The 288,358-nt window shown below is 41.7% G+C and overlaps 1 protein-coding gene and 1 long non-coding RNA gene across 2 annotated transcripts; one reads left to right on the top strand and one right to left on the bottom strand.

Moving 5' to 3' along the window:
- Positions 1 to 48,385: 48,385 nt before the first annotated feature.
- Positions 48,386 to 218,421, top strand: AstCC (Allatostatin double C). Its single transcript, XM_067139649.2, has 4 exons — positions 48,386 to 48,468; positions 49,258 to 49,534; positions 216,568 to 216,681; positions 217,970 to 218,421. Exons 1-4 carry the CDS (start codon positions 48,425 to 48,427, stop codon positions 218,054 to 218,056), a joined length of 522 nt encoding a protein of 173 aa, XP_066995750.2. The 5' UTR covers positions 48,386 to 48,424; the 3' UTR covers positions 218,057 to 218,421.
- LOC137498413 (uncharacterized) lies at positions 171,775 to 178,584 on the bottom strand. Its single transcript, XR_011017788.1, has 3 exons — positions 178,314 to 178,584; positions 178,125 to 178,222; positions 171,775 to 172,035 (listed from the first exon to the last, which is right to left on the bottom strand). It is a non-coding gene; the product is annotated as an uncharacterized lncRNA (long non-coding RNA).
- Positions 218,422 to 288,358: the final 69,937 nt, after the last annotated feature.

Consider the following 288,358-nt stretch of genomic DNA (forward strand, 5'->3'; position numbering starts at 1 on the left):
TGGTTTTCCGTGGTTTCCCACTTCTTCTCCAGGCGAATGCCGGGATGGTACCGAACTTAAGACCACGGCCGCTTCCTTCCCTCTTCCTTGCCTATCCCTTCCAATCTTCCCATCCCTCCACAAGGCCCCTGTTCAGCATAGCAGATGAGGCCGCCTGGGCGAGGTACTGGTCATACTCCCCAGTTGTATCCCCCGACCAAGAGTCTGAAGCTCCAGGACACTGCCCTTGAGGCGGTAGAGGTGGGATCCCTCGCTAAGTCCGAGGGAAAAACCGAACCTGGAGGGTAAACAGATGATGATGATGATGATGAAAGCTGAGGATGACTGGCAGTGGTGGCGTAATTTTTAAATAACTATTTAAAATATGCCTTTGTTGAAGGAGCATACACATGTTACATAATTTTACATTCGGAAAAGTTCTTTTTATTCAAAGAGGTGAAGAATTATAAATTATATCATCATCATCATCTGTTTACCCTCCAGGTTCGGTTTTTCCCTCGGACTTAGCGAGGGATCCCACCTCTACCGCCTCAAGGGCAGTGTCCTGGAGCTTCAGACTCTTGGTCGGGGGATACAACTGGGGAGTATGACCAGTACCTCGCCCAGGCGGCCTCACCTGCTATGCTGAACAGGGGCCTTGTGGAGGGATGGGAAGATTGGAAGGGATAGGCAAGGAAGAGGGAAAGAAGCGGCCGTGGCCTTAAGTGAGGTACCATCCCGGCATTCGCCTGGAGGAGAAGTGGGAAACCACGGAAAACCACTTCCAGGATGGCTGAGATGGGAATTGAACCCACCTCTACTCAGTTGACCTCCCGAGGCTGAGTGGACCCCGTTCCAGCCCTCGTACCACTTTTCAAATTTCGTGGCAGAGCCGGGAATCGAACCCGGGCCTCCGGGGGTGGCAGCTAATCACGCTAACCACTACACCACAGAGGCGGACTATAAATTATATTTTGAAGAATTTTCACATCTAGCTGCCCTTACGCATTACTCTTCATTCCGTTCTCTGAGTAAGACAACGGGTACACTGCTATTGAGATAATTTGCTCGTATATCAGGATCAATCCTTACAAAGTAAAACTTCCTATCTATATTCAATGATAGTTTCGCACACAGAACTAAAGTCTGCATTTGAAAGAATAACATTTCTAGCACAACCCAGTCTGGTCGTTACTGTAATGGAAGTTGACTGATATCGGACACTGAGATTCACGCACGTTTCAACCAGTCTAGAACATAACAAGCTCTTCCCAGCTAGCATTCTGTATCACAGAAGGTATGTCAGCTAATTAGATCACGCGTTCAATTTCATTCTCTTCACTACAGTCGCAATTTTCGCCCCCATTACTGACCCGTTCAGAGGAACCGAACGGAAAGAATCGGCTACGAAAATTTAAAAATATATTGGCATTTCTCAGATAAAAGGAGGCGTGAATAGTTGTTCATATTAAAAATAGTAGGCTTGATCTTATATTATTATTATTATTATTATTATTATTATTATTATTATTATTATTATTATGAACCGTCTCATTTTGTTCTTTCTTAATTTATTTACCCTCCAGGGTTGGTTTCGCCCTCGGACTCAGCGAGAGATCCCACCTCCGCTGCCTCAAGGGCAGTGTCCTGGAGTGTGTGACGTTGGGTCGGGGGATACAACTGGGAAGGCGGCCGCACCTGCTCTGCTGAAGTGGGGCCTTTTGGGGGAATGGCAAGATGGGAACAGACAAGGAAGAGGGAAGAAAGCGGCCGTGGCCTTAATTTAGGTACCATCGCGGCATTTGCCTGGAGAAGAAGTGGGAAACCACGGAAAATCACTTCCAGGATGGCTGAGGTGGGAGTCGAACCCATCTCTACTCAGTTGACCTCCCGAGGCTGAGTGGACCCCGTTCCAGCCCTTGTACCACTTTTCAAATTTCGTGGCAGAGTCGGGAATCGAACACGGGCCTCCAGGGGTGGCAGCTAATTACACTAACTACACCACAGAGGTGGACCTTATTTTGTTACAGTTCGTACTTATTTAATCGCGCTCTAAACAGTCTCAAGTTAAGTATGCCTCCCTTCGTATATACAGAGTAGCCTGCTTTCAAGGAAGGAAATGGTTTCATTCTTTGAACTACTGCTTACAGATCCAATTCTGTCTTTGTCTAAATGATTATCCAAGCCAAGTAATTCACTATGAGATACTTGTTACTTTAAAACCTCCAACCGATGTCAATCATAGTCCTTTGTATACAGTTACTGGTGACGGTGATGACCTGTTCCTCAGCACGAGAAATTCGGAGAAAGGATGTAATCATTCCGGGTGCAGCAAGCATTTGACTGTTGTGTGACCATTTCGGACGTTCTGTTTTACTCTAACAGATGGTAGAGAAATCAGAATCATATCGCGTGAGTTATTGCTGTGCCTTTAATTTTGTCGCTTAAGCGTCAAAAACCACATATCTTTGATATACCAACATCATACCATATGGAGAATCATATAGACTTCTTTCCACCGTTAGAAAACCGACTGCCTTTATCGGATTTGATCCCATGTTCATGCGATCTGGAAGCCAACACTCTACGACATATCCACAGAGCATATAATGTCGTATTTACTCTGTAATAATAGATCTAGAGACTTCGTCTCGCACCACTTGAATACAAACAACGTTTTCAACAGGAAAACATACCAATTGATCTTAATCCTAAAGTAACCGACGTTTCTCCCCAGTGTGGCAGTGGCATCGTCAAGTGAAATGCCACACCTCTCTGAGACTCTGGCTAGTACAGTGTTGAGACAAGTACTAGCTCACTGTCACTGCACTGTGCTTCAAAGGTGGTGTCTCAACGGTGTACAAGCCAGCTGTTTTCAATAGGTGAAATAAATGTGCGGGCTCGGGAGTAAATAATGGTGAGAGACAAGTAACAAATGGAGAGAATATGTTTCTGGAAAATCTCATAATTAAGCCCTTTAACACACAAAGGCAACAAACACGCTTTTACAACACTTGGGGTCATTAGAACTTGCCTATTTCAGTATAAAAATGTTAACACAGTTTCTTATCCCAAAAATGACTAATTAAATTAATCTTCACATGTACTTAACATTATTTAGGCCTAAGACATTAATTAATGCACTTAACACTGTTTACATCGGTAAATACTTATGATTTTGCAAAACGTTTTAGTCTTCAATAGCCGGGCTGAGTGGCTCAGACGGTTAAGGCGCTGGCCTTCTAACCCCAACTTGGCAGGTTCGATCCTGGCTCAGTCCGGTGGTATTTGAAGGTGCTCAAATACGACAGCCCCGTGTCGGTAGATTTACTGGCACGTAAAAGAACTCCTGAGGGACTAAATTCCGGCACCTCGGCGTCTCCGAAGACCTTAAAAAGTAGTTAGTGGGACGTAAAGCAAATAGCATTATTATTATTATTAGTCTTCAATACTGCCATTATATTCATTACATTATTTCTGTTGACAATCACTGTTAGAAACTGACTGATGGTGCTATAAAACATAACAAAAAATACTATGTCAGTTTTACACCATTAAGATTTCTAATTCAAGGAAGTAATGTCCAGATGGAATGCATGACAGGTATGGTCACGTTTCGTACTCATTCTGCCCACAAGAATATTAAAACAATAGGTTTAAAACTTAAATTACGTGTAACCCTATTAAACATTCATGGTTAAGTTCCCACTGTTTGTGTACAGCAAGTGAGCAATTTTAACGTACAGCACTTAACATTTTTTCTTTGCTATTGGCTTTACGTCGCACCGACACAGATAGGTCTTATGGCGACGATGGGACAGGAAAGGGCTAGAACTGGGAAGGAAGCGGCCGTGGCCTTGATTAAGGTGTGAAAATGGGAAACCACGGAAAACCATTTTCAGCGCTGCCGACAGTGGGGTTCGAACCCACAATCTCCCGAATACTGGATACTGGCCGCACTTAAGCGACTTCAGCTATCGAGCTCGGTACTTAACATCATTTACGAGAATGCTATTTGCTTTATGTCGCACCGACACACATATGTCTTATGGCGACGATGGGACAGGAAAGGGCTAGGAGTGGGAAGGAAGCGGCCGTGGCCTTAATTAAGGTACAGCCCCAGCATTTGCCTGGTGTGAAAATGGGAAACCACGGAAAACCATTTTCAGGACTGCCGACAGTGGGGTTCGAACCTACTATCTCCCGAATACTGGATACTGGCCGCACTTAAGCGACTGCAGCTATCGAGCTCAGTTTTACGAGAATGAGATATAGATAATTTTACCTGATAATTTCACCTTTCAAATGTGTCATTTTTGTCAGGAGCATAGCCTGGATCTTTAATAATAAGATGCTCAACTGAGCGAACCTTCTTATTATTATTATTATAGTCTGGATCTATATGAAAGTCATCACTATCGATATCTTCCACGGACTATTCTAAACATCTCATTATATCCACACCTTGCACATAAAAGTCATACACTCGACTGCTATCATCAGCCATTTTGCTGACCCTTGCTACTGTTTACGTGCCAAGAGCGAGTCACCTGCATCATCATCATCATCATCATCTGTTTACCCTCCAGGTTCGGTTTTTCCCTCGGACTTAGCGAGGGATCCCACTTCTACCGCCTCAAGGGCAGTGTCCTGGAGCTTCAGACTCTTGGTCGGGGGATACAACTGGGGAGTATGACCAGTACCTCGCCCAGGCGGCCTCACCTGCTATGCTGAACAGGAGCCTTGTGGAGGGATGGGAAGATTGGAAGGGATAGGCAAGGAAGAGGGAAGGAAGCGGCCGTGGCCTTAAGTTAGGTACCATCCCGGCATTCGCCTGGAGGAGAAGTGGGAAACCACGGAAAACCACTTCGAGGATGGCTGAGGTGGGAATCGAACCCACCTCTACTCAGTTGACCTCCCGAGGCTGAGTGGACCCCGTTCCAGCCCTCGTACCACTTTTCAAATTTCGTGGCAGAGCCGGGAATCGAACCCGGGCCTCCGGGGGTGGAAATGGGAACACTCGCTGAGTCCGAAGGGAAGACCAACCCTGGAAAGTAAACGGATTAAGAGTGAAAGAAGAAGGAAAGAATTCAGCATAGGTAAAGCCTCATAAGGCGTCAACTCGAATGACCTGCACCAGGCCTCTCCGAAAGCAACGCGCCAGTATTATTACTATTATTATTATTATTATTATTATTATTATTATTATTATCTATACTCCTCCATCTATCTCAGATAATCTCACCATCTCACCACTTTGTACGCAAAGTTTCATCCATATAATGTCTTACTACCATTGTTCCCACTTAATTGTACCAGCTATAATTCTTAGTAGACATGACATGTGTGTTGTGTTGTGTTGTGTTGTGTTGTGTTGTGTTGTGTTGTGTTGTGTTGCGTTGTGTTGTGTTGTGTTGTGTTGTGTTGTGTTGTGTTGTGTTGTGTTGTGTTGTGTTGTGTTGTGTTGTGGTGTGGTGTGGTGTGTGTACAAGAAGAGGAATGTATTGGGACAATCACAAATACCCAATCCCTGAATTAGAGAAATTAAAATCCGCGAGCCGGCTAGGGAATCGAAATCGGGACCTTTTGTACCGAAGACCTCGACACTAAATAATCACCTCAGTAGCCGGGGCCGAGTTCTCTCGTTTAAATCTATGGTATGCAGAAATTTTGGCAACGGTTGGAAGAATGATTGGATTGGATAGTTTCCAAACTTGGTACAAATATTATTTGAACACCGAAAAAACTTGCAATTTTTGGTGATTGTTGGTCTCTGAGACTTAAGTTTTACGAATAAAACGTACATATTGGCTTTCTTTATTTGCTCAAATCCTCTTTGACTAGGCGAGAGTCATCGCACCTGTAAAAAGACGTCTATATCCTCGACTTTCTGAGAGAAGCCATAGAGATAGACCTGCGCCCAAATAACTTCAACAGGGAAGACGGCTTCAAGTTATCAAATACATACATGGTGACCTGTACTCCATAAATACATGCATAACACCACCATGACCCAGCGCGACTCACTCCAGAAACTGTCGACAAAGGGCGGTGAAGCAGTAAATTCACTTCCAACCACCACGGCACAGCGCGGTAAAACCCGAGTCCAGTTATTGCGGGGGATGTTTGCACGGATAGTATGGTCCTTACTACCACGTCCTTTGAGGAATTTCCATGATCACTGTCAGAAGCAGACCTTCCATGCCCTGACGAAGGCGAATGTAATTTAGCACAAAGCTCGGCCTTGGATTAACTTCACATATTACCTTCTTAATTTCTACGATATCGGATCGAAGAAATTATCGGCTCGTTTTCAACTGTTAACATATTCAACATGAGTATTTTTGGATATGCTGAATTTGGTGTTTACATGTCCACGAGAAGTATGGATTTTGGATTAAGCTTCCATATTACCTTCTTAATGTTTACGATCTGCGGATGAAGAAATTATCGGATCGTTTTCAAACTTGACACACAAGTCAATGTACAGTGTGTTTGTTTGTTTGTTTGTTTGTTTGTTTATTTGTTTGTTTGTTTGTTTGTTTGTTTGTTTGTTTGTTTGTTTTGGTGAAACAGCGCATCATTTTTAAATTAAACGCAAGTATTATATACAACCGAATTTAAGTATATTATAATACAAGCACTTTTCTCTCCGTTAGTTTTTCAGTTCGTTTCATCTCGAGCACATAAAGAAAGTCACTGGCGCACACATGAGAAAACAAAGAAGTACAGTAGTAGTACAGGGATGATTACAGTAAAAAATTAACGTAGCACTAATTTGTTAAAATGCATACAAATACTTCCCAATTATGTTTTGTAGATAGTGGGTTTGAACCCCATTGTCGGCAGCTCTGAAGATGGTTTTCCGTGGTTTCCCATTTTCACACCAGGAAAATGCTGAGGCTGTACCTTAATTAAGGCCAAGGTCGCTTCGTTCCCACTCCTAGCCCTTTCCTATCCCATCGTCGTCATAAGACCATCTGTGTCGGTATGACGTAAAGCCAATTGTAAAAGAAAAAGTTGTCTAGACACTGATCATGCATTAGTTTCCACCGTTCTTTGCGGAGATGGTCCAAGAACTGCATTCACTGGTGTGGTATAGTCAGTATATCCTGTGAAACGTTAACTACTGTAATTCCTTTAATGCGCTTCTTCAAACTGGATGTCCTCCCTCAGATGATGGCGCCATTACCACACGCAGTAATGCTATATTTACGATCACACACTACTTCTGAAATTTGTCCATGTGTTTTCATTTTATTATCCACTACCACTATACTTATTGTCCACGTTCTTTCAAATATGTTTCCAGTTCTTCGGAGGACATTTGACGTGCATAAGGAGGAGGAGAGGGGTGGTGAAAGGCTTCCACTATGGTAGCGTTGTATAAATACTTTAAACTCTGTTGACCTCATTGGTGATGTTGAAAGTACCTTCGAGTATTTGAATTATAGCTTGTTTCCTATGGAAGAGATGTTTTATGCCGCTGTTGCTTACTAGGTTCGCTGATGGACAAACTCTGATAAAAGCACAGTAATAATAAAGTTATTGGTTTCCCGTCTCGCTAACTACATTTTGATAAAAGCACAGTCAAAGGGATCTCCTCTTAATATTTTGCGTTGAGTACATGCTTTCCAAAAACGGCAATGCTTTTTTTTTTCTACTGCAATCAATTGCAATCCTTCACTCCTTTCCGGCAGACGAATTTGTTCTCTGTGTATCCTATAGCCGTATCCTTTCAGGAGGAATTATCCTACAACCATTTTAATACGTTGGCATACAACTTCAGGGACAGGATGTCGAAAGTGAGAAGGTATTAATGTAACATTATTCTGGGAAAGGAGGAAGTTCCTGAAATGTGCCCTTTGAGCTTGAATCTGGTGAAGTTAATGCCCAGTATCTAATAGTGGCTAATCACTGGTACCGAGAAAGTGGCAACGCGGTTTGAGTCACGTTAGCTATGAGCTTGCATTTGGGAGATCGTGGGTTCCAATCCCACTTTCGGCACCACTGAATATAGTTTTCCATGGTTTTACCATTTTCACACCAGACAAATATCGGGGCTTTACCATAATTAAGGCTACGGTAGATTTCTTCCAACCTAACCCTTTCCTATCCCACCGTCATCACAAGACCTATATGTGCCGATGTAGCGTAAAACAAATAGTAAGAATAACAACTGGTATCGCACCTGACTCCACGGTGTTGTCCTTAACTACTTCATTTATTGCAGTTAATTCTTGTTCCAGAGGTGTTTGGGAAAATCCTGAGAGCTGTACATGGAGTTTCTTTATCTTCTTCATTTTTCACTAGAATAGTCACATCATCAGTGATTCGGACAGTGATTCGTTTTCCATTTAACTGCAGACCATGCATTAATTTGTATATTCGTCGAAGTAAGGGTTCCAGCACAAATACAACCAGCACCATAGATATCGGACGTCCTTGTCTCACAGATTTCTTAACGGCAATTTTCGTTCGCAAGAAACCAGAAATCCGCCTCTGTGGTGTAGTGGTTAGTGTGATCAGCTGCCACCCTCGGAGGCCCGGATTCGATTCCCGGCTCTACCACGAAATATGAAAAGCGGTACGAGGGCTGGAACGGGGTCCACTCAGCCTCGGGAGGGCAACTGAGTAGTGGTGGGTTCGATTCTCACCTCAGCCATCCTCGAAGTGGTTTTCCGTGGTTTCCCACTTCTCCTCCAGGCAAATGCCGGGATGGTATCTAACTTAAGGCCACCGCCGCTTCCTTCCCTCTTCCTTGTCTATCCCTTCCAATCTTCCCATCCCCATACAAGGCCCCTGTTCAGCATAGCAGGTGAGGCCGCATGGGCGAGGTACTGGTCTTCCTCCTCAGTTGTGTCCCCCGACCCGAAGTCTGAAGCTCCCGGACACTGCCCTTGAGGCGGTAGAGGTGGGACCCCTCGCTGAGTCCGAGGGGAAAACCGACCCTGGAGGGTAAGCAGATTAAGAAAGAAGAAAGAAACCAGTAATTATAAATCGAGACGTAGCTGTTTGATACGGAGTCTTAATTGCGGTAATAAAATTGCACGGGAAACGGAAGTGACTTAAAACTTTACACAAATATTTATGCACGATTCGATCAAACGCTTTACTTAGATCAATATTAACTACCGCTGCTGTTCCGTTGTCATGAACTCCGCACGTTAGCATGAAATCGTCATTTACCATAGTATTATGAATTACAGACTTCGTAGATATGGCACCAGTCTGTCCAGTGCTAATTAAGGAAGGTAGTAATTTTCTAATTCAGTAGGTTAACATTTCTGCCATCAACTTATAATCAGAGTCCAGTATCGTGATTGGTCTGTAATCCGTACTATATTTAGCTATTCCTCTTTCAGGTATTAATGCAATAAATGCTTCGGTGAAGGATAAGTACTCAATTCCATTCACTGCCGCATTTAAGACATTCTTTACATCATCCCGTACTGTGGGCCAAAACTGCGTGTACCTTCAAAGGGGAGACCATCTGGGCCAGATTTCTTGGTGACGTCATTTCCCAAAAGTAGAATATCTTCTTCCACCAGAAGCTCATGGCCATTTTGTAATATATCATTTGCCGCATTTTTCGATACTAATCTTCACATATTTGTCACAGTTTATTTACATTTTTATTCATTCAATTACTCAAAATTTCTCCTTTAGAGAGGATGGCTGTCCAATTTGACCTCCTGTTGAATCAGCCACCACCACTACCAATACCAGAACCACATTCTCCTTTCGAGCAGAACGTTCCGCAGCACGGATAAAGCAGAGAGGTCGCGACACATTCGACTTTGGACTGAGAGTTTTCTTCTCTGAAGCAGCTTTTACATTAGGCAACCCAACTTACCGATCTGTACGTATCGCAGTGCTGTTTGTGACGCGCTACGTGAAGGTACATTTGTAGCAACGTGTGGGACTACTGGTCCGAAGTATTATACTGTCATGCTCGTAGTGTAGGTGATATTGTATATGTGTTCGTGTATATTGCAGTAACTGTGAATTAGTATAGCAAGGCCCCTGTTCAGCATAGCGGGAGAGGACGCCTTGGCGAGGTACTGGTCATCCTCCTCAGTTGTATCCCCGACCCAGAGTCTGAAGCTCCATGACACTGCCCTTGAGGCGGTGGAGGTGGTATCCCTCGCTCAGTCCGAGGGAGGGAAAAACCGACCCTGAAGGGCAAACAGATAAAGAAGAATAATTAGTGTGGGAACAAAATTTAGTTGACAGAACACCCTAATATGCGAAACCGACCAAATGCATTGGATAATCTTATCTGGAGCAAGACCTTCCAAAATCTTAACCGGAAATGTTATCTAAATTCGAGCGTTTGAAATTTACAATGAGGGCCGATGATCTAGATCTTAGGCGCATTTAAGCAACAATCATCATCATAATCATCATGTTTTCGATGTAATACGCAACCCTCACTCTCTATAACTTATAGCGTGATTCAGCCGCCCCTTCCAATGTAGTTTTATGTAACCCACAATATTCATCCCGTCCTGAAAACATCTGCCCTGCCGGTATGCTCAGACAACGCAACCGGATATCTAGATATTTACCGTCTCACCATGATAGGACGCCGTAATGTTATACTCGTATTAAACACTGGAAGACATGCGAGTGCCTTCTAGATCATATGAACCTGACACGCCGGCGAAACATTAAATTGATATTGTGACCGAAGTAAAGCTGCCCAGTGTGCCGCATGGAACCGCAGTGTAGTTGGTAAAAGCGTTGCGGAGCAGGCTTGCATGTCAGGTGGTAGGTTCGAGTCCGGGGCGAAAATTACGTATTTCTGAAATAATTGTGTAATAGGTACCGCACGCAATGTAAGTTCAATACCTGTTTCATGCAAATTGCGTGTGAATGAATGTGTTTCTGGTCCTAAGAAGGGCCGATTAGTTAGCAGGCCGGACACATACAGGCCGGAAATAATGGGAACACAACTGTCCTGACAATGTTTTATCGCAGCAAATTCTCGATGTGATGACCGTTTTGGTTCATCAGATTCGGGCCTGGTGTCCAATAGATCGTCTTGCGCACTGAATCATTCCATGTGTAATTGCTCGGCAGGCGTCCATGATGAGTTGCCAGAGCTGGTCGGGGTTTTCCGGCGCTTGAGTGTAAACGACGTTCTGCAAATGTCCCCACAAGAAGAAGTCGAATGGCGTTAAATCCGGTGATCTGACGGGCCAAGAAAGAGGGCCTCCTCATCCTATCCATTTCCCTGGCAGTTCCTCGTTCAGATGGTTACGAACGGGCAAAGTCGAATGTGGTGGAGCTCCATCCTGTTGCAACCACATCGTCAAACGATCGTGCAAGAGCACATCCTCCAGCAGCAGTGGGAGATCCTGACGCAGAAAGTCCAGGTAGAGTGGGCCCGTCCAATGGCTCTCAAAAAAATAAGGTCCAGTCAGGCGATCCCCAAGTTTCCACACCTAACATTCACTTCTCATCGTAATTGATGGGCCACTTGTTGACTCCAATAGTGCATCTTGTGGTGATTGACTTTTCCATTATTGTGGAGCGCGATAGTCCGAGAACAAGATATGCGATACGAATGCTGCATCACTGTCCTACCTGCCTAATAACCACCGACAGGACTCCATTCGAACTTCGAAATCGCGGCCATGGATTTCTTTGTGTAGCTCAAGGTGATATGGGAGAAATTTGTGTTCATGCAGTATTCGCCAGACGGACGGCTGTCTGGTGTTCGCCTATCGTGCAATCAGCCTGGTACTGATGTGTGGATTATTACGAGCTGCCTCCAAAACGGCCTCTTCTGTTTCAGCCGGTGTAACGTGCCTATCGCGGACTAATGGCTGGTTAGAAATCACGCCCGTTGTCCTTAGGCGTCCTTCAGCACAGCGGAATGTCGTAGCAGCCGGGTGTCGCCTGTCAGGATACCGTTCCTGGTACAGACGTAGTGCGTCGCACGCGTTTTGTCTTGCTTCCCCATAAATGCGGAGCATGTTAAAGTTTCCCTCTGTGGAAAACCTGCCGAATGACAGCAGAGACATTCAGGCCCTAAACAGCGAGGTTTGCGCAGGGCACAAGATTAATAACAACGCCATTCTCCTGTTTGAATGTGGCAAACGTGGGCCTGTGTTTATATATTCAAACATCATACCGATGCAAAAATATTTGAACGATGCAGGATTCTAACCGCCGCTGACACATTCCGTCGACTGCTAGGCGAACGCCTAACCACATCCTCTACGCTACACTGCCGGAACCATGCTGGTAGTACGACAAGAGCAGAGTACATACGTCATCCGGTTATGTGTTGACGACATTATTTACTGCACTGTTGCCTAGTTTTATGCATTGATTCCCCTCTTCGTTACACCCGGTCACGAGGCACGACACATTAACATAGTTACATGGGAAAAGGTCGTTGCTACATGATTTCAAGGCGTCATGTTTTGTGTGCGGATGATATAATATTTCGCTTGGGTTCAGAATTGTGTGCAAAATGTGCTCACTGAACATTAGTACCATAAAGTACGCCTGCAGGGGAATAGCACCCCTACAAACATGCGCACGTTAGTTGGGCTGCAGCAAACGATATTGGAAGGGGCTGCTGAATCACACAGTATGTGTCCATGAATAAAACATGTAAAAAAAGAAATTGAACTAAACTGATACTCCAACTAATTAGACTCTCTTTCATAACATTTTTCTCCTTAACATACGTACATTTTCATTATAGACTCATATGCCTTTCAGCGTTCGTTCAATCTGCAAGCCTCAGTGAATTTAATAACAGCTGCCACAATCCTCTATTAACTAGTTCTCTGGCCTCGTTTAGTTCTAGAACTCTTATCTTTAAATCGTTATCGTTACAAACCGTCGTCTTGGTCTCCCTGTACGGTACTTCTCTTACCGTCCATAACAAACGTTACTAAATGTAAAGAAGCCAGCTTGAATCTTCCTTAAACTGTACATTTTCCAACATTTGAGTTCAGTTAACATAAAATAAATGCTAACAGCAGCTCTACGATTTACAAAGTTTAGCTGCAACATTCCGGAAACATGACATTTTAACATTGGCGAGACGGAGCGTCTATCTCCCTTTATTGCAATCAAGTTGTTGATAATCTATTCTTCTTCTTAAGGGGTTCACCGTCCAGGGTTGGTTTTTCCCTCGGATTTAGCGAGGGATGCCACCTCTACCACCTCAAGGGCAGTGTCCTGGAGAGTGAGATTTTGGGTCGGGGAATACAACTGGGGAGAATGACCAGTACCTCGGCCAGGCGGCCTCACCTGCTCTGCTGAACAGGAGCCTTGTGGGGGGATTGGAAAATTGGAAGGGATAGACAAGGAAGAGAGAAGGGAGCGGCCGTGGCCGTAAGTTAGGTACCATCCCTGGATTTGCCTGGAGGAGGAGTGGGAAACCACGGAAAACCACTTCCAGGATGGCTGAGGTGGGAATCGAACTCTCCAGGCTGAGTGGACCCCGTCCCAGCCCTCGTACCACTTTTCAAACATCGTGGCAGTGCTGGGAATCAAACCCGGACCTCCCGGGGTGGCAGCTAATGATAACCTATTACATTTTCAAATAGACTAATGCAATTTTTACTTTCTTTACCTGTGATAATGCAACAAAAGAACATCTAAAGAGAATCGCAGGGACCTAATTCAGCAATATCCGCGTACCGCATGCTTCATATACATACATACAAGAAAGCTGGATGACCTGAAGTACGAGGTTCTTCGGGGAAGTATATCTTGTGCCCAAGCTCACGATGTGTCGGTAAACTCTCTGCTTTGTCTCTCCAGAATGCTGTAGGTTCATATTAGAAGTAAATGTGTCGTTCTACGACTCGCTAGATGGGGCTTAATACATTGCGCATGAGAGGGTGTTCGTTGTCGTCATGACTTTGCTCAGTGCAGAGCATTAGTAAACTTTCCGTTTGCATGTTGATTGTTATTGAATGTATCAGGGCGTTATACTAATGCCGAGTTCGTGGATATGCTGACAGTGTATGGAAAAGTCGAAGAAATGGATTTCTCTCAGTGGGGCAACATGTGTGACGTAATTTATGCAACATTATTTGATAACTGGGATGATCTTGTGAGAAGGACTACGGCGGCAAGTGAAATTGCCACAAACTTCATGCTGTCGAAGATGCAAGAAAGCATCATGAAGCGTATAGAGCTTTGTTTGGCACCAGAAGTTGGGTATTCTAAATATACTGTAGGTTACTTTGAAAATAAAATAGTACCGCACAATTTGACTGAAGTATTGAACACGTTATTGGGTTAAAAAATAACTGGAACTGCAGGGAAACGTTCATTTACGAACAAGACATTAATTTACAGGTGAAACGAGGTTAATTAATTGTGGTTATCGTTAATAAGTCATGACATGTTTTACCACAATGTTCTGGGCTACAAGAATGAAGTAGGCTTCTGAGCATTAACAGTGGAGCAAAGTGTTGATATACAAAGAGTCGTACATAAATGATGCCAAACAAAAGGTTGTAGCGTAATACACAGCCGGACTTGTGGTTGACTTTCAATGGTGTTAGCAATGTTATTATACTACACATAGATACTTTAATACGGAAATATTAAGCAGTAGAACACTGAGAGGCCATGTGGTGAAGGTCGGGGTGTATACAGTTCTAAATAATTACTGCGTTTTGTGAGACAATTTCGCTCAGACTTCCTCTATGTCTCGGCCGTTGAATCCAAAGACAGCGGTTTCAAACCAGGCACAGTTACTCAGTCCTTTGAAGGTTGGAAAGAAGTCACTTTGGTACTCCATGTTGTGAATGCAGGCATGTAAAAATATTTAGTGTTACATGTTCAGTGTTTACTCGACAAAATTAGTTAAAACTCAGCGATCGGTCACCCAATAGCGTTCTAAATTATCTGCCATCTGGTAGAATAACACAGCACTGAAATCGACAAGCAGACAGCCTTTTAATACAATTTGTTTACGTCGCACCGACACAGATAGGTCTTATGGCAACGATGCAATAGGAAAGGTCTAGGAGTGGGAAGAAAGCGACCGCGGCCTTAATTAAGATATTGCCCCAGCATTTGCCTGGTGTGAAAATAGGAAACCACGGAAAACCATCTTCAGGACTGCTGACCGTGAGGTTCAAACCCATTATCTCCCGGATGCAAGCTCACAGCTGCGCGCCCCTAACCGCACGGCCAACTCGCCCGATAGCAGACAGCCTAAAGGATAGAAAAGAAAACTGTCTCTACACGACAGCTAAAATTATAAAGTTACTTTTCGTTATTAGTATGTATACAGTTTCAAACCTAAAATTTGGAATTTTCTGGAGGGGACAGTGTGTCTAAAGATTTCAGGTTCCCTCTAACCCCATGGGTACGGAATGACTGACCTTTCTCAATGTATTCATTTCTTTATCATATTCCTAGTACAAATAGCCGTGCACTTTTCGTGCTGGCGATAGAATGGAAGAATCGGCGTCTTGGAAAGGTGAAGCAATCCAACTGACGAGCCCACTGCCACACAGGGGCGAAACGCTGGTAATTTCACGATTGAAAAGGCCTAAAGAGCTTAAATATTCTTAACATTCGCAATCGATTAAATTAAATTACTGTTTCCTTCTGGGAACGTAATTTTTTATAAACATGAATATATTTTTGAGGTGGCAGCTTTTATACTTTTCATTGTCACTATACAGAATGGTCGGAAACAACGTGAGCCGGGCACATGAGCGTTAGAGGGTTGGTTCTACTGATAAATAATTTGAAACCAATAATTCGATATCTCGCGCCGTTGTCATTTTATCAGCTGCTGAAGTTAACCAATCAGAGGGCTTGGCGGATGAAATCAAATGGTTTTGCATGGCGGTGTTGCTAAATTCGCAAGTGGCTTAGACCAGCTTGAGAGTCATGCCGAGAAATCATCATCAAACACACAGTGGGTTTCATCCGGTGTTACTCTAGCGCAGGGCCTCTCAGGGTGCATGCACCAGTGCATTGCGCTGTGCACGGTGCAAAAGACGACTTCGCTTAGTTGACCACAGTGCAGAACTCCACTCCTCAATCTGGAGGAATAGCGCCGTCTCTCTCTTTCCCGACGCCTGTCTCGCTCGCTGCTCCTGTCTTCCTCACTTGCTCCGTAGCGCTCCAAATCCGAGCTGAGTTAAGCCCAACCTAGCCGAGTAGCCCAGAGACGAAGCGTTGGTCCGAGCCGAGCCGAGTGGGACCGATGCACTGCGCACAGGAACTCTGCGCCACAGTTTTAACGCGTGAGATTTTTGGCGTTTGAGAGGCCCTTCTCTAGAGTATTTGCTATGGCGCGATCCTGTCAGCTAGGGGGTTTATGTTCAAATCCCTCCTCTAGTGAGTTCTCTTTCTTCGCTGAGTGCTCTAAAGCCGATATTAAACCACGTTCAGGTTTAGCAACACCGCCTCGCAAAGCCCATTTGAATTCGTCCGCGAAGCGATCTGATTGGCTAACTTCAACAGCTGAAAAATAACAACGGCGCGACATATCGAATAATTTGTTTCAAATTACTCATCGTCCGCCTCTATGGTGTAGTGGTTAGCGTATTAGCTACAACCCCCGGAGGACCGGGTTTGATTTACGTCTCTGGCACGAAATGTGAAAACTGGTACGAGGGCTGGAAAGGGGTCCACTCAGCCTCAGGGGGTCAACTAAATAGAGGAGTGTTGATTCCCACCTCAGCCATCCTCGAAGTGGTTTTGCGTGGTTTCCCACTTATCCTTCAGCCAAATGCCGGGATTGTACCTAACTTAAGGCCACGGCCGCTTTCTTCTCACTTCCTTGCCTGTCCCTTCCTATCTTCCCATCCCTCCACAATGCCACCGTTCAGCAAAGCAGGTGAGGCCGCCTGGGTGAAAAACTGGTCCTCCTTCCAGTTGTATCCCCCCAGCCCAAAGTATCACGATCCAGGAACTGCCCTTGAGGTGGTAGAAGGGAACCTTCGCCGATTTCTGGAGAAAAACAACCCTGGGGGTTAAACAATTTAAGAAAGGGAGAAGAAAGAAATATTATTTATCAGCATGACCAACCCTCTAACGCTCATGTACCAGGTTCAAGTTGATTCCGACCACCCTGTATATTTGTATAGCATCTCACAGAGTTTTGTTAGTGCCTGTTGGATGGCATACATCTCAATGTAATTTATTTTCTTTCTTTCACCAGATCTCATCAATTTACTCGGACAACACTCTCGCCACTGCAGTCAGATTAGAACGCCAAGAGAATTAATTTTCTTTCCTGGTGATCACCTACCGTGCGTGTCAGGGATCATCTTCATAGCGACATCCACTGGGCTGTGTAGTTCAGATTGTAGAGTACTGAACTTCTGAGCTCAGGTTAGCAGATTCGATCCCGGCATAGTCCAGTGGTATTAGAGAGCGTGCAAATACTCCTGCATCGTGTCCGTGATTTACTGGCACGTTAAAGAACTCCTACAGGAAAACCTTCGAAAACCTAAAAAGTAGGTAGTGGGACGCGAAACTATTATTATTATTATTATTATTATTATTATTATTATTATTATTATTATTATTATTATTATTATTATTATTATTATTATGAAAACATTACCCCATGGCAAAACAGCCCCGATGAGACTTGACCTACCAAGCGATCGCTTTTCAGCCCGAAGGCCTGGAGAATACAAGGTGTCGTTTGGTCAGCACGACGAATCCTCTCTGCCATTATTCTTGGCATTCCAGACCGGGGCCACCAATTCACAGTCAGATAGCTCCTCAGTTGTATTCACGTAAGCTAAGTAGACCTCGAACTAGTCCTCAGAACTAGGATAAAATCCCTGACCTGGTCAGGAATCGAACCCAGGGCCTCCGGGTAAGAGGCAGACAACCTAACCTTACAGAATGGGGCCAGCTCTATTATTACTAGGTCCGGCTCCATGACTAAATGGTTAGCATGCTGATCTTTGGGTCAAGGGGCTCAGGGTTCGTTTCCAGGTCGGGTCGGGGATTTTAACTTTCATTAAATAATTCCTATGGCTCTGGAACTGGGTGTCTGTGACGTTTACAGCATTAGACTTAATCTCAGACAGATCCCCATCCACACAGATTCGCACGTCGCCTATACGGCGCCAGATCGAAAGACCTGCACAAGGCCTCTCCAGGGGCCACACGACGTTATTATTATTATTATTATTATTATTATTATTATTATTATTATTATTATTATTTGCATATTGAAGTAGATTACAGTAGCCGAGCCGGGTAGCGCAGACGGTAGAGCTCAAGTTGCCCGGTTTCATCCCGGCTCGGTCCGGTGGTATTTGAAGGTGCTCAAAGACGTCAGCCTCGAGGCGGTAAATTCACAGGCATATTAAAAAACTCCCGCGTGACAAAATTCCAGCATCTCGTCGTCTCCGAAGACCATAAAAGTAGTTAGAAGGACGTAAAACCAATAGCAATAGTAGTAGTAGTAGTAGTAGTAGTAGTAGTAGTAGTAGTAGTAGTATTTGATTCCAGTATTCACATCTCCCACCAAATAGCAATTGCCCACGTATTGATGCAAAGGTCCTTAACTGTGGTCTGTGTTATGTGTTATTTCAATCGGTCGGTGTGTAGTTCCGGGGGATCGTTAAGGTTTAGCTCTTTAAGGTAGCTGTATACTCTGAGATGGAAAGGCAATGGTTGTGCGTGTGAGATAGTGAATTTATCATTATGTCTGTTAGAAGAGACGTAAGGTTTCATGTGTGAATCATTCATGGCTGCTATCTTGAAAGCGTATGATAGCCTCTGTTGTTTTCTTCTGACCGGGCGAGCTGGCCGTGCGGTTAGGGTTGCGCAGCTGTGAGCTTGCATCCGGGAGATAGTGGGTTCGAACCCCACTGTCGGTAGCCCTGAAGATGGTTTTCCGTGGTTTCCCATTTTTACACCAGGCAAATGCTGGGGGCTGTACCTTAATTAAGGCCACGGCCGCTTCCTTCCCACTCCTAGACATTTCCTGTCCCATCGTCGCCATAAGACCTATCTGTGTCGGTGTGACGTAAAGCAACTAGCAAAAAAAACTGTCCCAGAAAATATCTATAAGATTGACGCGGAACTGACCCTTGTTAGCGAATAGGAGAACTGCCCGTCACAGGAAATGCTGCAAAACCGTGATTTCGATGCACCAATCGGTTGCTGTCACATGTCTGTGCGTCTGCATCTCCCGAGTACGTGTGAGTGAATGAGACGAGGAGACGTATTTAACAACCAGTTGAATGCAACACAAAATGATGCTCACGATCAAACTGCGCGTGTTCATTGTCGAGTGTTATGCGAAGCACGATTTGTGGAAAACCTGTGCGGAACTGTTTGCGCAACAGCTTAAGACTGGAAGTGTTTAGGCAAAAACCTCCAGCAAATTCTGCAATGCAAAACTTAACGGCAAATTGGCGTGAAACGGGCTCTGTAGCGAATAAAAACCGTAACTATCCGAAAAGAGTTCGAATACTGGAACACATTGCTCGAGTGAAGGAAAGCAAGTGGGAGTTGTCAGATCGTCGTGTCGAAACCTTATGAAAAAGGACCTGGATCTGGATCCTTACACATTTACTGTTGTGCATGCCTTAAAGCGTCCAGATGAACCTACGCGTGTTGAGTTCTGCCTATGGCTTCTGAGTGAAGTCGAATCAGGACTTGTGGATTCTCGGTTTTTCATTTCTTCAGATGAGGCTAGTTTCAGCATCTTCTGTGATGTTCATTAACAAAGGTCAATCCCGCGTTAGTACTATTGTAAATATTTTCCGGCCAATTTTATTTTTCCCACCCGCTATATATATGCGCATTTGAAAAAAAAATTGTGCTCCCTGAACGAATAGTGCGAGTACAATATTAAGCTTGCCGCTCAGTATCGTCATAGTTCGGGTCCATGGCTGAATGGTTAGTGTGCTGGCCTTTTGTCTAGAGAGTCTCGGGTTCAATTCCCGCCGGGTAAGGGATTTTAATCTTCATTGGTTAATTATGATGGCTGTGTGTGTGCCGTCGTCATCATGAGAAACCACCATAGGTAGGGCCCCAACCTGATAGGCGCTCAAGCCACCTATACGGCATCAACTCAAAAGACCTGCACCAGGCCTCTTCATAGGCCACGCGCCATTGTTAGGGTCATCATAGGCTCAAATGTGTCCTATTTGCATTTAAAGCTGATTGCTGGCGCGGATGCGTCTCTAGCGTATGTATATGGTGTCCTTTCCACACGAGCATATGTGGTGGAGATTCACTCGATGACTTGGGCTCCGGCAGCTGTAAAAGAAAATAACTTACCACCACGTAGACTCTCTTCCCAGGATGGACAGTCCGGCAAATCCTCGTACAAAGGCAGGTACGAGTGCAAACAACAAACTAAGGATCAAGCTAGCTACTAAATGACATAACCCAACACCGAAAGAATTTTGAACAAAGGGTTTATTAAATTAAATTAAATTTAGGGTAGTTACAAAATGCAAAAAATACATTGAAATAAATCGGTACAGGACTATAATACTGTGGGTCGATAGAGAAAAATATGAAACTCAAATAACATTACACTCATAAAATCTGGCTTAGCAAAACTGAACATTAAAGTTATTTTTAAATCTCTGCACAACATCTAGTTGTCTAGGCGAACTCCAAACACAGATGAATCACCAAAGTAAATAATAAAAACCCAATGAAGTGGGATAAATGTTAATGCAACAACTAACCAAATACAACAAAAGTTAGATAGATCTCAGGACTCCAGATTAGTCCTCCTGGAGATTTGTAATTATTACATGAATAAACGTTTGGCCTAAATCTATAAAATACCATGAACACACATTGCGAAATAAATACCGTTTCTCTTCTCTGCTTTTAACCACATTCAACATTTAAATGGATGCAAGTAGCCTATCATGGTATTCTTATTTTAACAACACAATAATGTTATAGACCAAATTATCCTCATGATAAAAGTCTAATTAATACACTGTGATCTCACTGGACTTCATTTTTATCGAAAAACTAATTCCATTCGTTACCAGAGGTCAACTGAAACCTTTCTATACGTGACAATTACATTAATAATCCCTGATTCCCTCTGCCACATTTAGTGTCAATCACACTGGTATTACCTCTCACTCTCTCTAGTTATATATGTGGCATTTACTTACAATATTAACTTAATACTGAATCGTTTAGTTGACACGTTACAAATGTTTAACTGTGACGTCTACATTCAAATCAATTTACTATCATATGTTTTGCGTTGTCACGGCCTTAGCCTTATGTAAAGAACAATGCTGACATTTATTAGACTGCGAACACTAGGTTGTCCATTATCTTACCCTAACATCTACAAGGATACAACGCACTTCAAACAATAGTGTTTACAAATATTTACATAACACTCAGAATAGTGTTCGCCAAACAATGCAACAAAACCAAAACAATCAAATAAATACTTGCAATGAAACTTATTTACAAAACTTGAAATTCACAACCTTCCTATCTGATTTATTTAATCAAACCCGTTAATTCGAAACAAATCTAAGTGGCATGATATCCTGCCTGAAATTTACTTTACGTTATTTCTTATAAATGGAATTAGTTCATTATATGTTTAGGTCTACAAGATCCATTATACACCTTATTTTTATTTTCAACAACACGAGTTACCCTAGTTAATTTAAATACAAAATTATCTTCGTCATTTTAAAATGTTCGCCCGCGGTGGCAAAATCATTATTATATTCAGACATGCGAAGTTACTATTGTTGGCAATCACTTCCCCTACTTGTTACACTTAAAACCAAATTACCACATTCAATTAGATTATGTCTCAACAGCAAGCCCTACTCCTCATCGTTACTTCGCACTTCACATTTCATACTGCCCCGCTGCTATTCATTATTGTTCCATGAGCGCGTTATATCTATTATGCCCTTATCATCCCGATTCACTATTTGCCTCTGTAACATCTCTCCTTTACCGTAGGTTCTCATCATTTGTTTGGTCCAATTATCTGGACTACTATTATGTTCCTCGTGATTATTATAGACGTGTATGGCCTCCATCAGGCTCTACTCTTAAGTCCTTTATATATATATATATCCTATCAGTCGTCTCCTATCATATGAGACGAAATTCATTATTCATTATTCCCTGGGATAACTTTATATTCATGATTACCTATTCTTGGCTTTCGATTCGGAACTTATTTTCGCCTTATCTTATTTAACATTGTCTTTTGCGAATTAACGACGAGCTTGCTTAAGTCGGCTACTGATCGTTATTTCCTAACTATCACCGCGTCCACACTCAAATTACGAAGGATCGTTTAGGTTTCCATAATGTTTTACTGACACTTACTCCCCTTGTTATTATTATAGAACAATCTTTATTATTATTATTATTATTATTATTATTATTGTTATTATTATTATTATTATGCATCTACGTTGAATCTTGCAATGTACACATGCAATATCACTTGACCTAGGAAAATTTGTAAGCATTAGTATCATCTTATTCTTATTACAGTTATTATTGTCATTTATTTTTGTTATCATTATTATCAAATTCCGAGCTTACCTCATCCAGGTCCCGATCGCAAACCAGACTATACTAATCTCATCAACAGGGTCTGATTTTTACCAACAACGTCTCTTATAACTCTAAATTATTACGATCGGTATATTAGGTGCGTGAAATCAATCTAACAACTACACTTCTAAGATCTAAACTAAACGGACAACGTCTTGTTCCTCAGTCTTACATTTACATAAATAATAAGTTCAACATATCTTTACCTGTTACATGATATTTATTCCATGGCGAATTCCATTATTGCGTCGTAATCAGCGAGACACACGTCACTTATCTTCCCTTCAATATTATGTAGCACCGGCATTATTTCTTGCTTAACATTTCTTGACGTGTTACCTTAAAACGTACCTTATTCACTAATATACACTCACACATGAAAAACAAAATCGCACTCTCAGAACAAGACCGTCGTAACTCCCAAAAGTTGAAATTTTGATATTTTGTCCTCTATCGAACAGTAAAACTGTTGTAACTGTAATTCATACCATACCAGTCAAAACACGCAAACAACAGTTTTTAGGTTTTGTGAATATGTAGAGGTGCATACTCATAAACTGTCGTAACTCTATTACGACAGTCTTTCTGTAGAACATTTTGCAGAGGTACATACTGACAAACTGTCGTAAGTCGTTGTGTGTGGGGCACATTATTATTGTCTGTATAGTGTTGACAGTGTTATGCTTTCTATAGAAAGACGGTATTGTACCAAGGCACTGGGAAGTTGCGATTTTGTTGCGAGTAAAATTCCACAAAGTGATATAGATGCAATGATGTCCTGTCGAGATTGCAAACGTGTATTCCCAAGTAGAGGATCGTTATTATGTCATATTCCTTCTGGCGAATGTTGTATTAGTGTAATTGAAAGAGCAGAAAAAGTGAATGCTTCAAACTTGCATCTGATGCATGTTGCCATCTCAAATAACATACATAGACCTACCGCCGTATCCACTAGAGGCCAAGAGAAATGCTGATTTAGAAAAAGCACTTGGAGGTAACGATATTAAAGCATGCAGTTGTGATCTGCAGTCTGTCCTTCAGGCACCGTGTGGTGACATCAGTGTTTTATTGGATACCATTCCAAACCTACAATCCATAACCCACAAATATTAATTGTAGGAGATAAATAGAATGCTGGTGATTCTATGCATTCCTGCATAGAGAAGCAAATTAAAAGAGCTTTAAAGAGTGGTAATGTTAATGTGCCTGCGCAGTGGACTGGAATCATACAATGTGCCACGATAAGAGGGACAGAATATCAGGTCAGAGAGATGAATTACAATAAATTCCATGACTTGAAGAAATTAACAGACGAAATGTGTAGCAACTACACAGTGAATGATAAATGAGAATCATTCAAATGGAATGAAATTAGAGTGTTGAAAGTTGAAAAGGGCCAGAAGTATACTCTATGCTACAAGACAGACTTCAAGTGTGAAGAGTTCAATTACATTAATATTAGGGGCTATCAAAGGGGAAGAAGGTCAACTCGAACACATCCAATTACTCCTGCCGACACATGACAACCGTGTATCTCGGCTGAAAAGAAGAAATACCTAATGTCATTGTGTAATGGAAATATAATACAATGAGTGTATCATGCTTTCTGCCAATCACTGCCAGTTTCACAAACTAAATTTTATAATACTATTTTATAATACCATTTATAACCCTTTTTATATTAGGACATACGAATTGTAATATTATTCACTTTAATAACACTTTATTTAAATCATCATGATGTCTCAACTCACATCTGTGCATTTCCTACTGTATGGTGCGACTGATGTATCTTTTTCATTTCAACAAAATACCAACACATAAACTGTCGTAACTATAGTTTGTTATTTATTTTATGCCTATTTTTATACATTGAAGGTAAACAGTTACATTTCCGGGTGCCAGATTGATATACAAGTATGAGTAAAAATATTCTAGTGTCCATCTTAAAACGCTGAACTTTTAAGTGCATTCGAAATCTTTTATAGCAATTTACTCAAAACAGTGATTTGGTAGTTACGACAGTCTTGTTCTGAGGGTGCGAAATTACCGTTTGTATCCTGAAGTGGCCTACTTCTGATATTAACTACACTTCGATCAGCTGGGCGGCGTTTCTTGTTACATCTACGTTACTCCTATGGAATGTTTGTCAACAAACAACACATGTCGTTCAGCTGCTTCTCTCCCCTGCGGCAACTCGACCTTGGCCGACTGTCCTTGCACTCTCCTACCTGGAACCGCCTACCCCTTTCGTCTCTAGCCCCTGTAGTAGTTCATTCAATCTTATTTACAGAGTCTTCCTAACATGTTAGCCATTCCCTTGTTTCATTGCGGCATTCCAATATGATCAACTCCCAGTCTGACGTTTACCGTTAATGACACAATTGTCTCGGCTTTCTAATTCACAACGAGCAGAACTGTTTGTGTCTCCAATGTTTGCGAATTGTGCTTAGCACGTTCAACTTAAAATATCATAAATTATCCCAAGACTGACTGCATAATGGCAACAAAGCAACATTCTCGTGTTAGTTTGTGAAAGTGTCCGTGACGATTGGCATAGCCTGTTCCAATCACATTTGTGCGATCTAACACTATTAACTTCTTCTTCCAGAATAATACTGCACATTGAAATATACTTTGTACTAATGTTCGCCTAGTTCATTTTGAAATTGACTGAATCTAGAAGATTGTTTGTGTCAGAAGCCAACACTCACCTCGACCGGCACTAATCTTCACTGACGTTCACCGGCAAGCTACCTTGTAACTTCCGCGTCTTAACTCAAATGAGTGATTACAAGTACCGGCGCGAAATACTGACAGGAACTGACCCTACCACGGCTTCTGCGGCTCCTTTTGGGCATTTTCTCCGTCACGCCCCTAGCTACCCTGGAGAAGGAGAGGAGGACGAATACTTCTATCACTTCTAGGAGCTTTATTTAAATGTCCGTCACTTAGTTCCCTATTAAATAATCAGTGGTGACTCCAAAATTTGGTACAGTTCCATTTCTTCACTTGATTATGGAAAACGATCATACACTTCTCTCGAATTTCGTATGCGTCATTGGCGTTATGTTGATAGGCGGATGTACACACGTTTAGCGCCATGTGGGTGTGCTCTTCGGACTAGTCCATTCCGCTATACTTATGACGTAGTTGCTGATTATTAATTAAATAATTTATCCAAGATGCGGGCACACAACCTCAACTGTAACTTAACTCACACTTTTGAAAAGACTGGCAAATAATTTCATCTGGTCATGGCGGTTATTTCTCCTAAATTCTGTGATTGGCTGAATTTTCCTGAGGCTGTAGTAATAAGGACTGAACCACATTACTGAAGGGGTGTCTGGCATACTCCTTCTCATGTTCGGCGATCCTTGTCTTTCCAAATAAATGTGCGGTCGCCCTTTGTCCCGCATTCCTGCTCACTGTGGTAAAGTCTTCACAGAAGATTTCACTCGGTGGAGAAATAAATTTTATTAGACTATGTTTATGACCATGGGCTCATCCTGTACGTGACTTAAAGCAAGTTGTGAGGATTTGCTCTGGCTCCACAAGTTTCTTTGTTGCAAAACCTGGAAGTCTCTACTGCGAATGTTCACTACGCAGTTTCATGTATAAAATTTGATGAATTAATAGGAATTATCCATAGGCGATTTGCATAATGGGTGCAATATGTCGTCTCATTCATAGATGCATGGCAGTAGCAATTTGAGCAGTGTCAGCCACAGAGCTAAGTCGAGTGAACAGGTAACATTCCCCGACGATACATTCGACAAACCTTTGAACTTTGAACAGCTAGATGAGTTTGATAAAAGCTGCATTGTCGGACTAAGAGGCAGGTTCAGTGGCGTAGTAGCCACCCCAGCAACTCCCGCAGTGCAGGGTTCCCGTGCTATAAGAGGCCTCCAGCCATCAGGGGCCCTGGTTGATTCAATGCATTAAAGGAAATGCGTCAGATAACGATGTCTGAATTCATTTGAAATTAATCTACTTTTAAATGAGTTGTTGAAGAAGCAGACGGATTCGCAGTCTCCAGGCCAGCAGTTAAGGGCTGATGTAGGACAGTAACTTGAACTCCGCTCTTTTCCAGTAATGAGTGTCACTCTCGGCGAGCTCGGCTCATTGACATGATATTGGGTGGGACTGAGACTCTGGTCATGGGTGAATCAATTATTAGGCATGCGGGGAAAGTATATGGAGGAAAGGAAACCAGGGTAGAATGTTATCCAGAAATTAGGTTTAGATAGATGTTGAGAAAAACAGAAGGGAAGGAGGAGGTGGTAATTTTCCACGTTGGTCCCAACAGCGTAAGGCAAGCAAGAATAGGTACTAAAATATTTCGCGATGTATGGGATCTGGTTACGACAGTGCAGAAGTAGTTTTAAGGAGCAGAGATTGTTATCAGTGGGATACTGTGTAGGAAGGATACTGAGTGAAGTGTGATTGGGGGTTTAAATGAATACGGAATGGATATGTGGGAAATTGGGAGTGAGATTTGTAGATCCTAATGGGTGGATAGGAGATAGGGATGTACGTTCAGATGGTGTTCACTTTAACCGCGATGGTACATATACAGTACGTTAGGGAGTTTTTTTTAGAAGAGGATAGTCAGGTACATTCAGAGAAACGGGGTGGACTAGTGAGCGGTGATGACAGTACAGGAAGCAGTAAGTCAAACAAGAATGACATAAAATTGTAAGTGTTAAACTGTCCACCTCTATGGTGTAGCGGTTAGTGTGATTAGCTGCCATCCCCGGAGGACGGGGTTCGATTCTCGGCTCTGCCACGAAATTTGAAAAAGTGGTACGAGGGCTGGAACGGGGTCAACTCAGCCTCGGAAGGTCAACTGAATAGAGGAGGGTTCGATTCCCTCCTCAGCCATCCTCGAAGTGGCATTCCGTGGTTTCCCACTTCTCCTACAGGAAAATGCCGGGATGGTACCTGACTTAAGGCTTCGGCCGCTTCGTTCCCTCTTCCTTGTCTAACACTTCCAATCTTCCCATCCCCCCCCCCACAAGGCCCCTGTTCAGCATAGTAGATGAGGCCTCCTGGGCGAAGTACTGGTCCTCCCGTCCAGTTGTACCTCCCGGCCCAAAGTCTTACACTCCAGGACACTGCCCTTAAGGCGGTAGAGGTGGTATCCCTCACTGAGTCCAAGGGAAGACCAACCTTGGACGGTAAACAGATTATGAAAGAAAGAAAGAAAGAAAAAAAGAAAGGAAGAAAGAAGAGTTAATCTGTAGAAGCATTCTAAAGAAAGAAGTAGAATTAAGTAATATAATAGATGTATATTTACCAGATATTGTAATAGGAATTGAAGCGCGGCTGAGAAATGCTATTATGGATGGAAAACTTTCTCCTGGAAATGGAGTGTTTAACGTAGAGAAAAAGTTAAGGAAGAGACACATAATATTCTAGGTGTAAGGCTCATCTCTAAAGACAACAGGCAACTTCTCCGACTCCTTGATTGAATGGCTAGCGTAGCCGCCTTCGGATCATAGGTCCTCGGGTTCCGTTCCCGGTACTGCCAGAATTAGGAATGGCAAAAGGGCTGGTATAAGTTTGAAATTGTACATGAAACTCGCCTCCATTCGTTATGTGCAATAAAAAGTACTACACCACCTCGGGATGGGGACACGAGTTTGCTTTACTTTTCTCAGTCAGCCAAATGACAATTGGGAAAGTAATGCGAATGACAGGAAGCGTGAGCAGAATATGGTAAATAAGTTAATCTGGGAAGGACAATCGAATCAGAAAGTGTTGGAACCAACTAGAGGGAAGAATGTTCTGGACGTGGTGATGAAAAAACCAGATGAGATCTATAGAGAAATGAAAGTAATATATGGTACAAGTGATCACGAAGCTGTTTTCGTCGTAGTTAAAAACAAATGCGATAGAAAGGAAGGTTGTAAAAGTAGGACTACTAGGCAGTACCATATTGCTGTAAGTTTTTCAAAAGTAATTATCATCCGTGGAAAATGGTTAAAAAAAAATTAAACAGACTGTTGGATGGGTTTAAAGCAATTGTTGAGCAATATGAAAACAAGTATGTACATTTAACGGTAGTAATATAACAGGGACATAAAGAGACTAAGAAGGATGTGCAGGTTGGAGACAGAGTTAGGAATGGTTGTGGAAGTAAGGAAAATTTGTAGGAACTTACTAGGAATTTGAGTCTGGCGAAGAAGTCAGCCAAGGATATAAAGATGGCAAGCATAGTTGGCAGTCAAAACTTTTAGTGACAAATGCAAGGGTATGTATATGTACTTTAACGCAGAAACAGGTTCCAAAGAGGACATTCCAGGAATCATTAATGGACAATGGGAGTGTAGACGTGAGAATTAGCAGAAGGCAGAAGTATTCAGTAAGCAGTACGTGAAGATTTCAGGTCAAAAGGAGTAGAGTAGGTGACTAATACTAACGAAGTATTGAAATTTACCTACGATAACAAAGACATTTACAATATGATACAGAATCTGAAAACTAAATACACTAAAGCAAAAGGCAATAGATTGAGATATAGTACAATATCTGAAGTAGGCCTACTTATTTAATTACTTTTTGCACGATTGAGCGATTCGGAATGAATAGAGAGTTGCAATAATAGCTCCTGCGTATAAAGGAAAGGGTGATAAACATAAGGCCGATAATTACACCGGCCAGTCACCGTGACAAGTATTGCGTGTAAGCTGCGGGAAAACATTCTTTCTGATTACATTAGACATGCTTGCAAAATTACTAACTGGTTCGAGAGAAGGCAGTTCGGGTAATACCACTGAAGCTCAACTTGTAGGTTTCTATCAAGTTATAGATATATTTTAGATTCAGGATTCCAAATGGACCGTGTCGCTACTGACCTATTTAAGACTTTAATAGGGTAGATCATAGAAGACTACTGACAAAAATGAGTGCAAATGGACTAGACAGAAGACTGAATGGGTGGCTACATTTCTAGAAATCATAACTCAGAGAATTGGAGTATATGAAGAGTTACCTGATCTTGTAATCATTAAGAGGGGAATTTCTCTAGGCAGTAATATTGGACCTTCATGTTTTCTTATATGTATATATGACGTAAGTAAAGAACCGCAATCAGATATACGGCTTTCTGCAGATGATGTTATACTATATAGATCAAAAAATAAGATAGAAGTTGGTGAGCGACTGCAAAAAATACCTCCGCCAGGCGGTGTGATGGACAGCAGACGTTTATATGACGGTAACAGGGTAAGTCCTCTCATTTTTAATTACTGCGTCTATGGCGTGAAAGATCTTCAAGGGGTCATTGTAAGTACCTAGCTGTTCATATAAGGAAAGATCTTCATTGGGGTAAATACTTAAACGGGATAGTAAATAAAAATTACAGATTTCTTCATATGGTTATGAGGGTATTAGGGGTTGTAGTAAGGTTACAAAAGAGAGAGTATGTAAGTCTCTACTAAGACCACAATTGTAGTAGCCTATGGATCCAGTGAATGGGATCCTCATCCGGATCACTTGATTCGAGAACTGGAAAAAAATCCAAAGAAAAGCAGCTCGACTTGTTCCAAGTGATTTCCGACAACAAAAAAAGTAGTTTTACGAATACGTTGCAAACATTTGGCTGGGAAGTCTTGGGAGTAAGGAGAGGATTTGTTCGACTAAGCGTTATGTTAGGACCTGGCATTGGCGAGGTTTGCAGACGAATAAGTTTGAGTTATGTTTTTAAATTCCGGAACTTTGGCGTCTCCGAAAACCTTTAAAGTAGTTACTGGGACGTAAAGCCAATAACATTATTATTATTAAAATAAATATTATTATTATTATTATTATTATTATTATTATTATTATTATTATTATTATTATTATTCGTGGTCATCTCTAATTACCTGAGGTCAGACCTTCGCGCGAATTTAACCCTCTTTTGCTGCCGATTGCCTTTCCTGCTGCCAACCCCGTGCGCGAATGTGTGTGTGGAGGGGTGTGTCTTTTTTTGCTACTGGTTTAATGTCGCACTACCACATCGAAGGTTTTCGGTGACGGAAGGATGGGAAAGGGCTAGGATTAGAAATGTAGTGACTGGTGGTCTTAATTAAGGTACAACCTCAGCATTTGTCTGGTGTGAAAATGGGAAACCACAGAATACCATCTTCAGGGCTGTCGACAGTGGGGTTCTAACCTACTATCTGATAGCCACATGAGCCAAACCGCACAGCCACTTGGTCGGTAATAAGATTTTCAGTAATGTTTATTATGTAATCTTGATTTATATAGAACTAATATTTGTAAAAGTAATTTGAAGTTTGTGAAAAATGTAATAATCGCGAATCCGTTATTATTCCTCTCGCTGTAAAGACGCAGGAAATATGAGAGATCGGAAATTATATTTTACACAACCTCTATTAAGTTCACTTTACTGATTCAGGTAATGTTAAGGTATGAATATGATATTCCCTACTTTATCCGTATTAATATTGCTACACCACTGCATACTAATCTAATAATATATAGTCTTGTGCACCAGTGCCGTTTCCCGTATTGTCGTAACGAAAAAGCAAACAGACAAAGTTGAACTTGACCTACATTCGACTTTTATACACCTAACCCGAGATGTGACAAACATTCGAAATGTACAGACAACGTTACATTTGTATTTATATACCTATAACTTAAGACAAGGCTGTCCAAACTTTTCATGTACTGAGGCTCACGTGACTCTTGGCTGAGGAGGCTCGGGCGCCGTTTGGTGATGATGATGATGATGATGATGATGATGATGATGATGATGAAATGAAATGTCGTATGGCTTTTAGTGCCGGGATATCCGAGGAAGGGTTCGGCTCGCCAGGTGCAGTTCTTTCTATTTGACACCTGTAGGCGACCTGTGCGTCGTGATGAGGATGAAATGATGATGAAGGCAACACATACACCCAGCCCCCGTGCCATTGGAATTAACCAATTAAGGTTAAAATCCCCGACCGGCAGGGAATCGAATCCTTTGAACCCTTTGAACCGAAGGCCAGTACGCTGACCGTTCAGCCAACGAGTCGGATATGATGATGATGATGATGATTATGAAAAATATTGAATGAATATATGTTAATGTATCGTACTTTAGTATTTAGCGTGAAATCGGGCATCGCATGTTCACTGTAAGTTAAGGAGCAGTATTGCTCCTCACATTCCCTATTAAAACTATATGTTCGTAAACATTTAGATATGATTAGAATCACTGTATGAAATAATAATGCGAATTAAAAACTGATGCATAATTTTCGCTGTCAATATAAATGAAAATTGAAATCGTGAGGGTAGAAAATCTCCAGGACGAGGAAATTAGACAGAAGTACATGGATATGATTAGTGAGAAGTTTCGAACAGTAGAGAGTAAGCAGGTTCAGGATATAGAAAGTGAATGGGTGGCATACAGGGATGCTGTAGTAGAAACAGCAAAGGAATGCCTAGAAACAACTGTGTGTAAAGATGGGAAATGGCGAACATCTTGGTGGAATGATGAAGTGAGAGCAGCCTGTAAACGTAAAAAGAAGGCTTATCAGAAATGGCTCCAAACAAGGGCCGAGGCAGACAGGCATTTGTACGTAGATGAAAGAAACAGAACGAAACAAATATTTGTTGAATCCAAATAGAAGTCATGGGAAGATATTTGTAATAACCTGGAAAGGCTAGATCAAGCAGCAGGGAAACCTTTCTGGACAGTAATAAAGAATCTTAGGAAGGGAGGGAAAAAGGAAATGAACAGTGTTTTGAGTAATTCAGGTGAACTCATAATAGATCCCAGGGAATCACTGGAGAGGTAGAGGGAATATTTTGAACATCTTCTCAATGTAAAAGGAAATCATCATGGTGGTGTTGCAAACAGCCAAGCTCATGGGGAGGAGGAAAATGATGTTGCTGAAATTATGCTTGAGGAAGTGGAAAGGATAGTAAATAAACTCCATTGTCATAAGGCAGCAGGAATAGATGAAATTAGACCTGAAATGGTGAAGTATAGTGGGAAGGCAGGGATGAAATGGCTTCATAGAGTAGTAAAATTAGCGTGGAGTGTTGGTAAGGTACCTTCAGATTGGACAAAAGCAGTAATTACATCTATCTATAAGCAAGGGAACAGGAAGGATTGCAACAACTATCGAGGTATCTCATTGATTAGTATACCAGGCAAAGTATTCACTGGCATATTGGAAGGGAGGGTGCGATCAGTCGTTGAGAGGAAGTTGGATGAAAACCAGTGTGGTTTCAGACCACAGAGAGGCTGTCAGGATCAGATTTTCAGTATGCGCCAGGTAATTGAAAAATGCTACGAGAGGAATAGGCAGCTGTGTTTATGTTTCGTAGATCTAGTGAAAGCATATGACAGGGTACCGAGGGAAAAGATGTTCACTATACTGGGGGACTATGGAATTAAAGGTAAATTATTAAAATCAATCAAAGGCATTTATGTTGACAATTGGGCTTCAGTGAGAATCGATGGTAGAATGAGTCCTTGGTTCAGGGTACTTACAGGAGTTAGACAAGGCTGTAATCTTTCACCTTTGCTGTTCGTAGTTTATATGGATCACCTGCTGAAAGGTATAAAATGGCAGGGAGGGATTCAGTCAGGTGGAAATGTAGTAAGCAGTTTGGCCTATGCTGACGATTTGGTCTTAATGGCAGACTGTGCCGAAAGCCTGCAGTCTAATATCTTGGAACTTGAAAATAGGTGCAATGAGTATGGTACGAAAATTAGCCTCTCGAAGACTAAATTGATGTCAGTAGGTAAGAAATTCAACAGAACTGAATGTCAGATTGGTGATACAAAGCTAGAACAGGTCGATAGTTTCAAGCATTTAGGTTGTGTGTTCTCCCAGGATGGTAATATAGTAAGTGAGATTGACTCAATGTGTCGTGAAGCTAATGCAGTGAGCTCGCAGTTGCGATCAACAGTATTCTGTAAGAAGGAAGTCAGCTCCCAGACGAAACTATCTTTACATCGGTCTGTTTTCAGACCAACTTTGCTTTACGGGAGCGAAAGCTGGGTGGACTCAGGATATCTTATTCATAAGTTAGAAGTAACAGACATGAAAGAAGCAAGAATGATTGCTGGTACAAACAGGTGGGAACAATGGCAGGAGGGTACTCGGAATGAGGAGATAAAAGCTAATTTAGGAATGAACTCGATGGATGAAGCTGTACACATAAACCGGCTTCGGTGGTGGGGTCATGTGAGGCGAATGGAGGAGGATAGGTTACCTAGGAGAATAATGGACTCTGCTATGGAGGGTGAGAGAAGTAGAGGGAGACCAGGACGACGATGGTTAGACTCGGTTTCTAACGATTTAAAGATAAGAGGTATAGAACTAAATGAGGCCACAACACTAGTTGCAAATCGAGGATTGTGGCGACGTTTAGTAAATTCTCAGAGGCTTTCAGACTGAACGCTGAAAGGCATAACAGTCTATAATGATAATGTATGTATGTATGTATGTATGTATGTATGTATGTATGTATGTATGTATGTATGTATGTATGTATGTATGTATGAAATCGTGAAAATGCATTTCTTCGCTAAGTATAAATAAAGTTTAAATCTAAGTTAGAGAAGAGCAAATAAAATGCACTGATAGATAAATATCACATTGCTTCTGGTCACGATACAATCCAAATTCTTCTTAGGATTCCGTAAAACTGTTCCACTGCCGTGAACAGCAGATGCTTCGTGAGAATATTGAGACGGAAGGATTTATGAAACACTCACAATGCTATCGTTTCCTGAAAATTGTGCTAACTGGAAAATACCAAGTCTCAACATACCCACTTCATCCCCCAGCCTTTCTCTATAATGCCTTGCACTCAACAGAAGGCAGCTATTATAATGTACAGAGTTGCCACAATACAAGGTGTTCTTCAAAAGCACACAGCACCTGAAATATCAGACGGTGTGGTCTATAGAATGAGTGCTGCTAAAATAGAATTGTGGGAATGCCCGGGAAAAATTAACGTTTACTAGTATGTTTAAAATTAATCCGAAACTTTCAGCTATGGTTAATGTTGGTACAATTAAATCTGCGTTTGGAGGGCGCTAAAACAGTATGCCATGGGCGCCGCGTTAGACAGGCCTGAATTAAGAGACGGCAAATGAAAAATTCTTTCGCTAAACCGTAAAATTATCTGAGAGCTCACATAAGTGTTAACATTGTTCAACCATTTAGAAATATGAGGAACGTATCAAAAGATATGAATTACTCTTCAGCATTCTCATTAAGGGCTTGTGATATTATTGGTTATCAGTCACGGGTGCGTAGATAATATCAAGTAACATGGGTTGTTAATGGGTTTGTAGTGATGTTTACAACTGCAATTATCCGGACGGAGTGGACAAGATATATGTTAAAAAAAGTATTTCACTAAAGTGAGTATGGGAATTCCTGGGGAATACTCACACTCAGCGTTATACTATATCATTCCCGCAATCGAACTTCGGGTATCGTAATCTTATAGGCTACAAACATGTGTGAGTGCGGTTTTTCTCAACTTTGAGTAATTGCTCACAGTAGGAGTTAAGGAGTTTTTTTGCTATTTGCTTTACGTCACATCGACACAGATATGTCTTATAGCGACGATGGGACAGGAAAGGGCTAGGACTGGGAAGGAAGCGGCCGTGGCCTTAATTAAGGTACAGCCCCAGCATTTGCCTGGTGTGAAAATGGGAAACCACGGAAAACCATCTTCAGGGCTGCCGTCAGTGGGGTTCGAACCCACTATCTCCCGAATACTGGATACTAGCCGCACTTAAGCGACTGCAGCTATCGAGCTCGGTAAGGGGAAATTAGTGGGAAGTATACTAATATGCTGTTAGTATTATGTTATTACTTTTAACTCATTAATCGCAGTTTAAAATACGTTACTGCTATTATTTATTTTATTTTATTTTATTTTATTTTATTTTATTTTATTTTATTTTATTTTATTTTATTTTATTTTATTTTAATTTAGTTTAGTTTATATCATTTTACTTTATTTTCATGTGATTGGATCATATGTGCTGCATAAGAACAATATTTGTCGAATGCTAATGCCCAGTGATGAAGAATTTACATGAAATGAATTCATTTCAATTCTTGAGAAAATACATTGTAAGCCGGGTTGAGTAGTTCAGAACTCAAGTTAGCGGGTTCAATTCCGGCTCAATCTCGCGTTATTTCAAGCTGATGAAATACGCCACCCTCGAGTCGGTAGATTTTCTGGCACGTAAACAACTTCTACGTGACATAATTCTTCCGCACCTCGGCAACTTCGAAAACCTAAGAAGTACTTAGTGGGACATTAATCCAATGAGATTATTATTAAATACCTGGTCATTTATTTCACTTCAATTTTTTGTCAAATTTCGAGGAATACCTGGAGTAAGCAGTGAGTCGACCCTATGCACAAAATACACTATAGAGATAGAAACTTAATATACAGCGTGAAACAGCCGCCCATTCCAATGTAGTTTTATGCAATACACAATATTCATTCCGTCCTGAAAACATCTACCCTGCCGGTATGCTCAGACAACACAACCTGATATCTTGGTATTTACCGCCTCATAATGATAGGACGCCGTAATGTTATACTCGTATTAAACACTGGAAGACATGCGAGTGCCTTCTAGATCATATCAATCTGATACGCCGGCGAAACACTAAATTGATATTGTGACCGCAGTAAACCTAGTAGGCCTACTTGCTATAAGCTGCCCAATGCGCCGTACGAAACCGTAGTGTTATTTGATAAAGGTGTGGCATAGCGGGCTTGTATGGCAAGTGGGAGGTCCTAGACCGGGGCGAAGGCTACAAGTTTTGTAAATATTTATTCAATACGTACCACACGCAATACCCGCCTTCATGCAAATTGTGTGAGAATGAATGTGTTTGCGGCCCTAAGAAGGGCCGATTTCTTAGCAGGCCCGACACATACCGCCGGGAAATAATAGGAACACAACTGCCCTGACAATGTTTTATCGCAGCAAATGCTCGATGTGATGACCGTTTTGGTTTATGCACATTCAGGCCCGGTGTATAATAGATCGTCCTGCGGGCTGAAACATTCCAGGTGTGATTGCTCAGCAGGCATCCGTGGTGAGTTGCCGGAGCTGGTCGGGGTTTTCCGGCGCTTGAGTGTAAACGACGTTCTTCAAATGTGCCCAAAAGAAGAAGTCTAACGGCGTTAAATCCAGTGATCTGGTGGGCCAAGAAACAGGGCCTCCTCGTCTTATCCATTTCCCTGGCAGATCCTCGTTCAGATAGTTACGAACCGGCAAAGTCCTTTTGCAACCACATCGTCAAACGATCGTACATGGTCACATCCTCCAGCAGCAGTGGGAGTTCCTGACGCAGAAAGCGCAGGTAGCGTGGGCCCGTCCAATGGCCCTCAAAGAAATAAGGTCCAATCAGGCAACCCCCCAAGATTTCCCACCAAACATTCACACCCCATCGTACTTGATGGGCCGCCTGTTGCACCCAGTGAGGATTATCCAGACTCCAATAGTGCATGTTGTGGCGATTGACGTTCCCATTATTGTGGAAGCGCGATTCGTCCGAGAATAAGTTATGCGATACCAATGCTGCATCATTGTCCAGCCTGCCTAATAGCCTCTGACAGAACTCCATTCGAGCTTCGAAATCGCTCCCATGGAGCTCTTGTGTAGCTCAAGATGGCATGGGTGAAATTTATGTTCATGCAGTATTCGCCAGACGGACGGCTGGCGGGTGTTCACCTGTCGTGGAATCACCCTTTTACTGATGTGTGTATTATTACGAGCTGCCTCCAGAACGGCCTCTTCTGTTTCACCCGGTGTAACGTGCCTGTAGCGGACTGGTGGCTAGTTGGAAATAACGCCTGTTGTCCTTAGGCGTCTTTCAACACGGCGGAATGTCGTAGCAGCCGGGTTTCGCCTGTCGGGGTGCCGTTCCTGGTACAGACGTAGTGCCTCGCACGCGTTTTGTCCTGCTTCCCCATAAATGAGGAGCATGTCAACGTATTTCTCTGTGGAAAACGTGCCGAATGATCGCAGAGATTACAGTACATTCAGGCCCTAACCAGTGGAGAATGCACAGGGCACAAGATGAATAATAGCGTCATTCTACTGTTTGAATGTGGCAAACGTGGGCCGGTGTTTACGTATTAAACAGCATACCGAGGCGAAAATATTCCAACGATACAAGATTATAACCGCCGCTAGCACATTCCGTCGATTGCTAGGCGAACGCCCAACCACATCCGCTACGTTATTCTGCTGGAAACATGCTGGTAGGACGGCGAGAGCAGAGTACGCACGCCATCCGGTTCGGTGTTTAAGACATTAAATTACTGCACTGTTGCCTAGTTTTATGTATTGATTCCCCTCTTGGTTGCACCCGGTCACGAGGCACGACACATTAACGTATTTACATGGTAAAAGGGCATTGCTACATGATTTCAAGATGTCATGTTTTACGAACATATGATATATTTCGCTACGATTCAGAATCATGTGCAAATTGTGCTCGCTAAACATTAGTTTTTTTGTTTTTTTTGCTAGGGGCTTTACGTCGCACCGACACAGATAGGTCTTATGGCGACGATGGGATAGGAAAGGCTTAGGAGTTGGAAGGAAGCGGCCATTGCCTTAATTAAGGTACAGCCCCAGCATTTGCCTGGTGTGAAAATGGGAAACCACGGAAAACCATCTTCAGGGCTGCCGATAGTGGGATTCGAACCTACTATCTCCCGGATGCAAGCTCACAGCCGCGCGCCTCTACGCGCACGGCCAACTCGCCCGGTTTAAACATTAGTACCATACTGTACGTCTGCAGGAGAATAGCACCCCTATAACAATGTGCAGGTTAGTTGGGCTGCAGCAAACGATATTGGAATGGACTGTTGAATTACACTGTACAATCGGCAGTTATCCTCGAAATGGATTACTGTTTATCTGTACACATTTTAAATCAAACACATGCTGAACAACCGGGTGGATAAGAAAAGATTTGGCAATATGAGTGGCATTATATTATCAAAGAAGTTTATCAACGATCCTTTGTAAAATTTGTTATAAGTTAACTTTATAAAAGATCATGACTTGCAGTCACTGTACCACTAGAGTACATAAAATATTTTTTTCGGCTTTTCCCTCGGACTCAGAGAGGGATCACACCTCTACCGCAGCAAGGGCAGTGTCCTGGAGCTTCAGACTCTTGGTCGGGGGATACAACTGGGGAGTATGACCAGTACCTCGCCCAGGCGGCCTCACCTGCTATGCTGAACAGGGGCATTGTAGGGGGATGGGAAGATTGGAAGGGATAGGCAAGGATGAGGGAAGGAAGCGGCCGTGGCCTTAAGTTAGGTACCATCCCGGCATTCGCCTGGAGGTGAAGTGGGAAACCACGGAAAACAACTTCGAGGATGGCTGAGGTGGGAATCGAACCCACATCTACTCAGTTGACCTCCCGAGGCTGAGTGGACCCCGTTCCAGCCCTCGTACCGCTTTTCAAATTTTCGTGCCAGAGCCGGGAATCGAACCCGGACCTCCGGGGGTGGCAGCTAATCACGCTAACCACTACACCACAGAGGCGGACGTTATCATTTATCGCTAAAGGAAATACTCAGCTCAGATTTTACATAAAACCTGACGATCACCTTATGACGTTTCCAGTGGCAGTGTCTTTCATGTACTCAATGCAGTACCCGAATTCCTCAATGTTTTCTCTCTCTATCATTATTCTATTTATCATTCAACGAAAGATGAATTTCTAATGTTTATATTTTCTATCCGTTTACCCACCAGGGTTGGTTTCCCCCTGACTCAGTGAGGGATCCCACCTCTGCCGCCTCAAGGGCCTCCTGGAGCGTGAGACATTTGGTCCGGGATACAACTGAGTAGGAGGATCAGTACTTCTCCCAGATAGCCTCACCTGCTATGGCTGAACAGGCGCCTTGTGGGGGACGGGAAGATTGGAAGGGATAGACAAGAAAGAAGGAAGGAAACGTCCGTGGCCTTAAGTTAGGTACCATTCCGGCATTTGGCTGGAGATGAAATGGGAAACCACGGAGATACACTTGGAGGATGGCAGAAGTGGAAATAGAACCCCCTCTACTCAGTTGACCGCCCGAGGCTGAGTGTACCCCGTTCCAGTCCTCGTACTACTATTTAAATTTCATGGCAGAGCCGGAAATCGAATCCGGACATCCGGGAGTGGCAGCTAACGACACTAACCTCTAAACAACAGAGGCGGATTTATAATGGTAAGGATATGAATTTTATTTTTCACTCTCTCTCTCAAATAGACTTACACTACAACTGCATTTGATTTATACAGAGCGAGCATCAGTCGTGTTGCCGGTTATACCCAGTGCTGTGTCTGGGCGAGTTGGAGATACCTGCCTGATCCGAACAACGCGCCCAGTAAAGTCATGGTCTCAGCTTGTGAACAGTGTGATGGTTTCTTCTACTACAGTAATGAAATGGCGTATGGCTTTTACTGCCGGGAGATCCCAAGACGGGTTCGGCACGCCAAGTGCAAGTCTTCTGATTTGACTCCCGTAGGCGACCAGCGCGTTGTGTTGAGGATGAAATGATGATGAAGACAACACATACACCCAGCCCCCGTGCCAGGAAAATTAACCAATGGTAATTAAAATTCCCCGACCCTGCCGGGAATCGAACCCGACACCCTTGTGACCAAACGTCAGCACGCTAACCATTTAGCCATGAAGCCGGACTTTTACAACAGTAATTGATCGGTTTAGTACGTTTCATATCTTCAGAATTAAGTCTTGGTTAGCGTATTTTCTTGTTCTGTGGATTTCTAAATGCATTTCACAACGAAATTTTGAATATTCATGGGCCATAACTTGCAGAGAGTGAACCGGATTATCATCACAAGCTACGTTCGCCTCCATGGGTAAATGGTTAGCGTGCTATCCTATGGTCCACGAGATCTCGGGCTCGATTCCCGGCCGGGTTGGGGATTTTAACCTTCACTGGTTAATTCGGATGACTCGGGGGTTGCGTGAGTCCGCCATCCTCATCATTAGAATGCATCATAAGTAGGGACCCATCTTCAGAGACAAGCAAGCCACCTATAAGGCGTCAGTTCGAAAGACTGCACCAGGCCTCTCCGGACACCACAAGCCATTAATTAATAACAAGCTACATTTCTTCATGTACAACTGGCTTTACGTCGCACCGACACAGGTAAGTCTCATGGCGACGATGGGATAGAAAGGGGGAAAGGGCCAGGAGTGGGAAAGATGTGGCTGTGGATTTAATTAAGGTACAACCGCAGCATTTGCCTGGTGTGAAAATGGGAAACGATGGACAACCATTCTCATGACTGCCGACAGTGAGGATCGAACGCACTATCTCCCGAATACAAGCTCGCAAGCTACGTGACTCAAACCGCACAGCCACTCACTCGGTACAAGCTACAACGAACAACGCTTAACTGCAGGCTGGGGGAGTGTTATTGATTTTCTAGGATTTTTTTCAATCTGATTGAATGAGCAAGTCGGTGCAACGTACAGGAGATAGTAAAAGAATCAATCTGATTATCCATTCATCAAAGTTAATGTGTTTTCTATGGGCGTACAGGAACGGTGTGACGGCGAACGCGCTCTCGTCTACCGGCACACGGTTTGTATGAAGGACGACAACTTCTGCAGGACTCACCTGTACTCTGAAATGTACAAGACGGTTTCATAAATATTCCAACTGAACTGAATAGTTCTGAATTATTCTGGGTTCAAGCCAATCGAAAGTATAAGATGGTGGCCATGTCCTTTATCTAAAATCGGATTAAATCACCGAGCAAGTGGCTGCGCGGTTTGGGTCATATAGCTTTCAAGTTGCATTCGGGAGACAGTGGGTTGGAACTGCACGGTCAACAGCCCTGAAGATGGTTTTCCGTGGCTTACCATTTTCATACTAGGTAAATGTTGGGGCTGTACCTTAATTAAGACCACGGCCCCTTCCTTCCCACTCTTAGGTCTTTCCTATCCCATCGTCGCCATAAGACCTATCTGTGTCGGTGCGACATAAAACAAATTGTAAAAATGTGCCTATAGAACCAACCATTTTTACAAAATATTTCCTCATTACACCGTCACAGATGAAAGATATTTTACAAAATATTTTTGACAACTCATTCGTATAGTGTAATACCAGCCGATGAAGAAGACTATGCAGTGCACATTAAGGGGCATCTTCGGTTGAGTGACAGGGTATTATTTATTTTAAGAAATGAATCCAATAACCTCAGTGGGGTTATCACCATTAATTTTTATAATAATGGTCCGAATAGGCTACTTCTGTTATAAGGGAAAACAAGCATTAGGCCTACATGGAGAGACTGCAACAAGAAATATTATCACATGTATAGGTCCCCAATATTTGAAGTTTACCGGGCGAGTTGGCCATGCGCGTAGAGGCGGGCGGCTGTGAGCTTGCATCCGGGAGACAGGGGGTTGAATCCCACTGTCGGCAGCCCAGAAAATGGTTTTCCGTGGTTTCCCATTTTCACACCAGCCAAATGCTGGTGCTGTACTTTAATTAAGGCCACGGCCGCTTCCTTCCAACTCCTAGGCTTTTCCTATCCCATCGTCGCCATAAGACCTATCTGTGTCGGGGCGACGTAAAGCCCCTAGCAACAACAACAATATTTGAAGTTTACAAGATCCTTACCAGATAAAGAGAAAATGTTCCCAATGCTGCCCTACAGTTCTTTTCATCTTTTAGCGAGCTCGGTAGCTGTAGTAGCTTAAGTGCGGGCAGTATCCAGTAATCGGGAGATAGTGGGTTCGAGCACCACTGTCGGCAGCCCTGAAGATGGTTTTCCGTGGTTTCCCATTTTCACACCAGGCGAATGCCGCGGCTGTACCTTAATTAAGGCCACGGCCGCTTCCTCCCAATTCCTAGGCTTTTCCTGTCCCATCGTTGCCATAAGAACTATCTGTGCCGGTGCGACGTAAAGCAAATAGAAAAAAAAACTTCTTCTTCTTCTTCTTAATCTGTTTACCCTCCAGGGTTCGTTTTTCACTCGGACTCAGCGAGGGATCCCACCTCTACCGCCTCAAGGGCAGTGTCTTGGACCGTGAGATCTTGGGTCGGGGATACAATTGAGGAGAATGTCCAGTGCCTCGCCCAGGCGGCCTCACTTGCTATGCTGAACAGGGGCCTTGCGGGGGGATGAGAGGATTGAAAGAGATAGACAAGGAAGAGGGAAGGAAGCGGCCGTGGCCTTAAGTTAGGTACCATCCCGGCATTTGCCTGGGGAAGTGGGAAACCACGGAAAACCACTTCCAGGATGGCTGAGATGGGAATCGAACCCACCTCTACTCAGTTGACCTCCAGAGGCTGAGTGGACCCCGTTCCGGCCCTCGTACCACTTTTCAAATTTCGTGGCAGAACCGGAAATCGAACCCGGGCCTCCGGCGGTGGCAGCTAATCACACTAACCACTACACCACAGAGGCGGATCAGTTCTTTTCTAAGTTATTTTTTCTTGATCAGCAGGAACTGGTTGTGATTTTTGATAACATGTCAATCGATTGCACTACAATTATCAAATATATTTCATATTAATAATAATAGTAATAATAATATTAATAATAATAATAATAATAATAATAGCAATAATAATAATTTTACGACCCACTAATTGCTTTTTTAGAATTTCTTTTACGTCGCACCGAGACAAGGAGGTCTTACGGCGACGATGGGATAAGAAAGGGCTAGGAGTAGGAAGGAATGGGCCATACCCGTAATTACTATACAGGCCCAGCATTTGCCTGGTTCGAAAATGGGAAACCACGGATAACTGTCTTTGGGGCTGCCGAGAGTGGGGTTCGAACCCACTGTCTCCCAGATGCAAGCTCACAGCTGCGCGCCCCTAACCGCTGGCCAACTCGCCTGGTCCACTATCTACGTGTACGATCCTCACAGAAGTTGAGATCCTGGAAATTTCGCACCACAGGAGACATTTTACGTGCCGACAAATCTGCTGACTATAGGCTTGCGTATTTAATCACCTTCAAATGCCAACGGATTGAGCAGGGACCAAACCCGCCAACTTGGACTCAGAAAGCCAGTGCTCTACCACCCGAGCCACTCAGCTAGGTTATGATGATTGGAATTCTTAATATGGAATCAAATAACCTTGATTTTTCAATGTTAAGTAGATCTCTCATCATTTTATTACTTAATTTGTGTATTATTTTATCTACCCAACAACCAAACAGTCTTACTTTGTTTCAATGAAGCTATTCGTTCTTTTCAGCATTATGGACACTTTCAATACTTTACAACACTGTCCAGCTCTTTCGCTTAATAGTCAGCGTCAATGACGGTCTCGGGTTCGATTTACGATAGGTTCGGAGAATTTAATTGCGTTTGGTTCATTCATTGGACTTGTAGACTGCGGGTTCTTTTTGTCACAGCGCAATCCTTTACCTATACACACAAGACATTACACTACCAACCACCAGAGAAACGCGCAATAGTGAATACATCCCTTCGGATAAGGTTGGTGTCTGGAGAGCATCCCGACGTAAATCTGGGCCAGGTCCACATATTCGACACAATTCGCACTCGCCACTGACCAGTATGTGAGAAAAGCGGTATAATAATAAGAAGAAGAATACTTCACAAAGCTACATTTTCAATATTAAATACATCACCTCGACATAGATATTTTAATAATATTACTGATTTTACGCCTCACAAACTACGTTAACGATTTTCGGAGATTCCGAGGTGCCGGAATTTTGTCCTGCAGGAGTTCATGGACATCCAGTAACTCTACCGACACAAGGCTGACATATTAGAGTACCTTCAAATACCAACGGACTAAGCCAGGATGGAATCTGCCAAGGTTGGGCTCAGAAGGCCAGCGCTCTACCGTCTGAGCAACTCAGCCCGACTATTGATATTTTAAATATACAGGTAGATAGAGACAGGACATATCTGAAGGGGAGACGTGTACGAAAATTAACTAATTTTCTAAATTCTCTATAACTCGGGCACTATTTGAGTTAGAATCAGTAAACTTAGCACACTGATTTTAAATACATTGTTCTTAGCCATAAACATTAATCAGTTAATTGTCCGACTTCGTGGCTAATTGGTTAGCGTGCCGGCCTTTGGTCACAGGGGTCCCGGGTTCGATTACAGGCAGGGACAGGAATTTTAACCACAGTTGGTTATTTCCTCTCTGGCACGGGGACTAGGTATATGTGTCGTCTTCATCATCATTTCATCCTCATCACGACGCGCAGGTAGCCTACGGGCGTCAAATCAAAAGACCTGCACCTGGCGAGCCGAAGTCCTCAGGCACATTCCGGCACTAAAAGTCATACGCCATTTCATTTCATCAATTAATTTAGACAAAAAGTTTTTTAAAAATTATTTTTCTTTCAAATTTGAATTTTGGTCATATTGATGTACGTTTTCCTCATCAATGTACCTTGTAATTTTTTCGTGACTTCTAGAACCTGTTGGCGTTTTTAATTTCATGCATATTTCGATTTTTAACAATTAACTTTTCATTTAAGAAGATCACAAAAAGTACACATATGTGAAACTCTGAAGTCCATAAAATTACATACTTTGTAATTCCCTTGCAGGAAAATACGTTGCAGTGTTTATCCTGCCCGTCTATCAAGTTTAAATTGTATATTTTTGGTAGTTCAAGAGAAAAATCCACAGTTCTAGTCCTTTGGACAAGGAACTGGACAATGAAAATTTTCTTTCACTAAATGTGGAAAAGAGAACTTTTAGGACGTGAAGGAAAAGTAAACGATCACTCTACTAACACGACATCTTCCTCCGAACGACCACTCGGTGGTGGTTTATAACGATATTTCAGCACTTTAAGTTCCTTCCAGTTTTCTAACTTAATATTTGCAAGCAAACAACGTTTACATGTTGGCGGCATAATGGTGCACGATATACTCACCTGATTCATTGTTAGACAACCTCAAACCGGAAACTCATTGGTTGACTAAATCTGCCACTAGTAACGCTATTGTCACTTCATACTTGACCCCCTTCAAATCGAATTGAAGAAATTACTTTTGCGGTATTAAAAAATCTGGCACAAAAGTTTGTTAACAAAGGATGAACCTATTTATTGAAATATGTAAAATGAACATCGGATAATAATTGTGAAATAAGTACACTTTTTAAAATTTCCCTTTTAACTGGTCTTTTGTGAATAACGTCTGGACAGGATATTTTTCCATATCATAGAGATCTCCAAAACACACGTTTTGACACCTTCACAACTTCTCTATCTTCAATACTTTAGTCACAATTGAGTGAAATAGCTTAGCTTTACGTTTTTGCTAAAGTGGGGCCCTATACTGTGTGATCTAAGAAACATTTTCAATGTTAAAAGGTACATTTGTCATAGAAAAAACAGGATTCAGTAACAATTGAATTTGACAACACGCAAACTCGCACTGTTATCTTTCAAATGAAAACAAACTTGCCGCGCTAATCGCCATACTTGACCTACTGGAAATGATGCTTCACAGCCTTCTTCGATACTCCTAAGTGTTATACAGTCATTTCCCTGACTAAACAGACGTAAAGAGTTCAGCAAAGATGAAAAATAGGAATGCATGAAAAAGGGGGCGTGGCATATGGCGCACATGTGTTAGGAATGTAATTGTTTAAGTGCACACAGATACTGAATTCAACCAAGTCCTTCTGGGAGTAGATTTCCAAAATAATAAGTTAGCAACAACAAAAATTCATAGTTGTGAAGGATTTCGTGTATGTCTCCCGATAACAGCCAATTGGTTCGTCACCAAGATCTTTCCTGTAGTCCTGTCATGCGTTATGATACGTCACTTCGTTAGTCGTCGCAAGTAAAGATGTACAGAAGATGGGTGATTATAGGAAATAAAGCCTTATAAAGCCTCATAGCCTTAGTTGCACACATTTTTACGATTAGACTAATTAGGCTTGTAGTATTACGTGATTCTTAATATCATTATCACAATTCTCAAGTTTTACGTGAATTCCGAACCACGGGTACGTGCTGTTTAAAAAATCGTAGAAAAGCTGACCCCAACATGGCAGGTTCGATTCCGACTTTTTTTTACTGCTATTTGTCGGGGCGTCGATCTTTAGATCCCCTACTTGCACCATATGATATGAACCCGTGTGTAATTGGAATTGCGGAAATGTAGAGTGTTGAATGTGAGGAAAAGAACGTTAAGGACGGTACAAACACACCAATCCCCAGGCCAGGGATATTAATCATTTACAATCAAAAACCCCTGACCCGGCCGAGAATCGAACCCGGGGCCGCCGCGTTGCCCCCTACACCGCGGGGCCGGACATCGTCCGGAGATAATAGAAGGTGTTAAAATACGCTACCTTCGTCTTGGTAGATTTTTCGGCACGTACAACTCCAAATTGACAAATTCCGGCACCTCGGAGGTTATTATTATTATTATATTATTATTATTATTATTGGCCAAGCGGAGTGGCCTAGCGTGCTAACGCTCTGTACTCGGAAGAAGTATGGTTACGAAACCCACAGTCGGCTGTCCTGTGAATGGATTTCTGTGGTTCCCCATTTTCACTTCCCGACAGATGCCGCTATACTGTAGTTCCTATTCGTAAGCAACAGCCGATTCCTTCTACCTCCTTAACCAATTTCATCCACCATCATTCGTTTCATCTCCATTAGCTCCTCAACTAATGTTGGCGACAGGAAGGGCATCCGGCTGCAAAAAAAGGCTTATAATTTCATCTCGTCTCATCCCAGACCCTGTATCAGGAAACAGATCTAAGGAGGCAGACGTACATTATTATTATTATTATTATTATTATTATTATTATTATTATTATTATTAATATTATTATCATTATTATTATTATGGATGAGTGTTCAGCGTTGACGCCCTCGGTTCAGAGGGTCTCGGGTTCGATTTCCGGCCGCGTCAGTGTTTTTAATCGCTTGTGATTAATTCACCTGGCTCGGGAACTGGTTGTTTGTGTTTGTCCCCACACTTCCATCTTTATATTCAGAGAACATCACTACCATACACCACAGAAACACGCAATAGTGATTACATCCCTCCAAATAGGGTTGGATTCAGAAAGGGCATCCGGCCGTAAAACAGGGCAAATCCATATATATATATATATATATGTGTGTGACACAGTTCACACCCGCCACCCCATAGGTATGAGAAAAGCTATATTATTATTATTATTATTATTATTATTATTATTATTATTATTATTATTATTATTATTATTATTTTGTTTTTAACTCCTTCTCCCTTCAGCATGAATCGTTAAATAATTCGTTAAGTAACTAATTGCCCTTACCGTTAACTTGAATACCAAATTTACCGTTTTCAATTGATGTACCAAGCAGTGTAAAATTAAATTGAACCCGACAATGGTCATTACTAGCTCTGTCCGGAAAGAAAACTAAGTATGGAATTAATATTCAATTAGTAGAGGCAAGATGAATTTATGTAGATAGATAATGAATGACAAGTTTAACTTTCAAGTTGTTGATGAAATATATCGTCAACTAAGATATAAGAAAGTTCATATGTTATTTTCCGTTGTTCCAGACACCCACTACGTAGTCACTTGGTGTTCGATAATCAACTGACAGATAAGTGGGAAGTATATGTCTAAACCATACATATTTTTTTCCTAGAGTGCGGGGGTGAGACGGACGGTCAGTAAGCGACTCAATGTTGCGGGCGCGCGCAACGTGTTCCAATCTCCATCCCCCTCACCCCTCTTCCATCCCCTCCACAGTCGGCATTCCCCACCCTTCTCACATCTATGTACAACACACACTCCACGTGTCGTGAAGAGTAAAGTTGATAGGAGAAGCTGAAGAGGGGAAATGGACAAAGAGGAGAATTCGGAGGGGCGGGACGCGATCAGTGTGTACGTATATATCGTGCTTTTAATATTTTACAATATAGATGTGTAATTGTAAGAAAATCTCTTCCTGTTTCAGCTAATATATTAATTTCGAGATACGTAACATTTTCTTATTTCATGTCTTTTAAGGTAGTATATTGGTTAATTTTCAATATATTTGTGATAGTGTAGAATACATTAGAGGATGCGATCAGCCCGTGGACGTAGGGAAGAGTGAGGGCCCGAGGGGAAGCTAACGAGGAGAAAAGGGAACGTCACCACTGCGCATGACTTTGGCAACTTTTTGAATATAAAGCTCGAACATTCACGTGCATGACAGCCACATTGCGTGCGTGATTCTCGACGACCAGCACACTTTTCGTTTGCCTTTAAATACTCGTTTACGTTTCTCGTGTTAAAAGCTGAAATTAGGTGAATATGCTAATATATACTCTTAAAACAATTGACTGTCAAGTTCACTTTACTGAAATGCTTGCAAGATTTTACAGAATTTGGAATTAATAACACAGTTGTTTCGTTTTCTTTCATCAACATGACAAAGAATTTTAGGAGCACTATAAGATGGATAGATAAAACAAATAAGGATTCAATTTATTTTAATAAAATAAAATGCAATATAATTCTACAGTGTATGTTGTTCAGTGCTTTGCAGAGAATGGCATTGTTCAGAAATTCTTTAAAGATAAATTTGAAAAATTTTCTTAAACGATTTAGAGTAGGGCATAAATTTAATTATATTCTAACCGGTGTCACAAATACGATACTAAGAGTTCTGCCTTGTGTGTTCTTTAGCCACACCATGGGCCACCATAACGCACACCGAGGTACATGCTCCCTTCTCACCAGCATATGGCTGTGGTTCGCGGTCCTCCTTGTGTCCTCCAGCTTATGCTACCCAGCAGCACATGCCAGGGCACAAGTTATTCCTTCCACGCTGCTACTGACACCAGCTGTTGGATCACCACCTTCATCCTCGTCAGCGCTGGACAAGCGGAGTGCTACTGCTGCCCAGATGGCCAGTGCTGATTATGCGGATTATCAGTCAGGTGTACGCTACGACGAATATCCCGTAAGTTGTCACACTTTATCTTTTGCATGCTAATCATTTTGGACGAATTTAGGGACGTTCCTTCCAGTAAATATCTTTGAATCCTCAGACGACGAAAATTTCAGATAGGGATTCAAAGCTGTATCTTTTGTCCTTATTATTTTTCAATATGACTTCCTTTCAATCAGAAGTAGATTATATAGACTAGTAGCATAACACGCATAGTAATTTCGGTTGGATATAATTACTGAGCAAATATTCCATAAAAAGAAACAATAACAGATTTTCATTCTTTAATGTCTGTTTTATAATCTCAAAATGTTGTCATATCACAGCTTTGCTATTCTACATACATTGAACATCAAAATTCTTATCAAGAATGAAACTCACAATATTAGGTACTTTATCCCAGTAGTTCTACGACAGCCCCACTAAAGATATTGTTTTGATTACTTCTACTTCATTAAAAAGATAAAATAGAGAAAATTTTGTTAAAAATGAAGCCATGTTTTCCAGTGTTGACTTAGTTAAATGTAGCAAAGGCTTTTCAGTCTGTCAAACACATAGCAAATACAATGTAAATTAAAACACTAAAAGCATATCTGTAAAACACACACTAACATACAAAGAATGACATGTTTCGTTCTACAAGAACATCCTCAGATTCTATCAAATCACTTAAAATAAGCTTATATATGTACAGTATTGTTTACGTAGCGTAAATTTGTCAATGATAGAGAGATGAGTGATAACATGAAACAGTAATGACAAAAATAAATTATATACAATTATAATATAGTGAAAAACTTACGTATTTATCTAGACTGCCGATGTTAAGTCTGTTGTCACCAAACACTGAAATAGCCTTTGCTACATTTAACATAGAGAAAATTCACAATCAAATTGGTGGTATCTTACCATGTTTAATCTTTGTCTATGCCACTACTATGAGTTAAACTTCACTCAAATATTTCAAAAACCAAATGTCTATGCCACTACTATGAGTTAAACTTCACTCAAATATTTCAAAAACCAAATGATTGAAAGACTATATTCTTCCTTTATGTTCTATTAAAACTATTTCGTATATTTACACGATATGTTACGGTTGTTTCTCAAGGAAGAATGGTCAAGAAAAGATATTTGAAGTGAATTCTAACAGAACAACTCGACAATCGGCCTGATATTTATTCTGAACTTCACCATTCAAATTCACCAACATTAAGTACTATACCAATCTTAGAGTGCGACAGTTCTATAGTGCATATTTTGTGTATTGCAAAAGAAATCTGTCGTTCTTTTCTGAATATGATTTCATTATTATCAGTTTCCAGCGTCGTGTGTTTGTACTATCGGCTCAGCATCATTCTGAAAGCATTCAATGAGCCTTTCATGTATATTTATTCCACAGTTTTAAGTTATAGTATCATAAAATTGAAATGCAGTAACAGTGGTGTAGCATAACAGAAGACGGAGAATATTCAAGATAAAATAAAGTCAGAATTGATCCATTACACTCTAAATTAATTTGCAATTTGATCACTGCATTCTGGAACTAGTGCTCATGAAAGTAAAAGATAAATTCAATAGTTAAACAAAATGTACCACCAGTCCTGGAATGGTAGTTGTCAATTCTGGACAGAGTACTGGAAATACTGTACTTAATAGTCTGCTATATTCTGTCCTAGTTGAAGCCCAGAATCTTTTAGGAGAATTTGATAACAAAATATCGTCTTTATTCCATTTCTTGCACCCAGAACTAATTCAGCATTTTCTTAAGTGGATAAATAATTAAACATTCAGATAATTCTAGTTCAGAAAATCTAGCTAATTAAATTATGTCACCAAGGATATTTTCATTCATTTTCTTGTTTTGATAAAACACATTGTACTTTCCGTCAGATGCGCAAGTTTGGTACATCACTGTGACTTATCATTCATGTCTTAGAACTGCATATTTGTTTACTGAAATAGTAATCGTCAGTCATATCAGAGATTTATGTTAAAATACGGCCCTGATTGTACTCATTTTCATTCATTCTACAATGTATATAATGAGATATAATTTGATATCTCAACTCCTATACCTACCATTATTACGCAAGTACACTTCTAACCGTCAAGGTGACACGGGTGTGGGGGGGGGGAGGAGGGTAAGAACATGAATATTACTGTATGTAGTTGAATGTAATGAATTTTAGACCCCAAAAAATCCGTAATTTTATTGCTGTTACTTAGAGACTACGTCCTCCTAGAGACACAACGTAACGAATTAATATACTTTTTTGAAATTTGACCTGGCAATAAAATCCTTTGACTTCATATAGTGGAATGTGTTGTGTAACTGAAAGTCCAGAGTACACAACCACCGCTATAGAATATTCACTTTCCTATTCTTGGGATCTTAGATGCTTTGGATCGTGAGTTCTCCATGGTGTGTGAAATTTCCCTAATAACCGGTTCGTTATTGTTGTCTGAAATGACTGTGTATTTGTAAATAACTTGGACAAAGACTGAAGCGTATTAGATGATGATGATGATGATGATGATGATGATGATGATGATGATGATGATGATGATGATGATGATGATGATGAATTAATCTATAAAGGGGCCTAACTTCTAGCTTAACTGTTCAGTCTAGCAGAAAGTCATATCTGAAGTACAGTAAGTGGAAGTCCCATTTCGAACCTACTCGTTACTCGAAATGTCACCCTGTAATTTGGCTTTTCTAGTTAATTTTCTAATCTTCATGAAATCTTGAGATCTTTATTAGTAAAGTATGGATCACGACATTGTTAGTTAAGATATTTGTAAATTTGTTAATACCAAGGTGATTTAGTAAGTTACGTACCTTTTTACCTTTGTTCCATTCTACGAGGTAGCTGTATCTGAAGCCCCACGAATTTACTCGAAATTCTGAAGGTGGTTCATTCAGGTGTTCTGTTGAATGAAGGAAACTTTTTCTTGACTCAAACTTTCGGATTCCTGGTTGAAATCCATGAAGGGTGCGGGCCTTCAAATTCAGTGCCTTAGATTTCTCTAGTCTGGCTGCAAACTCACAACGTAGGTTAGACAGGACACCTGATGTAGACCTCAAAGTCTCATTCAAGACAATATTCACTTGATCAGCGTGGATGGATCTACACCAAACGGGACAGGCGTATTCTGAAGCTGAACCAATGTGCTATAGCTGAAGTCCTTAAGGTGCGAGACTGCGTCCCCCAGGATTTACCCGATAGTTTCCGAAGTATATTCATTATTGGAGAAGTCTTCCTCGGGAACTGTCGAGATTTTCTTCTGATGACGCAGAGCAAAGTTCCCTGTGAAATGTAAAGAATTTCACCTTATTTTCTTGACATAGTATAAGCCCAAAAGCCTATATCATGTCTACAATTACGGGCAGTGAAAGCATCATTGTTAAAAATATTGTTCCTTGCTGATTTATGGTATTCAAGCAGTGTGTTCTGTAGATAAGTGCTTGATCAAGACTTACTCCTAGATATCTGGGAGTGAAGCAGTGTTCCATTTGTGTACCTTCCCAAGTCACCTGCAGTTTGAGGTGAAAGGCGCCAACTTGTGTTTTTGATGGATTCAGTTTCGGCTGGCTCCCCTGGTAATAATCACCTAGATATTGCTGAGCATTTTAGAGCTTCTCTTCAGCACGTTCAAAACTTGCCTATGGAATATGAGGTGCGGTGAAAAAAATCGAAATTGATATTTTTAGTGTTTTGGTCATGACAAAGAGAACACAAATTCGTTGATTTTTTAATTTCAAAAATGAGCATTTCATGAGATTAAAATTACAATGCTGCACCTTTAAGATGACACGACTACTTTACTGAGCCTCATATTAATGTGTAGAACTTCCGAACTATTAGATATGGATGTCTGAATGCACTCTTGTTCTCTTATGCAAAGCACAATCTTTGTGCTGTTGACCATGACAACATCCGGCTTTCTCTTTTCTTATAAACGGGTGTTGAATGCCATGACAGTATTATAAGGTGTTCTTTTGTAATTAATATAGAAAAAAGATAAATTTGTCCACTTATTTTGGGGTAAGAAAACTAAACTTGCCAAAACTTCATACCAAAAGTTGAATACAGTTTCTGAGAATAACTCCCTCCTTTTTATAGTATAAGCTGTAAATAAAAATCTCTGAAAACTTCAAGTGGCTATCTCATATAAGAATTGAGAAAAGTACACCGGAAATTCTAATATTTAACATGGGTGAGATATGCGGGTGTTTCTCACCTAAAAATATATTTTCACAAAACATCTTCCTATATCGTACAAATTATTACAGCACCTCTTAAGCGAATATTCTTCATCTCACAAATTTAACGCTGATAGAAAATGGCTGTACAGGTTAAGATTGGATGAGCTTAGAGGCAAAATCATTGGTTCATCTCTACCTATCTAGTGATGACGTGCATTAAGTTGCTCACGGACACAAAAGCTAAAACGGCAGGGGCACCGTCGTGCATGAAGTGCGCTATTGCTATGTCTTCTCGAGAGAGTCTGTTATATCAGAAAATTGCTCATTTCTGTGCCTATGACTTTGTAACCTTCTTTATATGTACTACATACGAAGAATCCAACCCTTAAACTTTGCCGTGTATTTTCGAAACACCCTGTATTGTCATATACATTCGTTACTCAAACACTTGTAATAGCAAATGTTTCCTTTTTTCTACAAATTACTTTACGTCGCACCGACACAGATAGGTATTATGGCGACAATTGGGTATTAAATGCCGAGGAGTGCGAAGGAAGTGAACGTGACCTTAATTAAGGTACAGTCCCAGGATGTTCGTGGTTTGAAAATGGGAAACCACGGAAAACCACCTTAAGGGCTGCCGACAGTGGGGTTCGAACCCACTATCTCCCGAATGCAAGCTGACAGCTACGTGACCCAAACCACAGAGCTACTTCCTCCGTAATAGCAAATGAGAAACGACCTGTTGTATCATTCTGGACTTGGGGGATCATCGTGCAAACCATCCCATGAACTCACGGTGCACGTGAATCCTTTATTAGTGTAGTGTATGCGTTGCCGCGTACATCTGCATCTAATTGAGGTGACTCCGTAATTCAGAGTTAAACACTAACCCAGAATTTCACAGGAGTGAATATGGAACAGTTCCAGAAATAAACACAGTCGGGGAAGCCACTGAAACAAGCAGAAGCCAAATAATATAACAACAATAATTTCGTGCGTGTTTTGCTAGCCTGGTGCAGGGTGATGAGGGTGGGCGTCATCTGCCATGCATGAGAAACTGCATGTTATTGTGGTAGCGCATAGTGTAGTGTAATGTGGTGTAGCCTCCGGAGGAAAATGTTCGATAAATTTCTGATAGGGAATCCCCCACATGAGCGACAGCCTTAAATGCGTATGATTGATTGATTGATTGATTGATTGATTGATTGATTGATTGATTGATTGATTGATTGATTGATTGATTGATTGATTGATTGATTGATTGATTGATTGATTGATTGATTGATTGATTGATTGATTGATTGATTGATTGATTGATTGATTGATTGATTGATTGAAGAGGCCTGGTACAGTTCTTTCTAGTTGACGCCGTATAAGCAACTTGCGCTTCTATGATGATCAGGCCCTACCTATGATGAATTCTAATTTTGAAGACGGCACACACAGACACACACACACACACACACACTCACTCATCCCGCGGGCCATCGGAATTGACCAATGAAGATTAAAATCCCCGATCCGACCGGAAATCTTAGCCGGGGCCCACTGGACCAAAGGCCAGCACACTAACCATTTACCGGACATCGCGTAGTGTGCGGTACATGAGTTTTAGGGATGTTGGGAAAAACTCAAACACCCAGACCCTGTGCCAAGGGAATTAACTATTTAAACATTTAAGATTAAAACCCCTCGATCCGACCAGGAATCGAACCAGCGACCTCGAGGACCGAAGGCCAACCTGTAGAACCCTCAGCCATCGAGGCGGAAAAAATAATTTCGTTTCCTCGTCCCGTAGTGTTGAAGTTCTTTTCAGGCACACACCCAGTGGAGGTGACCTGCATGTACCTGTTTGAAAAACATACCAGCCCTCCTGCCAATCTTTAATTACTGACCGGGAATCGAACCCGCTCCTCGAAGAACTGCAGGTAAAAACGCTCACTGGTACGCTACGGAGGTGGACTAGAGGTGCATATCCGAACAGATGCCATGTTTGTACTAGCTATTCAAATAGTGTACTCAGAGAAATCGAATGTACCACTTTGGCAGAAGCATAAATCTGGCCAACTACCATACGGTTTGACGCCTCAAGATTCGAATACTACCAAGCACGTTGGCCATGCGGTTAAGATCAGGTAGCTGTAAGCTTGCATTCGGGAGATGGTAGGTTCGAATCCAACCATCGGCAGCCCTAAAGATGGTTTTTCCCTGGTTTCCCATTTTCACACCAGGCAAACGCTGTACCTTAATTAAGACCATAGCCAACACCTTCCCAATCACATCCCTCCGTTGCCGAAAACCTTCAATGTGTTAGTGCTACGTTAAACCACTAACAAGAACGCATTCGAATCCTGATACTGACAATGTTCATGTTGAGTGAAAAGTGGACAGTTTAGTAGGTTTTTTAATTTCCACCTACTAGAGCGTATGCAATGGTTCACCAGAGAAACTAATAGTTCCAGGTACTGTCCCTCAATATTAAGGAGTACTTCTATGTGGAATCTAATATTTGTAGACATAAATGTATGAATTATGTTTACGAACAATAGTCAACACATGAAGCAAAGATCACCTGGACAACAGATACCGAAATTTCTCTCAATGGCCTATGATATTTTCAGAACTCTAAAGTCTCCACATACTGTAAATTAATTTCTGTTATTGGTACGTATATTCAATTAATAACATATTTATGTTTTTTATAAACAAATTATCAAACCTGGAATAAAGAACTCCTCTTTAACTATTGATGATCCCAGGATCTATCTCCTAAAATTTTGCCTGGGTTGGATTTTTAAAATTGCTAGTATATCTGATGATATGGGGTTTCCAGAATTTAAGCATTCATAAATGCCAGCTGTCTGTGCTAACCAGCTACGGCACAGAGACTTAACTGAATTGTCTTCCCAAATTCCATTCATGGTTGATTCCCAGTCACTTTGTAGACAGACTGGATCAAATGAAAGAAACAATAAGAGAGACAAATATTGCTGATTACTACAGACATACTATTTGCAATTTAAGGTGGCAATATTTCCTTAATCCTAAACATTCCATCTGAGGGTAAAATTATTCTACGAACGTGAAGAATTTCCTCCCTTGTTTCCAAGAAAAGTGAAAACCAATGGCGTGACGATTTCGGAAGGGTCGTGAACAGTGTTTCTCATTACGATTCTAATGTCATACTAAGCTGCATGGGTATAATTGACCTTAATTTGAAATATCGCCGGGCTGAGTGACTCAGACGGTAGAGACGCTGGCCTTCTGACCGTAACTTGGCAGGTTCGATCCTGGCTCAAATACATCAGCATCGTGTCAGTATATTTACTGGCACGTAAAAGTACTCCTGCGGGACTAAGTTTCGGCACCTCGGAGTCTCCGAAAACCGTAAAAATAGTTAGTGGGACGTAAAGCAAACAACATTATTATTAATAATTTGAAATATCTGCCAGCAAACCAAGTATAACATGAAACACCTTCATATTTCCTTTAGTGAAGAAAACGTTGAGTGGTTTCAGATAAAACTCAATAACACTCCGATAAAAAGTACTTGGACAACAGAGAGAAATCTGTAATTATTGCTCCCAATATTAAGAATGGTTCAAACTTTGGGTGGTCATTAACAACACTCTCACCGAGCTCGATAGCTGCAGTCACTTAAGTGCGACCAGTATCCAGTAATCGGGAGATACTGGGTTCGAGTCCCACTGTCGGCAGCCCTGAAGATGGTTTTCCGTGGTTTCCCATTTTCACACCAGGCAAATGCCGGGGCTGTACCTTAATTAAGACCACGGCCGCTTCCTTCCACTTCCTAGACCTTTCCTATCCCATCGTCGCCATAAGACCTATCTGTGTCGGTGCGACGTAAAGCAAATAGCAAAAAAAAAAAAAAAAAAAAACCACTCTCGAAAATTTGTCTGACTCCTTCCGCTCCATCCCATCTCTGTCGGGTGAATATGAAACGCAGTGATTGTTCGTCACTTTAAAAGAAATGTAATACTTTTCTAGGGAGTCCATATTCAATAGCATTTGCGTACATTTGATCCGAGCTTTGTAAATTTCGACTGAATTTTCCCCAAGCGTTTATACCTATAGACATATTTACAATTACATAAACTTTTCAGATATACAAGACGTATAAATACTTGAACTAATACTAACCATATTCACTGCTATCACTAAATTTCATACTTGCTGTTCCGAAGGACGTTGAAACGTCCACTTGAAATAATTCGCATTCATAAAGCATCCATTCAGAAAATAACGTTCGGATAGTCATTTATTCGAAATAGTGGGCAGTCAGAATTTTGATTTCGGAAAATAATCTACAATGATCTGTGAGTAATGATTTTCAGAAAAAAAAAAAATTCCTTTCGTGGCAGTCACCACGTCACTGCTCTATTAGCGGGATATGGACAGCTTTATTATCAATCATACATCTTCGTGCAAGATAAATATAGGCCATATACGATAATATTTTGAAGAATGCCAATGAAATGCAGTAGGGACCTCCGGAACTGAAACACTTCATTATCGGGATTTTGTATCGGGTGCAAGATATCACACAGAATTCCGAACTCAGGAAAGCTACACTTGGTCGAAACATTCAGCTTTCAGCTTCCTGATCCTATGAAGACAGGAACTGAAGTCTGGTAAAGAGAAGAGTGCCGCTCTTTAGACATTATATTCAGAGGAACACAAAGACGCGTAACATTTGAGGCAGTATAGGGACGTGTAAAATAGTGAAGTTCTTGGAGCCAGCGTAATACAGTATATTTGGAAGGCAATTTATAATCGGGGAAACATTGTCATATTAAGAACTTTCCAGCTGTGAACTGAAAAAGTCGAGTACACTTACGCACAACGGCCGATGGGATCTATCGTATCTACAGTCCACAATCAATAAGTATACACCACCCTTTTCCGTAAGCATCGTAAGCATTTGACGTGTACTGGTGTGTATGTGGGTACTTTATTGATGTTTTCACTGCCCAGGAAATTTTTAGGGGACGGGGGTTACACACATGAAAGAAGAAAACTACAGGGAATACTTTGCTCCATTTCTTCAGAAGATAACCACGCCTCACTACGACTGTTTTAAAAGTTCCCAACAGTTTTTCTTCACACGACGAAAACGCAAACGAAAATCCAATCTCTAGCTGCAAGTAGTTTGCGCTATAACTGAGAAGGGAGCGGCAGTGTCTATGTACGAAGTTCACTCCTATCCTTCTCCAGAAAGTGAAGTGAAAGACCACTTTTCGGAAGACCAACAGTTGGTTTTCGAACCATCTTCCCTGTCGATTGTGCAAACATAGACTCCTTTGCTCAGAAGTTTATAAGCTAATACCTGTTGGTTCTTCAGTCTGCCAAAAGTAATTTTGAGTAATAAATCTATAAACTATCTGTAGAAAGCATAGGGTAAATGGAAAAACTTAATTAAAATATAATGACACGTTTCGTTCTTAAAAGAGCATCATCAGATTCTATAAAATCAGACAAATATTTAGAAAAGTCTCAACATTGGTCATAAAGAAATATTTAATTTTATACATTCTCAAACTGCGAGAATATTCGTAACTGTGGACAGCCGGTAACCGAAGAGATGATACTTGGAATCCTACGACCATCACAATATGTTTATCTTATTTCAAAGAAGAGAATTTTTAAGGAATGTCATCGCGTGCGATGGCCTACATTTTGTGCTATTGTGTATACGATATAGGAGTAACAGACGTAAAGACAGAATTATACTGGTACAAACAGATGGTAGCCATGACGGAGAAGTATTTATGCTGGAGAAATAAACACGTTGGATGAAACTGTACGTTTGAATTGGTATTGGTGGGGAGACGAACGGGGGAGGGTAGTTCTCCAAGAAGGCTCATATACACTCGACCGAAAACGCAAACAGAAATTGCAAGAAACTAGGCTAAGAAAATGAAAGATTTTCGGGGAGTTTAGTACGTCCTGAGAAGTGTGCAGATTTTGGTTGAAATTTACAACAATCTAAATGTAAATAGGTCAGTCTATGTACAAGTATACTGTACAGTAAAGAGAATAATTAATTAATTTAACAATTCATCAATACACAAAGCAAGTTCGCCACGCTGTTAGAGTCATGCAGCTGTGAACTTGCACTCGTGAGATGATGATTTCGAATCCCAAAGTCGGCAGCCCTGAAGATAGTTTTCGGTGGTTCTCCAGTTCACACCAGGCCGTACCTTAATTAAGGCCAAGGCCGCAACCTTCACAGCCCTATCCCTTTCCTATTCTTGGTTTCCCCTGTGATTTCTTTCTTACTCACAACAGCACTGGAAAGCTAGTAATAAATTTGGGTTGCCATCTGTACATGGTGGTCGAATTCTCTTTCAGCCTTTCCGTTTAAAATGAGTACTGGTCGTAGTTATTCAGATCTCTTGACCTCCTCCAGTTGTTTCCATCCCAAAAACGTTCAGGGAGCCTTGATTGTTTCGCTTAGTTATGGCCATCACTTTGGTTTCATCTACTGCACATTCGTCTTCATTTCAATTAATACATTCTGAGGTCACTTTCTGCCGTTTACAATTGGAGCAAAATCATCGTCTTAGACCAGGCACAGTGGGTAATTTCTAGCATCCAGCCGGCCAAAAATAATATATTCAACCCTTGTCTTTAGTGCGCATTCTCTGTGAGTCGTGTCTATAAAACTTTGGGTACAGTAATTAAGTATTGAAAAGTCGCGCTGTCTGATTATCTAATCTCACCGAAGGCCTAAAGTGGCTCTCCTTCGTCAGGGCATCATATTCTGGCGAGGCGAGCGCGCAGTTATTATGCGAGGGCTCAGTAAAGACATCAGAACAAAATATTTCTTTAGCTTGCAATGTGATTATATTAGATGAAGGTATGTATTTTTATATAGTATGTAGCATTTTCTGAAAATTACTATATTGTTGTCCGAAATGTGCACTTAAAATTCAGGTACACGGTGTCCAAGCGCTATCTAATTATACAAATTTGACCTGACTTTCGAAATGGATTGCCTTTGATTTCCGCAATGAAAGTTTTTGGATGAATTATCTATACTATAATGAATAGAAAACTGTGACTTTTTGCTGCGAGCAGGCGCGACCATGAGAGTAATTAATGTTTTTCAGAAGCCATGTACTCTGTAACCCGGAGGTCGGTTTTCGAGCTGTTGATGAATAGCAGGGAACATAAGCGGAACGATGACATTGCGAATGTTGTAATTGAACATTTAGGCTTTGAGGATTGTTTCGACGATATATCCAAGTCAATAAGGAAATCTGTCAGTATTTCGTGTGCTGAAATTCGATCACGCTGGACAAAATATAGTAGAAAAAGGGACAAATTGCTGAAGTACAATAAAAGTTGGTTCGAGCACAGAATGAGCCTTGCAGAAGGACGTGCATCACAACAATGTCAGGATGAGCCTGCCAGTTCTATAGCTCATTCCATGTTAAGAAAACAGTATTGCTCTTATGACAACAATGTTGCCATATCGAACGGCTCCGCTCAGCGCCATCACGGGAAAACGGCGGCACATAAATTTGTGAAATTCGGTATGTAAGTTCAAGACAAAAGGCTGAAGAAACTAAGCTAAAAATTACTTTTATGAACTGAAGGGGGCATGGGGTTTACAGGGGTCACGGGCCACTTTTGGCTTGTACAGAATCAGAGGTAAACTACGGCACATAAGAAACCTCAACAGTGAAATATAAGGCAAACTGCGGGAGAAAATATACAATATTATGGGCTCGAGGGGCGGGGGATGTATTTAATTGCATTTAAAAAATTTATCCAGACAATAAAAGCTAGAAAACAGACGCAGTAAATAAATACTGCAGATGACTTCAAAAGATCACCGTATTAATGTTAAAGAAATAAATCACACACGTAGGCTTATCGCATAACTCTTATTCAACACAATACATTTGCGCACTGATTTAAAGTCTAAAATACACACGCAATAAATAAATACTGTACATGACTTCACTACAGAAGTTCAGGGAGAAAACGCGTCTCTTGGTTGATATCCGATGCAAAGTGCTGGCAATACCAGTGATGGAAACCGCTAGAAGATTCTTCAGAGAGGCTTCCACTTCTGCGGATATTACTGGAGTAGATATAAATTTAATAAACCATCTACGTGCCATCGTAGAAACTCTTTCGTGTGGGTATGCGATTGATAAAGTGACATTTGGCATGCACGCAAAGGAAACTATATAATTGTACTTACAAAAATATAAATTGTACTACATGCCTGTAACTTTGCACAAACTCTTGGGTCATGTCACTGTATTATACCTATTGGACACCTCTCCGAGGAAGCCCAGGAGACCAGGAATAATAGGAAACCTTCCAGAATGACACAAATACTGACCTTTTCCATAGGCTGCCTATATCATCGGACCCTTATATTACCAGCTTGGGAAATCAAGGAGGAGGAAGTTGATTCCGCTTTCACGAGAAATGCTCAACTTACTGCCTGTGCCTCCTGTATCTGGTTCTGCCGAAGGAGATAATGACAGTGACGATAGCGATTCTGATGTAACTGCACCTAATGAATAAATTGTTTGGCAAGTACATGTATTCCTGTATCTATTTTAAACATTCTAAACCGCATGTCCCACTATCAACATCTGTTTAATTTCTTAAAGCTGTAACGAAAAATGATTAAAATCACAAAGTCTACTAATTCTATTCCTGGCGTAGTAATTTGTTCTTTGTACTTGATTGACCACACACTTAATTATCTCCAATAATAGCAGTTACATACTAAGTTTCATGTAAATCGGTCCATTAGTTTCCGAGATACGATTTTTGGCCGGCTAGATTCCTGAAATTACGCACTGTGCCAGGGTCCGAACGTACACTGACGTCCTTCTGAAATTTCTCACTTTGTACCTTGCTTTACATTCCCATTCCCTACACTGCTTGAGAATCTGATCATGATTATTTAACTTGGTTCAATTTAATTTATTGCATGCCATGGAATTTTTATCCCAATTGCAACTGTATTTCATTTCTTACAACGTAAAATTACAAATAGTCATAACTTAATATTACCTAATTTAATCTAATCTAAACTAATTTAATTAGGTCTAATCTCACATGACGTTAATGGTTTGGGCTTACAACGCATTGTTCCAAAATATTCCTTCCAATATATACTCAGTATTGTGTCATTATTTTACCTCTCAGTGGTGCTATGAATTCTCTTTAACATATTTTCAAGGTAGCACTAAGATCATGAGTTTTATTTTTCCAAAATGCACGGTTGTGTATATTACATAATCTGTAAAGTGGTAAATTTTTAGGGGCAGATGTTCTAGACTTCTTATTTTAAAGTGCGGTACACGGGAATTCAGAAGGGAAAAGTACTTGGGATTGTTAATCAGCGAATTTGTTATTTTGCAAATTAATGTTTTAACTTCGGTCTCCTACACTCTCCATTTCCAAATTTATCAGAAGTTCTTTGTAAAAATAATATATGGATAGTGAGATAATTATTACAATGCAAATATTTAAGACATTTATTTTGCACCTATGCCAGATGCATGTATATCAGCCTGAAAGGTTGCAAACGAACTTAAAACTTTAAAGTCTAGAACACCCGCCCATCAAAGTTCATCACTCTACAGACTATGCTGTGACCACTAAGTTTTAAATTTTTGGCACCTTTCCAAGCTGGTACACATGTATTTTGCATCTAGGGCTCCTCACTCTCACTTCCTTAATGTTACAGTATCGTTAGTAGTAGAACCAATACCCATCCAGTTCGAAAACTCTTCATCCCTTATTATCTCACGGTGTACGTCGGCAGTAGCCTCTACAATACCCTATTTTAGACACATTTAACTGCATGTATAGGGTCCCCGTAGTCTGTTAGATTTCGTCATCTTACCATATCTGTTGTTGTACAAATTACAATATTCCGTATGCTTATTACGTCACATGTATGTTCCTTAAGGAAGTAATTCCATGCAATAACTAATCGTTTTTCACTGATGGCGTCATGAAAAAACCAAAACCCTACCATTTCAGATTAACCCCTCAGACACAACTCATTCTAATCATAGACTGCTCATGTAGGTATAACTCTTTGACAGTCTCTTACCTCTGCTTCGCCAAATGCGACAAATAAATGGTACCTGAAGGTATCAACCTGTCTCATAAAACAATAGGATACGAAAAAAAGGTCATTGTTTCATCGCTCTAGTTTACGTCTGAAAAGAACTTTCTTCAGCTTATCCCAGTTATTTCTGCGGTCACTGGATCCACCTAGGCTCATTAAGTTTTTGACCGGGAGTTCTTGAGATCCTCGAGATGAAAATCTCGACCCGGAACAAAACGGTATTCGAACCTCTGCCTTCCGGGTGGGAAGCCAGCAGCTAAGCCACTGAGCTAACCACGTCCCCCATTCTAATTTACCTCTAGGTTAGCCTAAATTAATACACACATATTGGCTATATACACAGCAGACCCCCCGTAGCTCAGGTGCCAGGGCGCCGGCTTCTTATCGGTGAGGTCCGTGGTTCAAATACCGGTCACTCAATTCGATATTTGTGTTGGACCAAGAGGAGGTGGGACAGGTTTCTCTCCTATCACCTTTCATTCGATCAATGCTCCCAATATCATTTCATCTCTTAGTCATTAAACATTGCCCCAGAAGAGTGTGAAAGGCTCTAGCACCCGCACAATTCTTATCCTCGCCGTTAGTTGGGGGCTCCATTGATTCCATTCCTGACCAGATCGAATGACTGAAAACAGACTGTGGATTTTCATTTTCATATACACAGACAATTCTATTCAACCATGAATGACTAGACTCAACTGAATTATTGCTTCTATTTACAAATTGTCTCACAGCAGGTAGTCCGTCTCTTTGGCGTTACCTGACACGCCTGTAGTGCTAATGACAGGTTCGCCTTAGTTTCACTTTCGTTCCTGCAAGCTCAGTACTTCACACACACATCTGCACGCAGAGGTTTGAACACAGAGTTACTGGCCACAACACTTGGTGACTCTTCCTTGGTTCGACACCAGAGACAGTCCAGTACTTCAAACAGTCAAACACAGTGGACTACTTAATCTTGACAACTACCGTAAACAGCAACAGCTGAACATTGCAAACCAACAGGACAATACTCCTCACAACAACGACCATGAACACTGTTCCAATTACAATCACGACTGCTCATCCACACGCGGACTCCACGGCAGTACTCCAAGGCAGTACTTACATACTCCGCTGCGTACGCGACAGTACGCTGACTCCGGCGAGGCACAGACGATAACCAGCATTGCTATCGTCAAGCTCCAATCGCTCACTCCACGTCGGTATACGTACAGTACTCCAGCCAGTACTCCAAGGGAGTACACACACCGTACTCCACTCAGATAATCTCACACTCCTGGGGCACTGGCGGTAACCAACATTACTGTCACCCCAATCCGGCTACCGCACTCCAACACTGACTGATGGAACACCCACCAAACATGCTTGACCCTCAAACACTACCACCCACTGTTCGCAGCTAGCCTCCTTTTCATAGCTCTTGTGATGGATAGATGTGGCTAGAAACGGAACACTCTCGTTGCACCTTCCAGAAAGCGCACGGGAATCCAGACGAAGACAACAACACACGGAAATGTCAGGCATCCCCTCTAGGCCGGCTGGGCGCTTACCGGTCGCTAGTCCCTTCCAGGCAGTACCGAAGTGGGCCACGACAGGGCTGGCACGTAACAGCATATTTTGAGCAGTTCATAGTTGGAGGGCGCACAATTGCATTCAATAAGGAAAGCCTGTGCAGAATGAAGCTCGTTAATTAGACTCGTTCACCTCCTATGCTCAAGACTGCGAAATTCATTCTGGTCCTATCAGTGTGCATTTAAATGTGAAATACTCATACGTGGAATATTAATGAAACTTCTTTCAATTCAAAATTGCTGTTATAATTGACTAAAAGTACATTTTGACCGGGCGAGTTGGCCGTGCGCGTAGATGCGCGCGGCTGTGAGCTTGCATCCGGGAGATAGTAGGTTCGAATCCAACTATCGGCAGCCCTGAAGATGGTTTTCCGTGGTTTCCCATTTTCACACCAGGCAAATGCTGGGGCTGTACCTTAATTAAGGCCACGGCCGCTTCCTTCCAACTCCTAGGCCTTTCCTATCCTATCGTCGCCATAAGACCTATCTGTGTCGGTGCGACGTAAAGCCCCTAGCAAAAGAAAAGTACATTTTGTGTATTTTTATTATTTTTCTAAGCCTTCAATATTAATCATTTCAGAGAAATATGAATCGGACTTCTAACAGGGTTGAATTTCTCCACTTTAACCAAATTTGCATTACTAAATGTAGGTATATGTCCTCCAAATAAATTACATTCAGTGTTAAAAGGAAAAGCTGGAATTTTCTTTCTTCGCAATAGACCGAGCTGTCTTTGGCTTTCTGCTATGGGCAATGAAAATCAGCACCTGAATTCCATTCGATAGAATAGAATTAATTAGAAATATTTCCATTTAATAATAATGTTTCTTTCAAAATGTCAGCTTGTTAGTCTCAGTTACCAAAGATGTCATACATTAATTGTTCATTTACGCCCTTGCTGCACAATTATTAGCATTTCCAGACTTGAGTCTAATTAATGAACTCCATGCTACAGAAACACTCCTTGTTACTTGTAATTGTGCCTCCTCTAATTAAGGACCATACTATTTGTTTGTCAATTATATTTCAACTCTTTCCAGAATCCGAGATTCCCACGACGACATTATCGACTTTACTGTTCTGAAACATGTACGAAATGTGTCAGTTTTGAGTAGGATCGGTACAGGGTAATAGATCACTATTATTGTAAAACATATGTCACCTTTGGTCAAATGTTAAACCAAGGTAATTACGAGGCGTGTTCAATATATAAAGCAACACATTTAATTTCTCGGCCACTTTCGGTTTTAAAAAAGTGGAATTTTTTTCGGGATATCTTTAAATCCTCCTGCTTTGTCTCGTAGAGTTTCATTAATTTCTGAGAAGTAGTAGCTCTATAACTAGCCTTCAAAATGACGTCTGTTACGGAGGTGGTTACCAAACAGAGAACAGTTATTGAGGTTATTTTTGGCGGAAAACCAGGGCATCACAAATTTCATAGGTGCTTGCAGAATGTCTACGGAGTGGATAAAAGCACGATGAACCATCTTCACGACAACGCTAGGCCTCACACAAGTCTGCGCACCCGACAGGATCTCACAAAACTTCCGTGGATTTTTCATCATCCACCCTAAAGCCCGGATCTCGCGCCTTCCAACTTCCACCTCTTTGGCCCAATGAAAGTTGCATTCCGCGGGAAGCACTACGTGGAGGATGTGGAAGTTATCGATGCAGCACGACGTTGGCTCTGATATCGACCAGTCGAGTGGTACCACGCAGGCATACGGGCCCTCACATTACGGTGGCGTAAGGCCGTAGCATTAAACGGAGATTACGTTGAAAAACATAGTATTGTAGCGAAAGGATTGGGGAATAACATGGTGTATTTGAATCCTCGATAAAACCAACCCGCTTTTAGAAAACAAATGTGTAGCATTATACATTGAACTCCCTTCGTATATACATTTAAGAATATCAATTATGTTTTAAAGAATAAATAACGTCCGGATAGTTAGGCAATAATAGGTTAGAATACAAACTTATTGATGCGAGTAACAAAATGTTACACCAAACTGCACCACGGTTATGCTATGAGGTGTTATAAACATTAGGGGTACGGCCGATCCGAACTCATATAATTTGTTACTCTCGTTACATTACGGAAGAACTGGCTAGACGACACTTCCTAATAACCAAATTAGTTTGCATTCTAACCCATTACCGTCTAAACATCCTGGTCCTGATAATAAATTAACGAAAGACTACATTTTTCAAAAATATCCTCAGTAGCTATTTCTCAGCGAACAACAATTCCAAGATCTGATCATATTGCGTACAGAAACATTGGCATTCTTATCATTTTACTCAGGCTTGATATGACGTAATTAACCCACTATGATCCCCATAAATTTGCGCTCTGTTCCTGCAACCGCATCATAACAGTATGATGAAAGGCCGTATCATCGATGTAAAATAAAGCTTCTCCGTGCCAGCACTTTTTACCTTATTTTTGAAGCTATCTTGTATAAGTGCTGAAATAGAATTTACGGTTACCCAGACTTTTGGTCCACATTCTTTTCGTCCAGTTTAATTCTTCTTCCACTCTGAGTTTTCGTCCTCATAAAGAGCATATTAGTTTGACTATGTAGGGGAGAGTCCTACAGTACCGGCCGGCTTGCAGTACCGCCCATTGCTGATTCTCGTTTTAGGTGCGATATGGCAGTAGCTTACAGGTGGCATACGAAGGATGCTACATTCCCGCGTGTCATACTTTGGGGGTTTCGTTTAGCGTTAAGTCTTGTGTGAGATGTGAGTGTTGTACATTGGCCGGCTTACGATCGCGCGCGAAAAGTTATTTTCAAGCCCCAGGTAGTCCATTTCCAGGTAAGCTGTTCATTTTGTTTTTACTTATATATTATATACATTCTTTGAGGATGCTATAGCTGGTAAGATTTTCACGATATCGTCTATTAAACAATATCCAGTTGGGGAAGTTCCTTCACGTGAGTGTCGTACAGTACCGGCCAACTATATGTCTTCCAGTACCGGCCAATAGGACTTTTAAAGAAATAAAATTATATCCACTTCTTATCACTTTTCGATGTGAAATGACCGAGAAAAAGGGGTAAATTAAAATAAAAGTGGACCGAGGACGGGATGAAGATGGCACTAAACTAAATTATTTCTAACAAAATGACTGCAAGGCAGGCTGCTGAGGCTTTTTGTGCGCCAAGAAGTACGTTAGGAGATCGTCTGAGAGCACTTAGAGTTGCTGTGGTTGTGGATCTAACTCCTCAGATGGGACGAATTAAAAAATCCTTTCATTACTGTATTTAAAATCAGTTGGTTACTTATATGAAGCATCTAGATGATCTTCATGTCCCTGAGAAGGAACAAACTTTTACAATTAGCATTCGCATTGGCCGAGCATTCGAAAGTACCACACCAGTACAACAAGGGAAACAAAACTGCCGGAAAGCGGGTTTATTATGATTATTATGTAAATACTAAGGAAATGGAAGAAAACACATTATGCATTATTTGTTGTGAGTCATTGGATGAAGAATGGGTGCAGTGTACCAAATGTTGGATGTGTGGACCAAGGTAATATTTTGTATTTTATTTGTAATAATAGCAAAAATTAAATCAAACTTGAAGTTAGTGGATGTCAGTTCCAATAATTGTGTTGTTGAGTTCATTCTCTATTTCTTTGATGTTAGTAATTTATTAGACATATAAATCTTAGAAAATGCTAAGTGGCCGGTACTGGAAGAAGATTTTTGCAGTCCTTGGAAATTAAGCTTTGTTGTATTTTTAAATATTATAAACTTTTAGTAAGATTTTATGGAAATCACACCCTAACATTGCAAAAGCATTTAATGAAGTACAAGATTATTGTATGAAAATCTCATACCGAACAGCACTTTATATTTTATAAGGGAAAACGTTAAGGTGGCCGTAGTGCAGGACTCTCCCCTAATTCAAGAGTGAAAATCTAACAGGGTGACGGAAAGAGTGCAGACAAAGGACATTTCAGACTCGCTTAAATGTGTGGTTGGGTGGAAGGCCGCTCGCTGACCGCCAAACGATGAGAAAATCACAGTATACGACGCCGGGTATATTACGTTCATGCCTTGTGCTTTGATTTCCATACTACCTGGAAATAAGCTTTATGAACCGATATTTTAGTGATATATTTTAGCTCAACGTGCAGTAAGTAATAAACTGTAAGTATTGCTTTTAGAATTAATTCAGGTCTGGTCGAAGATCAAGAAATTTCAGTACTAGAGTTCTTCAAGGAATTTCCGCAGTATTTATCAAATGTCAATGCAAAGTAGTGACTAGGGTACTTACAGCCTTCTCTTCCCTTTACCACAGAAAATAACAAGATTATTTTCACTAAAAGTGGCTTTCACGGCCTCAGATCTTACGATCACAGGAATAGAACCAGCTTTTGGGTGGTTAGGCCATGTGCGTTTGCAGAGTTTCGCCCAGACGTGTCATTCGGCTCATCAGTTGGATTGGCACGCCCCTCCTAGACTCTGCTTAGCAGTGGCAGACCAACCGCTTTTTTTTTTTTTTTTCCACAAGGTTGGTTCATTCCTCCCCGCAGAGGGGAGGCGGGCCGCCAGCTGAACATTGCAGCTCTTTAGCCAATAGGAAAGAAAATATGTATAGAAATGCGAAACATAGAGAAGTATGTGTTGTACATACATATAGGAACAAAATATATCATATCGCAGAGGAGAACTGCAAGCAGAGACTTGTAATACATAACTGTAGTAGAGAAAAACCAACATTATATAGATATGTAGGAAAAGGAACGGGAAGAAGAGTTTTATATAGGATAAGTGAAAAGGAAAAGGCATGGTGGATAAGAGGACTGGAGAAAAAACCAAAGTGTAACAGCAATAAAGTTATGTGATAGCACGGTTAGTGCCTTTGGATCAGTAACACTGACATAGAAGGCGTGTGCCAACACTACCAAGAGCATCCTAAAATTAATGATGAGAGCCGAAAGAAATAGTAGTCAGGGCAGTGGGGCATCTAGAGGGGGTAAACTACGTGACATCAGGAGGAAAGAGGTGGGAGGAGGAAGGGGTAGGAGAATGACGATGAATGGCTTTAGCGAGGGGAGAAAGATTAGGCGCTTCAGTAATGGAAAGATTTTGATGTGTGAGACCGGAAGTGAGGTAGGCGAGCCGTAGATCATGGATATGGGTGAGAATGGAGGGGAAGGAATAGTACAGTTGGAAGTTGGCAGTAGGTGTGTTGTAGGGGAAATGGTAGGCTATACGTATAGCATGTCGCAGACCAACCGCGTGGTCCCGCCATGTTAACAAATTGGGTTTGCTAACCTGCTAAAGGAGAAGTGAATTCTCCATTTTCAAAAATCTGTTCTCACCATGGAGATACAATACTAAAAATGGCTTTCACGGCCGCAGATCTTCCGATCACAGGAATAGAACCAGCTTTTGGGTGGTTAGGCCTTGTGCGTTTGCAGAGTTTCACCCAGGAGTGCAAATCCAAGTGATGAGCCCGAATGGTACGTCTGGGCGAACTCTGTAAACGCACACGGCCTAACCACACAAAATCTGGATCTATTCCTGTGATCGTAAGATTATTTTTGTTCAAAATGACACCTTATGGGGAAGTGGTACACCCTATCTTCACAGTGTTAATTTTAACATTATTAGACACATATTTATTTTTAAAAAGTACAGATTATAACTCTATAAAATTTTGTACACGCAAATCTGCATACGTAATGTGTTTACTGCCTTTTGAATATGCTGAAATACTGTAAAGTAGAACTCTTACATTTTTAAAGTGCAATTTGTTTAGCCTTTTTTTTAAATATTATATGTTTTCACCTCTTCGAGTTAAAAACACATAATAGAGTCAGTAACTTCGTAGTGGCTGACATTTGTATTGGTAGAAATTTTATGGCCCTTGTTTAAATATTTCTTGGGAAAAATTAAGTCTGCGTGAAAACTGATTTAAAAGTGATATGTCTTTACATCATTTAAGTTGAAGAATCATGTTGGTATTCAATGAATTTTAGTATTTATAGTTCAAATCCCATTTCGCTGCAATAATTTTACATACAAAATTGTTAAAACATATTTACATGTATTTCATTGACTTTTGAAAAATCTTTATACTATTTTGTTTATTGTCTAAAGGGGCCTAACAGCTAAGTCATCGGCCCGAATACTATTTTTCGAATGGACAACAGATTGCTCATATAGCTTTTGCAGTTGTTGAGCCGAAGTAACTCTGTATTTTACTCCATTTAAGCCTGTGAAAGGTGCACCTCTCTCTCAGTTTAAGGATATTATAAGTTTTACTGTACAGTTTTTATAAAGTTTGAAAGAAATATATTGCCATTTTGCATGGTTCTTCTCCCATAAAAGGAAAGGATTTGTACACTTGCATTCATTCCCATTTTCTCTTTCCTGTTATTACTTAAGAACTATTAATGGCAATGCTGTCTGAAGTTAGTTAATGAGGCTACTCTGATACAGCTGCGTAAGTTATCCCACAGTCGTGTCACAGCACAACTTAGTTCGTGTGTAGAGTGGTTATTAGCGGAAGTGAATCTCATTCTGAGCAAGCTCCGTAAATGTTATCGGATGACAACGGATGAAGTTGGGAAACTGCAGTATATACAGGACTGATGATATGGAGAATATTCGGTTATGAATTAATAAATCATGAAGTTTTCGTCGTACTTTATTTAGATTTAACCAGATATTAGTTACTTCTAGAGCTCGGATTTTAAGACAGCAATACTTTAGAATTTGGCTAGTGAGATGTGTCGCCTAGTGTCCAGCTCCATGGCTAAATGGTTAGTGAGCTGGTCTTTGGTTCAAAAGGCCCCGGGTTAGATTCCCGGCCAGGTCGGGGGTTTTAACCTTAATTGGTTATTTCCACTGGCTCGGGGACAGGGTGAGCGTGTCGTCCGTAAAAATAAAACGAAGAGAAAGAAAGAAAAAATAACGAAAAATAAGAAAAATATAAATTAAACGTCTAAATAAACAATATTGAAAAAGTATGAAACTAAAAAAATCCGCTCTGCGGTAATGTATGGTGAGTAACATAAATTTTAGGGGTTCTAATAGGCCGTACTCCTAATTCTTATGCAAATACCATAGCAGAGCTGTAGTGCGAGCTAGAATACACTTGTTACTCGTCCCAGTATTGCATTCTAGACTATTATTGCCTAAAAATCTATTTTTTGGTATTTTGCTTTACGTCGCACAGACACAGATAGGTCTTATGGCGACGATGGGATAGGAAAGTCCTAGGAATGGGAAGGAAGCGGCTGTAGCCTTAATTGAGGTATAGCCCCAGCATTTGCCTGGTGTGAAATGCGAAACCACGGAAAACCATCCACAGGGCTGCCGACAGTGGGATTCCAACCCACTATCTCCTGGATGCAGTCTAAAAAATCTAGGGTCTACATTGCTACTCAATGATACTGTAATCAGCACATTTGTTAACGGGCTTATTAGAGGCCTGAAAAAACTGATTTAGACTCCGTCCGACTTTGACTGGTTAGTGAACGCAATGTGACGATTGTACTAGGCCAAACATTTCATAGTTGACAGGTCTCGCCCCTGAGTATACCGTCGCTTAATAAACAACGTCGCGTAGCAACACAAGTAACATGGACAAATACAATACGTATAAAAATGATGTCTCTTCCCTTACTTACAAGTTAGTTGAGCTACTTCATTACGAAAGAAGAATTCCTAAGTCCCTTGGGCCATTTATTTCAGTTTTATTTGTTTTTCCTTCTGGTGCAAAAATTAGAATGTTGCCCTTCAGTGGTACTGGTCCCTAAGCGATGTGCCTATACACGTTCTGCAATCACTTTGCGATTAATGTTGTAACCAGGGGATCTATTCTTGTTCTAAATGGTGGTAGAAAACTCTGTTTCAAACTCACGCTGGTAGCTGCTATACATTAACACATACAATGGTACACATGTATTTCCTTCGCTCCCGATTTCAGCATGGATTTGAGACCTTTAAATTCTCGAACAATTTCAAGAATAAGACAAAAACGTAACGCTAGTTCTTGTATTCTCACTGTGTTAACAAAAATGATTAAATGAATTAATGACTTGTGTATAATAATTGAAACAAAATTATTTCTCCCTCACAATAGGAATTAAAACAGAAAAATAACACTATGCCATATGATAATGGTGGTGGTGGTGGTGGTGGTGGTGGTGGTCTTACGATTCTCCGGCAAACAAAGCAATCATCAGGAGGTGCAGATCTAACACTGACAAAAAGGACCGAACATGAACAGAATCTCATACTCGGTTGAGTATACAATACTGCTTCACCGAAACGTTTGGTGGTTTGCCGATATAGCCAGGCGTCAGAATATTTTACTTAAACTACGTTCTACATATTCGGTCATGCAATGTTCTAGTGCTGATCTAGTCGCTGTGTAGTATAGTTAGTTCAGAACACTCCTGTTAAAGTCAGTACCGCGGAATCGGATCTTGGTACAGTTGAACACAATTTCAAGGTATTTAAATGTCAGATATCCATGTCGGTATATTTTCTCGTACGTTAAAGATCACCTTCCACGAAAGTTATTCCAACTCTATCTCCTAGATCGATAATATTTAAAGGAAGGTTAACTTCACAATTTTGTTATAACTACGTGCTGTATATTATCCTTTGGAATTATTGTTCATGCGGAAGACATAATTTCACTGTATATGCACGGTTTCTCTAACAAGAACTCATCAAAGTACAAGAGCTAGACGATGGGAGAATCACCTTCGAATTGAATTCTGTGGGAAGCTGAGCACTATTCCTCAAGTGCTTGTGTGATGCTCAGTCTGCCACCTTAAATCAATAGGTGGGTGTCAATAACGATGTGAAATGCGTTTCAGTATCGAGATAACGCATACGGAAACGAAACACATGCTGTCACTTAGAACATAATAGTTATCCGATGAAGATGACTCTGGTGATAGATAACTCTGTTTCAAACTCACGCTGTTAGCTGCTATACATTGACATAGATAATGGTATACAGGTATTTCTTCGCTCCCAATTTCAGCATGGATTTCAGACTCTTATATTCTCAAGCAATTCAAAGAATAAAACAAAAACGTAGCGCTATTTTTCTTCAACAACACTGGGGACTGTCCAGAGGAGGTAGTAAAATGCACCGTTAAGGACTTGTGTTAGAAAACCCATTGGTAAATAGAGACATGTAAACTTGTGACTTCCACCTCCGGACTGGAAAATGTCGCGAGATGTACTTATCCTGCAAGCGAACGGAGCACCACATTCATCCCTAGGCTGGACTTCGAGCTAACTACTCTATCCAAGTTAGTGACGAGGAGTCCGACTCGTGGGCTGAATGGTCAGCGTACTGGCCTTCGGTTCAGAGGGTCCCTGGTTCGATTCCCGGCCGAGTCGGAGATTTTAACCTTAATTGGTTAATTCCAGTGGCCCGGGGGCTGGGTGTTTGTGCTGTCCCCAACATACCTGAAATTCACACACCGCGCATAACACTATCCTCCACCACAATAACACGCAGTTACCTACAAATGGCAAACACCGCCCACACTTATCGGAGGGTCTGCCCTACACGGGCTGCACTCGGCTAGAAATAGCCACACGAAATTAAAAAAGTGACGAGGAGGCCTGTACTATGTACCCCTCTGGGAACAAATAATAACGAAATGGGCAGAACTTCATTGATTCAGTTTAATAGTCCCTTGTATCACAGAGGAGGCCAAACTGAGGCTCAACTCGAAACCTTAATACTTACTTCTTGTTAGAAAATTGAACGAAAATACTGAATTGAATTACATGTAGTATCACAAATTTTTTATCGAATTCACTCCGTGTTCGGTGCATTTTACCGTTTCATATCTGTGTACACCACTGCGCGAAAAATTCATTACTATTTATTTGTACACTTATAATTAGAAGACAACCGAAGCCTGAAGATGGTTTTCCGTATTTCCGATTTTCACACCAGGCAAATGCTGGAACTGTTCCTTAATGAAGGCCACTGCTGCTACCTTCACAGTCCTAGCTCTTTCCCTACCAAGAAGTGATTTACTTATACCGTACGTTCAACTCCATTGTTCAGGATGTTGGATTTCGACCGACGCCAATTCTACAATCCGTTGGCCGTTCACCGCTTGTTCTCGAGATAGCGGGATGATCCCCTTGGGGGTGATTTCATTTTGGGACGTATGAAAACGACGAAGCCATGTCGTTGGCTTCCAACATGTTAGAGAATTCCTGTTGAATAAAATCCCGACTCTCAGAATCTCTTAAATTCTATGGTAATTTAAGAGACGCAAAACATATGGGTCATTTACTTTACAGCACTGTTTTTTTACGTCGCACTAACACAGCAAAGATTTCGGCAACGTAAAGGTGGCAAAACGTTAGGATTGGGAAGGAAGTGACCGTGGCCTGATGAAAAAATGAGAATCCATGGGAGACCATCTTCAAGGCTGCTGAGGGTGAGATTCTAATCCACCTAATGTCTCCCGAATGCAAACCAACAGCTACGAGACTCGAACCACACAGCCAGCCGATTCGGTATTACTTTTACTATCAGCCCATTGAGTTCCAAAGTTCATTATAATGTAAATATCTTCTTCTTCTTTCGTGGCATTTTCTCATTTATCTGGGGTCAGCACGCCATGTAGATTAACTCCAGTTTTAGACCAGATGCCGTTCCTGAGCCCAACCCTATCCTGAGGGATTTATTCACTATTTACTGAGTATGCCGCCCGGTCTTCGAGCCAGGGTTGTGAACCAGGCGGGTTTAACAACCCCATCCCAGCCAGGAATTGAACCCGTGTTCTTCCTAAACATTCAGCCAAGGAGCTGGATAATGTAGACATCTATTCGCATTTTTATGATTTTGCACCTCAGCCTACATCTTTTAAAATGGTTTGTTCATATTCTTGGATTTCCCTGATTCTGCGTTTGGCAAAATAGTTCCATGTTTCACAGGGATGCTACCGTGTGGACCGGTAAGCCAATTAAAGGTGTATACCTTTACGACTGTGTCGATAACTGTCATTTTTTACGACTTCCTCTAGCGAGTTTACTTGCCAGTCCTATGAAAGGCTCTGAAATGTCCTCCAGTCGGCAACATTGACACCTCTCGGGAAGTTCCAAATAGTAACTCGCTGTGACTATAAATACGGAGGCTAGTGACGTGTAGATTAGTTGTGCCACACGTAGCAAGTTGACTTCATTGAAATGCACAGACCTTACGGTGCATACTTCTGCATTTTTAATGCCCAGCTACGCGTAATTTTTTAAAGCTGACAGACAGGCTGATTAAAAACACCCGTCCACACTGCTCAGTCTTTCGTTGAATCTTCACGAGAATCACCATGGAAGATTTTATTGATTATCTAGGCAGTTCTTGATCGCTCAGGAAGGAAAGCAAATCGGCTTACCAGAGCGCAGGTTTATAAACTTATTCTGCACAGACCCCAGAACGCACTGAGTCCTTCACTTTCAACAAAACCTGCCGATAAACTGTTCGCCGCATGGCCCACTCGTCCTACACTTGTTAAACAGTGAGACTTTCTTCTCCTCTTCACTTTAAGCTTTCGATTTTGCTTGCCACAGGCAAATCTATGAATTTGGTGAAAATGTCAAGAGACCATTGTCTTACATCTGAAATCTTTAAACACAGGTAAATGAAAGTAATACGCAAGGGGAACTATTCATCCACTACACACGCAGCTAGTGCAATAATGAGAGAAATTTGACTGACAAGACAAATACGTGCCTATTTCCAGCGACTTGTCCTCCGTCTTGAATGAACATAAAGTTCTCGCACATCAGTCTTTTTCGAGCATTTTAAACTTCATTCATTTCAAGCAAAACGTCACGTTCGCTGTCCACACGTAACGTAACGTAACGTAACGTTACGTGTAGACGAGCCTTTGTTGTATTGGCACTGAAATTTTCACCAGTTTTATAGGGACTTTAGACGTAATGAGTCATCAAGGAAGTAATAAGAAGAAAGCAAAGACTTACCACAGTCATATTGAATGGGAGGAGTTCTTATTTGTTTCGTTGAAAGAAGAATGTGCATGCCTTATTTGTAACTCAACCGTTAAGCTTCCTCATGTAGAAAGACGTTTCCGAGTCGTTCACCGGAAATTCACAACAGATTTTTCTAGGGACGGAGAACTAATTTTTTTTTCTATTTTGCTTTACGTCGCACCGACACAGATAGGTCTTATGGCGACGATGGGAGAGGAAAGGCCTAGGAATAGGAAGGAAGCGGCCGTGGCCTTAATTAAGGTACAGCCCCAGCATTTGCCTGGTATGAAAATGGGAAACCACGGAAAACCATCTTCAGGGCTGCCGACAGTGGGGTTCGAACCCACTGTCTCCGGGATGCGAGCTTACAGCTGCGCGCTCCTAACCGCACGGCCAACTCGCCCGGTGGTGAACTTAAAAAAAGCTGAAGATTCAGACAAATATTACTGCTTGTTAGCTATTTTTTCAAAGATTGGCGGTAGTTCAAATGCTGTAATATTAACATTCTTTATGATCGTAAATGTTCTTATGAAACGAAGAAAAATATTCAAGAATTATGAGGTTGTCAAAGAAGCTTTCTGTACAGCGGAGTAAGTACAAATGAATGTTATTTAGAAAATAAAAGTAAGTTGCATGTTTAACAAATAAATTTTAAAAAATCCATATTAGTTTTATGGTATTGCACTTTACTGTTCCTTTTTTTAGGTTTTCGTCATTTGTCTGCACAGTGTCTTTGTAATTAGTTCGCCAGTGATTTTTGAAATGAAAAGTAGCCCTCGAGCCAAAAAAGATTATCCACTACTGATATAGCAAGACTGGGCGAAAGAGAGAGAACACAGGAACGAATTTCTATTCCTGCAGGGTTAACAACAGGAAATGAAAAAGACCAAACACTTTCGTTGAAAATCACAGAGAAAAATATGTTTCAGAAATATCAAAGTACTGACTAAACCAGATAATGAATGCACCTTGGAGCTCTCCTAATTTTTGACATAACATTTTATACTCTATTCTAACACCCTGCTGAGTGTTACAACTTGAACTAATTTTAATTTATTAAAAGTGATTAAACATCTTCTGGGACAAATTTCGCTGGAGGAGCGTAATTTGATCTCAAAGCCCACATTGCGTATAATGCGTTTTCTTAATGAACTCCTTCTCAGTAAGTTATATGGACGATATTAAAAGTCATCACAAATCCTCCCTCTTTATAACTTCCTTCATAACTTCGCCAAAACATCTCTTTACTTACACTGTATTTCTCTCAGGGATAATAATTATGTTCTCCTTAATTTAGCACTGAAAGGAATTAGCCGGATTTATTTGCCTGGTTAATTCATAAATGACTATTTAAACTGCTAGCCATAAATAGAATTATTGTCAGTTCACGTAACATGAAATACATTTCTCCTTTAACAAACAAAATCTCAACTTCCTACTCATTCCTCAAATTTATAGTTTCTTAATCCTCATGCCTCATGTCTCCTTCACCTAATATTCTCCTCCTGCTCAACTCCCCACTGTTGTCAATTTCACACCTCGCATCCAATCAGAATTTCGCAACACGGTCAAAATCTGATAAATACTTATCGATACCACATCACCGCACCACAAGATTTACAGACTTATTTGTTATTTCTTCAGCACGACAGTAGAATACATTACCTGTCTCCGTCAGAGGGCCTCACATGCTAGTTACAGGTGACGTTGCCATCAATGTCTATCTATCAGTTGAAGTTCTGGCTTGTTCCTGAAACTGCTAAAATTTGTGTGAATTTGTGATATGTCAGTTGGAGACTAGCCTTACTTCAAGTGGAGTATATAATCAAATTAAAGATCATATAATTAGCTAAGGTCGAGCGAGTAGCTACGCGGTTTGAGTCACGTAGCTGTCAGCTTGTATTCGTGAGACAGTGGGTTAAAAACCCACTGGAGGCAGCCCTGAAGATGTTTTCTCGTGCTTTACCATTTTCACACTAGTCAATACTGGGGCTGCACCTTAATTATAGGACAAATAGAAAAAATAATTTTATGGATACTGTATTCATGTTATAATAGTCTACATCACACTCATTATTATTTTAATAATAATAATGTATGTTTATCATTTGTATGTATTTCTTTATTTTTGTATTTCTTTAAATTCTGTACTTGTAAATGTCGTGACTGCACTTATGTACCTTGTGAGTTCATAGCTATAAAACGTTCAATAAATCAATAGGCATACTCTCGTGTTATTAGAAGATCCAAAGCCTTATCCGTACAGATCATAAAGACCCCGAAAGTAAAGCCTTCTGCTATTGATAACCTCGGCATTTAAGTGTTGTAGTGTGGTTACCCCAGAGCCAGACCTGTTTCTTGTGCAAGACGATGGAGACATTTCTATGGAGAACGTTCTAATATTCCCCTAATTTCATCGCACTGAGTTAGAATAACACAAAAACAGAAATGCCATGAAATTACGTGACCTTGTCGCAGCACAAGGTACGCGCAGCTGCCGACGAACTCCAAAAGTGACTGCCTATATGTGGGTAATGGCATGTTAAATCGCTTCCCCTTCAACCTTCAGCCTTTCCTGGTTAAATTTTCTCTCGGAACTAAGTGATAATTGATAATTTTGCATGACAGGGAATGTTTACTACACTGTATTCTATGTAGCAAAATAACCACTGAATAGAAGAAACAGAAAGGAACAGTAGGGGTAATTTTTGACAAAGACAAAGGAGTGAATGACAGAAACAGGAGGACATGAAACCACACAAAGTGAAACAAATGTATTTTCATGGAAGTTTACTTTGTCATTCGACCCGTGGCTTAAAAATACACGCAGTTTACAATCGTAAAGAATGGTGATGGCATGGCCTCACTCTCGGACACCCTGCTAGCAGTAGAGAGTGGAGGAGGCCAGTGTGTTGTGATTAGCTCGGTTCGTGGAGCTCCTAGAGGGAGCCATGATCATACTGACTGCCTTTACAATGCCAGGTTTAATTTACACGTTAAGGCCACTAATCAAAGTAAGGATTTATTAAACTTCATCGATTATTTAAAGTAGATTAGACTGATTGAATTAGTCCTTACAAAATATTATGGAATTCGTGTATGTCCTTGTAGAAGGGTGCAAATAACACAGATTTACAGGGGATAGATATCTGACATGTTGTTTCCTTTTTCCAGTGCAGTTTTTCATGTTGATTTCAAATCTCAAAACCGTTTTGCTATATCACGTCAGATTTTGAAGATGCTAACAAAGTTTTATTTTTCATGGAATAACGTTCATCGAGAATTGTCTTCATAATTTTTCGTTATTTTTCATGCAAAGCCGAATATTTTCATTTGCTTCTTCTTTATTTTCAGTAAAAGTGGACATTATGGGGTCCAGAGGTTGTATAAACTCACGAGATCTGTTTTGCTACCTGTGCGGCTATGTAACAAACAAATCCAGTATGTCCAATAAAGCCATGTTCAACAGCACTCTGGCGAAACTTCTGTTTTTTTTGTTTTGTTTTTGCTTTACGTCGCACCGACACAGATATGTCTTACGGCGACGATGGGATAGGAAAGGCCTAGGAAATGGAAGGAAGCGGCCGTGGCCTTAATTAAGGTACAGCCCCGGCATTTGCCTGGCGTGAAAATGGGAAACCACGGAAAACCATCTTCAGGGCTGCCGACAGTGGGGCTCGAACCCACTATCTCCCGATTACTGGATATTGGCCGCACTTAAGCGACTGCAGCTATCGAGCTCGGTGAAACTTCTGTCTGCGAGCTGATTTCCTTGAAACATTGTTAAACATATGTAAATTGTTGATGTTGTATATCTCAATAACGTTGGGTGATAGAGACAAATGGTTTGCATATTTTGAATCAACGTAGTTCAGTTGCCTTAGAACGCGTGTTGGATACTAAGGTATCCACCTAAAGTCATTTTTTTGTGTTGATCAATGTAATTGTTATCACAGCCGATGTATATATGATCAACAAACCAATTTAAAGCTAAAGTTTCACATAATCATTAGGTAATCATTAGCCATGGGACTTATAGTTTTACATGGAAGAGATAAGGAGGGGAGTGCCGGTCTCGCAGTCTCATTCCCATCCCCAACTCGAGTGTCCGGGTTTGAATGTCGACGAATTTCGGCTGTATTTTCAGTAGAACTATCACGCAGCGGGTAGCTAAAATCCTAGAGTTATCTTGAGTCCTCCAAAGGATTGCCGACCTTTGGTTATATAACCATCGTACCGTGTGTTCAAAATTAAGAATTTTTACAATCCTATCGAGCCACTATCTCCCGAATGTATGCTGAACAGCTGCATGAATAAGACTAGATAGTGGGAATTTAATTCAATATTTTTTATATTTTGCTATTTTCTGGCTTAAGATATGTAATATTAGAATACATTCTTGTCGGTATTGACTTGTTTATAGTAAGAAAAACAGTCCAGTCAGTTGAAAACAAGAGCTGAAAATAGGACGTTACGCTGGTCTCTCGTTTCATGCTGAAGCAAGTTTTTGCAGTCCTCAAGTTGAAAGGATTCATAATTGAATTTAATCTCTAATCTTTTCTTACTTATTACCTGTGATGTAGCAGTTAGCTTCGTGAATAAATATGACATGCTTATTAGAAAAAACGTGGGTTGGGTAGTGATTATGAGGTTAGCACGACCCAAACAACCTCCAGCTTATGAATAAAATATCTCAACAATACTTCCCATACAACGAAGATGGCCTGAAAACTGAGCCATATAAGGAAAATTTGATCACTAAACTCACTTCTCTCTAGTAGGAAACCAATGAGCATAGTAAATTGTGAACTCAAGTTAAAAATACTACAGCTTGATTCAATGTCTCTCACTTAACTGTTATCGTTCAATAATACACAATTTATCTTAGTCTACGGGCTTCAAATGTTATGCCCATGCCTACCAGGATATCAGACCACAAGTTGCTGGGGTTGTACCTTAGTTAAGGCCACGGCCGCTTCCTTCCCACCCCTATCCCTTCCCTATACCATCGACGCCGTAAGACCTATATGTGTCGATGTGACGTAAAGCAACTTGTACAAACAAGAAGAAAAATACCAACTTTTCGACAGAATTGGCCATTAAAACGCTAATTTTGGTTTTGGTCCGGGGTAAAAGGTCGATGCTTTCATGTCCCCACGTGATCTTTCAGGTGAAAATTCGTACCTCGGTCGTCTGGGATGAAAGCCAGCAGCGAAGCCACTGCGCTAGTCGTGCCGTTAATAAGATAAACTAGATGTAAGATTTTTTAAATGATAATCAGTTTGACTTTAGAATCGAGACCATGCGTTTTAATGCATTAATCAGTCAAAATATAAGCCTACTTTATGAAGTTTAAATCAATGGTCAATTATAGAAAAAACACACACAAGACAATTAATTCAGATTGTTATCCCTGGACGCTACTGGCCCAGGGTGATATTTGTTAGAATTACGAGTGTGATTAGCTAATAATAAAATAGTCTTTAAAAGATTATTTATAACAAATATTTGACAAATGAATGAGATATTTATTTCTACACCATTTTTACTGAGAGACACAATACTAATTGCCGACCTGAATGGCACAAAATGTTGTCTTTCTTTTCTCCCGACAGAGGTTGGTAGCATCTGAGAGAGTTTAAATGTGACAATGCCAGTGTGATTGTCTAATCTTTCCCCATATCAAGGAATTTTCCGACACACCGGTGTCTCCTTCCAAGGTGCCTTGCAAATTAATAAGACCGCTATGTTTAATGGTGTAGTAAACAGTCCCAGCATGAAATGGGTTATGACCAGGCGAGTTGGCCGCGCGGTGATAGAGACAAATGCTTTGCATATTTTGAATCAACGTGGTTCAGTTGCCTTAGAACGCGTGTTGGTTACAAGGTATCCACCGAAAGTTATTTTTGTTGATCAATGTAATTGTTATCACAGCCGATGTATATGATCACAAACCAATTTAAAGCTAAATTTTCACATAATCATTAGGTAATCATTAGCCATGGGACTTAGAGTTTTACATGGAAGAGATAAGGAGGGGAGTGCTGGTCTCGCAGTCTCATTCCCATCCCCAACTCGAGTGTCCGGGTTTGAATGTCGACGAATTCCGGCTGTATTTTCAGTAGAACTATCACGCAGCGGGTAGCTAAACCTACATTTAAGTCTTAGAGTTATCTTGAGTCCTCCAAAGGATTGCCAACCTTTGGTTATATAACCATCGTACCGTGTGTTCAAAATTATGAATTTTTAACAATCTTATCCTACGTTGACCGGGCGAGTTGGCCGTGCGGTTAGGGGCGCGCAGCTGAGACCTTGCATCCGGGAGAGGGTGAGTTAGAACCCCACTGTCGGCAGTCCTGAAGATGGTTTTCCGTGGTATCCCAATTTCACGCCAGGCAAATGCTGTGGCTGTACCTTAATTGAGACCACTGCCGCTTCCTTTCCACTTCTATGCCCATTCTATCCAATCGTCGCCATAAGACCTAACCGTGTCGGTGCAACGTAAAGCAAATTCAAAAAATCGGTTATGCAATGTAAATGGGAGCACGCAGCATTTATAAGACAAATAGCACTACCAGATTATTTATTATTGATAAACGTCAGTAATATATAGCTGAGATATGTAGGCCTAACATGTTCGGTACAAATTGCGAACTGATGGCGAAGCCAAGTAGTTTCGTTATGATTTTCACTAACAAAAGGAAATCCCGCCAGTAATCGCACGAAAACTTGAAGCTAGCTAAAGGAGAACCCACACAGTGTGCTGTGGGAGATATAATAACAGCATATCTCACCTTTCTGTCAGAGGGTCGAGTTCCCTAGGAAGAAAATTAAGTGGAAGGTAAGGTTCCACTCAACTCCATCACCTTGCCAAAAGGTCCAATCTATCTTGCAGCTCCTTCCTTTATTTGTCATTTTCAGAACTTGATTAGAAAAGTAAACTTCTGCCGGTGTACTGAACGAGATTTGTGTAGCCTTATAGTAGCAGATTACAATGTAGCATGTTGCTCACTTCGCTACAAATGTTTTCGTGTCTTTAACTTCAAAATGCACTTCAGTAATTATCGATTTCTTTACATTGTTATGTTCGAGGTTAATAATACACCGATCAGCCAGATCATTATGACCACCTACCTAATAGCCGGTATGTCCAACTTTGGCACGGATAACAGCGGCGACGCGTCTTGGCATGGAAGCAATGAGCCCATGGTAGGTCGCTGGAGGGAGTTGGCACCACATATGCACACACAAGTTACATAATTCCCGTAAATTCCGTGGGGGGAGGTGATGAGAATTGACGCCACGTTCAAGCACAGCCCCGGTGTGTTCGATCGGGTTAAGATCTGGTGAGCTGGGGGGCCAGCACATCAATTGCAACTCGTCACTGTGTTCCTCGAACCAATCCATCACACTCCTGGCCTTGTGGCATGGTGCATTATCTTCTTGAAGTATGCCACTGCCGTTGGGAAACATGATCGCCATGAAGGGGTGTATGTGGTCTGCAATCACTGCATGATACTTCTCGGCCGTCATGGCGCCTTGCACGAGCTCCACTGGACCCACTTATGCCCACGTGAATGTTCCCCAGAGCATAATAGAGCCGCCGCCAGTTTGTCTCTGTCCCGCAGCACAGGTGTCAAGGAGCTGCTCCTCTGGAAGACGGCGGATTCGCACCCTCCCATCGGCATGATGAAGAAGGTGTCGGGATTCATCAGACCATGCAACGCTCTGCCACTGCACCAATGTCCAGTGACGTTAACCACGTGCCCATTTCAGTCGTAGTTGCCGATGTCGTGGTGTTAACATTGGCACATGAATGGGTCGTCGTCTGCGGAAGTTAATCCTTGGGAGTGTTTGGTGCACTGTGTGTTCAGACACACTTGTACTCTGCCCAGCATTAAAGTCTGATGTTAGTTCCGCAACAGTTCGCCGCCTGTCCTGTTTTACCAGTCTGCAAGGCCTACGACGTCCGACATCTGTAACGAGGGATGGGCGCCCAACCCCTCGACGTTTGGACGCGGTTTCACTATGGTTTCGCCACTTGTTGAAGACACTCACCATAGCACTCCTTGAACACCCAACAAGACGCGAAGTTTCCGAAATGCTTGTGCTAAGCCTCCGGGCCACCACAATCTGCACTCGGTCGAACTAAGATCGAGCTTATTCCCCATTCTACACACATACAGCACACTTACTGGTACTACATGCACCGTGTGTGTTTTGATTAGCAGTCATTCCTCGTCAGGTGACGCTGCTATCGCCTGGAGGGGTTTATATCGATATTAGATAGGTGGTCATAATGTTCTGGCTGATCATTGTATGCTCACTGATGTGGATTAAGACTAAAGTTAGTCGTCCTGTTCATGGAATAAGTGCTTATAAACAAGATGTCTTATCATCACAAGTATAAAGAAATACTTCTGGCAACTTCATCTTCATAGTGGAGATAACGGACCTTCAGAAATCCGTGATAATGCATTCAACAGTCTTGACGACTCTAACTCTACCTAAGGTGACACAGTTGAAAATATTATCCCTCTTGGAAGTCTATCATGATACTAAAAGTTTTCAATGAAAAGTAGGAATGTATAATATAATTTGAAAGTTATAAATGGCACTACTCTCTTTAATGGGGAGTAAATTTACCGCATTTTATACTTTTTGTTGAGTCTGATTTACACCCAATTTGATGAGACATTTAATATAGTCGAAATTAAGAAATGTTCAACATTTGGTTAAAATTCAGCAATTCATTTTGGAATTATGGCTTCCTTTTTGGGAGTGCTTTAAAAAAGTTCCCGGTTTACGAATTTTCTTTTTTATGGTCTGCAAACTGGATATTAAGCTTAGGAAATTCAAGTGAATATTTTATAGTATTATGTTTTTAATCAATTCAAAGTTTATATTTCATGAACGGTTTTGTTAATTAGTGGCGTCCGTTCTTAAAACAATAGGTTTTTAAATACATTTCTGAACGTTTTACACCATTTAAAAATGAATTCTGAAAAATAAAATAATGCCGTCCCTGAAGGAGCAATACTGCCTGTCGGACAATGCTCTACCTATCCATAACTTCCGTTAAGACTGGCCACGCCGCATTATACTGTAGGAGTGCGTAAATACCTCATGCAAACATAGATCCCAACAATACGTCACGGTAGGGTTCATTTACCTTTATACATAGGAATTAAAAAAACGAACACAGCGGAAATTTTTCTGATGGACGCATATCCATATATGGCTGGGAGGCTTTACCAGTCATTTAGAAAAATAATGGATAGGAACAGCATTGTCAGATAAGCGGTGATATTTCTTCATTTACGATATGTAAATGCACGTTTGTGCAAAATTTGAAGCTAATCAGGTTAAATCTGCTACTCCCGGAGCATTTTGAAGTCTAGGAAAGAATTAAATAAGGTAAAGAAAAGCTGGAGTGAACGTTCCAGTTAAAGGAATGTGCAGGAGTGATTCAAATAAAAAGGAATACCACCTCGTACCACAAAGTCTGAAGAGTCTACTGGTACCAAAATTTCCTTTTCTATGTTTTTGTTTTGTTTCCTGGTCAGTTTTGGTCTTATAACGAAATAATCGTATGCCAACGGGTTAATGTCGATCAAACTGTTGCCTCAGGCAAAGCATGCAGAAAAGGAGAAGATATTCTCGTCAGAGAAGTTTATGCAAATTACTCATATCACCAGTGTTTGCTTTCGTTTACCATTCCATATGTATCCCCCAGCAGCATGGTTTCCTCCAAGGAAGCTCTTGCGTAACTACCATGGATCACGCTCTTCTGTCGCATAAACATTCTGAACGTTTCAGCGTACGTGGGAGTCTCCTAGCTCTCACCCAGAGCTTTCTGAGCGAAAGATTACCCGTGGTCCTTGATGGATGTAGTTCTTCTCCCGTCAACTCACTCTCTGATATTCCACAGGCTTCCTTTTGCCTTTTTTATAGACGATCTTGTAGATATTGTTTCCCACAACTCATACGAAATTCTTCTCTTTGAAGATGATTGTAAAATTTTCAAATAAATCGATTCTCTCACAGCTATAATCTGCTAGCAAAATGCACATAATTATCCGTCAAAATGGTGTGCTTAATGGCGTTTAAACCTTGTCAACGGGGAAAAAGGCTTGGGAGTACATTTTGATAATAAGTTGTCGTTTGTTTTCCACATAAACAGGTCATCACATGATCGATATCACTTCTCGGTTTACTGCACTATTCTTCTGACATCAAAGATATAGATGTTGTGAGAGAGTTGTAGTTTCCTGTGTTTTACTGATTGTCGAATACGCCCGTCCAATCTGATACACTTCTTCTATTTCATTTTTTTTTTCAAATCTCAGTACTGCAAGGCAGTATACACACAGTATTTCACTCAGGACTCCAAGGCAGTACACACATAGCACCACGTTCAGTACTCCCGCAGCACGCTAACACGACACTGTGACACTGACTGTGGTGGGACACAACCACCACACCAACATTGACGACAGTCAGCATTACTGCAGTCCCACTCACACACTGTTCGTTGCTAGCCTCGTTTACATATCCTGATGATGGAGTACTACAATCTTTCGGGCTAGGTCGGGATGGGAACATTCTCGTTTTGTGTTCGAGAAGGCGCACGGAGAAATCAAACGAAGAAAAGAACAGAACAAGAGGCCGCGGCATGTCCTCGGGCCGGCTGCGAGGTCTCCAGACAGGCCTACTCTTCCCTTCCAGGAAAACTGAAGTTGGCTACAACAGGGCTTGCAAAAGAAAATTTCGTAATGAAGGGGTAGAACAGCTTTTCTGCGTTTCCGACGGAGACACTTGTTTTGTTCAAACGAGCTAATGAGTTTTCACAAAGGCAATTTTAAAAGACATCTTTGAAATACCATGAAGGACACAGTAACATTTCAACTGCAAATCTAGTAGTAGTAGTAGTAGTAGTAGTAGTAGTAGTAGTAAAACTCGCGTTTGACTGATGGATGTCTGGCGGAGCAGCTGAAAATAACTTTCGCTGAAATAAACCCAGATTTTAGAGAACTACAGTAATTGCAAAAGTAAAAAAGTGTGCAGTAATAAAAATAAAATGCTGTAATTTATTATTTGTTTCCCGTTGACTTAATTACTTATAAACTGTAATCAGTATTTGTCTAAGTATGAAAAACCAACGTTTGTGTTCCCATCTATCTGTTCATTCCGAATTGCATGCTGTTTGTTGGCTCTGTGGGCTGCTTATCAAGTGGTTCAGAATTTGTCCTTACATGCTCTAACCTCTTGATTATGCTCGTCTGTGCCGTATACTAAAGACGTCAAGGAGACAATATGTACAACTTCATTATCGTTGGTAGCGTCCATGTCTCTTACCATGACTTTGTCTGTGTAATGGCAGATAGACAGGTCATATTTTGAGGTGGAGCAGTTGGGAACGCCCCCTTATTATTTTGTTTTGGACTGGCCAAGATGACTGCTGCCCAACCAGATGGCCTGAAGATATTGGAGTGCACTTGGTCAGCAGTATTGCTTGGCTGCCGTTACCCTACCCACTGCCTCTCATATCAATAGATCTTCAGTTGGTTAAAAATTCTTGGACTGGCCGGGAATTGGACCTAAGTCCTACAAGTAAGAGGCAGGCACGTAAAAAATGAAATGTTCTACAGTACAATTGGGAATCAAGATCTTATATGTTGATTGTTTCATGTCAGAGACTGAATTAATCGTTGACCAGCAACCACGAGTAATGAATGTGACTGTAATTGTTCTGGTACCGAGTAAGTTGGCTGTGCGTTTCAGATCGCGTGCTTTGAGCTTCTCTCACACTCTGTGATTTGTTTTTTTAATTTTAATCTAAAGTGTACCCTTTAAGATTGATTATGGGAAAGAGAAACTCATTCAACAGATTCTCTTAAGCCAGAGTGAATATATTGACATGTGACTAAAATTTGAAGTCAAGGCGAAATCTTCCGGGGGTCTATATTTGTCCCCGAGAAATTGTCTAGCCTCCCAATAAGTTTATAAGCTCACTGCACTTTTTTGGCCCTGAGACGGTGTGACTTATTATTTATTTATTTTTAACTTTCTGACTCCAGATCTGACCGGGATCTTGTACAGAACAATCACTGTCAAACTTTGTATGCCACGATCCCTGGCATGGTCTTTCTGACCAACGTTCGTAGTTATTAGGCCTGTGTAGACACATGTCACCCGACCTGTGATCTAGGGGTACAGTGCTTGCCTCTCACTCAGACACCCCGGGTTCGATTCATGCCCAGGTCAGATACCTTTACCTGCATATGAGGGCTTTTTGGGGCCACTTAAGGGCTTTTCATCACTTGCTGAGTAACTGATGGGTGTTGAGGAAAAACCTCACTACTTGGAATTAAAGATCGATTTGGGGCTAACTGAATTATTACAATGTATCACACACAGGTTGAATATAAATATTTAAAAAGCACTATTAAACAAGGGATAAAAATACACACTGTTAAACAAAGAATGACATGTTTCGTTTTTAAAAGACCCATTTTCCCACAAAGCAAATGCTGGGATTCAGCCTTAATTAAGGCTACGGCCGCTTCCTTCACACTCCTAGGCCTTTCCAATTCCGTCGTCGCCATAAGACCTATCTGTGTCAATGCGACGTAAAACAAATTGCGTTCTTAAAAGAACATCAGCAAATTCTATCAAGTCACACTCAAATATTTAGAAATAATATTTATATTTATCTCTGTTTAATATTTAAGAAAAATTCTAGAACTTATTTTAATAATGCTCTGCTTTGTCTCCACTTCAGCATTAACTGCGTTAATAAATATAAACATTATTTCTAAATATTTCATGTGACTTGATAGAATCTGATGATGTTCCCTTATCCATTGATTAATAATGTTTTTGAGGGTATTTTTAACATAATATGTATATTTAACCTGTGTGTTCGACAGGCTGAAGAGCTTTAAAGTTACATTTAACTGAGTCGACACTTCCTTCTTAACGAATTATTATAAGACACTGATAGGTCTTATGGTGATGACGGTACCTCTTAATTAAGATACACCCCCAGCATTTATCTGATGTGAAAATGGGAAACCACGGGAAAACATCTTCAAGCTCCCGACGATGGGGTTCGAACCCACTACCTCCCGAATGCAATCTGACAATTACGCGACCCAAACCACGTAGACACTTGCTCGGTGTGTAAATAAATGTTACTCGTTCTGCTAGTTGTTCAAAATATGAAAAGGTAGAAGAGTTTTATCTGTCAATGAACCACATCCCAGTGCCGCAAGAATATCATGAGAAGAAAATATAACTACTGTACATATCTTTACTTTTTTACTCTAAATTATATAAATCGGTATATGCAACCTTCATTATTACCATTATACTTCGTTCCTACAAATAAACGTCTATGATAAATACGACAGAGGTAAAAAAAAAAGTAAAGTCATCCCCGTACAGACTATGAAGGCCCTTGGAGGGGTGGAAGTTAAAGGCTTCCACTATCCGTAACCTCGGCACTGGATAGGGTAGAGTGGTTAACTCTACGCCCGGCCGACTTTGCCCCCAGGAATTAGCTTGGTACTCATTTTTCGTGTAGGCTGAGTGAACGTCAGGGCCATATGGACCTCCGGAAGTGGAAATCTCGTTTCTTAAATTTTACGACTTCCTGACGGGGATTCGAACCCACGTGCTTCCGGGCGAACCGGGCACGCCTTTACCGCCTCGGCCAGGCAGCCCCTACGACAGAGGTAGCCTGAATTTAATATTGAATGGCCAGTGACCATTAAGGACGGTCAACTTTAAATACAGTATACTCGTCTCAAATTTCCTGACTTACAATTTATCTGATCGACTCCTTTACCACCGTATTTGGGGGTGATTGCCTAGTTCGACCACCTTTTCTGTTTTAATCTGCTTACCCTCCAGGGTTGGCTTTTCCCTCGGACTCAGCGAGGGACCCCACCTCTACCGCCTCAAGGGCAGTGTCCTGGAGCATGAGACATTGGGTCGGGGGATACAACTGGGGAGGATGACCAGTAACTCGCCCAGGCGGCCTCACCTGCTATCCTGAACAGGGACCTTGTCGGGGGATGGGAAGATTGGAAGGGATAGACAAGGAAGAGGGAAGGAAGCGGCCGTGGCCTTAAGTTAGGTACCATCCCGGCATTTACCTTGAGGAGAAGTGGGAGGCCACGGAAAACCACTTCGAGTATGGCTGAGGTGGGAATCGAACCCACCTCTACTCAGTTGACCTCCCGAGGCTGAGTGGACTCCGTTCCTGCCCTCGTACCACTTTTCAAATTTCGTGGCAGAGCCGGGAATCGAACTCGGGCCTGCGGGGGTGGCAGCTAATCACACCAACCACTACACCACAGAGGCGGACATAGTTCGACCACCTTTTAAATAAAAATTACCACCACCACTATCTCCTGACATGTTCCAGTTTTAAAACGTTAAACCACTAAAATAGATTACAACGGACTGCAAAGCTTCGAGTAATATTTCCACGCCATGGTAATTTTAACGTGTAACCTTGATTATACCGTGTGAAACTGCTAGGAAATAGTGACGTTTCAAGAAAAGCTTTCCTTCGCTATCCTTAGAAGAAACGGCTATATTTCTAATAGGCTTAATACTGAAAAATTTGATTTTAAAATATGTACTAACAGTATAAAGATGCTCCACGCGACTCAGAAAAGACAGGGGAATTTGTATCAAATCGCGTCCCCGTAAAAGCCACAGGATTAACAAATATGTTAACGTTATAACATTGACATGGAAGGACGATCAAATTCGCCAGAAGATGCCTCAATATGCTTGAACACTAAGAAGAAGAAGGAGAGGAAGAAGAGGAAACAGTGATATTATATTGCACTGAAATTTAACGTTTTCTGAAAATTTCCGAAGATTTTTACAAATGTATAGTATATTTGAGAGTTCGGTATGTGGTCGAATTGTTTCAAAACGTGGTTATCACTTTTTTTAGAACTTGCAATACGTCGCACCGACACAGATAGTTCTTACGGCGACGATGGGACAGGAAAGGCCTAGGAATTGAAGAAAGCGACCGTAGCCTTAATTAAGGTACAGCCCCACCATTTACCTGGTGTGAAAATGGGATACCACGGAAAACCATTTTCAGGGCTGCCGACGGGGGGGGTTCGAACCCACTATCTCCCGGATGCAAGCTCACAGCTGCGCGTCCCTAACCGCACGGCCAACTCACCCGGTGGTTATCATTTTTAAGTTGATATTTGACCGCGTTTCTGAGTAAAGGTAGAATTTGTGTTCAGAATGAGTTTCGAATATTGACGAGCAAAAGTGTCGATGATATTCATCAGTAAAAAGAGACAAACCGCTGCTCGCAAATTATTGAAGTGCTTAGACAGTGAGTGGTTTGTCAAATAAATGTTTAGGAATATCTGAGTGCCTGGAAAGATTACAAATATATTCCTTTCTTCTAGCTACCCCTACATAACCAACAATTCGAACACTGCAATCATTAGTGGAAAATGCAAAAAAAAAAAGGAATTCCATTAGAAGAGTTCTAAAACATAGTTCAGTGACATTGTTACCTTCCTCTCCCTCAGACTGCCACGTTTCAAGTTCCAGTCAATGCATAAGGTCTTCTAAATTAAAATTAATATATCATCCGAGGTACTTTTAAGAACTACGAACAAGTAATTCGAATCCTCAAACATACAATCGTCAGGAAGTTCAGGACTTTCCGGGATAAATACTGAACTGATTATAGTCCACCTACCTAAGTACCGGGGAAACATTAGACGTAGCCTACATGCAACATGAGATCACGGAATTCTTCGCTCTTCTTAAAGTTCTATGGTTAAGGGTCACAGATGTTTACTGTCGCGTCAAACCCTAAACTTGGTGCTTGAGAACTAGAGACAAAATGTGATGTATTTCATTTAGACAATTCCAAATTTCACACGTTATTTGTTACACAAAGAAAGATTGAGGTACATTGGTACACCCAACATGTTTACCAAGTTTCATATCGATTTTTAACAGAAAATTCCTTGCTAGTTTCAACGCTGTCCAGAAGTATCAGAATGACCTTTTCACTCCCAAGGCATCCCAATATTATGAGGATGTATTTTCCATTTTTCTGGAAAGGAAGGATAAGATAATTGAAAAAATGAGGGTATCTACGTGAAAATATATTATCTTTTTTCAAATGCATATAATTTGCTTCATTTCCGTTTTGAAAATCTTTCAAAATTTTCGGAGAATCGGATGTTAATTTCCCCATCACTTAATCGTGAACACATACAGAAACATTCATGAACGCACGGAAATGTCAGATGACATATAGAGACTAAAATCGTAGGAAGCCATTAATGCCATGGTGAAGTTAAGTATGGTCGAATAACTCAGGTCCGGAACGTGACTGCTAGGCTATTTCAGGTCATTATTCACTCAGTTTTGTCAGGTTAACACTGACTGAGCACGCAGTTCGTTAGTACTGCGTTTGCAAAGGTCTCATCCATAACATAATGCAAATTAATTCTCGTTGTTTATAAACACGGCACAGTAATCGCCAGTGCTTACATAAAGCGTCCAGATAGTTTCTCCGCTTTCAAACCAACTCATTTTATGCAGATGGGTTCAAAATTGCTGGGAAGACAGATTAAAGTCCTAAAAATTAATTGAGGATACTTCCGCAAATAAATATTTTTCTGCAAGAATACAAAATGTTGTTAAATTCTATCAACCAAAACGCTCCAAAATCTTCAGGCAACGTAACAAAAGCATGTTAATTAACAATTCAATAACACATACCATGCTATAGTAGTGAAGTATTTAGCGACATTCCTTTTTATAATTAACTAATACATACTTCTGCCGGCTCCATGGTGTACGGGTAGCGTGCGTGCCTCTTACACGTAGGCCCCAGGTTCGATTCCAGCCAGGTCATGGATTTTTACCTGAATCTGAGGGCTGGTTCGAGGTCCACTCAGCATACGTGATAAGAATTGAGGAGCTATCTAACGGTGAGATAGCGGCCTCGGTCTAGAACGCCAAAAAGAACGGCCGAGAGGATTCGTCGTGCTGACCACACGACACCTCGTAATCTGCAAGCCTTCGAGCTAAGCAGCGGTCGCTTGGTAGGCCAAGGCCCTTCAGGGCTGTAGTGCATGGGGTAATACATACTTCTCAAATGTTAGTAAAAGTTACCAGCACCTAGCGCGTAGGCTTCGGTATGGGCACTGCGGGTTTGCATTTGGGAGATTATGGGTTTGAACTACCGTCGGTACCCTTGAAGATGATCCGTGGATTCCCATTTTCAAAATCGACAAATTTCGGTACTGTTCCTTAAAAAATAAGACCAACCCCGCTACCTTCCCATTCCTAGCCCTTCCGCATCCCACCGTCATCGAATACCCAGAAATAAAAATATAATTTATTCCGTCATTAAATATATTTGAGCCTCCGTGGCTCAGGCGGCAGCGCGCCGGCCTCTCACCGCTGGATACCGTGGTTCAAATCCCGGTCACTTCATGTGTGATTTGTGCTGGACAAAGCGGAGGCGGGACAGGTTTTTCTCCGGGTACTCCGGTTTTCCCTGTCATCTTTCATTCCAGCAACACTCTCCATTCACATTTCATTTCATCTATCAGTCATTTATCATTGCCCCAGAGGAGTGCGACAGGCTTCGGCAGCCGGCACATTTCCTGTCCTCGCCGCTAGATGGGGGCTTCATTCATTCCATCCCTGACCCGGTCAAATGACTGGAAACAGGCTGTGGATTTTCATTTCATTAAATATATTTCATATATTAGACACTGTCGAAGAAAATAAAACCATAATGTACAGAATTATATGTATATATATATATATATATATATATAATATCAATATATAACAAGCTAGTTAATTTGAAACTATCCCTGTGTTGAGTAAAGAACACGTGTGAGTAACCAATTGTTATGCTTACTTGTGAATATATTGAATGACAGGTCTTTAAATCTGAGATCCATAAATCTATTAAGCATTTTAGCTTATAACGAGGTACTTCAACTTGATTAGGTGATCTGATATTATATTTGTGAACGTCATTTCTTATGTCTCATTATTCTGTTCCTTCGTGAATCTTAAGAAGTGCATTATAAACATACGTGTTCTCAACAGTCATGGCCGACAGCTTAACGAAAAGAGGCCTATATTAGACAGTCATAGAGAATCTTGTTATAATATGTAATATCCTATTCCTGAGAAGCAAACCAATAACAATCTGGTTAGAGTTTCCCCAGAGTAGAATTTAATATCAAGGAATACTCTGAGGGATGTTTTAGTGCGCTAGCGTAACAAAGGAACTTCCTGTATGACATGCAGATTTCTCTTGTAGCTATACGAAGTCATAGCTATGAGAGCCTAACAGAATTGAATGGTCCAATTAAATATCTCGACTGAAAAGTATAGACCAAAAGGTTTCTTTTATATTTATATTAGTAACAACCCCCTTTGCTCTTGAAATTCTCCATTGTAATTAGAGAGAGCAAATGTTATTTCTTTAATAAGATTATCAATTCCATTTCAACCCAGGAAAGGCTGAACGTACGTCAGACTAGTCATTTCAACGTCCGTATAGTCATTGGAGTGGGACAACACAAAGTAGTTTAGAAAAAGGTAATTATACCAGAGAAAAATTAGATGGTATCTTTCACCAATAAACACATTGTTAATAATAATAATGTTATTTGTTTTACGTCCCACTAACTACTTTTTAAGGTCTTTGGAGACGCCGAGGTGCCGGAATTTAGTCCCGCAGGAGTTCTTTTACGTGCCAGTAAATCTACACCGACACGGGGTTGTCGTATTTGAGCACCTTCAAATACCACCGGACTGAGCCAGGATCGAACCTGCCAAGTTGGGGTTAGAAGGCCAGCGCCTTAACCGTCTGAGCCACTCAGCCCGGCGAAACACATTGTTAATCCCCTTCTTGCAACTGTCACCATCATGCATACTACTAAATGTTTTCATTCGTCCCCTGAAGGGGGAGGCGGGCCTCCTAGATGGTGACGCCGTCCTCTCAGGCTAGGAGATTTTTATCGGAGAAGGAGATTTGCAGTGAAGGTGAGAGGGTTTGCAGCCGTGGCTTATACTAGGAAATGTGCCGGCATTCACCTTAGTGCAGGAGAATGGAAAACCACAGAAAACCATTATCAGGGCAGCCGACGGTGGGGACGAGCCCCTCTCCGTCTCCAGAATACAGAGGCGTAGAGCCACGGTAGAGCCCTGACCACCCCTCCTCTGCTCGGTTCGCCGGTCGGACTGCAGAGCTGACGGACCACGGCTTGTGGGCCAAAACCCCATCTACATCCGCCGACCCATCATGCATTTGCTTTGTAAATATACTTTGTTACTCGTTTTTATTTGATTTGTATTTACTTGTATCATATACTAATTGTAGGGTTATTCCAATATTCTTCGAGAATATCTACAGTAATGATTAGGGCTCAGAAGTTGAAGGCCTATAAATTGCCGAAAAAGACCTGTAAAAAGACAAAAAAAGTACCAAAAAGACCTAAAACCGAAGAATAAATACGTAAAAATGCTATACAATTACATTCATAATTTTAGTTTGAATTACATATTTAATGAAGGAATATAATATTTTAAAATTCAAAATTCTAGTGGTATGCAACATTTCAAAAATATACACTTCTTCCTTCAGACATTATATATTAATAATTTAAAAAAGGAATTCCTTTTTGATAAAAAAATATGCGGAATTTAAAATGAAATTATTTTTCCACCTAGAATGAATTCGGCGAACCCGCAATAGAAAGAAACTGAAATTAGTATAACTGGAATTATTTTTGGCTTAACCACATTAAGAGGTACAGAAATTGGAATTCGGAAAACTTATCTCTGTTGGCTTTGCAGTATATCACAATAGTCGTCTCCAGGTTCTTAGGTGTAAAGGATCGTCGCTTTTCAAACAGCACGTTGCAAAACATCGAGAAACATCTCTCCACATCAATGGATGTAAAGGGTTCATACTTGAAACAAGTGAGATCTTCCTCTTCAAAATCACTCGCATCAAAATTTTCTCCTTTCATTATTTCACTTATCTTGCACATAATTTGATACCCCGATTCTTTCAAGCATTAGTTTCATTTCATTTCATTTCATTTACATTTTCTTTCTTACAACAGAAAAAGATGTTTAAGAGATGATGGATCTACTACTGAAATACGAATTGAGAATAGGCAGTACAAATGTAGTCGAAAAAGGTGACATTACAAAAAAAAAGCCGTTAAGACCTGAAAAAGTTAAAAAGGACAAATAAAACCCACCATTTTCTGGCCTACAATGACCCTGAATGAACATATGTTATGCTGGGCCTCGTCTTCGGACACTCGAGAAAGAAAGGATTTTTCCTCAACTTCCGAGCCCTACTTATGATCGTCCTGAATGATTTACGACATCGCAGGATTTCGGTCACTTTTGATTTGGACGGAGTGGACTCGTATGATTCTCATTCTGATTAGTTTGTGAATTCTGACGATGCCTACTACTTCCTATTCAGCGACAGATACATTTCGCTCACTCAAAGGTAGATTTCCCATCACTCCCCTGCATATAAAGTTTCCCATTAGCAGATAATACTGCGTGTGTGCGATAACAACGTCTCAGGATGGGACGAGTTCCTAGCGAGATCGCAGCACTGCAGCTGCATTGCCAGTATTACATGACGGAATATGAACTGCCTCTCAAAGTTCATTGACAATTCAAATTCCGCTATATGACATAAAGTTTAGCTTCATTATTATTCTGTTGAAAGTCTATAAATCCTTGCCGCTCAAAGCTTTAGGGATTAGGTCTTGCAACAGGTGTCTCGCTAATCGATGTGCCATCTCCTACCTGTTGAGCTGTGTATCCCCCTCGCTCCAGTAGACACGCGCTGTGACGTCAGGCCATAGGTGGGGGTGTGCAGACGCGCCATATGGAAGGAGAGAGAGAGAGAGACCGTGCGAACAAAAATAAAGTCAACATAATTTAATATTTGCAGAAAATCCTTCCATCGAAAATGGACATATCACATGAGCTGTGTTTCCAATTTGTGGGTCATATCGAACAGACCATTGTCATGTCAACGCAATTTAATATGGGAAGAAAATCCTTCGATCGAAAAGGGACATATCACACGAGTTGTTGTTAAACACGCGGTGTCAATGCACCTTGTAATATGGACCTACGTTATTCGGTTTACTTCTGACATTTATTGATACGAATAGCAACGACCCTCAATTAATCCAGATTAATGAAGTTTCATTGTGTATTATGCTTGTAGCACGTCCCCTTGCCTACTGCCTACCAACGGGATCAGTTTAATTGAATTTCGTTTACCGATCAACTATATCTATTTACCTCTTCAAGTTCTCCAAAATTACCTTCAGTGCTTTCCCATTGTTTTTATTTTTCTTTCGTTCATAATTTTTTTCTCGTTGCCTTCTTCCTCTTTCCCTGACAATCTCCTCCTGTACGAGATGCTGAAGAAAAATCGTTATCCGGCAAATTAATTTTCTTCTTGTTTTATTCATTACACTTAACACCACAGGGTCTTCATTGATCTTTGCGAGCACCTCTATATTTCTTTTTCTCTGCCTAGTTTGTATGGATTATCCTTCTCCATACCCACATCTCTGCTTCTTCCATTCAGCCTGCGTCCTCATTCCCCAACGCCCAACTCTCCTTATAAAATAACAAATTGCTTCAGACAAATGATTTTGCAATTTTTTTCTGCTCAGAATGTTCCTTTCATTTTTAAACGATTTCCTTGCTAGAAAAGTTATTCGTACATATTCCTGTTATTCTCTGTAATATCACTACCAAGGAAGGGGTATTGCTTCACTTTTTCTATCTTTGAATGTACAATCGTAATATTTGTGATCAGTGGTTTGACATGTTTGCCAATTTGTAGTTCCTTTTACTGACAATAGCACGTTCTGGCCCAGTGGGGAAAGCAATGACACACTATCTCAATCCTTATCACGCCTTGTACTGTCCTGACAAGATATGAAGAGTTAAAAAGAGCGGTGAGAAAGAGAGGAGACTGGATGAAATGAAAAGGCGAAGTCGTCAGTATATGATGATGAGGAAAGAAATAATATACTGAACAGGAGTGGTGATGTTCGATTGTGACTACGAAGCTCTCCTCGCACAATTCAACGAAATGTTGACAGGAGTAGCTTACAGTATATATAACAGAAGACGCTATAATCGCAAGAAAAACCGACCTTTTAAACATATTCGCGTTTGATTTATACTGCGCTCGATATTAACAGACATAACTTTATTTTCTTATATTTACACATTCAGAGAAAACTAACATGCTACAAGTTTCGTGTTACAATGTACAAATATACGAGGTCGAAGCGTTCAAGCTACGATTCACAATTTCTTGCATGGGAATGACAGAATTTCTACTAACAAAAGTAAAATTCCTGTCATTCCTTCAGTAAAACGTAATATATTTACATACTCCAAATAGTTTAATACTTTATTTTGCACAATGCTATAATGCCATGTTACTTTTCTTGTTCCTTGAGTTTCTGAAAATGGTATTTAAAACTTATCATCAGACGTCCATTGGTAATAGTTAGCCTCTAAATAGTGAGTGAGTTTCATCACTAGTGAAGACACTGATATTTAATATTCAAGTACAGAAACACTGTAAGTTCAATAACAAGTAGATATACAGTACGTCTTTAAATAAAATAATAATTTAACTAATGTTAATCCCGGTAAGCATGATTGATTCTTCGATGAATTTATCAGATCATTTAAACTCAAGCAACAACAAGTCACAGCTTATTCCCTTTACTTCTTATTGGAATGTTTCTAAAGCATACCCCCACGTAAAACATAATAGTGCATATTGTAATTGATTGCGTACATGTTTTGAGGTACTTGTGAACTCTGTACAGTATCCGGTCAACATACGTGCATAGAACAGAAATAACCAATTTCTTACGACGTAAGTTATTCAGAAAGTCAACTGGCTTTCTGTCCACTGACAAAAAACACTATTTCAATAATATTCAAATGAACGTTCACCATCCGTTGACTTTCACGGCCTGTGACGTAATCACTACGTTGTTGTCCTTGAAGCGCACACGCTGATCACTCGTCCACTCACCCACCCACTTACAGTATATGCTGTGTGCCCGCGGACGGAAAGCCAAGTGCGGGCACCTTTGCTATAGATATAACGTTTATTGTGGGTATCCGCATGGTTTCTATCTGCATGGAAGGTGAATTCTATCTTGACAATATTTTTTTTTTGCTAGGGGCTTTAAGTCGCACCGACATAGATAGGTCTTATGGCGACGATGGGATAGGAAAGGCCTAGGAGTTGGAAGGAAGCGGCCGTGGCCTTAATTAAGGTACAGCCCCAGCATTTGCCTGGTGTGAAAATGGGAAACCACGGAAAACCATTTTCAGGGCCGCCGATAGTGGGATTCGAACCTACTATCTCCCGGATGCAAGCTCACAGCCGCACGCCTCTACGCGCACGGCCAACTCGCCCGGTTGACAATAACTAAAATGAAGTTTCTGAAGAGAGGGGCCATTAAAAACAGAATGGTAACCGAAACATACACTGACTGACAGAGCAAATGCAACACCAAGAAGGAGTGGTCAGAACTTTATGCCAATTGCAGGGTAGACTGACGTCACTGTGGTATGCTCATGATGTGAAATGCGCCGCTGTGCTGCGCACGTAGCGAACGATAAATGGGACACGGCGTTGGCGAATGGCCCACTTCGTACCGTGATTTCTCAGCCGACAGTCATTGTAGAACGTGTTGTCTTGTGCCACAGGACACGTGTATAGCTAAGAATGCCAGGCCGCCGTCAACGGAGGCATTTCCAGCAGACAGACGACTTTACGAGGGGTATGGTGATCGGGCTGAGAAGGGCAGGTTGGTCGCTTCGTCAAATCGCAGCCCATACCCATAGGGATGTGTCCACGGTGCAGCGCCTGTGGCGAAGATGGTTGGCGCAGGGACATGTGGCACGTGCGAGGGGTCCAGGCGCAGCCCGAGTGACGTCAGCACGCGAGGATCGGCGCATCCGCCGCCAAGCGGTGGCAGCCCCGCACGCCACGTCAACCGCCATTCTTCAGCATGTGCAAGACACCCTGGTTGTTCCAATATCGACCAGAACAATTTCCCGTCGATTGGTTGAAGGAGGCCTGCACTCCCGGCGTCCGCTCAGAAGACTACCACTGACTCCACAGCATAGACGTGCACGCCTAGCATGGTGCCGGGCTAGAGCGACTTGGATGAGGGAATGGCGGAACGTCGTGTTCTCCGATGAGTCACGCTTCTGTTCTGTCAGTGATAGTCACCGCAGACGAGTGTGGCGTCGGCGTGGAGAAAGGTCAAATCCGGCAGTAACTGTGGAGCGCCCTACCGCTAGACAACGCGGCATCATGGTTTGGGGCGCTATTGCATATGATTCCACGTCACCTCTAGTGCGTATTCAAGGCACGTTAAATGCCCACCGCTACGTGCAGCATGTGCTGCGGCCAGTGGCACTCCCGTACCTTCAGGGGCTGCCCAATGCTCTGTTTCAGCAGGATAATGCCCGCCCACACACTGCTCGCATCTCCCAACAGGCTCTACGAGGTGTACAGATGCTTCCGTAGCCAGCGTACTCTCCGGATCTCTCACCAATCGAACACGTGTGGGATCTCATTGGACGCCGTTTGCAAACTCTGCCCCAGCCTCGTACGGACGACCAACTGTGGCAAATGGTTCACAGAGAATGGAGAACCATCCCTCAGGACACCATCCGCACTCTTATTGACTCTGTACCTCGACGTGTTTCTGCGTGCATCGCCGCTCGCGGTGGTCCTACATCCTACTGAGTCGATGCCGTGCGCATTGTGTAACCTGCATATCGGTTTGAAATAAACATCAATTATTCGTCCGTGCCGTCTCTGTTTTTTCCCCAACTTTCATCCCTTTCGAACCACTCCTTCTTGGTGTTGCATTTGCTCTGTCAGTCAGTGTATCATTGTGTCCATTAACGTATTTATTTCAGTCCATTTATATTATAAACTGTGTTCGAGAGACTGGATTTGTTTTCATTTTCTCGCTGTTAGCAAATTGACAATGAAACGCATGATTTCTAACTAATATGATTTAATCTGTCGATCTTCATCGAGAATGGGACATTACACACGACACTTGTAGAGGTTTAGACATACTTATAACCAGGTGTGCTCAGGCGGGGCGCCCGTTGAGGCTAGCCCAGTGCGGCCGGGCTGGTCTGAAGTAAATGAGGGCAGCTTACGTAGCATTCATACGTCACAGTGAAATGAGAGAGTGAACACACTTGGCAGGGAAGTGAAGCAGTGTCGTTCGATTGTGATCACGAAGCTCTCCTCCACTACTCAGCGAAATTTTGATTCGGGTACAGTGTTAAAAATAAAAAATAAGAACGCTATAATCGCAAGAAAATCGATCTTTACAACATATTCCGGTTTGACTTATACTGCGTTCGATATAAACAGTAAGTTTTATTTTCTTATATGTGTACATTCAAAGAAAACTGACACGTTATAATTTCTGTGTTACAATTTACAAAGATACAAGATTCAAGCGTACAAGCTACGGTTTAATCTTCCATGCATGGGAATGACAGTATTTCCATTAAAAAAGTAAAATTCAACTTATTCTTTCAGCAAAACATAATATATTTACATAACTCAGCACGTTTACTGCTTGATTTTTCAGTGTTGTAGTGTTATGTGACTTTCCCTGTTCACTGAATTTCTGAAGAAAGTATTAAAAACTTACGTATCAGGCGTCCGATGATAACAGCTAGCTTCTAAATGGCGAGGGAGTTTCATCACGAGTGTGGGCGTAAATATGTACTATGCAAGATTGAAGTACAACAACAACAATGTAAGTGCAAAATGCAAATAGCTGTACATTATGCCTTCAAATAATTAACCTGACATGTTATTCCCGGTAAGCATGATTGGATTGTTGGTGAGATTATTAGATAGTTTAAACCCAAGCAACCACAAACCGCAGCTCTGTATTTCTGTATATTAGAAATTATTCTAAAGCACCTTTTAAATATAATATTGAAAATTGTAATTCAATACGGACAGTACAAAAATATTTGAGGTTATTGGCCTAACTCTTCAGTGTATCCGATATTGTAACCGTATTGTCATCTTGAGGTGGTGCAGCTATTTTCAAGCACACCCCCAATGGAGGTGAGCTGCATGTACCATTTCAACCACATACATGCCCTCCTGTCAGTCCTAAATTTCTGACAGTACCGGGAATCGAATCCGGGCCCCCGGTGACGGCAGCTAATAACACTAACCGTTACGCTACGGAAGCGGACAGTATCCGGTCAAAATACATCAACTGCAATGAACTTAAGCAACTTATTTCTTACAACGTAAATTGAAAATGACGTAGATCTCTGCCCTCTTTCTTTCATCATTTTCTGCCTCCATTGGATCGGGAGTGACTGGAAGAACATCGCCCTACCTTCACAGCTTGTGACGTAATCACAACGTCACTGTATCTGAATACCATACGCTCACCGCCTGCCTGCTCGCCCGCTGTGTGCTCGCTGGACGTAATGCCCAGCGTGAGCACCTCTGCTGTACACCATGCATGGATATTACTGATTTACTAACCACATTGCGCAGACTACAAGTGATAGCTCTGCGGGAAGTCAGTGTTCATTCGTCCGTCACTTTGCCGTATCATAATCCTGTACAATTCGTATCATAATCAGTGGTACGCAGCAACGCCATTCCAGCTGAAAAGTTGTCATGTCGCATACAAAGCCATCGAATGTAGCTCATAAATCGCAAATCCTATGATGAATGACGAGAACAGTTTTTTCCGTGTTCCCAAAGGAGACAATGAAATTCACCTTTTCATGTTCGAAAGTGATAATGTGTTTCCACAAATGCAATTTACAAACACATTAATCGAACTATGCCAGTCTAAAGTAAGATCTCACCTGACTAACGCAGCTGAAAACATTTATAAATGAAATAAATCTATAACTTAGTACAATTACAATTTGCTTAACGTCGCACCGACACAAAAGGTCTTATGGAGACGATAAGAAAGGAAAGAGCTAGGAGTGGTTAGGAAGCGGGCGTGACCTTAATTAAGGTACAGCCCCAGCATTTGGCTGGTGTAAAAATGGCAAACCACGGATAACCATCTTCAGGGCTGCCGACAGTGGGGTTCTAACCCACTATCACCCGAATCCAAGCTCACAGCTGGACGACCCTAACCGCACGGCCATAAAATTTAGTGAAGTAATTGTACAGGCCGCCTCTGTGGTGTAGTGGTTAGTGTGATTAGCTGCCACCCACGGAGGCCCGGGTTAGATTCTCGGCTCTGCCACGAAATTTGAAAAGTAGTGCGAGGTCCACTCAGCCTCGGAAGGTCAACTGAGTAGAGGGGGGTTCGATTTCCCCCTCAGCCATCCTGGAAATGGTTTTCCGTGGTTTCCCACTTTTCCTCCAGGCAAATGCCGGGATAGTACCTAACTTAGGGCTATGGCCAATTCCTTCCCTCTTCCTCGTCTATCCCTTCCAAACGTCCCATCCCCCCACAAGGCCCCTGTTCAGCATAGCAGGTGAGGCCGCCTGGGCGAGGTACTGGTCATCCTCCCCAGTTGTATTCCCTGACCCAAAGTCTGATGCTCCAGGACACTGTCCTTGAGGCGGTAGAGGTGGTATCCCTCGCTGAGTCCGAGGGAAAAACCGACCCTGGAGGGTAAACAGATGAAGAGGAAGAAGAAGAAGAATTGCACATGAAATATAAATGTAATGAAAATTAACATATTTTAATTAATTATTATTTTATTGTAGTCTAAAGGAGCCTACATAAAAACCGTGATTAGTATTTGTCTAGGTATCAGCAATCAACATTGCACTCATTGTCCGCTTGTGCGGATCATGTTCGCTGGCTTTGCGGATTGCTTATCAAATCGTTCAAGGTTTGCCCATATACAAAGAGTAACAATAAGGTAGGCCAAATTTTCAGGACACATTACTCAAACATACAAGAAGAAATTATGTTATATGGACACGGGTCCGGAAACGCTTTACTTCCATGTTAGAACTCATTTTCTACAGCTCTACACAGTACAGTAATCTTGGGGAAAATTACAGTAACAGAACGTTCTAGCACACCACATGAAACTCTTCCTGACATGAAGTGTCAAAATGCCCTCCGTTACCATTGATACATGCATCAACTCGCCGTCGCATTGAATCCCGTATGCGCTGGAATTAGGTACATTACTTATTACATAATGTGTATTTTCTACCAACAGTCTAAATCCACCAACTTCCCATAACACATAACTGCCATCTAGCGACGAAGAATTGAACTGATACATAGTACATACACGAAACGTCTTTAATGTTTCCGATTTACGCCTGCATCGCTTCAACGGCAAACACGCCTAGGCTGGGTGACAGTGACCTTCAATGCCATGGCGGGAGTGCGTCGCGCTTGCCGGTTAGACACAGAGGCAAACGAGGTTTTCCTTCCTTCCCCTACACTCCCCAAGCATGGATTCTAAATTGACTGGTGAAGTATTCTTCTATGATTGTGACTGTACGAGCCAGTCCCAATTTACGCATTTTGCAGCTTTTGGTTAGGGAAGACGGAGAATAGCACGGGAGGAAAGAAAAGCGTGTAGCCCATATGTCGAGGTGATCAATACTCTGGTTCCCATATCACATCACTTCACCTAAGAAGACAGACCAGGGCCCATGACAATGATGGAAGAAATTTCAAGACATCATCATCATCATCATCATCATCATCATCAGACGGTCTCGAGCGAACCCAACAAATTCACACGTCGACCACAGGAGTGCATTCGACCAGTGGTTGGCTTTCTGTTCTCTAGACAATCAGTTCGAACCCGGCAAAGTTCGGTAGCTTATGAGGGCGATTAAATCTGATAAAAGCTATTAGCAATTAGTATGGGCAAAGCAAGGTTATCTCCATAAAGGCCCTCGTAGGCGTGGAAAGTGAAGTCTTCCACTATCCGTAACCTGGAATACAGTGGTTATACCGCCTTTGCTCCTAGAAATTATACTGGTCCTCCTTTTTGGTGTAGGCTGAGTGAACCTTAGTGCCATATGTCACTTCAGAAGTGGAAATATCGTTTCTTAAATGTTTCGACTTGCTGACGAGGAATCAAACCGACGTTCTTCTGGGTGAAATGAGTACGCCTTTAATATCTCCGCTAAGCAGCCCCTAATTAGCATGAACGTTACATTATTATTATTATTATTATTATTATTATTAGACTCAGCCAATGCAGGGGTCCCGTGGGCGTCTGTTCCCCGGAAACTCACTCAGCCTCGTGAGACAGGAGTGAGCTCTGGAACAGGTTCACTCATTCTTGAGATCCTGGAGTGTGTTTTGGAACAGTTTTACTCGACTCCAGAGACAGGAGTGAGCGTTGGAACAGGCTTACTTAGCCTCCATTTATTTATTTTTACAATTGGCTTTACGTTGCACCGACACAGATAGGTTTTATGGCGACGATGGGACAGGAGAGGGCTAGGAGTGGGAAGGAAGTGGCCATGGCCTTAATTAAGGTACAGTCCCGGCATTTTCCTGGATTGAAAATGGCAAACCACGGAAACATGTCTTCAGGGCTACCGACAGTGGGGTTCGAACCACTCTCTTCCGAATGCCAGCCCACAGCTGCGCTCCCCTAACCGTACGGTTTTCTCACTCACGAGAGTCTAACTGTGGAGACATCTGACTAGTGGCAACAGACCAAGTCAGACGTCGTCGGCAAAACATGAATTTAAACATGCTGTAAATGCCATTATTATTATTATTATTATTATTATTATTATTATTATTATTACTATTATTATTATTATTATTCATTCATTCATCATCTGTTTACCCTCCAGGTTCGGTTTTTCCCTCGGACTTAGCGAGGGATCCCACCTCTACCGCCTCCAAGGCAGTGTCCTGGAGCTTCAGACTCTTGGTCGGGGGATACAACTGGGGAGTATGACCAGTACCTCGCCCAGGCGGCCTCACCTGCTATGCTGAACAGGGGCCTTGTGGAGGGATGGGAAGATTGGAAGGGATAGGCAAGGAAGAGGGAAGGAAGCGGCCGTGGCCTTAAGTTAGGTGCCATCCCGGCATTCGCCTGGAGGAGAAGTGGGAAACCACGGAAAACCACTTCCAGGATGGCTGAAGTGGGAATCGAACCCACCTCTACTCAGTTGACCTCCCGAGGCTGAGTGGACCCCGTTCCAGCCCTCGTACCACTTTTCAAATTTCGTGGCAGAGCCGGGAATCGAACCCGGGCCTCCGGGGGTGGCAGCTAATCACGCTAACCACTACACCACAGAGGCGGACTATTATTATTATTATTATTATTATTATTATTACTATTATTATTATTATTATTAGTATTATTATTATTATTATTTTCTATGACCACTCAGGACTCTGGTTCTGATTTCCCTCTTTACCGTTCGTTTAGAAATTCAGGTCGGCTTATATGTGCAACGTGCCAGGAGTAGGCCTACAGGTAGTGCTGAGGATCAAAGAGGCTCTGTACTAATCCCTAATGCTGCAGTCACTCGCCAGGATAATACACCTGCTAGACATACAATATTGACTCTTCATGATAACACCGCCTCCCCCATCTCACTTCACAGTTCGTGTGCATTAGAACTGCCGGGATTTCCGATATCCTGTAGCCATTACTCCCCATGTTCCTTCATGATACTGGTACTAACACTCCATCGATCGACGTTCATATTAATTTTACAAGTTGCTTTACGTTACACCGACACAGACAGGTCTTATGGCGACGATGGGATAGGAAAGGGCTAGAAATGGGAAGGAAGTGGCCTTGGCCCTATTTAAGGTACAGCCCAAGCATTTGCCTGATGTGAACATGGGAAACTACGGAAAACCATCTTCAGGGCTGCCGACGGTGGAGTTCGAACCCACTATCTTCCGAATGCAAGCTCACAGCTGCGCGCCCCTAACCGCACGGCCAACTCACCCGGTTTCATATTAATTTGCCTACCATAATTATCTCAGAACGAATTGGCTACGTACTACCGGCCGTGTATCACCAAGTTTCTGTTCAGGTGGCGATGAGTTTGAAACTCACCGCCGATAGCTCTGTCCTATTTTCGCAATGTGCTAATGCCAGGGTATTGTATCTTTAAGTCATGGCCACCATCTCCCAAGTTCTATTCCCTTACAATCCCACCTGTGCAATTCCTGATGGCAAGCTGTACAATTGTCTGGCTCTGTATCCTGCACACTACTTTTAAACGCTAAACACTAGCCATGATAAAGGGCCACAAACACAGGAATGAGCGATCGAACACAATAGTCGGAGCACGAGGCATTGCGTTTTCCCTTCAGCTCATAATGAAAATCCCGTCTCCAGTCATTCGACAAAGTCAGGAATGGAATGAATGAAGCCTCCATCTAGCGGCGAAGATAGGAATTGTGCCGGCTGCCGAAGCCACTCGCACTCCCCTGAGGCAATAATTAATGACTGACAGATGAAGTGAAATGATATTGGAGAGTGTTGCTGGAATGAATGTTGACAGGGAAAACTGGAGTACCCGGAAAAATACCTGCCCCCCCCCCGCTTTGTCCAGCATAATCCTCACATAGAGTGACCGGGATCTGAACCACGGAACCCAGCGGTTGACGCGCTGTCGCCTGAGCCACGTAGACTCCTGAGCTCCTATTGTTATTTCAAAACAATATTGTTAGAAAACAATTGTACTATTAGTTTCAGAAAACACTGCTGGTTTCAATGGTGTGATTGGTCTTATAAAACACTTTAAATAATGTTTAAATATTAAAATACAAAAAAGAATATTAAAATCAGGAAATCGTGTATTGAAATTTTCAGTATGTGATTTTTGCCTTTAGAGTACGAAACATGTTTTTCTGCCGGTGTAAACTTTAATGCCTGAAATATTTCTTCTTGGAACTATTAGTTTACCCACAAACTGGCAATCTAAATTGCACTGAGGTCGTTCATACGCACCAGCACTGGACACGGTACTTTCGGTTTTCATTATTCATTCATTTCAAATCCACAAGCTTTAGATATAGACTAATGATATTGAATGAAGAATTGTCCTCTAGTGGTCACAGGCATGGCCATAGTGCGACTCGTTGTTTTCAGGTAGATGCGTATTTTTGCACGATACCCGCACCGCTCATCACTCCTCTTCTACTGCTGCGTTGAGGTGCGGAAAGGAACTGCCCACGGTACCGCAGGTAAACTCCGGCTCAGGCACACCTCTGCGGAGGTTCGGACCTGCATTCGGGCAGAGTACACCCTTACCTTACCTTACTCTGTTCTGATGACGTATGTCAGGCCTCCCAACTGGCATTATTAATAAACAACGTTATTGTTTTTACGTCCCAATAACCACTTTTACGGCTTTCGGAGACGCCGTGTTCCCTAAATTATTTTGCGTGCCGGTTAATCTATCGACACGAGACGGGCATATTAGAGTACATTCAGATTCTACCGGACTGAGCCAGGATCGAATCTGCCAAGTTGGGGTTAGAAGGCCAGTGTTTCTACCGTCTGAACTACTCAGTCCAACACAATTAATCAAAGATGAAATAGAATTACTCACTAGACAATGTAATGGATTTTCACTTTAAAAGATTGCACAGAAAGAGGCATCGATGTGTACTGTATAGAGTGTAGGTCTACTTTCCATGTACTTCCTCGTACTTTTTAAGAAAATAAATAGAGGCCCTCAGGGAACTTTGAGCTTGATTGCCTGAACGTGTTTATTTTTTTTTTTGCTAGGGGCTTTACGTCGCACCGACACAGATAGGTCTTATGGCGACGATGGGATAGGAAAGGCCTAGGAGTTGGAAGGAAGCGGCCGTGGCCTTAATTAAGATGCAGCCCCAGCATTTGCCTGGTGTGAAAATGGGAAGCCACGGAAAACCATTTTCAGGGCTGCCGATAGTGGGATTCGAACCTACTATCTCCCGGATGCAAGCTCACGGCCGCGCGCCTCTACGCGCACGGCCGACTCGCCCGGTGAACGTGTTTAATGGCGATGGAGAATCAATAGCAGTCTTCATACGTTCCATTCAACCATCCTTTGAGCCAATTTCAATTCTCTCGGCGTTTTCAGAACAGGATTGTTATTTCATCTGCTGTGCGTGCGTTGTATTTGATTATTCCCACGGGTAAAGACGTACTGTATTTAAGGCGTGAAGTGCTGCGTGGGACGATGCTTGCGCAATGCTCGTCGAAAAAGTTACACGTTGTCATTATCACACGGACTATTTTGGGGGAGATGAAGCTCTCTCTGGACTATCACCACCTCCCACACCTGGCCACGAGAGTGGTGTGACGATAATGCGCCATTCTTCCTTCCCCTCCGCCCCGTAAAAGGTCCACATTAATGTGTCTGTTTCAAAAGCTGTTTTAAAGACAAAACTCTGTTTGCTTTCAGTATTATACAAACTTCCATGGAACAAACAAATACAATGGCGTAGGAATTCTAAGATAAAAATAAAAATGAAATGAACATTAACAGGAAGCTAAGTTACTGCATTATTCAGACCCGGACATTGGTAGCTTAGGGACTTCCTACACGAGCAGTTCAAATGCTGCTGTGTGATCGCTAGCAAACCCCCTTAATATTTGCGAACTACACGTGACCGTCATAACGCGGCTGATACTACACGAGCAGTTAAAATTCTGATATTGTGGAAGTCACTTTCAAACTGTACAGATCCAGCTTACCACGGAACAAGCTATGGTTGAAGAAATTCGTAAAGAAAGTTCTAAAAGGATAAGAACACAACAGATTTATACACAAATGAGGAACTAATGAACATACACCACACCAACAAAGGATATAGTATGTGAATGTTGCTCAAACGCTCGTTCGTACCTCGTGCAGATTGATTTGCGTCCCTACAGCTAGCGGGCGCGACGGCACCTCTAGCTGTTTAAAAGCCAACGGTGGTCACCGTGAAAACACTTGTATACACAAAAAGGAAAGTTTCCGTATTTACAGCTAAGGGATGTTTGATGGCACTGCTGCTACTGGCCACACAGCGGCTCCTGGAGAACAGCCCTTAGTCAGTGCCCCCAGCTAGGCTGAGGGATCGCTGATCACACATCCTGAACCGGCGTTTAATTGCGGTGGCCAGTTCCTTTTCGTTATCCCAGTAACCTACAGCCAACTTCAGAGACCTTACGGGATCCAATATTTCAACGTGATTATAACGTTGATTTTCGTCTCCTCTTCTTTTTGGCCTTATCCCAATCACTTGATGTCGGCGCTATTTGCGAATTAAGACCCATTTTTCCGGTCGAATGTCTTCACTGACGCCAATCCTATTCGGAGGGAATTTTTCACTTTTGCGCCTATCTGCGGTATTTAGTAATCTGATGTGTCGTGTAAATGGAGATGTGAATTGTGACGAACACAAACACCCAGCCACCCAGCTAGAGGAATTAACCATACGCAGTTAATATCCTTGACCCGGCCAGGAATCGAACCCAGGGCAAGTAAGCTGATTCTTCAGCCAAGGAGCCGGACAATGGCTATTTAGGGGTAACTAACGGGTTTAATAATTTTTTTTTTTACAATTTGTTTTACGTCGCACCGACACAGGTAGGTCTTATGGCGAAGATGGGATAGGCAAGGCCTAGAGTGAGAAGGAAGCGGCAGAAATTTAAGAATGGCAGGAGGGCTGATTTGAGGTCAAATTTTACGTGCAGTTCACCTGCATGGGGGTGTGCCTGAAAAGAGCTGAACTACCTCGGGATGAGGACACGCGTTTACTTTTATTATTATTATTATTATTATTATTATTATTATTATTATTATTATTATTATTGTTATTATTATTATTATTATTATTATTATTATTATTATTATTATTAACAAATAATATGAAAGACAATATTTCGATATAGTACTTGTACCCCGATCCCTAGAGATTTATAATCGTGCAGATATGATATCTCGTTGAAATAACCCGAGGGTTTAATGCCTTATCTATCTTACTTACCATTCAAGGCAGAGGAGTGCCTTATCGACAATTGTACTGTCAGTTCAGATAATATTTGGTTCTAGTTGCCGAACTCAGTAGCACATGCGCTTAGGCATTGTCCTTCTGCTCCGAAGATTAGTGGTTTGGTTCCCGGGTGAGATTCAAGGGATTTTAAATTAACATCTTCATGTCGCTCACCTCCGACACCTGAAAATAACGCTTTTAGAACTTACAGTACCGGAATGATAAAGAATAAATTCATTTATTGGTTGTGGACTGGCTTTTCATTAGGCCTAAGTACCGTGCCTGTTTATGGATTCACTTCAAGAACCACAAGCTCTATCGCAATTCTGGCATATCTAATCACCCGAAGCTTGTTGTTGTCGTTGTTGTTGTTGTTGTTGTTGTTGTTGTTGTTGTTGTTGTTGTTGTTGTTGATGTAGAACCTGGTGGACGTTTCTTCTCAGATATTCTGTGCATATTTCTCTCAAATCTTGAGACACCTTTCTGGCATTCCAGGTGACTATACAGATCCAGAATAAAAATAAAAAGTTAAAGTTACAATTTCCTGTGCAGTAAGCAAACAATAATAAAACAAACTGGATTTAAAATAATTATGTGATGTGAAAATCTGCTGTCCGTCTCGGAAGTAGAGGGGATTGTGTAAAGTGGTCAACAAATTTATTAAAACGTGTAGGCAAATTCTTTGTGTATCACGTCCTGGAACGCCTAAAAGTGTCAGATACTGGCTGGTGAATCCGAAGCAACTTTCGAAAACCAAAAATATTGGCCTTTACCCTCCCATACAATTTTCTTACAATTTGTTTTACGTCGCGCTAACACAGATAGGTCTTACAGCGACGATGGGATAGGAAAGGCCTAGGAGTGGGAAGGAAGCGGCCGTGGCCTTAATTAAGGTACAGCCCCAGCATTTGCCTGGTGTGAAAATCGGAAACCACGGAAAACCAACTTCAGAACTGCCGACAGTGAGGCTCGAACCCACTATCTACCGGATGCAAGCTCACAGCTGTGCGCCCCTAACCTCACGGCCAACTCGCCCGGTATCCCATACATTAGTAGGCAAGTTACATCTCTCTAAACATCAGGAATGTACGGACGGTACACTTCCTCTTTCCGTCGTTCAACTCCGTCGCTTGCTGAATATGCTGTTCCATTCTGATGACTGGTGCGAGAACAAGAGCTCACCTCGTTTTTCTGTTGATTGCCACAATGTCCGCTCTTCGATGACTGGCATCCTAAGATACACAATGTACTTCTTCATACACATCCCAGTCAGATTTATGGACGGATGTAAAGATGAAAGGATGTACACGGCGCTGACAAGTGTTACGAAGGAACTCATCCTTTGGGCATAATCTTAGCACATCGCCGACTGTCTCAGCCGCTTCACAACCAGGTTGTCGACAAATAACCTGTATTGCTGATGGGTTACATGACATTTTAATAGCGCTTGTCCACCCGGAACACGGAATTTCTCTGTACTCATCCATGAGTTGGCACTCGGATCATTTCGGTACACTTCGACGCCTTTCACCTTATGACGTAACTTAGATCAATCCTCGTAAGACTTTGCCCGCTTCTATTTACGGAACCATCGTCCTGATTTCTTCATCTTCTCTTCATTTGCAGGCAAATTCATCTGCGAAAGTACTTCTCTCTTCACATCTGAAGTTTCCGACATAGGTGTAAGTGGTCATTTGGAAGCTATTGGCTTTACGTCGCACCAACACGGATATGTCTTATGGCTACGATGGGACAGGAAAGGGCTGGGAGTGGGAAGGATGTGGCCGTGGCCTTCATTAAGGTACAGCCCCAGCATTTGCCTGGTGTGAAAATGGGAAACCACGGAAAACCATCTTCAGGGCTGCCGACAGTGGGGATCGAACCCACTATCTCCCGAATACTGTATACTGGCCGCTCTTAAGCGACTGCAGCTATCGAGCTCGGTTCATTTGGAAGCCAAGAAGCTAGTGTGTAATGTTAAAATGCTAAACGTAGGCTTCATAGTCTAATCAGACCCAAACTTCGGAGATTTTTGGTTGCATTGAACCAGTACTCTCGTCGCTTTTATTCAAATTGTCGTGGGACCTGTAATGACTGGCAACCATGAATTGCTTACTTGATAACCAATGTTTCTGCTGAAATTATTCCGGTTTTTCAGTATTCCCACCGCTTTCCGTATGGTGCTAGACCTATCGTGTTTTGTGACTAAGAGCTTGAACATCTTGTAATTCGACAAGACATCATTACTCGACTATAGGGCGTGCTGAGCTATATTTTATTTTATTTTGGTGTTCCATTATGCGAGTACCAACGGACCGGCATCTTTAGTCAATGTATACCTTATTATATATATTGTATAGTCCGGCTCCATGGCTAAATGGTTAGCGTGCTGGCCTTTGGTCACAGGGGTCCCGGGTTCGATTCCCGGCAGGGTCGGGAATTTTAACCATAATTGATTAATTTCGCTGACACGGGGACTGGGTATATGTGTTGTCTTCATCATCATTTCATCCTCATCACGGCGCACAGGTCGCCTACGGGAGTCAAATCGAAAGACCTGCATCTTGCGAGCCGAACTTGTCCTCGGACACTCCCGGCACTAAAAGCCATACGCCATTTTTATATTGCATAAATAATATATCGTACTCTCCTACTAGATGGCAAAGTAAAACAATGGCATTACATTCAAGTGTCTGCACAAGGTAGCTGAGGCCATACGATTATTATTATTATTATTATTATTATTATTATTATTATTATTATTATATACGCTACTCACAAATTTTATTTCAAGGCACCTACTGTACATTATCAAGAAAAAGACACTATTCAAATCAGATTCACTGTACAATCGTATCGTACAAAAGTGCATTTCACGTCGTAATGTTGGTAACGGACACAAGCGCTTGAGTGTTCCTGTTGCTGAGGACATTGGAAGTACGGCAACTAATTAATTTATTTACCATCAAAAACAGCAGTGAAGTGATTCGATTCATATATTTTTGTGATATTATTGCTACTTAATGCATGTCAGTGAAGAATGAATATATTCCATTTTCTATTATAATTTCTACCAAAGTTATGTTTTAAGTAAAAGGTGTAAGTCACTGTATGTCTTGTTAGTCGAGACATGATAACAGAGCTACTTCACTTCCAAAGTGGCCGCGTTTCGAATCTCAGTGGATTTTTTTAATGAGAGCTCATGCTCCATGCAGTTAAGATTTCGCGTATAACTGGAGGTCCGATGGCTATGAATGAACGCTGATATCATCTTTAAAGGTCAGAACATTGTTTATCCTCTGCCTCAAGACAGTAAAAGATATTTCACTCGCGTCTCACGTTGTGTTAACAATGTCCAAGCCGTCCTTTCTTCATCTTCGGTCCCTGATTAATCCTTACTCTCTCGAACCAATCCAACTTTACTACCGACAGGCAAACATGGTCAGCTTTCTCTCAGTGCACAGTAAATGTTACGTCCCATACTTTTAAAAGACGGCCGAATGTCAGAGTATAGTCCTGCGGAAGTTCTTGAAATTGTCGCAGAAAATATCACGGAGTTGTCTAGTTTAATATACACCGATCAGGGTAGGGTAAACAATGGAGGATAAAAGAATAAGTGACTGCTACTGAATCGTCGTGATGTTAGGGTGTTAGAATGCAGCCACGGTATCCCCTGTCTGCCATAAGAGCTGATTTAAAGAGGAACCCCAAAATAGCGTAGGTTGGTGACCATGGGGTCCGAAGTTGGTCTGGTATTGTGTCCACTCACTTGTGCCAGGCTCTTCACTTTCAGCTTTCATATCAGACCTTCCTTGGTCAGTTCTTGGTCTATTCCGACTCCGATAATATTAGAAGTGTGAGACCTGTTGAGTCTGTAATTTTCACGCCCTACGAGGCCATTATTATTTTATTTTATTATTTTTTTTTTTTTTGCCGATACCTTAATTCTTGGAAGTGTCGGAGCTCTTCCATTTCTTCCCCTGATATTGGTGTTAAGAGAGGATGGTTGTCTAGTGTACTTCTTCTTAAATAATAATATTCACCACTTGCACTGTGCTACTGAATTCGGCGAAACACTCAATCTGGCAACAACTGTGGAAGGGGAATTATTGCCTCTTTTCCAAAACAGCTTGGCCGTTACATCGACCAGAGCAAGGTGCAAAGCAAAGTCATCTCCATACCGGCCATGAAGGCCCTGGAAAGGGTGTAAGGTAAAGGCTTCCGCTCTCCGTAACCACGGCACTTGGATGGGTAGAGTGGTTAGCTCTATGCCCGGCCGCCTTTATCCCCAGAGATTAACCTGATACTCATTTTTGGTGTAGACGGAGTGAACTTCAGCGCGATGTGCACCTCCAGGGCCTTTCAGTAATAGAAATCAAGAGTGAGTACACTTAGATTAAGACGTGGTCTAACAAGGAGAGGCCAGACCCTGCATCCAAACAATTTCAACGAGCTTCAATGTATCTGTTGGGGGACACTCAACAGTAACCCATTTTTAAGGGTTTAGGTCAATACGCTTTCGTTTTTGAAAAAGTTGAGGACAAAATAATGTCATAACGCAGAACCCGCTTCGGACCAAGTGGAGGTGATAGAACACTAAAAGGCGAACGCATTTTGCTTAAACATGTTAGGTTCGCAACCTAATAATTTCCAAAATAAATATTAGGCAAACGCGGTGCACTTTATTTTCTACCTCAAATTAATATGTTATTGTCGAGAGGCGCACAGGGCCAACACCGAGCATTATGGTCTGGGGAGCTATTGGCTTTAATGTGAAATCGCAATTAGTGCTTGTTGAGGGCACTGTGACTGCTCGACAGTACGTTGATAGGGTACTCAATCCAGTGGTTGTCCCTATGATGGCGAACATTGCTAATGGGATGTTTCAGCAGGACCATGCCCGGGTTCACACTGCACGCATCTCCAGAGAAGCTCTCCACGACATCACAACCTTAGAATGGCCCGCCAGATCCCCGAACCTCAGTCCTATTGAGCATATGTGGGACATGATGGGTCGACAACTGGCCAACCGTCCTCAGCCACCCACAACTCTGGAACAACTGACCCGTGCAGTGCAGCAAGCATGGGCCACAATTCCTCAGGAAGAGATCCAAGGCCTTATTGACTCCATGCCTCGACGAATTCATCAATGTATTGCAGCACGTGGAGGGCACATCCTGTATTGATTGTTGTCCAAACTTGCGGTCAGAGGGACCTGAAAGTGTAATCATCGAATCACAACCGAACACTCGTCCTGCATGTTAAATTGCAGCAATGTAGCACCACTCCTTCTGGGTGTTGTAGTTTCCATTTTCTTCAGTGTACATCTGCATTCTAACCTTATTGCCTAAAAACCCTAATTATCACCGAGAGTTTTTTGTCGGATTAGGAATTATATGGGCCTCTCTCTGAGACAAATAATAAAATGATATACTGCACCCATCAGGCGACATCTAAATGATACAACATGGTTTTCCTTTCTGATTTTACATAACTTACTACAAAGCTTAGCTGGAAGAGGCTTCTTTCCCTCGTCTTTCTCACATTATTTATGAGATCACAGAGTGAGCTGTCGGGGTCAGCTTCTTTCGCATGGTCATTATAATGTTTGCACAGAAGATAAGCACAAAACTCGTTTCTGTAGCATTGGACTTAGCGTCGAGATCAGTCGGTTGTCAATAGTGTACGACAACAATGAAGTCTTAAGTTTGTTTGGGGGAAAAGGGTGTGTCAAACTAAAATCCCAAATCATTGCTGGAACCAAGAAGTGCAATGGTATCATAGAGGCATAACACAACAGTGAAGTGAGAATAGCAGCAACGATAAGTAATTAAAACCCTCTTCATCACAAGATCTGCACTGGTCATTCGAGAGCTACAACTCCGGGCCAAGATTGAACCAATATCCTAATTCCTTAGCAAGCTAGGCAGTTATTTATTTATTTATTTATTTATTTATTTATTTATTTATTTATTTATTTATTTATTTATTTATTTATTTATTTACCGGTACATAAGTTATTCTGTAACAATGGTATTAAACACTACGTGAATAGCAATTTTGTCATTTTGTATGTCTTTTTTAACTTCTCGCGAGTGCTGTAGAAACCGCAAGGGAAAATGTGTATTTCGATGCAGTGGTAGCGAACATAGATAAGAGAATCTATTTTTCATTATGTTACAAAAATGTGGTTGGATATTAAAACTCGGATGGATTGGTGGAATTAAACCAAGTAAAATGGAGTCTGGAAACAGAAATATAATATAATTGCAACCAATTTCTCTTCATGATTTTCTTTTCGAGGAATGGAAATGTGTGAGGTAGCAGGGTCTGCATTTGCCTAGGAGACATGTAGCGAATACATGCTTTGCTCCATTTCGTTGGGTATTGAATCTGTTAAAGATCTTCACGAATCTGCCTAAAACTACGATCTGAGAATATTTTGAACAGGAGAAATTAAGTCGTAGACCTACTCATTTGGCACTAGTGAAGGTAAACCCATACGGCTTCGTAGGCGGTATAAAATGTAGCTGTATGTATACCATTGACCCCGTTTGTTACACACATCACAGTTTCAACAAGAATTAATGGAATTAAGTTTTCACAACTCATCTAATCACTGCCCATCGATGCGTAAAATTTGAAAATATAAATCTACCGATTCTCTGACCAATTTCTTTCATTGTTTAATTCGAAAATTGTCAATAAATTAATTTTTTGGGGGCGTATTTAATTTTAAAACAGGTAACCAGTGCATTCCTGGATACGTTGGTGTTTCTGTCATTCCTGCTTAGAGGGGATTCAGAAGATCATGGTCATCAGCACGTTTTGCTTATTGTATGTTAAGCCTACCTATTATACATCCTTAGTACGTTCCTGCAGTGAACAGAAGTCGGCGGAAAGGTGTAAATCCAACTGATAAAGAGCTTCCCCCGTTCAGTGTGAGAGTGTAAGTGTGAGCTATGCTCAGTAATTGAACGATTGGTGACGCGTCTCGCCTTCAGCGGAAGCGAATAATTAGATTTACCTGACTCGGCGAATATTTTAGTCGTATTTTACGGCATGCTGAATGAAGATACCAGCAGATCACGGAGACTGTGTAGGTAATGTTCGTGTTCGTGCTGGCACGCTACAGTATTCACTACAAGATTCTTATCATCTATTATGATATCGCAATGAGATCATTCGATTCTAAAGACCTTTTCATGGCCGATTTCTATGAATAGAATTATCCAGATAATAATAATAATGATATTGCTTTTGCCTCCCATACCTTTTGATGGTTTTCGGAGACGCCAAGGTGCCAGAATGTTGTCCCGCAGGAGTTCTTTTACTTGCCAGTAAATATACCGACACGAGGTTAACGTATTTGAGCACCTTTAAATACCACTGGCCTGAGCCAGGACCGAACCTGCGAAGCTGGGGTGAGAAAGGTCAGCGCCTCACCGTTTGAGCTACTCATCTCGGCAATAATAATAATAATAATAATAATAATAATAATAATAATAAGCAAAGTAATCTCTGTACGGGTCATGAAGTGCCATGGAGGGGTGGAAGGCAAAGGATTCCACTCTTCGCAACCCCGGCACGTGATGGGGTGGAGTGCTTAGCTCTACGCCCGGCCGCCTTTGTCACCAGGACTTCACCTTGTACCCATGTTTAGTGAAGATTCCATGCGCAATTCCGGAAGTGAAAGTCTCGTTTCTAACGTTTTTCGACTTCCTGGCGGCGAATCGCAACCCATGTCCTTCCGAGCGAACCAAGCACGCCTTTACCACCTCGGCCAGGCAGCCCCTAATAATAATAATAATAATAATAATAATAATAATAATAATAATAATAATAATAATAATAACAATAATAATAATCTAAAGCAATTAAGATGGTGACTGTTGATGTCGGGATTATAGCCACGGAGACTCCAGTTTTACGTGGAAATCGAACCACAGGATCGTGAGATTTCATTTCAAAAATCCTAAATGCATTGATCGGGTTTCGAATCGTGGTGAAATTGATGAGAAGCCAGTGACTACATCACTCGGCTGTCACGCCACCAAATAATCTTAAATCTTTTGCAGTACCGGGAATAGAACCGGGGCATCCTAGAACGGCAGTTGTTAGTGCTAACCTTTACGCCACGGAGGCGTGAGACAAACGGCCTGCAAACATTGGAGTGTCGTATGGTCAGCGTCACAAAATCGTCAGTCGTATAGTTGGCGTCCGTGACCGAGTCTGCTGCCTCTCATATCATGAACTTCGCAGTTCAACCCACAAGAAAGAGTGAAACCTACTCCATCCCTAAGTCCGGAATAAAAGTCTAGTTTGCCTCGATTGTGATATATTGTGGCCGAGCGATTTCGCTGCGTAAAACGTAGCACGTAGCTGTAAGCTTGCATTAGGGTAATTGAAAATGGCTTTCTATCTGAGCTGTGCATTATTTGAGGTGCCTTAACCATTCCTATCCCATCGTTGCCGCGGAGTTTTTGATTTCCATCCTCTAGTGCAGGGCCTCTCAAACGCCCAAAATCTCACGCGTGCAAAATGAGATGCAGAGTTCCTGTGCACAGTGCATCGGTCCCACTCGGCTCGGCTCGGACCAACGCTTCGTCTCTGGGATACTCAGCTAAGCTCGGCTCAACTCGGCTCAACTCGAATCGGATTTGGAGCACTACGGAGCAAGTGAGGAAGAGGGAGACAAGGGGGGGGGGCGAGCGAGACAGGCGTGGGGAAAGAGAGAGACAGCGCTATTGCTCCAAATCGAAGTGGGGGTCTGCTCTCTGGTCAGCCAAGAGAAGTCGTCTTTTGCACCGTGCACACTGCATGCACCAGGTGCGGCGACGCAAGGAGGGAAAGTGCTAGGATTGGGAAGATAGCTTAATTATGGCCACGGCCACTTTCTTCCTACTCCTAGGCCTTTCCTATACTTTCCTTGCCATAAGACATATCTGTGTCGGTACGACGTAAAGCAAACTGTAAAAATAAAATCAAAATGAGAAGGTTGCGTCCGTAGCCTTAATTAAGCTACAGCCACAGCCCCAGAAACCTATCTGAGATAGTGTGACGTTAATAGCAAAACTGAGGAAAGTATATTCTGAAAATTTTAACTTACGTAAATGCACCTCCTGGAGTTTCGTATGCAGTTTGATTCGATATAAGTATCGCCTGAAAGGATGATAAATTTATTTTCCCTCTGAGGACCGATAAAGTAGCCAATGGACTCTCATTTCGGGTTTCACTTCTTGTAAGAAAGTGATCTCCAACAAGGAGAGGACCAACGAAGACTGGTCTGGCAAACAGCTGAAGGCAGTACACGGTAGCGCGCGCAATGTTTCATCAAACTTCAATGGGTAAAGAGATGTGTTCACAGGTCGTTAATTAACCAAGAGAGGAGAACTACATGCTTGAGTCTCCCTAGAAGGAATAATTAGACTCTGTGACGATGAGGTTCCTCAAATCTTTCCGCTTGCCCGCCTTTCAAATACTCAGTGAAGCATCATTTCACCCAAGACAACGATCTTACTTCCCTGTAGAACGCTCTTCCCACGATCTTAACGAGATGAAACGTGCAATTACATTTTCTCATGACCCACAGCCCCCTCCGATTTCAGAAAATATAACTCACTCCTTTACTTCCGCCTTATGAACCAATATTAATCATCTATTTATAATAAAGCGCTATTTTCCTATTTCTTCCTTCAACTGATGTATTGAATATTGACACTTGTTTACTTCTTCATTTAACACGTAATGAACAGTGATTAGACTAAGTCAGTGACTCCAAAACGTTTGTCAGCCGTTTGTCCTGATTATACACCGGCAGATGTGGTGTTCACGTCCGGGGGTTTGTTTGATTATGATGATGATGATGATGATGTACTAAGATGGTGAAACGTAATCTAATTCTCTCGAATTAAAATCAAGGGCTCTGCACAAGGCTTAACATCTCCGTCCGACAGACGAATCATCACCAAAGGTGTCATATGCCCTCACTCAATATGAACACTACGGAGAGGTTTGGAATCGAACCCAGGCTTTTTGGCATTCAGTCTAGCGATTAGAAATTGTATACTACCACCTCTCCTTTGGCATTCAGTCTAGCGATTAGAAATTATATACTACCACCTCTCCTACTCTGCTGGTCCACATTTGATGATGACGCTATTTTTCAACCAGTGGGACTCGAACCAGTTAACGACGGTGCGAGACCATAAAGACTTGACCCCTTAATGGTCATCGCCAACATGCAATGACTATGACGATGCACATTGGGTTTTGCGTCAGGAAGGGTATCTGGCCGTAAAACTTTGCTTAGTCCACATTAATACCGACCCCAAATGATCTGGAAAAGAAAGAAGAATGACTGTGTATATTGATCTTCATTTTCACAGTTTTTCACAAACATACAATTTAATTATTTCAGCTGCCCAGAAAATACATAATGTACTATATGTCATAAAATTGATTTATTTTTTAAAAGAACAGGTTTGTTAATCTTTCAGGTCTGTAGCATGTTTGTATTCAACTTCAGTTTCATAGAAAACAGTGGGCCAAGAGTATTTACTTCCTGAATGTTCCGCTGAAGATAAGGACGTTGATTTAGTGCACAGCATCTTAGGGCCTATATTCCTGCGGAAGTGAGACAGGATGTTCATGTTATCTTAACTATGGTGTAGAAATTTCTATTAGGTGTGATCATTCACGAAATCGATGAAAATATGGATGTGATTAAAGAGCAATGTTTCGTACCCTTTGCGTCAAAGTGAATTTATATCACTTTAAACCTACGTAGCAGCGTTCTAGGTTCAGCTTCTCGGAGTAAATAACCATTTTAATGCTCTGAACTATGAAGATATAACAGACGGCACTAATTTTAACTTTGAACTCACAAGCTATTTCTACCTCTATGCACATTTCCGATAATTTCCCAGTTGAATTAGAATAACATTCGTCCATAGCTATGTAGTTAAACTTTTCGTATTTCTGCCAGATTAACCGGTGGAATACAGTAAAATAGATGGCGTTCGTCTGAGTCCAGAAGGATCTAACTGAGACTGGGCTCGGGTCAGCCTTGTATGCAGACATACTGAGGTACATTTCCGTGAAGGGGTCAAATCTCTTTGATTTCGAAATGCATTATCTAGCCATTTCCCTGCATTTTAAACTCTATCTTCTCATATACAGAATGCTCACATTGAAAAATGACAATCGAAAGTTGAAAGTTAATTTATCTGTAATCAAATGATGTATGATTGGCTGTATTATATGAATGTTATATTTCAAGGATATTTTCCTTTTTTAAGTGTAGAAACCAGAATAACAAGTCCTGCGTAACAAAATTAATTGGGTGGTAGGATTATAGACGCTGTGATTTCTAAGAATACAAGTGACGAATTAACAGTAAATGTTACCAGTAAACCTTGAAACGATTCACAAAATAATTTACAGGGTTCATTTCTAATGTTCAATCTGATCATGTTAGCTGACGGCATGGAATGAAGTTATGGGAACATGCCTATCAAACACGCCTAGAAAACACACGTTAGAAATGAACACTATGGCAACGTGTTTATGAATAACATCATAGTAAGATTGAAATGAAGTGTATTTACCATTTTTAAACTGAAACTAAAGAGCTAAATAATAACAAAACATTGCGTTCAAATTTCACTTTTGATGAGAACTACACAGAGGTTGATACTGCAAGCCCAGTCTGTTGAAACCAGAAACATGAACCAATATTCAATTGTATGTTATTGTATGGATTAATACGTACAGATATTAAGCACACAGTAATATCATTTTCGTGAACAGGGCATTCGAACGTGGTGATTGAAATGCAGTTGAGAGAGAAGACGTTTCAATAAGTCGCTCCGATGACAGAAGGTGAAATACCATGACATTAAATTCTGCACTTAATGACGGGAATGTTTCCTATAAGGAAATAAGGTACAATATATTTAAAGAACGTCTCTATAAGTGGTATTTAGTAGGGTTAGCATATTACCCGTTTTTACCGGGGACCACCCGTTTTTTGAGACATTCCTCCAACCGCCGTTTAGTTCTGATAGATCTCCCGGTATTTTCGTCTACCACCAAGTTAGTGTATAAACGAATCATGCTTTCTAAGTAATTACCGTTTCTAAATATGGCCGCTGCAAAACTTCTGTCGTCGTTGAAAACATGCGCGCTCAGTACGTACCTCTGTACGATAGTCACAAACGCCATTAAGGAAGCATTCACCCATATTTACGTTTGTTTGCGTTTATTGAAAACGTCTCTGACAATTAACAGTCCCGTAGAGCGTGAAGTACGCATTTTAAATGCAAAAGACGTGAAAGCTGTTGAAGTTCATCGTCGGATTAGTGAAGTGTATGGAGAACAAACTTTTTTTTTTTTTTTTTTTTTGCTAGGGGCTTTACGTCGCACCGACACAGATAGGTCTTATGGCGACGATGGGATAGGAAAGGCCTAGGAGTTGGAAGGAAGCGGCCGTGGCCTTAATTAAGGTACAGCCCCAGCATTTGCCTGGTATGAAAATGGGAAACCACGGAGAACAAAGTAATAGCTGAAGAATGGTATGAAAATGGGTTAGAGCATTTAAAGATGGCCGTACTAATGTCACGACGAGGAACATATTGGGCGACCGTCCGTCATTACTGAAGACTTGGTGGCTACCACTTCCACTTCCTGCTGCACTTGAAAAAGCATTTAGAAGCTCAGCGCCGCGACGAATATGACGAGCTAAAAATGACCGTGCTGCAGCGCCTGGCACATCAGGCGGCAGATATCTATGAGGATGGAACTCAGAAGATGGTTTCACGATATGACAAGTTCCTTAATATGCTTGGAACTCTTAGAAGTAGTTTAAGGCACAAGCTTGCATGTGATGAAACAATTGTTTAAAAATTACATTACTCTTTTCTACATCAAAACGCTACTTACTTAAAAAAACATGCCTCGTATATATCACTTTAATTTATTTAGATCCCTAACAGTCAACACATGGAAATACAGCTATTACGGTCTTCTAACCATCTAGTTAATTCTTCAAACGTTTTATTTTAATCTATTTTATGTGTATAGATTTGAGTATATTTCCTATCATGTCTGCCCTCTAGTGAGTCTTTGCTGAACTAGGTTTAAAGTTGACAACACTGAAGGCACCACTCGGTCATTGTTTGTATTTCACTGGTTAACTCTTGAAAATAAGCCAGACTGGCAAACAGTGGGAAAAAGTGTAGCATTTTTAAAGTGTGTTAATATTATTATTGATGAATTTTTTGGTGTTTTAATAACTTACTACAAGATAAACTCTGCAAATTTAGCAGGGAAAAGTGTTGCGGAGAAATGGCACCAATACATTCCAGTAATGTTGATTGTTTTGAATTTTTAAGAGTGGTACAGTACAACTTTGCCATGCAGTACATATCGCAGCTGTAAAAAGAATATTTTATCTTTTCTCCTCTTCTCTTCTCTTCTCTTCTCTTCTCTTCTCTTCTCTTCTCTTCTCTTCTCTTCTCTTCTAAATTGTCAGTGGACGGACGAACGAAATAAGCTCAAAGTTGAAAATGTAATATAAAACATGTAACATGTGTAGAGTACTATGAAATATTGGCTTCAAAATGGGTTTTCTAAAAATATCCAAGCCAGTGAAAAATATGTGAAATAATAATGGTGTGTGACTTCGGAAGAGACCTGGTGCAGGTCCTTCGAGTTGACGCCGAATAGGTGACCTGCACGTCTGTGAGGATGGGGTCCTACCTGTGATGAGTTCTAATGATGAACACAGGGCACACACCCAGCACTCGAGTCATCGGAATTAACCGATGAGTGTTAAAATCACCGGCTGGGCCGGGAATCGAATCCGGGACCCCCTGGACCCAAGGCCAGTATGCTAACCATTTAGCCATGGAGAAGGACTATATGAAATAAACCACTGAATATGAATCCCCCCATTTTTAAACGTTACAGTATGGTAAGCCCGCTGGTAGTTTTTCAAATATGGTAAACTTTAATATTAGGAAAGTAAGAACTACATTGAGACTTAGTACAAACAGAGGAAGGCTAGGTGACTCATGACCGTTAATTCCTGAACTCAGTAGCTTTTTATTATTATTATTATTATTATTATTATTATTATTATTATTATTATTATTATTATTATTATTATTGAGAACGTCATCATGACAACCACGTGTCAGTCCAACATCTGCAGGTAATATTGGCGTGGTATCAGTCGTCTATACTTTAATTGGTTTAAAAAAAATCATTGAATTCGTCGAAAGGATAAGAAATGCAGGCAAGGTAACTAAAGAAGGGAAAACGAAACATCCAGGCCGGCTTTCAAACTGTATTCACCAAAAGAGAAGAAAAACCCAAAACAGTTCATTCCTTATGAGGAAATAAGTTCTGGGAGGCTTTGGAAAAGCCTAATGAACCATGCTACTGGTTTCGAGGGATTTAAAATGCTCTGAGCGATAAGAAACGTCAGCAGATTAAGGTTTATAATTTGATATACGACTCCCATTATCCCTGTATCTGTTAATTTACAGATAAATATTTTTTTTCCTAAAAGTGTCTGACTTCTTGGACGTGTTCTATATTGGGTTGATGAACAAACCTTTTGCAATTTCTTAATACGAATAGCTACAGCAATAACATCTTCAGCTACATACAGTGAACGCTATGTGAAGTAAACAGAAGCGATTACTCGACCAACCACGATAAACAGTTCAAGTCAGTACACAACACGATTAATATCAATTTGATTTTTGCTATCACCAATCACTATCAGACGGATCCAGTTTTTGCAAAATATCATCACAAGGCAACGGAAGTACCGTTAGCGAAGTTCTTCTTCTTCTTCTTCTTCTTCTTCTTCTTCTTTTCAGAAACTGCCTGTTGTAACGGAGTAGGCAACCGTAACTCTACAGTACATGACAGCCGGCTGTTATACCGTATTTTGTTGAAAATAATATTTTTGAAGCTAAGAATTTAAGTGCAAATATTGTAAGGAATATGTACTGCAGGTCTAATTCTAATAATGTTATGTGTTTCTCACCCGTTTCCAGAGTTGCCGAGGTGTCGCTAGTTTTTCCGTCAAGAGTTCTAACTAAAGCCTAGATCCCTCTATAAAAATTGTTGGCAGTTTTAACGATATGAAAGTGATTGAGGTATAATTGACGCTATCATTAATAATAATAATAATAATAATAATAATAATAATAATAATAATAATAATAATAATAATAATAATAATAATAATAATAATCCACAGCCTTTTCCGGTCATTTGGCCGGGTCAGGAATGGAATGGGCATACATTTAAAGACACTAAAATATAAGTAAGAGATTGGAATACAAATGGACGCATGGTCAGCATGACAAAAGCAACTGGCCATTTTCTTGGCTTTTTAGACCGGGACCGCTATGACACCAGATACGAGGAAGTTTCTTCATTGATATCACGTGGGCTTAGTGGATATCGAACCAGCCCTCAGATCCTGGTAAAAATCACTGACGTGACCGGGAATCTAACTCGGGGACCCCTGGTGGAAAACAGGCTCACTACCCTAGACCGCGAGATCGACTTTTATATTTGTAAAGTTTTTTTATCTTTTATAAACCAGTGCAGTGACCTGCCATACGATAAATATAAACAATCAAGTAGTAGTATTTTAACTAACGTCCTATTTGGTAAACCGATCATACCGTTACCGCCACGGTTAGTTAGCTTCTTAGCCAATACGTGTATGTATTTAAAACGTAAGTTTTGATTACTGTATATTCCTAGGAGCTGGAAAAGTGAAGTGATGACCATCTCGAGGTACTTCTCTCCCAGCCTCGTTTCCGGGCCTCAGGACGCCACATTTCCTTGGGTTACACTTTTCCTGCTGTATTTCCGTTCTAAGATATATATATCAGAACTTCATTCACTTCATGGCCTATAAATGCACCACATTTGCGACTTCGATTTGTGAAATATACATTTATCAACAGACAGGAATGGCCCATTAACCACCTCTTGAAGTGCAGTATGGTTGGACTTTCTAGTTTAAGTTAAATAGATGTTAAGCTAATTTTGTTAGCCATCCTCAGTGTATGCAATTTCTTAATTCCTCGAGAGAAATGCCCTTGTAGTAGTCTCACAAAAATTATCTTCGGAAATTAAACATTTGAATCTCAGATCCGACGATATTTATCCTGAAAGTAATGATTTCCGAGGATTTTCATCAATTCACTTAAATTCCTAAGTACATTGTATCTATCCTAATCCTAACACAAGCTATTTTTTTGATAGGGGCTTTACGTCGCACCGACACAGATAGGTCTTATGGCGACGATGGGATAGGAAAGGCCTAGGAGTTGGAAGGAAGCGGCCGTGGCCTTAATTAAGGTACAGCCCCAGCATTTGCCTGGTGTGAAAATGGGAAACCACGGAAAACCATTTTCAGGGCTGCCGATAGCTATGAGCTTGCCTCTGAGCGATAGTGAGTTCGAACCCCACTGTCGGCAGCCCTGAAGATGGTTCTCCGTGGTTTCCCATTTTCACACCAGGCAAATGCTTGGGCTGTACCTTAATTAAGGCCACGGCTGCTTCCTTCCCACTCCCAGGCCTCTCCTATCCCATAGTCGTCATAAGAAGTATATGTGTCGGTGCGATATAAAGCAAATTGCAAAAAAATATCCGAACACAAGATAATTACACCTGAACACGTTATTACAGACCTCGTACCAATTCTTGTTAGTAGATAGTTTCACTCACACACCGATGCGAGAATGACGACCAAGAATTCCCCAAAGCACTAATATGAGTCATCAACAATAGCAACCATATTTACTTGACATATTAATGAAGTCCGCTTCTGCGTAGTGATTAGTGTGATTAACTGTCACCCCCGGAGGCCCCGGTTCGATCCCTGGCTCTGCCACGAAATTTGAAAAGTGAGACGGGTCTGGAACGGGGTCTACACAGTCTCTGGAGGTCAACTGAGTAGAAGGGGGTTCAATTCCCTCCTCAGTCATCCTCGAAGTGGTATTGCATGGTTTCCCACATCTCCAGGCAAATGCCGGGATGGTACCTATCTTAAGGCCACGGCCGCCTCCTTCCCTCTTCCTTGTCTATCCCTTCCAATCCTCCCATCCCCCGACAATGCCCCTGTTCAGCATAGAAGGTTAGGTCGCCTGGGCGAGGTACTGGTCATTCTCCCAAGTTGTATCCCCCGACCCAAAGTCTCACGCTCCAGGACACTGCCCTTGATGTGATAGAGGTGAGATCCCTCGCTGAGTCCGAGGGAAAAAATAACCCTGGAGGGTAAATATATTAAGAAGAAGAAATTAATGAATTATTATTATTATTATTATTATGGTGTTTGATCTCCGGAGAGGTCTGGTGCAGTTCTGTCGATTTGGCGGCTGCTCGTCTGTGAGGATGAGGCTCTACATAATGATGAAGACGGCACAGACACTCAGCTCCCGAGCCATCGGAATTAACCAATGAAGGTTAAAATCCCCGACCCGGCCGGGAATCGAACCGGAGATCCCTGAGACCAAACGCCAGCACGATAGCCTTTTAGCCAAGGAGACAAACAATTGAACATAACAAGTACAGGAAGTGTAGGAATCTTCACTGCGCGTAAGACCAAATTTCTGGTTGATTAAATCGAAGAAATATTTGATATTGCTCATTCTTCAAATGCAATGAAACATTTCTTTTCTGGTGTTGTCATTTGAAGTTATGTGCGAATAATAAGTATAAGTAAACTCGTGTCCTCGCCATGAGGTGGTGCAGCTCTTATCAGGTACACCCCAAATAGAGGTGAGCTGAATGTACCATTTTAACGAGACACCAGCCCTCCTGTCATTTCCTAAATCTCTGGCAGTACCGGGTATCGAATTCGGGCCTCCGAGGATGGCAGCTAACAGCGCAAACCGTTCGCAACGGAGGCGGAAATAAATAACATATCACAGTTATAATATTAATGAGCCTCCGTAGCTCTGATAGCAGCGCGCTGGCCTCTCACCGATGGGTTCCGTGGTTCAAATCCCGGTCACTCCATGTGAGATTTGTGTTGAACAAACTGACCTGGGTCAGGTTTTTCTCTGGGTACTCCGGTTTTCCCAGTCATCTTTCATCCCAGCAACACTCTCCATTATTATTTCATCTGTCATCCATTAATCATTACCCCAGAGAAGTGCGACAGGCTTCGGCAGACGGCACAATTCCTAGCATATTCTAAGGCCCAGTTTCACAGTATACGCTTAAGCCTTGGATCGGGCTTAAGCGGGAGCTTAAACTCTGGACGAGTTTCACAGTGGGGAGTGCAAGTGGTAAGCCGAGCTTATCTGTGACTGGCTTAAGCTGTTTGAAACTGAGGTTTAAGCTAAGGATTCGGTTCAGATGGTAGAGCGCTGGCCTTCTTATAGCCCAACTTGGCAGGTTCGATCCTGTCTCAGCCCAGTGGTGAAGGTGCTCAAATTCATAGTTAGTGGGACGTAAAACCAATAACATTAACATTAAATAACTTATATTTCTGAATATATTTCGAGGCTCGTGAAATAATACAGTTTCCGTGTTACGATATGCAGTAAAAGAGACAAAAACGTCGGTCGGTCAGTTGCTTTCTTGGCTTACGCTGCGTGAACCATCAACGATAGACCCCAAGTGTTAAGTGTACGAATTGTAGAGCATAGAAACCTCTACAAAAAAAGTCCGCGATGGTATGTACCTATTTCCAACCGTTTGCCCTCTAGAAGCGGTTTTATGCTATACTCAGCGGTAAAAAAATATAACTCCTTAACATTAAATAAATACTTCGATATTATCCTCGAATTCCTCATCGAAATAAATTGTTTGACCTCCTCCAGTATTTTATAAGGATTACAATAACCTTGTCAGGACATTATTTGCATGAATGGTTCTGTAGTGGTAATACGTGTCAGCAGGACGGGCGAGTGACCCTTTTTAAACTTTATTTTTGTTACTATTATTGGAATCACATTTTCCGTTCATTTTTCTAAATTATCTTGGCTGATAAACGATGTATAACCTACAAGTCAATCATAGGCTACGGATGTAAACAAAGATGAGAATTGAATCATTGCGCATGCGCAAGCATTACCAACTTCGGAGATGTTCAGCTTAGTAAAGCTGCACATGGTCCCCCTATTGTGAAACCCGTAGTGATTAAGCCAAAGAGTAAGCCTTGCTTAAGCGGCGTGCGTGGCTTACTTAAGCTTCGGCTTAAACTCAAACTGTGAAACCGGGCCTAAGTGAAACCCAGGACGACATGTCTCTCCACACTCATTTTTACATTTCTCATTTTCCTGACAGGGAATCAAACCCATACGTTTCCGGCTAACCGCACACTCTTTTACCGCCTTGGCTAATGTATTTGTCGCAAATAGCACTGAGAAATAGCAGCACTGCAAGTTGCAGAATGATGACAAATAACTGATTACGGAGCGTTACTGGAAGGGAGAAGGCAAGGGAAATTGCACCCTTCTTGATCTCTACTTCTTCTTATTCTTCCACCGCTTTTCCCATACCCTCGTGGAGTCAGCGGGGGATTTCCGGCCGAATACCCTCCCTGACGCAAAAAGTATATGGAGGAACTATTGCGTTTTTCTTTGTGTTGGGTGTGAGGGTTGTATTGAGACAAACGCCCAGTCCCTGAGCCTGATGAATGAACCAGACGCGGCTAAAATCCCCGACCCGGTTGGGAATTGAACTCGGGACCTTCTGAATCGAAGGCCGTGACGCTCACCATTGAACCACTTAGCCGGATCTCTCGACTTCTCTGTAAATGTTGTAATTCAACGGGCTCATGGACAGTACACTCCTGGTAAAGGGTATCCAAACCTATAATCGCAAAAGTTGTTAGTGGGACGCCAAATGAATAACATAATTTCGGTTAACTCTATACGCAACCGTCTTTGATCCCAGGAATTAGCCTGGTAATAATTGGTTACGTTTGATGCCAGAAGACTTAATTGTCCTTGTTTGCTTATCGGGCAATACCACCAACATACACTCCCGGTCACTAAACTGCAGGTACCTCACGGGGCTCCTTGGCCAATCCAGAAGTTCTTGCTAATTAATCCAAGACTTGTTTGTATCATTGCACAAGGACAAAATCCTTTCTCTATAGCCCCAGTGTTCTCTACGAGAAGCCCATCGTGCTTGTCTATGTTAGTATTCAGACTGAAAAAACAAAACAAATAAGCTCGTTATCGGTATTCGTCAAAGGTCCCCTCTCAGAAGGATATGTTTTTGTTATAATTTACCCACTCCTTGCTTTCAGCGCTCTGAAGAACTCGTTAGTTCTTTGTTCACATTTGATTCCCTCGTTACGAAGAATGTCTTCGGAAATCAGAACCATTATTTTCGTTCTTACAGGATACGTAGAATTTGTTTCAACGTCAGGACGACCGCTCATCCTACACGTGGTGCTTCCACTCAGCAGCGGCGATAGTGAACAAGAAGTGCGGGAGTGGGGGCACAAAAATGTATAGACAAAAAACAGTACCCGGGACTGTGGGGAGTGGGGGGATAGACATAAAAATTTTAAAAATTACCATAAAATGGTTTCTGATGCTCTCGATAGAGACGTAAAGGATGACAATCTACCACCTTATGTGCGGTAATAATAGTACTGTCCGCCTCTGTGGTGTAGTGGTTAGTGTGATTAGCTGCTACCCGCGGAGGCCCGGGTTCGATTCCCGGCTCTGCCACGAAATTCGGAAAGTGGTACGAGGGCTGGAACGTGATCCACTCAGCCTCGGGAGGTCAACTGAGTAGAGGTGGGTTCGATTCCCACCTCAGCCATCCTGGAAGTGGTTTTCCGTGGCTTCCCACTTCTCCTCCGGGCGAATGCCGGGATGGTACCTAACTTAAGGCCACGGCCGCTTCCTTCCCTCTTCCTTGTCTATCCCTTCCAATCTTCCTATCCCCCACCAAGGCCCCTGTTCAACATAGCAGGTGAGGGCGCCTGGACGAGGTACTGGTCATCCTCCCCAGTTGTATCCCCCGACCCAATATCTCACGCTCCAGGACACTGCCCTTGAGGCGGTAGATGTGGGATCCCTCGCTGAGTCCGAGGGAAAAACCAACCCTGGAGGGTAAACAGGTTAAGAAGAAGAAGAACTCAAAACTGTCCTTGTTTCCGTTACCATTACCTTGCACCAAGGCACAGAATTCAGGAGGAGATTTCCTACTACTGCAAGAATACCCAGACTACGTTAAGGGAAAATGGCAAATCCTGCCTTGCCAGTGTTGAAATTATCTATTTATGTCCCAAAACCTCTGAAAGCACTCCACGAGGAAGTTTTTCTTTTTGTCATCTCTTATTGTAAGTTCACTGAACGAGAATTAAGCGTTGGGTTTGGTCTAAGCTTTCTTTAGAGGGTGACGCGCTCTCTCAGGCTAGGAGGAGTGTTGCGCTGATTATTTGATGTGTGGAGAAGGTGAGAGGGTAAAGCGGCTGTGGCCTTTAAACGAACTATACCGGCATTCGCCTTAGTGCAGGAGAATGGAAAGGCTCGGAAAAACATTCTCAGGATAGCTTCTCGAATGTAAAGCTGCAAGTCTAGTGATGCTGTTAAGCTCAAACCGGCTCTAGTCGCTAAATTAAGTGTGGGGATTGGTAAAATTTACAGTCAATCACCACTAACCTTCATTTAGGGCAGTCGCCCGGGTGGCATATTTCCTATCTGTTTTTCACCTAGTCTTTTCTTAAATAATTGCAAAGAGTTTGGATATTTATTGAACATCGCCCTTGGTAAATTATTCCAATCCCTAACTCCTCTTCCTATAAATAAATATTTGCCCCAATTTGTCCTCTTGAATTCCAACTTTATCTTCATATTGTGATCCTTCCTACTTCTAAAATCACCACTCAAACTTATTCGTGTACTAAGGTCATTCCACGCCATCTCGCCACTGACAGCTCGGAATATACCTCTTGTTCGAGCAGCTCGTCTACTTTCTCCCTAGTCCTCCCAGCCCAAACTTTGCAACATTTTCGTAACGCTGCTCTTTTGTCGGAAATCACCCAGAACAAACCGAGCTGCTTTTCTTTAGATTGTTTGCAGTTCTTGAATCAAGTAATCCTGGTAAGAGTCCCACACACTGGAACCATACTGTAGTTGGGGTCTTACCGGGCGAGTTGGCCGTGCGGTTAGGAGCGTGCAGCTGTGAGCTCGCATCCGGGAGATAGTGGATTCGAACCCCACTGTCAGCACCCCTGAAAATGGTTTTCCGTGGTTTCCCATTTTCACACCAGAAAAATGCTGGAGCTGTACCTTAATTAAGGCCACGGCCGCTTCCTTCCCATTCCTAGGCCTTTTCTGTCCCATCGTTGCCATCGATGTGTTGGTGCGACATAAAGCAACTAGCAAAAATATGTTGGGGTCTTACCAGAGACATATATGCCCTCTCCTTTACATCCTTACTACAACCCCTAAATACCTCATAACCCTGTGCGGAGATCCGCACACTTTATTTACAATGCCGCTTACGTAATTACCCCAGTTAAGATCTGTCCTTATATTAACAGGTGTTTGAAGTTTTTCACATAAGGTACTGTCACCCCATCAAGTAATTAAACCTGAGATGTTACATGTCATACCTGGATAGGCCTCCTAGACGGTAAGGCCTCTCTCAGGGCAGGAAGGTGTGCAACGGTGATGCGATTACGGAAAAGGTAAGGTGGCCGTGGCCAAAAACAGGAACTGTCCCGATCTTCGCCTTAGTGTAGGAGAATGAAAAACCATTCTTAGGATAGCCGACGGTGGGGACCACCCTCCCCGTCTCCCGAATATAGAGCTGCAAGGCTAGCCAAAGAGCTAGCCGCTTTTAAGCCAAACCCTACTCTACTCGGTTGAATAAGTACTACTACTATTATCACTACTATAGAATGTTTTAATTCCGTACCCTGAAGGGGTACGGTGGGCTTTCCCTTAGGCCAAGGAGATCTGGAGCGGTGAAGGTGTTGTATGGAGTAGGAGGGGGGCGGGGTGGATGACGGCCATGGCCTAATCTAGCAACTGTCCCATCATTCACCTTACAAGGAAACCATTTCATTTGATTGAGATTTAGTACAACGACTTAAGTAGGAATGTCATTGGCCTTATCAAATTTAGATATCAAAATTAGATGCCCAATCGTATATTAAGCGCTTGTTTTGGGGTGTCAAAGTTTGCTCATTTGAGCACCACATAGACTGGAGTGAGCGGCGGAAAGCAGATAGAGGTGACGCGGCCAGCCAGGTCATCTACCACGTTCTCAGTCTCTCTCTCTCACACACACACACATACACACACACACACACACATTAGAATAAAGTAAGCTAAGTAGCTTGTTTCTGTGTGGGACAAAGGATAAACTTATTTTAACGTGTTAATTCCGGTGCCTATACTTTTTTCCACGATTTTACCAATAGTACTGTGCATTATTATAGGCTACTTACAGTATATAGTCTTTTGTTTTTTAGTTGTTTTCTTTCCAGCAATAAAAGTGTAACTCCATAATAAACATCTGTATGTTCAATAATAGGCTCATATAACTTAGTTGTAATGAATAATTGGCGGTGTACTATATATCTTTTTTGTATACCCAAATGTATCTTATAAGAAGTTTAAACCAAAAAGAATGTTTGAAATCTGATTCTCAGCACACTTTCAATTTTGTTTCAAACATTACTCAAAACATGCTTTGTAGAGCCTACCATTACTTTGAACTAAGGTAGCCTACTAAATCAAACATCGTGGCTGATACCAAAAGGGGCTGCCTGGCCGAGGCCGTAAAGGCGTGCTCGGTTCCCTCGGTAGGACGTGGGTTCGAATCCCCGTCAGGAATTCGTAAAATGAAACGAGATTTCCACTTCTGGAGGTGCATATGGCCCTGAGGCTCACTCAGCCCACACCAAAAATGAGTACCAGGTTAATTCCTGGGGGCACTCTACCCTATCACGTGCCGAGGTTAACAATGGTGGAAGCCTTTACCTTCCACTCTTCCAAGGGCCTCCATGACCTGTACGGAGGTGACTCTGCTTTGCTTTGCTTTGCTTTGGCTGATACCAAAAAATACCATCTTGATTTAAATATTGACTACCGATCTTTTTCACTTGGTGACCTCGTCTTGGAGATGGCGAATGTTACATTCAACGCGTATAATTATTAAACTCCTACAAATTGTAAATTGGCAAACTTGTTCCATTTAATATCAATACACAAGAAGTCTTCAAAAACTTAAATTTAATTTCACATACTTTCTCGAACTTTAAATAAGCATAGAACTGGTCGTTCTGGCAACACAGAGTGTGACGACTCGATGAAGGCTTCCCAAATATAGATTTAATAAACTGGTTACAATACTGAAACTCAGTCTCGTAACGATGATGGAATTATTTAAGGAGCACGATGGCTTCTCAGACGCATTTAATGTTGGTGTCATTCGACAGCGGTCTGCTCCGGCTTCACACGGGAGGAAATTTTAGTTTGTGGTGATAGGTCTCGCCGGCCAGGGGTAGGGGTAGCGTGCCTGCCTCTTACCCGGAAGCCCCGGGTTCGATTCCCGGCCAGGTCAGGGATTTTTACTTGGACCTGAGGGCTGGTTCGAGGTCCACTCAGCCTACGTGATTAGAATTGAGGAGCTATCTGACGGTGAGATAACGGCTCCTGTCTAGGAAGCCAAGAAAAACGGCCGAGAGGATTCGTCGTGCTGACCACACGACACCTCGCAATCTGCAGGCCTTCGGGCTGAGCAGCGGTCGCTTGGTAGGCCAAGGCCATTCAAGGGCTGTAGTGCCATGGCGTTTGGGTTTGGTGATAGGTCTCATAATAGATCCTTGTAGACGACATTAGTTGTCTTTCCTCCCGTACTACATACCTCGCTAAGTGTGGCGTTTTTCCAATGCCTTTCCGTCGCCTACCTGTTTCCTCTCTTCTTCTCCCCCCCCCCCCATGTGTTATTTAAACTACTGTTCCTCAACCTCCGCGCCGCGGCCCGATACCGAACCGTGAAGTCAAATATACCGGACCGCGAGATATTCTTCTGAACTTTTTTACGAATAAATGTTGTATAGTGAAAATGTCAACGTTTACATGCTTCAGCGGCTAACGAATAGCTTTCGATTACGTATCTCATGCAAAACCTGCTGAGATTTTAAAAACTACTAGTGTCGATGCTAGTGATCTACGGTATCATCACTCGGCTCTACTGGAACAAAACAGCAGGGATCAAAATAGAGGGAGACACAACTGAGGACACAGCTATACGTATAGGCATGTGACAGGGCATCTACTCTGAGGATGTGTTCAGAGAAGCTGTCGAGGGTGTTAACCTAGACAACAGGATAAATGGCGATGTCATTAATAACATCCACATTGCTGATGATACGGGTGTGTTAGCCAGTACCATTACTGATCTTCATTTTACTATTAATATATTTGTAAGAATCAGTGCAGCATTTGGTCTGTTCGTGAATATTGCAAGACCAAGCTGATTACATTCTCCAAAACACCTAAGCAGATCTTCCTGCGCATCAACAACAACACAATTGTTCCGAAAGTGTCGTCCTTCAGATATCTTGGCACTATAGTGAATGAGCATTGCGATCCCAAGAATGAAATCGTATCTAGGATTGGACAAGACAAAAATTTGTTCAACAGTGTCAGGGCCCAATTCACCAATAGAGAGCTCAACATTTAGCTCCAAGTACGGATGTTGCGATGCTATGTTTTCGCTGCCCTGCATGGTTTCAAAGGCTGGACGCTCACTCCCTTACTGGAGAGGCAGATTGAAGCGTTAAAAACGTACTTGTACAGAAGAAAGCTTCGAATATCTTGGATAGAAAGGAAGACCAATGAGGAAGTTCTTAACTTGTTAAATAAGAAAAAAAGAGCTTCTTACAACCATCAAGGAGTAAAAGCTCAGGCACTGGGGACCATCATGAGAGGTAAACGATACGAACTTCCCCAACTCATCGTCGAGGGGAAATTGAAGGACGAAGATTTGTGGAGAGGTGGAGAAATTTCTGGCTTAATGACTTGCGCTGCTGGTATGGACGAACTTCTATTGAATTCCTTCCAGTCGCTCTTTCACGAATAATTATAATTAACTAGATCGCCAACCTTCGAAGGGAGACGGCGTCATAAGAAGAAGTGAAATCACTCTGAGGACAGTAATTGTTGTGATTATGTTTAGAATTGAGAGATTGAGAGATTTATACATTTTTATACCGGTATATAAAATCACACATTGCATATAGAAATATTTGGCGTGTGCATAAGTGACAAGTGTTCCTCCGATAAGTTGAAATCCTTCAGCTGCACCTCCTACTCTACTGATGGCTGTGGTGAAATACAATGCACAATATGTTTTTCCAGTAACACTCCTTTCTTAAACTAACATCATTAAAACCATTGTAATAATAATTTAATATGGTCAGCATTATAAATTGTATAATATTTTGGTGGTCAGAATGGGATAATATATATATGTAAATGAAAATTAGCAAAAATTAATATAGCAAATTAATATATTAATTCAGCATAGCAGGTAGCCTGGGCGAGGTACTCGTCATTCTCCCCAGTTGTATCCCCCGACCCAATGTCTCACGCTCCAGGACACAGCCCTTGAGGCGGTAGAGGTGGGATCCCTCGTTGAGTACGAGGGAAAACCAACCCTGGAGCGTAAGCAGATTAAGAAAGAAAGAAAGAAAAAATACAAACCGTAAAACTTATCTACACCACACTCATACGAACCGTACTCACCTAAGCTCTGCCGTGCAAACGTTCGATACTCAAAGCGTATATTCCAGGTGCACAACTGTCTCATCTACGCATTTACCAACGGAATATCAACAATCCGCTGATTTGATTGGCTAACATTAGCGATTGTTGGCCGCATACACCAAATAAAATAATAGTCAATACCTTATAACTTACAAGGGGAGGTCACTATGTCCGCATCACGGATTTTGTTCAAACTTTGTAGGTTGGTAGTACTGCATCACAAAAACACACTGGCAAAGTAGTAGCGTGCAACTCTCAAACATTTTCGAAAAAAGATTATTTTGAAAATGTCGAAAAAAGTTTAGAGAGGTTTAAAATGCCAGGTACCATCAAGGTAGGCACTGTGGCGCGGTGGTCGAGTAGTTAAGGTTCTCCGCTTAAGTTATGAAGATGGCGAGTTCGAGTGACGTGGCTACCAGCTTTTTACCCCCCTTTTCCCCCTTTTTTCAAATATTAAAAATTTATTTTCTTCTATTACTGTCAAAATAGATTTAAACATTTTTCCCCAGTAATTCGGCCTCTTCTTTAATCTCTACAGAATAGCCGGCATCCAGTAAGCGATTTACACTGACTGACAGAGCAAATGCAACACCAAGGAGGAGTGGTTCGAAAGGGATGAAAGTTGGGGAAAAAACAGAGTCGGCACGGAAGAATAATTGATGTTTATTTCAAACCGATATGCAGGTTACACAATGCACACGGCATCGACTCAGTAGGATGTAGGACCACCGCGAGCAGCGATACACGCAGGAACACGTCAAGGTACAGAGTCAATAAGAGTGCGGATGGTGTCCTGAGGGATGGTTCTCCATTCTCTGTCAACCATTTGCCACAGTTGGTCGTCCGTACGAGGCTGGGGCAGAGTTTGCAAACGGCGTCCAATGAGATCCCACACGTGTTCGATTGGTGAGAGATCCGGAGAGTACGCTGGCCACGGAAGCATCTGTACACCTCGTAGAGCCTGTTGGGAGATGCGAGCAGTGTGTGGGCGGGCATTATCCTGCTGAAACAGAGCATTGGGCAGCCCCTGAAGGTACGGGAGTGCCACCGGCCGCAGCACATGCTGCACGTAGCGGTGGGCATTTAACGTGCCTTGAATACGCACTAGAGGTGACGTGGAATCATACGCAATAGCAATAGCGCCCCAAACCATGATGCCGCGTTGTCTAGCGGTAGGGCGCTCCACAGTTACTGCCGGATTTGACCTTTCTCCACGCCGACGCCACACTCGTCTGCGGTGACTATCACTGACAGAACAGAAGCGTGACTCATCGGAGAACACGGCGTTCCGCCATTCCCTCATCCAAGTCGCTCTAGCCCGGCACCATGCCAGGCGTGCACGTCTATGCTGTGGAGTCAATGGTAGTCTTCTGAGCGGACGCCGGGAGTGCAGGCCTCCTTCAACCAATCGACGGGAAATTGTTCTGGTCGATATTGGAACAGCCAGAGTGTCTTGCACATGCTGAAGAATGGCGGTTGACGTGGCGTGCGGGGCTGCCACCGCTTGGCGGCGGATGCGCCGATCCTCGCGTGCTGACGTCACTCGGGCTGCGCCTGGACCCCTCGCACGTGCCACATGTCCCTGCGCCAACCATCTTCGCCACAGGCGCTGCACCGTGGACACATCCCTATGGGTATCGGCTGCAATTTGACGAAGCGACCAACCTGCCCTTCTCAGCCCGATCACCATACCCCTCGTAAAGTCGTCTGTCTGCTGGAAATGCCTCCGTTGACGGCGGCCTGGCATTCTTAGCTATACACGTGTCCTGTGGCACACGACAACACGTTCTACAATGACTGTCGGCTGAGAAATCACGGTACGAAGTGGGCCATTCGCCAACGCCGTGTCCCATTTATCGTTCACTACGTGCGCAGCACAGCGGCGCATTTCACATCATGAGCATACCTCAGTGACGTCAGTCTACTCTGCAATTGGCATAAAGTTCTGACCACTCCTTCTTGGTGTTGCATTTCCTCTGTCAGTCAGTGTATATAAAGAAGGTGCTCGACGTAAGCCATGGCCCTCTTCAACTGCTTATTTATTGCTTGCTCTCCCGGCAACTCGCTTGCACTTTGCGTAGCTTCACATTCAAAAACACTTTCATTCGAATATAATTCAACATGTTAGATCTCCATGCCGATCGAACTTATGATGATGAACACGTATGGTTACATCGCATACAACCGTTATACGACACAATGCTGTCAGATAGTGACTAACTGCTGCTCTCATTCGTAACACAAGGAAAAAGGGGATCAGGAAATGTCAGAAAAAAAATTTGAGACGAGCGTTACTCGAACTAGCCATCTTCATAACTGAAGTGGAGAACCTTAACCACTCACCACCGCGCCACAGTCTCTCGTTTGATGGTAGCTGGCATACTAAAGCTCACATAACTTTTCTCCACATTTTCAAAATCGCTTTTTTCGAATATTTTTTAGAGTTGCGCCCTACTACTTTACCAGTGTGCTTTTGTGATGTAGTACTACCAACCTACAAAGATTGAACAAAATCGGTGATGCAGACATCGTGACCTCCCCTTGTTAGTACGGTAGCAGAACAAAACGTGGGTAGCTGAGACGGCAGAGCACTGGCCTTCTGACTCCAAGCTGGCAGGTTCGAACCTGGCTCAGTCCGGTGGTATTTGAAGGTGCTAAAATGCGCCAGCCTCGTGTGGGTAGATTTATTGGCACGTAAAATAACTCCAGCAGAAAATTTCTGAAACTCGGCTTCTCCGAAAACCGTAAAAGTAGTTAGTGGGGTGTAAAACAAATAGCATTATTATTATTATGATTATTGTTATTATTTTAGGCATAGCTTAATAGCTATTTATAGTTAAATACGTTCCGCAATATACGGAATTAGGAAGTAGTATCCGCCTCTGTGGTGTAGTGGTTAGTGTGAATAGCTGCCATCTCCGGAGGCCAGGGTTCGATTCCCGGCTCTGCGACGAAATTTGAAAAGTGGTACGAGGGCAGGAACGTGGTCCACTAGGCTTCGGGAGGTCAACTGAGTAGAGGTGGGTTCGACTCCCACCTCAGCCATCCTAGAAATGGTTTTTCCATGGTTTCCCACTTCTCCTCCAGGCAAATGCCGGGATGGTACCTAACTTAAGGCCACGGCCGCTGCCTTGCCACTTCCTTGTCTATCCCTTTCAATCTTCCCATCTCCCATCAAGGCCCCTGTTCAGCATAGCAGGTGAGGCCGCCTGGGCGAGGTACTGGTCATTCTCCCCAGTTGTATCCCCGACCCAGAGTCTGAAGCTCCAGGACACTGTCCTTGAGGCGGTAGAGGTGGGGTCCCTCGCTGAGTCCGATGAGAAAACCGACCCTGTAGGGTAAGCAGATGGAGAAGAAGAAGGAAATAGGAAATTAAGTTAACCTTCTAAACGTTTTTCTGATGTAATTTGTTGCGTGAGAACAACATTTCGTTATTGTTTCTAGGAAGGATTTATATGACAGAAAATATTAAGTAGCAATATCGAATTTTTAAAATTGTTTCTCTCTTTTATAACCAAATTCGGGGACGTTTCTTAGGTATTTCAGGCACAAACGTATCCCACTAAATTCTGTCGCCCTGCGGCAACTACCCCGGGCACGCCTGGTCCTAAATTTCTAAAACTATTAACAAAATAACATTAGAGTCGCACAGCTGTGAGCTTGCATCCGGGAGATAGTGGCTTCGAATCCCACTGTCGGCAGCCCTGAAGATGGTTTTCCGTGGTTTCCCATTGTCATACCAGGCAAATGCTTGGACTGTACCTTAATTAAGACCACGGCCGCTTCCTTCCCACTCCTAGGCCTTCACTATCCCATTGTCGCCATGAGACCTATCTGTGTCGGTCCGACGTTAAGCAAATAGCACCAAAAAAAAAACATTGCACTGACTGACTATTGCTGAGGCGTATTCCTTCTTTTCCGTTGCAACTTCTGTTTCTACCGAAGAGATTGTAAAGTTGCGTTTTCTGGAATTGTACCAAAACTAACCTGTTAACTACTCTCTTCGTGTATTTCGCAAATATTTGAGCTCTGGCGTTATTAATAGCACTATGCTGGAATCCTGGGATAAGTTAGAAGACGGTTCTCAGCTGTCATTACTTTGGTTGGGCGTGACGCTGCAGCTTACGTCCTAACCGGCCGGCTTTAAGTCCAGCAAGTTCGCTGACAGCTTTGCGTTGGCATAGGACACGCCACGCGCAAATTAATAACCGTGGCTGGCTCACTAAGCTCGAATTAGCAGTCTCAAAGAATTGACGACAGCTAGCAGAACAATGTTATTAATAGGCCGTTACAAGTCCCTAAAATGAACTTTAACGTCCCTAAACAGAAAGAGAAATTATCTTGAAATCGTGCTACGAACAGTAACTTGTTGGCAACCGGTCGTTGTAGCATGAGTGTCTTTACAACTGACAAATGGTGCCTTGTAATTTCGGTTTCTAAGCAGTATTTGGAATAACACATATAGCTGCTATGGTCAGTAGTAGAGCTTTCAAAACCTAATACAAGGCCTGTTAATAACCGAACTACCGAGCTCGGTAGCTGCAGTCGCTTAAGTGCGGCAAGTATCTAGTATTCTGGAGATAGTAGGTTGGAACCCCACTGTCGGCAGCCCTGAAAATGGTTTTCCGTGTTTTCCCATTTTCACACCAGGCAAATGCTGGGGCTGTACCTTAATTAAGGCCACGGCCGCTTCCTTCCCACTCCTAGCCCTTCCCTGTCCCATCGTCGCCAAAAGACCTATCTGTGTCGGTGCGACGTAAAGAAACTAGCAAAAAAAAACGAACTTCTAAAATACCACGCAAATACGAATTATTAGCGGTTTACGGGAAGTGGTGCTGAATGGTAGCATCTTTATAATTAACTATCCATTTCCCGCGCATTTCTGAAACAATTCAATTAGTTGTCGCTCAGTGGCTGTTAGTTTGGCAGTCTGCAGACTATGTGCTGTGATAGTCGAGATTTATTAACATTCGCTTCTATTTCAAATTTTGGAAAGCGTTTACGGAGACGTGCCAATTGATGAAGTCGAAAATACAACCAACACAGAGGTGTGAAAAAAATTACTGAGACCAAAGAAAGTGTGTGGCAGGTCAGGTCGAACGTAAAACTGTTACTGACGCTCTTCTTTCTACATCAACGGTGTTGGTCTATGTGAATTCCTACCTGAGATTCAAACGGTGAACCAATCGTATTATCTCGAAGCTTGAGATGTTTGAGAGAAAATATCAGAAGAAAACGACCAGATTTGCGCAAGAACAAGTCCTGACAATGTGCTAGTTCAGGCATCGTTGTTGATTCGTGAAGTTTTGACGAACACGAAGACAACTGTGTTTCGCAGTCCACACAACTCACCTGACTTATCCCCGACACACTTTTTTTCTCTTACCCATACATACAAACATACATTATCATTATAAACTGTTATGCCTTTCAGCGTTCAGTCTACAAGCCTCTGAGAATTTACTAAACGTCGTCACAATCCTCGATTTGTAACTAGTGTTGTGGCCTCATTTAGTTCTATACCTCTTATCTTTAAATCGTTAGAAACCGAGTCTAACCATCGTCGTCTTGGTCTCCCTCTACTTCTCTTACCCTCCATAGCAGAGTCCATTATTCTCCTAGGTAACCTATCCTCCTCCATTCGCCTCACATGACCCCACCACCGAAGCCGGTTTATGCGTACAGCTTCATCCATAGAGTTCATTCCTAAATTAGCCTTTATCTCCTCATTCCGAGTAACCTCCTGCCATTGTTCCCAACTGCTTGTACCAGCAATCATTCTTGGTACTTTCATGTCTGTTACTTCTAACTTATGAATAAGATATCCTGAGTCCACCCAGCTTTCGCTCCCGTAAAGCAAACTGAAACTAACTCTGAAAGGACGACGAGTTAAGTCAAATGAAGGCATTAAAATTAAATTCCCGGTGAAACTGCGTGCCGTCCTCCAAATTACCTACCAGGACTGGTTCCGTTAGTAGAAACGAAGTTGGGAGTGTTGTATTAATAGACGAGGGGAATACTTCGATACTTCAAAGCAGACAAAGCTAATTACGCAGCAGACAAACATCCCAAGAGTCATTTTGAAGTTCAGTTTATATTTTGAACATGCCTCGTATATGATACAGGGTGAAGATATATGGCTTGTCACCAAGGCGGTCGGAATTTTCATCTCAAGAAATGCGTGTAGTATTTTTTAAATGAAAAGGCGTGTGCTTGTGACTCGATTTCCACGTAAAACAAAAATCTTGTTTGCGTTCCTTGTTTCTCGCAATATAAACTCAATAGCCTATCAGACCTTGTTACTTCTTAATTCACGATTATCTATTTTTCTGTCCGATGGAAACTAATTAGTACCGTATTGAACTACTTAATACTATCCAGTCTCGATCGAGTAAGCAGTGTGAGCGGATGTGCTGAGTGCTGAAGTATGGGGATGGAGCTAGAGCTTTATCGAGTGAGGATAGGAAGTTGGCAGTGCAGGAGAAAGAAGAAAACGAAATCGAGTATGAGGATGAAGGGTGAGAAAATAGGGAAGATGGTAGGGCTGGTAGTGGCGGTGGTGCTGGTAGCGCTGCTTATAATAGGTGGAGTAGATATAAACCCGGGGCCAGGGCCAATTGGTGCCCTGGGGTGGGAAGAGACTGAGGCGTTAAAAGAAAACTATTAAATATGAATCCAGGTTTACCCACAGTTAAAGCCCTCCCTAAAATATATAAAATTGACGTTCCTATCCGGCCTACTATTAAATATAAACCCAACACTCTACATAAAATTGCGCAATTTGTTCAACGATTTTTAACTATCAATTTCTCTCTAAAAGAAATCCATCAAGAACACTACCGAACTTATTAAAAAAATTAAGTCATTTAATGTACAACACAACCATACCCTTCATTCTTCATTCAAGCATACCCACAACCAAACTTTTCTCAATTATTGAAGATAACTTAAACAAACAGAGCTCTCTCAGCAAATTAGAAATACAAGATTTTATTTCTCTTCTGAAACTGGTCATCAACAATAATTTCTTTAAATTTGATGAAACCATCTATCAACAAAATGGACTGGCCATGGGATCACCCGCATCGGGAATTCTAGCGGACATTTATTTAGATTTTCTGGAATATACAAAAATAAATAGCAATACTTTTCCAAACATCCTCATGTGGGCCAGATATGTTGACGACACATTTCTGATAATGGATGAAGAAATCAAGAATGCGACCTCAACCCTGCAAGAACTAAACAACATTGACCCCCACATCAAATTTACGCCTGAGTCCGAAAATAATAAAGTAATTAATTTTCTGGATTTAACTATTCTCAGAAATCCATCTGCTCTTTCATATAGAATCTTCAGAAAACAGACACAAACTGCCAATACTATTCGTCAAGATTCCATACACCCTCAAACACACAAACGTGCAGCGTATAATAGCATGGTTCATCGTGCATTCACGATACCTATGTCTAAAAAAGACCTCAATAGCGAACTCAAGACTATAAGAGCAATCGCCAAATTCAACGGTTACAGCAGATCATTTATAGAACAGATAATCAATAAATTTAGGCACCGGCCCAAGACTACTCTCACAAAAGAAAAACCTATAACTAACGTTTCATCTACTTTTACATTCAACGACGGTATCCATCAAATCACCAATGATTTTCGAAAACATAACGTAAAAATCTTCTTCAGAACTAATAATAGGACCTCAGAAATTATACATAATTCAACATCAGTCAACACCTCTAACAGATTTTCCAAATCTGGAATCTATCGATTCAAGTGTATCGACTGCAGCGCCTCCTACGTGGGACAAACACGACGCAACTTCACAACCAGATATTCAGAGCACGTCAACGCAGTAAGATATAACAAGTTTTCTGCTATAGGCCAACACATTCACGACTATAATCATAAGTTTACTGATATAGAACATGATTTTGAGATCATAGCAAACAAAGGGCCAATTATGAACATTGTCGAAAATTGTTTCATTCATTGCGATCAATATTTCAACCCTAACTACAATTTAAATGAAATTTCCGAGAAATCTAATATTCTTTATGATCTCGTAATTAAATGGTTAAGAAATATTAGACCACCTAAAAACAATTCGATCTTTCAAACCATACGCAGTAAATATCCACATCCTTACGCTCCACCTTAGCTACGTGACAGTTTCTCCGCCTCTACCCCTCCCATCTCCTCCCTTCCGCCTCACCCCTTAACCTTATAATCGCATCTATCAGTCCAGCTGTGTCCGCCGATCACTCAGGCTGATCAAGGTGAGTTCGTTTTCTAGTATTCTCTCGGTTTTTCTAGACGTTTCTTTTTGATCTTTTGCCTAATTCGACTTTTAATTTCTTCCCCAGGATCCTTAACTCATATTGAAGTGGGAATTAATTCTTTGGATCTAACCAAGTTCATGTTTACGTTTATTTTTCGGAACCAAACTACAGAACACAAATAGTGTTAACTTCATATGACATTAAACTCTGCAGCATAATTTAACAGTTTTAGAAAACTAAAGATATATACAAGCTGGACAAACCGCCACGGGTATACAACAACGGAGTCATCATTTTAACGGATTTAAAAATGAAATGCAACTTCATTATGTACCATATTTTATTTTATATTCATCTGTGCAAGTGTTATAGTGTGTTTTTAAAGTTGTTTTAAAGTCATATTTCATATTCATCTATGCAGGTGTTATAGTATGTTTAAAGTTGTTTTAAGGTTTTATTGTGTTTGCCCGATTTGACTTTGTGGCTGATGATGGCACATATTTGATGCCGAAACTAGAACCTCAAATGAACGATATGTGATTCTTTCACGTTAATAAACATCTTTGTATTGAATAGGAGGAGCCCTCTTAATTTCAAATATTGTAATCCCACTTCAATACGGATCATGAAATTTCTAAATATTAATGAGGGAGGCGTGTCGGGTAGACCCATTAAAGGAAATGGTAAGAGATCATTCCAAGGAGTTAAAGGACTTAAGACAGTGCGTTAAGAATGAGGTGGATGAGGTGAAGAAAAAAGTGGGGAGAAATGAGGCGGAGATGGAGGAAATGCGAAATAAAGTTCAGATGCTGGACAGGGAGGTGGCAAAACTCAAGAGAGAAGTTGCAGATGGTAACCAGGAACGAAGGTGGAAGAATATTTTATATACGATTTTGAAGAAGCTGCGAAAGAAGATAAGCTGACACTAGTTTATAAGGTGGTGGAGAAGGTTCAGAATAGAATGAAGATAACCTTTAGTGAGGTGGATATTGATGAGGTTCAGAGAATGGGGAGAAAGAAAGGTAAATGTGGGAGACCAATTAAGCTTACACTGATAAAACTATCAAGCTTCAATGTACCGGGCAAGTTGACCGTGCCGTTAGGAGTACGCAGATGTGAGCTTGCATCCGTGAAATAGTGGATTCTAGCCCCGCTGTCGGCAGCCCTGAAGATGGCTTTCCATGGTTTCCCATTTTCACACCAGGCGAATGCTGAGGCTGTACCTTAATTAAGGCCATGGTGGATTCCTTCCCACTCCTAGACCTTTCCTGTCCCATCGTCGCCATAAGACCTTCCTCTGTCGGTGCGACGTAAAGCAAGTTGTAAAAGAAAACTTCACTGTGAAGCGCTAGGTAAAATTAATATAATAAGGCTCTACAGCCGGCCAAACGTAATAAGTTTCTAAATTAATTTTGGGTGAATGAACAATATAAACATGGGTTATAATTAAAATGAAAAATGTAAAACATCGATGGCTTTCTGGTATGGAATATTCTTTACAGAGCACTAGGTCTTCCAGTATATGCTAGAAGAAATGTGTCACTTTCAGCCTAATCCTTGGCTTTGACCATTTGAAAGTAACTAGACTATCTATCACAACTGCTGATGAAGTTGTTCAGGATCCAACAAGCCTTCAGGCCTAGAACTCAAAATCATTGAAAGAATTCCACGCATTACTAGGGATTCGAATCGCGTTCACCTTGGTAAGAAGACTGTGAAGAAACACTCGTCGTAATGAGGATGAAATGATGATGAAGACAAAACATACACTCAGCCCCCGTGCCATTGGAATTAACCAATTAAGGTTAAAATCCCCGACCCGGCCGGGAATCGAACCCGACTATAGTTTAATATACTTCTCTTACGAACCCGGGACCCTCTGAACCGAAGGCCAGTACGCTGAAAGCGACAGTATGTGAATTTTACGTGACTGGGTCACTGATTCGAACCTCTGGCACGGCACAATATGGAAGACCCAGTCTTGTGTTCTACATATATGTAACGCAAGGAGAACTAAGTTTAGGATTTTCTTTACAGATATTGTGCCACTAAATGTTCCGACTCGTTGACTGAATGGTAATCGTACTGGCCTTCGGTTCAGAGGCTCCTGGGTTTGATTCCCGGCCGGGTCGAGGATTTTAACCTTCACTGGTTAATTCCAATGGCTCGGGGGCTGGGTGTTTGTACTGTCCCCAAAATCCCTGCAACTCACACACCACACATAACACTATCCTCCACCACAATAACACGCAGTTACCTACACATGACAGATACCGCCCACCCTCATCGGAGGGTCTGCCTTACAAGGGCTGCACTCGGATAGAAATAGCTACACGAAATTATACTCATTATACTTATTGCAAACAACGTGGCTATGTTACTGTACATATTAGTTATAGGGAAATTTAGTGGTATGAAATGTCGTATGGCTTTTAGTGCCGGGATATCCCAGGACGGGTTCGGCTCGCCAAGTGCAGGTCTTTCTAATTGACACCCGTAGCCAACGGGTCAGACGTTTGTAATAAGTAATAAGATGTAAAACTTTTACTTTCTCTAAACACGTTTTTAATCTTGTTTTACAATTGGCTTTACGTCGCAGCACTGACAGAGACAAGTCTTATGGCGACGATGGGATAGGAAATTGTTAGGAGTGGGAAGGAAGAGGCCGTGGCCTTAATTAAGGTACAGCCGACAGGGCTGCCGGCAGTGGGGTTCGAATCCACTATCTCCCGAATACTGGATACTGGCTGCACTTAATCGACTGCAGCTATCGAGCTCGGTTTTTGAATTTCCATCTGTCGTGTTCTGAATGATAGTTTGACATATTTCTCTACTCAATGGAAATTGATGTTGATTTAAAAATTAGTTCCTTCTCTCACTGAAACCACAATGCAATTACCTATCTGCTCATTTGATCTTTTAGACCCTTAGAAAATGTTCTTCCTACTCTTTATCTCGTTAAATAATATCAACATTTGTTTCAAAATGAATTAAATTCAATTTTAGGAACTTGGAATGCCATGGGCTGTATCTATATGCTCACAATGGAGTTCACAGCGGCGTGCCAATTTACCGCATTTAGCAAGGCGATAAAACATGTCACTTTTTCCCAAACGCCCTCCCTTTTATTAACAATTACATTTTCCGGCGTGACACTTCCAATCACACTTTACATTAAAGTGGAGGGTGGTAATGGAGTGCACATCCCAGTTTAAAGTCAGTCCTGTAAACTTGTACTGTATTTACATGAGGTCTAGTTTCTAAGTAAAGTATGATACCAGATATGAAGTTACTGTACTTTCAGTGACAACAGCAGAAGTCTTGATTTTAATAACGGAATGAGAAATACTTTTGTTTAACCTTCCCGGCCTAGAAAGCCAAGGGGGCCGATGACCTACCTGCTAGGCCCCTATTAACAACAAACAAACAAAGCCAAGGATAACGGCCGAGAGGATTCGTCTTGCTGACCACACGACACCTCGTAATGTGCAGGCCTTCGGTCTGAGCAGCGGTCGCATGATAGGCCATGGCCCTTCGGGGCTGTTGCGCCATGGGGGAGAGGGGGATTTGGCTGTTCTCTCTCTCTCTCCCCTTCCGAAATATCTGGTGTGCACACTACTATAATTAATACTCATTTCTATGTGTGGAAATATCTGCTTCTTGCTCTAAAGTTAGTGTGCCTGCCTTTTATCTGGAGGCCCCGGGTTCGATTCCCGGCCGAGTCAGAGATTTTTAGCAGGATCTGAGGGCTGGTTCGAGGTCCATTCAGCCTACTTGAGAACAATTGGGGAGCTATCTGACAGTGAGATAGTGTTCCTGGCTTAGGAAGCCAAGAACAAAGGCCAAGAGGATCATCGTGCTAACCACGCTTCTCCTCGTAATCTACATGCCGTCAGCCTTCAGTCTGAGCAGTGGTTGCATGGTAGGCCAAGGCCCGTAGGGCTCATTCGCGTAACTTCATTTACAGGATGAAATTCATGGTGTTCACTGATGCGGCAGCAACACTGGCTACGCTGAATACAGCAGTTTAATTTATTGGAAACTGAATAATCACCAACATGTATGGGAGTCAACATTGACAACTTTAGGAAAAATATTCAGGTCTTGTTCACTTTCGTACATTTTAATCCTCCGAACTGACCATTTTTCACTAATTTCGAATTTTTAATTAAATAGCACTTTTGAACTTAGGTATGTTTTCATTTCACTATATTTGAGTTCATACTTTCTACTTCATATATGCAAAAACTGTAATACAATTCTTGATAGATCCCTTCCCATGGAAATGGTGGATTGAAATCAGCAGGTTTTTCATTTTGTTGAAAAGTTCAACGTATAAAATTAACTAATAAAATATGGCTGATATTCAGTTGATTTGGTTTTTAGGCCGTTCAGGATCGTTTATATAAGAGATACATCTACGTAATAATTAGACACCTAGATGGCGTCAAATCAAAATGCCTGCACAGGGTAGCTGAGGAAATATTATTATTATTATTATTATTATTATTATTATTATTATTATTATTATTATTATTATTATTATTATTATTTATCTGTTTACCCTCCAGGGTCGGTTTTTCCCACGGACTGAGCGAGGGATCCCACATGTGTGACCTGCTAGATCTGTTCACCTGCAATAAATCACTGCTGATCAATTCGTGTGCAGCCACCACTATGCTGTCGAGTCGATACTGCTCGGAAACTATTTGAAAGGAAGAAAGCCATAAGATCCATCTGTGTCGGTGCGACGTTAAGCCAATTGTCCAAAAAAAGTTAAAGGAAGAATATGACGTATAGATCTGCACTTTCCTACCATTTTCGAGAACTATATGATTTAAATCTTATACTACAGTGCCGGTCAAGGCACATAGTACGTTTGTTTCGTACTGAGAATGACGAAAACTAGAGAACGTACGCCGTGTGGGGGCTTCATTCGCTGTGTTTATTTGTAATGGTTTTATCTATGTTAGAAATGTATTTGTTTTTCATGTCTTTACCCATGTTACATTTGTTTTCATCTTTCATGGTTTAGCCATATTAAGTACATAATGATTTATCAACAATATCTATTTACCATTTCCTGATCTCGACAAATAAAAACGTAAAATTAATTATTTCTTTTACGATTGGCTTTACGTCGTACCGACACAGATAGGTCTTATGGCGACGATGGGACAGGAATGGGCTAGGAATTGGAAGGAAGCGACCATGGCCTTAATTAAGGTACAGCCCCAGCATTTTCCTGGTGTGAAAAATGAAATGAAATGGCATATACGACTTTTAGTGCCGGGAGTGTCCGAGGACAAGTTCGGCTCGCCAGATGCAGGTCTTTTTATTTGATTCCCTTAGGTGACCTGCGCGTCGTGATGAGGATGAAATGATGATGAAGACGACACATACATCCAGCGCCCGTGCCAGCGAAATTAACCAGTTATGGTTAAAATTCCCTACCCTACCGGGAATCGAACCCGGGACCCCTGTGACCAAAGGCCAGCACGCTAATCATTTAGCCATGGAGCCGGACGCCTGGTGTGAAAATGGGAAAGCACGCTAAACCATATTCGGGGCTACCGATGGTGGGGTTCGAACCCACTATCTCCCGAATACCGGATACTGGCCGCACTTAAGCGACTGCAGAGGTCGAGCTCGGTTATAAAATTAAATGCCCGTGGTCTGTTATGCTGTCACTTTCGGACTTGACTGATTGTTACTATACCATTATGCTCATCGTCTGCGTAACAATACTTCATTCTACAACGCTCTTGAAATCCCACAGGGGAAATGATTACTCGCGATTCCACACTTCAGTCATGCACATCTCTGCGCGAAAGTGCTTCAAGAACGTTTTCCGCTCATGTAAATGCGTGCTAGCGTTCTGCTTGCAGTGGGGAAAAGGTTTGTTTTCTCACATGGTTTTCTATACAAATCTCATCTACTCGTTTCTCCTCCCCCTACAAGCTCTCAAAGTGCTTAAAAAGAATTTAGATAGATATCTGCATAAATTTTCATAAAAGTCTTTAAAGCACGATACACCCGTACAACCAAAGATATCCCTGTATCTGATTTGTTTGCTTTTCTTTACGATTTTCTTTAAGTCGCACCGACACAGATACTGTAGGTTTTATGGTGACGGTGGGATAGGAAAGGGTTAAAGCGAACGTGGCGTTGATTAGGGCACAGCTCCAGCATTTGCCTGCTGTGAAAATGAGAAACTATGAAAAACCATCTTCAGGGCTGTGAGGGATGTGAGTTTTTGATATATACTGTAAGTATCCTCATAAAAGTAATTCAACGCCTTTTTCACCCCTCTCCCCCCGTTTCCTACCCGTTAAGTTGATTCCCCTCCCCAAAAGTGCGTGTTTCTTTATTTTTGAAAGGAGATTCCAAATACAAATTTTCACGTTTTTGACATCTTTTGCTTTTGGGATATAAGTATCCTCATACAAAGAATTCAACTAATTTTTCAATTCACCCTACCCCCTTAAGTGGATTTTCTGAAGAAGAAAGAACACGTGTTCCTTTACTTTGAAAGAAGATTCCAAACACAAATGTTCATGTCTCTAACATCTTCAGTTTCTGAGATATAAGTATCCTCATAAAAAGAATTCAACTTCTTCTTCTTCTCCTTGAGTTCTTTCCACCCCTCTCTCGCCATAAGTGGACTTTCAGAAAACCCACAATCTGCTGAATGCAAGCTGACAGCTACGTGACCTAAACTGCACAGCCACTTGATCGGTATTTCTGTATTTTAAAATTTAGAACCAAATATGTGGCACATAAATATTTAAGGAACTGTTTTGATATAGATGACTAGCAAGATACCCGTGCTTCGCTACGGTATTATACTGAAATTTATAATTGAATGCTAATTGTTTTAGATATATAATCCGCCGAAATTCGCGATCTGACTCGTTTTCTGCGAGAATCCGCCAAAATTCGCGATCTGACTCGTTTTCTAATAGATTACGGTATGTTTCCTCACATTTTTCAATCTTTCTTTCCAGCAATCGATTTCGTACTTCCCGGGCTAGGTCCAGATATTCCACCCCGTCAGTTGGGTCCCTAAATCTTTGCCATCTTTTCCTATAAGCGTTTTTAATATGGATCAAATCCTTCAGGAGATCCGGCGTGGTGTCGTCTTAGGTGCCTTGGCGGTACTGAACCCGCGGCCGGACTGCATTCTTAGTCATTACCCGTCCAGGACCATTTTCCATGGGGGTCCGCACATTTGACAACGGTCCAGAACATTATTATTATTATTATTATTATTATTATTATTATTATTATTATTATTATTATTATTATTATTATTATTATTATTATTATTATTATTATTATTAAAATATGTTCTGAACCCCACAGCAAGCTGCAAGATCGCTACTTGGCGGTAAATTACATCTGCTGCCAGTGTCATTGTTACAATGTGACCAGCACCATCGTCGCGCGTAGGCAAGTGTGCGGGATTTCTGGCGATACCAATGACATACTTCCGTGCATTGTTGACCTTATTATAGAGGTGAACAATTTGACAGTCCATCTCATTACTATCGTTTATTTCAAATGTGTTTAAATTTTTATTTACATGCCAGGAGGATCTACTGTAATCTAAGAACGTTCTCCGAAGGAAAAGATGGCTGTTGAAAACCAGCCCAGGAAAGATTAAAAATGATCGGTTTATGATCAGAATAAGTACATCGAAACTATATAGCCTGTTTCCAGTCATTCGACAGGGTCAGGAATGGAATGAATAAAGCCCCATCTAGCAGCGACAATAGGAATTGTGCCGGCTGCCGAAGCACACCTCTGGGGCAATGATCGTTGAATGACAAATGAAATGAAATATTGGACAGTGTTGCTGGAATGAATGATGAGAGAGAAAATCGAAGTATCCGGAGAAAAACCTGTCCCGCCTCCGTTTTGTCCAGCACGAATGTCACATGGAGTGACCGGGATTTGAACCACGGAACCCAGCTGCGAGAGGCCGGCGCGCTGCCGCCTGAGCAACGGAGGCTCCTTAAGTACATTATGAACAGTAAAATCAATTGATCTCACCTCATTTTACACCCCACCGCCGTTAAGTTTATTTACACCCCCCCCCCCCCAAAAAATAGAAGACGTGTTTCTTTATGTTTAAAAGATATTCCAAACACCAATGTTCACATCTGTTACATTCAGTTTTGAGATATAAGTATCCCCATAAAAATAATTCACTTTATTTTCACTTCCTTTCACACTCCCCTCCCCCCCACCCCGTAAGTGAATTTTCTGGCAAAATATACTTGTTTCCTTAATAGTAAAGGATCTTCTAAATAGTAATTATCACGACTCTAACTTCTTCAGTTTTTGATTTATGTGTCTTCATGAAAGGAATTCAACTCCTTTTCACTCCCGCCCCCCAAACGCGTTTTTCTTTGTTTAAGGAGATTCAAATACCAATTTTCACGTCCGTAACAACTTTAGTTTCTATTAGATGTATGTATTCTCATACAATTAATTCAATTAATTTTTCAATTCTTTCACCCCCCCCACCCCCCCTTCATTGGATTTTCCGAGAATACGTGTTTCTTTACTTTTAAAGCAGATTCCAAAGCAGATTTCACGTCTGTAATATCTTCATTTTTGAGATATCAGTAGCCTAATTAAAAGAATTCAACACCATTTTCAGTCACTTTTACCCCCCCCCCCCTTCCACCCAAGTGGTATTTCCGAAAGCTGAAAATACACGTTTCTTTATTTTTAATAGAGATAAAAATACCATTTTTCACTTCTGTAACATGTTAAGTTTTTGAGATATACTGTAGAAATTCGCTTTTTAAAATTTCACCCATTTTTATTTCCCCTTACCTGGAGTTTCCGAAAACAAATCACCTATCTTTCTTTACATTTACAGGAGATTCCAAATACCCACTTTTTACGTCTATAACATTTTACGTTTCTCAGATATTCTGTAGATATAGTCTTTCAAAAAATTCACCCCAGTTTGTCACTCCTGTTTAACCCCCATTAATTGGATTTTCCAAAAACAAAAAAATACGTGTTTCCTTATTTTGAAAGGAGCTCCCATATACAAATTTTCAGTTCCGTAATATTTTCAGTTTCTGAGATATATGTATCCTCATTAAAGGCATTCATCCCATTATTCACCTATTTACATCCCTCCTATTGGGATTTAAAGAAAGCAAAAAATACCTGTTCTTGTATTTTTAAAGTTCTAAATACCATTTTTTTTACATCTGTAAACTTTTAAGTTTTAAGATGTAGACACACTCATTTTAAAAATTCACCCCCCTTTTCACCCTCCATTATTTGGATTTTCCAAAATCAAAAAAATACCTGTTTCTTTATTTTTAAAGTAAATCCCAAATACCAATTTTCAGGTCTGCAATATCTTCAGGTTCTGAAATATAAGTAGCCTCATTAAAGGCATTCAACCGCTTTTTCACCCTTTTCCACCCTTCCAATTGGGATTTTCCGAAAACAAAAAAATACGTGTTTCTTTATTTTTAAAGGAGATTCTAAATGCCAATTTTTACATCTTTAAACTTTCAAAGTTTTGAGATATAGATAGACTCATTTTAAAAATTCACCCCCTTTTCACACCCCCCATTAATTCGATTTTCCAAAAACAAAAAATATATATTTCTTTATTTTTAAAGGAGATCCTAAACACCAATTTTCAGGTCTGTAATATCTTCAGTTTCTGAGATATAAGTATCCTCATGAAAGTCATTCAACCAGGTTTTCACCCCTTTTCACCCCTCCTATTGGGATTTTCCGAAAACAAAAAAATTCGTGTTTCTTTGTTTTTAATGAAGATTCTAAGTACCAATTTTTACATCTGTAAACTTTAAGAGTTTTGAGATATAGATGCACTCATTTTAAAAATTCACCCCCTTTTCACCCTCCCATTCATTGGATTTCCCCCAAACAAAAAAATACGTGTTTCTTTATTTTTAAAAGAGATCAAAAGTACCATTTTTCATGTCTGTAATATCTTCAGTTTCTGAGATATAAGTACCGGTATCCCGATTAAAGGCATTCAACCCCTTTTTCACCCTTTTGTGCCCCTCCTATTGGGATTGTCTCAAAACAAAAAAATACGTGTTTCGTTATTTTTAAAGAAGATTCTAAATACCAATTTTCACATCTGTAAACTTTTAAAGTTTTGAGATATAGACACACTCATTTTAAAATTTCACCCCCCTTTTCACCCCCTTAGCGACGGAATATCCAAAAATCCTCTCTTAGCGAGCACCTACATTTTAATATGAATATATCTCCAAAATTTCATTTCTTTATGTCCAGTAGTTTTGGCTCGGCGATGATGAATCAGTCAGTCAGTCAGTCAGTCAGTCAGGACAAGCTACTTTATATATATAGATTTAGGCTACGTACTAGTAGTACATTAATTGAGCCTAATATATATAGAATTCTCTAATATAAATTACATAACTGAGAATTCCATCAATATAAACTGGTAGTAACCGAAATCATAGCACTATCTTAAATCATCTGTAAAAAGATTGTGTTATCTGAGTGCTAATTGTAGAAGTAATTGACGAGAAGAGTAATTTTTATGATCATTCAGGAGAAATTCAGGAAAGCACAAATCTAAACTAAATAAAAAACTATCCTCACTCATCAGTAATATGCATAGTTTTTTTGTTTTATGGTAATTTAATTTCGTTTTAAAATGTTTGTAAAGTCAGTAATATGTCAAAATTAAATATGTCTTTCTTCTTTCTATTTTGTTAATCTGTTTACCCTCCAGGATAAGTTTTTCCCTCGGACTCAGCGAGGGATCCCACCTCTACCGCCTCAAGGGCAGTATCCTGGAGCGTGAGACATTGGGTCGGGGGATAAAACTGGGGAGAATGACTAGTACCTCGACCAGGCGGCCTCACCTGCTATACTGTACAGGGGCCTTGTAGGGGATGGGAAGATAGGAAGGGATAGACAAGAAAGAGGGAAGGAAGCGGCCGTGGCCATAAGTTAGGTACCATCCCGGCATTTGCCTGGAGGAGAAGTAGGAAATCACGGAAAACCACTTCCAGGATGGCTGAGGTGGGAATCGAACCCACCTCTACCCATTTGACCTCCCAAGGCTGAGTGGACCCCGTTCCAGCCCTCGTGCCACTTTTCAACTTTTGTGGCAGAGCTTGGAATCGAACCCGGGCCTCCGGGAGTGACAGCTAATAACACTAACCACTACACCACAGAACATAGTATTTCAGTTTCATTAAATGTATAATATTTGTAGATTTTGAAATAGCTAACGAGAAATTCTGCAAGTGGGCAGAAACGCCTGTTGAAAAATAAATTACAAATATATAAACAAGTACATTTAAAAGTCTCAGTATAAAATTTATCTCAGTAATTCGTCATCGTTGTCAACTAACTTTGTACAGTTCGTTGTCAGTTATTTCAAACGGAAGATCGCAAAGAAGTTTCTCCCTAACGAGTTACTCCTCAGACAATCTTCGACCTTGTAAGTCAAGAAGGAGCTCCTAATCAACGGTGATATCCGAGAAAGAACTTCGTCTGTACGAATGGAAAAGCTTCTTGTAAACTCTATTCTTTGAAGACTAAACACTCCTGCTCAGTCAAGAACAAAGCTTCACGTTGCTTTTTATCAATCTTGACGTACCTCAACTACGGGGTTCTAAAGACTGCAGTCTCTGGAGAGACGACTTGCATCACAAGAGAACAACAGGGTTCAACGTTAAGTAAGATTATTGAAGATGATCCATGACTGCGCAAAACAATAATAACGATTCCAACTCACTCTGATCTTCGTACACATTCCTCTACAACTGAATATCATCTGGATAATGACATTCACTTTTCATGAAGTCAGCGTCTTTGATAAATGCACGCAAAATGAAAATGAAAATTCCAGGAAACCCGTTGGAGGGACTTGTCGTGTCAAGAAGCCCGACGAAGTGAGTTTGACGACCCTGATAACAGCGGCAGTGTCCGGCTCCGTTGCTAAATGGTTAGCGTGCTGGACTTGGGTCATAAGAGTCCCGAGTTCGATTCCCGGCAAGGTCGGGAAATTTGACCATCATTAGTTCTTTTCGCTGGCACGGGGGCTGGGTGTACGTGTCGTCTTCATCATCATTACATCCTTATCACGACGCGCAGGTCGTCTACGGGCATAAAATCATAAACCTGAACCTGGCGAGCTGAACGTATCATCGGAAACTCCCGGCACTAAAAGCCATACGCCATTTCATTTTTACTGTGGCAGTCAGACTGCCAAAATTGATGACAAGTCTGCTTCTCCTTAGGTAGCAAATCATTGGATGGTAAACCACTACAACTGTGCGAGAGTCAGCGTAGTCCATAATACGTTTAGAGCGGAGACATCCAGTCATTGCGCTCCGAGAGCGCGCCCGCGCTCGGGAAGCCTGGGCAGTCCTTCCCCTACACTTGAGTCTAGGGAATGTCGAAGGAGCAGCCATCATCGGCTTTGCTCGTGACTGCTCGAGAAACCTCGGCGTTTAGCACCTCCTACCTATCATGGCGATTTCGCGCCACGTGTGGAGCAGGAGAAGAAGAAGAAGCTTTGTTTTGCTGTCAGGCATTGTCGAGCGCGTGGAGCCGCTCCCACGTTTTAAAGTATGAATTTCTTTCATTCTTGAGCAATAGTACAAATAAAATCTGTCCCTCCAGACGCCGTACATGTTTGTATAACTTTAAAGCCTAGAGTTTTAAGTACGGTACTTAACTATATTTTTAAAGCGTTTTCAAGTCCCTAAAAAATAATCAGGCGGCAAGATTGAACAAGGAACGTTACCGGTACGTGTTTAAAATTGATAAAGTAAATAATGATTTTTGCTTCTTTCTATTACAATAGTTGAATGTTAATACTGATAGTAATACTAATAAAACTCAATAAGGATTTCACTTTGTTCGAATCCTTGGCTGTGACCGTCATTTCAGAAGGTCCCGGATTTGTTTTCCATCCGGATCGAAGATTTTAATCACGCCTAATTACTTCTGGCTCATAGACTGGGTGTTAGTGTTTGTTCCACCACTTTCCTCTTAATATTCCGACAACACACTGAGCCTCCCTGTCACAGACGGCAGCCCGTCGGCCTCTCACCGCTGGAAAACGTGGTTCAAATCCCGGTCACCCCATGAGGGATTTGTGCTGGACAAAGCAGAGGCAGGACAGGTTTTTCTCCGGGTACTTACGCTTTTTTCCTGTCATCTTTCATTCCAGCAACACTCTCCATTCTCATTTCATAGTATCTATAAGTCATTAATAAATCACCTTGGGAGTGGCGATCCCATCGTACTAATAGCCTAAATATGCTTAATTCATTTCATCCTTGATCCGGTCAAGGAAAACAGAAGGTAGCTTTTTAAATTCAGACAACACACACTGCACTCCCAACCACCACAGAAACTGCAATAGTGATTACTAGACTTCGGATATTTAAGTGTTAAAAGGTCATTTTAGCTGCCTAAAAGACTGTCAAGTAGTTTCTAAAATACTTTTAGGCAGCTTCAATTGTACGTATTTTGATAGGCATTAAGTTAATTAAAATACCATACTTATTTTGCTAAATTGATAATCACTACTGATCTGCATTTAGAGCAGTCATCCAGGTGGCAGATTCCCTACCTGTTGATTTCCTAGCCTTTTCTTAAAGGATTGCAAAGAAATTGGAAATTTATTGAACATCTCCCTTGGTAAGTAATTCCAATCCCTAACTCCCCTTCCTATAAACAAATTTTTGCCCCAATTTGTCCTCTCGAATTCCAACTTTATCTTCATATTGTGATCTTCCCTACTTTTAAAGACAAGACACCACTCAAACTTATTCGTCTATTGATGTCCTCCCACGCCATCTCTCCCCTGACAGCTCGGGACATACCATTTAGTCGAGCAGCTCGTCCGTCTCCTTTCTCCCAAGTCTTCCCAGCTCAAATTTTGCAACATTCTTGCAACGCTACTCTTTTGTTGGAAATTGCCCAGAACAGATCGAGCTGTTTTTCTTTGGATTCTTGCCAGTTCTTGAATCAAGTAATCCTGTCGAGAGTCCCATACACTGGAACCATACTCTAGTTGCAGCCTTAACAGAGACTTCGTGGGCTGAATGGTCAGCGTAATGGCCTTCGGTTCAGAGGGCCCTGGGTTCGATTCCCGGCCGGGCTGGGGATTTTAACATTCACTGGTTAATTTCAATGGCCCAGGGACTGGGTGTTTGTGCTGTCCCCAACATCCCTGCAAATCACACATAACACTATCCTCCGCCATAACAACACGCAGTCACCTACACATGGCAGATGCCGCCCACGCACATCGGAGAGTCTGCCTTTCATGGGCTGCACTCGGCTAGAAATAGCAAACACGAAATTAAAAAAACAGAGACTTATATGCCCTCTCCTTTTACATCCTTACAACAACCCCTAAATACCTTCATAACCAAGTGGAGAGATGGGTAGCCTTTAGTTACAATCATATTTATGTGATTACCCTAATGAAGATCTTTCCTTAATTTAAGACCTAGGTATTTACAATGATCCCCAATGGGAACTTTCATCCCAACAACCCAGTAATTGAAAATGAGGACTTTTCCTATTTTTGAAAGTCACAACCTGGCTTTTAACCCCGTTTATCATCATACCATTGCCTACTGTCCATCTCACAACATTATCGAGGTCATTTTGCAGTTGCCCACAATCTTGTAACTTATTTATTACTCTGTACAGAATAACATCACCTGCAAAAAGCCTCATCTTTGATTCCACTTCTTTACACATATAATATAAGAAACCGTAAAAGTCTAATAATACTGCCTTGAGGAATTCCCCTCTTAATTATTACAGAGACAGATAAAGCTCCGTCTACTGTAATTCTCTGAGTCCTATTTTCTAGAAACAGAGCCACCCATTCTGTCACTCTTTTCTCAAGTCCAATTGCACTCATTTTTGCCAGTAGTCTCCCATGATCCACCCTATCAAATGCCCACCATAGGTCAATCGTGATACAGTCCAACTGGCCTCCTGAATCCAGGATATCTGCTATATTTTGCTGGAATCCTACAAGCTGAGCTTCAGTGGAACAACCTTTCCTAAACCCAAACTGCCTTCTATCAAACCAGTTATTAATTTTTCAAACATGTCTTTTATAATTAGAAACATTGCTTTCCCAACGTTTACATGCAATGCATGTCAAACTGAATGGACTGTAATTTTTAGCTTTATGTCTATCACCCTTTCCTTTATACACAGGGGCTACTATAGCGACTCTCCATTCATTTGGTATAGCTCCTAAATGCAAACAATAATCAAATAAGTACTTCAGACATGGTACTATATCCAACCCATTGTCTTTAGCATATCCCCTGAAACCTTATGAATTCTAGCTGCTTTTCTAGTTTTCAACTTTTGTATCTTACTGTAAATGTCATTCTTGTCCTAGATAAATTTTAACACTTCTTTAGTATCACTTACCTCCTCTGTCTGCACATTATCCTTGGAACCAACAATCTTTACATACTGCTGACAGAATACTTCTGCCTTTTGAAGATCCTCGCATACACACTCTCCTTGTTCATTAATGATTCCTGGAACCTGTTTCTGCCTTAAAGTACCTATACATACTCTTCCATTCTTCACTAAAATTGTATGGCTGTCAATTATGCTGACTTCTTTGCTAGATTCAATTTCCTAGTAAGTTCCTTCAATTTCTCCTTACTTCCAGAGCCATTTCTAACTCAATCTCTTTCCAACTTGCATCTCCTTCCTAGTCTCTTTACTTCTTTGTTATACCGTAATATAGTGGATCTTTACCATTCCTTACCACTTTTAAAGGTACAAACCTATTTTCACATTCCTCAACAATTGCTTTAAACCCATCCCAGAGTCTGTTTACGTTTTTATTTACCGTTTCCCACCAATCATAGTTACTTATTAAAAACTCCCTCATGCCTGTTTTATCAGCCATATGGTACTGCTTAATAGTCCTAATTTTTATATCTTCCTTTCTTACACATTTATTTTTAACTAGCTGACCCGACAAATGTTGTTCTGTCAAAAATAAATTACAATGGAAGGAACTCGAATTCAGTCTGTACTGCACGCAAAAATCAGAATAATGCAAATGATTACGTTATCAACATCGAATGAGTTAATTTTCTACTGCTACCAAAAGTTAATAACAAACTACTGGAAAAATGTATTTTCATTACCTGCAATATGAATATCTTGATTGTGAATAAGGAAATGCTGAAATAGGTCACAGCATATCACTACCTAGAAATTACCCTGATAGACTAACATAGATGTGAACTGTTCAGCAGGTCTATATTTTTTGGATATTTGTAAGGAAATATATGGAATCTGTTCTTGTTCCTGAAACTAATGAGTACAATGGATCTGGTGGTGGAATCAATGGCACTAATTTCATTTTGCCATTTGCGCAACACAATCCAGCGGCTTCATTTTTGTATTTCATTGCCTTACAATATTGGCACACTGAGTTCATAGATACAATAGCAACGCACTGGTAGGCACTGTAGTCAATCGAAACATCGTAACTGAAAGCAGCTCGATTCAAAGTTGCAAGATTATTAGCTGAACGACGCGCTGCACGGGTTTGTAATATCCCAATCCTTTCAGTTTCATTTCACTCTTCACGTTGTTGTGCAGTTCGATTAAACTGAAAATTAGCTTGGCTTGTAGTATGTGGAGTTCTTCGACCAAAGTTGCTTCGCCCGCGTCTAATAGGCGGCATGAGTCTTGAAATGAGTATACTGTACATGGAAGCACACACAAAATAAACCACTCAACCGAAGAAATAGATGAACTTGTTTGTTGAGAATCAAATATTTAAAAACAATCAGGATAGACAAAGGTCTCCAACTATAACAAAACACAACACTGCATGCGACTATCTGGAGAGCGTATGTTTGGGAGATCCGTACCAGCAGTCGAGCCAGCCAGCGGATAATATAGTGGATCTTTACCATTCCTTACTACCTTTAAAGGTACAAACCTATTTTTACATTCCTCAACAATTGTTTTATATATATTAAATTGGCACCGTTGGCGACGGGGGCCGGGCTCGCTACTGCGGGCACCGCTGACGACGGGCTGCGCTAACGTTAGCCTTGCTTGCAGACGGATTTCAGTTGTACTATAAGGTAGGGGAAATTGGGCAGAGTTAAAAGGTCACTTCTAGAAAGCTTTCTTGCATAATTTAAAGAGTATTAATACCCCGCGTAGGTATATAAGGACATCACACTCTCCTCAGCTTCATTATGTCTGCATTAACACCACCTTTGAGCTGGTTCGTTCAAAGTGCCGAGTTGGCGGAGCTGCCGATTGACTGATGTGAAAATGGGAAACTACGGAAAACCATCTTCACGGCTGCTGACAGTGGGGTTCAAACCCACTATCTCCCGGATGCGAGCTCACAGCTGCGCGCTCCTAACCGCATGGCCAACTCGCCCGTTAATAAGTTAATTGATATAGCCTACTACTATACTACTTATTTGTGTGATTTTTTAAATTCCTACAACTCCCTAACAGGATGAAAATTGCTGGTTATTACTGCAAACAGAATAACGCACAAGAATTAAACAATTGGGAACATGCATAATTTTCAAAAATATTTTTTTTGAAAAGTACACCAATGAAATAGTACGTAAACGTATTACATTGTGGTATGTTGCCTTGTTTTCTACCATTAAAAAAATGTTTAATAGTGCCTTTCCGCAAGGCGAGTGAAACGGCCTCTGACGTAAGCGGCGCGCTGTGACGTCACGATCCAGTACCGCATGGAGCTCTACCAGCCGTTGTGCATCAGCCGTTGCTAAAAGCCGATTGTTTATTATTCATGATCGCGAGTAACTTCGAAATGACAGAAGAAAGGTTCAAAACAGCACAATCAGACAATCTACCATGTGTAGATGTCATCATTCTTGAAAAATGTGACTTTTGTGGCCGCAGAAATTCGCGGATAACAAGCAAGTTTGTAAGTGGCGTCTTTTATATACGTGCAATGTACTGTAACCCATAGTATTAGGATAACAACGAACCTGGATAGATATCACATCACTTTCAACATTTCCTTCTAGACTGATTCCCCTATTAAAGAATAACATTACATTTTCGGGCTTTCAGCATTAGTAAAGTAAGAAATCGGATTTCAGCACTAACATAAACATATAGATAGCATTATAGTACTAGCCGCTTCTGTGGTGTAGTGGTTAATGTGTGCCACTCCCGGAGGCCCGGTTTCGATTCCCGGCTCTGCCATAAAAGTTGAAAACAAATAGTACGAGGACTGGAACGGGGTCTACTCAGCCTCGGGAGGTCAACTGAGTAGAAGGGTTTCGAATCCCACCTCAGCCATCCTCGAAGTGGTTTTTCGTATTTTCCTACTTCTCCTCCAGGCACCTAAGGCCACGGCCGTTTCCTTCCCTCTTCCTTGTCTATCCCTTCCGATCCTCCCATCCTCCAACAAGGCCCCTGTTGAGCATAACAGGTGAGGCCGCCTGGGCGAGGTAATGGCCCTCCTCACCAGTTTCATCACCATACTCAAAGTCTCAACGTTCCAGGACACTGCCCTTGAAGTGGTAGAGGTGAAATCCCTCGCTGAGTCCGAGAGAAAACCAACCCTGAAGGATAAACTGATTAAGAAAGAAAGAAAGAAAGAAAGAAGGAAAGAAAGAAAGATCATAGTACTATAGGGCTATAATCTATCATTCCCCAAAAAATATATATTTATGGTTGGGACAACTGGCCTACCCACTTCCAGGGCCCATGAAAGAGAATTAAATATCTTTGCGGAGGGAAAAAGTTAAACATGATAAAGATAAATATGACTTCATCTAGTTTTCACAAGTCGGGCTGAGTGGTTCAGACTGTTGAGGTGCTGGCCTTCTGACCCCAACTTGGTTCAGTCCAGTGGTAGTTGAAGGTGCTCAAATACGTCAGCCTCGTGTCGGTAGATTTACTGGCACGTAAAAGAACTCCTGCAGGACTAAATTCCTGCACACCGGCGTCTCCGAAAATCGTAGAAGTAGTTAGCGGGGCGTGAAGCCAATAACATTAATTACATTTGGCTTTTAACAAGCTGAACATATCAGGAAAGAAAAGTGTCCTGGTGACATTTTAGTCGCTCAATACAGGAATGTCTTTGGGTGCTGTGACTTTTACTTTTTTTTTTTTGCTTTACGTCACACCGTCACATATAGGTCTTATGGCGACGATGGGACAGGAAAGGCATAGGAATGGGAACAAAGCGGCCGTGGCCTTAGGTACAGCCTCAGCATTTGCCTGGTGTGAAAATGGGAAACCACGGAAAACCATCTTCAGGGCTGCCGGCAGTGGGGTTCAAAACCCACTATCTCCCGGATGCGAGCTCACAGCTGCGCGCTCCTAACCGCACGGCCAACTCGCGCGGTATTTTTACCCTTCGGTTTATTGACTTGGCTTGTATAACCTAAAACTTAGGCTAAGTTGGATAATATTTTAAACACCTACATCACTATTTTCACCTGTGTGCAATTATGTTATTTATTTCATTAATATTATGATAATTATTATAATTGAGCATTGTTAACTTATAAGACCCCAACAGACAAGCATTGGTTTTGTGTAGAGTTATACATTTGTTAAGTTCACATTGCTTCCTTTCGTGATGTACACGTCTATTCTTTGTTACATTATAGAGTATTTAGATATAGCCTAAATTTCTTTACCAATTAAGGTCTTCAATAAAGACATACATAACTGTCCCATGCCAAGATATATTGGTAGAATTAGAGCTGTCAAAATGGTTCATAACCCCTTTGATTTATTATCTTGACATGGATCACCCAAAACATAGGTTAGGTTTGGAGAATACTTTAATAATCAGCATTATTTAATGCACTGTTTATTACTTTCATATTCCAAGATGTAATTGAAGCATTTTAATAAAGCATCATACATTAAAATTTAAAGTTTTACCACTAGAACAGCTGACATGGAAAAGTGATTTGAAAATTCAAACAAATTCATCTTACGTTAAAATATTAAAAAAATAAAAATAAAATGTAGACTTTTCCGATATATCACCAGCATTTCTCCGGCTCGCCAAAATCCATTTCTTCCTAGTTTTAGCGTCTTTGGAACATTTATAAATAATTTGTTTGGTATGGTATGCGATGTGCTATTGCACATCGGAACTCTACACCATTTGTAAGTTTTCTGCCTCACTGTCTGCGCAGGATTCATTTTAAGTCTAAAATATACCACTCAGATTATTATCCAATGTATAGACCTCGAATTTAACCATACTAGACACTAACGTAAAGTAGAAATACGCGAAGTGTATCCTGCTTCTCACAGCACACTATGTGTTATTTCGTCTGCTAATTCAGTCAACCTGTACGATGACGTCAGACCAATGAGATCGCGTGCTTGCGTGACGTGACATTTTCGTAGATTTTAATCACGTTTGGAGTTATTATTTGTACATTCTGATCACATTTTTGAATTCTGCATGAAATTTTGAATCAGATTAGCATATTTTTAATTAAAACCCCGGATCATGCATGTTCCCTATTCTTAACTGCAGTTAATAACTCGTTACGGGGAAATAAACAACTTTATTCACCTCTTTGCTGCAAACGTCACAGGAGCAACTCCTGTAACCACTTTTTAATTAAAGACGAGTTGTAACCTGACACTTTCAGCATAATTCATACACTGAACAAACGGAAACACCAAAATATTCTCACAGAATGAAATGCAGTTCTTTTCCCCAGAAGTCAACGGATACTGTGTCATCTTCTGCCTTGTGACAAAGTACGGGAGTGTTCACTGCAGGAGGTTCTTAAGGCATTTCGGAGAGAGTGGTTTATAGCTTCCCGATTTTAAAATTTTCGTAAAGACTGAACATAAGCCAGCAAATATTTTATTTTCTCGAAATATACTGAAAGGCATTTTTAACCGATTTAGGGATAAAAATAAGAATTATATAGGTTTTAACGTCAATTCAGACATTTTTAAGCACAATAGTAGTACAGTTTCTAAATAAATACATGAAACGTGTATATACAACTTCATTTTTAGTCATTTCTTCAAGAACAAAATACGTCTTTCCCTAAAATCTGAGGGCTGGTGATTACATCCCTCCACAGAGTTGGCGCCATGAAGCGAGAGACATGTCACACCCCCGAATCCACATATATGGGAAAAGCAGTAAGAGGAGAAGAAGAATATTTTTTGTTTTATATATTTTATTTTAAATTTTTCATCAAATAATATATAAACATAAATTTCTTCATTTTCACAAAAAACAGGAAATTTATAACTAATCAGTAGCTAACAAACAATTTAACCACCTAAAACAAAAAATCAAGGACAACTTACATAAAGGCAATACTACTGTACAGTAATTGTGGGTAAAACTGAAGACAGCATTTTTTCAGAGATGATAAATTCAATATTGTCAAGAAAGACCGCACTAATACCATCCAAAAGAATCTCAAATAAATACTCAAAAATCCTCAGTTCTTGTTAAATGAACAGCAGACACTGCAATTGATTAACATGAACCCCAAAATACCAACTGCAAGAGCACTCCTTAAAATACACAATATAAACAGGGCCAATGACTTTCGATGTGACGCCTCTTTAAACAACAAGCATCATCCTCATCATCAAAATAAACATACCGGACTTGTGTCTAGGAGCAGCCATAATCGGCTTTAATAGACTTCTGCAGTGTTTTGGGGGTCCACTTCATGAAAGAGTGAATTAGTTATGTGAATTAACTGCTTTATTGCACATTGCAGTGAACTTTTTATGCTTGCACAATGGACAATTTCGTATGTAGTGAGTGTAATAAATTTTTCAATTATAGGAAAACTTTAAATCATCACGTAAGAACAAAGCACACTAACAAATATCCTAAATTTTCGTGCGATTTGTGTAATTTTACCTCTCACACAAAATACAATTTAGAACGACATAAAAATTCACAACATAAGACTGCGAAGTGTGAACAACCTCAAGTAAAATGTCCGCTTTGTGTAGAAGAATGTGCTACAAAATCCGATATGGTGGCACATTTTATTAATTTTCATGAGATTCGTATCGCAAAGGAAAGTTTAAAATTTGCGAATGAAGAGGATTTCCTTAAGTGGAAACGTGAAAAAGAAAATTAGCAAGTGTGTGAATTTGTTGTATGTCGCTCCAAGTACGAATGTAAAGATGGTTCCTCTAAAATGAAATACAGGTGCCACAGGGATGGGACCTTTAACTCAAGGGGTAATCATGAGCGTCACCAGAAAGTACTTGGAAGCAACAAGATAAGTGGTCATTGTCCAGCAAATATTGATGTTACTTTTCAGTCTGGAGAAGTGCATGTTTCATTTTGTGCAACTCATGTAGGCCACCAAGAAGAGTTAGGTCGCATGAGATTATCGCTGTCGGAAAGAAATGACTTAGCGAGGAAGATTGCGATGAAAATTCCTTTCGATAGAATCCTTGATGAGGTTAGAGATTCTATTGGTGAAACTGACATTGAACGCATTCATTTTCTGACCAGAAAAGATCTATTTAACATTGAGCAAGAGTACAATTTAAAATCTGAAGCTGTGCGGCATGAGAATGATTGTACGAGTGTCGAAGCATGGATTCGTGAAATGGACGAACGTGGAGGAATAGTACGCTTTTACAAGGGTCAAGACATGTCTTCTATGCTGTACCCTCAATTAAAACCAGAGGACTTCGTTCTAATTATAATGCATGAGGCGCAGCAAGAAACGTTACTACGATACGGCGACAAGTTCACTTGTATTGACAGCACACATGGTTTAAATAAGTACGAATTTGAACTAACTACCCTCCTAGTCGTAGATGGCAAGTTCCAAGGATTTCCATGCGCGTTCATGCTATCAAATAGGACGGATGCATTTGTGATGGAAGTGTTTTACAGAGTTATTAAAGAGGCTCTGCAAGTGACACTACAGCCAAAAGTGTTCATGTCAGACATGGCAGAAACATTTTACAGTGCCTGGCTATGCGTAATGATGCCTGCCAAATTCCGCCTGTTCTGTTTGTGGCATGTTGACCGTGCTTGGAGGAAAAACCTTTCTAAAGTTAAAGGCCGAGAGAAACAGGTGGAGGTGTACAAGGAGCTCAGAGTATTGTTGGAGGAAAGAGACGAGGCTGCTTTTTCGAGAATGCTCTATCAAGAAATAAATAAATTAAAAAGTGACCCTGACACAAGAGATTTTGGTATTTATTTCGAGGCCAATTATGAACACTCTGCAAGTAGCTGGGCTTATTGTAAACGTCTCAATGCCGGCCTCAACACTAACATGCATCTAGAGCGCATGCATGGAGTAATTAAACACATATACATGGAGGGTAAGAAGCCTAAGAGACTGGACATCGCAATCCATATCCTCATGCGATTTGTGAGAGATAAACTTTATGACCGCCTTATTTACATGAATAAAGGCAAACACAAATAAACTCTCACAAATAAGACTAAGGCATGCCAATTCATTATCGTTACAACCAGGAGAAATTATTTGCAGTGAGGATGTATGGACTGTTCCATCCACGAAGAAAAGTGAACTGTACGAGGTCAGAAGAACGGGTGAAATGAATTGCGGCTGTGACCTGAAGTGTACAGAGTGCAATACCTGCATTCATTCATACGTTTGTACATGCCACGACTCTTCCATTAAATTTAATATGTGCAAACATATACACCTAGTGGCTAAATATATTGGTGGTGCTAATGAACACTATTTAGAATCAGATACAAATTTAGTCATTCAGGAAGCACCTTCAAACAAAGAAAAGGACATTATTCTGAAGGAATTGCATAATCCCATGAAAAGAAGGCTAAGTGAGGACATAGAAGAGCACAAGGCCAAGCTTCGAGAAAAATTTGAAAGCATTCTCGCAACAATAGAATCACCAAAACATGTAGATATAATTGAGAAACAGCTCCAACCAATAATCCCAACTATACATGCCCATAGCACAAAAGCGATGATCAGCACACCACCTTCTACTTCAAGGGGGATAAAGTGTGAAACACAGTGACGATTATTTTCCACAAAAAAAGTCTCATAAGAAAACTTCTTCTTCCTTGTCAAGGCCTACTGGCCTACAGGCAATTGCTGCAAATTTGTTACTCCACTAAGAAAAATGTGTTATAGGCCCTACTTCAGTACAATTGTTGGCTGCACCTGAGCAGTACTGGTGGAGATGTTCCATTTTTTCTTCTTCTTCTACTTCTCTCTCCCTCTTGTGTGGACTCCCTCTTTTTCTTGATCCCAAAGCGCCCTTCATGCTGCTGCTGGGAAGATTCTGTGTTGGCACAGAATTGGGTTTTAGCCTAAAAAAAGTTTATTGAAACAAAGTTAATATTCATATTAATTATACACATTGCTTTTTGAATAAGCCCATGCTATAGTACTATGAAATGCAAAACTGGTAGGCTATAATAATACAGCATATAAATTACAAGAATATGATGAACTGTTATGAAATACCAATCAATTTCATAGTAGTTGTGTAACAGCCCAAGATGTATTATTATTATATTATTATTTCTTGTGGTCCATGGTGTGGGTTACTGCAGTCACCGCCTAGTTCGAGAACCACAGGCAACGGCTGAGTTGCCTATAACATGGTCCTCAGACTCGAGATACCCTAACATATTCCAAGTCATGGCCTGCTTTGTGCTCAGGTGGCTAGGACCCGTCAGGGGAGAGGTCGTCACTAGGACTATAAGTAAGGTAGCATCCTGCTTCACAGAATCGACCTACCTTGGAACATTTCAAGTAAGCCTCGGACCTATGGAAGTAACGGAGTCCAGGATACAGGCATACAATAGAGAAAGAATGGGTGGCATACAGTGACGCAGCAGTAAAAGCAGGAAGGAAATGCCTAGGAACAACCCTCTCTAAAGGTAGTGAAAAGCAAAATATTGTCGGAATGACAGAGTGAAGGCAGTTTTCAGCGTTCAATTACCACGGGCCAAGTCCTCAGTGTATCTGTGCTCCATGCGGTGGAGCTTGTCATAGGTATCGCACACTTATCTGTCCTCAGAGAAAATAATTGCTGACATGTTTCTGCTGCAACTAATATTTACTCCCCGTTGTGAGTAGTGAAATGTTGTTTGGTGCCTTTATTATATAATAATAATAATAATAATAAATTGCAAGATACTATGCTGTAATGTGCAAAATATTCATGTTCAAATTATGCTCATGTTTTTCTAGTGTAACTTAAAGGATTTATGAACTGTAATTTAATCTTATGACCATTGACTGCAATAAAATACTAAGTTATTATTATTATTATTATTATTATTTAACTCACAGAGGCTTGCAGACTGAACGATGAAGGGCTTAACTGCCTGTAGCTATGTATGTATGTATGTAATATTCATTTTCTCTATTTCAAGCAATAAAGGGAAGTTAAGTTTTATACACAAGAACTATTTAACTTCATAAAGCATAAAATTACAGGCCAGTCAGTTTGACATGCATTGCATGTACGCTTTGGGAAAGCATTCTTTCTGAATATACTAGACATGTTTGCAAAATTAATAACTGGTTTCATAGAAGGCAGTTTGAGTTTAGGAAATGTTATTCTACTGAAGCTCAACTTGTAGGATTCCAACAAGATATAGCAGATATCCTGGATTCAGGAGGTCAAATGGACTTTACTGCGATTGACCTATGTAAAGCATTTGATAGGGTAGATCATGGGAGACTACTGGAAAAAATGAGTGCAATTGGACTAGAAAAAAAGAGTGACTGAATGGGTGGCTTTTGTTACAAGCCCAAGTCAAGGCTTGGAGTGGAGGCCTCGCCCACACATGCTAGAGAGGCATCCTTGGTTCCTCCACCTGGGTGATACGGTGGTTCAGGTGAAGTGGGGCTGGTGACTGAGGTGAAGGCTCACTGCGGGGCGCTGGAACCAACACATCACTTTGCTCTACGTAGCCTGGCCCGAACTCAGTCATGATAATGCCAAGTGGAAACCACGTGAGTAGGCCTACTGAAGGGGGAACAAACCTGGCTAGGTTCGGGCCAGGGGCGGACCGCTGGATGGACGACTGAGGGGCGTGGTCTCTGCTACGGAGAGCCTAAGTTGTGGGAGGACAATGTATGGCTGTATGGCTCACCACGGATGGTAAGAACGACGCTCAGGACCCTAGAAGGGCCAAAAAACCTATGATTGATTGAAATATGTTTGCTTAAAAAGAGCCAATTTCAAAAATTTCGATATCAAGGGAAGCCATGGAAGCTCCAATAGAGCATATCCAGAAGCAAGCCCAAGATGAAGAAATGGAGACAGAAGTCCCAATTGGACAGGCTGTCGCTGATTCAAAACAAGAAATGGCAACAGAAGCTCCAGTAGAGCAGACTGCTACTACAAGCAAAGCAGAACGTCCATAGAAACAGAACTGAAGATTTCTGCCTCGAAAATCAACAGATTTCATATCGACAGACCACCTCGCAACAGTGCATATTACAAGGAAAGGAAGGGAGCGAGGAAGGAGGCCAAAATAGCGACTGGAACTTGGACGGAGAAGAAGCCAAGGAACAGGGATCGGCGAGAGGCTATCCCTCCGACAATGCCCAAAAGGCTGAGGCCAGGGGATAGTATGCCATCAAGTTCGGCTACAAAACCGCCCGCCAAAAACCAGAAAGAAGAGACGGTCATGTCCTTTTCGGAAAGACTAACTTCAATCAAGGTAGCAATAATACCTTAAACCTCTCCAGATGGGAAACTGAAGGAGGATGACGTGAAGAAACTTACATTTGCTCTGATAGCGCAAATGAAACCGCTTTACATAAAATCAGCTTCATGGTCCGTATCGCACTTCAATAGATTCACAATTAAGTATTTATTTTCCACCTAGTCGATACAATGATTGCTTAAGGCAATTTTTAATGGTCAAAAGTGGTACATGTTTCGTATATTATCAACATCTTCAGCCACATAACACTGTTTAGATGAAAAATGTATAAAATTGACAAAGTAATGCTTTAGAGGAAGTGTCCTTAAAATTAACATAAGATTGACAAGATTAAAACAAACAAATAACTCAAGAGAAAGTATATAAATTATTTCTACAATAGAAAGCAGTCGTCAAGGAAACACTTGTACAATATTCCATAGAGAAATTGTCCTAATAAATATTCTTTTCTTAATGATTCATGAAAAAAGATCAATTTATAAATTAAAAATTATACAATTTATAAGTAATTATCGAAATGAAGAAATCCTGATATCACAGTGCGGCTCTTATTATTAATGTAGATGAAGATATAACTAATTCCTAGTTGTCAAATCTTATTAAGCCTGCTTTCCTTTGGAATAGTAACTCCTGTCATTCTTTCACAGTTTTGCGCCGGGTGTAATATTGATGATGCGTTCTTCCTTGCTCTTGCCACAGGTCATAAATTTACCAACATAGAACAAGACCTGACCATCATAAAAAAGTTAAAAAAAGGGCAGCTTAATGAACACATATGAAGACCTGTACATTCATCTAGACCAACTTGTAAAGAAAAATGATAACCTTAATGAGGCTGTAGAATATAAGAATCCATTATATTATCAAATTCTAGTATATTTGAAAATGCTTGAGAAGGATCACGAAAAAAGAATTGGAATTTCTCCTCCTACAGATAGCCCTACAACTTATTCCTCCTCAGTTGAAGCTATAGGTGACAGCAAGGAAGTTCTTGACACACCTATATCCTCCGCTCCTCCACCTCCTCAGGTGCAAGAGCAAGGAAGAACGCATCATCAATATTACACCCGGCGCAAAACTGTGAAAGAATGACAGGAGTTACTATTCCAAAGGAAAGCAGGCTTAATAAGATTTGACAACTAGGAATTAGTTATATCTTCATCTACATTAATAATAAGAGCCGCACTGTGATATCAGGATTTCTTCATTTCGATAATTACTTATAAATTGTATAATTTTTAATTTATAAATTGATCTTTTTTCATGAATTATTAAGAAAAGAATATTTATTAGGACAATTTCTCTATGGAATATTGTACAAGTGTTTCCTTGACGACTGCTTTCTATTGTAGAAATAATTTATATATTTTCTCTTGAGTTATTTGTTTGTTTTAATCTTGTCAATCTTATGTTAATTTTAAGGACACTTCCTCTAAAGCATTACTTTGTCAATTTTATACATTTTTCATCTAAACAGTGTTATGTGGCTGAAGATGTTGATAATATACGAAACATGTACCACTTTTGACCATTAAAAATTGCCTTAAGCAATCATTGTATCGACTAGGTGGAAAATAAATACTTAATTGTGAATGAAACCGCTGTCAGATGGATGCCTTTCAGGCTTCCTCGAATCTCCGAGGCTGGAAAGTGGAGCAGTGGTACTGATCTGTGTAAATCCAGAAACTAAAAGCTGGCTGGAACAGAGATATGGAAAGCAAAAAGAAAATCTTGGAGACCGTTCTGTGAGAAAGTGGAAGCACACAATGAAACAGCAAGGCTCCAGAAGATTCTGAAATCAACCCATATAAATCACATGTCTTGAAGAACATCTGAAAATGAACTATAGGAATAAGAACATTTTCATTTTAACGGACAGCCAAGCGGCCATTAAGGCACTAGAGGCAGTCCGGATAATATCCAGAATTGTCTGGTATTGCCACTCATTTCTTCTGAAGCTCTCAAAGTACAACATTGTCAAAATAACATGAGTACCAGGCATAAATGTATAGAAGGAAATGAAAAGGCAGATAAACTGGCTAGGAAAGTGGCAGAAACACATTTTGTAGGCCCGGAACCTGTATGCGGGATTTGCTATGGACAAGCCCGACACTACACAGGAAAATGGGTACAAAAGAGACAAATGGAGAACTGGAAAATTACTCCAGGATGCAGGCTTGCAAAGGAACTGAAAAAGGATTAAACAAGAAGCATACTAAAGAGTTGTTGAAACTCAACAGAGGAAATATAAGATGGGTAGTAGACCTGTTGACAGGATACTGCCATCTGAAAAAAAAAAAAAACCTACATAGAATTGGAGTAATAAGAGACAACATATGTAGGAAATACAATGAAGCAGAGGAATCAGCTGAACACATACTTTTCGAATGTGAGGCGTTGGGTAGAATCAGACTCTCTACTCTAGGACTACCAGGTGAAGTGAGAGGACAAATCCAAGAAGACCCAATAAGAACAACCTGCTGCTTTGTGAAGGGAGCAGGTATATCTAGGTGGGAATGAAGGAAAAACATGGTAGCAAAAGATCTTAGAGGTCGACACTAATTAGGAACTAATATTTAGAGGCCCCATGAAGAAAACAAGAATGGGTGGCTATATTTCTAGAAAATAGAACTCAGAGAATTAGAGTAGGCAAAGCTTTTTCTGACCCTGTAAAAATCAAGAGGGGAATTCCTCAGGGCAGTATTATTGGACCTTTATATTTTCTTATATATATAAATGATATGTGTAAAGAAGTGGAATCAAAGATAAGGCTGTTTGCTGATGATGTTATTCTGTACAGAGTAATCAATAAGTTACAAGATTGTGAGCAACTGCAAAATGACCTCGATAATGTTGTAAGATGGACAGTAGGCAATGGTACGATGATAAACGGGGTTAAAAGTCAGGCTGTCAGTTTCACAAATAGGAAAAGTCCTCTCAGCTTTAATTACTGCATTGATAGGGTGAAAGATCCTTTTGGGGATCATTGTAAGTATCTAGGTGTTAATATAAGGAAAGATCTTCATTGAGATAAACACATAAATATGATTGTAACTAAAGGGTACAGATCTCTGCACATGGTTATGAGGGTATTTAGGGGTTGTAGTAAGGATGTAAAGGAGAGGGCATATAAGTCTCTGGTAAGACCTAAACTAGAGTATGGATCCAGCGTATGGGACCCTCACCAGGATAACTTGATTCTCAAGAACCGGAAAAAATCCAAAGAAAAGCAGCTCGATTTGTTCTGGGTGATTTCCAACAAAAGAGTAGCGTTACAAAAATAATGCAAAGTTTGGGCTGGGAAAATTTCGGAGAAAGGAGACGAGCTGCTCGACTAAGTGGTATGTTACAAGTGATAAAAATCATGTTGGGTCCATACTGAATCTCAGTTATGTTCCGAGCTGTCAGTGGAGAGATGGCATGGCATGACATTAGTAGACGAATAAGTTTGACTGGTGTCTTTAAAAGTAGGAAAGATCACAATATGAAGATAAAGCTGGAATTCAAGAGGACAAATTGGGGCAAATATTCATTTATAGGAAGGGGAGTTAGTGATTGGAATAACTTACCAAGGGAGATGTTCAAGAAATTTCCAATTTCTTTGCAATCATTTAAGAAAAGGCTAGGAAAAAAAACCAATAGGGAATGTTCCACCTGGCCGACTGCCCTAAATGCAGATTAAGAGACTGAGTGATTGATTCATGACTTACCCCTGACTAAAGTGCCGAGGATTCCTAAAATCTGTGGATTGGAAGTGATCTCAACATATCTTGTATGTATGTAGGTAGGTCCCTTCCATTGATCACACCTAAAACATAAAAAAAGCCAAATTAAAGTCAAACCTATGAGTGCAATCTCTGCACCGCCACTAATATTTCACAATATTGGAATTTACTTACACTGGTTTGCCTCGAGGAAAGCAGAAGAAAGAGTTTATTCTACTGACGGAGGGCCTATAACACATTTTTCTTACTGGAGTAACAAATTGATTACACTCACTACATACGAAATTGTCCATTGTGCAAGCACAAAAAGTTCACTACAATGCGCAATAAACCACTTAATGCACGTAACTAATTCACTGTTTCATGAAGTGGACCTCCAAATACTGCAGAAGTTTATTAACACAGTCTGAACACAGCAGCACGATTTAAAAGCAATACTGGCTTCGCGAAAAGCTGCAACCAACAACAAACAAAACACAGCTTCTTCTTCTCCTTGCCCCACACGTGGCGCGCAATAGCTAGGTAGGCGGTACTAAACGCCGAGGTTTCTCGAGCAGTCACGAGCAAAGCCGATGATGGCTGCTCCTTCGACATTCCCTAGACTCAAGTTTCCCCTACCACCACTACACTGTGGCAGCGAGGAGACCTGAGACAGACGGACGATGTTGTTCGGACCACGCTGACTAGATACGTACGTGCAGTCGTGCGGTCGACGGCTTTTGTGGGTTTGTTGACATACTGATAGGGCTGTTTTGCCATAACAAATACACCGCATATACAAATCGAAAGGTATTCCGATGTATGGAATGTGTAGGAAACGAAATCAAGTGTTAAGTAAAACATAATGTGATTTATTCAAAACTGAAACTGGAATATATTTGAGAGGAAAATTCAACAATATGTTACCTATATGAACAGATAGTACAGACCTTGAGTGACATTTGCTCAGTCGTTTTTACGAGCTTTTCGTTCTGGAGCAAACAATCTTCTCCAAATTGGGTACAATATTTCTGGACACAGCTGTCCTTAAACAACTGCGCAAGTTTCTATCGCTCATCGTTGCACGATGTTTACTTTTGGTAAGCGTAAGAAACACTTTAAATCTCGGTAGCACACTAAACATTTCGCATGCCCTTCATAAGCTGTACAGAAAAATATAATTTCCCATTCTGCTTTAAACGCTGCTGCTTCAACACTCTTTTTTTTTTTTTTTTTTTGGTATGATGTTCAGTCATGACAACTGCGAAACTGATTTAGTTACACGCCGCCAACAAAGCGCATTGGACTAGACTATCGACTGATGGATCGGCTTCTCACTTCGGGCACACCACGCGCTCAGCCAGCCAAGCTCCTCCCACCAATACCGAAACTACCTTCCCCCCAAAGCGCTCGGAGCACTGGCTTGGAGCGCGACCAGAGCGCTAGCGCTCGGGGAGCGCTGTTTGGATGGCCCTGGTTTAGAGGAATAAAACACTGCTGTGGAGTTCGGATATCTTAATACAAGAACACGGTTAGTTTCTTTCCTTCTTTCATAATCTGTTTACCCTCCAGGGTTGGTTTTTCCCAGGGACTCAGCGAGGGATACATCTTCCGCCACAAGGGCAGTGTCCTGGAGGGTGATACTATGGGTTGGGGGAAAAAACTGGGCAGTAGGACCAGTACTTCGCCCAGGCGGCCTCACCTGCTATGCTGAACAGGGGCCTTTTGGGGTGATAGAATGATCGGGAGGGATAGACAAGGAATAGGGAAGGAAGTGGCCGTGGCCTTAAGTTGTTACTATACCGGCATTTGCCTGGAGGAGAAGTGAGGAACCCACGGATGGCTGAGGTGGGAATCGAAACCTCCCCTACTCGGTTGACCTCCCGAGGCTGAGTGGAGCCCGTTCCAGCCCTCGTAGCACTTTTCAAATTTCGTGGCAGAACCGGGAATCGAACCCGGACCTCCGGGGGTGGCCGTTAATCACCCAAAAAACTACACCACGGAGTCGGACTTCCTTCATTTATTTATGTTTCAAAATTCATTTACCAAACACAGAAAACATACGAATATCGAAAGCGATATTTTAAAATACTTACTTACTTACTTACTTACTTACTTACTTACTTACTTACTTACTTACTCCGTTTACCCTCCAGGGTTGGTTTTTTCCTCGGACTCAGCGAGGGATCACACCTCTACCGCCTCAGGCGCAGTGTCCTGGAGCTTTACACATCCGGTCGGGGGATACAACGGGGGAGGATGACCAGTACCTCGCCTAGGCGGCCTCACCTGCTATGCTGAACAGGGGCCTTGCGGGGAGATGAGAAGTTCGGAAGGGATAGACAAGGAAGAGGGAAGGAAGCGGCCGTGCCCTTAAGTTAGATACCATCCCGGCATTTGCCTGGAGGAGAAGTGGGAAACCACGGAAAACCACTTCCAGGATGGCTGAGGTAGGAATCGAACCCACCTCTACTCACTTGACCTCCCGAGGCTGAATGGGCCCCGTTCCAGCCCTTCCACTTTTCAAATTTCGTGGCAGAGACGGGAATCGAACCCGGGCCTCCGGGAGTGGCAGCTAATCACGCTAACCCTACGCCACAGAAGCGGACACAGATATTTCGTATATCAAGGGAAAGTACATGCTTGCTAATAAGCATTTGAAGCTCACGTTACACAATTCCATAATTAATCGTTGTTATAGTTCGAAGTACTTCCTGAAAAGATTTGCTTACACTTCAATGCATGAAGTCAAATAGCTTCACATTTTGATGCGCTTAATCTCAAGACATAGCAAGTAAACAGTGTCACAGGGTTCACTGACGCGTCTTCGAAAACCGTAAACGTAATTGATGGAACATAAAACAAATAATACTGTTGTTAAAGTTCAGAACAGCGTTCCTCTGTATTATACTGTATTGCAGTGCAAATGTCATACGCAGATTTTCAAGGGAGTTGTTCAATTAAGTATGCAATAGTTTAATAAGTAGGGTACTTCAGCGTACACATATCGTAGTTTTTAGTTTTATACAAAGTCGTGACTGCTTGAACAATCACATTACTGGAAACATTTGCGCATTTATGACTATATTCGTGATTTCATACAGGGTGCGAGTCCGACTCGCTGGCTGAATGGTCAGCGTACTGGCCTTCGGTTCAGAGAGTCTGGGTTTGATTCCTGCCCGGGTTGGGGATTTTAACCTACATTGGTTAATTCCAATGGCTCGGGGGCTGGTATGTGTGCTGTCCCCAACATCCCTGCACCACACATAATACTATCCTTCACTACAATAACACGCAGTTACCTACACATAGCAGATGCTTCCCACCCTCATCGGAGGGTCTATGTTATTAGTTTATATCCTACTAACTACTTTTATGGTTTTCGGAGACGCCGAGGTGCCAAGATTTTGTCCCGCAGGAGTAACGTAAATCTACCGACACGAGACTGACATATTTGAGCACCTTCAAATACCACAGGACTGAGCCATATTCGAACCTGTCTGAGCTACTCAGCCCGGTAGTGCAACAGTAAGGTGTGGCCAAATTTTCAGGACGCTTTCTTCATACGTAGAAGAGAAATTATCAGTGGCGAATTTCCCATACATGTGATTGATGTGTTACATCCCTTGTATTTTCAGCGAAAAATAAATATTAATTTTTCATATTTTAATTGAAGTTTTTTATATAAAATTCAAACGCACAGTTATCAATACTCAGAGATGGATGAAACAAGTGTCGCCGGCTAGTGACTGCCACTAATTGTCAAACTACTCTAGAGATGGCACCACCAGCATTGGACCCTTGTTGTTTGTTGATCTCTTACGTGGGGTTGGAATGCGGAACGAACAGCCATATCCGTCAAGAGCGCGGTGCAAGGTGAGACCCTGTACTGTAAGTTATCGCTTGTGGCCGGGATTTATTTGCTATTTCGTGAAATACTGGAGTTCTTGCTTGTGAGTGTTTCTTTTCTTGTGCGATAAATGATGATACAAGACAAATGCATATTGTTGTAAAATAAATGATTCAGTTTCGTGCCCTTGTGGTGTAAAGATCAAACAAAGAAAATGCGGGAATGATGCGATTTTGAAATGGCATCACACCGATCTGAGGGTATTCCAGTAGGCATGGATGTAGGAGCCCCAGGGTCACGCGGTTTTACTACGCAATCCAAACTGAATTCTAACCATTATATAATTGAACGATTATTAAGAGAACCATTTAGTATACTTTCTTTTACGGAGAAAAGAAGAATTTTTAATGAAGGACAACCACGTCCAACTCTGAACGTAACTATACAACTGAAGTTGTGCGTTCGTCATTTCAACAGAAATATTTATGAAAGAGACCATTGGATTAGTGACGTGTTTGTTGTTTTCTCTTGAAAAATTAGTTTGGAATGACGGTCTTTTTGCGTTGATTTTTTCATATATTTTTTTGGTTACACCCCCTCAAACAGAACTCGGGAATCGCCATTGGAAAATATGCTCTATGGACATGGATCCGGAAATGCTTTATTTCCATGTTAAAACTGATTTCCTATAACTCTTCATAACATATTAATCATGGGAAACACGCAGGAACAGAACGTACCAGCACACCACGACACTCTTCCTTAAATGAAATGTTAAAAACTCTCTCCGTTAGCATTGATACATGTATCAAGCCGCCGTCGCTGCATTGAATCAGGATCAGGTACGTTTTGTTCCTGTGTGTTCTTTTTTCCGACTCTGGTCCTGCAGAGCAATCGAAACTGTTGAAAATATCGACCGTTGGCATGTGTTGAGTAAATCAGTAAAAATATGTCCTAAGTACACTAATTCCACACGGTATTGTAATGATCGTTACAGCGACGAACTATGGAAGTGGGGATTGAAGTGTCAATGGAACCGGGGGATATAAACCAGCCCGCGGGGAGACGACTGGCACATCAAAGGGAACTGCATACATTCGGCTCATAGTATTGTGCGGTTCAAATCGTTGCATGAATGAGGTTAATAGAGACAAAACGGTAGTGCAGAGATTAGCTTACTACGACCTGGTTAAAACATTAATATAAAACAAAGAAATATTCTAAAGGAACTCACATTGTCCCTTATACTTAGTTCGATGCTTGATCCGGCATTATTATTATTATTATTATTATTATTATTATTATTATTATTATTATTATTATTATTATTATTATTATTATTATTATTCCCAGGAAGTTGGCTGTGCGGTTAGAGACGCGCAGCTGTCAGCTTGTACTCGGAAGACAGTGAGTTCGAATCCCACTGTCAGCAGCCCTGATGAGAGATTTTCCATGTTTTCCAATTTTCACACCAAGCAAATGCTGGGGCTGCACCTTAATTAAGGCCACGGCAGCTTCCTTTCCACTCCTAGGCCTTTACTATCCCATTATCGTCATAAGAACTATGTGTGTTGGTGCGACGTAAAGCGCATTTAAAAAAATGGTCTGCCTATCATCATTTATAGTATTAGCGACCTTGTCTTGTCCATAAATTTTAGAATGTATGCCGCGGACTGAGCACGCCTTGGGTTCCGCTGAGAAGCTTGGGACATTACCGATGTGGTACATATAAGAGGATATTGCCAGCCTATTAAATCTTCTAAAGGAAAATTCACTCAGTTTTGTCTCATTACGATCTCAATGGCCGTAGTTAATAATGAGCCCGTATCACACCTGCGCTCCTATTGGCTCCTTCAATCAAAATAAATAACATTTCTACTATTTCTTCTTCTTCTTGTACTCATTCATTTACTTAATTAAAGGCTTAAAATGAAAAAATGAAGGAATTAATGAATAGTTTCTCTTGATAATTAAATTTACACTCTAGTAGTTTATATTAATTGCTAATTAGACATTTTCCGTTCAGAAAAACTGAAGGGAGATTGACGCGCCTACCAAAGAGTGAATGAGAATCAACAACATAAACATTTAGTTCAGATGTAATTTCCTTTCAACAGTTTGTGAAAATTTGTTCGATATATATTTTTCAGAAAGTATGTTTTTTATCAAGATACCCTTAATTTCCAGAAATAATACACACGCATAAAAAATGTATCACCCCGGACCAAAGAATCCCTAACTCTTTAAAATAAACGTCAGCGAGACACACAGAAATAACATAGTGTTATTTTTTGCCTTATAAAAACAAATGAGAGCCTCTGAGTTACTGAATACAGCACACACCAGTACCTTTAATACGGGGTAACACGGCTCCTTGCATTGACACATGCCCGAATTCGTCTTGGCATACTGTCCACAAGTTCATCAAGGTAATATTGATCCAAATTTTCCCAGTCCTCAATGGTGATTCGGCGTAGACCTCGCAGATTGGTTGGTGGGTCGTGACGTCCATAACCAGTCTTCCTCAATTTTCCCAGGCATGGTCGATAGGGTTCATATCCGGGCAACATGGCGGCCACTTTAGTCAAACGATATCGTGAACACGAAAGTAGTCATTAACGGGAACCACGCGATGGATGCGCGCATTATTGTCAATTAAGACAAATTCTCTTCCAAAATGCTGGCGATACGGTGTCAATATGGGATGGAGGATGTCGTCCCTGTATTGTACAGCCGTGACTTTGCCCTTCATGACTAGAAATGGGATAAGGTGGCCCCCACACATAAGTGAACCCCACCCTTGTTGCAGGTGCTAGACAGTGTGTCTGGGACGTGAAGGCTTACCAGACTACCGACAAACACGTTGCTGACAATTGTCAGCAACAAGGCGTATGCGACACTCATCGGTAAAAAGGACTTTATGCAAATACCGAAGAGATCTTTCAGCATAATGTTGAGCCCATTTGTACGATCTAGGTTTGAAGCTGGGCCTTGCCATGGGCGTCGAGAGTGAAGTTGTGCCTCGCGCAACCTGTTCCGCACAGTTTGAGTTGAAACGTACAGTATGGCTGCCCGAAGTTCATAATTCAGCATGGTGGCGTTGCGTCCAGGGTACTTCCGAGCTGAAATTCAAAAATAACGGTCATCGACTGCAGTCGTAGCCATTGTGCAAGGCAAGTCATCGATAGCTCCTGCCTCCCTGCACCGCTTCCATGGTTCGAGACACATCAAGCTGATCACGGCCCACACGTCGAGCAACTGCCCTTGTTGACCATACTTCTTGACAAAATGTGATTATACGTACGAGTTCACATGTCGACATAGCACCCCTAGATGTTCACTATTACTGCTTGGAACACATTTCTAAAGTTTCCACACTAGTGCTAAAATTGAAACACTGCCCCATTTCAACGTGGCGGTCTATTTGTGGGTTGGAATACGTGAATATGTTTACCAACATCCTTGAGGGTCGCCTTTCCGGTCTGCATAGGACAAACCAAGATTGTAACACTGTTAAATGACACACAAGGGTGATAACAAAATGCATGTGATGCGTGTAGTAGGTATTTCTTCTTCTAACTGACTATGGAATGTTAATTGATAGAGAAAATAATACCAGCAGAGCCTCCCGGCCTCATGTGGGCAGGTCGCCGCTCTCTCACCACTGGCTTCCGTGGTTCAAATCCCGGCGACTAAATGTGAGGTTTTTGCTGGAAAAAGCGGAGGCGGGATAGGTTTTTCTCCGGGTGCTCCACGTTTCCCAGTCATCCTTCATTCAAGCAGCACTCCAAAATCATTTCATTTCATCTGTCAGTCATTAAACAATGCCCCAGAGAAGTGAGACAGTCTTCGGCACCCGGCACAATTCCTATCCTCGCCGCTAGATGGGGCCTTTATTCATTCCATTCCAAACCCGAACGAATGACTGGAAACAGGCTGTGGATTTCCAATTCCAAGAATAACAGCATTAATTAGAGTCCTATTTTGAAATTACTCGTCGTCCACTTGCTTACTCCTGGTTCCTCACTTTTATCTTTACCGAGCGAGTTGGCCATGCGGTTAGGGGTGCGCAGCTATGAGCTTGCATTCGGGAGGCAGTATTGGGTTCGAGTCCCACTCTCGGCAGACCTGAAGATGGTGTTCCGTGGTTTCCCATTTTCAGACAAAACAATGCTGGGGCTGTACCTTAATTAAGACCACGGCCGCTTCCTTCTCACTCCTAGCCCTTCCATATACCATCGTCGTCATGAGACCTATCTGTGTCGGTGCGACGTAAAACAAATAGCAGTAAAAAGACCTATCTGTGTCGGTTCGACGAAAAGCAACTTGTAAACAAAGTATTATTACTTTTATTATTATTATTTTCTTTCTTTCTTTCTTTCTTTCTTTCTTGCTTTGTTAGTCTGTTTAGCCTCCAGGGTTGGTTTTTTCCCTCGGACTCAGCGAGGAATCCCACCTCCACCACCTCAAGGGCAGTGTCCTGGAGCTTGAGATTTTGGGTCGGGGGATATAGCTGGGGAGTAGGACCAGTACCTCGCCCAGGCGGCCTCACCTGTTATGCTGAACAGGGGCCTTGCAGGGGGATGGGAAGATTGTAAAGGATAGACAAGGAAGAGGGAAGGAAGCGGCCATGGCCTTAAGTTAGGTACCATCCATTCATCTGCCTGGAGGAGAAGTGGGAAACCACGGAAAACCACTTCGAGTATGGCTGAGGTGGGAATCGAACACCCCTCTACTCAGTTGACCTCCCGAGGCTGAGTGGACCCTGTTCCAACCCTCGTACCACTTTTCAAGTTTCGTGGCAGAGCCGGGAATCGAACCCGGGCCTCCGAGAGTGGCAGGCAATGACGCTAACCACTACACCACAGAAGCGGATATTATTATTATTATTATTATTATTATTATTATTATTATTATTATTATTATTATTATTATTATTATTAAATGCAGCATAGCTTTTGTCCTTTATCTTGTTACCCTATGATTGCATCCACTGAATAAATCTATTTGGAACGAAGTGAAGTTTTATTTTAGGACATAGGTATGTGGTCTCCAACACACCGTAGGTAGGCCTACCTGCTGCATTACTGTGCTTTTAGGGCCTACTGAATTATGAATTAGGCATACATTAACCAAGGTAAAACTCCTGTAACTTTTACTACTCCAATTTCATCCATTCGTTAATTGTTCACAAATGATTGAGAAAAGATTTTATAAAACCTATCCTATACAAGCACACAGATATTGATTTACGATCGCCTGGGAAGCAGGAAGTTGAAATATTTCTGTTTGTATAAGAAGCCTCCCACGTCTTTTGTGGTAGTGTTTTGCATACTCTCAAGCAATAATTCAGGATTACATGTAATGATAGCGCGACGGAATTAAATCTGTATAAATGCTGTCCCATTTGAAGGGTGGTAATAGATCGTGCTGGAGCTGACATGTAGAGCCCTACAGCATTCCACATCGCTGATGTATGAGCGAATGTGGTATCCGTGCCATATATGGGCGTCCACTCACTACTCCTACGCGTGAAACACCTGAAAAGGGGGAGCGTCTTCCAGAAACAAGAATGGGGTGATAGATTTATATATCAGAACCGGAGGGTTGCAAATTCGCAAACTTTTAAATTGCTCACTCTTATTTCCTCTGAATTAATACCGAATTATTTATTATTCCCGGGCGAGTTGACCGTGCGGTTAGGGGCGCGTAGCTGTGAACTTGCATCCGGGAGATAGTGGGTTCGAACCCAAGTGTTGGCAGCCCTGAAGATGGTTTTCCGTGGTTTCCCATTTTCACACCAGGCCTTTCCTATCCCATCGTCGTCATAAGACCTATCTGTGTCGGTGCGACGTAAAGCAAATTGTAAATTGTTTATTATTATTATTATTATTATTATTATTATTATTATTATTATTATTATTATTATTATTATTATTATTATTATTATTATTATTATTATTGTACCGGGCGGTACACCTCTACACCGTTTATTTAAAAGTTGCGCCAGTTGAAACTCCTCTTCTGGAGGAAGGTTGAACTTTATCTATTCTATTAATTCTCTACTTTCTCAGAAGATGTCACCACGTGGAAAATTTTGAGTTTTTGAACTGTGTCACTTTTGATGTGTTTTTGTTTCGCTTGAAGTAAGAAGTGTGAACTTTCTCTTCTAGAGGACACTACTGAAGAATTACAATAGTGCAACCTAGTGCGAAATCAAAGAACTATTTGGTTGGAGAAATTTTTATTTCAAGAGTTTGTTCTTTGTTAAATTTCTTTCTGTCATGGTTTAAGTTGGCTGTATACCCCTCTTTTTCCCCTTATTTTGGATCTAGCCAATCCCGAATTTCTTTAATTAATTTTCCACCAATAATGTGTTTCTTCTTCCTCTATGTAGGGGTTTCTTTTCCCTAGCCAATAAAAACTTTGAGGGAGGGTGTTTTATTTCCCCTAACGCCTAGAATCTTCCGCGAGAGGATATAAACTGCTGATTTTAGGGTCTCCGGGCCACTTCTGTTCCATCTTTCAGTGTATTAAGTACATAGCAGGAGGCGGGAAGCGCCTCTTTCTTCTTCAGCCGTTCAACACCAGGTAATGGCCTATTAATAACTTCTTTTCTTGCTAGGTCGGCAGTTTAACACTCGCGGCGGGTTCGAAGCATTTCCATCATGTAACCTTTTCCTAAAATGTAATTACTCTTTTCCTCTTTTTCTTGTAAGGCTACATATTGGGATAGAGAGTGCTAACCCTCTCGAGCTCCCACTCACATTTGTTTTGAGGTGAACTTATTTTCTCAAACTATTCTTCGTTTATGTAATGTAAAGTGTTCTTCTCTAAGTCACCTCTGTAGTATGGGATTAGCCCTTGCGTTAGCGGCCCAGAGCCAGATTAGGTTTTAAAAAACAAAGTGTATTAGGAGTGCAAGCTCGCCTCCTCTCAAATTGTTATTTTAGAGGTCATGTAATCAACCTTCTTTTCATGTAATAGACCTCTGTAGGTTGGGTATTTTACCCCTGTGAATACGTCCTTAGAGGACAGCTTGAAGGTAGAGTTTGGTGTGGCCTTTGAGAGGCTTAAATTTTAAGAGCGGATCGCTCTTTTGAAAATGGAGTGTCATATGCCTCGTGGAGGCTTTTCTGTGTAATTCGGAGCCAGGGGCTCCTAGGGATGAATGGGGTTTTCTGCCCCTCTGTTAAAACTTGTGTTTGTGGTAAAACTGAGCTGATCGCTGAAGTCAGGGCGTGAAGCCCAAAACCTGTAAATATTGTATCTCCCCTTGTTTTGCTACATTGTACCTGCCATGTCTGTTATTGCTTTGTTTTTGAAAAGAAAATATAACCTAGTTAAATTTTAAATTAATTTTACATTAACTTTGATTCCGTAGTTTGAAACCCATTCACGCCCGCACCTTCTTACGCCTCTACCTACCGCTAAAACACGGTAACAATTATTATTATTATTATTATTATTATTATTATTATTTTCTTGGCCTTTGCCCCAGTTTATTGGGATCGGCACTTGGTATGGAGTTGGCCTAGTTTTACGGCCAGATGCCCTTCATGATGCCAACACTATTTTGAGGGATGTACCTCATTTACTCGCAATATCTCGCCATCGTATAATTTACGCACCCTGATTGTTTTAGTTTAAAGTGGGGGGGGGGGTGCTGTAAATTCGCGTATATGAGGCACCCGTTTTCTCGTGCATTTACTGTGCAGTTCCGTCAGTGTTGCGAAATTTATGTAGCAAGTAGCATCCTCTATATTTTGCAGCAACGCTCTGTACAGTCTGTTACGAACATAAATTCTATGCGAGTGCTTCGTGTGCGTTATGATCTCGTTATTGTTTGTTATTCAATCCACGACCAGCAATTATGCAAGTAATACTGCATCGTGTAACCTCGTGATAATCAATTACGCGGGGATTCACGGGAATAGGGCAGTGGGCCGTAAGTTTTCAGTTTCCGAATGCAATGTGTGGTAAGGCCTACTGTCGGAAACAGAAAAACTCACTTCAAGCTACCTACTAGTGTCATAAAGCGTTGTGCATCCCGAAAATGAGTAAGTTTCCGTACCTACAATAAAGACTTTGGGAATACGTAGTTGTGGTTTTTTCTTGTTTTTCTTTCTAGTAATTTAACGTCGCACTAACACATCGAAGTTTTTCGACCACGCAAGGATGGGAAAGGGTTAGGATTGGGAGGCTGGCGGCCGTGGCCTTAATTAAGGTACAGCCCCAAAATTTGCCTGGTGTGAAAATGTGGAACTACAGACAAACATCTTCAGGGCTGCCGACAGTGGGATTCGAACCCACTATCTTCCGAATGCAAGCTCACAGCTACGCGACCCTAAACACGTGGCCAACTCGCTCGAAATTATTATTATTATTATCATTATCATTATTATTATTATTATTATTATTATTATTATTATTATTATTATTATTGTCTACATAAATAGATTTGATTCCTTGCATCAATCTACCCCTGATCCCATAATCCCTTAGTAGGCCAACATAAGTTCTATCGCAGACCTTCTCTCGATCTACGATTTACCGGTATAAGCATTTTTGTTTGTTCTTCTCGTAGCATTTTTCAGTATTATATAAAATATTGTATATCACATTTATTCTGTAAGCCAGACATTTACTTTCTTGCTGTTTCCAATAAGTAAATAGTGCAAACAAATAAATGGGAACCTTGTGCAATTAATGAAGCATGCCATTACTGAGAAGAGAGTTAACGAGACAAGGCAATGGAGAGGCGCCAATGTAAGTGTAGAAGGAGGATAGTTGACAGGAACAATTATTCTACTGTAGTTAGAAATGTCACGTACCTGTGTGCGCCGCCCTGTAATTTTTAGAAGTGGAAGTAGAACATAAGTAAGAGCCTAGTACAGACCTTGTAAGGTAGACCCTCCGATGAGGGTGGGTGGTACCTGCCGTAGGAAGTGTACTAGGTGAAATTGTAGTAGTGGGAAGGGGTATGACAGGCGAGTGGCATCGTCGCCGTGGTCAATGGTGTGAAAGTGTTCCGTTATGTATATTTCAGTGTGCTGATATAACAGCTTCTGGCTCAGTGAGGAAAGCAACAGGACCTACAGAACTCTTCATTTCCCTTGTTCACCCCTTCTCAGAATCCTGGGCTTTCTATGACAGCTCATGGTGAAACTGTTAGGGATCTAACCAGCTTTCTGAGTGAAAGCTGAACATATGTATAACACAAATAGTACACATTCAACGCGCTACGGCTACGGAGCCAAGCTCTGCATTCGGCAGACAAGTGGGTTCGAACCCAACCGTCGAATCTCCTGAGAATGGTTTTGAGTGGTTCCCAATTTTCCCTTCCAGGCAAATGCCGGGACATTTCCTGTTTATAGGGTACAGCCGATCCTTCTGTCTCCTTAACGAACTTCAATCACCGTCCTACATTTCATCTTCATCAGCTCCCCAGTTAAGGTTGGCAACAGAAAGCGCATCCGACCTTAAAAGAACATGCCCAATAAATTCATCTCATCCCATCCCCAGTCGCGTATCAGGAAACTGGACTCAGGGGTAGAGAAACACATAATAACTATGATGATAATAATAATCATCATTCACACCAGGCAAATGCTGGGGCTGTACTTTAATTAAGGCCACGGCCGCTTCCTTCCAACTCCTAGGCCTTTCCTATCCCATCGTCGCCATAAGATCTATCTGTGTCGGTGCGACGTAAAGCCCCTAGCAAAAAAATCATCACCATCATCAACATCACCATTATCTATGATCTCAACTACCATGTGCAGACGTTTTGATTCGACGCCACCTAGGCTGCCTGTATGTCATTTTCTAGGTACAGTTTTACTCTGCCAGAAACGGAACTCTCTTGGGCGGAATGTGGATCCAGCTCACCCCGCATGGCGCTGGAGCTCCGATGTGTCTTGGCCTACCAAGCGACCACCGCTCAGCCTGAAGGCCTGCAGATTACGCGGTGACGGGTGTTTGGCGCGATGAATTCCCTTGGCCGTTCATTATTTGCTTTCCATACCGGGGCCGATACCTGTCAGACAGCTCCTCTATTGATCTCACACCGACTGAGCGGACCTCGAACCAGCGTTAAAACCAGGTAAAACTCGGGTAATGTACACCAAGTATTGTGCCCGACCACCGGTCCTAATTTATGCCTGGCTAAGCCCTGTCACATCAGGGTCGTAAAGCGTCTGATTGGCCCCCTGAATTTAACTAAAAACTTATTCAAAATGGACAGGGATCAGAGAACACAAACATGAATGAGAACTATATCGATGTAGGGAAATAAAAACATAATTTATTTACTCTAAAACAAAGGAAACAATCACCCAATAAAATAACAAATCTGTACACAAATGTCATCAAAGTGTATACGGGGTCTCGCGCCCCTCTGTAACTAACACCTTAATTCCAGGACTACCGAGCTCGATAGCTGCAGTCGCTTAAGTGCGGTCAGTATCCAGTAATCGGGAGATCGTGGGTTCGAGCCCCACTGTCGGCAGCCCTGAAGATGGTTTTCCGTGGTTTCCCATTTTCACACCAGGCAAATGCCGGGGCTGTACCTTAATTAAGGCCACGGCCGCTTCCTTCCACTTCCTAGGCCTTTCCCATCCCATCGTCGCCATAAGACACATCTGTGTCGGTGCGACGTAAAACAAATAGCAAAAAAAAAAAACAATTCCAGGACTTCAATATTGCTATGGCACGGACTCTGAAAACAGGTAAGCCTGATCAACGTTAGGTATTGAGACGGATAATTTGTTATGAATTTTACGTAAGAGAATAGCACTAACTTCTCGCATCCATAATAAATTATCCCGGCCTATGCAGGATATGCAAAACACATATCATGAAACGCAACTTGGATATGATACTGGTTCCTATAACCTAAAGGAACACAGATTCTACGTCTATGATCGCGGCCTGGGATCTGAACCCACAAGCTTCAAAAGCGCTCGGCGCTCGCATCCCAAAGTAAACGAATCGACCACAACAAGACACAAACACAAGACTCAAAACAACACTCATTAAAACATGGAAATCACCACATACTAATATGAAACACGAGTACCTGAAATAAAAGACACACATAGAAAACACTCATCTTGGCATTGTGTGCAGGCGATTCGAACCCTCGTGCATTCAGTTCCTCCACAGGTCAGCGGTTCCATCTTGGGCCCTGGCAAGGTCTGGTCAAGTCTCAACATTCCTTTTAACGGGAACAAAAGCTTCCAGCTAGTAATATGCAATTCCTATTTACGCTAGATTTCTGTCCGGTTCAATAACACTATCCGTCACACAAAACGACTGGAGAGCAGGGCCAGGACACATTCTCATTCAGAGAGGCATTTAAAATTACCTGCTAACAGCTCGGGCAGGCTCTCCCTCCTATGGGAACAACAATACACCCGTTTCTCTCTCATACTATTTGGCTGGCATTTTGATTTCTTTCTTTCTTTCTTTCTTTCTTTCTTTCTTTCTTTCTTTCATTTCTTTCTTCCTCTCTTTATTTATTTCTGCTCATCCCCGGCCACTGCCTAATTTCGCTTAGTCTGCGTTCCAACAACACAAATGAATCTCGCTGTGACGTCTGCTACCTATTCCTTCAGACATCGTGGCCCTCATTAATAAGCCCTTAATTTCCTTTACCCGGGCCTCGACATTTACTCTATAGTTCCTCATTTCGATTGCTTCTAGCTCGTCCAGAAGACCTTCATTAAACAAAGCCGGGAAATTACATACCTACAACCTCAACTTCACCAATACCTGTAAACTGCATGCACTACGAAAGATAACACGGATAAATGCATGACCTGACTTTAACTGGATGGCTTCTAATATCTGAGCTCCCGATTCGACTCTCTACATGGGCGCTACTGTCCCCTACACACAGATGATCCTATCGCTGTACACTACTAAATTACAATATGGCAAATTAAAGTTGGTGATCTCAAATTTATGTACAAGCCCTAAATAACTTATACACCCGTAAGGCAATCCATAACAAAGGAAGAAAATCATCAAACTAAACACATGTATTCCGATCCTACTCAAATTCATTTACACATAGATAAACTTCGTCGTAATGCAGAATTAATGATTTATTATGTACATACTTACAGAATGGACTGCGTAAAATTACTTTCTTACATAATTATTAATTAGACTCATCTACCTCCACATCGTGACACACATCAGTCTCTACGAGCTGACCATTGGAAATTAGCCCATCATTAAGCTGGTGACGGTGATTGGAAAGGTCCTTGGCGACATACTGGCGTTGAGTACAATTACAATGTTGCCGTCTTCTTGCGGGTGATGATTGGTCTGCTGCTGCTGCTGTACAATTAAGCGTATGATATTTATCGTTCTTCGACACACGTCTTATATACCTTCGCGTCACTGGATAAGCTATTGAGCACGATGTAATTTAGAGAATTGTTCGTCCCTAATGAGATAATATTATTTCGTTGCCAGTCTCCTTCTTCACTAGACTAGAGTGCTCTAATGGCTATCTAACAGTTGCCTACTGTCCGCAGTCAGAAGATTCTTTTCGTGGTTTCCCCATATTTACATGAGAAAATGTTGAGGCTGTACATTAATGAAGGCCACGGTCGCTTCCTATCCCATCGTTCATCGCTGAGTCCGTATGACGTAAAACAAACAGCACGAAAACAAATGTGTCTTCAGATATCTTTTGCTTGCCGACATCGTACAACTTGTAAAGCAAGCAAAGTCACCTCTGTACAGGCTATGAAGGCCCTTGGAGGAGTGGATGGTAAAGGCTTCCACCATTGTTAACCTCGGCACGTGATGGGGTAGAGTGGTTAGCTCTAAGCACGGCCACCTTTGCCCCCAGGAATTAACTGGTACTCATTTTTGGTATAGGCTGAGTGAACCTCAGGGCCATATGCACCTCCGGAAGTGGAAATCTCGTTTCTTAAATTTTACGACTTCCTGACGGGGATTCCAACCCACGTCCTTCCGGGCGAACCGAGCACGCCTTTACCGCCTCGGCCAGGCAGCCCCTTCGTACAACTTAGAATGCCGAATTAACGTTTTCCGCCCTTCAAAAACCCGACGTCATCTGCCAGATTTGAACCCATGACCTCGAGATCCGGAGGCCGGCGTTCTATCACTGATCTATGAAGGGAGCTTTCAAGATATACACATTGGAAGGTAACGTAGCGTAAGGGGCATTCCATATGAAATTCTACAACAAAAACTGAGGTTTTTTTAAAGAATTCTGAAATAATGTCTTCAAAGAGTCAAGTGGATGGCGATATTCATTTTTGCACGATCTTCCTCTTCTGTTCAACAGTCTTCATTACATTAACTGATGAATTAGTCTATTTTTTGACACTCAACATTTTACAGATAGGACCTTCATTTATTTTCAGTTGTAAAGATAATAACTCTCTTAGGAATGTTCTGAAAACATATTTAATACAACCTGTGACAATAAAGTTCGGTGAATAGTCCTGTACTATCAATATTGATGAACAATGCACGACAATGACCTTACTGCCATTCGAAATAGTCCCCTCCCATAACTATGCATTGCTGATTTTGGCGGTGCATGTCCTGGAAACTTTGCAAGAAGGCTTCCTTTGGCATGGTGTTCAAAAGCCTCGTCACGTTTCGTTGATGTCAGGAATATCGTCAAATCGAGTTTGAAGCATGACTTTTCGGCTCGGACCTTTTTCCGACGAGAGGATCCCGAAGAACGCCATTCCATGCTTTGCCGTTTCGTTTCAGGGTAGTACCTGAGACACCAGATTTCATCCTCAGTGACAATACAGTTCAAGAAATTTGGTGTCGCATCCGCCGTTTCGACAAAATCTTGTGAAGCCTCTAAACGTACCTGCTTCTGATCGTAAGTCAAGTGATGTGGCACGGGACGAGAACACGTTTTCTACTTCCCTAACTTCTTGGTAAAGATTTGTCGCACGGATTCCCGGTTAATCTGCAGTTCATCCGCTATCATGCGCACAGTTAATCGCCGATCGTTCGTGATTAATGTCCTCACCTTCTCAATGTTTTCGTCACTGACGGCGGTCGCCGGTGTTCCGCTACGGGGGTTGTCAGAAACACTTTCCCGACCTCCTCGAAAACGGGCGAACCACTCGTACACACACTTCAACGACAGTGCTTGATTTTTATAAACAAGTACCAGAATCGCATGCGTTTCTTTCGGTGTCTTGCCAAGCTTAAAACAAAACTGTACATTGATCTTTTGGTCGTTCATGTTCCTGTTCGCAGTTCAGAACCAACGCACTAAACACGCACTGTGTCAAACAGGTCTTACACGGCACACACACGATGCTCAACTGAACAACGTTGGGAGCAGGTGGGCAAAACCTGCGGCTACGCAGCTGCAGCGTTGCGTGTCGCCAGTGTTGCCGGATCGACCGTTCTGACTTCATTCACCGAACTTTATTGTCACAGGTTGTAAATTTGAGATTTCCCCACATTAAAAATAATACGTTGAAAGTCACCACGGTTTCCCTTTCAAAGCAGAAGGACTCTGTTTACAAACCTTTGGGGGTCTTTCTGTAAAGGTATGGAAGTGAATATATTTGTTAAGTTTTCGAAACTCGTGTCTGAACTTGACACAACCGTACACACACTGCATTGCTACCCACTTGTTGTGCAGCTAAGTGCTTCTTGTGGAATTTCAATCTCACCATAGTGATTCTTTATCATTTTGCATTCGTATATAATTCACGACCGCATAAATTTTACAACGCGGATTCATTCAAACGCCGAAACTATACGCCTTGATCAATTAAGATATATATCCATTGTGGATTAAAAATAAAAATAACATTTTCTACCAACATGATTATGTATAGTCTATAATTCTCTCTCTTCAATTCTGACCTCATGTAAGAGATGCGGTGGTCATTGTGATATCATGAATCATTTTTCTCCGTGATTCCCTGTCATTGACTTCCTTTATTAGATTATGCATTGTTCTTCCACATGTTCTGGTAATCTGGCTAATCCACCTTGTTGGGACTGTTCTCTGTGGCATCTGTTCCCTAATTTTACCCTGAATGATCATCTTCTCCATATTTTCTGGTCCTCTTCTCATTATGTGACCAAAGTATTTAAGCTGACGGACCCGAACTTGGTCTGAAATTCTGCTTTCAGTTTTCAGCTCTTTAAGGATAGTATTATTTGTGCTGTGATCGGTCCATGGAATTCTCAACATCCTTCTCCAGCAAAGCATTTCAGTTGCATCGAACTTATTCAGCTCTTTCTTTCTTAATGTGCGTGACTCGCATTCACACATTAGTATGGGAAATACATACTAGACAGTTTACCAGACTTATTTCAAGGTTCTTAGAAATGTATTGCTCCTTCCACAGTCTTGTTAATTTTTTTATTGCCACATTAGCCAGATTTCATCTCCGTTTTACCTCTTCTCCTGGTGACCCGGAATTTGTTATCAGAGATCTAAGATAGATGTATTAATTTACAGTTTTAAATCGATGAATCCGCTTTATTTCTGGATGGTTGTTATTCTGCCTGTCCACAATCATGATTTTCGTTTTCGAGGTATTCACTTCTAAACCAAGTTCTAAGGTGACTTGGCACATTCATTGCCCGCAACACTTGCCATAGATGATACCACTTTACTTTGCCAAAGCTTTCCGATAGGCCATATAACATACGTATAATGTAGAACAAAATTCCTTCTATTACTCTATCTACTGTCATGTTCAGCAGGTATTCTTGAGTACAGTACCTCTTCCCTTTATGAACCCCGCTTGTTCAGGTGGTTTCTACAGCTGCAAATAGTATTTCAGTCTCTCCTTTATAAAATAGAGCACGTGAAATGAGAGTAATGGTTTTTTAGTTGTGATATTCGTGGAGATTTCCTTTTTTGTGTATCATTAAGAATTCTATACTATATATACGAAACTGAAATATAGGCCTCAGAGATCATGAAAAGTAATGTCATACGATACACTTAATGAATTTATCTGTGAGCGCTATTATATTTACGGTTTATTTTTACATAATCTTGATTTTGAAGCTTTTCTACATCTATATCAACATTTTCGTAATTTAAAAGACAAGTTCATTTTGTGCAGTTTTATCCCACCTGACATGGAATGTCCCATATGATACATCTTCATCAGACTTTCAGAACTGATTTCGAAAGTTTGGAACGGAGCTCAGCAAATTAACACCCACTTTCTATATAGCATCATATACCTTTTCACAAGCACACGTGATAACAGAATACAATTATTCAGTATGCTATACATCAGCAGAGAATACTCTATGTTATCTAAATATTCCATTTTGATTGGAGAATATTTGTTTATTTTTCATTTACAAAACAATTAAAATTCATATTTAGACTAGAGCAAGTTAATATATAATGGCTTCCGCTTATCGCTTGCATTTTTCTATCCTCCCACACGCGAGAGACACAGATATGTAAATATGGGAATCAAAAACTTAGAATAGAGAGCTATTACATTCCAGAGTTGATTGAGACGAAATAATACACGCTCTCATTCGGTACCAAACAGTGGGAGTGGGCTGGATAGCTACCACCTGAACTGCAAGTACACTATTAGTGCTACCACCGCACGCCCGCTCTGTGCAAATACACTTCTATTTGCTTTTCAGCCAAATGCAATGCGCGTTCCCATGAACGTGGGACCTATAAATTATTTTCATTTCATGAAGCAGAGGTAATTGATGTACTAAACATCATAATTACATCATTTTTTGCATTCAGAAAGGGTCCTCTTCTCGATGCAATGTTCGGGTTCTTGCATTAGGGCAGGCCTGTTTTTCCAATTATTTTTTATTTATTCATTTTTGTAGCATAATTCTTTGGCTGAATGGTCAGATCGCGGACTTCGGTTAAGAGGGTCCCGGATGCGATTTCCGAAAGGACCGGGGAATTCAAATCAGTATGATTAATTCCTCTGTCTTGGGACTGAACGTTTGTGTTTTTCTTACCTATTATACAGTACATCTTTTTCTTCTACATAGAACACACAATATTAACAACTACCAGAGAAACACGAAATGGTGAATACAACCCACCATCTCCCGAATGCAAGCTCATAGTTGCGCGACCCTAACCGCACAGCCAACTCGCTCCATTTTCCTGATATTAACAGTCCTTAATGCCCCATGAAGGCTTTACCACGTTCATGCTTTAATTCAGTTACATTTCCCTTCCAAACATTTGGGATTTTTCTTTCTCTTCTTACTTTTCTGTTTCTTGCTTTCCCTGCTGTCGATATCAGAATGTTTATACACGCTGCCTGTTTCCTCAAAGTCTGTAAACACACCACTATGATCACAACTTCACCCCACTTTCATCATCTGTCTGCATAAGTATGTTTGTTACACTAATGCATACCTTCAGCACCATTCAGGTTAAAATAGGAACTATTAGCTGACTGAAGATACAGGTTTTCTATATATAATTAGACATAATAATAATAATAATAATAATAATAACAATAATAATAATAATAATTCCGTGTGGCTATTTCTAGCCGAGTGCAGCCCTTATAAGGCAGACCCTCCGATGAGGGTGGGCGGCATCTGCCATGTGTAGGTAACTTCGTGTTATTGTGGTGGAGGATAGTGTTATGTGTCGTGTGTGAGTTGCAAGGATGTTGGGGACAGCACAAACACCCAGCGCCCGGTCCATTGGAATTAACCAATGAAGGTTAAAATCCCCGACCCGGCCGAGAATCGAACCTGGGACTCTCTGAACCGAAGGCCAGTACGCTGACCATTCAGCCAACGAGTCGGACATAATTAGACATGAGTTGCATTCTAGTGGACATATGCCAAATTATATTCGGGGCATAAATCTAACTTATCGACACCTCGTTAGTTAGAAATGTTCTAACACTGAGATACTGTATTTGGACCAAATATTGGACAAAATTAATGTTAATTTAATATCAGATATAGCTATACTCGAATTACATTGAAAGGTTCAATATCATTAATGAGGAACCGTTTACACTAGCATTCGCGAGGAATTACCACGAAAAGTAACGATGAAATATACACTTTCAATAGTTATAGAATAGAATAGAATAGAATAGAATAGAATAGAATAGAATAGATTAGAATAGAATAGAATAGAATAGAATAGAATAGAATAGATTTATTTATCATCAACAGGTTATTTTCCCAATTAAAAATGATTCAATAAAACATAATATACAACAAATACACTTTAAGTAAATAACATTAATTTCCTAAAATAATAACCAAGTTCAAACTAAATCTAGAGACCTTTTTATACGCATATTTACAAAACCTTAAATAAATGAAATAAATAAATAAAACTCAATCTCCTTAAATAAATTACATTATTAATCTAGGCCTACATCTAGTAACATTTACATATTTACATATCTTACAGATAGGACCTTACATTCATGAGGTCATTAGGGCATGTCTGATTTTAGACGGGGGTGAGTGAAAAAGGTCCACTGATTCACTCACCTCATTCAGTGATGTTAGTGCCCTCACAAGCCATGAGTTAGCCCGAGCCACAGTTCTCACTTTAGGCAGATGAAAAATATACCTTTGCCTAGTATTTTGACGAGGAACATGTAATGGAATCAGCTCCAGTAATGTTGAGCAATCCATTCTGTTCGTCAGACATTATAAAGAAAGAGGGTATTGGCACATCTGCGGCGTGCGTGCAATGTCCTCATCCTCATAGTCTCACAAAAAGACTCGTAATCGGACGAAGAGAGAGAAATACCCAAACCCTTGTAGCTGATCCATTTCATGAACCTTATTTGGACTCTTTCCAAGTTTTGTATTAAATACTGCTGAGAAGGCAGCCACACCTCGCAACAATATTCTAACGATGGCCTGATTAGAGTGCAAAACAAAGATATTAGAGTTCTAGGAGAAACCTATTCGGCACAATTTCTTTTCAGAAAACCAAGTAATTTAAACCCTTTCCTAGAAATCTTGTCTAAATGTTTCTGGAAGGAAGGACCGTAGCAGTTTGAAAGTGTCACACCAAGATCATTTATTTCATTCACACGAGCTATTTGGAAATTGCATAAATGGGAAGGGTAATTTACTGGTTCCAACTTGCGTGAAAATGTAATTGCGTTGCATTTTGAAGCATTCAAACCAAGCAGCCACTTTTTACACCAGTTACTTAGTAGGTTTAAGTCAGACTGTAACAACTTAAAGTCCAACTCACTATTGATTACCTTAAAGATCTTTAGATCGTCAGCATAGAGAAGGCAATTACTGTGTTGTATAACTGATGTTATATCATTTATGAATATGACAAAGAAAAGAGGGCCCAGTAAAGAGCCTTGGGGGACACCTGAATTAGGGTGGTACAGCTTTGACATAATACTATTAGCTTTTACTGCGCAAACTCTATTAGTGAGATAGCTTCTAATCCATTCCAAAGCACATCCTCCTATCCCATATGCTGACAATTTGGTGAGTAGAGCATCATGTTGAACTGAATCAAAGGCTTTGGAGAAGTCCGTATAAACAACATCCACTTGTTGCCTCCTATCGAGAGATTCTGAAATGAAATTGATATACACCGCCATATTGGTCACGGTAGAGCGTTTCTGTACAAAACCGTGCTGCGCTATATTAATATATTGTGAAACTGAACAGTACAATCTCTTATACACGATCTTGTCTGCCACCTTTGAAATTAGGGACAATAACACAACAGGCCTATAGTTATCGAACACCATTTTGTCTCCTTTCTTGGACACTGGTATGACGTAACCTTTCTTCCACTCACACGGAAAATACCCTGACGAGAATGACATATTTATTATGATGCTAAATGGCCTACCTAGCTCAGATGCACATTCTTTCAATACTATTACGGGTACGTCATCTGGCCCACATGATTTGGAGGTATCCAAAGAAGCAAGAATTGAAGATACCTCTGCTGGAGAGGTCACTATTGAAGTTAGGCCTATATCACACACGGACGAAGTGGGTAGATTACACTGTGCGGCAGGTGAATGATACTTTTCAAAGGTATCTGCAAAACTGTCCAAGATGCTCCTCTTGTCCTGTAATTCTTTCCCGTCCTGAAGCATAGTAGATGGCAGGCGAGATGACCTACGTTTGTTGTTTACAAAATTCCAGAAGCACTTCGGGTTGGCAGCTAATTTCGATTCCATCGAAGTTACACTGACTGACAGAGCAAATGCAACACCAAGAAGGAGTGGTCAGAACTTTATGCCAATTGCAGGGTAGACTGACGTCACTGAGGTATGCTCATGATGTGAAATGCGCCGCTGTGCTGCGCACGTAGCGAACGATAAATGGGACACGGCGTTGGCGAATGGCCCACTTCGTACCGTGATTTCTCAGCCGACAGTCATTGTAGAACGTGTTGTCGTGTGCCACAGGACACGTGTATAGTTAAGAATGCCAGGCCGCCGTCAACGGAGGCATTTTCAGCAGACAGACGACTTTACGAGGGTTATGGTGATCGGGCTGAGAAGGGTAGGTTGGTCGCTTCGTCAAATCGCAGCCGATACCCATAGGGATGTGTCCACGGTGCAGCGCCTGTGGCGAAGATGGTTGGCGCAGGGACATGTGGCACGTGCGAGGGGTCCAGGCGCAGCCCGAGTGACGTCAGCACGCGAGGATCGGCGCATCGGCCGCCAAGCGGTGGCAGCCCCGCACGCCACGTCAACCGCCATTCTTCAGCATGTGCAAGACACCCTGGCTGTTCCAATATCGACCAGAACAATTTCCCGTCGATTGGTTGAAGGAGGCCTGCACTCCCGGCGTCCGCTCAGAAGACTACCATTGACTCCACAGCATAGACGTGCACGCCTGGCATGGTGCCGGGCTAGAGCGACTTGGATGAGGAAATGGCGGAACGTCGTGTTCTCCGATGAGTCACGCTTCTGTTCTGTCAGTGATAGTCACCGCAGACGAGTGTGGCGTCGGCGTGGAGAAAGGTCAAATCCGGCAGTAACTGTGGAGCGCCCTACCGCTAGACAACGCGGTATCATGGTTTGGGGCGCTATTGCGTATGATTCCACGTCACCTCTAGTGCGTATTCAAGGCACGTTAAATGCCCATCGCTACGTGCAACATGTGCTGCGGCCGGTGGCACTCCCGTACCTTCAGGGGCTGCCCAATGCTCTGTTTCAGCAGGATAATGCCCGCCCACACACTGCTCGCATCTCCCAACAGGCTCTACGAGGTGTACAGATGCTTCCGTGGCCAGCGTACTCTCCGGATCTCTCACCAATCGAACACGTGTGGGATCTCATTGGACGCCGTTTGCAAACTCTGCCCCAGCCTCGTACGGACGACCAACTGTGGCAAATGGTTGACAGAGAATGGAGAACCATCCCTCAGGACACCATCCGCACTCTTATTGACTCTGTACCTCGACGTGTTTCTGCGTGCATCGCCGCTCGCGGTGGTCCTACATCCTACTGAGTCGATGCCGTGCGCATTGTGTAACCTGCATATCGGTTTGAAATAAACATCAATTATTCGTCCGTGCCGTCTCTGTTTTTTTCCCAACTTTCATCCCTTTCGAACCACTCCTTCTTGGTGTTGCATTTGCTCTGTCAGTCAGTGTATATAGTTTCTGTATTTTTTGAGCTGAAGACGCCTAATTTCACCGCGTATGGTAGAAAATTGCACATAATCACTACTATGGCCCGTTTTTTTAAAACTTCCTTCTTGCCCTCTCCTTTTCTTTTAATTTATCTATTACCTCAGAGTCGTACCAGCATGGGTACTCCGCGTGCTAACTATCCGGGACGGTACAGTGTCTTGTATTACAGCGCGAAGGAAGTCATAGAAAAGGGTTAACGCCTCGTCGACGGAGGGGGAGTCCTGGATTAAATTCCAGGGACACAACGAAAGGAGATCTCTCATTTGAGGAAAATCGGCCTTAGTTCAAGCGAACGTTAACTTCCTCTGCGGTACGGGGCACATAACTCGCGGTAAAGATAGAGTGAATTCTACAGCTCAGTGGTCGGATGTAATTACCTTTTCCGTCTCAAAGCAGTCCAAGTGCCCACAGTATTGATCCGATATTAGAACAAGGTCCAGGAAGTTCTCGTTTCTTGTTGGGAAGTTACACATTTGCTTGAGTCCGAATTCACTGACGATTTCGAGAAGTAAGAAGACTTCCGCACATCTTTGTTTTATAACGGGACCAGAATTCCAAGCCAAATGTCTGATATTAAAGTCTCCGCAAACTACAAGGATATCCTGCGGGTTTAAAACAGCTGTGACGTTGGCCAGTGTTGCTCGAAGATTACTCATCCTAGCAGTCACTTCGTCCGGTGGCAGGTAGCAGCACACTACAAACACAGACCTTCCTGATGTTGGGGTGGCCTTGACCACGAGACACTTCCAGTCTCCCGCTAGCTCTGGCCGGGAAACTGGCCTTAGAGCAGATTTCACAGCAACCATAATCCCTCCCCCTTTCACTTTGCTACTATGGACCTGCTGTCTTTCTTGACGAAACACACAGTAATCAGTAGACAACAGTTCATTATCACCAACAGAATCATTGAACCAGCTCTCAACTATACAAATACAATCTTTGCTGGCGTCACTGAAAGCGAGGTTAAAGTCCGTCAAAGAATTCCACATGCTTCCTACATTTTGGTAGAAGAAATTCATACCACTGTCATGCTGGGGTCCTGGGTTCAGATGTATGTCGCCGGACAAAGCCAACAGAAGTACACAAATCGCTGAACCAGATATCTCTGGGCTAGAGTTCGTCTGTTGTTTTCTCGCAGACAGGCCGCCTGGTTGTGATGTCACCAGATACATACCTAGTTCCATTTAAAGCCAGCACGTGGGCCGAAATACGAACCTCTGAACCATTCACAAAAACGTTTTCCCAACGGCTTTCATATTTCACGTCGAAGTCTAGCACATTCTCATCCCGGAGGCAAACTCGAACGGACGTGATACTACATTTGAACACTACTAATAGACAAAAGACACGGAGCGATACCGACACACGACTACTCCCGGACGCCATCTTTAATAAAGTTCCATCCCCTCTGCTCCTTCAGTATCCTCTTCTATGAAGACACTTCTTTTCTCATTTCCTTATACTGTAATTGACTCTGAAGCTGTATTAAGTAGAAATTTAAACAATAGTTGTATATTTAGGTCAAAAAAGAAATAAATACGATTTAGCTTCTTTGTTCAATGGATGAAGTGGACATTATTAGGAACTTCGACTTCACTAAAGTAAAGTGTTACATGAGAGTAGCGCCGTCAACTGCTGACTTTACCTACACAGACGGAGAATATACAGTGAGGTTCTAAAATTAACTTAAAATCTTCCTGTTGTCGAGACAGAGGAAGAAACACAAATCTTCAGCTAGCACATAGATAGGCCTGTATGACTGTACAGAGTACACGCTTCTGAAAGTGATAATTTGTGAATGATTAAAAGTAGAAAATTGTTTTACTTTGCTAGTTGCTTTACGTCGCTCCGACACAGATAGGTCTTATGGCGACTATAGGATAGGAAAGGCCTAGGAATGGGAAGGAAGCGGCCGTGGCCTTAATTAAGGTACAGTCCCAGCATTTGCCTGGTATGAAAATGGGAAACCAAGGAAAACCATCTTCAGGGCTGCCGACATTGGGGTTCGAACCCACTGTCTCCCGGATGCGAGCTCACAGCTGCGCGCTCCTAAGCGCACGGCCAACTCGCCCGGTGTAGAAAATTTTAAAGGAAACCTGCCATACTTCAGTTTATCAAGAGTTCTTCATTTGAATTCGTAGTTATTTGAACTCGCAATGCAATATTGGAAAGCCAATATCTTACCAACTGAACTACTAAAAGGTCCTAGCTAATATAATATAACACGGTTTCGATTCCCGGCCAATCCAAGAATTTTAATTCTCGGCTGAGTATTTGAACGGTGTTCATTCAGCCTTGTGAGGGGCTGTCTTATATAAAAGTCAGTGGACCCGGCCTCGAATGAAAAGCAACGCACTTGAGGCTATCGTCACTAACGGTTTTTTTTTCCATGCAAATGAAACATACTACTGTAAAATGATAGGTGTTATGTAAAATCTTTGAATCCTCAGAATAAAGTAAATACTCTGAAACGGACGACCTTATGGTAAATAATTGAGTTTCTGGTGTTGGGGCAACATTTTTTTTGTTTTTGCTAGGGGCTTTACGTCGCGCCGACACATATAGGTCTTATGGCGACGATGGGATAGGAAAGGCCTAGGAGTTGGAAGGAAACCACGGAAAACCATCTTCATGGCTGCCGATAGTGGGATTCGAACCTACTATCTCCCGGATGCAAGCTCACAGCCGCGCGCCTCTACGCGCACGGCCAACTCGCCCGGTGGGGCATTTACCCATTTCCCTACAATGATGGGTATCACCGTTGTCACGTATTTCAAAGAGAAATACAGTACTGTGACTGTTCAATTAATTAAATTATGATTTTCTGAATTAGTTTTAAATTCGTGTAGGCCTATAGCACTAGTTATATATGGATATTATTATTATTATTATTATTATTATTATTATTATTATTATTATTATTATTTATTAACATCATTTCAAGGACATTTTTTTTGCAATGAATACGACTTACGTTACTTTTATAAAATAGGCCATCTTGTTCAAAGAAAGCATTTCTTTCGATTTTCGATCCTTACATTGTATAACAATTCATTTTTTTAATCTTATTTTTATTCTGCTTCTTTCCTGGTCATTCTTCCGTTTATCGGAGGTTGGCACTAATGTAGTTCACTTAGTGGCCCGAAGTCATGCTAAGACACTGAACGTGATGTTAATAACGAGTTGCTCCTGTGCGAGCCCTCAAAACGGCGGCAATACGGTGAGGCATCGACTCTACAAGGTGTTGGAATCGTTCTGGAGAGATCTGGACCCACGTATTTTGCACTGCTACCCACAACTGGTCTTGTGCAGTTGGTGCGGGGTTCATGGAGCGTACACGAGCATCGACAGCAGCCCATAAATGCTCAACTGGATTAAGATCGAAGGATTTGGAGGGCAAATCTACGGTCGTAACTTCACTGGAGTGCTACTTCAAACACCTGCGTGCCACCAGACAGGGGTGACATGTAGCACTGTCCTGTTGAAACATGGCATCTCCATCGGGGTACTATAAGGCCGGAAAGGGATTCAGATGGTCTGAAAGAATGTCCACATAACGTGCACCTTTCAGCGCTTCCCGCAGCCAGAAAATGGGGCCTAACTGCGACCATGAGAACGCCGCCCAGACCAGAACTGAGCCATCCCCCGCATGGACACAATCTTGTTGACACGCAGGATCCACAGCTTCATGGGGCATACGCCACACTCTCACGCGCCCATCAGCTCGATACATCTGGAACCAAGATTCATCGGACCATACCGCACGCCACTGGTCCACGGTCCACTGCCGATGTTCGCGGACCCATGCACGTCATTGAGCTCTGTGTCGAGGTGTCAGCAAAGGGACACAAGTTGGTCGTCGAATGGTGAAGCCTATGCGATGCAATTACCTCCTTACATTCCTGGTAGAAATGGGTTCCTGACTCCCAATATTCAACTGGGCGGTGATCTGACTCACAGTAGCCCGTCGAGCGCCCAGTATAGTTCTGCGGAGGCGACGTGATGTCTGTTCGTTAAACACCTGCGGTCTTCCCGTGCAACGGTTTACCCGTGTGGTAACATTCTCTCTGCGATATTGAAGATCCACCCTTGACACTGTCAACCTCGGAAACCCGAATTCGCGTGGAATCTCCGCAATGCTATGATCCATGCGCAGTGCGCGGAAGATTATCCCACGCTCAGAATCGGTTAACTCGCAACGTGTTGCCAGATTCACGACACTTGTGTCTGTGAGAGACTATTCAGCTGCGCTGCAGCTAGCCGCAGCGCTCAGGGATCATATACAGCACATTTTCTAATGGGACACCCTTTCGCGGCATTATTGGCCACTCAGCGTATATGCCCAGTTTTACGAACAGATACCCTTCTGGCACTAATCCCAAATGGAGGGATGTATTTACTATTGAGTGTTTCTGTGGTGATTGGTAGCATGCTATGATGTACCTAAATGAAGATGTATTTTAAGATAACTACCAACACTCAGTCCCCGAGCAGGGAATCGAAGCCGAGGCCCTCTGAACCGAATGCCAGTGAGCTGACAATTGAGCCAAGTAGCCTGATAAAATGTATCACCTTTCTGAATAAGAATAAGAATAAGAATAAGAATAAGAATAAGAATTGTTAGTTACTCTCCTCATCACGAAAAAGAATAAATCATTTCTTATTGATAGTGTGAGAATGGTGGCTCGGAAACACGTGATATGTTGAGAAGTTCTAGAGACTCTAGCTTTATATAGAGCGAATTTAAAAAGAAATGTCGTTCTCGGGATTCGAGCACTAATTCTCCTCCACTAGGATCATTTGTGAACGAAATTCTTTCACAACATTAACAAACTTCAGGGATCAGGTAGGTATTTAAAATGCAACTCTAATGGGTTTGGTTGCAGAATGACTAAATTAATAAATAATTGCGTTTCCTGCTGTCTTTTCAAGGTAAACGATAGTATGACAGAGGGTTAAAATAAAAATGTTATGACAATCAAAGAAACTAAAATGTAATTATAATCCTGTAGGATAATCTTTATCATTCTCTTTAACACAGCCAAATTTCACAACAAATGGTTTCATTCCCTAACCGCAAGTACATTACGTCATTTTGTACAAATCAGTCCCTCGTGAGCTTCCTTGTAACGCTGTTATTTACGTTATATTTTTAAAAAGGCTGCCGTCCTAAACGCCCACGTTACATGATAAAAACATATGACGCTCTACGAGAGACTACGTCGTTTTCTCCTCAGTACACTTCATTAAACCTCATCGTCTTCTAACTATATAAATAAACCAATGACGTCGATCTGTCCTTTTAAAGTTTTTGCGGCAAATTCAGTACGCGTTTCAGGCCATTTGAAATTGAACGCCGAAAAAGAATATTGCTTCATGTAATTATTATTATTATTATTATTATTATTATTATTATTATTATTATTATTATTATTAGTATTATTATTAATGTATGTAGGTTCGTACGCCTGCCTCACGGTGTAGGGATAGCGTGCCTCCCTCTTACCCGTAGGCCTCGGGTTCGATTCCCGGGCAGGTCAGGGATTTTTACCTGGATCTGAGGGCTAGTTCGAGGTCCACTCAGCCTACGTGATTTCAAGTGAAGAGCTATCTGACGGTGAGATAACGGCCCCGGTCTAGAAAGCCAAGAATAATGGCCGAGAGGATTCGTCGTGCCGACCACACGACACCTCGTAATCTGCAGGCCTACGGGCTGAGCAGCCGTCGCTTGTAAGTCAAGGCCCTTCGGGACTGTTGCACCATGGGGCTTGGGGTTTGGTTTTGGTATGTATGCATGTACGTATGTATGTTCCAACATCACGCACGACCGGGCAAGTTGGCCGTGCGCGTAGAGGCGCGTGGCTGTGAGCTTGCATCCGGGAGATAGTAGGTTCGAGTCCCACTATCGGCAACCCTGAAGATGGTTTTCCGTGGTTTCCCATTTTCACACCAGGCAAATGCTGGGGCTGTACCTTAATTAAGGCCACGGCCGATTCCTTCCAACTCCTAGGCTTTTCCTATCCCATCGTCGCCATAAGACCTATCTGTGTCGGTGCGACGTAAAGCAACTAGCAAAAAAAAAAACATCACGCACGAATCGCTGAAAATATGTTGTTCAAACTTTCTATTTAGACTATGGTAGACATCGATTAAACTTTGAGATGCCATTTGGTTTGAAATTCAAATTTGATCACTGTCTTATAAAGTAGCGTGAAATACAAATGTCAAAATACCTTCCTTAATTTTGGATTTAGAGAGAAACGTTCCACGAGAAAAAACGCATTATAAATTAATTTCCAGTAACTTACGTCGTATGAATTTCGATACGATGAATTTCTTTGAAATCTCCCTTTCCCCTTCCATACCACAACTGTCCGCCAGACCGGACGAGTTGACCGCGCGGTTAGGGCACGCAGCTGTGAGCTTGCACCCGGGAGATTGTGGGTTCGAGCCTCATTGACGGCAGCCCTGAAGATGGTTCCCGTGGTTTGCCGTTTTCATACCAGGCAAATTCTGGGGCTGTGCCTTAATAAAGGCCACGGGCGTTTCCTCCCCATACCTAGGCCTTTCCTTTCCCATTGTCGCCATAAGACGGTGCGACGTAAAGCCAATTCTAAAAAACAATATCTGCCAGAGATAGTGACGAGAATGCGCTCAAGAGATCTCGCCAGTTTATTTCCTTTCCCGACCGTTCATCGGTGATCATCCCAGATATAGTCAACCACCAGCGACCAACCACGTAATTAATCCTTTCTGTAATTTCTCGACTAAACGTATTTAAATTATGACTTACGAAGCGGCCGCTCATTCTTTTAAAATAACTTATTCGTTCGAAACATAAATTAATACATACATACATACATTATCATTATAGTCTGTTATGACTTTCAGCGTTCAGGCTCCAAGCTTCTGTGAATTTACTAAACATCGCCACAATAATCGATTTGCAACTAGTGTTGTGGCCTAATGTAGTTCTATACCTCTTATCTTTAAATCGTTAGAAATTGAGCCTAACCAACGTCGTCTTGGTCTACCTCTACTTCTCTTACCCTCCATAACAGAGTCCATTATTCTCCTAGGTGACCTATCCTCCTCCATTCGCCGCACATGACCCCACCACCGAAGCCGGTTTATACGTACAGCTTCATCCATCGAGTTCATTCCTAAATTAGCCTTTATCTCCTCATTCCGAGTACCTTTCTGCCATTGTTCCAGCAATCATTCTTGCTACTTTCATGTCTGTTACTTCAAACTGAGTCCAACCAGCTTTCGCTCCCGTAAAGCAAAGTTGGTCTGAAAACAGACCGATGTAAAGATATTTTCGTCTGGGAGCTGACTTCCTTCTTACAGAATACTGCTGATCGCAACTGCGAGCTCACTGCATTAGCTTTACGACACCTTGAGTCAATCTCACTTACTATATTACCATCCTGGGAGAACACACAACCTAAATACTTGAAATTATCGACCTGTTCGAGCTTTGTATCACCAATCCGACATTCAGTTCTGTTGAATTTCTTACCTACTGACATCAATTTAGTCTTCGAGAGGCTAATTTTCATACCATAGGCTTACTCATTGCACCTATTTTCAAGTTCCAAGATATTAGACTGCAGGCTTTCGGCACAATCTGCCATTAAGACCAAGTCGTCAGCATAGGCCAGACTGCGTACTACATTTCCACCTAAGTGAATTCCTCCCTGCCATTTTATATCTTTCAGCAGATGATCCATGTAAACTACGAACAGCAAAGGTGAAAGATTACCTCCTTGTCTAACCCCTGTAAGTACCCTGAACCAAGAACTCATTCTAACATCAACTCTCACTGAAGCGCAATTGTCAAGATAAATGCCTTTGATTGATTTGAATAATCTACCTTTAATTCCATAGTCCCCCAGTAGAGCGAACATCTTTTCCCTCGGTACCCTGTCATATGCTTTCTATAGATCTACGAAACATAAACACAACTGCCTATTCCTCTCGTAGCATTTTTCAATTACCTGGTGCATACTGAAGATCTGATACTGACAGCCTCTCTGTGGTCTGAAACCACACTGGTTTTCATCCAATTTCCTCTCAACGACTGATCGCACCCTCCCTTCCAAGATGCCAGTGAATACTTTGCCTAGTATACTAATCAATGAGATACCTCGATAGTCGTTGCAATCCTTCCTGTTCCCTTGCTTATAGATAGGTGCAATTACTGATTTTGTCCAATCTGAAGGTACCTTACCAACATTCCATGCTAACCTTACTAGTCTATGAAGCCATTTCATCCCTGCCTTCCCAATATATTTCACCATTTCAGGTCTAATTTCATCTATTCATGCTGCTTTATGACAATGGAGTTTACTTACCATTCTTCCCACTTCCTCAAGCATAATTTCACCAACATCATGTTCCTCCTCCCCATGCGCTTGGCTGTTCGCAACACCACCAGGATGATTTCCTTTTACATTGAGAAGATGTTCAAAATATTCCCTCCACCTCTCCAGTGATTCCCTGGGATGTATTACGAGTTCACCTGAGTTACTCAAAACACTGTTCATTTCCTTTTTCCCTCCGTTCCTAAGATTCTTTATTCCTGTCCAGAAAGGTTTCCCTGGTGCTTGACCTAGCCTTTCTAGGTTATTACCAAAATCGTCCCAAGACTTCTTTTTGGATTCAACCACTATTTGTTTCGCTCTGTTTCTTTCATCTACGTACAAATCCCTGTCTGCCTCAGCCCTTGTTTGGAGCCATTTTTGATAACCCTTCTTTTTACGTTTACAAGCTGCTCCCACTTCATCATTCCACCAAGATGTTCGCCTTTTCCCATCTTTACACACAGTTGTTCCTAGGCATTCCCTTGCTGTTTCTACTACAGCATCCCTGTATGCCAATCATTCACTTTCTATATCCTGAACCTGCTTACTGTCTACTGTTCGAAACTTCTCACTAATCATATCCATGTACTTCTGTCTAATTTCTTTGCCGTGGATATTTTCTACCCTTATTCGTTTGCAGACAGATTTCACTTTCTCTACCCTAGGCTTAGAGATACTTAGTTCACTACAGCTCACATAGTGGTCTGTATCATCGAAAAATCACCGTAAAACTCGTACAGTCCTAACAGATTTCCTGAATTCAAAGTCGGTTAAGATATAGTCTAATATGGATCTGGTACCCCTAGCCTCCCATGTGTAGCGGTGAATAGCCTTATGCTTGAAGAATGTATTCGTAACTGCTAAACCCATACTAGCACAGAAGTCCAGCAAACGCTTCCCATTCCCATTAGCTTCCATATCTTCCCCACATTTACCAATCACCCTTTTGTATCCTTCAGTTCTATTCTCAACTCTCGCATTGAAATCGACCATTAGCACTATTCTATCCTTGCTGTTGACCCTGACCACGATGTCACTCAATGCTTCATAAAACTTGTCAACTTCATCCTCATCTGCACCCTCACAGGTGAATACACGGAGACAATTCTAGTCCTAATCCCTCCAACTGACAAATCTACCCACATCATTCGCTCATTGACGTGCCTAACGGAAACTTAGGCACTCTCCCTTTCTAACACCCGTCAAGTACACTTTATAATCTCCTATCTCTTCTTCGTTATCTACCCTTACCCGCTTGTCACTTACTCCTAGCACATCCAGATGAATCCTCTTTGCTGACTCAGCCAGTTCTACTTCCTTTCTTCCATAAGCCCGATTAATATCGATGGCTCCCCATCGAATTCCATTTCGTTCGCCAAGTTGTTTCCAAGGAGTCCCTCGCCTGTCAAATGGGAGTGGGACTCCGTTACTCCTATAGGTCCGAGGCTTGCTTAAAATGTTCTGAGCTCGGTAAAGTCATGAAGCAGGACGCTACACTACTTGCACATAGTCCAAGTGAGGATCTCTCCTCTAACGGGTTATGGACCACCGGTGAATTGTATAGTCCTAGCCGCCTGAGCACAAGGAGGGCCATGACTTGGAATATGTCCGAGATGCCCACTCCCATTCCATAGCAACTGGTATCCCGACTCTCAGGACCACTTACTAGGCCACTCAGCCGTTGCCCATGGTTCACGAACTAGGACGTGACTACAGTAACCCACACTATGAATGAATGTGTTGAAATAATGTGCAAGATATCGAACTTCGTCTTTACTCCCAAGGGAACGGAAGGCATATGAGACTGTTGTGCAGCAACGTTACCAACACTAAATCTAGTTATTTTTACTGTTCATCCGTGGGAAAATTTTAACATGCGTTGGGCAAAGGGAAATCTAGTCCTCCTCATACTTATTTCAGTGGATATTTTGGTAGCTTTCCAATTATAGATTTATGTAATGTGATAGAGTGTATAATAATGTCTTCTTGTTTCTTTATCCGTTTACCCTCCAAGGGTTGGACTTTCCCTCGGACTCAGCGAGGGATCCCACCCCTACCGCCTCAATGGCAGTGTCCTGTGGATACAACTGGGAGGAGAACCAGTACCTCGCCCGGGCGGCCTTACCTCCTATACTGAACAGGGGGCTTGTGGGGGATGGGAAGATTGGAAGGGATGGACCAGGAAGCGGGAGGGAAGCGGCCGTGACGTTCAGTCAGGTACCATTCCGTGGGAAACCACGAAAAACCACTTCGAGAATGGCTGAGGGAGGAATCTAACCTCCCTCTACTCAGTTGACCTCCCGAGGTTGAATGGACCCCGGTCCAGCCCTCGTACCTCTTTTCAAATTTAGTGGCAGAGCCGGGAATCGAACTCGGACGTCTGGGGGTGGCAGCTACACCACACAGGCGGTGTAATAATGTAATTGTTCAAATTTAAGTTCTTGACATTGACAGTCATGATGCAGTCAAAAGGCGAGCCGCGGAAGACCTGATGTACAGCGGAGCTACAGTGCCTAACAATATTTTAAGACCACCATCCAAAATCTGTTGAAGAACTCCTGGTCCTGCATTTATTGAACGAATTGGTTTGTAAAACATGTTGTGGCTTATCCGTATTGATGTACACATCATGAAGAACAACTGTTGAAATATCAGATGAAGTTTCAAGAGTTAAATTTTTTCAAACATTTCGAGAACCTAGAAAAATACCCCACTTTTGGGTGTAGAGCCCATTTAAAATCATCCGTAAATTTGATTGGCTGACTTCAGAAGCTAATAAAATCGCGCGAGATATCGAAGTATTCCTTTCTAATTATTTATCAGCATGACCAACGTCCAACGCTCGTATACCCGGTTCACATTCTTCCGACCACTCTGTATGTATTTATGTGTGTAGATGTCCGTCAAAGAAGAGGACCTACTGCAGATATAGCTGTGTCCATGTGTAAACTATCATTGGTTTAACTTGGATGTAAACCGTAGAAGATGCTCAACTGAATATAGACTGAAACATAATGTGAAGAAAGAAAAAAATGGATAAGATATCTTTCATTCTAGGTACAGGATCTTGTGGTTTATAACTCCTTATATAGCAAATCTCAAAATGAGACCTACAACTTTATTAAAGCTCTTATGAAGCGTATAATATGTTGAAAATAGGAAAGAAATGAATGAAATAGCGAATGGCTTTTAGTGTCGGGAGTGTCCGAGGACGAGTTCGGCTTGCCAGGTGCAGGTCTCTTGAATTGACTCCCGTAGGCAACCTGCGCGTCTTAATGAGGATGAAATGGTGGTGAAGAGGACATATACACTGAGCCCCCGTGCCAGAGGAATTATACAATTACGGTTAAAATCCCTCAACCCCTGCCAGGAATCGAACCCGGGACCCCTGTAACCACGGATCAAAACGCTAACCATTTTTAGCCATGGAGCCGGCCATAGGAAAGATATAATGTATAAGACCCAGTAAGATTTTGGGACTATCGAGTAGTGTGTAATGTATCAGTTTGTGTGTCTACAAGATCGATAACATCGTAACTTAAGTAGGCTAATTCTCGTGCAATAAGTCGTATGCATAATATTGTTAATATTGGAGTGAATTCCAATTTAGCTCCAGTCAGTAGGGTACAGTAGCAATTCCAGTTCACTTCAAATAGCAATGCCTAAAAACAGCAAACTAAAAATTACGAAACGTCACATTCATGTGCGGAAGGTGATTTATAATGCGACGAAGTATATGGAGAAGAAAGCTAGTGAAGATGCCAAGCTCGCCAATGGCTAAAGCCCTTGAGATGGCTGCAGAGTCGACGGGTGTTTCAAAACGCATCGTCAATAACAAAAAAGGGACCTTGAATTGGACGCTGAGAGGGCCAGCTTCATCATCTTCTCGAAAGAGAGCGTGTTCCATTTTTAAGAATCCGAATAAATGGTTCCAACATTTTGAGGCCTGCGTCAGTAACTACTTGAAACGATAGGCTGTTGTGAGGATAATACAAGCATCAAACAATTCTGGAAAAAATTAAATGGCAAGGAACCAGAGGTAAAAGGAGAATACCATTAAAGCACGACTACAACGGATGTAGACGTATCGCTTATCCACAAGCCATAAAGCAATACCGACATGTTGATTGTAATTATAACGTTACATCATATATAATTCCAAGTATTTAATTTTATCGTTGACACAATTGCTGTTTTCTTCAGCATCTCATGAGTGTTAAGATCATGAAAGTAAACGATTTTCAGTCATACTTTCGCGTTGACATAATGAAAGTAGTTCACGTTTGCACTTTAAGGAATTCCCCGGTTGAACTCTCCAACTCATGTTTTTATGTAGAATAGTAGCCTCACGTGCCCTTTCCAACGTGACGTCACACGATCCTATAGATAGTTTATCCAGAGAAGCCTACGTCAACGTAGTGGATCTCACGCTTGCGGTTGTTTCCAGCATCGTTCGTCTCTATTTTCATTCCTCCACAAGTTCGTGTATCCCCTTCAGTTCTAACTTTCAGCTCTGAATCACTTTTCTTCTCACTTTCACGTTTGTAACGTATAAATGTTCTTTTTCAGGTTGTGGTGCCTAAACGAACTGCCATGTTGTTGGACCGGATCATGTCTGAGATCCAGAATGCAATGGGTGAAGGACCTGGCCACAGCTCACCAGCGGCTGACATCCCAGACACGGTAAGCTGCTAAGTAATAAAACCTGATCGATCAGAAGCCATTATAAGACTGTAGTACCAAGCAAGTGGCCCAGCGGTGTGGGTCACATAGCTATCAGCTTGCATTAGGGAGACAGTGGGTTCGAACCCCACTGTCGGCAGCCATGAAGATGATTGTCCGTGGTTTCCCATTTTCACACCAGCCAAATGCTGGGGCTGTACCTCAATTAAGGCCACGGCCGCTTCCTTCCAGCTTCTAGCCCTTTCCTGTCCCATCGTTGCCATAAGACCTATCTGTGTAGGTGCGACGTTTGTTTTTGAACGAAGAATAAGAACGGAGACATTAGCGATAATTACATTTTTCACTAACTTTCAAATATCCTCGTAAATGCTAGTTCTTTTTAAAATTTGGACGTAATAAAAGTTTAAACTACAACTTTTAATCATTCATGTCGCATACAGTTTTCCGTGCGAACTATAGTAAAAGAGATATTCACGTACTTATGTTTCCGTAACCAAGTCCATCAACACTTGGTATCGCTGGTGTGGAAATATTATTCAATTGTCATGGTAACGAGTTAACTGGCGATGGTGGTCACTGCGGTCTCTTCTGGTTCTCACCATTTCCAGTAGATGGCATTATCGCAGAAAATATGTAAAACGAACACGTGCCTGAGGATGGGCCCCTGCCTATGATAAATTCGACACATACACCCAGCTCCCGAGCCATCGGAATTAACCAATAATTGTTAAAATCCCCAGTCCAGCCTAGAATCGAACCCAGGAGCTGGGCTTATTGGCTCAGACAGTTGAGGCGCTGGCCTTCTGAGCAAAACTTGGCAGTTTCGATCCTGGCTCAGTCCAGTGGTATTTGAAGGTGCTCAGATACCTTAGCCTCGTGTCGGTATATTTACTGGCAAGTAAAAGAACTCCTGCGGGACAAAATTCTGGCACCCCGGTGGCTCCGAAAACCGTAAAAGTAGTTACTGGGATGTGAAGCCAATAACGTTATTATTATTATTATTATTATTATTATTATTATTATTATTATTATTATTATGGAACCCAGGATCCTTTTGGAAGAACATTTAAATTTAAATAAAACAAATATTTGTTTGTATATTCTTATTCGGGGGGAGGGGATATGTCTTTCGGTGGCAGTCAATATTCTATCCCTTTTCCCCAGTCCTTCTTTCCCACTTCACAATGCCTCAAGCGCTCTGGGACATAGAGTACAGTAGAAACGATCAATAATATTTAAAATCCATCACTCCTGTTTTAAAATTAATTTCTATTTATTGTCATTTCAGATGGACTTGCAGCGCCGTGGTCAACAGAAAGGGCGAATATATTGGAGGTGCTACTTCAACGCTGTCACCTGCTTCAAGAGGAAGTGACGAACTAATCTAAGCAACGTTTTTATATAATCATCAATGGCTGATCTCTCATTTTATCGTGTTTGGTCTCACATAACATAATTTTTGAATTATTATTCTTTCCACAGCCCTAGATGTGAAAACAATCGGAGCTGTACTAGAAAAAAATAAATAATGCAAAAATAAATACTTACTAGTGTTTAGAATTCAGAGAGTAGATATCCATACCTACAATGTGACGAGATTGGACGAAAGAAACTTAATGCTCAGTTAGTCTACACTCAAATTTGTATTTAAATGTATTATATTATTGAGATGAAATAAAATGCCTAAAAACATCGATTGTATTATTTGTATTAGTATTTGCAGAGACTTGTTGTAAAATAAATATAACAGCCAAAATTAACCTTGTTGTTCATTTCATACCCCACGACGTTGTGTTCATTTATTCTTCTTTCTTTCTTTCTTTCTTTCTTTCTTGGTCTGTTGACCCTCGGGGGTTGGTTTTTCCTTCGGACTGAGCGAGGGATCTCCCCTCTACAGCCACAAGGCTAGTGTCCTGGAGCGTGAGACTTTGGGTCGGAGGGATACAACTGGGGAGAAGGACCAGTACCTCGTCCAGGTCGCCTCACCTAATATGCTGAACAGGGGCCTTGTTGGAGGATGGGAAGATTGGAAGCGATAGACAAGGAAGAGGGAAGGAAGCGGCCGTGGTCTTAAGTTAGGTACCATCCCGGCATTTGCCTGGTGGAGAAGTGGGAAACCACGAAAAACCACTTCGAGGATGAATGAGGTGGGAATCGAAATCCCCTCTACTCAGTTGACCTCCCGAGACTGAGTGGACGCTATTCAGCCCTTGTACCACATTTCAAATTTCGTGGCAGAGACGAGAACCGAACCCGGGCCTCCGGGGGTGGCAGCTAATCACACTAACCACCACACCAAAAATGTGGACTTGTGTTTACTTGTATGGAGTAAAACGTAGTATATAGTAGTATCTCCCGCCACTTACCAAGGAGGAATATTTTAGAAATGTATCTACTATCCAAGTGTCCATCATCCCGGGGGTGATAACCACATCGTTTTACCCCTTAGAATGTCCTGCAGCATGGCTGAATGGTCAGAATCTTGATCTTTGGGCTTCGGAATTCCGGATTCGATTCTCGGCTGGGTACTGGAATTTTAATCGTAAATGACTTATTCCCTTGGCTTGGGTACTGAGTGTTTGTGCTTTTCCTAACATTTATGCAACTCGCACACCATGGTCACTATCCTCTACTACAACTAACATGCAGTCTCCAATGCTCGGCAGACACCTCCTCCTCTCATCAGAGGTTGCACTCGGTAATAATAAAAAAAAACCAAACCCCATGGCAAAACAACCCCGAAGGGCCATGGCTTACCTAGCGAACGCTGCTCAGCCCAATGGCCTACATATTATTAGGTGTCGTGTGGTCAACACGACGGATCCTCTCGGCCGTTATTCTTGGCTTTCTTGACCAGGGCTGGTATCTCACCGTCAGATAGCTCCTCAAATGTAATCACGTAGGCTGAGTGGACCTCGAACCAGCTCTCAGATGCACGTAAAAATCCCTGACCTGGCCGGGAATCGAACCCGAGGCCTCTGGGTATGAGGCGGGCACACTACCCCTACACCGCGGGGCCGGCATTACTCGGTTATAATAGCCAGACAAAAGTATATATTGTTCAAGGGGACACGGAAGACCAAAATTTAGGGTAAAATATTCCTTCTCTTTTATTTAGAATCGCTTATGGCTACTACTAGTAAAACGTTTTCATTCCTCCCCTGAAGGGGGAGGCGGGCCTCTTAGACGGTAACGCCGTCTCTCAGCCCGGGAGATTTGTTACGGAGAAGATGAGGGGGTTGACGGACGTGGCTTGTACTAGGGATTGTCCCGGCATTCGCCTTAGTGCAGGAGAATAGAAAACCACGGAAACAATTCTCAGGACAGCCGACAGTCTCCAGAATGCAGAGGCGTAGAACCAATACCCACTCTGCATCCACCAACCCCCTTATGGTTTCCTTTGAAAATGGTGTATAAATTACGTTAATATCTCAACTGGAAATATTTTTAAATTTTCGTAAAAAACTCATGCCCTCCATGGACTGTTGTTGTTTTTAATAGCCGTTTCCCGTAAGTTATTTTTCTAACACTACGAAGGTTGGGGCATAAGTCACTGCAACTATTGTTTTCCTCACATTTGCACGGTGCTACCCTACAATGGCCATGGGTCCTGGAAAGCGGTACCACGCCCAGGGCGATGGGACTGACTGCAGTAACGAGTCAGGCTCCGTGCAGAATAGATGTAACTTCAGCGCTAGGGGTGGGAATGGGACACCCCCCCCCCATACTCGCCGGACCTGTCCCAGTGTGAGTTTTACTTCTATTTATTATTTTATTAACAAATGCATTGCAAATGGGAAATATCCCGGTGGCAATGGTCACTTACAGTAATGTAATAATAAAGTAAAGTTAATATAATTACACAACAACAACAAACAAACAACAAGAGTACAACAAGCAAATCCTTGGAAAGAAATTGTTACAAGCAATACTACTAGTTTAACATTCTAAATCCAGCATCATCATGTACAAATTCACACACAACTTAAGTATTTCCAGTGCTTAACACTACGGCTTACAATACTAAAGGTTGACCTTACTACTAGCTTAACATGTATGTTGGGTATTCAGCCCGAAGACTGGTTTGGTCCTCTACAGCTCCACCGACAGCTTTCATAGATAGCCTAGGGGTCGCTGAAGAGGCATTCTAGGGAAGTGAGGAGTGAGGTAGTTTCCCGTTGCTTTCCTCGCTGAGCCAGAAGTTGCTATTGCACATCAGTCTGCCAAGCCCACTGAAATGCATGCACCAACCGACCCTATGAGCGATATTTTCACACCATTCATAACAGGGACTGGCTGCATAAGGAATGGCATTACTGGGCTTCGCTCATACCTCGGTCACTTTCATATTGTCAAAGCCAAGGATGAGACTGAGACAGGTTAATGAAAGTAACAAATTTATTCTAGCCCATACCAGAAGACATAGTGCACTGTAAACACTACATCCTGCCAGCAAAGGCATAGCTTAACATTATAAGTGATAACAAAGTGAAGTTAAACCGTAATTACCCTACAACAACAACAACAACAACAAACAAGAAATATTACTAGTTTAACTTTCTAAACCCAACGTCATTATATACAAATTTGCACACAACTTAAGTATTTCCAGTACTTAACACTACGAATTGCAATACTATAGGTTGAACTTACTACTAGCTTAACACAACAAGTGATAATAATGTCAAGTTAAAAACATAACTAACCAACAACTACAACAACTTGAGTATGAAAATCAATTCCGTGGAAAAAAATATATTACAAGAAATGCTACTAGTTTAACATCATGTGCAGTTTCATACAAAATTTAATTATTTCCAATACTTATCACTATGGCTTACAAAACTATAGGTTGAGTTTACTACTAGATTAACACTACAAGTGATAATAAAGCAAACTTAAAACACAACTTCCCAAAAGGAAAGAACTATTGCAAGTTATGTGGTTTGGGACACGAGAGGACATTATCAACGATGTGAAACATGAAACTGAAAAATTCACACATGGTGAGGTGACTGGTATCTGACGTCTCCGCATCGCTGTCAACGTGCATTAGACAATCAAAGGGACTACTCCGAAAATGTACTGTTTGAAGGTTACTTTCCTGTCTGAGAATCAAGACTATGTAGCACAAGCATCCTCACTTTATATCCTACACTCGGCATTCTTCATACACACTCCCATCTGTATGGTAGATCCCGCATTCGTGCGAAAAAGAAGTATTTGCCTTCACTTATGCCCCAACCCTCGCATAAGAATATTTTCTCAGTCTTTATAAAATACAAGGACTTGAAATTAATGAGTTTCCTTCCTTTATACTGTTACCATCCATATGCTGAAATTTCATTCTAGTGATAGGTGAGATATTTAAGATTTTATCAGAAAACACCCTGAGAAAATGATATTGAATATTGGAAACTGAGATATTCAGAAAAGAATCGCAAATTAAATATATTTACTGTTTTAATCAATCATTTCAGTTCCAAGTAAAGACAAGTACGTCTAAACTGCAAAAACGAAAAAAACATTAAAAAGTTCGGAGAAAATGTTAACATTGTGTGCATAGGGCACTCCGTGTCCCCTGAAAACAACAATCACCATCACGACATTAATCGTCAGCCCTGTGGAGTTAAGGTAGTTGGCCGGAGGCCCTTGTTTCGATTCCCAGTTAGACCAATGATTTCAATCCTAGACTAAGGGCTAGAACCATTTCATTCAGTCTCGTGAGACCAACTGAGTAACTACAGTATATAACAGACAGCAGGAGACAGCATATCCGGTCAGGAAAGCTGAGCACTATGGTTGGAGATATCGTCACGCAATTTGACACTCCAATTTGAAATTTATTAGTTTCCTTCCCTTATGATGTTGTTATAAAGAAAAGCAAAGTCACCTCAGTACAGGCCATGAAGGCCCTTGGAGGAGTGGAAGGTAAAGGCTTCCACCATTGTTAACCTCGGCACGTGATGGGGCAGAGTGGTTCGCTCTACGCCCGGCCGCCTTTGCCCCCAGGAATTAACCTGGTACTCATTTTTGGTGTAGGCTGATTGAACCTCAAAGCCATATGTACCTCCGAAAGTGGAAATCTCGTTTCTTAAATTTTACGACTTCCTGACGGGGATTCGAACCCACGTCCTTCCGGGCGAACCGAGCACGCCTTTACCGCCTCGGCCAGGCAGCCCCTATGTTGTTGTTATGCATATGCTGAAATTATGTTCTGGTGATAGGTGAGATATTTGAGATTTTATCAGACAAAAACCTGAGAAAAGAATCTTGAACGTTGAAAAGCGGGCAGTATATGCCAAGGGTTTGCTTCTTACCCGCTTAATCTGACTCCAATCAAGCTAGGATCAACTAATGAAGCCCCTAAAAGGTGTCAGAATGTGCCTGTCACATACCTCCGGAGCAACGACAATTGAATTAGTAGTTTGTAGTATTAAGCGACTTGTAATATCGTGATCATCGCCAGAAAATGAATTATTACGGAGTGTCGCATGTCGAGTACTTAGCGTAATTGCTGCTTGGGTCCCCAAAACCTCCACTATCTCCTGCTGCCATAGATAGCCTAGGCATCACTGAAGAGGCGTACTGGGGGTATGAGTAGTGTGGTAGATTCTCGTTCCTCTCCTTGCCGAGTCAGAAGGTGCTTTTACATACCAGTCTGCCAAATCCACTGAAATACACCCACCAACCGACCCTATGAGCAACATTTTCACACCATTCATCACAAGGACTGGCAGCATAAGGATTAGCCTTGCTAGTATCTGTAACTTAAAAGCTTTTAAGCCTGTCGAACACACCATTTCAATATAAATATTACACTATAACATACCTGTAACAAAAACACATTAATAAATAAGAAATAAAAATATCACACTACTAAACAAAGAATGTGGTTTTTATAGCTATATTACACTGACTGACAGAGCAAATGCAACACCAAGAAGGAGTGGTTCGAAAGGGATGAAAGTTGGAGAAAAAACAGAGACGGCACGGACGAATAATTGATGTTTATTTCAAACCGATATGCAGGTTACACAATGAGCACGGCATCGACTCAGTAGGATGTAGGACCAGAGCGAGCGGCGATGCACGCAGAAACACGTCGAGGTACAGAGTCAATAAGAGTGCGGATGGCGTCCTGAGGGATGGTTCTCCATTCTCTGTCAACCATTTGCCACAGTTGGTCGTCCGTACGAGGCTGGGGCAGAGTTTGCAAACGGCGTCCAATGAGATCCCACACGTGTTCGATTGGTGAGAGATCCGGAGAGTACGCTGGCCACGGAAGCATCTGTACACCTCGTAGAGCCTGTTGGGAGATGCGAGCAGTGTGTGGGCGGGCATTATCCTGCTGAAACAGAGCATTGGGCAGCCCCTGAAGGTACGGGAGTGCCACCGGCCGCAGCACATGCTGTACGTAGCGGTGGGCATTTAACGTGCCTTGAATACGCACTAGAGGTGACGTGGAATCATACGCAATAGCGCCCCAAACCATGATGCCACGTTGTCTAGCGGTAGGGCGCTCCACAGTTACTACCGGATTTGACCTTTCTCCACGCCGACGCCACACTCGTCTGCGGTGACTATCACTGACAGAACAGAAGCGTGACTCATCGGAGAACACGACGTTCCGCCATTCCCTCATCCAAGTCGCTCTAGCCCGGCACCATGCCAGGCGTGCACGTCTATGCTGTGGAGTCAATGGTAGTCTTCTGAGCGGACGCCGGGAGTGCAGGTCTCCTTCAACCAATCGACGGGAAATTGTTCTGGTCGATATTGGAACAGCCAGGGTGTCTTGCACATGCTGAAGAATGGCGGTTGACGTGGCGTGCGGGGCTGCCACCGCTTGGCGGCGGATGCGCCGATCCTCACGTGCTGACGTCACTCGGGCTGCGCCTGGACCCCTCGCACGTGCCACATGTCCCTGCGCCAACCATCTTCGCCACAGGCGCTGCACCGTGGACACATTCCTATGGGTATCGGCTGCGATTTGACGAAGCGACCAACCTGCCCTTCTCAGCCCTATCACCATACCCCTCGTAAAGTCGTCTGTCTGCTGGAAATGCCTCCGTTGACGGCGGCCTGGCATTCTTAACTATACACGTGTCCTGTGGCACACGACAGCACGTTCTACAATGACTGTCGGCTGAGAAATCACGGTACGAAGTGGGCCATTCGCCAACGCCGTGTCCCATTTATCGTTCGCTACGTGCGCAGCACAGCGGCGCATTTCACATCATGAGCATACCTCAGTGACGTCAGTCTACCCTGCAATTGGCATAAAGTTCTGACCACTCCTTCTTGGTGTTGCATTTGCTTTGTCAGTCAGTGTATATTTATATTGAAATTGCGTGTTAGACAGAGTGAAAACCTTGTATGTTAGACTACATTGAACTGAGTCGACATTCGAAAGTATGGCTTCCATCTTAACAAATTAACATCAAAAGCAAAGATAGTAATGATTTAGATAGGTCCTACCGTAGCCTATATTTAAAAATATTGATCCCTCTAAATACCAACTTTTCAGGTAATTTGCTCCTAGAATCACAGTAGTGTTTGTAGTATTATTGTGAGTTGTTTGTTTTCGTCTCTTTAAAAATGAATGAACAAAGACAAATCATTCATTAACAAACATTTTCTCCCCTACACGGAAAGGATGAAAGGCATGCATACGCTTCTCTGGTTAGAAGAGGAGAGAGCAAGTTCACATTGACAATTCTATGCTTCTCCGTATACGGCAAAAAATGAGATGGCGTATGGTTTTTAGTGCCGGGAGTGTCCGAGGACAAGTTCGGCTCGTCAGATGCAGGTCTTTTGATTCGACGCCCGTAGGCGACCTGAGCGTCGTGATGAGGTTGAAATAAAGACGGCACATGCACCCAGCCTCGTGTCAGCGAAATTAACCAATTATGGTTAAAGTTTCCGACCCTGCCGGGAATCGAAATCGGGACCCCTGTTACCAAAGGAGAGCACGCTAACCATTTAGCCATGGAGCCGGACTCCGTACAAGACATGTGTCTGTACTACATTACAGGATTATAAAAGTTCAATTATTTTTCGTGAATAAATCAGCTTACATTCTTATAGCAGTGTATGCTACCGACCTAATATACATAGATCACGAAGACTCGGTGGCATACAACATGCGCATATTAACGTTTCTATATACACTGACTGACAGTGACAATGCAACACCAAGGAGGAGTGGTTCGAAAGGGATGAAAGTTGGGGAACAAACAGAGACGGCACGGATGAATAATTGATGTTTATTTCAAACCGATATGCAGGTTACACAATGCGCACGGCATCGACTCAGTAGGATGTAGGACCACCGCGAGCGGCGATGCACGCAGAAACACGTCGAGGTACAGAGTCAATAAGAGTGCGGATGGTGTTTTGAGGGATGGTTCTTCATTCTCTGTCAACCATTTGCCACAGTTGGTCGTCCGTACGAGGCTGGGGCAGAGTTTGCAAACGGCGTCCAATGAGATCCCACACGTGTTCGATTGGTGAGAGATCCGGAGAGTACGCTGGCCACGGAAGCATCTGTACACCTCGTAGAGCCTGTTGGGAGATGCGAGCAGTGTGTGGGCGGGCATTATCCTGCTGAAACAGAGCATTGGGCAGCCCCTGAAGGTACGGGAGTGCCACCGGCCGCAGCACATGCTGCTCGTAGCGGTGGGCATTTAACGTGCCTTGAATACGCACTAGAGGCGACGTGGAATCATACGCAATAGCGCCCCAAACCATGATGCCGCGTTGTCTAGCGGTAGGGCGCTCCACAGTTACTGCCGGATTTGACCTTTCTCCACGCCGACGCCACACTCGCCTGCGGTGACTATCACTGACAGAACAGAAGCGTGACTCTTCGGAGAACACGACGTTCCGCCATTCCCTCATCCAAGTCGCTCTAGCCCGGCACCATGCCAGGCGTGCACGTCTATGCTGTGGAGTCAATGGTAGTCTTCTGAGCGGACGCCGGGAGTGCAGGCCTCCTTCAACCAATCGACGGGAAATTGTTCTGGTCGATATTGGAACAGCCAGGGTGTCTTGCACATGCTGAAGAATGGCGGTTGACGTGGCGTGCGGGGCTGCCACCGCTTGGCGGCGGATGCGCCGATCCTCGCATGCTGACGTCACTCGGGCTGCGCCTGGACCCCTCGCACGTGCCACATGTCCCTGCGCCAACCATCTCCGCCACAGGCGCTGCACCGTGGACAAATCCCTATGGGTATCGGCTGCGATTTGACGAAGCGACCAACCTGCCCTTCTCAGCCCGATCACCATACCCCTCGTAAAGTCGTCTGTCTGCTGAAAATGCCTCCGTTGACGGCGGCCTGGCATTCTTAGCTATACACGTGTCCTGTGGCACACGACAACACGTTCTACAATGACTGTCGGCTGAGAAATCACGGTACGAATTGGGCCATTCGCCAACGCCGTGTCCCATTTATCGTTCGCTACGTGCGCAGCACAGCGGCGCATTTCACATCATGAGCATACCTCAGTGACGTCAGTCTAACCTGCAATTGGCATAAAGTTCTGACCACTCCTTCTCGGTGTTGCATTTGCTCTGTCAGTCAGTGTACATCTTGTACTATAGACTGTACATACCTCGTACATCGTATACACATAGTGTTTCAGGTTTAAGAAATTACCCAAAATCTAAATTCTAATTCCATTCGGAAGCGGATTATGGCAACACTGCAACAAAGACAGGTGTGGAAGCCAAGTGAAATAAATGTCAGATGCGGCCGGTGAGCCATTCGCACACGCACATCAGTCAATTAGTGAAGTCTGGCTTGTGTCTCGTTGCGCGCAGAGCGAAATTATTGTTTGTGTGTAACTGTTTATAGAATTTTGTAAGACAAACAGTTAATAAGAGATCCCAATTTCCAGATTTGGAGAAACTATCGCACATGAAAAGTGCTACGATGGCTGGAACGGGATCCACTCAGCCTCAGGAGATCAACTTAGCAGAGGGGGGTTCGATTCCCTCCTCAGCCATCCTCGAAGTGTTTTTCCGTGGTTTCCCACTTCTCCTCCAGGCAAATGCCGGGATGGTACCTAACTTAAGGCCATAGCTGCTTCTTCCCCCTTTCTTGTCTACCCCTTCCAATCTTGCTATTCCCTACAAGGCCCCTGTTCAGCATAGCAGGTGTGGCAGCCTGGGCGAGGTACTGATCCTCCTCCCTAGTTGTATCCCCCGACCAAAAGTCTCACGCTCCAGGACACTGCCCTTGAGGCGGTAGAGGTGGGATCCCTCGCTGAGTCCGAGGGAAAAACCAACCCTGGAGGATAAACAGATTAAGAAAAAAGAAAGAAATGCACAGCATTGCATATGTGCAAAGGAGAATTTACTTGCCGGTTGTATCTGCTTCACGATGTTACAAGTGTGCATTTTCTTCTACCTTATATACGAACTCGCTAGGGGTCGCTAGTGTATTAAAAAATAACTTTTTATGATTTTTCTTCCTAATCAGCTGGAGTGAAGTGTAAACTTTAAACAGTTATTGTAAAACAAATAAAATGTTGTTTACTCAGAGAATATCTGAGCAAATCCATCCCTAAGATTGAAGTGACGGGGCGAGTTGGCCGTGCGGTTAGAGGCGCGCGGCAGTGAGATTGCATCCGGGAGAGAGTGGGTTCGAATCCCACTGTCGGCAGCCCTGAAGATGGTTTCACGTGTTTTCCCATTTTCACACCAGGCAAATGCTGGGACTGTACCTTAATTAAGGCCACGGCCGCTTCCTTCCAACTCCTAGGCCTTTCCGATCACATTGTCGCCTTAAAACCTATCTATGTCGGTGCGACGTAAAGCCACTACCAAAAATAAAGATTGAAGTGCTGCAGTAGCTGCAATAATCGTACAGCTTTGCATATGCCGGTATGTAAAACAGTCAAAACTCTTAACATTTTGACTGATCCAAAAAAAATATTAAAAAATATTTTTACGAATATTTTTAAATATTTTTCTGATAATAGTGTATTATATTTGGAATGAAAAACCACCATATTTGAAAGAAATAATAAATTGCGCATTCAAGGGTCAATTTGGAGCACCCAACGACTCAAATATATATTAATACTATGTAACTAGGACATACATATCTAGGTTATGTTGACCGGTCGTTCTGTAAAAACGGCTGGGCGGTGCGCCTATTAAAACGGTCCGAGGGAGAACACCGACTGGGGTCTTTGCTGCGGCCTAAACGAAACGCCAGCCAAAGACAGTGGAAACTCATTTAAAACATGGCGTCATTTTTACCTGTTATATATAGTAAGCAGTGCTCCGGCGCACGGTTATAACGTGAGGAAGAAGATGACGAAGACTTAGTGGTCGGTACGGTTACCACGATGTTGGTTTTCTGTCCACGCTAATTCCAGACAGAACCCCAGCACAAAAACATGAATAATTAACAGTGGTGTCTTAGAAGGCAACCTCCAGTAATAATGTTATTGGCTTTACGTCCCACTAACTACTTTTACGGTTTTGAGAGACGCCTAATTGCCGGAATTTTGTCCCGAAGGAGTTCATTTTCGTGCCAGTAAATCTATCGATAAGTGGCTGACGTATTTATGCATCTTCAAATACAAGAGGACTAAGCCAGGATCGTACCTGCCAAGTTGGAATCAGAAGGCCTGAGCCTCTACCGTCTTAGCCACTCAGCCCGGCGAGGTAACCTCTAATTTTCAAAGCGTGGTGAGGCAAGATGCATGTTCCAGTCTGGAAATTACTAAAACAGACTAAAATTAATACTAAAAGGAGATTAATTTCTCCTTTCTCTTGTTATTTCTTTGTTATGAACACCGACGGTAGAGACGGTTTTCACAGTCCACCTCTGCGATCTCGCTTACTACGACGACTTGACTCTACCTCTAGACCAGGGCCATCCAGCCATTGCGCTCCGAGAGCGCGCCCGCGCTCGGGGAGCACTGGGCAGTCAGACTAGCGCTCCTTCCCCTACCACCACTACAGTGTGGCAGCGAGGAGACCTGAGACGGACGATGTTCGGACCGCGCTGACCAGATACGTACGTACGGTCGTGCGTCCGACGGCTTTTGTGGGTTTGTTAACATAATATTGATAGGGCTGTTTTGCCGTAAAAATATACCGCATCTACAAATCGAAAGGTACTCTGACGTATGGAATATGCAGGAAACGAAATCATGTGCTAAGTACATAATACAGTAATGTGATTCATTCAAAACTGAAATTTGAACATATCTGAAAGGAAAATTCAACAACGTTTTACCGATATGAGCAGATAGTACAGACATTGAGTGACTTTTGGTCAGTCGTTTATACGAGCTTTTACTTTTGGAGCAAACAATCATCTCCAAATTGAGTAGGCCTACAATATTTCTGGACACAGCTATTCTTAAACAATTGCGCAAGTTTCTATCGCTTATCGTTGCACGATGTTTACTTTTGTTAAGCTTAAGAACCGAAAAGAAACGCTTACAAATGTACGTTGAGCCGAACATTGACAGAACTTTACATGCATGTTTATACAAAAGGGGGTATTCTTCTTGCAAAAAGCCGCTGTAAAATTCTTCTTTTTTTTTTTTTTGCTATGGGCTTTACGTCGCACCGACACAGAAAGGTCTTATAGCGACGATGGGATAGGAAAGGCCTAGGAGTTGGAAGGAAGCGGCCGTGGCCTTAATTAAGGTACAGCCCCAGCATTTGCCTGGTGTGAAAATGGGAAACCACGGAAAACCATTTTCAGGGCTGCCGATAGTGGGATTCGAACCTACTATCTCCCGGATGCAAGCTCACAGCCGCGCGCCTCTACGCGCACGGCCAACACGCCCGGTAAAAATTCTTCTAAACTTCGTGCCATTAGAAAGCGGTCTTTAAGACGAACATTGCACTGCAGTTCAAGCAACTCTAATTGAAATAGCTGTGGAGCACTGTCTGCACTAAGAGAAAATGGTCGAACAAATACATCTAACACCGCTTGGAGTTCTGTAATCTGAAAATCTCTCTTCAAACTCTTCTTGTAATTGGAGAATTACCTGCAAATACTCATCAAAGTCGACACCTTATTTCACTGTTTCAAGCAATGGAAAATGTCCTGTGTTCCTTGCACGAAACTGGTTTTTCCACAAAATTAATTTTCTTTTGAACGCTTGAATTTTTTCCAGCAAATCGGAGATAATGTGCTTTTCGCCCTGAAGCGAGGTGTTCAAAGTATTCAGATGGGCAGTAAAGTCACTGAAAGTGGCCAAGTCCGCCACCCACTTAGGATCACGCAAAAGAACCTCGGGCCACCCTTTCATGTCATAAAAGTTATCTATTGCATTCCGCAAGCAAAAAACCTCGATGAAGCACTTCGCGTTGCTCAGCCATCTTACTTCTGCATGGTACGAGATATCCGGATACTCCGCTTCGATGTCATCCAAGAACTCTGAATTTGTTTCTTTTCCTACTTGCTTTACGTCGCACCGACACAGATAGGTCATATGGCGACGATGGGACAAGAAAGGCCCAGGAATGGGAAGGAAGCGGCCGTGGCCTTAATTAAGGTATTAATGAAGGTACAACCCCAGCATTTACCTGGTGTGAAAATGGGAAACCACGAAAAACCATCTTCAGGGCTGCCGACAGTGGGGTTCAAACCTACTATCTCGCGATTGCGAGCTCATAGCTGCACGCCCTAACCGCACGGCCAACTCGCCCGGTACTCTTTGAATTGACGGTGCGTGAGTCCATGGGAGTGAAGAAAATTTATTATTCGCACAACAGTTCCCATTACGTCTTTAAGCTTGACGACTTTTGCACAGATTGCCTCCTGGTGTATAAAGCACTGGATCGCCGCCATTAGGGTACTACTGCTCTCAGCCATGTTTAATTTTACATAGCTGAGGAACCCCGTGCGTAGACCACGTAAATCAGGAGCTCCATCCGTCGTTACACTCGTCAACCGCTCCCATTTTAATCCCATTGACTCAGAAACACCCTCCACTGCTTGAAAAATACCGAAACCGGTAGTGGTGTCTTTGAGAACTACCAAGTCTAGGAAATCCTCGGTGACCCGAAGATCGTCATCCACCCCTCGAATGAAAATAACGAGCTGAGCTTTGTCCGCAATGTCAGTTGATTCGTCGAGGGCGATGGAAAAGGATACAAATTTTGCTGCCTTCTCCATTAATTGCTGTTCCATATCAACGGCCATATCGTCTATTCTGCGGGTCACAGTTTGAGGAGAAAGAGATATTTTATCAAATGTCTCAACTAGCTCCATAGGACAAATACATACCGCCGCATCCATTAGGCACTCCTTGATTACAGTCCCTTCCATGAAGGGTTTCCCTTCTTTGGCAGTTCGCGGCGAACATTTGTAGCTTGTTCGTAAAATGGGTCCACCAACTCACTCTCCTCAATCACCTGTCAGACAGAAATACGGCAAGTCACAATTTTAGTATTCTTCAAATAATTCAATCATTTATTCATTTCCGTTGTAAACAAGCATTTAAAAATTAAAACAATAATATTTACAGAACAGTGCTGCTTGAAATTTTCTTTCAATCCTTCCAACTTCGATTGGCGACTGGCGTCTGTCAAATCACCGTAATCATCCCTATGGTTGGCACTGTATTGCCGTTCCGAATTGTGCTTTCTTAACACATTAAATCTCGGTGGCACACTAAAAATTTGGCATGCCCTTTATAAGCTGTACAGAAAAATGAAATAGCTGCTGCTTCACCACTCCTTTTTTTGGTATAACTGATTTAGTTATTTAGTTACACGCTGTCAACAAAGCGCATTGGACTAGACTACAGTGACACAATATGTATAGTCACTGTAGACTAGACTACGACTGATGGAATGGAACGACTGCTCTCTTCGGCGGGGCGGGCAGACCGCTCGCTCAGCCAGCCAAGCTTCTCCCACCACTACCTTCCCCAAAGCGCTCGGAGCACTGGCTTGGAGCGCGGCCAGAGCGCTAGCGCTCGGGGAGCGCTGTTTGGATGGCCCTGCTCTAGACTTTACTCTGTGTCGAGCAGGGAAGCAGGGAATATGGTCGATGTGTCATTAATTAGAGATATTTTACAACCACTGCTCTAGCCCATACCAGGAGATATAGGCTACTACGTCTCTCCAGAGATGGATCTGGGGTATTACAGAGTGTAACTAGAATGAACTGAACAGGCAGACGGGAGAGAAGACGCAATTCCGCTTCAATTCATTCAGTACACATTTCACATGGAGTTCCTGAGCTTAGACACCGGGACTCAACGGTGTAAGGCCGACGTCTAATCGTATGAACAACGAATGGGTTCCTTTATAAAATACTACGGATAAATTACTTTATTAAAATATTCAGTTTTTCAAGAGTGGGCTCCTTTGAATTTTATCAATATCAAAAATATTTCATAAAAATGAGGAATGTATACATTTCTGCGGTGTCTTAGTGTACTTTCTCCGGGCTGAATGGCTCAGACGGTTGAGGCGCTGGCCTTCTGACCCCAACTTGGCAGCTTCGATACTGGCTCAGTCCGCTGGTATTTGAAGGTGCTCAAATACGTCAGCCTCGTGTCGGTAGATTTACTGGCACGTAAAAGAACTCCTGCGGGCACCTTGGCGTCTCCGGAAACCGCGGAAGTAGTTAGTGGGACGTAGAAGTATTAGTATTATTATTATTATTATTATTATTATTATTATTATTATTATTATTATTATTATTATTATTATTATGTTTTCCGGCATGGGCTAGAACTAGTTTGTTACTTTCATAGGCCCGTCTCTGTTTGATTTTTGACTTTTATTTATTTATTTATTTATTTATTTATTTATTTATTTATTTATTTATTTATTTATTTATTTATTTAGCGAATTACGTTTACACTACAATTTGAATTTCCATTCTCTTACCCATTGAGCTCTTGCTGGATTTGGCTTCAAAAAGTCTCTTCCGTTCTCCACATCCCTGATGATGATGCTTGTTTTTTAAAGGGGCCTAACATCTAGGTCATCGGCCCTCTCCACATCCCGATACAAAATGAAGAGCGGACTTTTCTTTTTACAATTTGCTTAATGTCGCACCAACACACATCGGTCTTATGGTAACGATGGGATAGGAAAAGGGTAGGAGTGGAAAGGAAGCAGGCGTGGCCTTAACTAAGTTATATCCCCAGCATTTTCCTGGTGTTAAAATGGGAAACCACACTGAAAACCATCTTCAGGGCTGCCGGCAGGAGTATTCGAACCCACTATCTCCCGAATGCAAGCCCACAGCTGCGCGCCCTAATCGCACGGGAATCTCACTTGGTGCCAGAATCTTTGTACATCCACCCGCGCTATAGACCTTTGTAACAAAATATGTCTTGTCTTTCTCTTTCACATACATTTTCCCATTTCCCACAATTTATCAATATACTTGCCTAACTCTATTTTATTGGAAAAGTGTCGAGTAACGTTTAAGGTAATTTATAGCGAATATAATCATTTTAACTCTTTCAAAAATATAGTAAATCGTTTTTATTAGTAAAGTGCAAATTAACCTCCATGTATTAACTAACCAGCAAATATCATTCATAATGTGTGCCTTCCTTTCGGTCGTGTTTGCGTTCTGGGACGTAAAAGGTTCATCCGATCATTTTCTTTGTCTTACGCAGAAGGCATTCGGTCAGCAGAAATCGGGTAGTCTGACTGGTTTGTCTACTGTTGTACAATGACGATCGCATATTGCTTCATTTACGTAAGAGATCTGTACACCTCCCAGTGTTAGTCCTACCTCTTTTCAATGCTAACTCACTTAACTCACTTGAACTGTATCAGAGTGACTGAGGTATATGCTTTGCTTGTAACACCATTTCTACGTGAGTCCTTATGATAAATGGTGGGAAACCTATGGCTAGTAAAGTCTGTTGGTGTAAATTTACGTTTCCTTGGGCTTAGCAGTCCGATTTGCAACAGTACATTCTGTTTCAGTGAAGAAAGCAACGGGAAACTATCCCACTCCTCATTGTCCTACTAGGCCTCTTCAGTTATGCCTTGGCTTCCTATAACATATACTGAGCTCGATAGCTGCAGTCGCTTAAGTGCGGCCAGTAGTCCTATCCAGTATTCGGGAGATAGTGGGTTCGAACCACCCTGTCGGCAGCACTGAAGATGGTTTTCCGTGGTTTCCCATTTCCACACCAGGAAAATGTTGGGGGCTGTACCTTATTTAAGGCTACGGCCTCTTCCTCCCCACTCCTAGCCCCTTCCTCTCCCATCGTCGCCAGAGGACCTATCTGTGTCAATGCGATGTAAAGCATCTGGTAATAATAATAATAATAATAATAATAATAATAATTATATATATATATATATATATATATATATATATATATATATATATAACTAGCAAGATACCCGTGCTTCACTACGGTATTATACTGAAATTTATAATTGAATGCTTATTGTTTTAGATATATAATCCGCCGAATTTCGCGATCTGACTCGTTTTCTACGAGAATCCACCAAAATTCCCGATCTGATTCGTTTTCTATTAGATTACGGCACGTTTCCTCCCATTTTTCAATCTTCCTTTCCAGCAATCGACATCGTACTTCCCCGGCTAGGCTCAGGAATTCCTCCCGGTCGGTAGAGTCCGTAAATCTTTGCCATCTTTTCCTATAATATTTTTTAATATGGATAACATCTTTCAGGAGATCCGGCGTGGTGTCATATTGGGTGCCTTGGCGGCACTGAACCCACGGCCGGACTGCATTCTTAGTCATTACCCGTCCAGGAGCCGTTTCCAGCGCGGTCCGCACATTTGACGATCGTCCGGAACATTATTATTACTATTATCATTATTATTATTATTACTATTATGTGTTGCTGGAATGGCTGATAACAGGGAAAACCGGAGTATCCGGAGAAAAACCTGTCCCGTCTCCGTTTTGTCCAGCACGAATGTCACATGGAGTGACCGGGATTTGAACCACGGAACCCAGCTGTGAGAGGCCGGCGCGCTGCCGCATGAGCAACAGAGGCTCCTTATAAGTACATTAAGAACAGTAAAATCAATTGGTCTCACCTCCATCGCCGTTAAATTTATTTACCGCCACCCCACCCCCCCCCACCACAAAAAAATTAAAAGAAGGCTTGTTTCTTTATGTTTAAAGGAGATTCCAAACACCAATGTTCACGTCTATTACCTTCAGTTTTGTGATATAAGTATCCCCATAAAAATAATTTACTTTTTTCACTTCATTTCACACTGCTCACACCCCCCCCCCCTCCACCGTCAGTGAATTTTCCCGCAAAAAATACTTGTTTCTTTAATAGCAAATGATCTTCTAACTACCAATTATCACGACTATAACTTCTTCAGTTTTTGATTTATGTGTCCTCATGAAAGGAATTCAACACCTTTACACTCCCGCCCTCCAAGATGGTTCCCCCCCCCCCCAAAACGCGTTTTTCTATGTTTTTAAAGGAGATCCAAATACGAATTTTCACGTCTGGAACAACTTTAGTTTTTATTATATGTATGTATTCTCATACAATTAAGTCAATTAATTTTTCAATTCGTTCACACAACCCCCCCCCCCCCATTTTCATTGGATTTTCTGAGAATACGTGTTTCTTTACTTTTAAAGCAGATTGCAAATATCAAATTTCACGTCTGTAACATCTTCATTTTTGAGACATCAGTAGCCTAATTAAAAGAATTCAACACCATTTTCAGTCACTTCCCCACCCCCCTCCACCCAAGTGGTATTTCCGAAAACTAAAAATACACGTTTTTTATGTTTAATAGAGATAAAAAAATACCATTTTTCACTTCTGTAACATGTTAATTTTTATAGATATACTGTAAAAATTCTCATTTTAAAATTTCACCCCTTTTGAGACCCCCTTAAGTGGAGTTTCCAAAAACAAATCATCTATGTTTCTTTACATTTACGGGAGATTCCAAACACCCACTTTTTACGTCTGTAACATTTTACGGTTTCCAAGATATTCTGTAGATATAGTCTTTCAAAAAATTTACCCCAATTTATCACTCCTGTTTAACCGCCATTAATTGGATTTTCCAAAAACTAAAAAATACGTGTGTTTCTTTATTTTTAAAGGAGATCCCATATACAAATTTTCAGTTCTGTAATATCTTTCGTTTCTGAGATATATGTATCCTCATTAAAGGCATTCAACCCATTTTTCACCCTTTTACACCTCTCCTATTGGGATTTACAGGAAACAAAAAATACGTGTTCCTTTATTTTTAGAGGAGATTCTAACTACCAATTTTTACATCTGTAAATTTTAAAGTTTTAGGATGTAGACACACTCATTTTTAAAAATTCAACCCCCCCCCTTCACCAGCCAATATTTGGATTTTCCAAAAAACGAAAAATTACGTGTTTCCTTATTTTTAAAGTAGATCCCAATTATCAGGTCTGTAATATCTTCAGGTTCTGAAAAATAAGTAGCCTCATTAAAGGCATTCAACCCATTATTCACCCTTTTACACCCTTCCTATTGGGATTTTCCGAAAACAAAAGAATACGTGTTTCTTTATTTTTAAAAGAGATTCTAAATACCGATGTTTACATGTATAAACTTTAAAAGTTTTGAGATGTAGATACACTCATTTTAAAAAATCACCCCCGTTTTCACCCTCCCTTAATTGGATTTTCCAAAAACAAAAAAAATACGTGTTTCTTTATTTTTAAAGACAGATCCCAAACACCGATTTTCAGGTCTGTAATATCTTCAGGTTCTGAAATATAAGTAGACTCATGAAAGGCATTGGACCCCCTTTCCAACCTTTTCCACCCTTCCTATTAGGATTTTCCGAAAACAAAATATACGTGTTTCTTTATTTTTAAAGGAGATTCTAAATACCAATTTTCACATCTATAACCTTTAAAAGTTTTGAGATATAGATACACTCATTTTAATATATTACCCCCTTTTCACCCCCCTTAATTGGATTTTCCAAAAACAAAATAATACGTGTTTCTTTATTTTTAAAGGAGATCCCAAACACCAATTTTCAGGTCTGTAATATCTTCAGTTTCTGAGATATAAGTAGCCTCATTAAAGGCATTCAACCCCTTTTTCACCCCTTTTCACCCCTCCTATTGCGATTTTTCGAAAACAAAAAATACGTGTTCCTTTATTTTTAATGAAGATACTAAATACCAATTTTTACATCTGCAAACTTTAAAAGTTTGGAGATATAGATTCACTCATTTAAAAAATTCACCCCTTTTTCACCCTCCCATTAATTGGATTTTCCAAAAACAAAAAATACTTGTTTCTTTATTTTTAAAAGAGATCAAAAGTAACCAATTTTCAGGTCTGTAATATCGTCAGTTTATGATATATAAGTACCGGTATCCTGATAAAAGGCATTCAACCCATTTTTCCACATTTTCACCCTTTTTCACCCCTCCTGTTGGGATTTTCTGAAAACAAAAAAAAGTGTTTCCTTATTTTTAAAGAAGATTCTAAATACCGATTTTTACATCTGTAAACTTTTAAAGTTTTGAGATATAGATACACTCATTTTAAAATTTCACCCCCCTTTTCACCCCCTTAGCCAAGGAATATCCGAAAATCCTCTCTTAGCGAGCACCTACATATTAATATGAATATATCCCCAAAATTTCAATTCTTTATGTCCAGTAGTTTTGGCTCGGCGATGATGAATCAGTCAGTCAGTCAGTCAGGACAAGTTATTATATATATATACTAGCAAGATACCCGTGCTTCGCTACGGTATTATACTGAAGTTTATAATTGAATGCTTATTGTTTTATATATACAATCCGCCGAAATTCGCGATCTGAATCGTTTTCTGCGAGAATCCAACAAAATTCCCGATCTGACTCGTTTTCTATTAGATTACGGCACGTTTCCTCCCATTTTTCAATCTTCCTTTCCAGCAATCGATTTCGTACTTCCCGGGCTAGGCTCAGGTATTCTTCCCGGTCAGTTGGGTCCGTAAATCTTTGACATACCGTATATTCCTATAATCATTTTTAATCTGGATAAAATCCTTCAGGAGATCCGGCGTGGTGTCTTATTGGGAGCCTTGGCTGCACTGAACCCGCGGCCGGCTGCATTCATAGTCATTACCCGTCCAGGAGCCGTTTCCAGCGCGGTCCGCACATTTGACGACGGTCCGGAACATTATTATTATTATTATTATTATTATTATTATTATTATTAATGTTATTCTTCTTCTTCTTCTTCTTCTTATTATTATTATTATGTGTTGCTGGGATGAATGATGACAGGGAAAACCGGAGTATCCGGAGAAAAACCTGTTCCGCGTCCGTTTTGTCCAGCACGAATGTCACATGGAGTGACCGGGATTTGAACCACGGAACCCAGCTGTGAGAGGCCGGCGCGCTGCCGCCTGAGCAACGGAGGGTCCTTATAAGTACATTAAGAACAGTAAAATCAATTGGCCTCACCTCCTTTTACACCCCACCGCCGTTAGTTTTAACTGCCACCCCCCCCCCCCACAAAAATTAAAAGAAGGCGTGTTTCTTTATGTTTAAGGGAGATTACAAACACCAATGTTCACGTCTATTACCTTCAGTTTTGAGATATAAGTATCCCCATAAATATAATTTACTTTTGTCACTTCATTTCAAACTACTCCCCCCCCCCCCCAAGTGAATTTTCCCGCAAAAAATACTTGTTTCTTTAATAGTGAAGGATCTTCTAAATACCAATTATCACGACTCTAACTTCTTCAGTTTTTGATTTATGTGTCCTCATGAAAGGAATTCAACTCCTTTACACTCCCGCCCCCCAAGATGCCTTCCGCCCCAAAACGCGTTTTTCTTTGTTTTTAAAGGAGATCCAAATACGAATTTTCACGTCTGTAACAACTTTAGTTTTTATTAGATGTATATATTCTCATACAATTAAAGTCAATTAATTTTTCAATTCTTTCACCCCCTTCCCCCCGCTTCATTGGATTTTCCGAGAATACGTGTTTCTTTACTTTTAAAGCAGATTGCAAATATCAAATTTCACGTCTGTAACATCTTCATTTTTAAGATATCAGTAGCCTAATTAAAAGAATTCAACACCATTTTCGGTCACTTTCACCCCCCCACCTCCACCCAAGTGGTATTTCCGAAAATTAAAAATACACGTTTCTTTATGTTTAATAGAGATAAAAATACCATTTTTCACTTCTGTAACATGTTAAGTTTTTTAGATATACTGTAAAAATTATCATTTTAAAATTTCACCCCTTTTGGGTTCCCCTTAAGTGGAGTTTCCAAAAACAAATCACCTATGTTTCTTTACATTTACAGGAGATTCCAAACACCCACTTTTTACGTCTGTAACATTTTACGTTCCCAAGATAATCTTTCAAAAAATTCACCCCAATTTGTCACTTCTGTTTAACCGCCATTAATAGGATTTTCCAAAAACTAAAAGAAATACGTGTTTCTTTATTTTTAAAGGAGATCCCATATACAAATTTTCAGTTCTGTAATATCTTCCGTTTCTGAGATATATGTAACCTCATTAAAGGAATTCAACCCATTTTTTACCCTTTTACACCCCTCCTACTGGGATTTACAGGAAACAAAAAAATACGTGTTCCTTTATTTTTAGAGGAGATTCTAACTACCAATTTTTACATCTGTAAATTTTAAAGTTTTAAGATGTAGACACATTCATTTTAAAAAATTCACTCCCCTTTTCACCCCTCAATATTTGGATTTTCCAAAAACGAAAAAATACGTGTTTCTTTACATTTAAAGTAGATCCCAAATACCAATTTTCAGGTCTGTAATATCTTCGGGTTCTGAAATATAAGTAGCCTCATTAAAGGCATTCAACCCATTATTCACCCTTTTACACCCTTCCTATTGGGATTTTCCGAAAACAAAAGAATACGTGTTTCTTTATTTTTAAAGGAGATTCTAAATACCAATTTTTACATCTATAAGCTGTAACAATTTTGAGATATAGATACACTAATTTTAAAAAATCACCCCCTTTTCACCCCCCCCCATTACTTGGATTTTCCTAAAACAAAAAAATACGTGTTTCTTTATTTTTAAAGGAGATCCCAAACACCAATTTTCAGGTCTGTAATATCTTCAGTTTCTGAAATATATGTAGCCTCATCAAAGGCTTTCGACCCGTTTTTCACCCCTTTTCACCCCTCCTATTGCGATTTTCCGAAAACAAAAAAATACGTGTTTCTTTATGTTTAATGAAGATTCTAAATACCAATTTTTACATCTGCAAACTTTAAAAGTTTGGAGATATAGATTCACTCATTTTAAAAATTCACCCCATTTTCACCCTCCCATTAATTGGATTTTTCAAAAACAAAAAAATACGTGTTTCTTTATTTTTAAGAGAGATCAAAAGTACCAATTTTCAGGTCTGTAATATCTTCAGTTTCTGAGATATAAGTACTGGTATACTGATTAAGGGCATTCAACCGATTTTCCCCCCTTTTCACCCCTCCTATTGGGATTTTCTGAAAACAAAAAAATACGTGTTTCCTTATTTTTAAAGAAGATTCTAAATACCAATTTTTACATCTGTAAACTTTTAAACTTTCGAGATATAGACACACTCATTTTTAAATTTCACCCCTCTTTTCACCCCCTTAGCGAAGGAATATCCAAAAATCCTCTCTTAGCGAGCACCTACATCTTAATATGAATATATCCCCAAAATTTCATTTCGTTACGTCCAGTAGTTTTGGCTCTGCGATGATGAATCAGTCAGTCAGTCAGTCAGTCAGTCAGGACAAGTTATTTTAGATATATAGATATAGATGTATGTGCATGTATGTTGGGTATTCAGTCATATCAGCAACACTAGACACTACGATATAATTCTATTGTTCGAAAAGGTATGAAGACGGAAGTACGATTCAAGTAGACATGACGTAATATTTGCACGTGTGGTCTCAAACGATAGAGAGAGAGAGCGCTGTTGTAGTATCCCAGTCGTCCTTGATTAGCGAAAGCTTTTTTTTACCGACGTCAGTGCCTCAACAATGTGGAGTCGATGCCTTGAAGAACAATGGAAATGATAAAAACTGCGTACACGCACGATTCAATGAAGTGCCTCAAGTGAGGTTTCCAGGCTATGGAAACATGGAGTGTACGCAGAAGGTAAGTTTAAAGTCGTCCACGAGAATCGACAGCCCTTATCTCTTGTTGACAGCCCGTTGTAGTCCGCTCCATCGCTAAATGGTTAGCATGCTGCCCTTTGGTCTAAGAGGTCCCGGGTTCGATTCTCGGCAGGGAATGCTCAGAACTTGGAGATTTGAATCTTAACTGGTTAATTCCCATGGCTCGGGAACTGGTGTGTTTGTGTGTCGCCTTAAGCATTAGAAATCATTCTAGGAAGGACCCCATGCTCAAGCAGGTCACACATAAGCGTCAACTCGATAGACCTGCATCAGGCTTCTCCAGAGGCCATGTGGCAATATTAGCCCGTTGGAACAGGCGGTGTAATACCGAAACTGCAATATGCCTTTCAAACAGATATAAGACGCAGGATGTTCCTAACTGTCCGTAACTGACTTTGCACATGTGGCCGCTATGCGCGTAGTCCCATGGTGGGTGCCCCTTTTAACAGGATATAACCATCAACACGTAGAAACTGGACGGAGGAACATTGTGGCTGCGGGCACGCCAACTGTAGTCTGTTCTGTTCCCCGACGAATCGTGATTCAGTGTGGAACCTTATAAACACTATACGTATCCTCATCTTGAGGGAATACGAAATAAACCTATTTCCGTGCAAGAAACATCCCTATGCCCATATGATGATGGTGGGCTGATGGCGTGTACAGGAATTACTATTGCTGGGCATACGAGCCTTCACCTCATCCGAGACAGCAAATTGGCAGGTACAAATTCAAGAGACGAGATGTCCCGACCTGATTTCATGCCGTATTCTGGTGCCATTGGTGATTAATTTTTGTCATGGAGGATCATGCCCGTCCACATAGAGCTCAGTTAGTGGATGATATGCTCGAAGAGGTGGGTATTGAGTGTATGCAGTGCACAGTTTGCTCACCGGACTTAAATTCGATGGAACATATCTGGGAATGCAGTAACTACATCCATTGCAGCTAGACCAGCGCACCCTACAAGTATTGTAGAGCTGGGAATTGTCCATATGGAAGAATGACGACTTATCCCCCAACAGCTCATTGATAAACTCATTGAATTCATGCCACACAGGTGCGTAACAGTGTTGGTGGTTCGAGGATATACACAAGTGGTCGCAATGTGCGGTCTTGCGAGGCATGCCCCCGAACACGGATAAGCTGAAGTAAGACGTCAACTACGTACCCTTTGTCGCTCAACCACTTCGCCTAGTTTAGAAAAGGTATCAGCAACGGATTCATTTTGTTATTCATTGTTGTTCGAAGAAGGTGTGTTCTGAGTAGAGATAACACGATCGTTTGAAATGTCGGTTTCAAAACCATATAAAGCATCCGCAAGAATATGAATTTAGGCTGGACTGGGAAGATAAATATACGTTCTCTAGTCATAACAAAAACGTGAAATGCTAATTGTGCTCTAAAGTACAAAATGGATGTCAACAGCAATAATCCGCGACGATATTACGTGTTATGTCACGAAGGTCATAACTTAAGTACAGGTAAGTTTAACTTTCAGGGAAAATGCAAGGAGAGGGAATTCAATATCGTGCAGTCCTGTGATAGTACATATATCACACCCTCACACTACATGTAGAAGTGTGAGATATTATTGTCAGTATTCGATTTATTATTATTATTATTATTATTATTATTATTATTATTATTATTATTATTATTATCGTCAGTATATCATTTGTATATTTTGTCATTAATATTTGTAAGCTGGGAGGTCTCCACATATGTTGTATGAGTAATTTGTTTTGAAAAACGAGTGGGAAAACATTGCTATATTGGACTCTGGTAATTTGTATGATTCATGCGTCTACCCCAGTGTTTGAAGAGATCAGCTTGTTGTGGTACTAGGAAAGTTCTATGACTCATGTAAAACACCCCAGAGAGTTTGTTTATGTCTTGGGACCAAGAAGAAGTTCAGGGCATGGTCTTGGCAAGAGGATCACTCATGATTGGCTGGCAAGGATCAATCTCGGCGAATCGTGTGAGAGATGAGGTCTTTATATAGTTTGACATCACAGCGGAGGAGAACTACTACAACAGACACTCGGTACGGACAAGAAGGAGTGCTGACGCTGTACGAGAAGGAAGTAGTGCGGACAGACTGTACGGGAAGGTAGTAGTGCTGATACACGGTACTGGAGTGAGACGGCTACAATGAACTGGACTTAAAACGTTCGTGGAACGTAGTCTTGTTATGTTCGTGGGAAGTGGCTGATCGACAAATTGTGGAGTGTTTACGCATTAGGTATTGTAGCACTTGTGCTGGCTTGGCATTATATGTTGGTGAAAGCTATCTCAGACTTTCTATAACTTATGTTCAGGATCGACAAGCATGTGTTGCTCAAATGTATATATCTTTACAACAAGAGTTACAGTCTGTGAACACATTATTACGAGGTACAGTATCTGTGTGATGTTATAAATGTCGATTATGAGAATTGGCAAGTCGTACTGATATAGAGACAGTGAAGGGTATTTATCTACATATATATGTACATTGTTCGTCGGACTATCTATAAATGGTAACTTAGTTCTCGCTTTCGTTTTCCCACTGTTTTCATTATTGTTGTTGTAAATATGGCGTCTTCCAGCAATCTTTTGTGTGTGTATTATATGTATAATTTTGTGTGTTGATGAGGTGCTCATGCACGGATTTTGTTAAGAATATAGTTAGCTATTTTAGAATCAGTGGAGTTATTGATGAACCTAGGTGCAGTTCCTACGTATTTAGTCGTTTTCAGGAGGTTAGGTAAGGCCTGCAGCAGATGTACCAGTACGCAGCATTATGTACACGCCCTGGGATATAAAGAACTATCATGCTCTATCAAAATTCGAGGGATCCATTCTGGTGAACTCTGGCGCCCATACTACGGACATTTCGATTAAATATTTTTATTAATTTAAAATTTATGTCAAGTATTTTATGAAGTTTTTGGGTAATGTCATTTATTTACATATTTTTATTTATATATTATTTATGATTTTATTTATTAATATTCATCAAATTATTACACAGTCCATGACAAGTGACGAAAGTTTTTACTACACTGGCGGAAAGTGAATCCCAACACCAGGAATACATTAGTTTAGAAGAATGCAATTTAGGCTGAGCAACTACGTCACATATTTCTTTAACTGAAGTTTCCAGGTCACAGGCTCAAGTATACGCGAGTGGACATGTGACTTGGTGGTACATTAATGACCACTGTAGTTGAAACGATTTTGAATGCAAGCATGTACATGTAGAGGCATTGTATCGTACACGTGCCGTATGTAATTTTCTGGGATGGGGTTTCACGCCTGTTGCAGTTGCTCAGTCAAATCAGCAGTGGTTAAAGCTGGTACTGGATGACGTTGGATTATCGTCCTATAATGTCCCGAATATATTCAATGGGCCAAAGGTCTGGTGATCTTGTAGGCCAAGGCAACAGGTCTACTCTATGTACAGCACGATGGGTGACAACAGCGATATAAGGATGACCGTTATCCTGTGGGTAAATACCGCCACAAATACTGCGAATGAATGGCAGCACATCCAGTTCCATCAGACCTACAAGTGCGCTGTCAAGTTTCTTTGGATAACGACCCAGACCATAACTCCTGGTGTAGGTCCAGAGTGTCGACGCCGCACATTGGTTGGTTCAAAGCGTTCACCTGGCCTCCTCCTTACCAACCTACGGCCATCACTGGCACCAAGAAAGAAACGGCTCTCATCTGGTAACACAACAGATCTTCACTCCGCCCTCCAATGAGCTCTACCTTGAGACCACTGAAGTCATAGATGGCAGTAATCCGGAGTTTGTGGCATGAACGTTACAGGACATCTGGCTCTGAGCTATCCCTCAAGTAATCGATTTGTTACGGTTCGCTCTGTCACTCTGGTGCCAATTGAAGACTAAATGGCTGCTGCAGATGCAGTACGATCCATCACAGCAATGCGGCGAATGCAGTGGTCTTCCCTCTTCGTAATGTCCCGTGTGTGGCCAGACCCCGGTCTTCTTGAGACAGTACTTTCCCGTGACCAATGTTGCCAACACCTATGCAAGTCTTTCTGCAATATCGTAGCCCTATTACACGGCCTCCTTCAAACTCAATAAGCTGCAGATTAGTCCTTGTTCGCCTCCTTAAAAGCATGTTTGGCTCACATCTACTTCAGAAAGTCAACACCGAACGATGACTGGAGCTCACGAAGTGTACGGCGCGAGTAGTAGGGCAATATATGTTCTAAAACAATGGGTGCTACGTCAGCATTTTCCCACGAGGTCATTGATCCCTAGTAGTAGGGATACGGGGTATGAGGTCATTGACCCGTCGTATAGTAGTGGGACAAAGCCGATTCGCGGATTTTGCATAAGAGAGCATGCCTAACCTCACAGTCGCCATATTGGAGGAGCTTAACCTCACTTTTATGGCCATCTGCCCTTCCCGACGCGGATTTTGCATAAGAGAGCAAGCCTAACCTCACAGTCGCCATATTGGAGGGCCCTAACCTCAGTTTTAGGGCAGATGCCCTTCCAGGCGGTAACAGTCGCCATCTTGGAGGGGTCTAACCTCACCTTTACAGCTAGATGCCCTTCCCGACGCCATCATGTCTAGTAGAGCCATGGGGATTCTCGCGACGCCATCTTGGGTAGTAGGGCAATGTGGATTTGCGTAAGAGAGCAAGCCTAACCTCATGGAGGGGCCTAACCTCACTTTTGCGGTTTGATGCCCTTCCCGACGGCATCTTGAGTAGTAGGGCAATGGGGAATTCGCAGAAGAGGGCATGCCTAACCTCATGGATGGGTCCAACTACACAGGACCTATTTTAAGTTCAGATGCTCTTCCCATTATCAGTTTGGAGGGGCCTAGCTACACAGTCACCATCTTGGGCCCAGTTTTACCGCTAGATGCCCTGTCTGTCACCATTTTGGAGGGGCCTAACTACACCGTCGCCATCTTAGCTCAGTTTTACGGACAGATGCCCTTCTAGTCGCCATTTTGGAGGAGTCTAACTGCACAGCGCCCAGTTTTACGGACAGATGCCATTCCCGTCGCCATTTTGGAGGAGCATAATTACACAGTCGCCATCTTGGGCTCAGTTTTGCGGGAAGATGCCCTTCTCTCCTCACAGACGACGTTTTGGAGGGGCCTAACAACACTGTCACCATCTTGGGTGCAGTTTTACGGATATATGCCCTTCCCGTCGCCATTTTTCTTGAGGGGCTTAACTACATAGTCGCTCTCTTTGGCCCAATTTTAGGACAGATGCCCTTCCTTCCTTACAGATGCCATTTTGGAGGGCTTAACTACACAGTCGCCATCCTGGGCCCGGTTTTACGGTCAGATGTCCTTCCCGCCTCCTCATCTGGAACATGACTACGTGCTTTTGTTTAACAGGTGTGAGACGCGGAATTTAAATAAGAGTGCGCAACAAAAGCACGTGTGAGGTGGGGATATTGAATAAGAGAATAAGTCCAAGGTCACAGACGTCATCTTAGAGAGGTGTAACCTCACTCCACATGCTTTTTGCTTACTATTAATACCACGTGCCCTTGTTTGACAGGTGTAACGCGCGGAAATTTAATAAAAGAACAAACCTAACCTCACAGACATCATCTTGGAGGGGGGTGTAACCTCACCCCATGTGTTTTTTATTTACTAACAAGACCACGTGCTCTTGTATTACCAACATAAGCACGTGTCAGACGTTCATATTAAATGAAAGAGCAAGCCTAACCTCGCAGTCGTTATCAATTAAGAACAGACAGTCCCCGAGCCAGATGAAATAATCACATACGAATAAAGTCCTTCCTCACTATCTAAACAGGAAACAAACCGGAGATTTTCTAAACCGAAGGCTTAAACGTTGACCAATTGGCTAATGTGATGTACAATAATGTAATCTATTTTTACGGTTTTCGAACAAATGAAATCATAATTTTGTTATTAATTATCAATACAATTGAAGAGCTATCTAATGCCGATCCCAGTCTAGATTGCAAAGAATAACGGATGAGAGGATGTGTTATGCTGACTACACGCCACCACGACATGGTTATGTATGTTCAGACTTGTTCGTTATCAAGGTTATACTGTAGTAAACTGGAGCCTTTATAGATAGTATGAGTGTAAATATTTTCGATAGGTGTCAGGAGGCAAAGTAGAACATTTTAGTGTAGTCGCTTAAGTGCGGCTAGTATCCAGTATTCGGGAGATAGTGGGTTCGAACCCCAGTGTCGGCAGCCCTGAAGATGGTTTTCCGTGGTTTCCCATTTTCACACCAGGCAAATGCTGGGGCTGTACCTTAATTAAGGCCACGGTCGCGTCCTTCCCACTCCTTGCCCTCTCCTGTCCCATCGTCGCCACAAGACCTATCTGTGTCGGTGCGACGTAAAGCTCCAGCAGAAAAAAGAACATTTTAAATTTAATGAAATATTTATTGTGTAATTATTTACAAAATTAAACAAACTACTACTGGTTATACAACAGTCTTGGTTATGCTGCCGACAAGGTTGCTGTACTACTTATCAGCTTACTGCGAAGAGGTAGCATGCTTCCAAAATTGTAATGCCCCTGCAACATTCAAATTAAACAAAACGTTTATAGTTTATGGAATTATTTTTAATACATTATATTATGTATGTTATGCTTTACAAAGAAGTTAATGCAGTTCTTACCTTGTTGTTATTCATGTCTTTTTTTTCTTTCTGAATCATTATCAGGTACTGTAATGAAGGGAAAAGTTTATCCATAGACTGTGTAGAGTTTTCAATCTTCGGATTAGGTCCATCCTAATCATTCGAACAATTTTTACCTTGATGCTTGTAATATCGTCGACAGGGTCTGCATAAAGCTACATCGATTGACATCTTACTGTGGAGAGGAAGGATGTCCCAGAAAGCATCTACGAAAGGAGCAGAGTACGTAGATAAATATCCTGGTGGTAAACATTGAATCAGATGTTTTGGCATCTGATACAAGGTTCTATGTATATAGAACACCTTAATAGCCTCACTTACTTGTGTGAGATAAATAAGATATTGCGTATTAGTTCTGCTGGTAGGCGAACAGGATGCATATTCACAGTTTTGTTTGTTTTCAAGACGATTGTCTGTAACCGTGAAGTCTTTTTCTTCTTTCTGTTCCACAGTGTACGATGTAAAAGCACACACTAATGCTTGTGATAAAGGGCTATCAATATTTATAGTTTTGTAACAATATTCGTTAGCGGATGGTAAGTGACAACACTCATATGAATAATAAGACAATAGGAACCGGGCGAGTTGGCCGTGCGTGTAGAGGCGCGCGGCTGTGAGCTTGCATCCGGGAGATAGTAGGTTCGAATCCCACTATCGGCATCCCTGAAAATGGTTTTCCGTGGTTTCCCATTTTCACACCAGGCAAATGCTGGGGCTGTACCTTAATTAAGGCCACGGCCGCTTCTTTCCAACTCCTAGGCCTTTCCTATCCCATCGTCGCCATAAAACCTATCTGTGTCGGCGCGACGTAAAGCCCCTAGCAAGAAAAAAGACAATAGGCCGAACGAACTAACGAACGGTAAAGCGACCCGGAACTAGAGAGCAGGTAGCACTCTAATCTAGTAACTTAGGATCGGTTCTTTCACAATCTAACTTCCATCCATTTAGCGTAGGCTTGAAATATTTTATTCCGTAATACATTGCTAAAAACAATTTCTTAAAGTAAAAAAAAAAGTTAAAATAGTAAAATAATTCACAATATGTTATTAAAAATCAGTGAGAACCATTGAATTATGAAAAGTGGCGTAAGTGATTTTAGTACTGGCGAGCAGAATTTTAAAATACAGCTACACAAATATTACTGTCAGTAGTTCTATTATTCGTTCAAAACAAGCTCCCGGGAATAAAATTGATTTTTTACCGTAATATTTGCTAATCCCTCTGAGTAGCGAACAACTAACTGTAGTTGGGAGCAGTTTACGTGTGCACAATCTCCACTGCGAACAAAACGTCCATAAAATTGGGTGAACACCACTTCCTCACCAGAGAACACAATTGCAAATCATGGAAATCACTGACCCGCACCACAGTAAATTGGCTGTAGTTTTTAATAACTCTTGCGTTCTTTACTCTCCAGATATGTTGGGGCAAATGAATCAAATGATTCAGATGTTATAATAGTTAAACCGAGTCCGTATTTTTGAGCGATAATTATATTCATCCTTTCCAGTATAAGCTTAGTGTATTTAAATATACTCGAATTATATCACCTAATCAAAGTAAAGCCATTCCCCCAAAAGATCTCTCAAGGGGGCATAGGCTTCCAGTATTCGTGGTTTCCAGTTTCATTTGCTATACGTCGCACCGACACAGATAGACCTTATGACGACGATGGGATAGGAAAGGCCTAGGAGTGGGAAGGAAGCGACCGTGGCTTTAATTAAGGTACAGTCGCAGCATTTTGCTGGTGTAAAATGGGAAACAACGGAAAACCATCTTCAGGGCTGTCGACAGTGGGGTTCGAACCCACTATCTCCCGGATGCAAGCCCACAGCAGCGCGCCCATAACCGCACGGACAACTCGCCCGGTTCAATTTCTTTAAACGTTCCTGGTTTATTAATAATGTTACAAGAACTGATACAAAAGAATGCGTATTACGCGACTGAACTACATGATTCAATCCTAATTTTTAAGTTATGCATTGTGCATATACAGGATTTGTTGGATAAAATGTTCACATCAAATAACTTGTAAATCGGTAATGGAAATGAAAGTCTCTTTCCAACTTCCGTAATATTAACAAGGTGTTCATAATCGAATTTAAAATACTTCCATAAACATTCAGAATCTGCCGAGATAAAGGTACAAATGTTGTTTCTTTTAAAGTGAACAAAGCAGTTTTCTAACCGATCACTACACCTTGCATTAGAGGCACGGAGACTGAATATTCAAATGTGAGGTTATATTCTAAAAAGTCCAAAAAAGGGTTATCCTATGATTATAATTTTGTCATGTGGTATTTCGGCTTAAGTATTGCTTTTACGCACGTAATTCACCTTCCTTTTGTAAGCGCGTCCTGTGCCGTCTCGGAAGTTAAACAACACTGAGCGTGGATACCATATGGTTGGGTAGGCCACATCCTGTTGGCTAAAAGAGCAGCCTAAAGGAACTACAGGGTCTCTCCTAGAAACCCAGACCGTCCAGCGGCGGTTTTACTCTCCAGGACCTAAGCAGCAGTACGGGAGGCGCGCGCATAATTTTTGACATTGTAAAGGAGCATGCACGTGCTCTACCTAGTGGCTAGCATCAGTAGGCAGTTTGAATCTCAGCTGTTAACATGGTGAGACAATTATAATTGCAGCACCGTATTTTCGTATGTAAACATTATTTTAACTACGAGTCGGCTCGATGGGTTCGCGATACATTTCATCAGCAATTTCCTGGCGAAATGCCAACTGCACGAGCACTGATTCATGCAGTTTTAAATAAATTTGAATCTACTGGCTCAGTGCTCAATAAAAAATATGCTCGCACACAAACGGTTTTAATAGATGATAAACTAGATGACACTGGTGCGAATCTTGAACGGTCACGGGCTTCTTCTGCACACAGAGCTACAAAGCTATTACACATCAAACCGTACAGGTTTATATGGGCCCTTTGTTTAAAACCTGCTGATCCAGCCACAAGAGTGAGATACTGTGAGTGGAATCTTGAATCGTTGAATGGTCGTTTATTCGACCCACAGCTTATGTTCTTCTCGGATGAGGCCTGGTTTCATCTTAATGGTCGTGTGAACAGTCATAACTCTCGCTATTGATATGCAGAAAAAACTAATGGTGTTTATGAAGTCCCTCGTTACGAAGGATGGCATTTCCAGCATCTTTTATAAGGTAAGATTTCATATAAGATTGTACACACGCCGCTTAAAGCAGCGCTGCCGCGCGCGATGTAAATTGAGCTGAAGCAGCTACCATAACGCAGAGTACAAACATCGTGCGTTCGGTCTGGGTTTATAAGATAGACTCTGAAGTCACTATTCTGGCTCAGGATTCTTGATCAGTGGTCGATGTGCTTAATTGTGAGCAATGATTAAGTCACGAATATCCAGGTTTGGATAAGGTGCTTGGTTGATTATTTATTTGCAAGCGTACTACTAACGTTAACACCGAGTGAATATCATCAACCTCACATTCGCATTCGGATTCTTTAGGCGTCATATTATGTAGCTGAATTCATTGCACAGCTCTCCACGGACGAGATATTTCTAATCAATCAGGGAGTTTTCTCAGCACAGGATACTGTGACTTTGTTTACATTGAGTCTCAGGCAACAACAGACCATAAGAATGATGTATATGAAGAGGCACTGGAATAATTTGGGTGCAAGGCAGTTGGATGCGCTACAAAGTCTCTCCAATTGCAAAAGTTAACCTCACCTTCCCGTGGGGCTCCCTGTTACTCTGGCGACCGAATATATGGCGGAATAACCATATCATAATTAAGGATGCAGTAAATGGCATCCTTTCCACCCGTAACATCTGGGGTCGGAGCAAGTGTCAAGACTTAAAGGTGACAGCCCCACCATGACACTCGGTGAATGTGGGCTAATAACTCGCAGTAGCTTAAAACTAACTTATTAAAGAAACTAAGAAAATCAGCCGGACCTATCCTGAGACGACGGCCTTTGGCTTAAAAAAGAACATGAAAATTGGATTTTGGAACGTCAGAACACTGTATCAGACTGGGAAACTAACACAACTTGCTACCGAGGCAGAGAGGTACAAATTGGATATCTTAGGAGTTAGTGAAGTAAGGTGGAATACATTTGGAGAGTTAAGAACTTTGAGGGGACAAACATTCCTCTACTCTGGTAAGCCAAATAAAGACGACCCACATCAGGAAGGAGTGGGATTTCTAATTTAAAAAAAGATATCAAAGAACAGTGTGATTAACTGGAAGCCCATCTCGACAAGGATTATCACTGCAAGATTCAATGGAAAGATCAGGAAAGTTTCGATAGTGCAATGCTACGTACCTACAGAAGAGGCGGAATCAGATGATAAGGCTAAGTTTTATTCAGAACTGCAGACTACCATTCAGGCATTAAACAAAAGGGACATTGTGATTGTTATGGGAGACTTCAATGTCAAAGTTGGTTCTGAAAATCTGGGACTTGAAGAAGTAATGGAGCGACATGGACTAGGTACTAGGAATGAGAATGGAGAACTTTTGGTAGATTTCTGCGCGAGCAATGAACTTATTATCAGTGGAACCCTATTCCCTCATAAAGCATGCCATAAAGTGACGTGTATTTCACCAGACCAGCGAAGGAACAGTTCAAGCTTGTCCTCAGTAACAGGTTTACAGCACTAACAGTTAGATGAAGAAGATGTTAAGAACACTGGAAGAAAGTTAAGACCACATTGACAGACACAGCAGAGGAGGTACTTGGCTTCAAGAACATCAGGAGGAAAGATTGGATGACATCGAATACTTGGGAACGTATTGAACAACGTAGGGAGCTGAAACTAAAGTTTAATAATTGCAGTACACGAAGCCAAAAGGTTGAACTCCAAGCGGCATGCCATGCTAAAGATCGGGAAGTTAAGAAGAGTGCGAAAGCAGACCGAAAAAAATGGGCATCAGATCTTGCTGAATTAGCGGAGACTGCAGCAAAAGGTGGAAATATGAAAGGCTTGTATGGCATCACAAGCAAACTCGCCAAAAAGAAATTGAAACAAAGTAGACCCATCAAGAACAAACAAGGAGATATGTTCACTAGTGATGAAGCTAAGTTGAATAGATGGCAAGAACACTTCATGGAGGGGTTGAACAGAGAAAATGTAGAGGAAGTTACACTAATCGTAGAGGTGAACGAAGATTGTGAAACTGATGGTATCAACACTGAACCACCCTCAAGAAATGAGATAAAAGAAGCGATCAGCCAAATAAATAATTGGAAGGCCCGAGGAGTGGATAATGTAGCACCTGAGCTTCTAACTGTGTACCCCGACATGACGACCGATCTGTTGCATCCACTGTTCACAAAAATTTGGAATAAGGAAAGAATTCCAAAGGAATGGAGAGAAGGACTTCTTGTGAAATTACCAAAGAAAGGTGACAGGACCAACTGTCACAACTGGAGAGGTATCACCTTGCTCTCGATTCCCAGTAAAGTGATGACACGGGTAATCCTGAAGAGCATAAAAGCAAGGATAGAAAACCAACTGCGCAATGAACAAGCAGGTTTCAGGAGTAACCGCTCATGCATAGACCAAATAAACACTCTACGAATTATTATTGAACAGTTTAATGAATACAGTTCTGGCCTATATCTTCTGTTTGTGGACTTTGGGAAGGCTTTTGATTCATTGAAAAGGATCACCATGTGAAGAACGCTACAGAAGTACGGCGTACAAACTAAAATCAGTAAAATCATCAAAGAGATTTACAACGACTTCACGTGTAAAGTAATCCATGAGGGGAAGCTTTCTGAGCCTTTCTCCATAAATTCTGGTGTGCGGCAATAGTCTGTCCTATCTCCAATTATCTTTCTCCTTGTTCGGGATGACGTCATGAGTTAAATTACGGAGGGAAGGCAAAAAGGTATCCAATGGGGATTGGATGATAGATTGGAGGCTTTGGAGTATTCCGATGACTTATGCCTATTGACTCAGAAACATACTGTGATGCTATCTCTTACAAGAAACCAACTGTTCTCGCTTGCAGATTGTTAATAATAATAATGTTATTTGTTTTACGTCCCACTAACTGCTTTTACGGCCTACGGAGACGCCGAGGTGCCGGTATTTAGTCCCGCAGGAGTTCTTTTACGTGCCAGTAAATCTACCGACACGAGGCTGTCGTATTTGAGCACCTTCAAATACCACCGGACTGAGCCAGGATCGAACCTGCCAAGTTGGGGTTAGAAGGCCAGCGCCTTAACCGTCTGAGCCACTCAGCCCGGCTGCAGATTGTTAAAGGAACCGTATTAATAATAATTTAAAAAGAGCTATCTGGGACTTCGCTGTCTCAGAAGTTCATGAATCCTACAAATAACCACTATGATATTCCCACCTACCAGGATTAATGTCGTAAATAAAATGCTTTAATACCAAAGTTGTCTCTATTCCTCCGTAATACTTCATAAATTTTCTTCAAAATATGTATGTATCAAGTTCTATTTTTCTGTTTACTAACTCCGTACATGAGACTCGTTCAAAAAGGTACTTGAGAAACAATCTCTATTATTCTTCTGTTTTTGAATATTGTTATTTTATAGGAATGTTCGCATTAATAGCTGTTCCTTATTTCACATGCCTGTGTTCATGTTAATTATGCCCCTCCCCCAATAACTACCCGAAGTCGGTGCGCCTGAAATACGTGAGTCTTTCAAGTAAACTGGCCTTTGATTCTTCCGAATCTGTCTTCTAACACTTTAATTTTTGTAAGTTCTTTTCTTGGTGGCGACTGTCGCAGGTCCTCCCTCTCGGACAGATGCATGCTGAGTGCTTCTCTCGTTCTCAGAGGTGGTATTTATACGCAATCTAGGGACGCGGTACAACGCGTTCCCTGCTATTGTGCAATCACCTCCATCTTCTAACCGCTAGACCGATTTTTCTGAAACTCACACCAGAGATTCCGACTATCTTCCGATCACAATAGTGTCTTTCGTTGATTTCTCCTGCTTCTTTTACGGGAGTAATTAATTAATTCCGTGGGTGACTTTCCCGCGTATTCTGACTGGATGACCTAGTGTCGTGTCATTTCCACTCTGCCGAAAGGCAGGGCAAATTTATATATATTTCTCCCTGTGAGGTGAGCTTCATCAAATGATTCCAAAATTCTTATTTAATTACGTCCTCGCTAATGACAGCGCCGAAATCTCTTCCAGTAGGGGTTATTAGCCAAAATGTTATTATTAATTTCCCGAGGTCTTCCGAAATGTTCCGTTTTTGCTCGATGTTTTGAATCACATCCTGTTGTGAGTAACAAGCAAGGGACATCAGGCTAGCTATTTAAAGAATGGATGCGCGTTTTCCCCTCTCGCAGCTGGCCGTACATAGCCGTGCGGCGGTTCATTCTGCAATGTAGAATTACGGGCTCAATACAGTAATAGGACATTTAATAAGAAAATGTATTTATGGAGCAAGTTCTATACGTTTATTTTTTATATCTTCGTACAAAAAAGGTTCCTTCAAAATAGTTATGTATCAAGTTCTATTTTTCTGTTCACTAACTCCGTACATGAGACTCATTCAAAAATGTACTTGGGAAACAATCTCTATTATTCTTCTGTTTTCGAATATTGTTATTTTATAGGAATGTTCGCATTTATAGCTGTTCCTCATTTCACATGCCTGTGTTCATGTTAATCATCTTTCCCAATAATTACCCGAAGTCAGCGCGCCTGAAACACACTATTCCTTACTTAACCTAAATCTTTTGAGAAACTCACTTTCATTACACGTTAAAAACAGTTCATGTCGTCTATCATGAAAAATTTTTCTTCTCAACATCTATGTTACGAGGTGAAAAATGTCTTAGATAGACAAGGGTTAGGTGAGTTTTATAATTTTAAATGGGGTAGGAGTAGGGACACGTATTGGAAACATGTGATTAAGAGGGCGAGAGATATTGCTGAACAAGAGCTGGTGGTCGAACGTCGGAAGAGGGCTACCCTAAAGATGTTTCTGAGGGTAAATCAGATAGTAAATTTGAGAGTGGTAAATGTAAATAGGGTGGTGAGGAGAGGCTTAATCTGGTGGTTTCTAGGTTTATATATGAATAAAGATGGAACGAAGTTAAAAGTAAATACGCTGTGTGTTTAATAAACAACAGTTGAAGTGGATTTCTCATCAGTTAAATGGAGATAAGCTTTTTAGGTGGTTAGTATCGGAATGGAAGTGTGCTGGTAATTTGTGTAGGTTTTTGACCAGAATTAGAAACAGATGTACAGAAGCCTTAAAGGCAAATTCTCAGTTGTGTCAAGAGGAGAAAGATCCAAGCAGTGTTTTATCATGACACAGGTAGAGTGTTGAATTTCGCTAATCAGCACAGAGGAAATGTCGGCCTTTCTCGCTGCTGGCTAGCAGTGAGGAAGGGGGGAATGGCGTGTGTCACCAGAAGGAGGCATCCTAGCATATGTAAGATGCTAGGACAGGAGTCATTGGGTTACATATGCCATCACGTACCCAGGAAGTGAGGTTGTTACCCTTGTGTTGCAGTATTTTGTATTTTTGTTTTGTATTTACTACAGTTGGCCGCGAGGTCAGTGGGTTTACTTTTCCTTTGTTTTTGTGTTCAGTGTTGTTTTGTCCACCAGCGGGGTGTATTATTGTATCCTTATAGTGTATTGTCAATGTTGTCTTGGTTCCATTGATTTGCTTGTAACTTTCCTAGTTTTGCTTGGTTTTTCAATTGAGGATTACCGTTAAGATCGATTAGGTTGTAAAACCGTAAGATCGGGAGAAAAATAAAGCTTACTTACTTACTTACTTACTTACTATCTATATTACGAAATTGCTAGATACAACTGTAAATATCAGTCAGACTGGCCAACAGGCCACCATACTCCGCAAGCAATGATCGGAGTACGGAACGAAAATTGCAAAAGAGCAAACTATCATGCTGCAGATATTTTCTCGTTTTGTCATTTAGCTTATTTATTATTAAGTTTGGTTTTAAATAAATATTAATATGCCAGAAATTAGTACGTTTTCAAGATTTTGAGTAATTTTGTTGATAGATACTAACTTGTGCTTTATTGAAAACCGGTATAAGATAGAGGCTATACGTGAGACTAATGACTGCGGAAAACAAAAAATATTACGTCATTCTCGCACAATTTTCATGAACAATTTATTATCATTCTAATGTTTAATAAGATGTAGTGTAGCACCTTGAGATTGAAGACTGCATGCACTGATTGGAGAATCAGAGCTTGATGAGCACGAATGTGCTGGTCAAATCTAACGGAAGAATGATTGTCGATCAACTACTGACTGCTGTTTCCGAAACTGAAATAGAATGATTGTCAATCAATCCCATACTGATTGCCAATCAAACTCCGATCAAATTTTGATCAGCTTTTCTGCAACCGGTACGACATTAAACATGTAGGGAAAAAGAATGGAAGTAAATTCTGAATTTTAAATTATGTTTTGTTCGACCATGTAGAAAGCGCTAATTACATGTGACGTAACTGTACCCAATAACATACTGGTACGAACATCCTCTATTTTATCGCTCTAATTTATTTCAGGATGATCCAATAAATGCACACACGCATACATACTACTACAGACTGGCGCCTGCAGTGTAGGCAACACGGCGTACACTCATGCATTACAGTCAATAACTACTTGGACTGGCGCTTACAGTATGGGCAACACAGTGTACACCTATGAACGCACTACAGTCAGTATGCCCATGGACTGGCGCGAACATTTCAATGATCACATAGTCTTCTGACCTGTCATTTCGCATCTTTTTCCCGTCGTGGTAATCCGCGCGATTTCGACATGATTATCCTAAACGTTTTACTAGCGGATTTGCCTAATTTTTGGCAGACCTTGAAATTTACCCGTTGCTCAAACTACGACATTCCGAAGTTCCGCCACTGACATTCAGCTACCCTTCACAACAGAGACCGTAGTTCTGCTTGTACCGTATACATGCGACTGCCTCTTGCTGGGACTAGCAAAGAACTGTTACGGCAACATCTTTTGGTGCAATGAAAAAATGAAATGGCGTATGGCTTTTAGTGCCGGGAGTGTCCGAGGACAAGTTCGGCTCGCCAGGTGCAGGTCTTTTGATTTTACTCATGTAGGCGACCTGCGCGTCATGATGAGGATGAAATGATTATGAAGACGACACATACACCCAGCCCCAGTGCCAGCGAAATTAACCAATTAAGGTTAAAATTCCCGACCCTGCCGGGAATCGAACCCGGGACCCCTGTAACCAAAGGCCAACACGCTAACCGTTTAGCCATGGAGCCGGACATCTTTTGGTGCAAACTCTCCGCTGTAGTGCACCACAGCGCTACTAGACGGCCAGTCCACGAACTTCATGACTCTACTATACTATGTGTGTCTAAAAACACAAAAATTCTATTCAACCAACTAATTCCTGCCATTTTCTCGTACAGTACTTGTTCTCTCCACACATGTAGTGCAGCAGGACAGTCCTTACCTGACGAAGCTCAGCCCCTTTATTTCTCCATCACCTTCACTCATTATCAATGACCTGCATTTAGGGCTGTCGCCCACGTGGCAGACTGAGCTCTCGTTTTTCTTCAACATCACACACAGATCTCCACGCATTCCGACTTGGTATACCTGTATCATCGAAGAAGTTAACCCTGCTCTATCCGACAACGACATCCAGACCGTCCTCCACGGGACCGGCGTCCATAGTGTCACAAGAATGTATGATGGCCCTACCCATCTACCTATGTACTTTTGTATTTCTCCTTTGAAGAAGACCGCAATCGCATCCAAGCGACCGGAGCGCACATCAAACGCCGTTGACACCGAGTGACCTCTACTCCATCATATATATTAGATCAACGGCCGGACGACGAAATTGCTACGCCTCTTACAGCTGCTTCGACCGTCGTAACCACACCCCCTCCTCCATATACACCACCACCGCAACTTTTGTCCCCCCGTCATACCAACCCTGTTACCACCTCAACTACTACTTTCACCACCACCACATTTGCCTACACCTCCCCGACCATCCCTATTACCACTACAACTATGTACCATCATTTACCCCTTCTGATGTCTTCACTCCCCATCCCTCCCACCACCGATCAACCAAGACCCCAGTGTATAAAACCACGGCCACCTGCCGAGGGAACAAACACCGATACTTCTACAAACATGGTATATCCACCATCATCACCACCGACGCCAGCCTGCACGAATGACTACAGCTGTGTTGCTTGCGGTGTGGACCCAAGCATTCCTACTGACGTCATCGCGTACCAACTCCATCAGGCAGGACTACCCGTACGACGAGCGCTTAGGATACACAACGCTGATGGTCCAACGTTTTTAGTCCGCCTCCACCTACCGACGCCCGAAGACGTGTACCGTCTCATCACTCATGGGATCCAGCTTTATGGCCATCACAATCGTGTGGAACCATTCCGCTCACCTCCCCAACCAACGAACCGATCTACCTCTCCTCGTTGCCGACCTCGGCCGGCCCTCTCTCCTCAATCACCTAGTCCACACCCTCGTCTTTTTCCACCTCCACCTAGTTACTATTTACCACCACCTACCTCAGACCTTCTCCGCCTTCTATTAACATCCCTTGTTAACTTCTCCTCATTATATCATGTCCTTGCACTCCAACTTAACCCTAGTCATTTCGTTTAAACCCTCCCCTTTTAGCATCTCTGTTCTTCATTCAGTTATCTTTGTATTCATGTATCACTTGTAAATAAATAAAGCCCTGAACACTTACAACCCACTTAGCCAAGAGGCCATATCTTCTGCCACTCCTTCCTTCTTTCACATCACCTATTCCCATCTCCTACTTATCACAAATCTTCCCAACCCCGTCTAATCTCCTGGCCAGCGAGAGAGCGTTACCCTTTAGGTGGCCCGCCCCACTCCTTCAGGGTGGGGAATGAAAACATTTATAGCTAACTAGTGGCAGATTCCCTATCAGTTGTTTACCTAGATTTTCTTAAATATTTTCAGCGAACTTAGAAAGTTATCGAGCATTTCCCTTGATAATTTATTTCAATCCTTTAATCCTCGTCCAAAAAATGAATTCTACGCCAACCGGTCCTCTTGAATTCGAACTTTATCGTCATATTATGATCTTCCCTACTTCAAAAAGCTCCACTCAAGCTTATTCTTCTACTTATGTCATACCATTCCAGCTCTCCACCGACTTCTCTAAACATACCACACCGTGCGAGTTGGCCGTGCAGTTAGGGGCGCGCAGCTGTCAGCTTGCACCCGGGAGATAGTGGGCTCGAACCGCACTGTCGGCAGCTCTGAAGATGGTTTTCCGTGGTTTCCCATTTTCACACCAAGGAAATGCTGGGGCTGTACCTTAATTAAGGCCAGAGCCGCTTCCTTCCCACTCCTAGCCCTTCCTTGCCCCATCGTCGCCATAAGACCCATCTGTGTCGCAAAGCAACTTGTAAAAAACATACCACATAGTCGAGCATCTCGTCTCCTTACTCGCAAGTCTTCCGGGTTGAAATTTGCAGAATTTTAGTAACACTGCTCCTTTGTCGGAAATCACCCAGAACAAATCGTGCTGCTTTAATTTGAATTCATCCTGTTCTCGTATCAAGTAGTCCTGATGAAGTCCCTTACACTGGAGCCATACTCTAACTGCGGTCTTACCAGAGACTTATACGCCCTCTCCTTTACATCCTTACTACAACTCCTAAATACTCTCATAACCTTGTGAAGAGATCTGTAACCTTTCTTAACAACCTAGTCAATATGATTACCCCAATGAAGATCATTCCTTATATTTGTATCTTAAAACTCTTCAGTCTGTCGAACACACAGGTTAAATATAAATATCACACTACAACATGCGTGTAAAAAACACATTATTAAACAAGAGATAAAAATACACACTGTTAAACAGCTGGCAGATTCCCTATCAATTGTTTACCTAGTTTTGTTAAATATTTTCAACGAACTAGAAAAGTTGGCCGATGAAAGAGAAATCTAAGATGGCAGCTCGTAGGCAACTGGAATTTTTTTGTTAAGGAAAAAGAAAATCACAGCGACGAGGAATATGAACTGAGCGAGTGGCTGCGCGGTATGGGTCACGTAGCTGTCACTTTGCATTTGGGAGTAGTGAGTTGTGACCCCACTGTTGGCAGCCTTGAAGAGGGCGTGGAACGACATAAGTAGAAGAATAAGCTTGAATGGAGCTTTTAAAAGTAGGAAAGACCATCATATGAAGATAAAGTTGGAATTCAAGAGGAGAGATCGGGGCAAATATTTATTTCTTCTTCGTTGTGATTTTCTCTTCCATTAACTAAAAAGGAGCCTCCGTGGCTCAGGCGGCAGTGCACTAGCCTCTGACCGCTGGATACCGTAGTTCAAATCCCGGTCACTCCATCTGAGATTTGTGCTGGACAAAGCGGATGCGGGACAGGTTTTCTCCTGGTACTCCGATTTTCCCTGTCATCTTTCATTCCAGCAACACTCTCCAATATCATTTCATTTCATTTGTCAGTCATGAATCATTGCCCCAGAGGAGTGCGTCAGACCTCGGCGGCACAATTCCTATCCTCGCCGCAAGTTGGGGGCTTCATTGACTGGAAAATATGTTGTAGATTTTCATTAAATAAAAAATTCTAGTCGCCTACGAACTGCCATCTTAGATTTTTCTTTCACTGGCAAACCTTTCTCCGGTCAAAGCTTTGTTTATAAAAGACTTATAGCCGCCGCCGGCCGTCCTCAAACGTCGCAACACGTAATAAATATTTAAATAGAATAATAATCATAATATTTTTAATAATGTTTTACATGTATGTTGTAGTATAACATCTATATTTAACCTGTGTGTTCAACAGATTGAAGATCTTTTAAGTTACATTAAGTGAGTCGACACTGGAAAGTGTAGTTTGTTTCTTAACAACAACAACATCAACAACAATCCTTATATTAACACCTAGGTACGTACATTGTCCCCCATAGGGTACTATCACCCCCCATCAACACAATAATTAAAACTGACAAGACTTTTTCATTTTCGTGAAACTTACAGCTTGACTTTTCATCCCATTTACATTCATACTATTGTCTGCTGTCCATCTCATAACATTGTTTAAGTCTCCCTGCAGCCGTTCACATACACATACAGCTGCAACACATACAGCTGCACGCAGAGGTTTGAATTCAGGGCTGTTGACCTCCACGACACACGATGATTGATCCTTGGTTCGACTCCAGAGACATTCCAGTAATTCACACAGTCAAATATAGTGAGCTGCTTAACACTGACAACCAAACAACAACAGCTCAACAGTTCTAACCAGCAGCACGACACTCCACAAGACAACGACCATTATGTCTTGGAAGTACTGGAGAGATGTCCGACTCGTTTGCTGAATAGTCAGCGTTCTGGCCTTCGGTTCAGAGGGTCGCAGGTTCGATTCCCGGTCGGCTCGGGGATTTAAACCTTCATTGGTTAATTCCAGTGGCTCGTCGGCTGGATTTTTGTGCTGTCCCCAACATCCCTGCAACTCACACACCACACATAACACTATCCTCCACCACAATCACACGCAGTTACCTACACATGACAGATGCCGCCCACCTTCATCGGAGGGTCTGCCTTACAAGGGCTACACTCGGCTAGAAATAGCCACACGAAATTATTATACTGGAGAGATAAGAAAATAGCTACTTCACACAACACTCGTAAAGCTATTGGTTATGCTGTTGTAGAACTGAAAAAATGTTATCTGAATCAATATTTAATATTTTCCCCGTTTCTACTTCCACGCGATGTATATTGACCACTAGAATGTAACAATTACAACTCTATTTCAAGAAGTAAATTAGAGTAAAAATTATATTCTGCAAAAGGTAACGATTACAAGTAAAATGTAGGTACTAACAAATTATTCGTTATCAGTAGGGCTCGGAAGTTGAAGACCTATAAATAGCCTAAAAAATACCCATAAAATTACCTAAAGAATGTCAGCAAAGGGCCTAAAACAGGCAAAAAGGACGTTAGAATGCGTTCCAAATTTTAGTTTTAATTACATATTTAATGAAGGAATATAATGTTTAAAAATGCAAAATTATGGTGGTATACAACATACAGTGCTAAAATATAATTTAAATAAAGAATTCCGAGTTTGCTAAAAAAAAGTACTTGTAGAATTTAGAGTGAAATAGTTTTCTCTACCTAGAATTCAGCGAACACGCAACGGGCATCCTGGAGAAAGAAATTTAAATTAGCATAACTGGAATAATATTTGACTGAACCACATTAGGGTTACAGAAATTTTAATTCGGAAACCTTACCTCAGTTGGCTTTGCAGTATATCACAGTAGACATCTCCAGGCTCTTAGGCAGAGTCCTGCAGATAGGCCCAGCCCATGAGCTGCTTCGGCAGTAGGCTGCAATGGGCTTTGAAAGGCTCGAACATATAAAGCCCATGGCGTCATCGCAGGGCCGGTCTGGGCCAGCGCTCTGTCATTCGTACGCGGCGAGCCAAGGACAGCGCTGTGGTAGTTCTATGGGCTGACTGCTTCAATGTGTACAGTGTACTGCGTGTCAGCGGAGTGCGTTGCATTACGGTCGAGTGGAGCCGATCAAATTTGCTGTGGTTTTCAGTTTGACTTCTCCGTCTAGCCTGTTATCGGAAGCGAATGTGGACTGTGGTTCCAAAAGAAAGGAAATCGTGAAGTAAAAAAAGACACAACAAACGAACTAAAAACCGCATAATACAAGACTTCTGAACCGGATCCTAAACTTAAAAGTCGTATTTGGTTGGTATTCAAGCCTTCAGTTGACGGTGATGGGAAAGACGTTAATTTTGTGTGCTGTACGATCTGCAGTGAACTTTATGCACAAACTAGCAGTTACCCGCGACCTATCTCGTGGATTTCGTAATTTGATAAAAGTAATCGTTCCTCGGTACTGTACTAAGACATTATCTGAAAATCCCTGCAGTATAAAACCTCACTGAAAAATTGCGTTTCATTTACCCCAGAAACTCTTTGTAAACCAATTGTGTGATATTGCCTTTTGGGGCTGAGATGACCATGCGACATAGAACTGTACACGTGATAACGTATTCTCTCAAGTAAAAAAAGGTTTCTTAATTTATAAAGGAGATTACAAATACATACTTCCACATCTGTAACATCTTCAGGTTTTGAGATATAAGTATCCGCATAAAAAGAATTCAACCCCTTTTTCAGCCCTTCCTCCACCCCCACCTACGTGGATTCACCAGCTTTTTCAATTCTTTTCAGTCCCTTAAGTGGTTTTTCTGAAAACAAAAAAAATACGTGTTTATTGATAAAGGAGCTGCCAAATACCAATTATCACGGCTGTAACATCTTCAGTTCTTGAGATATTTGCATCCTCATGAAAAGAATTCAACACCTATTTCAACGCCCCTACCCCTTCAGAAGTTAATTTTACCCCCAAAAATGAGTGTTTTTTTTATTTTTAAATGTGATTTTAAACAACCATTTTCACGTCTGCAACATCTTTAGGTTTTTTAGATATAAGTATCCTCATACAAAATAATACAACTAATATTTCATTCCTTTCATCCCCCCTTAAGTGGATTTTCCAAAACCAAAAGAAAACGTATTTCCTTCTTCTTAAAGGAGACTACAAATACCAATGTTTACGTCTGTAACAACTTCAGTTTTTGAGATATCAGTACCCTAATAAAAATAATTAAACCCCTTCTTCAGTCCCTTTTACACGCCCCCCTCCCCTCCCGCCACGTTAAGTGGTTTTTCAAAAAACAAAATAATACCTGTTTTTTATTTTTAAAATATTAAAAATATCAAATTTCACATCTGTAACGTGTAGTGTTTGAGATATACTGTAGATATGCTCATCTTAAGAATTCACGCCAACCCACATTTCAGTCCTCCTCCCCCCCCCCTTAAGCGTCTTTTCCGAAAACAAAATAAAACACCTCTCTTTATTTTTTAAAGAGATTATAAACACCACTTCACGTCTGTAACATGTTAAGTTTTTGAGATATATTGTAGATATGCTCAGGGATTATGTGTACAAATTTTGGTTGGCAGCTATGACCAAACGTACACGCATAATCTCGCTGCTGTAGAATCATGGAGCTGGCGTTGCTATGTTTACGGCAGTTCATTTCCTTATCCGATTCCGAGAGCAGGGGTAGTATGGCGCCAATATCTCCATAACGGTCGGTTTAAGAGCCTTAAAACATGGTCTTCGGGCCCGTAGGGCTTACCGAGATTGTTTCTTTGGGTCAAGGGGCTTAAAATGAGCTTAGTCTCGTCCTTGCACGACAAATTCGATATTTCGCCCATATTAGTCTATTATTTATATATATCCCGCGTCGCCCCTCACCTCGAATTGCTTTGAAAATAAAATACAGCCCACGTCTCTCAGGGATAATGTATATTTACATTAGTAGAAGGATTTTTAGAATCGGTCCAGTAGTTTCTGAGATTACCCTCCAGATATACACAAACTAACACAATTCGCGCTCTCTCTTTATTATATTAGTATACTGTAGATTAAAGGAGTCGGACTGATTTTGTCTTTTTTTGATTAGATAAAAAACTTACGATGAACGAGGTGTGCTTGAATGACGAGCATTCTAATGTTTCCGTGTCATCAGACTCCACGACTATGCCACAACCTGCCAAAGTAATGAAGTTCTCTTCGTGGACGTTCATGATGCTTCTATTTCAACAGATGAGCTGGAAGGATATTTAAAGCAAAATTGTGGAATGGGAGAAAATAGATATAGCATCCTATTGGAGAACAAATGGACAAAACTATTCAAAATTTCACCAGATCGCTAAGAAAGTAATATGTATGCAAGCATCAAGTTCAGCTTCAGAGAGAAATTTCAGTTCAGCGGGCTTCATTCTCTTCTACAACCAGACAATTGCTGATGCTCTTCTTTTCATTCACAGTAATTCCATTCCACCACCATTAACAACGACCAATAAACTACGCACACTAAGTAAAAACTATGTTCAGGTTTTTTTGTTGTTGTTGGCATATAGCACGTCATTTCTGTTTGTATTTTATTTTGAGGTAAACGCGAATGAAGTCCTATGAATATGCTTCGTGTTATTTATATTCATTTTCAGTTAGCTTGATGTCAATTGCAAACGAATATTAGTTTATAACAAAGTTTCTGTTAGTTTTCAATTATTATTATTATTATTATTATTATTATTATTATTATTATTATTATTATTATTACAGTGCAGGAGAAATCTCTACCGTTTAAATTCCAGATGCGATTAGCCTACTTTAAAGTATGTTATTAGCGTACGGGAATTCGTAGAGTGAATGATCCGAATAGTAGTGTGACGTGAACATCTCGTTTTGCACGGCGCACACGTTATTGTGGAGAAGTACTCAAGGTTATTCTACTGAGCCCGCCCAGTGCGGTGGACTGCGGTGGGCTGTATGAGCCCAGTGCTGTGGGGCAGTACGTTGCCGCGTCAGAAGAGAACAGCACTGCACGGGCTGGGACTTGTTTCTAGGGAATGTCGAGGTGCAGCCATAATCGTCTATACTCAGAACTGCTCGGGAAATCTCAGCATTTAGCTCGTCCCACCAAGCATTTCCGTGAGGTGCAGCCAGCAGCACTTATTTAATGGCCAGTAGCATGAGTGCAAACAGCTGTTACTTTTTTAAATTAGGTACCAGTTATCAGTTTTAAGCCGCATAATTTCTTTTGATAGTAGAATTTATATAGGCATATCTCAGTTATTCCTATGTTGGTCTCGTCATTCCCTAGGCCATTCAGCTGAACAATACTTAGTTCTTTTAACGAATACTTTAGTTTTGTCACAACGTAGCCTATATACACAGTTCAAAAAATATTTACACAGTTCACCCATACAGTAGTTGTTACCGTAGCTGTAGTCTTAAGGATTGCTCCTATAAAACAGTTTATTATACTGAATTAGGGCCCAAAGCACATTCTCTTTAGCGGAGTAACAAATTTTCAGCAATTACCTGTTGTTTGCTCTCGGCAGGCCTTGACAAGGACGAAGAATTTTTCTTATGGGGCTTTTTCGTGGACACTAATCGTCGCTGTGTTTCAAATTTTATCCCCTTTGAAGTTGACGGTATTTGTGCTGTGCTGATCACTGCTTTTGTGCTATGGGGTTGTATAGTTGGGATTATTGGTTGGAGGTGTTTCTCAATTTATATTTACATGTTCTGATAATTCTATTGTTGCGAGAACGCTTTCACATTTTACTCGGAGTTTGGCATTGCGCTGTTCTATGTCCTCACTCGTACAGCCTTATTTTCAGGAGATTACGCAATTCCCTCAAAATAATTTCCTTTTCTTAGTTTGAGGGTGCTTCCTGAATGACTAATTTTTTCCCTGGTCCTAATATCGTTCATTAGCATCACCAATATATTTAACCACTAGGCGTATATGTTTGCAGACATTGAATTTAATGGAAGAATCGTGGCATGTACAAACATACGAATAAATGTAGGTATTGCACTCTGTACACTTCAGATCACAGTTGCAATTCATTTCACCCTCACCCTTATTCAGACCTCATAAAGTTAATTTTTCAATCAATCACTACTGATGGGCATTTAGGGCAGTCGCCCAGGTGGCACTTTCTTAAATGGTTTCAGAGAAATTGGAAATTTATTGAACATCTCCCTTGGTAAGTTATTCCAATCACCAACTGTCCTTATTATAAACGAATATTTACTCCAATTTGTCCCCTTGAATTCCAACTTTACCTTCATATTGTGATCTTTCCTACTTTTAAAGACACGCTCAAATTTATTCGTCTACTAATGTCATTCCACACCATCTCTCCACTGACAGCTATGAACATACCACTTAGTCGAGCAGCTCGTCTACTTTCTCCCAAGTCTTCCCAGCCCAAACTTTGCAACATTTTAGTAACGCTACTCTTTTGTCGGATATCATCCAGAACAAATCGAGCTGTTTTTCTTTGGATATTTTCCAGTTCTTGATTCAAGTAATCCTGGTGAGGATCCCATACACAGGAACCATGCTCTAGTTGGGGTCTTACCAGATATTTATATGCCCTCTCCTTTACATCCTTACTACAACCCCTAAACACCCTTATAACCATGTGCAGAGATCTGTATCCTTTATTTACAAATCCCATTTATGTGATTACCCCCAACGAATATCTTTCTTCATATTAACACCTAGACACTTACGGTGATCTCCAAAAGGAACTTTCACCCCATCAACGCAGTAATTAAAACTGAGAGGATTTTCCCTATTTGTGAAACTCACAACCTGAGTTTTAACCCCATTTATCATCATATAATTGCCTGCTGTCCATCTCACAACATTATCGAGGTCATGTTGCAGTTGCTCAAATCTTGTAACTTATTTATTACTCTATGCAGAATAACATCATCCGCAAAAAGCCATATCTCTGATTAAACTTCTTTACTCATATCATATATATATATAAAAGAACATGTCCTGACTGACTGACTGACTGACTGACTGATTCATCATCGCCGAGCCAAAACTACTGGACATAAAGAAATGAAATTTTTAGGATACATTTATATTATAATGTAGGTGCTCGATAAGAAAGGATTTTTGGATATTCCGTCGCTAAGGGGGTGAAAAGGGCGGGTGAATTTTTAAAATGAGTGTATCTATATCTCAAAATATTAAAAGTTTACGGATGTAAAAATCGGTATTCAGAATCTCCTCTAAAAATAAAGAAACACGTATTTTTTGGTTTTCGGAAAATCCCAATAACAAGGGTGAAAAGTGGTGAAAAATTGGTTGAATGCCTTTAATGAGGATACTTATATCTCAGAAACTGAAGATATTACAGACCTGGAAATTGGTATATGGGATTTCCTTAAAAAATAAAGGAATACGTATTTTTCTGTTTTTGAAAATCCAAATAATGGGGGTTGAAAAAGGGGTGATTTTTAAAATGAGTGTAACTATATCTCAAAACTTTAAAAGTATACAGATGTAAAAATTGGTATTTAGAATCTCCTTTAAAAATAAAGAAATATTTATTTTTTGTTTTCTGATAATCCCAGTAGGAGGGGTGAAAAGGGTGAAATAGGGGTTGAATGCCTTTAATGAGGATACTTATATCTCAGAGACTGAAGATATTACAGACCTGAAAATTGGTATTTGGGATCTCCTTTAAAAATAAAGAAACGTGTATTTTTTTTGGAAACTCCAAATAGTGGGCGGTGAAAAGGGGAGTGAATTTTTAAAATGAGTGTAACTATATCTCAAAACTTTAAAAGTTTACAAAAGTAAAAATTGACGTTTAGAATCTCCTTTAAAAATAAAGAAACACGCATTTTTTGTTTTCTGAAACGCCCAATAGGAGGGGTGAAAAAGGGTGAAAAAGGGGTTGAATGCCTTTAATGAGGACACTTATATCTCAGAAACTGAAGATATTACAGACCTTAAAATTGGTATTTGAGATCTCCTTTAAAAATAAAGAAACACGTATTTTTTGTTTTTGGAAAATCCAATTAATGGGGGTTAAACAGGAGTGACAAATTGGGGTGAATTTTAAGAAAGACTGTATCTACAGCATAACTCAGAAACGTAAAATGGTACAGACGTAATAATTGGTATTTGGAATCTCCTGTAAACGTAAAGAAACAAAGGTGATTTGTTTTTGGAAAATCCACTTAAGGGGAACTAAAAAGTCGGTGAAATTTTAAAATAAGAATTTCTACAGTACATCTCAAAAACTTAACATGTTACAGAAGTGAAAAATGGTATTTTTATCTCTATTAAAAATAAAGAAACGTGTTTATTTTAGTTTTCGGAAAAACCAGTTGGGTGGGGGGTAAAAGTGACTGAAAATGGGATACTGATGTCTCAAAAACTGAAGATGTAACAGACGTGAAATTTGGTATTCGGAATCTGCTTTAAAAGTAAAGAATCACGTATTCTCGGAAAATCCAATGAAGGGGGTGGGGGGAGGTGAAAGAATTGAAAAATAAACTGCATGAGGATACTTGCATCTAATAAAAACTAAAGTTGTTATAGACGTGAAAATTGGTATTTGGATCTCCTTTTAAAACAAAGAAAAACGCGTTATGGGAGGAAATCACCTTGGGGGGGGGGCGGGAATAAATAGGAGTTGAATTCCTTTTATCAGGACACATATCTCAAAAACTGAAGATACTGGAGTCGTGATAATTGGTATTTAGAAGGTGATTACTATGAAGGAAAGAAGTATTTTTTGCCGGAAAATTCACTTAAGGGGGGGGGGGTGAAAGGAAGTGAGAAAAGTGAATTATTTTTATGGGGATACTTATATCTCAAAACTGAAGGTAACAGACGTGAAAATTGGAATTTGGAATCTCCTTTAAACATAAAGAAACACGCCTTCTTTTTTGGGGGGGGGAGGGGTGAAACAACTTAACGTTGGTGGGGTGAAAAAGGAGTTGAGACCAATTGATTTTACTGTTCATAATGTACTTATTAGGAGCCTCCTTGAGTCATGCGGCAGCGCACCGGCCTCTCACCGCTGGGTTCCGTGGTTCAAATCCCAGTCACTCCATGTTAGATTTGTGCTGGACAATGCGGAGGTGGGACAGGTTTTTCTCCGGGTACTCCGGTTTTCTCTGGCGTATTTCACTCCAGCAAAACTCTCCAATATTATTTCATTTCATCTGTCATTCATTAATTATTGCCCCAGAAGAGTGCGACAGGCTTCGGCAGCCGACACAATTCCTATCCTCGCCGCTAGATCGCGGCTTTATTCATTCTATCCCAGACCCGGTCGAATGACTGGAAACAAACTGTTGATTTTCAATGTAATTATTCTGATCATAAACCGATCATTTTTAATCTTTCCTGGGTTCGTTTTCAATAGCCATCTTTTCCTTTGGAGAACGTTCTTAGATTACAGTAGATTCTACTGGCATATAGCTAAAAATTTAAACTAATTTGAAATAAACGATAGGAATTAAATTGACCGTGCAATTATTCACCTCTATAATAAGGTCAATAATGTACGGAAGCATATCATTCGTATCGCCAGAAATCCCGCGCACTTGCCTACGCGCGACAATGGTGCTGGTCACTTTGTTAGCAATGACAATGGCAGCAGATGTAATTTACCGCCAAGTAGTTGTCTTGCACCTTGCTGTGGGGCCCAGAAAATCAATAATAATAATAATAATAATAATAATAATAATAATAATAATAATAATAATAATAATAATAATAATAATAATAATAATAATAATCATAGTAATAATAATAATAATAATAATAATAATAATAATGTTCTGGACCGTCGTCAAAGTGTGTGGACCGCGCTGGAAAACAAATGCAGTCCGGCCGCGGGTTCAGTACCGCCAAGGCACCCAAAAAGACACCTCGCCGGATCTCCTCAAGGATTTGATCCATATTAAAAATGCTTATAGGAAAAGATGTCATAGATTTAGAGACCTAACTGACTGGGTGGAATACCTGAACCTAGCCCGGGAAGTACGAAATCGATTGCTGGTAAGAAAGATCGAAAAATGGGAGGGTCTTTGCCGTAATCTCTCAGAAAACGAGTCAGATGGCAAATGTTTGCGGATTCTCTCAGAAAACGAGTCAGATCGCGAATTTTGGCGGATTATATATAAAACGTTAAGCATTCAATTATACATTTCAGTATAATACCGTAGCGAAGCACGGATATCTTGCTAGTTTATATACACTGACTGACAGAGCAAATGCAACACCAAGAAGGAGTGGTTCGAAAGGGATGAAAGTTGGGGAAAAAACAGAGACGGCACGGACGAATAATTGATGTTTATTTCAAACCGATATGCAGGTTACACAATGCGCACGGCATCGACTCAGTAGGATGTAGGACCACCGCGAGCGGCGATGCACGCAGAAACACGTCGAGGTACAGAGTCAATAAGAGTGCGGATGGTGTCCTGAGGGATGGTTCTCCATTCTCTGTCAACCTTTTGCCACAGTTGGTCGTCCGTACGAGGCTGGGGCAGAGTTTGCAAACGGCGTCCAATGAGATCCCACACGTGTTCGATTGATGAGAGATCCGGAGAGTACGCTGGCCACGGAAGCATCTGTACACCTCGTAGAGCCTGTTGGGAGATGCGAGCAGTGTGTGGGCGGGCATTATCCTGCTGAAACAGAGCATTGGGCAGCCCCTGAAGGTACGGGAGTGCCACCGGCCGCAGCACATGCTGCACGTAGCGGTGGGCATTTAACGTGCCTTGAATACGCACTAGAGGTGACGTGGTATCATACGCAATAGCGCCCCAAACCATGATGCCGCGTTGTCTAGCGGTAGGGCGCTCCACAGTTACTGCCGGATTTGTCCTTTCTCCACGCCGACGCCACACTCGTCTGCGGTGACTATCACTGACAGAACAGAAGCGTGACTCATCGGAGAACACGACGTTCCGCCATTCCCTCATCCAAGTCGCTCTAGCCCAGCACCATGCCAGGCGTGCACGTCTATGCTGTGGAGTCAATGGTAGTCTTCTGAGCGGACGCCGGGAGTGCAGGCCTCCTTCAACCAATCGACGGGAAATTGTTCTGGTCGATAGTGGAACAGCCAGGGTGTCTTGCACATGCTGAAGAATGGCGGTTGACGTGGCGTGCGGGGCTGCCACCGCTTGGCGGCGGATGCGCCGATCCTCGCGTGCTGACGTCACTCGGGCTGCGCCTGGACCCCTCGCACGTGCCACATGTACCTGCGCCAACCATCTTCGCCACAGGCGCTGCACCGTGGACACATCCGTATGGGTATCGGCTGCGATTCGACGAAGCGACCAACCTGCCCTTCTCAGCCTGATCACCATACCCCTCGTAAAGTCGTCTGTCTGCTGGAAATGCCTCCGTTGACGGCGGCCTGGCATTCTTAGCTATACACGTGTCCTGTGGCACACGACAACAAGTTCTACAATGACTGTCGGCTGAGAAATCACGGTACGAAGTGGGCCATTCGCCAACGCCGTGTCCCATTTATCGTTCGCTACGTGCGCAGCACAGCGGCGCATTTCACATCATGAGCATACCTCAGTGACGTCAGTCTACCCTGCAATTGGCATAAAGTTCTGACCACTCCTTCTTGGTGTTGCATTTGCTCTGTCAGTCAGTGTATATATAAGAAAACATAAAGGTCCAATAATACTGTCTTGAGGAATTCCCCTCTTAATTATTACAAGGTCAGATAAAGCTTCCCCTACTCTAATTCTCTGAGATCTATTTTCTAGAAATATAGCAACCCATTCAGTCGCTCTTTTGTCTAGTCGAATTTCACTCATTTTTTCCAGTAGTCTCCCATGATCCACCCTATCAAATGCTTTAGACAGGTCAATCGCGATACAGACCATCTGACCTCCTGAATCCAAGATATCTGCTATATCTTGCTGTAATCCTACAAGTTGAACTTCAGTGGAATAACCTTTCCTAAAACCGAACTGCCTGGCGAGAGCGAACAACAGTTAATTGCTGCAAATTTGTTACTTCGCTAAATAAAATATGTTGTAGGCCCTAATTCAGTACAATAAACTGTTTTATAGGAGCATTCTTAAAGACTACAGCTACGGTAACAACTACGTATGTGTGAACTGTGTAAATATTTTGTGAACTGTATGTATACGTTCTGGCAAAATTAAAGTATTCGTGAAAAGGACTAAGTGAAGAGCTTACGATGTTAAACAGCAAGCATTGTTAAGCTGAAGGGGTCTAGAATTGTATTTAGGTAAGTTTCATACTATCACATTCACTTTATTTGATCTACTGTATATTATGTACTTATATAATATGATTTCCTATTTAAGTTAATAACAACAGCGCTTTTAAAATTTCCAAGTGACCCACGAGTAGACTGTCATGTGAAATAGAATGTACTCTCTCACTTGTGTCTAGGCAATGACGAGACCAACATAGGAATAACTGAGATATACTTATATAAATTATACTATCAAATGAGATTATGTGGCTTAAAACTGATTACTGGTACCTAATTTTAAAAAGTAATAACTGTTTGCACTCATGCCACTGGCCATTGAATAAATGCTGCTGGCTGCACCTCACGGAATTGCTTGGTGGGACGAGCTAAATGCCGAGATTTCCCGAGCAGTTCCGAGTATAGCCGATTATGGCTGCACTCGACATTCCCTAGACACAAGTCAGGCTGGGCTGCCGGAGCCCGTGGGTTTGAAGTGCTGCGCGGTGGGTCTGGCTGCAGGACTTTGCTCTTAAGGGCCCTTTACACGCTCAGACATTTACACAGATCTGTCTGTACAGACCTTGTTTGTGCAGACAAGTCGTTGCGTGTAAATGAATCACCGACCGGAATTTTGGTTTGAACTGCGGTCTGTGTTCGGCCTGTGCAAAGTCTGGCGGAGTTTGAATTAACACAGACCACGCGCAGACAAGTCTGAGCTTGTAAAGCTTACGCAGACAACGCTGCAGACAGATAGCACAGTCCTTCGTCTGGGAGCGTGTATGTAGTGTTCTACTGTAGTTTAGTGTTCGCTCTCAATACAGGAACAGCTATAAGTGAGTTTACTCAAGATTCGCGTAATTGTACTCGTACATTTATGATTGAATTCATAGAACTCTATAAATCATTGCCAAGTGTTTGGAAAATCAAGTGCAAAGAATACAGTGACCGGAATAAAAAAAACGCGGCATATGATGTATTAGTTTCTAAACTTAAAGAAGTGGAAATCAGTGCGGACCGTGAAATGGTTGTGAAGAAAATTAACAATCTTCGGAGTGCGTACAGAAGGGAGTTAAAGAAAGTTCAGCACTCAAAGCGCTCAGGAGCCGGAAGTGATGACGTACACTCCAACATTGTGGTACTTTGATATGCTGTCCTTTCTACAAGATCAAGAACTGCCTCGGCCATCGATCTCAAACATGGACGAACCAGCACAACAAACGGTAAGTTAAACAGCCAGTGTAGTTGCAATATACTTTTTTAATTAATACAATGTAGTTACGAACAAATATACAGTTGTACACATCAGTACAGTGTAAGGTAATCAATGTTGTCTACTGCACAACCATCAAAACATTTGTGAAGTCTTTTTCATTTCAAAACACAGCGAAAACTGAAAACCATTAACCATTAAGTTGTACTTGTTACTCTGAAATACGAAATGAACATTTCTCGAACGGATTTAGGATCTAATGAACAATTCCTGTTGTGCCCTATCCGCAACCCTACAAGAGGATTATCCTCGGTAGTAGATCCTTCCAGATCTGCTGCAGTAATGTATGAAGCACACTTTCGTCGCAAGAAATTATGCAACACACAACATGCCATTACAACGGCATCTATGTTATCTGGTTTCAAGGAGATTGCAGTATGGAAAATCCTGAATCTAGCACTTAAAATTCCAAACGCGTTTTCCACAACTCTTCGAGCTCGTGATAAGAAGTAGTTGTAAACACGTCTGTCCTCTGTCAAATTCTTCTGGCTGAATGGTTTCATAAAGTTCTCTCGCAGGGAAAACGCTTCATCTCCGATGAAAACAAACGGTAGATCCTCACATGTCGCAGGTTTGGGAACGTTCAGCTTATTACTTATTAGCCTTCTGTAGAACTCCGTATATTCCAGGACACCTCCATCCGATATACGACCATTGACACCAAAATCAACCAGTATGAATTCATAGTTAGCATTGACTATACCCAATAAAACGAGGCTGTGATAACCTTTGTAGTTAAAATAGAATGAACCGCTATTAGCTGGAGGAATAATCCGTACATGCTTTCCATCTACGGCTCCCAGTGCATGTGGAAAATTCCATTTTTCTTCAAAATCTTTTGCAATATGCCTCCAGTCCTCGGACTTTGGAAACTAGAAATAAAAACACAAACACATTTTCAGTCAAACATTAATCTTGAAATTGGCTATACAATACAGTGGTACCTGTTAATTCTGTAGGAAAATGTGTAATATGCTAACTACTTAAAAACCAACCTTTTAATTTGTTTTAACTTCATTTTATTTTAATTGAGGGGACTGTCTAGCTGAGGCGGTGAAGGTGTACTCGGCCCAACCGGAGGCACGCGGGTTCGGTTCCCCGTCAGGAAGCCAAAAATGTAAGAAACGAGACTTCCACTTCCGGAGGTGCACATGGCCCTGAGATTCACTGAGAAAAATACCGTGGCCTTACAACCTTGAAAGACCTTTGGCCTACCAACCGACCGCTGCTCAGCCCGTGGGCCTGCAGATTACGAGGTGTCGTGTGGTCAGCACGACGGCCGTTAATGTTGGCTTTCTTCACCGGGTCGCCATATCACCGTCAAATAGCTCCTCAGTTGTAATCACGTAGGCTGAGTGGACCTCGGACCAGCCCTCAGGTGCAGGTTAAAAACTTCATACCTGGCCGGGAATCGAGCCCGGGGCATCCGGACAATGGGCAGACACGCTACCCCTACACCGCGGAGCCGGCCAGAAGTACACTTAGCCTACAACAAAAATGAGTACCAGGTTAACCCCTTAACGTTAGTATACCTATGGTAGAAGTGATTAAAAATAGCCAGACACCTACAGCATACGAATGAATACATTTGGAATTAGAAAAACGCCTAAAGGTATCAAACACAATACGCGTGTGACAGCTGTTGATGCCTTTAAGCGTCAGACTAAGTTAAGGGGTTAATTTCTGGTGGCAAAGGTGGCCAGGTGTAGAGCTGACCACTCTATCCCACCAAGTGCCGAGGTTACGGATAGTGTGGTAGCCTTCAACCTTCCACTCCTCCGAGGGCCTTCATGGTCTGTGCAAAGATGACTTTGCTTTACTTATATATTATTTTCATTCGTATAATAACATATTAATTATGTGCCTATTTCCTGCAGGATATGCAAGAGGTTCCGCCTCCAGATGATTCAGAAGAAAGTGAGGATCAAAGGAAGGAACCGGAATTGGACCCGAAGAATGCAGTACGTTGGAAGGAATTTCTACCCCAGGATCTTCTTCCTCATGCATTACCACACCATCAACGTCTAAGGGTGTAACCATCAGAAGGTCGAGAAAAAGACCAGTGAAAGAAGATCCACTATCGGTAGTAGCTGCGAAATTAAATCAACTGGAAAAAGAAGACGGCACCGATGCTGTCGGTAAAGTGTATGCTGAGAAGTTGAGGTGCTCAGATCCAACTCAACGAATATATGCAGAAAAGATCATTAGCGAAGTTTTCTTCGAGGCACAGCTTAAAAATCTTAGTAGATACACGAGACTAACCGCACTAGAAGATCACAATACTTCTGGACAGTTTAGGCCTCATATGCAGCAACCTCCGCGGACTACTCTGTTTCGAGATCAAATACGTTTCCAAGAATTATCAAATAGGGGACCTGAAAACAGCAACATCGTGGCCCAGTTTGTGCAAACATTTGATCCAAATGAAAACAGTACATTTTAATCAGTTAGAATGCGATTTTCCTTCTGCTCTATGTTTATATTATTTCCATTATATTATACTTTTTACAATTTACAATTATGGTTTCACGTTGTTCCTACTACCATGTATTAATTAATTAATAAATCCAGCAATACCACTTATTTTTTTGATTGCACATGAATACATTAACTTAATCACACTAAAACTGGTAGAGAATAAAATACATTACTTCCATCCACCAATTTCGGATCACAACTTCTGCATCTATTACGACATTAAACATTAAAATTAAGCCTACTAACTATTTACACCCAATCTTTAAATTGTATTTTAATTAATTAATTAGTTAATTTTGTCCTAGATGTTAACAGTGTTATATGATCTAGGAAAACATGTAGGCCTATCTTAACACTTAGTGAGTTCAATTAGTGCTTCATGTCACAATTCTGTACCTGGTACAGTTATACTACAATTACAACCCACATTGTGAATAACTGCATGAATAGATGAATGAATGAATGAACGAATGAATGAATAAATGATTGCACGATTGAATTGTATTCATGCATATTTGCATGACCCAATAAATACCGGTACTCTTCTCTCCCTGTCACGGATAACCACCGGCTGAAGAGAGAGCCCTTATTATTGATGAATGAATGAATGAATGAATGAATGAATGAATGCACTCAATTTATAGCTACGGAACTCCAGCAGCTGAGGAAGGAACACGCAATCTATTTTAGCTAAGCAAAATAATGCCTTTGAATTCTCACCTTTAAATATTCCTCTCTTAGTACTTCACATATAGCACGGCATGTTTTCGGAATGATGTGGCTTAACGATGAAGGAGACACTATAGCAGAAAATTTAAGGTCCGCATAGCTTCTTCCCGTTGCCAGAAACCTCAATGTTACTACAAGTCTTTCAAATGCACTTATCGATTTTCTCATTACACTGTCTTCTCTCCTTATATACGGTGTGACATACTGCAACAGCACTAAGAATGTCTCTTCGTCCATTCTCAGGTAGTTAAACCAGTCATCTTTTTCCAGTTTTAACTCCTTCAAAAGATTAACGTGCGAAAGCGAAACACGTTGTAGAAGCCAGTCTTTTGCCCACCTTCTACGTTGTAATTTCTTCCTCTTTTTAACTTCCGAAATAACAACACTAGACAGAAGTACCGCTTTGTAATTTAATTTACTTAATCTGACCATGGTCAGGAAATACTACCTGTGCTCGTCTCGACAGGACTGTGCGAAAGCTGTACAAATGGTCGGAACGTGTAAACGCAGCGTGGACAGTGCAGACCAGATGTGCAGACGGTCGTTGCAAACGTGGTCTGCGCAGACAAGTCTGAGCGTGTAAAGGGCCCTTATAGGTGTAAAGGATCGTCGGTTGTCAGAGAGCAGGTTGGGAAACATTGAAAAATCTCTTTTCATATCAACGGATGTTAAGGGTTCATACTTCAAGAAAGTGAGATCTCCCTCTTCAAAAACATTCATATCAAAATTTTGCCCTTTCATTGTTCACTTCTCTTGCACATAATTTGATACTCCTGTTTTATCAAGCACTAGTTTATTTTTCATTTCAGTTCATTTTCATTTCATATTCTCTCTTTTCAAGTATGTTCAAATATATGTATTTACTAGAGAAAAGATGTTTAGAAGGTGATGGATGAACTCTTGATGATTCGAATTGAGACAGGGCGAGTTGGCCGTGCGCTTAGGGCCGCGCAGCTGTGAGATTCCATCCAGGAGAGAATGGGTTCGAGCCCCAATGTCGGCAGCCGCGAAGGTAGTTTTCCGTGGTTTCCCGTTCTCACACCGGGTAAATGCTGGGGCTGTACCTTAATTAAGGCCACGGCCGCTTCCTTCCTACTCCTAGGCCTTTTCTATCATATGGTCGCCATAAGACCTATCTGTGTCAGTGCGACATAAAACAAATTGTAATTATCAAATTGAGAATGAACAGTAAAAATGTAGATAAAAGAAATTAAAATTTCAAAAAGGCCGTTAGGACCTGAAAAAGGCTAAAAAAGAACCAATGAGCCAAAAAACGCTGAGAAAGGCAGAAAAGGACAAATAAAACCCACCATTTTCTGGCATACAATAACCGAGAATGAACACATGTTGTGCTGGGCTTCGTCTTCGGGCACTCGAAAAAGAAGGTTTTTCCTCAACTTCCAGGCCCTAGTTATAAGTAATACGATTACTTTTACCAATGGGTTTCAAAATCAATATCATCGTAGCCCTCGTAATAGGTAGCGCGCTCTCTTATCCACCTACGAACTTTTATTCCATACTCTTGGTCTCTGCTATTTTCTACGTCGTTTCGATAAAGAGATGTCTTATGGCGACAACGGGTTAGGAAAGGGAAGGAAGCAACCGTGGCCGTAATTCAGGTACAGTCCCAGAATTTGGCTCGTGTGAAAATGGGGAACCACGGAAACCCTCTTCGGGGCTGCTGACTGTGGGGTCACAACCCACTACCTCCCAGATGCAAGCTGACAGCTACGTGACACATACCGCGCAGCCATTCGCTCGGTTCACATTCCTGGTCGTTGTAATTTTCTCCTTCATTTACTAAAAAATTCCAGTCGCCTAGGAGCTACCATCTTAGATGTTTCTTTCACAGGCCAACCTTTCTCCGGTCAAGTTTTAAAACGAGATAATTTTCTTGCTGAATACAAATTTAACTGTTATCTCGGTTTTCTTAGCTTTAAAGCAAAGCAAATCAAATGAAAGTCATGTCCACACAGGCTATGGAAGCCCTTGGCGGGGTGGATGGTAAAGGCTTCCACTATTCGTAACCTCGGCACTAGACGGGGTAAAGTGGTTAGCTGTAAGCGGGCTGCCTTTGGCGCCAGGAATTAACCTCGTACTCATTTTTTGTGCAGGTTGAGTGAAGCTCAGGGCCATGTCCACCAATGGATTGCTTAGCTTTAAATCAAGATAAAAGCATTTACTCACGTTGGTGAATACGAGCCTAAGTTTTGTCCATGCTGTTCCGAATCATCCTGTACATGTACTTCACACAACCTAACAAGCTGAAAGTCTATTTCGAGTACAATGCGGTCGTAAAGGCAAATATTTACTTATATTATTGTCTCCAGTGATTGTAAAAGTACAAAATAAAAATAATTGGGCTCGATTACAGTTGCCTTAGGAAAAGTTGCCCAGTTAAATTACTAATTACGTTTTCAAAAAGTGATCAGTAAAATTACAATTACAATCATCGGGAGAATTGCCCGTGCGGTTAGGGGTATGCAACTGTGAGTTTGCAGCCGGCGGATAGTGGGTTCGAACCCCATTGTCGGCTGCCCCGAAGATGGCTTCCCAAGGTTTCCCATTTTCACACCAGGATAATGCTGCTGCTGTACCTTAATTAAGGCCACGGCCGAATACTTCCCATTCCTAGGACTTTGTTGTTCTATCGTCGCCATAAAACCTATCTGTGCCGGTGCGACGTAAAGCAAGCTGTGAACAAAATTACAATTACAATTACTTCATAGAACGCGAGTCTTTTGGAAATCATTGACACTTTTTCACTTGGGGATGGAATGACACCAAAGTTTTCAAGGAAAAATACATTACTCAATTTTGTTTTTTCTAATATAGAGACGTTAAGTTGCTATCGTCACTAAACCATCATCATCATCATCTGTTTACCCTCCAGGGTCGGCTTTTCCCTCGGACACAGCGAGGGATCCCACCTCTACCGCCTCAAGGGCAGTGTCCTGGAGCTTCAGACTCTTGGTCGGGGATACAACTGGGAAGAATGACCAGTACCTCGCCCAGGTGGCCTCACCTGCTAAGCTGAACAGGGGCCTTATGGAGGGATAGGAAGATTGGAAGGGATAGGCAAGGAGGAGGGAAGGAAACGGCCGTGGCCTTATGTTAGGTACCATCCCGGCATTCGCCTGGAGGAGAAGTGGGAAACCACGGAAAACCACTTCCAGGATGGCTGAGGTGGGAGTCGAACCCACCTCTACTCACTTGCCCTCCCGAGGCTGAGTGGACCCCGTTCCAGCCCTCGTGCCACTTTTTAAATTTCGTGGCAGAGCCGGGAATCGAACCCGGGCCTCCGGGGGTGGCAGCTAATCACACTAACCACTACACCACAGAGGCGGACATCGTCACTAAACCAAAAAACCAAAACCCCACGGCACTACAGCCCTCGAAGGGCCTTGACCTACCAAAGGACCGCTGCTCAGCCCGAAGGTCTGCAGATTACGAGGCGTCCTGTGGTCAGCACGGCGAATCCTCTCGGTCGTTATTCTTGGCTTTCTAGACCGGGGAAGCTATCTCACCGTCAGATAGCTCCTCAATTCTGATCACGTACGCTGAGTGGACCTCAAACCAGTCCTCAGGTCCAGGTAAAAATGCCTGACCTGGCCGGGAATCGAACCTGGGACCTCCGGTTAAGAAGTAGGCACGCTACCCCTACACCACGGGGCCGGCCGCTATCATCACTAGATGAGACTAATTAGACTTTCACAATGATTGCTCCCAAGCAAAATTTGCATGTCACTTTCGTGTTTTCATTATGTTTAGGATAACTAATTCAAATAGGGGAATGTCGTAATCCCTTCACCGTCACATGTTTATTTCGGCTCAGTTGTCGACTACGTAACCCCTATGGCTGGGGGTGGTAAATTAATATGGAAGTTATCCCCTGTCTGTCGTAAGAGGCGACTAAAAGGGAAACCAAAGACTCTCAATTTGGGAGCGTATGCTGGCGACCACGGTTCCGCTAGATGATTCTGGCACTCCACGTACTTGTGTCAGTGTCCTCGGTCAACTCTTGTTCTTACCGGACGAGTTGGCCGTGTTGTTAGGGCCGCGCAGCAGTGAGCTTGCATCCGGGAGATAATGGATTCGAACCCCACTGTCGGCAGCCCTGAAGGTGGTTTTCCGTGGTTTGTCATTTTCACCTTATTTACCTTAATTAAGGCCACAACTGCTTCCTTCCCATCCCTAGCCCTTTTCTATCCTATCGTTGCCATAAGACCTATCTGTGTCGCCGCGACTTAAAGCAACTTGCAAAAAAAAAAATCTTGTTCTTTCCCGACCTCTACGATGCTAGGTTTTCGAGGCCTAGGAGGTCTTTCATTTTCACGCTTCGTGGTACTTCCCCTTCTTTTGCACTTTTCGAAGTGTAGGACCTCCTCCAATGTTTTTCTGATCGGTGTTAATAGCGGATGGTTGCCCAGTTGTACTTCCTCTTAAAACAATGATCACCACTACCATCTCGACCACGAAGTATACGATTATCTAATTCTCAACCGGTAACCACGACAACCTGCGAGTAAGGCCCTTCGTTTACCGGTGCAACCCAACTTGTTTAGGACAATTGTACGAGGGGCGCGTTGCACGTTCTTCGTCCACTGACGCAACTCTCTTCTGACGGTTGATAAACTTAACCATAATAATGAAACGTTTGTCAGTCTGCTGTAGGAGTCTACAGTCCTACTCTTATCCACAAATTCAGTGGCAGTTGGGATCTGCCGTTATTACTCTAATCGCCTCATTAAATAAATTACTTACGTCATAGATCTGCTTTCTTTCTGACATAAACGACTTTAATAAATTATAAAATTCTGATGTGTTTCCGCGTGTCCTGCCATGAGTTTCGATTCCCATGTGTTCCGATTCCCGCCAGATCCGAATTCTTTCGCGAATTGGCTATCTGCCAATTACGCTATTTGAGCGAGTCCCATCAGTTCCGAACACTACCTGAGTGAATTTCAGCTTAGTTTTCTACAGCAAAATTGTATTAATTTGCTTATTACTGAAACAAATAAGGTCCATTGTTAGCGCCAGCCGGAAGTGCGCGCCCTCTTTAATGAATTGGATCCTCTAAGAGAGGGGAATGGTCGCCATGGACCGGTAGCTCCCATAAGAAGCTTTCGCCTTGTCAGTGAACTGTTTTTTATCTTCAACGATAAGATATCTTATTTACAAGTCACTTAGTAATCAGCATGTATCTTCGTCAAATTGATCTTTTAACTGAATTATTCTTCTCTTTATACTCTAATCAATATGTACAGCAAAAGAAACATTTCTTAAGAATACTGTTAAATCATCGGTCTCTTCAAACTATTAAGTTGCTCTTTGGATTCTGTCATCCATTGCAACATATTTTCCTTTCCATTTTGTGGCCCGCAAATTCAACTCTGCCCGCATATTTTTTTCGTCTGAATTTTGGGACTCCTTCAAACACAATACCAAGTCTCTTACACGGGGATGTGGTTTTCCGCATTTCCAATTCAGCTTATGGTTCCAACCCTCTACAGAGTTATTCGTTCTATGCCTCTTTCCATGGCAATTCCACATTTCAATCGGAATATGCACGTTTTCAAGCCATTGCTCGAAAAAGTAATAAAAAACTCGATTAACTTTTCATTGTTCGGGACCGTGCTATGAATGTGTAGCCAACCGTCTTCTACTTTTTCTGGTTTGAGGAATACAAGTGCAGCACTCTGCCTGATGGTGTTCCTGATTTCCTGGCTAGTTTTATACATACCCGAAAGCCCAATTTCTTGCACTTTCCTCCAAATACTTTGGCTTAAGTGGAAAAAACAAACTTGCACTTGCACTCTTGAAAATACACTGACTGACAGAGCAAATGCAACACCAAGAAGGAGTGGTTCGAAAGGGATGAAAGTTGGGGAAGAAACAGAGACGGCACGGACGAATAATTGATGTTTATTTCAAACCGATATGCAGGTTACACAATGCGCACGGCATCGACTCAGTAGGATGTAGGACCACCGCGAGCGGCGATGCACGCAGAAACACGTCGAGGTACAGAGTCAATAAGAGTGCGGATGGTGTCCTGAGGGATGGTTCTCCATTCTCTGTCAACCATTTGCCACAGTTGGTCGTCCGTACGAGGCTGGGGCAGAGTTTGCAAACGGCGTCCAATGAGATCCCACACGTGTTCGATTGGTGAGAGATCCGGAGAGTACGCTGGCCACGGAAGCATCTGTACACCTCGTAGAGCCTGTTGGGAGATGCGAGCAGTGTGTGGGCGGGCATTATCCTGCTGAAACAGAGCATTGGGCAGCCCCTGAAGGTACGGGAGTGCCACCGGCCGCAGCACATGCTGCACGTAGCGGTGGGCATTTAACGTGCCTTGAATACGCACTAGAGGTAACGTGGAATCATACGCAATAGCGCCCCAAACCATGATGCCGCGTTGTCTAGCGGTAGGGAGCTCCACAGTTACTGCCGGATTTGACCTTTCTCCACGCCGACGCCACACTCGTCTGCGGTGACTATCACTGACAGAACAGAAGCGTGACTCATCGGAGAACACGACGTTCCGCCATTCCCTCATCCAAGTCGCTCTAGCCCGGCACCATGCCAGGCGTGCACGTCTATGCTGTGGAGTCAATGGTAGTCTCTGAGCGGACGCCGGGAGTGCAGGCCTCCTTCAACCAATCGACGGGAAATTGTTCTGGTCGATATTGGAACAGCCAGGGTTTCTTGCACATGCTGAAGAATGGCGGTTGACGTGGCGTGCGGGGCTGCCACCGCTTGGCGGCGGATGCGCCGATCCTCGCGTGCTGACGTCACTCGGGCTGCGCCTGGACCCTTTGCACGTGCCACATTTCCCTGCGCCAACCATCTTCGCCACAGGCGCTGCACCGTGGACACATCCCTATGGGTATCGGCTGCGATTCGACGAAGCGACCAACCTGCCCTTCTCAGCCCGATCACCATACCCCTCGTAAAGTCGTCTGTCCGCTGGAAATGCCTCCGTTGACGGCGGCCTGGCATTTTTAGCTATACACGTGTCCTGTGGCACACGACAACACGTTCTACAATGACTGTCGGCTGAGAAATCACGGTACGAAGTGGGCCATTCGCCAACGCCGTGTCCCATTTATCGTTCGCTACGTGCGCAGCACAGCGGCGCATTTCACATCATGAGCATACCTCAGTGACGTCAGTCTACCCTGCAATTGGCATAAAGTTCTGACCACTCCTTCTTGGTGTTGCATTTGCTCTGTCAGTCAGTGTACTTCTTCTATCGTTTTAATAGCTCCAACCTCAAAATCCATGTTTACTATTTCAGATGACCATTCAGGTATTACATTAAGGATTTTTTTTGAAGAGGCGAACATAAGTGGCTTTGCTCTTGTTTGGAAGCAGTGCGAAAACAGCAGGCGTTACATTTATCTCCTCTTTGTTGCTTCCCAAGTCTACATGAATGGTGTACACGTTGCTACTGACACTCTTACAGGTCCCGTCCATTATGAAGTGTTTTTGTTTTGTTTTAATATTTCTTTGCCTCTAGGGCTCGCAAATAACAATAATCTGTCGCCTTCACAGACGTCAGCCAATAAGAAGTTTGTGCCATCGAGCATAGCCTACATAGAATTTCTTCAGCTAAATTTACTTCACCTCGATGCATTGGTTCTTTCTGCACTCTTTGTGCTTTACTCCGCTGTCTGTACAATGAACTCTTTAAACTTTGGAACTGAGGCATTCGAGTTACCAACTCGTATCCTGTCTGATGCAAGTGTCCGAATTCTTCGTCGTATATCTGAAAAAAATAATGGCGTTAGAATGGTTCACTTTACCGCTTGTAATTACGTAATTCACTATTACAATATTGTTAAATCACATGTTAAATAAGTAAGCATATAATATGAATCATATTAGATCCCTAAGCATGATGATATTATTCCTAAGCACATTAGATGAAGATAAATATTATATTATTTAATCATTCATGTTTTAATCTTAGCCTTATCTATATATATAAAGTAGCTTGTCCTGACTGACTGACTGATTCATCATCGCCGAGCCAAAACTACTGGACATAAAGAAATGAAATTTTGGAGATATATTCATATTAAGATGTAGGTGCTCGCTAAGAGAGGATTTTTGGATATTCCGTCGCTAAGGGGGTGAAAAGGGGGGTGAAATTTGAAAATGAGTGTGTCTATATCTCAAAACTTTAAAAGTTTACAGATGTGAAAATTGGTATTTAGAATCTTCTTTAAAAATAAGGAAACACGTATTTTTTTGTTTTGAGACAATCCCAATAGGAGGGGCACAAAAGGGTGAAAAAGGGGTTGAATGCCTTTAATCGGGATACCGGTACTTATATCTCAGAAACTGAAGATATTACAGACCTGAAAATTGGTACTTTTGATCTCTTTTAAAAATAAAGAAACACGTATTTTTTTGTTTGGGGAAAATCCAATTAATGGGAGGGTGAAAAGGGGGTGAATTTTTAAAATGGGTGCATCTATATCTCAAAACTCTTAAAGTTTAAAGATGTAAAAGTTGGCATTTAGAATCTCCTTTAAAAATAAAGAAACATGTATTTTTTTGTTTTCGGAAAATCCCAATAGGAGGGGTGAAAAGGGGTGAAAACGTGGTTGAATGACTTTCATGAGGATACTTATATCTCAGAAACTGAAGATATTACAGACCTGAAAATTGGTGTTTAGGATCTCCTTTAAAAATAAAGAAATACATATTTTTTGTTTTTGGAAAATCCAATTAATGGGGGGTGTGAAAAGGGGGTGAATTTTTAAAATGAGTCTATCTATATCTCAAAACTTTTAAAGTTTAAAGATGTAAAAGTTGGCATTTAGAATCTCCTTTAAAAATAAAGAAACATGTATTTTTTTGTTTTCGGAAAATCCTAATTGGAAGGGTGGAAAAGGGTGAAAAAGCGGTTGAATGCCTTTAATGAGGCTACTTATATTTCAGAACCTGAAGATATTACAGACCTGAAAATTGGTATTTGGGATTTACTTTAAAAATAAAGAAACAGGTATTTTTTGATTTTGGAAAATCCAAATAATGGAGGGTGAAAGGGGGGTGAATTTTTAAAATGAGTGTGTCTACATCTTAAAACTTTAAAAGTTTACAGATGTAAAAAAATGGTATTTAGAATCTTCTTTAAAAATACAAGAACACGTATTTTTTGCTTTCTTTAAATCCCAATAGGAGGGGTGCAAATGGGTGAATAATGGGATGAATGCCTTTAATGAGGATACATATATCTCAGAAACTGAAAATATTACGGAACTGAAAATTTGTATATGGGAGCTCCTTTAAAAATAAGGAAACACGTATTTTTTTGTTTTTGGAAAATCCAATTAATGGGGGTTAAACAGGAGTGACAAACTGGGGTGAATTTTTTGAAAGACTATATCTACAGAATATCTGAGAAACGTAAAATGTTATAGACGTAAAAAGTGGGTATTTGGAATCTCCTGTAAATGTAAAGAAAGATAGGTGATTTGTTTTCGGAAACTCCACGTAAGGGGAAATAAAAAGGGGTGAAATTTTAAAAAGCGAATTTCTACAGTATATCTCAAAAACTTAACATGTTACAGAAGTGAAAAATGGTATTTTTATCTCTATTAAAGATAAAGAAACGTGTATTTTCAGCTTTCGGAAATACCACTTGGGTGGAAGGGGGGG

Source organism: Anabrus simplex, chromosome 2 (assembly GCF_040414725.1).
Source record: "Anabrus simplex isolate iqAnaSimp1 chromosome 2, ASM4041472v1, whole genome shotgun sequence".
Lineage (NCBI taxonomy): Eukaryota > Metazoa > Arthropoda > Insecta > Orthoptera > Tettigoniidae > Anabrus > Anabrus simplex.

Excerpts from the sequence above, each read along its gene's own strand:
- AstCC (XM_067139649.2), top strand. The coding sequence starts at position 48,425 with ATGGACAAAGAGGAGAATTCGGAGGGGCGGGACGCGATCAGTGT. Across the intron at positions 48,469-49,257 it reads GGGCGGGACGCGATCAGTGT|CCACACCATGGGCCACCATA; the intron begins GTACGTATATAT and ends TGTGTTCTTTAG. Across the intron at positions 216,682-217,969 it reads CGGCTGACATCCCAGACACG|ATGGACTTGCAGCGCCGTGG; the intron begins GTAAGCTGCTAA and ends TTGTCATTTCAG.